The sequence below is a fragment of the Heteronotia binoei genome, chromosome 21, assembly GCF_032191835.1.
Source record: "Heteronotia binoei isolate CCM8104 ecotype False Entrance Well chromosome 21, APGP_CSIRO_Hbin_v1, whole genome shotgun sequence".
In the NCBI taxonomy this organism is placed as follows: Eukaryota; Metazoa; Chordata; class Lepidosauria; order Squamata; family Gekkonidae; genus Heteronotia; species Heteronotia binoei.
This window is the reverse complement of record NC_083243.1, coordinates 82,441,401-82,694,757: the sequence shown is the minus strand read 5'-3', so window position 1 is coordinate 82,694,757 and position 253,357 is coordinate 82,441,401. Positions and strand designations below refer to the sequence as shown.

At 41.5% G+C, this 253,357-nt stretch overlaps 4 protein-coding genes across 6 annotated transcripts; 3 read left to right on the top strand and 1 right to left on the bottom strand.

Annotated features, from left to right (window-relative positions):
• Positions 1-13,843: 13,843 nt before the first annotated feature.
• GANC (glucosidase alpha, neutral C) lies at positions 13,844-89,773 on the bottom strand. Of its 2 annotated transcripts, XM_060261255.1 has the most exons (25): positions 89,655-89,765; positions 88,549-88,611; positions 83,491-83,599; positions 66,459-66,586; positions 63,012-63,194; positions 62,792-62,840; positions 62,397-62,463; positions 60,664-60,760; positions 58,078-58,258; positions 53,899-53,931; positions 53,603-53,753; positions 50,839-51,074; positions 49,011-49,137; positions 47,201-47,280; positions 41,287-41,430; positions 39,551-39,647; positions 38,225-38,326; positions 37,429-37,672; positions 34,010-34,074; positions 31,938-32,014; positions 30,897-30,971; positions 28,029-28,142; positions 27,364-27,476; positions 25,713-25,816; positions 13,844-15,666 (listed from the first exon to the last, which is right to left on the bottom strand). In XM_060261255.1, exons 1-25 carry the CDS (start codon positions 89,681-89,683, stop codon positions 15,557-15,559), a joined length of 2,778 nt encoding a protein of 925 aa, XP_060117238.1. In that variant the 5' UTR covers positions 89,684-89,765; the 3' UTR covers positions 13,844-15,556. The 2 variants fall into 2 exon arrangements, with proteins under 2 accessions (XP_060117238.1, XP_060117239.1); XM_060261256.1 differs by lacking the exon at positions 53,899-53,931 and having other exon boundaries at positions 89,655-89,773.
• Positions 89,774-91,316: 1,543 nt separating this feature from the next.
• TMEM87A (transmembrane protein 87A) lies at positions 91,317-128,924 on the top strand. Its single transcript, XM_060261254.1, has 20 exons — positions 91,317-91,606; positions 92,541-92,601; positions 94,714-94,811; positions 96,514-96,621; positions 98,142-98,195; positions 98,274-98,321; positions 98,582-98,747; positions 101,130-101,191; positions 102,741-102,924; positions 104,413-104,512; positions 108,003-108,096; positions 116,245-116,313; positions 117,170-117,278; positions 118,902-118,960; positions 119,352-119,455; positions 119,725-119,798; positions 122,091-122,152; positions 122,377-122,429; positions 124,211-124,241; positions 125,488-128,924. The coding sequence occupies exons 1-20, from the start codon at positions 91,457-91,459 to the stop codon at positions 125,527-125,529; spliced, it is 1,728 nt and encodes a 575-aa protein (XP_060117237.1). The 5' UTR covers positions 91,317-91,456; the 3' UTR covers positions 125,530-128,924.
• Positions 128,925-133,482: 4,558 nt separating this feature from the next.
• Positions 133,483-188,616, top strand: VPS39 (VPS39 subunit of HOPS complex). Of its 2 annotated transcripts, XM_060261722.1 has the most exons (26): positions 133,483-133,698; positions 147,329-147,394; positions 149,365-149,391; positions 149,778-149,842; positions 150,501-150,543; positions 152,783-152,877; positions 153,753-153,851; positions 157,425-157,517; positions 158,209-158,392; positions 158,801-158,921; positions 159,088-159,208; positions 163,178-163,307; positions 164,350-164,492; positions 165,299-165,442; positions 172,933-173,074; positions 174,059-174,145; positions 174,996-175,069; positions 177,037-177,135; positions 177,435-177,552; positions 178,679-178,807; positions 179,304-179,406; positions 184,480-184,525; positions 186,381-186,530; positions 186,825-186,959; positions 187,093-187,184; positions 188,157-188,616. In XM_060261722.1, the coding sequence occupies exons 1-26, from the start codon at positions 133,626-133,628 to the stop codon at positions 188,230-188,232; spliced, it is 2,655 nt and encodes an 884-aa protein (XP_060117705.1). In that variant the 5' UTR covers positions 133,483-133,625; the 3' UTR covers positions 188,233-188,616. The 2 variants fall into 2 exon arrangements, with proteins under 2 accessions (XP_060117705.1, XP_060117706.1); XM_060261723.1 differs by lacking the exon at positions 149,365-149,391.
• A 3,872-nt stretch (positions 188,617-192,488) lies between these two features.
• PLA2G4F (phospholipase A2 group IVF) lies at positions 192,489-250,016 on the top strand. The gene is made up of 20 exons (XM_060262646.1): positions 192,489-192,876; positions 211,556-211,628; positions 216,851-216,987; positions 217,999-218,124; positions 218,828-218,868; positions 221,038-221,080; positions 223,421-223,487; positions 225,616-225,785; positions 226,501-226,614; positions 227,753-227,790; positions 231,787-231,922; positions 232,241-232,377; positions 235,990-236,212; positions 237,192-237,306; positions 237,813-237,950; positions 241,124-241,231; positions 242,663-242,857; positions 243,265-243,431; positions 246,696-246,882; positions 247,409-250,016. The coding sequence occupies exons 1-20, from the start codon at positions 192,766-192,768 to the stop codon at positions 247,630-247,632; spliced, it is 2,550 nt and encodes an 849-aa protein (XP_060118629.1). The 5' UTR covers positions 192,489-192,765; the 3' UTR covers positions 247,633-250,016.
• Positions 250,017-253,357: the final 3,341 nt, after the last annotated feature.

Here is a 253,357-nt window from a genome sequence, read left to right as displayed (position 1 = left end):
CGAGTGGGTCGAAATGGTCCAGAATCAAACCTGAATCAAACACGGAGCCTCGAGTTCACATACTGTATCTAATATGGCGGGGCAGTCGCGGCGGAGCGACTGGACTTTGTCTGCAAAAAAATTCGCAAATGCCTCACAGCCTATCTCTAATTCCTTAACATTTGGTTTGCCTTGTGGCAAAGTGGTAAGGTTCCGAATTATCCTAAACAATTGTGCCGGGCGCGAATTTGCAGACGCAATCTTAGCCGCAAAGTATGTTTTCTTTGCGGCCTTGACTGCCATCTCATAGGACCTCATAAACTCTCTATAAGATGTTCTAGCCCGCTTCGTCACGAGTACGTCGCCATTGCCTCTCTAGCCGTCTGAGGCCCTGTTTCAGCTGGCGTAGTTCCGGGGTATACCACGGCGCCAGCCTAGTTCGGGGTTGCAGAGGGTGTTGGGGTGCGATCGCATCAATGGCCCTGGAGAGCCGGCTATGCCAGGTCTCAACCAGGTCATTGAGTGAATCGCCAGAGGGCCAGGGATCCCGCAGAGCCATTTGGAACCGTTCCGGGTCCATCTGGTTCCGCGGGCGAGCCATAATGCGCTCGTCGCCTAGACAGGTTTGGTGTGGAGCATTCACACGAGCCCTAAGGACGAGGTGGTCCGACCATGGCACCGCTTCTGCGATTATATCATCCACCATAACCCCGGCCGCAAAGATCAGGTCTAACGTGTGTCCGGCCTGATGCGTGGGGGCTGTAACAAGTTGAGAGAGCCCTAGTGTCACCATGGATGACACTAGGTCCGTCGCCGAACTGGAGGCCGGGTCATCAGCATGGACGTTGAAGTCACCCAGGATCACCAGCTTTGTGTGCTCCAACGCTCAGCCTGTCACCGCCTCGAGCAGGGACGGTAAGGTGCCAGCTGGTGCGCTAGGCGAACGGCACACCAGCCAGATCGCCAACCCCTCTCCAACATCCCACGCCAGGCCGGCACATTCAATACCTTCGATCTTTGGGGCCGGGAGCGCCCTAAAGGAGTAAGCCTCTCGTATGAATAATGCCATTCCTCCCCCCTGCCCGCTAGTCCACGATTGGTGGAAGGCCAGTGTATCTCCCTCTCGAACCCAGGTCTCAGTCACGCAAGCCAGGTCCATGTCCTGCTCGAGTAAAAACTCTCGGAGGACAGAGGTCTTATTATTGATGGACCTGGCGTTGCATAACACCAATGACGGAGGTGGGTCATCCAATCTGGCCCTACTACCTGTCACCATCGGGATGGGACGCAGGCTGGAAGGTGGTCGAGCACTGACTGGTCTCAGCCCCCTTCCCCTATGTCATTGCCTGTTCCCACCACCGTATCTCCCCCTCCCCAGGAGCACTGGAATCCCTGAGCCAGTCATCTCCGCTGGTGAAGCCGTTGTCAATAGCCGCCGCCTTTAATGCCGACTAGCACTACCCCTAAATCACTCCCCAATCTACTCCACCCACTAGCTCCCAATTTCAATCAACCCGCTCAAGCCCAACCCAAATCTCCCTTGTACATTAATTGGTAGGACACATAAATTAAATCAAATGGCAATAATTGACTATAAATCCCTCCCTTATAAATCACTTTCAAATTAATTTGCCAAAAAAAATTTTCCATTCAGACCCAATCAGTACCAAAAACAGTCAACAAAGAGTTAATTGATTAAAATCCAGATTAAACTAACAGTATGAGCAGTTGGAGGTAGAGATTACAGGAAAGTGCTGTTGTGCTAATCAGTGCAGATTATTCCCAGCTGGGCTAAAGTGTGAAGTAAAGTGTTGAGCAGAGTAAAGTGCAGAGTAAAATGTAAAGTGCGGAGTGCAGGCATCGAAATAGTGCCGTATTAGATGGCATACAGAGAGTGGCAGTCACCCACTCAGGTGCAGAATGACACATGTCCAGTAGCCAAGGATCCAAGTCCAGTATCCCTTACGTAACCTGGCGGGCCCGGGAGGGGTAGAGGCCCCCCTCGTGTCCCCCTGTCACGCTATAGGGCTCCGCAGTTCTCTTGTGGAGTTGATCGAATCTCTGAGATCTCCACTCCTTGAATCCCTGCTCCGTCTACGCGCCCAACAACTCCCGGGCTCTCCTCTCCGCTAACGGCTTCCCTCTCCGCCGACGGCACTTCAATCACTGCCAGTTCCCCTCCGCAATGTTCCCCTCCAGCGGCCAGCCGCATCAGCAGCCCAGCCCCCCCCCGATAGTTGCATCCTCTGTGGGAGAGTCTGGCTCTGCTCTTCTCGGCAACAGCCGGCTCCACTCAACACCGCCCGACTTTGTTCATCTGCCGGTTGGTCAGTCGACTGCGCCCAGCCAAGGCGCCCAGCCGAGGCACCACCTTGTCACCCCAACCTCCTCGTCCGCGCTGCCTAGGCCTCCTCGTCCTCGCCCAGCCAAGCCGCCCAGCCAAGCCGCCGCCTCGGCCTCCCCATCCGGTCGGCCGCGCCCAGCCTCGCCGCCTCGGCTCCTTCGTCTGTGACGGGCCCCGCCCTGCAAGCCGGCAACCAAACTCTGCAGCGTCTCCGCAGCGTCTCAAGGGGTCCCCGACGGCGCCCCCTTAGCCTCCGAAGTAGGATGGGATGCTGTTTCCAAGGTTTGCACTTAAGTTTGATGTTTTCAGGCAGCATGCAAGCAGAGAAGCTTGGGTTTCGAGGAGCTCTAACATCGAGTTCCTACCTCGTCGCCATCTTGATCAGGCAGAACTATGCAGTGTACCCTGTAAAATGTCCTTGATAAGCTCTTTCGGCTCACTTCCTTCGTCCACAACAATCAACTGGGCTCTTCCATTCCGTTCATTGTCTCGAATGCCTATAGCCACCTGAGTAGCTTTCAGGCGCTCATATTTATTGCATGTAGAGCCACACCACTGGTAGATCTCCTACACTGTAGCAAGTTCCTCAGAGCATAGCATGTACTGAGTTCTTAATGATAACAAGAAGTCAAAGGAGTCCTTAACACCTACTCAACCTCCCCCACTTTCCATCAAAGACTGAAAACTGAAAACTGTAAAAGTCATAGACATTTTAAAATGTTTAGAGACTCATGTATATGCATTTTAGCAAAACGGAAATATTATGTCGAGCGGCAGCCAACAATTAGATAACTCTCTCTCTCTCCCTCAAACTAATAATTTATTGCTTGTGACTGACTACCAGGGCCTTTTTTGGTAGAAAAAGCCCAGCAGGAACTCATTTGCATTTGAGGTCATACCCCCTGATGTCACCAATGTTTCATATAGGGCTTTTTTGTAGAAAAAGCCCAGCAGGAAATCATTTGCATATTAGGCCACACCCCCTGATGCCAAGCTAGCTGGAACTGTGTTCCTGTGTGTTCCTGCTCAAAAAAAGCCCTGCTGACCACTTGACTGTTCAAATGAGCAATGGTGCTGCTGGGAACAGCAGCCACCAATCAAAGGAGACCACAGTTAGATGATGGCACTGCTCTTCCTATTAGTAGTAACTGCTCAGTTCCTGAACAGATGATTGGGAACCTATGGCAGCTACAAGCAGTTGCATTATTTTCTTACCTGCTATCTGTATTTGTGTCATGGCTATGCCAGGGACCCATTGGACAATATCTATTAAGGGCTGCTACAACCTGGAACTGACCCTGTGAACCACCTATGACAGAAGTGGGTTTGGACATGTGGAGTGGTTGAATGAGTTCCAACACTTTTAATTTTCAGGCTGGAAAACTGAGAGCCAGTTTGGTGTAGTGGTTAAGTGCACAGACTCTTATCTGGGAGAACCAGGTTTGATTCCCCACTCCTCCACTTGCAGTTGCCGGAATGGCCTTGGGTCAACCATAGCTTTCATAGGAGTTGTCCTTGAAAGGACAGCTGCTGTAAGAGCTCTCTCAGCCCCACCTACCTCACAGGATGTCTGTTGTGGGGCAGGAAGGTAAAGGAGATTGGGACCACTCTGAGACTCTGAGATTCAGAGTATAGGGTGGGATATAAACCCAATATCTTATTTTTCTTAAAACAAATAAGATGAATTTTAACAGGGATAAATGTAAAGTTCTGCATTTAGGTAGGAAAAATCCAATGCATTATTATAGGATGGGGGAGACTTGTCTAGGCGGTAGTCTGTGTGAAAAGGATCTAGGGGTCTTAGTGGACCATACACTGAACATGAGTCAACAGTGTGATACAGTGGCTAAAAAGACAAATACAATTTTGGACTGTATCAACAGAAGTATAATGTCCAGATCATGGGAGTGATGGTATTGCTTTACTCTGCTCTGGTAAGACTTCACCTGGAATATTGTGTTCAGTTGTGGGCACATTTTAAGGAGGATATGGATAAGCTGGAATGGGTTAGAGGAGGGCGACAAAGATGGTGAGGGGTCTGGAGACCATCCTGTGAAGAAAGGTTGAAGGAGCTGGGCATGTTTAGCCTGGAGAGGAGGCAACTGAGAGGTGATATGATCACCATCTTCAAATACTTGAAGGGCTGTCATATAGAAGATGCTGCAGAATTGTTTTCTGTTGCCCCAGAAGTTCAGACCAGAACCAATGGGTTGAAATTAAATTTAAAAAGTTTCTGGCTCAACATTAGGAAGAACTTCCTGACAGAGCGGTTTCTCAGTGGAACAGGTTTCTTTGGGAGGTGGTGGGCTCTCCTTCCTTGGAGGTTTTTAAACAGAGGCTAGATGGCCATCTGGCAGCAATGCTGATCCTGTGAACTTAGGGGAGGTATTTGTGAATTTCCTGCATTGTGCAGTGGGTCAGACTAGATAACCCTGGAGATCCCGTCCAACACTATGATTCTATGAATGGAATGGGAGGATTGGGGAGGGAACAGGGATTTTGGCAATGAGTCAAAATGACTTCTTGCTGGAACCTGAAGTGATGTTGGCAATACTGTAGGAATCTTCCTGATCTCAATGCTTTTTACGATAGAGATTGGATGAAATCCTACAGTGTTGCTTATGTAACTTCTGAGTTTCATTTGGAAGTAACATCAGTATGCTATTGACATCCTTTCACCCATACTGTCCCCCTCCAAGTCTCTTGGGAGATCTAGGCATGTCCCTGGCAATCCTAAACCACACAAGCTAGAAGAGGAAACAGGAAGACATATGAACATATGAAGCTGCCTTCTATTGAATCAGACCCTGGGTCCATCAAAGTCAGTATTGTCTACTCAGACTGGCAGAGGCTCTCCAGGGTCTCAAGCTGAGGTTTTTCATGCCTATTTGCGACCCTTTTTTAGTTGGAGAGGCCGGGGATTGAACCTGGGACCTTCTGCTTCCCAAGCAGATGCTCTACCACTGAGCCACGGTCCCTCCCCTACTTCCCAGGTTTGCAGACACTTCCCAGGTTTGCAGAGAAATCTGAATCTTTTTTTAAAAAATGTGTGTGTGTGTGTTAAATCCCCTCAAAAGTAACATAGCATTCTCTGTACTTGCCGTCATTTGTTAGAGGAGACTGGGAGCTTTCCTAGTTAAGGTACACTTAAGATTCCAAGAACCTATCAAGGAAAAGAATCTGGATGACTGCATCTGTTCTCTTAAAATCTTTTCAAAGCAGTTGTCTAAGGGCAGGCTGTTTCAGGAAGTGTGAGTGAATAGTTTATTGTACATGGCCACTGGCCGTTAAAATATAAAAGCACATTATAAAAACACAATATAGAATTTACATTCAAATACCAAGCTTAAAAACCAAGTCTTCAGGTTAAAACTGTATGGCGCTTCTAAAATTTCAAACATACGTTTAAAATAGTTAAATGATATTAACTATGCTGAACTATAGAGCTCAGTGTGAGGCATCACTAGGAGCCACCTTGGATCTAACTTTTCTAGCTGCAAGTGTGAAGAGTGCTACCCTACATGTGTCAGACACTGGAAAGCTTTACTGTTAGGATATAAGGCTGTGTTCAAATTGTACTGAGATGATTAGGGTTTGTAGAATCTTTCGGGCTCAAGTGCCGTGTTCTACTGGAGAAAGTTTTCCTTCCAGACGTTTCGTTCTCAGCCACTGAGGATGTTCTCCGCAGCTGAGAACGAAACGTCTGGAAGGAAAACTTTCTCCAGTAGAACACGGCACTTGAGCCCGAAAGATTCTACAAACCCTAATGATGTTACCAGCCGTGAAAACCTGAAATCTTTGATGTACTGAGATGCTTGACCTAAGTGACTCCATTTTCTAACATTTGCTACTAACCCCAAATAGAAGTCTTGCATATCAAAGTAGAAATGAAACTGTTACTAATCCCGCTGTGAATTCCTGTCCTTGGTACTAACAAAGACAACAACCCTTTGAAGATAAAATGCCTCAGGGGCAGCTAGCAGAGCTGTTCCTGTGAGAAAGGGAACCACAATAAGATAAGGGGAAGAGACGTGTGAAATGTATCACTGTGGTGTGGGAATGTAGTTTTGTTTAGAAAGCCTTTGATGTACTCTTAGTTAAAATAATTGTCAGCCACCAGCGTGCCTGCAGCAGACGTGGACTACTGCACCCTTCTTAAATCTTCGTTCGCGAAGACAAGCCGAGAGAGTTAAAATATTTATGCTCCAAGGAGAGAGCATCAGTTCCAATGTATCCATGCTCAGAACCTCTGGATTATCAAATAAAGTCTTAACATTGTAACCAATGGAAGTCTGCTTACTTTGAAGTTCCACTGTCTGACAACATGAGACCAAAGGATTAATATCTGACAGTAGGAAAGCCAGCTTTTCATTGTCAGGAAAGTTATGTATTTGGCTTAAAATTCCAGGTAGAAATCTGCTTCTTAGGTCTGAATATAAAGGGCAAACCATTATGTAGTGGTAGAGATCTTCCACTGCAGTTCCACATATACATACACATTGTTCCTGTGGTTTCTTGGTGTATCTTCCAAGCAGCAGTTCTGTGGGCATGGTCTGAAAACAGAGTGCAGTAAATGCTGTTCTTAGGCTATAAACTGCAATATCTGTCCAGAGGATCTTAAATGGTTTTTTTTTATCCTGTGATACCATGGTGCAGATTTTGACTGGGTTATCAGTGTGTTGTCTAGTAATGCATTTTCATTATATATCCATTGACTCAAATCCCAGATGTTCAGAGAGGATCTAAGCAAATCGTCAGGCACAGTGTATCGTGAGAAGGTGTTGTTATAAAATTCAGCACAAGTTTTGTCATTACTTAATAAAACAGAGTAGCTTATTTTACAATGAGTTTCTTTTGGAATCTGACCTGTAGAAGGAGGAAAATGGCGCCGAGGCTGGAGAACTGATTACCAGCACTTCGCAAGTTATTATTTCTTTGTTGCTTCCTTTTTCTCTACCTCTTTCACACCTCTGCTTGATACTGCTGACTATATTAGGAGTTGGGGAGAAATTTTATCACTCGGGCTGATGGTTTTGAGTTTTGGAACTTTAATCTTGCTCTTACGGACTCTTCCCAACTTGTTAAGTTTTATTGCTGAGGTAAGCCTGGAATGTAGAAAACACACTGAAAATAGTACTCCATGCCAGCTAAAAAACATTTGAATTGACCCTAAAGAGCATCCAAATAGACTCTACATTTCCTGGCTTCTTAGCTTTTAGTCTGAACTGCAATAGGTTGTTGTTTACAACAATATAAAATACAACCTGAGTGGCTGCTCTAATTAAAGAAACAAGACCCTACAGCCAACTTATAAGGGAGAATGGGCTCACTAAAAAGGAATAAAAGAGCTCGGGACCCAGAAGACAATATTATTCCTCCAGCAAGCAAACAGAAAAAGATAAAGGACTATTTTGCAACTAAGGAAATTAAGGGAACCAAAGAAACAACAGTCTGCATCCTCACTTCAAATGGATATGCTCCTCTAGTTCAAGCCATCAACTCAGAGGACTCCACCACTTTGGAGATTCAAACTTTACAACAAACAACCATGAGAACAGAAACATCAGATCTATGTATGTTAACTCTGGAGACAGTGAAAATTATATTCAAAACATTATGGGAGATAAAAAAATAGTCTCGGACAGATTACTAAAATGACTGCCAGTTTATCAAACCCAGTGATTTCCCCTGGTGCCTCAGAAGGCAGAACTAACGTTCCACCCAAAAAGATGACACCATAGGACAGAAGCTAAACTGTAGGATGAGACCTTATAACCTGACTTTACAAACTCATAAGGTCTGTATTACAGTGAGACGTTATAAGGGCAGAATGCCCAACTGGAAGTCTACAAAACAGGCTGTTTGTCACCTGAGATCTCTTTTTCTGGAGTACAATGCTGCAGAAGACTTAACTTCATTAGAAATATTACCCAGTGCAAACCAAATACAGAGATTATTGTTGAACTTTAAGAGTCCCAAAATGCCTTCAATGATCTTGAAACACAGGGGCTTCTTGACATCTAAAAGAATCTTTCCAACTAGGGTTTTTGCTAACACTACTATTACATCTTTGTTCCCCAAAGAACGGCATACAAGAACTACAGTGGTCAACAAAAAGGCTTATGATAATAAGTTTTTACTCACAAGTATAGAAATGCAGCCTAAAAGAAATCCAATTGAAATATACAAGGACACAAATAGTGATAGAGGCTGCTCCTATCTGGAGAACTCAATAGAAGAGGGCTTAATTAATTCCTTCCCAAAGATGCCCTCGGAGGAGCAAATAGACATTATATCAAGACTGGATTGGCTAAAAAGTGAACTTCTGAAAGCCAAGGAAAACGAGACACCCCAAAGACTTCCTCATCCCGTAGTAACTACTCATGAGGCAACAATTTCAAATGTTGCAGTTGAAACCCTTCCAACCAGAAAATCAGAGGGAAGCTATGGACAGTTTGTTGGTGAGAATGCAGAACCTGAACAACTTCCAGCACAAGACGAGCAGTGTACGAATGGATGTGTCTACCATGACCTGAAAGACGACCTAGAAAAAATTACTGAAGAAAAGTGGCAACTAAGGATCTTGTCATGGAATCTGGGAGGGGTGGCACAACAAACTTTTTGACTCTGAATTTCTTACAGCCCTAACAAACTTTGATATTGTTTTTTTTTTACAGGAAACCTGGATTAAGGACCCTACCTCCCTAACCCTTCAAGGTTATAGAGCATATGCTGCACCAGCACTCAAGCTATGCTCTAAAGGGAGGGGCAGTGGAGGGCTGGCTATATTAGTTAATGTCGATCTAAGGGTGGAAATTCAAACTTTAAGCTCACCAAGTCCTGACTACATTCAAGTCTTACTAATTAAGGCTCTACCTATAAAACTTGTCCTGTGCATTAATGTATATCTCTCACCTAAGTGATCCAAAGTCCATTATGAATGTAAGCTATGGGAACAATTATCCAAAACACTAGAAGACCTGGTGTATCAGTATCCCCATGCTAACATGATCCTAGGAGGGATTTTAATGCCAGGATCGGGCCAGGAAACCACAAGGCTGTTCCAGTAGCACTGTTCTTTAATTCCTCATTCAATCTTGGTGGGGAGTGGGGCAAGTACCCAGAATTAATCAGGAAGGTCTGGCTCCTAGGTTCCCTTTGGGCTCACTGTAGTACTACTACTCATACAAAGAGAGTGATTTTGAGCGATCCTTCCCCCTCAACCCTCTATTTTGACTCCCATGAGGATTCTGGAGGTCCACTGACCCATGGGGTCAGTTTTGAGGGGGCTACAAATGATTATAACATGAGGGAGAAGGCAGCAAGATGCAATGACTGTTGTTACCCACCCTGAGCCCATTTGTGGGGAGGGTGGATTATAAAATAATAAATGAATAATAAAAAGTAATAAATGCAGCTCCACTTCTACTACATAGGATTTATACTAAATATTTTACACCAGGAGTAGTCAACGATAGCGCTCCATATGTTTTTTGCCTACAACTCCCATCAGCCTCAGCCAGCATGGCCAATGGCTGGGGCTGATGGGAGTTGTAGGCAAAAAACTTCTGGAGAGCTACCATTGGCCACCCCTGTACTATTTGGCTTTCTAGTGCTTTATTTTCAGCATTTTTGTGTATGTACTGGAACTGATGAAACATGAACACAATAGCACTAATGGATACAATTTCTCCCTCCTCTTTCCCCCAGTACATCAAGACCTTTTAAAAAAAAACCCTATGGACTCACAGGAACAAAATGGCATGCCACAAGTACATTACAGTTAGGAGGGGGAACCAGGGAAGATCGTTCAAATTTCTGACAGTAGTGCTTCCATCGGTACAAGATGATACACTGTACGTGAGCAAGCCTGGGACAATATTGCCCAGTTTTTCTTCCTTACTGTAGGCCCCAGGTCATGTGACCTTTTGTCTATATGAGTCCCACCATCTGCCCAATCAGCCTTCTGGATGCCTCAGATGACTCCTGGGGGAATGGAAACATGGGGAAGATTGGCATCCATAATTGCTTTCTAACTTCATATTGTACAATATTTGTATTTCACACTCAGATTCAATTTTATATTGATGCAGAAATTTATGTTATCAGACATACAAGAGCTCTGTTCAGGTAGCAATGGAAACAAATGCTGAAAGACAAGTCAGCTTCATGAGCTTATTGCTATGTGAGCATTCAGGATATTTAGGCCATTGGTGGCTGGATTGTAACACCATCAAACACAGAATTCCACAGCCCATCGATGATTTCTGGCTACTTTCCTCTTCTGTTTGATTTCTGTACCAAAATTCCAAAATATTTGGAGCTTATTATTAGCAATTTGTACTCTCAATAACTGGCCTCACATTGAAAGAATCCTCTGTGGCCGCATGGCTCTAAATCTATTAATAGACCAACCAACTGGAGCTGCTATGAAATCTGTCAACATTTTTTCCATGTGATATTTTGACACTGTTTCATTCACACCCTATGAATGTGATGGTACGAATGATAGCCCAGTGCAAATATTGTAACATAGCATGGGCAGTTGTTGAGGTGTACTGCTCAGAGTCCAAGGATGCAATCCAATATACCAGGGGTGGCCCAGCATGGTCAATGGCTGGGGCTGATGGGAGTTGTAGGCAAAAAAAATCTGGAGAGCTACCGTTGGCCACCCCTGCAGTATACATATTTATTGAGAAATCCTATTGAACTCCACGGTGCTTTCTTCTAAATAAGCATGTACAAGCTCAGTCAGTGCAAGCTACAAAACAGGCAAGTCCAACCTTCATTGGTGTAACAATGTGCACCCTCTGAAGTTACACAGAACTCTTCATGTGACAAGAAACATCTGCAATCTTATAAGAGTAAAAAAGTTGAACCTATTAAAAATACCAATTTCTTATCAGGATACTGTACCATATATAACAGGGGTGTCAAATGTCCAACCACCCAGGGCTTTAATCAGGCCTGCAGGGCTCTTTTCTCCCCCTCTCTCCTCCTGTCCTCACCCTTTGAAGCTCCAAGCCTGCCAAAGTTTCTAGCTTCTTACTTGTCTTTGCAGGCTGAATCAGGAAGCAATTCTGGGCTTGCAAAGCTGCAAAGAAAATGCAAAATGGACTTTCCATTAAGGTCTTTGTGCCCAGATAGACTACAGGCTATCTGGGCACAGCGATCTTAATAGGAAATCCATTCCATATTTTCCTTGCAGCTTTGTTTGTGCAGCAAAGTATTTTAATAGAGTGGAACTCAGTTTCACTTTTAAGTGTTTATATAACCAGTTAGAATCTGTTCCTTGCTGGAGTTGATGCTTTGAGCCAGCATGTCTCTGCTGAATGGACTTTAGCACTGGTGCCTAGTGAGTACTCTAAACTGGAAACCCACAGCCAAAGGGGGATATTACAGTGAAGAGCTGTTGCCAGTCCAAGTGGACCTGGGTCAGGGGGAGAAGCTTGCAATGCTCAGCCATTCCATGTTTTCCGAAGCCCAGAGCATTTTAGATTTTTTGTTTATATTTTTAGTTTCAGCAGTGATCATTGTGCTTTTTCTTGATGTTTTATTTTTAAAATTGCATTGCCAAATCCCACTATTCCCCCACATTTCCATTTTAAACAAACTTTGTAAAGAGTTTTAAGCATGTTTGTATTTTAAGTAAAAACCAATATTTTTAATTGTGTTTGTCTGTATCCTTTATAAAGTTTATATCTCCACTACTTGGCATTACATTTTATGATATGCATGGCCTGGTCCCCAAAAGTCCCATTCATGTCAGATCCAACTCGCCTAACGAATGAGTTTGACACCCCTGATAGGCTAGGCTGTGTGACCCTATGGCTGAGTTTCGTAGCAGAGATTTATACAACTAGAACCAAAGTCAAATCCCTTTCCTTACAAGTTTAAGAAAATTAGGCATCTATACTGAGCAGTTATGCAAAACTGTTAACTTTAACGTTACAATTACAGTTGAGTATTACAGTGTTATGGTGGATTCTTTAGCTCCTTCTTGCTAAAAATGTGCATAGTTTGCTAAACAAATGGGCCTGCAGGGGCATTATCTTCTCCCATAATCAGAACACAAGAACTGTCTTGGATCAGATGAAGGAGTCCAGCATTTTAACAGTGGCCAACCAGTCAGATATATCTGGAGGTTCACAAGAAATATATGAGCATAGTAATTTAGTTGTGTGGTATTCAGATGTTCCGGTCTGACATCACAACTAATTAAATGGCTAATAGTTTCTAGACAGATTCCTGAGCCCAGTATTAAGCAACAGTATTTTGATATTTTTCCAATGATTTCTTGGGCTCCGTTTAGTGACTGAATCTTAGAAGTCACTATCAATCCATTTCCAAACTGTCCAAAACTTGAACTAAAATGTGGTTTGAAAACAAATCCCGTTTCCATGCTACGTGACATACACATGAGAAAAGCAGGATATACTATCCTCAAAATAGTTCCATAGCAAGGAATAAGTGGGAGAGACACTTAACATTCCTTGGCCAGTAGGTTTGAATGGATCAATTACACTAAACATTTTAAAATGCAGTGGTAGCAGTTTGCTTCAACTTGGAGTAGGTTCTGTGAGGCATGTACTCTACAGAGAGCGAGGTGAAAAAACACCAGCTGATAAAACTAAATGCTCTGAAAGCACCGGGAGAAAATGTCTTTCAGAGCTGTCACTGCACGTGGAAGCACTTAAATGTTTGTCTTTCTATATTTCAGACTGCAATACATTCATTCCTAGGCAGAAAAAAAATTCTTCCATGCTCAAGCCCTGAAGGCAGAAAGCAAAGACTGAGCTCTGAGCAGGGGAAGCAGCTGTGAGTGCTGAATACCATGCAACTAAATTTTATTGAAGCTATATCATAAAGGAGAAGCCTTCTAGGTAGAAGCACTACCTTTTATGATACAGAACAGGCAGTGAGGCTAGTGAGGGCTTTGTATGCCAAAATACCAAAGGCTCATTTATGTCCTGTGTGGCATATAACACCATTCAATGTGAATTTTTTTTTTTAAAGACGAAAGACCTATCAGCCTAGCTAATTTGCTTATATATCAACTGGAAGAATGACAGCAATGCCCCCTTTGGGTTCAAAATATGAAGGGGAAGGAACATTATGGAAGCTGGCTGGCTTGGAGAAGTGATTTAAAGAGAGAAATGCCTTCTCCAAGCCAGCCACTAGGGTGAGGGGGACTTCAAGAAGCACACAATGTGTGTGAAAGAGCCGCAAGTGGCTCCCAAGCCACAGTTTGGCCACCCCTGTTCTAGATGGTGCCCTTTTCTAAAACATTCATGACACCAATGAGATTGTAAACTGAAACACAGAGGACTTAATAAGTATCATGTGAAAGTATGAAATCATAGCTAATTCCATGCTGTTGCATTGAATTGCAAGAGGAAATTTTCCCTACAGCCTCAAAATCCTGGAAACAAGCTATCCTTAGCAAAGCCCTGTTAATCTAGGTCCTTCAGCATCCCAGTAGGTAAGGACAATTGTCAGTACAAAGACACAAGGACTGAATAGATTAAAATGAAAGTTTATTGAGTCACTCTGAATTTACTGAGTCACTACAAAAGCAACCAAAAGGAAATGAGAGAAATATATAGTTACAGGAAAGTGTATTGGGTAAATGAATATGAAGTAAATGATTTTCTGCTCGGGCCCTGTTAAAGAGTTCTCAATAGAGGGCAGAGTAGGCAGTGAAGAGATGAGCCATTAAGCATTGCAAACAATAATAATCAAGGCTTTTTTTGTAGCAGGAACTCCTTTGCATATTAGGCCATATACTCCTGATGTAGCCAATCCTCCAAGAGTTTACAGGACTCTTCTTACAGGGCCTACTGTAAGCTCCAGGAGGATTGGCTCTATCAAGGGTGTGGGGCCTAATATACAAAGGAGTTCCTGCTACAAAAGAAGCCCTGATAATAATAAACTGTAAAATAGTTAAACCAAAGCAAAGACTTCATCTATTGAAGCTGAAATAGCATTTACCTCCCAATGTCCTCCCACCCTTCTTAGTTAAAACTGGATTTCTAAATTTAAGCATGATTATATTTACCTATCAGAAGCTCAGCAACCAGGACAGAAACCTGAAGGCAAGTGGGCCATAAAAAGAAATAATCCCATGCCACTTCTGGGATTTTACTACCTTTCCCATGAGTAGGAGCATTACTGGGGTGGTACCAGAGATAAGAATCAAACTTTTGTTTCCTCTGGAATCCAGTTTCACTCCCTGAGGAACACATCTGTGTTTCTGTAACATCTTCCCCAAAATAAAATAGCAGTTGGACCACTCCTTATAGGTTTGCTTGCTTCCTTGAAACTGTTATAATCATGCCCTATCAGACTTTGTTTTTCACAACTGTGCCCTAGTTTGCTCACATTAAAGTATTTTAGGATCTTCAAATGATTATTTTCAGGGTGGGTACCGAGAAGGGGTATCCTTATACATTGTAATTATACTTACATACAATCCTGGGAATGTTCCTGTGAAGTCTGATTACAGGTGGCATCAGCTGCAAAGAATCAGGATCTGCTTGAACTACCTCTGTGGACATGGCATCATGGTACAGTTGCCCCAATCTACCTGCTTTCTTTATTCCATGCATATTCCTTGTCAGAAGCTATGTGTTAGCGATACAAGACCTGCAGACAACTTGGGAGGTTCCTTTTGTAGGAATCTCTGTTTCACAGCACATTGTTAACCCAGGCAGCACCCATAAACACTGAATCTTTCATCAAGTGCCACTGTTCATCAAATGTCAGGAACATACTTGTAAAAAAATTTAAGTGGTAGCAGAAAATTGTCAGTCATGAAAAATATTATTACGAATTCATTTAACAGAAACCTTCAGAAGTTGATTCTGAGAGCATATGGCTTTTGTCTATTTAAAGGAGGTGATGCTAGGGGAGGTGTTGTGGTTCACTGTTAATCCACCTTCCATGCAGTAAGGTCCCATATACAAGCAGTTAAAAAGTAGTTAATGTGACTCTGAGAACCCCTGCTAGTCAAAGCAGATGATTTGATCTAACACAGTACTATAAAGCAGACTCATATGTTGAAAATTAGCTGTTCCTGTGGAGAGGGGAGTCCTGTCTCCCAGGAGCAGCATTTCAGGGAGCACTGGGAGGGGAGAAGCAAGGAGGTCATGTTCAGCAGACATAAATCCTTCAGTTGGTGGAAGCATCCAAGCTATTATTTCATATACTTGTCTGAAGCCTCAATTTATCTTCTCACTTGATTTCAATCTCCCAGTCAATGCAAATATTTAATGAAAGATTTTTAAGGGTCAACACAGAGCTCTTGGCATCATAGGTGAAAGCCACTGCTTTGTCCTTTCCATCTAAATTAAAAACAAACAGATTAAATTCAATTTAACATTTTGTGAAGTTAAAATGAATGTTATAGGGTTGTTAAGAGAAAAACCCTTATTATTTATTTATTTAGACTAGGGGTGGCCAATGGTGGCTCTCCAGATGTTTTTTGCCTACAACTCCCATCAGCCCCAGTCATCGGCCATGCTGGCTGGGGCTGATGGGAGTTGTAGGCAAAAAACATCTGGAGAGCTACCGTTGGCCACCCAATTTAGACCATTTATATTCTGCCCTATCCCAAAAAGGGCTCAGGGCACATAACAACATTATAAAAGCAGTACAAATAGCAATTAAAACATAAAACAATGCAATTTAATCATAATCAGTTATAGGTGGCGACTCAGTTGGGCACATGTTGCATATACTGAGAATCTAGCACAATAAAAAGGTCATTTAATATTACAGCAGAGATGGTACTATCAAACTCCCTTGGCTCTGAGGTAAGATCCTTAGGGATTAAGCTCATCATCTAGAGGGCAATGTCCACACTGCTCTGTGACCTTTTGTTTGTCAGACTGCTGACAATGCTGCTGCTTGGAAATTGCACCACACAGGTACTTCTCTATATAATTACTTCAATCAAGCAGCCCCTTAAGTGATTTAGACTGAATGTAATCATGGCAACAGAAATACCCTTGTGGTCTGGGCTTCCTGAGGCAACCACACTGCTATAACAACACCTGAAGTAGCATTCTTTCAGTTACTCTCCATCTCAGCAGCTTAAATTTCTGATTTCAGTTGAACTGAATTGCCATGCGCAAAATGGAGCATAGAAACTGCTTCTTGGACATACCCTACAGTTACATAAGGAAAGAATATTCACAAGGAAAGAGGTTTGGTAGTGGTGATGGTGGGGAGTCAGGATTGGGGGGCACCATCTTCCCACTCTTGATGGCCTTTGATACTGTTACAAACCATCAGGAATTTGGGCATGGTCTCATATATATATATGGCTTTTTTTTTTTTTTAGCAGGAACGCACAGGAACGGTCTCTCTCATTCATATATATATATATGGTTTCTTTTTGAGCAGGAACGCAGTTCCAGCTCGCTTGGTGTCAGGGGGTGTGGCCTAATATTCAAATGAGTTCCTGTTGGGCTTTCTCTACCAAAAAAGCCTGTTTGAAACCAGGAGATGCCAGGGAGTGTGGCCTAATATGCAAACGAGTTCCTGCTGGGCTTTTTTGTAGAATATGTATACACACACACACCCATCAAATTCATATCCTGCCCTTTCAGCAAGCAGACTCAGGGTGGCTAACAATCCAAAATGGCATCAAAAAACAAATACATCAGTTAAAACCTTTAAAACATCATGGTGATATACGTCAGAATAATACAGAAAATTTTCTAAAGATTCCTTTAAGTTTTTTACACGAACTGTTGGTGTTCCTTAGAGGTGATGTTATAGACGCTGGTAAACAGTAGGCAGGTCCAGGCAGATCAGCTAGTGAACAATGGTCAGATCCAGGCGGGTCAGCAGCCCTCTCCCCTTTTAGATGTTATATGCCATCAGTGGAGGTCCAGATCACAAGTGTTGCCAGGCTGGTGTTTTTCATCTGTGCCAAGCACAGTAACTGGCCCCCTTCCTGTCATGCCCCAACCTAGTCACAGTAATCCACACAACAGCCACCTTCGGATTGGATTACTGTAATTCGCTTTATGCTGGCCTGCCTCCAAGACTGATCCAGAATGTGGCAGTACGAGTCCTGAGGGGAACGTCATGGATAGTTCACATTCAACCTGTGCTGCGTCATCTACACTGGCATCCAGTGGAATACTAGGTCAGGTTCAAGGTATTGGTACTGACTTTCAAGGCCTTGAGTGGTCTGGAACCTATGTACTTGTGGGACCACCTCTCCAGCATGTCCCCTGCATGTCCTCTGCCTGGTGGAACTCTGCCAGGTAACATCCACAGTCTGCAGGACCTGATGCAGTTCTGCAGGGCTTGCATGGCAGAGATGTTCCGGCCAGTCTTTTGGTTGAGGACAGTGACAGGAACCATCTTCTCTGGCTCTTCCCTTGCACCTCCCTTTTTGTCTCCCATATTCCTGACTTCCTTTCTTTTCCATCTATGAGGCAGTGACACAGTTTGAAATTTGAATTAGTAATGTCATTTATGAAGCGTATTAATTTAAAATTGCTGAAAGCTGTTTTATTGGTATGATTTATATACACACACACACATATATATACACTAGTAATAAGGCCTGTCATGAAGAGAAATACAACAGGCACTAGAAATTTGTTGTTGGGTGAGTGTCATGGTATTGAGGGGGCTGAGCAGGGAAGGGAGGCAAGTTATGTTGAGAAGGCAGCTGTTGGGAAGGGAAACGGAGAAAGTGGGGGGATGTGGGGTAGGTTATCACAGAAGAGGGGTAGATTGTGAGAAAGAAGGGATGGGGGCAAAAGAGACAGGGGTAAACTGTTTTCCATCTTCTCCCCTTGCTCTGCACTCTCTAACTAGGAAAAGTAGTCTTTCTCCACAGTGGGGACCAAAGCAGCTTACATCATTCTCCTCTCCTCCTTTTGATCTGCACAACAACCCTGTGAGGCAGGTTAGGCTGAAAGTCTGTGACTGATCTGAAATCATCCAGTCAGCTTCCACAGCAAGAAGCTGGGTCTGACAGATCCTGCTCTAAAGTGCCAACTGCCACATCACACTGGCTCTCATAGGGGTGACTTCAGCAGGGTATATCATTTTCTCCAGGGGAACTGATATCTACCCACCTGGAGAGAAGATGTAGTTCTGAGTGATCTCCAAGCTTGCCTGGAGTTTGGCAACAATGGTTCCTCAGGAGGAAATGGTTGGTTTGGAGGGTGCAGTCTATGGCATTGTACCTGTTTGAATTCCCACTCCTCTTCAAACCCCACTTTTTCCAAGCTCCACCCCTCAAATCTCCAGGAATTTTCCATCCTGGAGTTGGCAACCATGTATCCTTCCCAGCCAACCATCAACCTACCTTTATCTGCCCCTTCTGACTTCAGCTTTTCATCTCCCCCCCTCACTCCCTGCAACCTCTACAATCTTTCTCTGCAGTGGGAACCAAAGCAGTTTACATAATTTTCCTCTCCCCCTTTTGATCTACACAACAGCCCTATGAGGTAAGTTAGGCTGAAAGTCTGTGGGTGTTCCAAAATCACCCAAACCCTGCTCGGAAATGCTGACTGCCACGTCACAGTGGCTATCATAGGCAGGGGTGTAGACTTTTCAATATGTCGGGGGGGGGGCTGGGGCCCAGCCAAAGGCATTTGATCCAGTGACATCATAGGGAGGAGCCAATGACATCACAGGGAGGGGCCTCCATTATCACTACCTATGAATTTATAGAGAAGCTCCCTCCCCATAAATTTAGGGAGCACCCCCCAACAATGCTCATGGACTGGGTCAAACCCAGGAAAAGGTGGGAGTTTGCCAGTGGTTATAGTGGTATCTCAGAGGTTTCTTGCTGTGTCCTGTTTTTGAAATTCACTTTTAGAATAGTCACTTTAAGATCTGCAAATATACATATCATGTGCATAGGACAAACCAATGGTCACAAATTTGTGAACATATGAAGCTGCCTTATACTGAATCAGACCTTTGTTCCATCAAAATCAGTATTGTCTTCTCAGACTGGCAGCGGCTCTCCAGGGTCTCAAGCTGAGTTTTTTCACACCTATTTGCCTGGACCCTTTTTTGGAGATGCCAGGGATTGAACCTGGGACCTTCTGCTTCCCAAGCAGATGCTCTACCACTGAGCCACCGTCCCTTTTGACAGCAAAAGGCAATACAGAAAAGCTTTAGGGGAACATTGTATAAGTTTCCCTGGACGTTCACTTACAGGTGTCTTGTTTTTGCCTCATTAATAAAGTATGACTGTACCAAAATTGACAAAACTATGGCATCACAGATACCTTTGTTTGATAAATTCATGGGTCTCTGACCCAGGGCAGAATACACAACAGTTTCTGGGTGCTCAATTTTTGAGCTATGTACAAAGTTCAGAGTTAGTTAATACTATAGCAATATAACAAAATAGGAGTCAATATCAACTTTAAGACCAACTTAGTTTTATTTAAGTTGGTCTTAAAGGTGCAATTGACTCCTATTTTGTTCTACTACTTCAGACCAACATGGCTGCCTATTTGGATCTATCTACTATAGCAATATGTATGCAACATGGCAATAGAGTGTTATTGTATTAACTAACTCTGAACTTTGTACAATATGTATGCAACATAGCAACACAGAGGACATGCATGTTAGGGCTTCAGAGTGGGATCTGCCAAACCCAGGTTCTTGCTGTGGAAGCTGATTGCGTGCTTTTGGATCAGGCATAGACTTCCAGCCTAACCTGCCTCTCAGGGTTGTTGTTCAGATCACATGGGGGGAGAGGAGAATGATGCAAACCGCTTTGGCTCCCCCACTGTAGAAGCTGCAGGGAAGGGGAAGGCAATGGAAAGCTGAAGTCAGAGGGGCAGATAAAGGAAAAGAGATAGGGTTGCCAACTCCAGGTTAGGGGTGGGGTCTGGAGAGGGTGGGGTTTGAGAAGAGATAGGACCTCAGACAGGTACAATGCCATTTCCCTCTAGGGAGGCACTGGAGATCACTCAGATTTACAACTGCTTTCCAGATGGCAGTGATCAGCTCCCCTTGAGGTGGGGGGGTCAATGCCTTCACTTGGGTGGATGGGAAGACAGCAAGGATGGCAGGCACTCGCCCAGAGCTTCCTTCTACAGCCTGTTGTATTTTTCTTCACAACAGGCCTTACTCCTAGTACAGATAATAAAGCAGTCAACAAATGTGAGAACTGAGCCCAGTAGCACCTTTAACTATTCAAAGTCCTAAAGGATGATGCTGTTAAAGTGATGCACATATTATATTAACAAATTTGGAAAACACAACAGTGGCGATAGGATTGGAAAAGATCAGTTTATATTCCAATCCCAAAGAAGGGTAATGCCAAGGAATGTTCAAACTATCGCACCATTGCACTCATTTCACATGCCAGCAAGGTCATGTTAAAGATCCTACAAGCTAGGCTTCAGCAGTATGTCGATCGGAAACTACCAGAAGTTCAAACTGGGTTTTGGAGAGGTAGAGGAACTAGAGATCAAATTGCCAACATTCGATGGATTATGGAGAAAGCACGGGAATATCAGAAAAGCATCTATTTCTGCTTCACCGACTTCGCTAAAGCCTTTGATTGTGTGGATCTCAACAAACTGTGGCAAGTCTTTAAAGAGATGGGAGTACCAGACCACCTCACATGTCTCCTGAGAAACCTGTATAAGGGTCAAGAAGCAACTGTCAGAACAGGATATGAAACAATCGATTGGTTTAGAATAGGAAAAGGAGTTCGACAAGGATGTATATTGTCACCGTGCTTATTTAATTTATATGCAGAGTACATCATGCGGAATGCTGGCCTGGAAGAAGCACAAGCCGGAATTAAGATTGCCGGGAAAAACATCAACAACCTCAGATATGCAGATGACACTACTCTAATGGCAGAAAGTGAGGAGGACCTAAAGAACCTCTTGTTGAGGGTGAAAGAGGAGAGCACAAAAGTAGGCTTGAAACTCAACTTCAAAAAAACTAAGATCATGGAATCTGGCCCCATCACACCTTGGCAAATAGAAGGGGAAGACATGGAAGTAGTGACAGGCTTCACATTTCCAGGATCCAAGATCACTGCAGATGGTGACTGTAGCCATGAAATTAAAAGACATTTACTCCTTGGGAGGACAGCTATGGCGAACCTGGGCAGTATAATAAAAAGCAGAGACATCACTCTGCCAACAAAAGTCTGTATAGTCAAAGCAATGGTATTCCCAGTAGTAATGTATGGCTGTGAGAGCTGGACCATAAGGAAGGCTGAGTGCAAAGAATAGATGCTTTTGAGCTGTGGTGCTGGAGAAGACTCTTGTGAGTGCGTTGAATTGCAGGAAAATCAAATCAGTCAGTCCTAAGGGAAATCAACCCAGACCATTCCCTGGAAGGTCAGATGCTGAAGCTGAAGCTCAAATACTTTGGCCACCAAATGAGAAGGGAGCACTCACTGGAGAAGATCCTGATGCTGGGAAAAACAGAAGGCAAAAGAAGAAGGGGACGGCAAATATGAGATGGCTGGACAGTGTTACTGATGTAACAAACATGAATTTGAGCAGACTTCGGAGGGTGGTGGAAAACAGGAGGGCCTGGCGTGACTTGGTCCATGGAGTCGCAAGGAGTCGGACTCAACTGTGCGACTGAACAACAAAAGCACCTTTAACACCAACAAAGTGGTGTCTATAGCCCCTTCACAGTGCCTTCTTACCTTTTGATATTATTTCAGACAGTAGAGTTTCTGGGGTTACACACAGGCCCATAGCCACGGTGGGGCCTGGGGGGGGCACAGCACCTCCACCCAACCCCCACTTCCACCTGTGTGGCCCCTCCTTTCCTCATTGCTGTCCCTGTGGCCCCGTTTTTGCTGCTGTCGCCGCTCTCGCCGGGCTCTTCCCACCCCATTCCTGCCTCCCTTGCTCTCCCTGCAGCCCTGTTTTCACTGCCACCGCTCTCCTCGGGCTCTTCCCTGCCTCCCAAGCTCTCCCCACAGCCCCGTTTTCACTGCCGCCACTCTCCCTGAGCTCTTCCCTTCCTCTCCCACTCTCCCCGCAGCCCCATTTTCGCCGCTGCTGCTCTCCCGGGCTCTTCCCTGCCTCTCTAGCTCTACCCGCACTGCCCGCAGCCTCATTTTTGCCGCCGCTGCTCTCTCCGGGCTTTTCCCTGCCTCCCAAGCTCTCCCCGCAGTCCTGTTTTCGCTGTTGCCACTCTCCCCAGGCTCTTCTTCCCGCCCCCAAAAGCGTGAGAGAGACAGCTGGGGCCTGGAGGCTGGCTGCTGGAAGAAGCAGTCAAGACTCCATGGCCCCCCCACCCAAAATTTTATGTCCTGGGCCCCCCCACCCAAAAACTTCTGGCTATGGGACTGGACACAAATATTTCTCTGACATAAGGCATGGATTTTTTTTGCTAGGGGGTTGGATGGGGTATAAATTGAGATGAGGAGGAAAGGGAGGAAGAAGAAGAAGAAGAAGACCATAGATTTATAACCTGCCGTTCTCTCTGAATCAGAGTCTCAGAGCGGCTTACAATCTCCTTTATCTTCTTCTCCCACAACAGACACCCTGTGAGGTAGGTGGGGCTGAGAGAGCTCTTCCTGAAATTGCTCTTTTAAGGACAACGCCTGTACTTATGCAACTTGACTCTAAATTCTGTTTCGCCTGTATCTGATGAAGTGTGCTTGTACACAAAAGCTTATACATAGGCTAGAATGAAATTTTGTTGGTCTTAGGTGCTACTGGTCAAACTTTATTGCTTTAGAACAACACAGCTACCCACCTGAATCTAAATAAAATAATGTGCATGCACATGAAAGCTTATACCTAGAATTAAACTTGGTTGATCTTAAGGGTGCCACAGACTCCAACTTTGTTTGACTGCATCTGACTGACATGGCTACCCCACCTGATGTGTTCTGGATATCAAAACCTTAGTAATTAATTTAGAGAGTCCAGTGGCACAGCAAAAAAATTGGCAGATCAGAATTACCTTTTAAGCGTTCTCCTTCAACCCCCTAGGCTGGCCAGATCTGTTCCTCCTCCATGGATCTAGAAGCAAAAGACCTTTCCTTTCCTCAGTCCCCACCCCTTCCCTTATTTCTCCTGTCTCCAGAGATAGTGGGGGTGGGATGTTTATCTATTCTATTCCTGCTCTGCTAGCTCATTAGCATTTGTAAGAAGGTATAGGAAATCACACCACACAACTCATGTTTTCAGCCTAGAGGAAAAAACATCAAAGGAGTTTGTCACTATTTGGTTGCTGGTTGCTGAGCCCTGAAGTCCTGTACTGATTGCCAGTGGGGGCTGAGCACTGGGTGGGAAACTCCAGGGGGTGCTCGAGCCCTCCAGCCTCCACGTAGTTTACACCTATGATCATAGGGGGACTGCTACTGAACAGAAGCAGGCAGCCAGGTTTAGTTAAGTCATGCCAGTCAGATGTCATCAAGTCACCCAGAGGGTGCTGCCAGGTCTAGGGTAGCCAACCTCCTGGTGGAGGCAGAAGATCTCTTGGGATCACACTCCAGACAACAGATCTCCTTTCCCCTAGAAAAAATAACTTTTGGAGCATGGACTCTATGGCATTATACTCAGCTGGGCCTCTCCCTCCCCCAAATTCTGACTTCTATAGATTCCGCCACAAAACCTCCAGGAATTTGGCAACCTGGAGCCGGCAGAACTAAGCTTGGCGGGGGAGGGCGGGATATAAATAAAATTTTACTTACTTACTTACTTATTTATTTTATTTATACCCCCCCCTCAATAGGCTCACGGGACATACAACCAACAAAACAACATCACAATATAAAACTTAATACAATATAATACAATAGTTAGCAATTTTACAACAATAGTTAGCAACTATCCAAGATCTTTAATGGTTTTGGCACCAGGTCCAACTCAGAAAACACCTGGGGACTTTGGGGGTGGAAGCAGGAGACTTACCCATCCCCCCAAAAATAAATAAAAATGAAGCAGTGCAGTTCCCCTGAATACATTTTTAATTTCCTCATCCCCCAGCATCTGGCTGCAATTTCACAAAGGGCGTTTTTGCACTCACGTTCTGCCGGCGCGACCCCCCTCTTCACCGCGCAGGATCTGCGCGGATTTCACACTAAATGCCGCGGAGCAGCCTTTTGCGCCGGAAACTCCCGGCGCAAAAGCCGCTCAAACGTAAACCGCCAAAAAGCAGTTTCCGTTTGTGCGGCTTTTGCGACGGGAGTTTCCGGCTCTTCCGGCTGCTCCGCGGCATTTAGTGTGAAATCCGCGCAGATCCTGCGTGGTGAAGAGGGGGGTCGCGCTGGCTGAACGTGAGTGCGAAAACGCCCTAAGTGAAAGTGAACATGCACACACACTCTCTCACAAAGCAGCCAAAATAAACACAGTTTGCAAGCACACACTTTTGTGATCTCACTGGGGTAATTTACTCACTGGAGCTGCTGAATGTAAGCATCTGCTCTATTTCAACCAACTTCTTCAGACTAACAGGAAAACAAAAGCAAAGCACCCTAGGGGGTGCAGTTTTCCTCCAAATAAACAGAGGGACTGTACTCACTTCTCTTCCTTTTACACACTCACCAGGAAGACTCAAGTGGCTCTGCCTACACACCCCACCCATTCAGCTTTTCTTTTGGTCTCCCATCCAAGTATCATTTCCACCTGCCCTGCTCTGTCACACTAAATAGCACTGAGGGAAAAAGCAAAGGCAGCTTTCCCAGTGGCTCAGTCTTAAACACGGGACTCCATATTCTCTCTCTCTGTGTACCTAGAGTAAAACATTGTTCTTCTGCTGCCAAGGGATGTGATTTTTTTGTCTATGTCTCTCTGGTTGTTTGGTTCCTCAGAGGAGGGGGGGGGGAGAGGAGCCCTCAGCCAAGTGAGGGAAGGCTTTCTGTGGTTTTTTCCCTCATTCTCTCTCAGCCAATGGAGGGAAGGCTTTCTTAATCTCTTCTGTGAAGCAGTGCCAATTAAGGAAAGGCTTTCTGTGACAGTTTCTCTCTTCCCTTTGTCAGCCAATTGAGGGAAGGTTTTCTTTCTCTCTTCTGTGAAGCGGTGCCTCAATCCTCAGAACTTGCATGGCAGTTGATAGGCCAATGGTTGATGAAGTGGACACAACTGACGGGAGAGCTGGAAAGTGCCACTATCATAGAGCTTTTATATATACAGGATATCTATCACATGTACATATATACACAGAGAGACAAACAGTTGTTCATTGCTCAGAGCCCTGAGTTCTCATGCACTGAGTGATTCTCAAACCTAAATTATAAATAAATGGTAGAGCCATATTATTAAATACTATTAAATATTAATTGTAAGCCTGCTTCTCAAGCTGAACTTATTTATCTAGCAAGGTTATTTTTTGTTTTATACACACACCACCATTTCAGCAATGCTCAACAGCAGCAGCAGCAACTTATTTTCTCACTTACCTTGGATCCTGCCTGTCACAGAAGAAGGTTGCTTTTTCATTCCTAAAATCAGTACTTGTTCAACTACACATTTTGTATGGAACTGGCCCTTCTCATCTGCACACCTTGGGAGAAGGAAATGGCAAATTTGAAATATGTATCAGTACTACTGCTCCTTAGATTGTGTACATTTTCTTTATCAGCATTCTTTTTAATCAAGGATAATTTATTAGTGCAAGGAAGGTTCAATGGTGCAAGAAGTTCTGGAAGTACTGGAACTGCTTCTGGTGTCACTGTTCTTAGCCACGTAGTAACACAATGCAGCCCACAGCTCTTCTATGTACCTCAGTCTTGCGAAGAACTAAGATTCCCAGACCTTCTTGTGCATGAGATGTAACAAGGCAAAATGGAGAACAGAATGAAGGAGGAGATACCTCACTGCCACCAGGGACTCTGTCTCACAATGTGTATGACTTGGGGTGGGGTTGTGTTTTAGACTCACATTTTGCTTGCAAAAAGTAAAACATTTTTGTGTGAATTTGCTTACAAGGAAAGCTTGAGCAACAAGAATGAACTGAGGCAAGCTGTGTGCATGCGTATACTCATGATTAAAAATATAAGAACAGTTCTATCCATTCTTCAAAAACTTTACCTTGTTGGAAACAGTATAGCATAATTGTTAGGATTTACAAGTTGACAGCACATCAGTGAAGTACTGTTTGTTTACTGGTTAGTTTGAGGATGCTAACTTGCATCTCTGAGCATTCTGTTTCAGTTGTGAACTTACTGTTTTTCTTCTGTTATATGCTGTACAATGCAGTATATGTTATCACTCTGTAACAGTACTCTAGTAAAGCTTGATTTGCTGTTTTACACAAAGTGTTGGGTGATCTGTATAATATGCTTCTGAGAATATAAGAATTTATCTAACAATAATTAATATCTTTTGGGGGGTATTTTTTTGGGATATTTTGTGAGTGTGGGAGTGGAAGAGAGAAAGAGAGAGCGTGAGAGAACACACACCTGGAAGTCATGGTGACCTCTGGTGATTGATGCCTACTTGGGACATGGAGGAGGATATTCACAGAGGTGGCTGAATAAAGCCTGGCATTCCAGGGAGGTCTCCCATCCAAGTACTTGCCTGAGTTGACTCTGCTTAGCTTCCAAGATCTGATGAGATCAGGCTTGCCTGAGCTATCCAGGTCAGGCCTAGCATAGGATCTTAATAGGATGGATTACTAATCAGCATTTTTACAGTAGTTCAGTGTTTTCAAGGAACTTGTTATTCGTTACCTTAGAACCGATTGCAAAAACATTTTATCCTTATATTGTACATGATTGGGATACTGGAGTTGAGAGCGCCTGGCTTACTACAATCACCTGGCAAACTCAATGCAGAAAGATGAGATTTGAACTGAGGATCTCCTGGGTGACTGCTTAGTCTCTTAACCACTATGTCACACTAGGTCAATGCTAAAACACAATTCTGTGTCAGTGTGTGGGGCAGAGCTGACTTTGTCTTTACTGATCAGGTCTGCCAGTGCAACACAGCAATGAACCTTCCTTCCACCTCCACAAACCACTGATGTGCTGAATTCCCAAGACAAGACCATCGGCCTAGTTTTCTTAACACCTTCCACTTCTGCCCCTCCCTTCTTCCAATGCATATTACCTGGATGAGAAGACACACTCTTGGAAGGTGAACTTCCTGAGCAAGAACTGTTTCTTATGGAGATACTGGAATGAATGGCCATCATCCAGGTACAGCTCACCTGTTGCGGTTTCCTAGATGTACCAGAATAACAGCAAGTTATGCACAGGTAATACATTTATGCAATCTTTTTTTAAAAAGCATAATAAAATGTCAGCCTGGGTTGTGGCAAGACTGGGAAGCCAGAATTTCTAAAAAGACCAGCATAAAGTAGAACGCCAAAAGCGAGACTGAATTTTTCCCATGTTTAAAATGTGCAGTGGGTGAGGATGAGGAAAGGCAGTCAGCTAGCAGGAGAAGTGTAGGTGAAGAGAGGCTTTGAAAAGTTTTGCTGAGGAAATTGTTCCTTGGTTTGTATTATAAAATTTAGTGACTTGGCATATTTTATTTATACTTTGCTAGTCTCACTGAATTATGAATCAGGATATTCTTTATTTATAGTCCACATGTCCATCTGAATCACTGTTTAGATACATGTTACACATTATTCAAAGAGATCTGTATTTTATATACATCTATATTTATAAATAAAAAAGAACACCCCCTCCAAAAAAAAAACCCAGGACAAAAGATTCCAGAAGGGTCTAAAAATACATCGCCTGTATAAAATATAAATTTCAGAGTACCTTATAATCTAAGGCTGCATGAAGTTTATAAGGGACATCTGTCATCCATGCTGTAGATTTTCCTGCAGAAGTCTTTAGTGGTATAATAGTTCCCCCACGCTGAATTATAGGAATCTGAAAACAGTAAAGAGTGCTTTGAGAAAAATATAACAGGCCTCTGTTGTACAATGGAGAGTAGACAATGAAACATAGTTAATTAGCTTCTTCCCATGTAGCTGTTGCTATGCCACTGAAAAGTGGGCCATATTTTTCTGGAATAGTTAAGCAGGGCCAATTTTATTGATGTCTTAAGTCTTATATTATGGGGTAGTGAGTGGGCATATGAGTCATGAAGCTGGTATAAAGAAGCATTATTCTGAGGTACATCAGAACAGAAAGGTGGATTTGTGACAAGAACACTAACAACTTTATATAAATTCAGAATCTGCTAAAATCAGATGATTCATATAGACCACACTCCAGAGTTCTTTCACAGTCCTATATAAAATCACAACATCACTAATACATGATCAGTTTATTCTTTTATTTTGCAATTTAAATGATTTTGTAATTTTTTAAAAAAAGGAATCACAATGATCAATCCTTGAATGCAATTATGTACTGCTGAATAATGTACATAACTCTCCTGCTGTAAAACATTTGTCATTAGACTACCTTAATCAGTTACCCAGACATAATCCCCTCTCCAAACAAGCCACATTTCCTATTAGGCATGCCATGCCATGCCCTGCCACAAGTGGGAGCTTTGGGGCAGGGATACATGAGGGCACTGGCATTGTGTGCACTGTGATGTCACTTACAAGGAAAAACAGAGGTGAACTTGCTTTGCTCTAGGAATCACCAGAAGCTCTATGGTAAAACCATAGATAAGGGTTCCCCAACCTTCTCAAGTTTGTGGACACCTTCGAAATTCTGATACAGGGTTGTTGGCGCAACCAAGCACAAAATGTCAGAGTGAGGTAATGAATAGCTTTAAGTGTAACTCTTCAATGTATCATATAGCAGAAGCTGTGTTTAACAGGATACCTATTAAAATGAACATAATGCTTTAAAAGATATTCTTGCATATACACAGCTTACCTCCAGATGAAGAAGAGAAGAAGATTGGATTTATACCCTGCTCTTCACTTGGAGTCTCAGAGTGGCTCCTTCCCTTCCTCTCCCTGTGTGGTATGTTGGGCTGAGAGAGCTCTGAGAGAACTACTCCTGGGAGAACTTGTGGCTGACCCAAGGTTATACCAGCAGATGCATGTGGAGAAGTGGAATTAAACACGGTTCTCCCAGATTAGAGTTTGTACTCTTAACCACTATACCAAATTGGCTCTTTGTGCAGAGATAGCAAATTCTGCCAAAAAAAACTTTTTCAAAAAGAAGAAATTGCACACCCAAACAAATCTCCAATGGCCAATCAGAAGCCCTGTTGGGCAAATGCCTCACCTAGCCCTGCCTACCAGGAAAGGTGTCAGCAGGCACCATGGTGTCCATGGGCACCACAGTGGTAACCCCTACCATAGAGTTTCCAGCAATTCCTACAGCAATATGAAGCCAGGTCCAGGTTTTCCCTTTGTGACCTCATGCCATGTACAACACTTGTAGTTATTTAAAAAAAATATTTCTACTACCACCACTTGGGAGTCGTGGCAGGCAATGAAGGTTGCTGGTGAGAGGTCTCCCACTACAACAGGCGGCTCAGCAAGCCTACTTCCCACACAGGAAAATAAACCTACTTGCTTCAACATTATGCAATTATTATTATTTTTTTTTTTTGCTGTCAAGTTGCAACTGAGTTATGGTTTTCATGGCATGAGACATTCAGAGGTTGTTTGCCATTGCTGCTTTCACATCATGACCCTGATATTCCTATCCAAATGCAAACTAGGCCTGGCCCTCTTTAGATTCCGAGATCTGACTGGACTGGGCTAGCCTGCACTATACGGGTCAGGTCATTATACTACAATAAATCATAATTAAAGGATACTTACTGCTTGTTTCAATCCAGTCTCAATATGTAAGATAGTTTTCATTGCAGATAAGAACAAAGTGTCCTATTTTGCTTCATACAGTGACCTCATTTTTTTTCTTTGGTGGTTGGCAGTATTTATCAGTGCATATTAAACTTGCTTACACTGTGTATCATCTGACTACTGTCTATCTGACCAGCAGCACGTCACTGGTGCTTTCCTTCATATTTGCTGAGATTTTTAATGGGGGATGCCAGAAACTGAATGCAGGGCCTTTTGCCTGCAAAGTATGGCACTTCACTATAGCAACCTCGCCCCCCCTCCAGTAATGAAAGATTACATCAGAATAAGAAGTAAAAAAAAGGGGAAGACAAAAAGAAAAATATAACCACATTTTAAAATGTGACTGCTTTTCCTTGTTTGGTGCCAAGATATAGTCAATTCAGTGTTAGTGATAGTGCCAGTGTACTTCTCTTTAAAGGGATCATCACATAACTTTCCTTCTTAAGCCCTTTTTCAAATGTAGCCTTTGTCTACCAGCAGAATACACTGGACTATAAACATGAGATAGATTGACACTATAAAGCAGGGGTGGCCAATGGTAGCTCTCCAGATGTTTTTGCCTACAACTCCCATCAGCCCCAGCCATTGGCCACCCCTGCTATGAAGCCATGCTCAGCAGTCTGCAACACTTGAGCAAGGCCATTAACAACAGAATGTTTTGAAGGCCGTTAATTCATAGTGTTGCCAATAAGATGGAAGTGACTTGATGGCACCTGATACATGAACATAAACTTTTCTCCTTTCTCTCCTCTTACAACAGCATTATATTATCAGAACACATAAATTATTAATTGTTCTGGTAACCATTTGGGAAGAAGTATCCTCTTTTTTCATAGCAACATACACTATTCAATGTTACTGGGATCTTCAGTGTGCCTTGACCTTCCAGCCTTCTAAATCTTCGAAAATCATACCATATCTGCATTACAAGAAATACAGGGAAAAGGAAAGGGCATGAATAATCCATTTATATCTTCATAACTCATCTCGTTGCCTCATTCAAGCCAGTCACAACATAAATCAGTTGAATCCATAAGTACCACCACACACAAAAGCAATAAAACAGCAAATCACAATACTGTCAAGAAGATCTTCAGTCTATGCAATTTATATTGTTTTAAACAAACCTTATATTTCCTGTAAAAACTAGCAGCAGACACTCCTGCAGAAAGTGAATTTCATGTAATGGCCTTTCATAGTCTTGGGGCACTACAGGACAGATACTGATCTTTTCCACATCAGTTCTTACCTTCTTCCTCCAGACCTTAACAGAAGAGGGATCTCATATGAGCTGCCTCTTTGAGACAGGCAGATTTTTATTAGATTATTGCTGTTGGGATGTGTTGCTATTTTTTGCAGTCCCTGATTATTCAGTTATACCTATCTCAAAAATGCATAACAGAAATTCTATTTCTATTACAAGAAATGCCTAGTGCTTTGTGTATAGTGCATTTCCTAAAGGTCAAAACTAGAAGCAATGGCCAGAGATCTATGAACAGATTTTCTCACTTAAGAGCCCCACTGCTAATGGCAGATCCTAAAATGTGGGATGGCACTGGGAAAGTTATTTTAACTCTTTCCTTGACGAATAATGTTTCAAACTTCAATTGCGCCTCCAGAACGTTTGCTCCATGAGGGAAAACATATTATTACATATATGTTTTTCCTGTATAGTAAATATCTCAAGGGGGTAGGATGAAAGGGTTAAAAACTCCCTTCCTCAACACCATGGGCCTGATCTAGATGCACACTTTGCTTCAGTATTAGCTTTTTTTTTTTAAGCACAAGAAAGTCTGGTCTTAGGCTCCCCTCCTGCCTACACTGTTTTATCTAGTTCTGCCCTGAAGTCCCCCCCTCCAAAAAGGACTTGTAACAACTATCTTACCTCTTGTGAACCAGGCAGAAAGACATTGACTGCAGTGGCTTTTGGTTCAGTGACTGGATAAACCAGTAAAGCATTTCCTGAATGGCAAACAGAAGAATACTCCACTCATATAATTACCATTATTTTCCTCACCAGCCGGTAAGTTCTATTATGAGTTCAATATTAACCTGAAGATCAACTGGTAAACCATATTTACTAGATGTGAGATTATGCCAAATGAAAGTCCTGCCCAGAATCCAACTCTTTGATTGCTATGTCAATAAATTATTAACAATAATTTCCAAAGCACTTTCTAGCAGTAAGAGGTATTGTTAGGGTTGCCAAGTCCAATTCAAGAAATATCTGGCTTTGGGGGCGGAGCCAGGAGACTTTGGGGGTGGAGCCAAGAACAAGGGTGTGACAAGCATCATTGAACTCCAAGGGAGTTCTGGCCATCATATTTAAAGGGACAGCACACCTTTTTTAATGCCTTTCTTCCATAGGAAATAATGAAGGATAGGGGCACCATCTTTTGGGGCTCATAGAATTGGACCCCCTGGTCCATCGTTTTGAAACTTGGGGGGTATTTTGGGGAGAGACACTAGATGCAATACAAAAATGTGGTGCCTCTACCTCAAAACATAGCCTCCCCAGAGCCCCCAATACCCGCGGATCAATTCCCCATTATTCCCAAAGGGAATTGTTCTCCATAGGGAATAATAGAGGGCCCAGTAGCCATTTCCCTCCCCCACCACGCTTTCTAAAGTGGGGGAAGGGCCTCCAAACCAGGGAATCCCCTGCTCCCTCCCTGTCTCTCACACACAAATACTTACTGGGTCTTGTTCTTGCAGAACTTTACTTGATTTGAAAACGAAAGCAAAACAAAGGGAGGGGCTGTTCTTCGAAGCCCTTCCTGTTTCCTGCTCAGCCTTAAAGGCACATAGACCTGTTTGCAGGTTTCTAAACCTGCCGGAGCTCTAAAAGTACACGATGACTGTGGGGGCGGGGCTTCCCCCGCTGGCCAGCTGGCTGGGGGCGGGGGGGGAATCCTGTAAAAACAGGGGATCCCCTGCTGGGACTTGGGGATTGGGAAGCCTAGGTATTGTGCAGATCTTATCTAAATTTGTCCTCACAACAGCAATCCTGGGATGTAGGCTGGGCTTGGATATTATCATTTGCCAGAGGGCATCAGTGTGTTTTATGTGTGAATTGATTTGAAGATTTTCTGCCCCCAACTACCATCCTCTGCACCAACAGCCTTCTATGGGGACTTCTTTTTTAAAAAGCCTGTGTTGAAACAGCTTCTTTTCATCTACCTTTAAAAAAAAACATTAAAGCTATTCCCCAGAAGTCAAAACAGAGAAAGGAAATACCTTCATTTAGCAAATAAACTCTCATAAAATAATATCTGAAAATATATTGATTGTGCCAATTCTGTAGGATGAGATTTCCCTTCAATCTTGTTAGGCATAACAAATCCATGGAATAAATCACGGATTGAAATACTACTATAATCGTCTCCCATGTTTCTTATTTAAAATATTTATTTATACATCCCATTTCTCCTGAGTATCTTGGACCCAAATCACAACAAGTCAATTTCAGATTTTCTTCCTATAGCCAGCAGGCTTGGTTCTTATAATTTTCCTGGAAGTACCACAAGTGAACACAACAGCTGTCTGGCTGGATCCATTCTGTTTAGGATCCTGCCCCACACACTAGCAAACCAACTGTCTCAGAAGACCAACAGCCATGGTGCAGACATGAAGGTACTGACTGGAAGCCAAAGAAAGGCTCTGATGGATATCTCCAATGCCCTTTATGGGAATCTATCCCAGTTCTTGACCCTGCCAGCAAAGGGCCCTAGAAATAATTCATATAGATTGAAACTACTCCACATCTGAAGTGCTGGGAGAGATGAAACAGCGACTTCAAATCAGAGACATCTGAATGAATCCTAATCAATAAGGTGGTATCTCTTCCCCTTCCCCTTTCAAATTGTTTCCTTGCACAGTTTTCTTACAGTTGATACATAAGATTATATCATTGTCATGTTTATAAAAGATCTCCATCTATGGAATGTTTAAACTTACCAAGCATATACTCATCTTCTATGCCAAACGTTTTAAGTTCCTTGGGGAATTCAACCCAGACAGGCCTATGAAAAGGAAGAACATGGAACCTGGAAAGTGTTCATGTTCTAAGAGTGTTCTATAATTCAGAAAACAATACTTAGGACCAGCATTTTCCACTTTCTCCTTTTGCACTAAGGCTGATATCATGACCATAGATCTTCACAACAGTTTGTGTTTTTTCATATGGGCCTTTTAAACCCATCTGTCCAAACATCTGCTATGATTGTCAGGCAACACTTTATTATTTTTTCTGTTATTTTCAGAGACTAGGTTTACAAAGGCACTGCCTATTCATTGTACAAGAGCAGATCACAACACAGTATATAATTTTGTTTATAGTATATTTTGTTTTTGAAGTTTTACAGAATCCATCATCCCCCTACAAAGCTTTACTCATAAACCTACATCACCAGTCCCTCTTTTCACAATCAACAATTTCCCTGAACACTGATTGTGTCATAGCTTATTTGAAAATTGGGTCCTCACTTGTTAAAAGCCCAAAGAGCTGTATTAGCAATAATTTCCCACGTGTCTTAGATGAAGCACTCCTGATTTCTATTAGTTACAGAACCTTCATCTTATCAGTTATTGGTAGGTTGTACACATTCATACATGTATGTTTTATTTTTTAATAGATATATATTTGAGTGAGCGAGTGCAAAGAGTTCTAGGGATATGGAGTACTTCCAATTTGGCCTATTTAACCTATATGCGCTGACGTTACCACAGGTCAATGGCAATTTCAATTGTTTTGAGACCAATTTTCTCTTAAACATTCTCTCATTCGCTTGCCAAGTCTTGCTTACAAATATTTGAAGATTCCAGATCACAACATATGTGGTGCAGTGGAATGAGGCAAGCCCATGACATCAATAGAAAGAGAACACTTTGGAATGATTAATCCTGATAAGACAGTTATGCTACTGGTGGGGGAAAATTCAGACTGGAGACTTCAGGTGTAACCCATTCCAGATAGGGTTGCATTACTCTTCAATGAACAGGTGTGTAGCTCTTTTGGACACAGACATACAAATAGATAAGCAGGTGGCAGCTGGGGTCAGGAGTGTCTTTTCCCTGCTTTGACTAGTTAGCCAGCTGTGGCCTCTCCTGTGCAAAAAAGATCTAGCTAATGTGTTGATGAGCCATGGATGGTGTAGCTGATTCTTAGGTCCTAAAACAGAATTACCTATATGCAACAGTGACAGCTCTTCGCTTTCAAACCAAGCACAATGAACCAGAAAACAAGAGATAATCATGCTCTGAGAAACGTAGCTCAGAGGCTGATCTCTGTTCATTGACAGTGTATTCCTATGCAGAGCTACTCCAGTCTACGCCCTTTGAAATTAATGCAAGTCAAGGGTCCCCAACCTTTTTGAACCTGCAGACACTTCTGCAATTCTGACATAGCATAGTGGGTGCATCAACAAAATGGCTGCTACAAAATGGCAGAGTCAGCCACAAAATGATTGCCACAACTGTGACTTCAGTATTACAGTGCGGATCCTTGTGCTGTGGTGGCAGCTGCATTGAAACAATGTTTTTAAAAATCTGCATAGCCAATCAAATCTCCAACCATCAATCAGATACCTTACTGGGCAAAAGCCCTACCTGGCCCCATCCATTTCCTAAAAACTCTTGGTGGGTGCCAGAAAATGTGTTAGCGGGTATCATGGTCTCCACAGCCAGCACACTGGGGACTACTGAGGTAAGTGATGTAGCACACTCTATGTGTATTCAGTTTCTAATAATCTTCCTTGTGCATCAAGATGAAAAAGGACTTCACATTTAGACAAAAGAGGGACACCCCACAGGGACTTATGAGGGGAGCATCTCATTCTCCTTGCCTACTTCCTTTCATCTTTTTCTGTCTCCTCTTCTTTCCGCCCAAATTACCTTTATTTCCTCCCAGTCAACAGTATTCTCTCCTTCCCTATCCCTGGCAGCCTCTCCCTAGGAAAAAATATAGCCCAGTTGTGCAGTGCTGACCACTGGGCCAGGCTCAATTGCACAGTGGAGAACCCATTAGGACTTGTGAACGCCACCTCAGCTTTCCCACACTGTTTCATCTTTCCTCCCTCCAGCAGTTCCTGTATCCTCACCTTTCCCTGTTCCTTTTGTCCTCCACCTATCATCTAACCTACCTTGTGTCTGCCCCCATCTTCACTGTATTTATTATTTACTACATTTACATGCCAACTTTCTCCACAATGCAGACCCAAAGCAGTTCACATCATTCTTTTGCTTTTTATGTTTATAAAAATCCTGTAACATAGGTTAGGCTGACATTGTGTGACTGGCCCAAGGTAACCCAGCAAGATTACATGGCAGAGCAGGGATTTGAACCTAGGTCTTCCAATTCCTAGATGGAAACTCTAACCACTATACCACACTGGCTTGTGAGTGTGTGTGTGGGGGGGTAGCTGCTGTTAAACAGCAGCAAGCAATTAGGCCTAGATGAGTCATAGAATTTGTTGCTAATTATTGCTGCCAGGCCTAGCCCCAATGAGTCTTTTCTCAAAGGCCACAGCTGCCCTGGATAGGGTCTTGCCCCTACTCTTGCCTATTCTTCATCAGGAAATACTGCTGTAGTTGCCTATCAGTGGTCACAGAGGGCATTTGTTTCTTAAAACTCCACACACCTTCTATTACATGGGTTTTTTAAAAATTCAATTTTTTCTGTACACCTGTCACTTGTGTCAGGATTATAAAATGATCTGTCTTGTCTGTTCATGGTTCTAGCCTTTGGATTTAAGTATCCACAGATCTGGCCACGCTGAGAATTAGATATATTATTTTTTTTGCATTTAAGTCTCATTAGCTCACTCTTTTTAATATACATTATTTTGCCTTCATGTGTCAATTTATTTTTATTATGGCTACAGTCCTCAAAACCTGTAAGAGGTATGGGCCGCTCTGGACCACTGAGAAGGGTTGCTTCAGAGATCAGAACAAATTGCTTGTGTACTAGTTACTCCTACATTACAATAGACATTTTATTGACAACTGTAATTTGTTTTTTTTTTAACATCCAATCATGGATTTTATAGTGCTCATATGAGAGCTGGTGTGGTGACTACATTGAGAGCCAGTGTGTTATAGTGATTAAGAGAGTGGGACTAGTATCTGGAAGACCCAGGTTTAAATCTCCACTCATGCCATGGCTGCTCACTGGGAAACCTTGGGCCAATCAAATTCTCTCAGTCTAATTTACCTCACAAGGTTGTTATGAGGATAAAATGGAGGACAGGAGAATGATGTAAACTGCTTTGGGTCCCCATTGGAAGAAAGGTGAGTTACAAATGAATTAAATAAATACATTTGTTTAAAGGATACATTTAAAGATGAGTTGAAAATATCCCTTTTAACTACAAGCTTACCTCATGACTGGCTCAGCAGCGGTATGAGCTCGGTAGAAGAGTGAATATAGATAAGGAAGGAGGGAGTAACGCTCCTTGATAGCCTCTCTGATGATTTGTGTGTTCTCTTTTCCAAAAAGCCATGGTTCTCGACGCCTGGTGTGCATATTTGCATGACCTCTGAAGAAAGGTTGGAACGCCCCAGCCTGATACCATCGAACTAGTAGTTCTGGACTTGGATTTCCAATAAATCCACCTACATCCGCTAGGTTTTAGAAGGGCAGCAATTGGTTTGTGAGAAAGGATGGGGAAAAAGTGCAAGCTTCTCATGATTTGTCCATTCTTTTGCATGTATAACCAACTGAAGTTACCAAAAACCAAATCATTTCTTCATACAAAACCCAGTTCAAAGAAAGGAAATTTACTGCTAAAATTATACTGTAGATATGTTAAAAAGATATTTGAATTTTATAACCTAAAACCAAAGTTGCTTGGTTTCCAAAAATAATTTTTTAAGACTGGTTATACTTTGCACCCCATGAAACTTCTGTACATCTATCAGACTTTAAGTCTGTTTCCTCCGAGGAACTCAGAGAGACATATGTGGTTGTCCCCTCCTCTGTTTTATCTTCATAGCAACCATGTCAGTCAGGTTGGATCAACAGATAAAGAATGAGGATTTGAAACTGGTGTGTCCTAGTCTGGCATGCTGACTGTTATAGTTAGTAATAAAAGCAGACTGAAGTCTTTTAAGAGACGCTAGTGAAATAAGGCCACTGCCTTGTTTGATAAGAAATTGAAGCAGTATGTTCCTTACCTCCACAAAATGAAATTCCTGCCATACTGATTGTAAGCAACATTGGAATGGAGATTTTCAAGTAACTCCAATCTGCTTTGTTGTCTCCAGTCCATACAGCGCCTGAAAAACACCCCCAAAATCACATACAAGAGCCCCTATCCTATCCATACTTAATATGGAATAAAAAATATTTAAATATTTATACCCTGCCTTCCCTTTGCAAACCAATGTGGCTTGCACTTCCAAACCTGAATCATATAAAGAACTGAAATAGGGCTCATAATTTAACATAAAATATGAGCAATTAGGTTTACTTCTGAGTAAATGTATTCAGGAAGACACTGTATTCCCAAATTGGTTCTAGTCTCAGGTTGGTTTTGCTGTATTCCACTATGTTAATGATTCATGAGAAATTGGAACAGTTATGAACCAGATGTGCACTGCTAGTGCCGTCACTGTACTTGTTTTCTAGCAGAAGCAGCTGACTTCTCATTATTCTAGCTATCCTCCAGCTTTAGACTCAAGGGGAAGAATATGACACCTACATTTTCAAAATCTCTGTCTTAGACAGATATGAAGAATTACTAAAAAGCATTGGATGCAAGTTAACAGAGTGATAGTGTAAAGATAAAGGAGCTTCTAAGAAACATTTTACTTGACTTTAGGAAATTTAAAGAACAATCTAATGATACATTCGCACTGCACCAAATAATGCATTTTACATCCGGATTTTGCTATTCTTACTGTGCTCTGGCCTCTTGACCATCGAGAGCCAGTTTGGTGTAGTGGTGTGTGGACTCTTATCTGGGAGAACCGGGTTTGATTCCCCACTCCTCCATTTGCACCTGCTGGAATGGCCTTGGGTCAGCCATAGCTTTCGTACGAGTTGTCCTTGAAAGGGCAGCTGCTATAAGAGCTCTCTTAGCCCCACCTACCTCACAGGGTGTCTGTGGTGTGTGTGTGTAGTGGTGGGGGGAAGGTAAAGGAGATTGTGACCGCACTCTGAGACTCTGAAATTCAGAGTATAGGGCGGTATATAAATCATTGTCTGAAGAATAGAGTGCCCTCTAAAAATACAGGTTAATCCTAATCTAGACTGGGTTTAGATAAAATAGTGAATTTTCCCTTGAGCTGGTAGAAGTATTTATGCCATATAGTTCTACACTCACAACTCTGTATGAAAGCAAGCGCCTATCCAAAAGTGCTACCAAGATTTGTAGATAATCATTCCTTAATATCAATCGAACATCATTTGGCCTCTTCTCACGGTAAGGCACCAGGTTTATTAAAAAAAAAAAAGTCACCATGCTATGTATCAAGCAAGTAGCCCTTCCCCATACGCACCATACTTCTGTGATCCGGCAAAGAAAGAGCGTGTGAGAACAAAGGGCCTCTCCAGTTCCTCACTGCGCCTGATCAATCCTTCTGCAGTTGCCATTTGCTGAAATGCACAAAACTGTTACTAGCAAAGAAAATATTTACCAAAACTTTTATTCTCCTAAAGAGTTAAGGTCAAGAATAACATCATTTCTGGACTTTGAAAAGCAGGCTGGAGCACTTTAAACAAGCAATATGTGAAACAGAACATTATGAACCTCCCTGTAACATATTATTCTTTTATTTACCAAATGTATACCCTGTCGTTGTGGCCTCATGAGGGTCACTAAAGGGGCTAAAAATTAAAACATACAAAATAAAATCACATTTTAAAGTCATTTAACCCCACTGTAATCATTAAAACAATAACAGAGCTAAAATCAGGGCTTTTTTGGAGCAGGAATGCAGTTCCAGCTGGCTTGGTGTCAGTTCTGGCTGGCTTGGTGTCAGGGGGTGTCAAATATGCAAATGAGTTCCTGTTGGGCTTTTTCTACCAAAAAAGCCTACGTGAAACCAGGTAATGCCAGGGAGTGTGGCCTAATATGCAAATGAATTCCTGCTGGTTCCTGGCTAAAATACATACAAAGACCTAAAAACAACAATTAAAACGTTGGTTAAGAAGGAGGAATCACTAAGGGAATACCAAATGACCGTAAGGCTAATTTGTGAAAGTGTTGATCATAATTAAAAATGGTGAGGCATGTCAGGGATCTGACTCCAAGGGGGTATGAGGATTCACCCTCAGTGTTTACTCAGTAACACCTGTGGCATCTTATTTATTAAAACATTTATTTCCCACCTTCCTTCTTTGTTCAAGGCAGCTTATAATACCTCAATCTTTGAAGCAGCACCTGTTGGCCAGCTGGCTGAAATGACTGGTCTTTTAACAGCCTGCTGCCTGACAATCAACTGGGAAGCGGCCATGAGCCAATGGGGAAAAGAGGAGAGCTGTGGGGATAACAGCAACTTCCAGAGAGAACTGCTGAGATCAAGGGAGTTCCAGAGACCCAGAAGCAACAGGGGGTGGGTTAGGGCCCTTCAAGGCAAAGGGAAATCAGCTGAGGGGACCAGCTCTTGCTCCACAGACTGAAGGGATTGAAGCCAGGTAAGAAGTAGAAAATAAGAGTGAATGAGCCCCCTTCCCCTCTCAGTATGAGGCCTCTGGGAAGATATGTAGCACTCCCTGGTGGCAAGGATCGGCCAGATTCAGTCGGATCTTTCATAGACAAAGGATTTGTTTTTTCAGTGTCATGCAAATTTGTCAAAAATTCAACCCAGGGTAAGCTCCATAAACAGCGGTTTTATATAACAAAGAAATTAAAAACATAAGTTTGACCAGAAACCCAGCTCCATTAGATTTGCAATGAATGAATGACTGGAGGAACAGTTCCATTAGATTTGAACCATTCCTTGCTTTGTCTGGCAATATGAAAGGTAGAAAGGACCACTCATCTCTTAAAAGCCATGAAAATGCTAATTATTCTTAATTGGGAAAAACCTTATCAATGCCACTATGACATGTTATAATAGTCATTAATTAATCATATCATTTGACAAACATTTTTATACCAATTATAATTTGACAATATTTTTATACCCCACTGGCTCATGGCTGCTTCCCAATTACAAAGTTTTAAAACAAGATGAAATAAAAAAAATGGCACCAAGTTGAACTTCTGTAAATTCATCTGTAAATTCCATACCTGGTAAAAACCATACAGATTATGAACCTCTCGATGTTCCCATGCACCATGGTGGACAGCATCCTTCTGCATGGTTAGTTCTACCCCTCTGAAGACAGAAGGCTCATTCATATCATTCCATACAAAAAGGATCTCAGAAGAATCCTGCAAAATAAATTTCCAGTTACATTTAAATTGCTGTCTCAGTCCTCTAAAATAAATGGACTGCAGTCTTCAAAAGCATATAAGAAGTGTATCTATAAAGATTTAAACAGTTAATCGGGAAATCTCAATTTCTCTCCAACAAAAATTGGTTTTACACTTCCTCCAAGAGCTTGGCAGTGGAAAGTGCCCCAAAGTTGCAGCCAACTTATGGTGACCCTTGTACAGTTTTCATGGACACAGAAGGTGGGTTTGCTATTGCCTGTCTCTAAATAGCAACCCTGGGCTCTTTTTTTGTGGTCTCTCATTCATGTATAAAGCAGGGCTATCCCTGGATCCCTGCTTAGCTTCTGAGATCTGATGAGTTTCAGCTAGTCTGAGCCATCCAGGCCAGGATCCAAAAAGCTTACAGTAGTGCATGTGGCTCACTTTTCTTCCATTTTATCCTCACAACTCTGGCAGGTTCAAGCAGCACAACTCTGGCAGTGTGCAGGGATGGCATCCACACACCCTGTCCCTGCACCATTCCACTCACTCTGGGAGAGTAGTGCTTGCTCTGGAACTGGGGAGACTGCAGGGAGGGTGATGCCATCACCAGAAGCACAGTGAGATGCCCCAAGGGCCATGAAAAAGGCTGCACGGGTTCTGGAAGCACCCTGACTTTGGATGCTGGCTCATGAGATTTGGATGGGACAGCATGAGCCAGCATTAGTCAGAAGACAATGGCTGGCCTCTGCCTGACAGCAGCCCTGTGCAAGGATCTGGGCTGGCAAGGCAAGGGAAGAGCCGCCTAGGTCTGTACCTGGATTTATTTGAGGAGTCGAGGGAAGGCAGTCAAAGATAATGGTCATGAGCTTTGAGGCAAGAGGCAGGCCATTACCAGAGATGAAGAAGCAAAATGCGGTATACCCCTTTCTCTCTCTATTCGGTGTCTGGGAAGACTAGAGGGAGATTCAGCCAGGCCCCACATTGGGCACCAAGGAGGAGTGGGGGTCAAAGGAATCTATGGAGCTTTGGGTCTGGGCACAGACAGAAGAGGCTCTGTCTGAAACTGCCTGCATCCTTCTGCCAGCTGAAGACTCCTGCTCCCATGGACACCCCATATAATGCTGTGGAGTGCAAAGTGGGTGCCTCAGCCCATGACATGGTGCTACCCTTGCTCACCCCCTTTCTTTGTTTTATTGGTGCAAAAGTGCCAGTTGAATTAGAATCTTGCTGTATCCCCAAGCCTCCGAAATCCCCCCTCACTCCAACAACTGAGAAGCAGCTCACAGCTGAGCTATTTTCAGAAAGAAAAATGTTCCTTAAAAAGGCTAAAGGGAGCATGTGGGGGACATGCTGGAACTTATTGCTGACATTTTGAAGGTGGAACTAGGCTTGCCAATCCCCAGGTCCCAGTGGGGGTTCTTCTGCTTTCCCAGGCTCCTTCCCACCCCCAGTCAGCTGGCCAGCGGGGGGAAGCCCCACCCCAGAGGACCATGTGCCTTTTCACCTCCGGAGGCTTCAGTCTCCGATTGAAAGGCTTCCTCTTGGGATGGTGTTTCTGTGTTGGTGTGAAGAAGTTGGCAGCAACTCATGAGTAGAGGCGCCAATCCCTCTCTTCAGAGTCACCAGAAACGGGGTGGGGGTGGGGAGGGAAACGTCTGCTGAGCACTTCATTATTCCCTATGTGGAGATAGATTCTCATAGGGTATAATGGGGAATTGATCTGGAGGTTTCTAGGGCTCTGGGGGAGCAGTTTTTTGAGGTAGAGGCACCAAATGTTCAGTTTAGTATTTAGTGCCTCTCCCCAAAGTACCCCCCAAGTTTCAAAACAATTGGACCAGAGGGTCCAATTCTATGAGCCCCAAAAGAAGGTGCCCCTATCCTTCATTATTTCCTATGGAAGGAAGACATTTAAAAAGATGTGCTGTCCCTTTAAATGTGATGGCCAGAACTCCCTTGGAGTTCAATTATGCTTGTCACATCCTTGTTCCTGGCTGCACCCCAATGTCTCCTGGCCCCACCCCCAAAGTCTCCTGGCTCCACCCCCAAAGTCCCCAGACATTTCTTGAATTGGACTTTGCAACCCTAGGTGAAACTAAGTTTTCACGTGGAGGCCCTATCTGTAGGCAGTGGACTCTTGCCCTTTTAGGTCAAGCAAATGGGGTTTTTCTTTGCTTCAGATTAAAATGGAGAGCTCTAGGAGCCTGATGAGTAATGTGGAAGTTACTCAGAAAAACAAGGGCCAGATGTGTCCCATCTGGGTAAAAACCTCATAGGGATGCAGCTTTTGAAACTGAGTTACAAGACCTGAAGAAGGCTTGGGAAATGGGAAGCTGGATCAATCCCTCATTGTCTTAGTCTCGTTAGCTTCAATGAGAGCTTGAATCAATTTATGATAATCATGGGCACTTATATTGTTTGGATTTATACTTTTTAGGCAAGATACATTTTTGGATATTTCACTTATTATAAAACTTCGCATGACAAATTTAGGTGAATGACTACCCTATAGGAAACATGCCACACTGTATTGGTTAGCATAAAATTTATTATTTAGATTGTGCTGTACAAGGAAGTTGTGGATTTAGTATCCAGTACTTTATACAGCGATATTATTGTAGTATTTCCCACTTCCACACCATGGACACACATCTGGGACTGCCATGGTGATACCCACAAGCACCAAGTTGGGGATCACTACTCTAATGCCTAGTTGCACCTTGGGCAAATTACAGTCCTGGGGAGAGATGTTATGATAAAATGTGACACAACTTTCATACATTTAGGATTATTCCAGTGTGCAACTATCTAATGCAACTTCCTTTTTTAAACTGCTCCCCCCCACCATCTCTTTCCCTTATTTCTAACAGCTAAATACAAGTCCAGTAGCACGTTAGAGACCAACAAGATTTCTGAAATATGAGCTTTCTGGAGCCAGAAATATGACAAAGGGAGCTTTGACCCTTGAAAGCTCATACCTTTAATATCTTCTTAGTCTCTAAGGTGCTACTGGACTCAATTCTAGTTCTTCCCCTGCAGATAACCATGGCTACCCTCTGAAACCGCCTTATTTCTAGGGATTCCACCATAAAGGATTGTAAGAGAAGGGCACAAACTAGGCTTCCCAACCCCCCCGCCCTGGCGGGGGACTCCAGAATTTATAGCCTCCTCCCCCGGTCTCCAAAAGTCCAGAAGCGGGGGGAGGGGGGGAACTTCATGCCACTCTCCGGAGAGAGCCTGCCTGATTCCCTGCACCCACCGAAGGCTCGGCACTGGAGTCCAGTCCTCACCCAGGCATGCTAAGCAAGAGCCGAAAAAGAAGGGAAGGGAGGGGGTGTGTGTGTGTGTCCTGTCCTGTTAGTAAAGAAGATTTGTAGAGGTGGTTGGTGTGTAAATAAACATTCCTTCCAGGCACAGAGAGAGGGAGATCTAGCAAACATTTTCTCGTCACACAAACCTGCTCTGTGCCTTCACTGCAGAACAGAAAGGCATGAGGTGTTCTTGATGAGATTTTGAATGATGCATGAACTGATAAACTGCCTTGCCCTCAACCTGTCAGCAGCAACTTCTGCAGAACTTTGCAGTAGAATACTTATTGAGAACTTTTGGGGTTGTTTTGCCTTTAAGAAGAAAAGCCTCTCTTCCAGAACAGGAAGTGCAGGCAAGGAGTAGTCTTCTGACGCTGTTTTGCTCTGCGACTAAGGTGCTTTCTAAAGCTTGATTTTAAATGATTTAAGGTATCGGTTTAGAGTGCTTAAGTTTTCGTTTTATGTGCTTCTCAGCCGGGCTGGGCTAAGCGCAGTCCCAGCCTTGTGTTCTTGTGGAGACTGTTTATTTTTTCATTGTCTTATCTGATTTATTGCCTCCTCTGCTTTTATTGCCTTTGGCTACCCCATGTTCAGCTTAACTTTGGTATATGCTGGCCCGGGTGTCTGGAACATTCTTGAAGAAATTTGTCTTAATTTTTAAAACCTTGCTAAAACTTTGAACCCAGTGGCACCTTTAAGACCAACAAAGTTTAATTCAAGGTATATTTTTTCATATGCAAGCATATTTATTCAACTGATTTGCAGATTACAGAAGTCATTTTCACTTGAGAAAATGGGTGTTAAAACTAACCTATTTTTATTTGCTAGCATTGTTTTGCTGAGTTAATTATCCTGCTCTCCTTCCTCCCCCCTTAAGATATAGCAGGTTTTTTATCACAACAAACACACCAAACAAACCAATCCTATAACAACTGGGGGGAGGGATTTTCCAGGTAAAGATCAGATAGTTTGACAGGAATTGTATTTTTTGTGAAAAGGAAGCAATATAGTTTATTGCATTATGAATATGTTGGTTCTAGATGACTTTTAAACATATTTTTGAGCAATGTTTCCTCTAAGCTGAGTTAGTGTGAGCTAGTTCAGTTTTTAGTCTCCAGCTCACACATTTTGGTCTTAGCTCAGGAAAAATGGCCCCACATGAAACTAATTTATGCAGGAGCTCATGACTTCAATGCCAATAGCTCACAAAGTAGATTTTTTGCTCACATGACCCCACAGCTTAGAGGGAACATTGCTTCTGAGTCCAGGTGTTCTAAATGCAGTACTGCAGATATTGTTTTGATATTGTGTTCTTTTCTAATCCCACTAAATGAAAAGATGAATAACTGATACTTGAAAGTATTTCCTGGAATTATGGCATATCTCCAGATTACAAAGTCAATTTCTGCTGGAGAAAATGGATGCTTTGGAGGGTGGACTTTGGGAGCATTGTAATCCACTGAGTTCCGTGTCCTCCCCAGGCTCCACCTCCAAGTCTCCAGGAATACCCCAACCTGGAGCTGGCAACCCTACTCCTGCCTCTGGTCAGTAACAGGTCCTGGCAACCCTAGAGCTATTCTATTACATGATGGTAACCAGAGCTGCTTATTAGGATTTTTGGTAGGGGTGATATATGCAAACCTCCACTCCCAATTGCTAGACATAGAGGAGGACATAATATGCTCTAGTGTGCATATAAGAATTTTCTCTGGTGTGAATTATCTTAAGCTTCCAAATTGCCAAGTTCCTGAAGCATAAAGAGCTACAAATTCTTTTTTGTGGCAAAGAGAATGCAACTGAGAAATACCTGACCACAGAATTACCAGAGGTATGATAGAGCTACTTAGGCTTGTAATTGTGTTTGACCTGAGAAGACAGCAGTAACTAAGTCTTACTAGGTTGGGAATGGCTTCCACTGTTTAAGAGGGAAGCCCATATCTGTTTTGAATTAAGTGACATTATTTAGCAAGCTTTCATCCAAATTTGTCAATTAGAATCTTATCATTTGAATTGAGTCTAGCACTAAAGTCTCTCTCCCCCCCCCCCCTTTAGAATCAGGTGTGCTGGAGTATCTAATAAAAGTTCTTCAATAAAAAATTCAGATTAATTACAGCACCTTGCTATATCTGATCATTTTTGCTGGGGAGGGATATATACATTTAGTATTAGAAGAGACCTCATTTTGAAGTGTAGGAGGATAGCCATTGCCCATGGGTTTGAATTTTTTAGATGGACACATTCAATTTAAGTGATGTAGAAATTAGAATTCCTAAACCCCCATGAGAGTTTTAGAGGTGGGGTTTGATGCAGTGTGCTGGAAGTGATATAGAGGAGTGAAGTTCAGGAAGTGACATCACTTGACCTTTGACTTGGAAGTGATGTCACTTCCTTGCTCCTGGCTCCACCCCCAAAGTCTCCTGGCTCCACCCCCAAAGTCCCCAGATATTTCTTAAATTGGACTTGGCAACCCTAGCACAAACCTTATAATTTTTGAAGGCAAATTGATCTGCATACCATTCTCGGACATCGGGATTGGTAAAATCTAGATAAGATGAAAGACCTACAAGTGGGGGAGGAAATTATACTTGTAGTATCCAAATACAGCACTAATGAATGATAAAGTCAAGCAAACAGAGAGCCTTTGCTATTGTCATTACTTCAGGCACTGCCAATGCAATCCTAGACAGTCTTACTTCAGTCTAATGGGCTTAGACTACAATAACTCTGTAAAGAACTGTATTGTGAGAAACATGAAATACCAACTTAAAAAAAAATTAACAGATAATGCTAAATTGCACTTTAGCCAGTGTAATTTTATTACCATCTAATATGAACTATAAACCCATTCTCTGGACAAACTCAATAAAAATTTTGTGCTCTGATTGAGTCTTACCGTACTTATGATTCTCATTTTACATTTTGTACTTAGGCAAACCAAAGAATAAAATGGCCAAAAGCCCTATCAAGTACTAAGAACATTTGGGTACAGAATCATGGGTTTTTCTCCTTTATACACATGACAGTCTGAAAATGAATGGGCTACTGCATCGGAGGTTTAACTGTTTTATTTTTAAAGATTTGTGCCTACGGGTAGGCATCCTTCACACACAACAGGGCACATGGGTATTTTTTACTGCACACAAGTATAAAAAAATGGTGAGAATTCACTCAGACAAAATCACAGGATATTTTCAAATGCACTCAAACTGACATTTGAACAATAACTTATAAAGAACACAGGAGGAGGGATGGTAGATAGATCTGGACTCCTGGGCTCTTCTTTACAACTGATGTCAGAGAATTGTGGTATAAATTCCTACTTTCACTCTTGTTCTTTGGAGAGCTGGATATTTTAACTTACCATCTTCATGCACTATTAAACTCCTGCTTGGAAGGGATGGAGACTTCAGAAGAGAATGATTACATTATCCCGAACATTGTGCAATGCAATGCTGCATCAGCACAAAGGCCAATGCTATATGGTGCCATGTTCTTTGATATATGGTAATAAATATTAGACAGAAACTGAATGAGAAAAAAATTGCTATTCCTGCTTTGCTACTATCAGTTAATAACAATGCCATTTTAAGCAGAATCACACCCTTCAACAGTGCAATCCAAAGAACATTTTCCTGGGGTTAAGCTCTTTTGAAAAGGGTGGAGCAAGCATACTGAGTAGACCAGCTTATGATTGCTGTCAGTTTACTAAAGTCAATGGGCTTAGAAGTATATAACTATGTTTAAGATTCTACTGTAAGGCAGGTATATCAACTAGACACTGTACATTGGCTCCAAGGGACCCACACATACTATCAACACTTGTTGAAGTAATGATGAGAGAGAAACAGAACACTGACAAAAAGCTTTATTAAAAAACCAACAGATGATTGACTAGGGTTTGTAGAATCTTTCGGGATCAAGTGCCGTGTTCTACTGGAGAAAGTTTTCCTTCCAGACGTTTCGTTCTCAGCTGCGGAGAACATCCTCAGTGGCGTTGCAGCCGGAGCAGGCGCTCAGACCCTCTTGGCTGGCAGCTCCGGCTGCAACGCCACTGAGGATGTTCTCCGCAGCTGAGAACGAAACGTCTGGAAGGAAAACTTTCTCCAGTAGAACACGGCACTTGATCCCGAAAGATTCTACAAACCCTAATGATGTTACCAGCCGTGAAAACCTGAAATCTTAGATGATTGACTGTTGACCTTCATTATTTTGTCTGAAGAAAAACAATAGTAATATATTTCTACATTCTTTTACAAAAGAATTTGCAAAGACAAAAAGTAGACTTATTACCTGGCCAACAGAGGCCCTCAAAATCCTTGCCTGTACGATCTTTTACAAAATACCCCTTTCCTTTGGCTTGTGCATATATGGTATACTGAGGATCAGCCTTGATATGGGGATCCACAATGACAACCAGCTGTCAGTAAAAGAAACAATAGGATATCCATCAGTATTGACTGTTCAGCATGCTGCAGGAAAGGTTTTGAGATTATTCAGACATAACATAAGAAGAGCCATGCTGGATCACACCAAAGGCCCATCTAGTCCAGCATTCTGTTCACACAATGGTCAACCAACTACTTCTAGGATGCCCACAAATAGGAAGACTGCAACAGCATCATTCTGCCTATGCACCGCAGCAGCTAATTTAAAGAGACATACACCCTCTGTTATTGGACGGAGTAGATATCCATCATGATTAGTAGCTACTGATAGCCCAGTCATCCATGAATTTGTCTGCTACACATTTAAAGTCTTCCAATTTGCCAGCCATGACAACATCTTTGCAACAACAGGTTCCGCAAACTAATTATATGCTGTATGAAGAAATACTTCCCTTTGTCTGACTTGAATCTCTCACCCTTCAGCATCAGTGGATGACCCTGAGTTTCAGTATTATGGGAGAAGGAGAAAAATTTCTTCCTGTCTACCCTCCCAACACCGTGCATAATTTTATAAACCTCTATCACATCTCACCTAACTTGCTTTTTCCTAGGCTAAACAGCCCTAGGGGTTTTAAATGATTCTCATAGGGCAGCTGCTCTAGTCCCCTGATTATTTTGGTTGCTCTTGTTCTGCACCTTTTCAAGCCCTATAATATCCTTTCAGGTGTGGTGACCAGAATTGCACACAATATTCCAAGTGTGGTCTCACCAGAGGTTTGTGTAAGGGCAGTATGACAGCTGCAGCTTTATTCTCTATTCCTGTTTTAATTATGGTCAGAATGGATTTGCCTTTTTCACAGCAGCTGCTATCATCTGCTATCACCCTAAGGTCCCCTTTCTTGGTCTGCTGCTGCCAGCTCAGATCCCATCAGTGTGTATATGTGAAACTGGGATTATTTGCCCTACTATGCATCACTTTACACTTGCTCATGTTGTTTCTCTTTTGACATTTCCAATTATGACATTTCATGCAAAAACAACTATCCTCAAGGCAGTCTTATGGGACAGTAATATACAGAAAATGTGGTTATAATAACTCAACCATTGGAGAAACAGGTTATAAATTATAATTTGTATCCATCATGTCAAAAGAACAAGATATTAGATGTGCTGTAGTCTTTAATGAATCCACAGATTAAGACAGAGTGCCACCTGCTGGTCACCTGTAATTTTTTTTGGTAGAGGCTACATAGTATAGAAAAGGTAATCATTTTATAGGAAATGGCTAGTATGAAAAGTTTGGTGTTCTACAAAGTGTGAAGTAATATTACTCATGGTTAACATCGCTCATATTTTGTCACACTAACTTTGAAAGTGAAGGAGCAACTTTATTCTTCCACATTCCTGCTAACTGAAATTTTGTTGCCATCAAAAACCCCCCCAAAGCAACTATCAGTCTTCTCTAATGAAGGACTTGATGACTTTAGGATGGGGGACACTTTCAAAGACATGATCCCCCCCAAAACATTCTGATGATCAGGTTTATAGACTGGAGTGTTTAGCACCTACATTTTATTGTTACTTTAAAAAAAAGATTGTTTGGGATGTTTTATTCTGCTATTTGCACTCTTACAAATATATGGATGATTTTAGCAGGTTGCCTTGTACATGGAAGCCATATGGGCTGTAGACTTCCATGATGATTTTCTCCCTGCTATTCCTGCACTGCTTACCTTGCGTTTCTTCTTCATAAGCTCCTTCTGCATCCTGTCAGAATTGCAGAACTTCTTTTTATCCCATGTGAAGTACCGTTTGCCATCAGTGTGCTCAATATCAAGCCACATAACATCATAAGGGATGCTATGCTCGTCAAAACCTGCATCAACCTCTTTTACATCATTCTCATCTTCATAGTTCCAGCGACACTGGTGGTAGCCAAGGGAGAAGAGTGGAGGCAAGGACTGAGTGCCTAACAAAGAAAAGGAAGCATAAAAGCCTTTCAACAAATCTCAAACTGATTTTATCAGTGATGTATCCTTTAATTTTACTCTTACTCTCTTAGTGGATGTTTGATAGTGCGGATACCTGGTCTGTAATGTAATTGCTTCAGCACTAAACCAAATGCATGAAAAGTGTAGAGGAAGAGATCCTTTGAAATGAAAGTGTAATTTGCTCTTTTTGAGACCAAAAAACAGACTGTAGAATTTATACATGATTGTGTTGTTTCAAGCTGCCAATGTAGCTTTGTAAATACGAGTTACTTTTCCCACTTGCCCCAGGCATCCTTCTGGCTGAGCAGGATGTCAGATGTGCCACTGAAACTGTTTTGTAACATTCTGGAGTTCATGCAGACAGAACTAATGAAAGAGTTTGTGGCCTGCTATTTTTTTAAAACACTTGTTTGCAATGCTGGGCTGTAATAACAATGGTTATTTATTTTAACAGTCATAAACAGGGTGACCCCCTTAAATGTATATAGTATGTCACAGAAATGAGTACACCCCCTCACATTTTGTAAATATTTAAGTATATCTTTTCAAGTGACAACACTGAAGAAATGACACTTGGCTACAATGTAAAGTAGTGAGTCTACAGCTTGTATAACAGTGTAAATGTGCTGTCCCCTCAAAATTACGCAACAGCCATTAATGTCTAAACTGCTGGTAACAAAAGTGAGTACACCCCTAAGTGATAATGTCCAAATGGGGCCCAAGTAGCCATTTTCCCTCCCTGGTGTCATGTGACTTGTTAGAGGTACAAGGTATCAGGTATGAAGGGGGAGCAGGTTATCGCTCTCACTCCCTCATACTGGTCACTGGAAGTTCCATATGGCACCTCATGGCAATGAACTCTCTGAGGATCTGAAAAAATGAATTGTTGCTCTACATAAAGATGGTCTAGGCTATAAGAAGATTGCCAAGACCCTGAAACTGAGCTGCAGCATGGTGGCCAAGACCATACAGTGGTTTAACAGGACAGGTTCCACTCAGAACAGGCCTCGCCATGGCCAACCAAAGAAGTTGAGTGCCCATGCTCAGTGTCGTATCCAGAGGTTGGCTTTGGGAAATAGAGGTATGAGTGCTGCCAGCATTGCTACAGAGGTTGAAGGGGTGGGGGGTCAGCCTGTCAGTGCTCAGACCATATGCTGCACACTGCATCAAATTGGTCTGCAGGGCTGTCATCCCAGAAGGAAGCCTCTTCTAAAGATGATGCACAAGAAAGCCCGCAAATGGTTTGCTGCAGACAAGCAGACTAAGGACATGGATTTCTGGACCCATGTCCTGTGGTCTGATGAGACCAAGGTAAACTTATTTGGCTCAGATGGTGTCAAACGTGTGTGGTGGCAACCAGGTGAGGAGTACAAAGACAAGTGTGTTTTGCCTACAGTCAAGCATGGTGGTGGGAATGTCATGGTCTGGGGCTGTATGAGTGCTGCCGGCACTGGGGAGCTACGGTTCATTGAGGGAACCATGAATGCCAACATGTACTGTGACATACTGAAACAGAACATGATCCCCTCCCTTTGGAGACTGGGCCGCAGGGCAGTATTCCAACATGATAACGACCCCAAACACACCTCCAAAACGACCACTGCCTTGCTAAAAAAGCTGAGAGTAAAGGTGATGGACTGGCCAAGCATGTCTCCAGACCTAAACCCTATTGACCATCTGTGGGGCATCCTGAAACGGAAGGTGGAGGTGCACAAGGCCTCTAACATCCAACAGCTATGTGATGTCATCATGGAGGGCTGTAGTGTAACATTCCGACAGACCGCTGTTCTATATGTTTTATTATCTTATTGTTTAAATTGTTGTAAATTGATGTTTTAAAGCTAAACCTATGTTAGATTTTATATGTTGTAAGCTGCCCTGAGCCGCTTCGGTGAGAAGGGCAGGATATAAATTGAAATATAAATAAATAAATAATTGGAGGAGTGGAAGAGGACTCCAGTGGCAACCTGTGAAGCTCTGGTGAACTCTATGCCCAAGAGGGTTAAGGCAGTGCTAGAAAATAATGGTGGCCACACAAAATATTGATATTTTGGGCCCCATTTGGACATTATCACTTAGGGGTGTACTCACTTTTGTTACCAGCAGTTTAGACATTAATGGCTGTTGCGTAATTTTGAGGGGACAGCACATTTACACTGTTATACAAGCTGTAGACTCACTACTTTACATTGTAGCCAAGTGTCATTTCTTCAGTGTTATCACATGAAAAGATATACTTAAATATTTACAAAATGTGAGGGGGTGTACTCATTTCTGTGACATACTGTATACATTTAAGGGGGACATCCTGTTTATGACTGTTAAAATAACCATTGTTATTACAGCCCAGCATTGCAAACAAGTGTTTTAACATACTGTGACATACTGTAATGTAGGACCTCTGCTTCTAATGCTTATAGTTCTTTTGTCATCTTCCCTTTGAAATATATGTGTGGACTGTATGTGAGTAGGTACAGAAGGCTGCATTTTCACTGTAAAACAGTACCTGTCAGTTCTGCATATTGCTTAAAAGTATCAAAAGAACAAGGCCCCATTAGGATGAAAGTATCAATTATTCCACTTTCTGACATCCAGCGAACATCAGTTTGAGGCAGCACTCTCTGCTTTGAGATGTCTGGAGTTCTAGAGAGGTCGGCCTTTGAAACAAAACAAAATCTTAGAAAAATGGTGGGGCAAAAATGAGTCATGCCAGAGGAAAATGCTAGAAACAGCAAGAGGTTTTATAAGGTAAGCACAGGAAACACGATGTACTAGGTCTGCTATTCAACAAAGATGACATACATCTGAGGTAAATGCAGCTGAGTTGCTCTGTTCCTATTACAAAGAAGCCAAACCATGTTGAGACAACCCACAGCACTGACAAGAACAATGTGAAGTGAGGGTCAGAGGACAAAACAACAGTTCTGTCAAACAGTATTTGACATATCTTGATTAACTCAAGTCAGTATCTTCAAATAAGATGTATGCTAAGACATAAAGAACAGAGCAGGGCAAATATTTGACTGTTGATAAAGAACCTGGCATTGGAAATCATATGTCTGGAAAGTATTAGCCTTCTGATTCCATTGCCTCTTACATGTCCAGTCAGGTGGAAGCTTAAATTATATTGCACTAATCAAAATGGTGGCCCCAGAGATTTCAGAGCTTGAAGCAAAACCAAGACACTAAATGTAACCAAGAGAAAACAGTTTGGGCACTTCAGCTCAAGTGTGCCCCACCTGGACAGCTGTAACTGGCTACTGTGAATCTTCAGGTGGTTCCACATCAGTAGTATGTATTTTTGAATTTGTAAAAAGAAAATATAATATTCATTGACTCACAAGAAGAGATGAGGATATTCACAGTAGTTCATAGCGGGCAAATGGATATACATTGCTACTTATTTTCTCATTCCAGATCATAATAAATATTATTCAATGTTCATTACATTTATTTATATACTGGAAATTACTCCTTTGGGGTTTTTATCAACAGGCCAATATCCCCCAAATTTTAACACACCAAAACAGAAAGGGTTCTGCTCATTTCAACTTTGCTGTTATATCATTTTTGGCAGTAGTGAATAGGCTCCGAATCAACTTCACATCTGAAGAAACAACCATCTTTCAAATAACCTAACAAAGTTACTTAAGGTTCAACAGATACATTACTAAATAACTCATTTCATTAGCAAACTTGTACTGGCGAACACATACATAGTTTTGTAGATAGATCCAAGTGGGCAGCTGTGTTGGTCTGAAGCAGTTGAACAAAGCAGGAGTCAAGTTGTACCTTTAAGACCAACCAAGTTTTATTCAGAACATAAGCTTTCGTGTGCTCTCTAAGCACACTTCATCAGACGAGCGGATCAGGTATAGTGAGCTGAAATACATGCAGTTTGGCTTGGCCATTTGATCTGGATAGCCATAAAAGGTAATAAAGTTTTCTGCCAGTTATTGTTTCTGCAAATCTAGGTAAATCACAAAAGGACAAGTATTTCCTAGTTGTAGTCCACCTAATTAGGAAATATGTATCCTTTTGTGATTTACCTAGATTTGCAGAAAAACCAACTGGCAGGAAACTTTATTACCTTTTATGGCTATCCAGACCAAATGGCCAAGCCACACTGTTTTACCATGTGATCACAGTCAGTTTGCCCTCTTAATCCACAAACTGCATGTATTTCAGCCTGCTATACCTGATCCCCTCGTCTGATGAAGTCTGCTTAGAGAGCACATGAAAGCTTACATTCTGAATAAAATGTGGTTGGTCTTAAAGGTGCGACTTGACTCCTGCTTTGTAGTTTTGTAGTGGCAAAGTGGTGAAAGGGGATGGAGGTTATTAATTCAAAGCTTCTTTCACCTCTGGCACTGCTTGCCACTCTTAGTTCCCACAAATTTATCAAAATCTTGCAGGGGAGCTATGCCCTCCCTGTAGGTCAAAAGGTAGCTGCCACCAGGCTCTAACACCAGGTTTCCAATGGCAATGAAGGCAGAGCCAACCCTCAAAGCCCATCCAGGAAATTAGCAATAACACCAGCCATGCAAGGTTGACTTGCAGCACTGAAAGTTAATGATACAAAACTTTGGACAAGCAGTCAAGTCACTGGACTAGCTTTGAGACTATGAGAATGAAGACTTCACAACAGTTTTATAAATAAAACAAATGATTTATTGATGTGCACTATAATAAAAAGACAAAGACTTGTAGGAAGGGATAAAACAAAAGCCTATTCTTAACTAGATTACATAATACAATCCATCATAGTTACCCAGAGTTTCAAGCAGGCAGGCATAAGGACATTGCACAGAGTCTTCCACAGCGTTCTGTCAGGCACAGAGTCACAGCATGGAGTCTGAAGAGTTTTGGTCACAGAGTGTAGCATGAAGACTAAGAAATCTTAGCCTTAACAATGGTCTTAGCATAACTAAACTTATGCTACATCTAATTAATTGCTGGGCCCTTGTAAACCAATCAGAAACCAAGTAAGTGATGTCATTCTCTTTGATAGTTGCTCTATAATTGCATGATCTACGTGTGGCCTTGAACTTGTACAGCAGCTGCATGGAATCTTCTGAATGGGGAGTTAAAGCTAGGAGAGTGCCAACTTCTACAGGTGTACTTTGTTAACAGGCCAAATTCCATTTAGTTAACTCTAAAGGCACAACAGTTATGTTACAAGCAAGAGGTCTAGCTAAGATCTTAAAAAGAGAAGGTCTCTTGACCACAGTTTGAAGTCAGGCTCTGAACCAATGTCTAGAGAGTCTTAGGCCAGAATCAGGGCCGGCTCTTCCACTAGGCAAACTAGGCGGTTGCCTAGGGCGCCGGGAAGGCCAGGGGTACCAAATTGGGCTCCCCCCTCCCGGTGCCCAAGATAACAACATTGCCTCCCTCCGCCGCTGCCACTCCCGCCACCACCAGTCCACTTCCTTATCTTCCGCTGCACTTCCCCCCCTTCCCGGTTGCTGCCGCCACCACCAATCACCCCTTCCCGCCCACAGTAGCTTCCTGCCCGCCCCTTCCCCCCCTTGCCCGTCATCCTCCTCTTACGCCCGTCATCCTCCCCTTACGCCCGGCCCTTCCCCTCCTCCCCCGTGTGCTTCCCAGAGGCCACTCCCCCTGCGGTGCTTATAGGAGCGACGCGATCTTCCTGCTTTCCCACTTTGGCGGGAGTTCTTTTAGCAGTGAGCAGCAGGAAGGAGCTTCAAAGCCCCTTCCTGCTGCTTGCTACTAAGAGAACAACCACTGAAACGCAGAAGCAGGAGAATCGCATCACTCCTGAAAGCGCCACGGGGTGTGTGTGCGTGCAGAGGAGCGACATGATCCTCCTGCTTCCATGTTTCGGTGGTCGTTTTCAATAGCGAGCAGCAGAAAGCCCCGAAGCATGGAAACAGGAGGATCACATCACTCCTGTAAGCGCTGGGGGGGGGGGGGAAGCGGGGGTTGTGCCGCCATGGGGAGGGGTACAGGGGTGCCCTTGTGGGGGGTGGGCAGTGAGCAGTCGGTCTACCTGGGGCACTATGCGGGCCTGGCCAGAATCACTACAAAACTGAACTACAGGTTTCCAAAAAGGCTAGATATTAGAACATAACCAAAAATACGTAATGTATCTGCCGGTGATGAAACACACCTCCAGCATATATCCCATATAGGGTTTTTATTTTGTATGTAGGGGTATTTGTTGCAGATATTCATGCAATTTTAATGTTGATTTTATCATAACTGCAACCTTGAATCTTCAGAGAAAGGTGGAGTATATATTTTTAAACAAACAAACATCATAATCCCATTTCCAATCATAGGCATTGAGGAGGGAAAGGAAAGGTCCCCTGTGCAAGCACTAGTAAATTCCGACTCTGGGGTGACCATTGCTTTCACAATGTTTTCACAGCAGACTTTTTACAGGGTGGTTTGCCATTGCCTTCCCCAGTCATCTACACTTTCCCCCCAACAAGCTGGGTACTCATTTTACTGACATTGGAAGGATGAAAGGCTGAGTCAACCTCGAGCCGGCTACCTGAAAACCCAGCTTCTACTGGGGATCGAACTCAGGTCGTGAGCGGAGCTTAGGGCTTCAGTAACTGCAGCTTTAACACCTACTGGTCACTTAATAATTCCAGTACTGCTGCAATTGCAAAACCTTCTGCTTCTGCATCTTGTAAGCGATGCTGTGAGCCAATCAGAAATAGGTTCCCCTAACGCTTGGAAGTGCATGGAAGTACAGTAAATATGGGGAATACCGCTTGTTTCACTATCTGTACCTTTCCACAATGAGGGTTTTATTAGGTATCCATCATACCAGGACAAATCACTCTCACCAACCTTAAGTGCCCCAGAGTGAGGGGGGAGTTCCAACTCAGAATCTGTTCTATATCATTACCTGTTCTGTATCATCATCAGTAAAATGTACATCAAGAGTGTTACTAGCTACAGTAGTACTGTCATGCAGCAACCTGACCAAGATTCCAGTGCAACTCTCACCTCCACTGCAGCTTTGGTAGCAATCTCCACTAGAGTTTCGGAAGAATTTAGCCAGAAGACCCCAATGGTTCTATCTGGTTTGTGTGCCAAGAGCAATGGCACTGAACCATAAATGCCCATTTTGCTGTGGATCTTGTATCCAAAGACATCCAGGTTATAAAGCCGGTAGACATCATTATCACTGGAACAGATAGACAGGAGTGTTACTGGTGCAGAATACTTTGTTTATTCTGGATGTGAAGGTGCTATTCAGTTTCGTGTAATGCAAAGGATTGATATTATAACAACTGTAATCACTGCCCTGTAAAGCATATGACTAGGGGTTAAGTGAGAAGCAGCTCTCTACAATAATTGCACTATAAATGAAGTTTACTGTAAGGATTACACTGATGAGGCTTTGCAATGTTTACAAATAACTGGGATTAGGTATAGAAACTTGTCATTTCTTTTGCTTATGTATAGTTATAGATGGCTAAATATAGCTCTTACTGCCAATGAGATTACTGCTTCTCTGGTTTTACACTTCCACCCCAATCCTGAATGTGTTTATTCAGAAGTAAGACCCATTTGGTTCAGCAGCATTTGTTACCTAGAAAGCATGCCTATGATTTGCTGTTAAAGCCTATACTTCCCAAGCCTATTGCACATGCTACTGTCTTATTTGTATATATTTTGCAGAATGTTAAAAAAATGGCAACAAACATAAAAGGAATAATGGGACAATTGGTAAAAAGGCATGCAGAATGTAACACCAGAAGAAACCATCCTAATACTGGTTCTAACTGGATGAGTGTGTGTGGGGAAGAAGTATTTACTCAGGGCACAGCTGTCAGGAAGAGAACAGGCCTTAAAAAAAAAGAAAAGAACCCAAACACTAGGTTAAGCTCTTCTATTTTTCAACATGTTGCTGTTCATCATTCTCAGGCTGATTCACAGTGCCATTTATATCTGCTGCTGTGGATTTCCTTTCATGGGAACAGTTTGCAAGAAATGAGATTATGGCCCTGTTCACACATCGTGTTGAGTCCGTGTTAAACTGATCCGGTTCTGTTCCAAATATCTTTGTTCTGAATATTATCGATCAGACTGCCATACTGCAATTCAAATCACTCCATGGTGAAACCGTCTTCTGCCGTTCACACTACGGCGCTATGCAGTTCTTTTTTCGCCACTTTTATGTGCATTATGCGCATGCACATCGTGCGCATGTGCACATAGGTTAAAACATTATGTGGTTATGCAGTTATGCGCATATCGCTAAGTAGTAAAAAAAAAATGGCAACCGTAAACCAGATGTCTGAGGCTCCTTTTGCTCCAGGACAGCCTTCAGACATCCAGAAGTTGATCGAGAACTATCCAGACGGGGAAACTACGAGGTGAAACTGGAGAACTCAGAAAACACTACAAAGGAGCAGGTAACAAAATACTCACGTTCCGAGAAGGATTTTTTTTGGGGGGGGGGCTACTATGAGTTAATACTGGGAAGCAGATGTTGCTGTCTGATCAGCCACTTTTAATCTGGTATGAAACAGCAGCGACAACTGATTATACTGTGCGCCTGAACAGCCCGTATCTGAGGTATTCAAAAAGCTGAAGAGAATCTACAGGTCAGGTGCTCAGGGTGGACGAGAGTATTCTGGTGGTTGTTGAATAGCTCCACCGTATAAGGAAGGAACCTGAAGAGACTGGGTGAAAGTGGGTCTACCTTTGATCTGATATGGAAATGCAAAGGGAAAGGGATAGGGGGTTTTGGCCTGGGTGGAGTTCCTAATTTATTTTTTACACTGGTGTGATTTACCATATGAGTTCTGAAACATATTATATTAGAGCCATGTCCTCTTCCATACTTTGTTTCATTAGCCAGCTGGGGAGCATCCCTGGTTTGCCACTGATGCAGTGAGATGGAATTTCAGCAAGATTTCAGCTATGCAAGGCAACATGGAACTGAGCTATGTATGGAACTGAAGAGAAAGTACATCTTTGGGAAATATTCATACTTGGTTTAAGCAGAACAAGAGCTGTGTGCTGTTGGCAGGGAGGAGTGGGCTGAGAGCTGAGTGCTCTACTAGGCCAGACACAGGAGCTATGTTAGTAGTCCCCTCATAGCACTTGTGGATATGGGTGGGGCTGCATCAAGACCACAGCATTGCAGAGGTTAAGTACTCTGCATGTTGTTTTCTCAGAACAAATAACCCCTCACAGAGCTACTATTTGCACTGATAAGGAAAACTTACAGAAGCAGGGGAGTGGGAGAGTTTGGTCTTGGCACAAATCACGTCCTTCCCCCACCCCCCAGCACTCTCTATATTTTCTATTAACAGAAATTTAAAGGAAGGAAGATATGACATCAAATCTCTAATGTCTTGTCCAGCCCTAAGTAGAAAGACCAAGAGATGGGGTGACTGGAAGATAGGAAATGGAACTGCCATTGGTCTAAGCAACAGAGACCTAAAATGTTAGGTTGATGGAAGAAGAGGTGGCCTAAAGGAAATAAAGCAGGGAGTTGTGGAAAGCTGGATCAAATGCAGTGGGGCTCAGGAAAACTTGAATCCTTGCCATCTTCTGATACACAGCCAGTAATACTACCTGGTGTTTTTAAGCAGAAACGTCTCTGCATGTTGAGGTATTCCGTAGACATGCTCATATCCATGTAAAGAAAAATCAAGGCCTACAGAACTGGGACCTGTAGGAAGAGTATAAAGATTATTACGATTAAGAATAGCATTCTGATGTGATCAAAACACATGTACCAAAAATGCCTTGCCTAGTAATTTTCACAATTGCCCCATAGCAAAGAGCTTTGTCACCTGTTATACACAGATGTACTGCTGTTAAGAGATGTATCTGCTGATTTGAACAACAATCAGAGCTATGAAGGGATCAAGCTATTCAGTCCATACCTAATATTCCATTAAATTTATACTAGGCCATGTCTTGTAGAATCAGAGTTGGAAGGGACCTCCAAGGTCATCATCTAGTCCAACCCGTGCACAGTGCAGGAAATTCACAAATACCTCCCCACCCACACCCCCAGTGACACCTGCTCCAAACTTAGAAGATGGCAAGCAAGATATTGGCATTAACATGGCATGGCATGAACCCCCCCTACAAATAAGTATTTCAGCTCATGCCTGGCCCTCGGTGTAGTCATCACTAACTTTCAGATTCTCCTCCTGCAGCCTGTTGATACCAGCTCATTGTATAAACATGGCAGCTGCTATTGCCCCCCCTCCCAAAAAAGCTGTCTGTGTTAACATCTTTAAAAATATCTCTATGGACTTTATCTAGCTGTCAAGATATATGTACTGATGTAATAAGTAGTACCTATGATCTTATATTGCCAATAGTATAACAGATTTTCAATTTCTAGAAAAATTCATGGCAAGTAAACATTCATTAACTTAGCAAAGAATCTCATGGCACCCTAAAGACTAATGTTTTTATTGTATGATAAACTTAATCAGAGCCTACTTGTTCAGTTCTGCAAGAGACTAACAGAGTTACTCCTTTGGAATGTGTTCCTTAATGTAGTAACCAAAGAAAGGCACAAACATTTCTGTTATGCTGGCCTACCCTTGAGCCTGACCAGGAAACTCCAGCTGATCTAGAATGCGGTGGCATGAGTCTTGACGGAACATCACAGAAGGCACATATTCAGCCTGTGCTGCACCAGCTGCACTGGCTTCCAGTGGAATACTAAGTCAGGTTCAAGTTCTTGGTATTGACCTTTAAAGCCTTAAGCAGTATCTTTAAGGCCTTAAGCAGTACCATCTATCTTCAGGACCTTCTCCTCTGGTATGTTCCCCAAAGAGCATTATGCTCTGCTGAGAACAATGTACTGATGATCCCTGGCCCTGAAGACATCCAGTTGTCCTTGACCAGAGTCAGGATTTCTAGCCCCTGGCTCTGACCTGGTGGAATTCCCTGCCAAATAACCTCAGGGCCCCGAAGAATTTATTGCAATTGTGCAGGACCTACAAGGTAGAAATATTCCACCAGGCTTTTAGTTTATGGCAATGATGGTAACAACATGGCTGGCACCCTCCTTTCCCCTTTTCTCTCTGCCCCCCTCTTCCTTATCCTACTTGTGAGGTGGCGATATGGTCCAGAACTGAGAATAGGTTATTCATTAACACCAACATGGGATTAAATTTTAAATCCATAATGTTGTATTAGCACCTTAAATCCATAATGTTTAGCACCTATGAATTTGTTGATGTGTTTTTATTGATGTAAATTACCCAGAGCCTTGTGTATACAGGGACTGGGCGATTAATAAATCCAAAGAATAAATAAAGATATACTATGCTTAACCTTACCACTGGCTTTGATGTCTAAAAAACTACCAAACTTTTCTTCCCACAATCCCAAGTCTTCTTGATTTCCCTGTGAGAGTAAAAATAAGAAAAATGTAGTTTGTCTGCTTGATAAATTGCCAATAAAGTCCCGAGTTCATACATATGGAAGCTGTTTTGATACTACCAGCAATGTACCAGTTGTAAGGAAAGCCTGAGGCCATGCAACCAAGTGTACAGTCATTCTAATCTTGCCCACTTTGGACTAGTAGATAGTCATCAAATAGCTTAGTCTGCTTATCAGCCATAAATTTATCACTTGATTTAGCAATTTCCATAATTTGTTCTCAGTTGGAATCACTGATCTGTGTCTTGAACAGTTGTCCAAAGCAAAAGTATACAAAACAAGCTAGATTTACCTCAGAAGAGTCTGCTGATCCAACTGCCTTTTTCTGCAATGTAGATTCCCTAATTTTAAAAAAGAAATCAGTCAAGTTATTTATATCTATTCATTCTCCATCTCTCTCCCTCCCTCCCAATTCAAATGGAGTTTCCTTCACAGTCAGAGTATTTATGATCACATGCTAAGTTGACTTGATTCCGTGGACTGCAACCAACACAGACATTGAGATAGCACACCTTATTTGTGGTGGAAGCTGCAGATGCTCAAAATACAACAGGCCATTTGCATTTATGCTCAATACAATCTCATTATTGGAAACAACCTGCATCTGAAATGGATTTGCTGTGATGTGAAGCTGCTGGTTTTCACTGGAGCAAGACAGCACAAGCTTGCCTGCATCTTTCTGTGATATTGTTAGCCTGGCAAATGAAAAAAAACACAGCAATACATAAAAATCTTTGGAAGTTTATTTTCAAACAACTAGTCAATTAAACATACAGGTATATACAAATCCTGAATCTAGTTGTGAAGGGCATGGGGGAGGGGCAAGCATCGCCATTCTGTGCTTATATAAAAACTACACCTAAGCCTACGTTAAATTAAAATTAAGGTAACCTGAATAATGATATAAAATAAATCACAATTTAAAAACAAATATGATTTTAAAACATATACACATATCCTATTATCCCATTATATTTAATATGTGAACTATTGATATGAAACATAAAAACAAAAAAATAATAATATTACAGATAAGAAGTTAGAGAGTATAGCATAAAGACTAAGAAAAGGACACAGGTCCCAAAATACTGATGGCCCTTCTCTGGCATTATTAATATGTTTTGACATTGTTTGCCATAACCTGCAAGACTAGAAAAACTTATTTTTTCATTTAAAAATAAAAATAATCAAAGTATAGAAATGGAGTAGTCTAGGATGCTTAATTTTTGCCAGGTGTTACCCAGCATTCCTGCATATACTAGGCTTCCCAATCTCCAGGTCCCAGTGGGGGATCCCCTGTTTTTACAGGCTTTCCCCCGCCCTCAGCCAGCTGGCCAGCGGAGGAAGCCCCACCCCCACAGTCACCACGTACTTTTAGAGCTCCGGCAGGTTTAGAAACCTGCGAACAGGTCTGTTTTTAAAATGTGTGCCTTTAAAGCTGAGCAGGAAGCAGGAAACAGGGAAGCGCTTCATGTAGGGTTGCCAAGTCCAATTCAAGAAATATCTGGGGACTTTGGGGGTGGAGCCAGGAGACTTTGGGGGTGCAGCCAGGAGACATTAGGGGTGGAGCCAAGATCAAGGCTGTGACAGGCATAATTGAACTCCAAAGGGAGTTCTGGCCATCACATTTAAAGGGATGGCACACCTTTTCAATTCCTTCTTTCCATAGGAAATCATGAAGGGTAGGGGCACCTTCTTTTGGGGCTCATAGAATTGGACCCCCTGGTCCAATCTTTTTGAAACTTGGGGAGTATTTTGGGGAGAGGCACTAGATGCTATACTGAAAATTTGGTGCCTCTACCCCAAAAAACAGCTCCCCCAGAGCCCCAGATACCCGCAGATCAATACGCCATGATTTTTTATGGGAATAAATCTCTATAGGGAATAACAGAGTTCCCAGCAGACATTTCCCTCCCCTCCCCGCGCTTTCTGACGACTCTGAAGTGGGGGGAGGGCCTCCAAACTGGGGAATCCCCTGCCCCCACCTGGGGATTGGCAACCCTAGCTTCATGGGAAAGGGTCAATAGCAGTTTCATCAGAGAACAGCCCCTCCCTTTGTTTTGCTTTCGTTTTCAGAGCAAGTAAAGTTGCGCAGGAACCAGACCCAGTAAGTGTATGTGTGTGTGAGAGAGGGAGGGGGCAGGGGATTCCCTGGTTGGAGGCCCTCCCCCCACTTTAGACAGCGGGTGGGGGGAGGGAAAAGTCTACTGGGCACTCTATCATTCCCTATGGAGAATGATTCCCATAGGGAATAATGGAGAATTGATCCACGAGTATAGGGGACTCTGGGGGGGGCTGTTTTTTGAGGTAGAGGCACCATTTTTTTAGTATAGCATCTAGTGCCTCTCCCCAAAATACCCCCCCCCCCAAGTTGCAAAATGACTGGACCAGGGGGTCCAATTTTATGAGCCCTAAAAGAAAGTGCCCCTATCCTTCATTATTTCCTATGGAAGAAAGGCATTTTAAATGGTTTGCTGTCCCTTTAAATGTGATGGCCAGAACTCCCTTGGAGTTCAATTATGCTTGCCACACCCTTGTTCCTGGCTCCACCCCAATGTCTCCTGGCTCCACCCCCAAAGTCCCCAGATATTTCTTGAATTGGACTTGGCAACCCTAGCATATACTCAGAACACATATATACCCAATCCCAGTCCCTCCTCAAGTTATAGATAAAGCTTTGGACCAAAATGTAAATTATGCTGGGAACTGTTATTCAAGTCCCCTGCTAAAAAGCAGATGGCTGGAGGATTTGGATTAGTGCTCCTGGGCTGGGGCAGAGGGAACTTCAACTTTTCCCTATTTATATAACATATATGTTATATTTTCCCTGTTATATAACAGAAGCAGGTTTCCTCCAAGATATGCTGTAAAACTCAGTAGGAAAAAATGTATAATAGAGGAGCCCATTTTGTTTTTCTTACCAAAGTTAACAGTGACTCAAGTATGGTTGGAGTGATAATATATTCTACGTGCCTGTGTGAATGGCACCCATTTCCCTATATCTACCAGGGAAACACCATGCAGAATTCTTATTTTATGCAAACAGTCTCTGTTTTACCAGATACAAAATTCTGGTATCCTGGATAAAATTGCAAGACATTATTTCCTTATATCACATTTTGTCTATATTTAATTGAAAGATTCTTTTATCTTATTAGCTACTCATTAACATATCCAGTCCTCTCCACCCAGGCAGACTGCATGCTCCTAGTAGAAAATTCCTGATAGAACTTTCTTTTTCAAAATTGTAAATCTACACAAGTCACCTGCTGGGGGGGGGGGGGAGGTATAATTTCACCATAATGATATCAAGAACCACTGAAATGCCAGAATAACAAAGAGAGTCACACTTCCTCTGTCTTTCTCCTGACCTTCATCAGAGTGGCCAGGGGACAAAATGGGTGTAAATCAGGCCTCAGATTCAGTGGGAGCTCACAGGAGCACAGCTCCTGAACCTTTCTGAGAGTTCCACTTCCTTGTCCATTGAATAGTATGTGCAGCTGCATAACAATCCCTGGATGAGCTCCAACACCTATTTTTCCACAAAATGACCCCTGGTGTAAATCGTTGGAATTATCCAAGAATGTCTAAAGCCGAGTAACTGCCACCTACTTAACTACTTTCCCCAAGAAGAGATTAGCAGTGGGACAGTAGCTGACAAAATCATCTAGTTCACAGAGGGTTTTCAAAAGGTATTTAGCACTATTCCTTCCTTCATGGAGGTTTTTACTTCCACCTAGATCCAATAGGCACTCTCATGATTCAAGCAGAGTTACATCTTGCTTCAATGGATTTAGAAGGGTGCAATTCTGTTTAGGTTTGCACTGTTAATCTCTCCAGATACCTTGTCAGCATCACCTTTCTCAGCATCATCAGGCTGCAACAACTGAAATTCATCTAAGTAAAAACAACTAGATGGGGCAAAGAAAATGGTAATAAGGTATCGATCTGAGGCTTACCTGAGGTTGGCAGGCTCTTTTATGAGAACATCAGGGACTTGATATCTTGGTTTCAATGGTGCTATTTCATTAACTTTAAGTCTGAAAATATTGCCTTCTATTTCATAAAGTTCTACTAAAAGAGGAACCTGATAATAAGCAAATAAATAATTAATTAAATCAGTATGTAGAAATGAAGTCATTTTACATTCTATCCAAGATTTTATATGAAATGCCATGACAGCAGAGAGAGTGAGAGGGTGATGGGTGAAGGGAACTTGCTTCTGACACAGCTGTAAGCCGAAATGCCCTCAAAACGAGGTTGGGGAATTAGTCAGGTGGGCACCTGGCTCACTAGGGATCGTTTTCCCAATGTATACAAGATTAACCAACCAGAGAGTAATGCTTAAATAATGGGGACTCTACTTAAGTAAAACAATTACAATTTATTCTAGAAAATATAGGCATACATACAAGATAGACTACTCATACAATCATACATACAGTCCTAGGAAATATAGAGAGACATATAGAGGAACACATGGGTAGACAAACAGGGTGATATTTACCTATCGTAGTCTTCAAGAAGGCTCCAATGGCGACATAAGAGGACGGGGGAAATGGACCCAAAACTGTGGCCAGAATTGGGGATGGATCTAGACAGCGGAACTGGGGTACTGCTAGATGCACACATGAGTGGAGTTGGGTCAGAGGTTAAATAGACTACTTTAGACCCTCAGGGGCTGGGAGGTATAAGGGAGGAGAAAGGGGAGGCTCTGCAGTGACCATAAGGGCTGGACTACTGTAGTAGCCAATAGAAAGTTCATTGGTGGCACCTAATTGGGTGCTTGCTCTTGACCAATGGACTTGCCTGGATCCTGGATACCTGAGAGAACTTTCAGATTGAAACGGACCAGGGGGAGGCTCCAAAGTGACAGTTGGGAAGAAGAATAGAAGTGATTACTGGGTGGGGAACACTTAAGATTAAATGGACTTATCTAAAAAGGTGACAATAGAGAATCAAATGCTGGCCTAGGTAACACCCGGTTTACAATGGAACTTGGCTCTGGCTGAAGATGGTCTTCCTCTTCTTCAGTCTTCTTCTTGGCACCAGTCTTTGTCTTGAGTTCTGTTAGACAAAGGCTTAGGTGGTCTGGCAGGATCCATGCCTGGATAAGCTTGATTGCCTTATGCAGAAGTTGAAGCAGCTGTTGGATATGGAGTCAGGAAAACAAGATGGATTCTGGTGCTGTTAGCCTTTGGTTCATGGAAACATGGTGGTATGGCTTCTTCCACTGTAGCAGCCAAGATTGGGCACACAAGGAGCAGCTGGAAGCTCATCTGTAGTTCTGGCTAACACCCATCCAGAGATGTAGAATGCTGCTGCAAAGCTGAGACTTATAGTATCCACATAAGCCTTAGAAACTGTGGGCAAAGTCCACTTCTTAGAGCAGATGTGTGCGAGTCAAAACTCCAGGCACCCTGGCAACCATACTGGTGATCACGATGTCCATATGTATGAAAAGTAGGGGGCTTTTCCTTACACAGCATATGTAATGGCATCACTGTAAATGAGTACCTACATTTATAACCTTTAATTATTTTTTTTAAAGGAGGACTGCAGGGAACTACTTTGGGCCATTGAGTCAAAGGCTGAAAACCATGGGTCTCCAGTGTAGTTGTACACAAGTAACCAGACTTTTAGAAAAAAAAATGTAAAAGGTTTATGAAGCTTATTTTATTTCTATTAAAGATTCAAACTACAAACAGATTATCTTCGAACCATACAACAGGAAAACTACCTTAATTATCTAACACTTTCCAGAACTTGTATTAGATGGCACATACCTTAACTTCGAGAGTCAAAAGGCCTTAAGCACAGGTGTTTTTGTTGCTAGCAACTGCAATTCAAGCATGCCATAGTTCATGCCTTTAGTGGCTGGATGGCTGAAACAGAGCAGGCTGAAGCTAAATCCATTGAAGATGGAAGTCCTGTGGCTGGGAAAGCTCCTGATCTTGGACAACACCACCCTAACACCAGTACCAACAGTGAAGAACCTGGACATGACTCTGGATACCTCCTTGTCAATGGAGGCCCAGTTCACGAACGTGGCCAGGTCAGCATTCTTTTATTTATGCCAGGTTCAACAGCTGGCCCCTTTTCTATCTTGCCCAGACCTAACCTCTGTGATCCATGCAATGGTTTGCAGCCAAACTAGATTACTGCAACTTGCTGCTTGTAGAGCTACCCTTGAGATTGACCTGGAAACTTCAGCTGGTCCAGAATGCAGTGGCGAGGGTCCTCCTAACTAGGACCCCTATCAGAGCACATACCCAGCCAGTGCTCCACCAACTGCACTGGTTCTACCAGACTGAATTCTGGATCAAGTTCAAGGTGTTGATTCTAACTTTTAAAGCCCTTCACAATCTTGGATCATCATATCTTTGGGACCACTTCTACTGGCATACCCCCCAAAGAGTGTTCTGCTCCTTAAGTAACACACTGACAGTCCCAGGGTTAAAGACCTTTTGCCTGATCTCAACACATAGTAGAACCTTCCCTGTAATAGTGCCTGCTCTATGGAATGCACTTCTGACAGAGACCCGGGCCCTGTGGGACTTAGCCCAGTTCTGCAGGACCTGCAAAACAGAACTGTATTGCCAGGCATATGGATGAAATCAGGGAGTTTTATTTATATACTACCTCTTGTTTTATCCCTCCCTTTCTTTCTGAGACAGTGGAACAATTGAACATTCTTTTACACCATCTAGTTAATTTGATTCTGATCTACATGTCTAGTTTTAATCTGTTTAATTATTCATGTTTTGTTTATTTATGTTGTAATCCACTCTAAGCCCCTCGACCATGGGGGAGAGCAGAATAGAAATTGAAAAAATGAATAAATAAATAAGTCCAGCAGAATCCAAGCTAGTTTTTTCCTCCAGGTTCTTAGCTCAATGGTATCTTTGGTCAAGCAACATCAGGCAATGATGACCCACAATTAGCATACAGTCTTGCAGGAATCCTCTAGAAAATTACCTCACTACTACTCCTGTCCTCCTCCCTCTCACCCAGTGATCACAGGTTCTCATGGAAAGCTAATTATCACATTCCCTACACTGGCCTTGAAGATAAGGACTATGTAGGCCTAGAGATCAATTAGTAACACCTGAAGAGTGGATGAGCCTGTTACCATTCAAGTTAACCCTTGAGGAGGAAAGTCAAGGGTGTTTTGCCTCATATGGACATACAGTTTTAAAGTTAATGTCCATATTGTTTTTAGTGATCCTACATTTGATTTAATATCTTCTTTGTGAGCAGGCTTGAGTGCTTGGAGGCAAAGTAGGGTAGTAATGTGTTTGAAGTAAATTATCATCACTTGTTATCAACTACTGCTTCTAACAATTGTAAAAATACTCTGAGGTAATGGATCAATTGTGCATTTATCACTAAGTAGGCTCCAGGTATCAAATAAAAGGTCCAAAGCAGATGTTCAACTAGAACAGTTAACATTGGGTAATTATCACAGAATGAGTCCAACAATATTTAAAGACAATGGTATGTAAACAATGATTTACAGACCAGGATTTTCCTGTTTACCCTTCCACTGAGCTCTGTAAATTTTGTTTTTAGGGATCAGCAGACCTCCAGGAGCAGAAGAGTGGGAACTGACAGAAATTGCCACTCTTTATCCCAAAGCCTTTTAAGTCTTTGGATGCATGTGGTACTGTAATTCTTTAGATCAGGGGTGGGGAACCTCCGTCCCAAGGGCTGTATATGGCCCTTGAGGTCACTTGGTGTGGCCCTTGGGGATTGCTGGGCCGAACCGAGCCATGTGGCAGCCTCTCTGAGGCCTGACTGGCCAGCGAGGATTGTAGGGCCCAGCCGCGCTGTGCAGCAGTCTCCCCAGGGCCAGGCAGGGATCACAGGCCCCAGATGTACTGTGCGGCAGCCTCCCTGGGGCCTGGCTGGCTGGCCAGAATTGCTGCAGGGTCTGGAAAAGTTACTGTCACAGTTCAGTTTGTACTTGATTATCCCAGATGGTGTGGCTTAATATGCTAATATTAGGGGATGTGATCTAATATGCTGCTGAGTTCCTGCTGGGCTTTTTCTACACAAAAGCCCTGGATCTAGGCATTTGCCTAGGTGATGAAAAGTCTCTGGTTCGGGAGGACTCATCTCAAAGAGATGAAGGGTTAGCTGTTACTTTTCTACCGTGTAATGGATCAGAGTTGTCCACTGAGATGGTGACAAACAGTATGGACTGTCTGCCAAAGTCTCAAGGCAGCAGGAGAAAGGTTGCAGGCCTAACTTGCCTGGGAAATTATAGATGTTTGTATACAAATGCTAGAAGTGTTTGAAGTAAAATTGGGGGAGTTGGAATGGTTAGTGTTGGGGGAAAACATAGACACTGTGGGAATTTCAGAAACTTGGTGGAATGAGGAGAATCAGTGGGACACGGTAATTCCTGGATATAAATTATATCGGAAGGATAGGGAGGGAAGGGTTGGAGGTGGGGAAGGGTTGGAGGTGGGGTGTCAGAGAGGGTATACAGTCCAGTAAGACTGAGGTCAGAGAATTAGATTCCCTTCTAGAAATGCTTTGAGTCGAAATAGTGGGCCCAAAAGGAAATTTAATTATGGGAGTTTGTTATCGCCCACTAAATCAAAAGATAGAGGATGATTATAATATGATGGAAGGATTAAAAATAGTGGCTAAACATAAAAACTGTGTCATAATAGGTGATCTTAACTACCCACAGATTGATTGGGTCAATATGTGTTCTGGTCGGGAGAAAGAGAATGAGTTTCTAGACGCTCTCAATGACTGTGTTATGAAGCAGATGGTCACAGAACCTACCAGGGGTGGGGCGATCCTGGATTTGGTCCTAAGTAATGCCCAGGACCTGGTGAGAGATGTAAAAGTGATTGCACCACTTGGGAGCAGTGACCATAACGTTATTGATTTCACCATTTGTATAAATAGGGAGTTGCCCCAAAAGACCAGCACAACCACGTTTAACGTTAAAAGGGGTAAATTCTCTAAGATGAGGAGGCATGTGAAGAGGAAACTGAAAGGAAAGGTAAATACAGTCAAAACCCTTGGGAAAGCTTGGAGTCTATTTAAAACTACAATCTTAGAAGCTCAGATAAAATATATATCACAAGTTAGGAAAGGCACAAACAGGTATAAGAAAAAGCCTGCATGGTTAACAAATAAAGTTATGGAAGCTGTAAAAGGTAAGAAGGATTCCTTTAAGCGGTGGAAAGCTAGTCCAAGTGAGATTAATAAAAGGAAACACAGGCTGTGCCGCAGGGCTCAGTACTGGGTCCCATGCTCTTTAACTTATTCATTATCCAATGCAAGACTGTGATCAGGCACGCAAAAAGGGACCATGAGGAGCATATTGCAAAAAACATAAAGACCAACAACAAAAATTTCTTCAAATATATTAGAAGCAGGAAACCAGCCAGGAAGGCAGTGGGGCCCTTGGATGACCAAGGGGTAAAAGGATTACTGAAAAAGCATAGGGAAATGGCTGAGAAGCTGAATGCATTTTTTGCCTCCTTCTTCACTGTGGAAGATGAGAAGTGTTTGCCCACTCCAGAACCGCTAATTTTGGAAGGGGTGTTGAAAGACCTGAGTCAGATTGAGGTGACAAAAGAGGAGGTCCTACAACTGACAGACAAATGAAAAACTAATAAGTCACCAGGTCCAGATGGCATACATCCAAGAGTTCTGAAAGAACTCAAAGTTGAACTTGTTGATCTCCTGACAAAAATATGTAATCTTTAATTGAAATCTGCCTCCGTTCCTGAGGACTGGAAGGTAGCAAATGTCACCACCATCTTTAAAAAGGGCTCCAGAGGAGATTCAGGAAATTACAGGTCTGTCAGTCTGACTTCAATACCATGAAAGTTGGTAGAAACCATTATCAAAGACAGAATGTTTAGGCACATTGATGAACACAAGTTATTGAGGAAGACTCAGCATGAGTTCTGTAAGGGAAGATCTTGTCTCACTAACCTGTTACAGTTCTTTGATGAACAAACATGAGGACAAAGGAGACCCAATAGATGTTGTTTATCTTGACTTCCAGAAAGCACTTGATAGTGCCTCATCAAAGGCTCCTCAGTAAGCTCGAGAGCCATGGAGTAAAAGGACAAGTCCTCTTGTGGATCAAAAACTGGCTAATTAATAGGAAGCAGAGAGTGAGTATAAATGGGCAATCTTTGCAGTGGAAGATGGTAAACAGTGGGGTGCCGCAGGGCTCAGTACTGGGTCCCATGCTCTTTAACTTATTCATTAATGATTTGGAGTTGGGAGTAAGCAGTGAAGTGGCTACGTTTGCAGATGACACTAAATTGTTCAGGGTGGTGAGAACCAGAGGGGATTGTGAGGCACTCCAAAGAGATCTGTTGAAGCTGGGTGAGTGGGTGTCAACGTGGTAGATGAGGTTCAGTGTGGCCAAGTGCAAAGTAATGCACATTGGGGCCAAAAATCCCAGCTACAAATACAAGTTGATGGGGTGTGAACTGGCAGAGACTGATCAAGAGAGAGATCTTGGAGTCGTGGTAGATAACTCACTGAAAATGTCAAGACAGTGTGCGATTGCAATAAAAAAGGCCAACTCCATGCTGCGCATTATTAGGAAGGGAATTGAAAACAAATCAGCCAGTATCATAATGCCCCTGTATAAATCGATGGTGCGGTCTCACTTGGAATACTGTGTACAATTCTGGTCACCACACCTCAAAAAGGATATTATAGCATTGGAAAAAGTCCAGAAAAGGGCAACTAGAATGATTAAAGGTTTGGAACATTTTTCCTATGAAGAAAGGTTAAAACGCCTGGGGCTCTTTAGCTTGGAGACATGTCGACTGCGGGGTGACATGATAGAGTTTTACAAGATTATGCGTGGGATGGAGAAAGTAGAGAAATAAGTACTTTTCTCCCTTTTTCACACTACAAGAACTCGCGGGCATTCAATGAAATTGCTGAGTGGTAGATAAAAATGGATAAAAGGAACGGATAAAAGAAAGTACTTCTTCACCCAAAGGGTGATTAACATGTGGAATTCACTGCCACAGTAGGTGGTGGCGGCTACAAGCATAGCCAGCTTCAAGAGGGGATTGGATAAAAATATGGAGCAGAGCTATTAGCCACAGCATATTGTTGGGACTGTCTGGGGCAGTGATGCTCTGCATTCTTGGTGCTGGGGGGAGGGGTGTAAAGTGGAAGGGCTTCTAGCCCCACTTGTGAACCTCCTGATGGCACTTGGGTTTGGTTTTTTTTTGCCATTGTGTGACACAGAGTGTTGGACTGAATGGGCCATTGGCATGATCCAACATGGCTTCTCTTATGTTCTTATTGTACAAAGTCCGGTACAGTCCATCTTCTTCCCACCCCCTCCCCCACACCCCCACCAAACAACACTGCTGCGAAGCGAACAATGAAGTAAACAGTAAACTGTGAGAGACATGTTCATGAGACAAACAGTAACGGTTACTTCTCTTCAACTGACATAAAAGGAATGCTTGTTCACAGCAGAGAGGAGCCAGTTCAATAGCAGCAGCAGAGACTGACCTCAGTACTACTCCTGTCCTCCCCCCTCCCATCCAGTGACTACACGTTTTCATGGGAAGCTAACTGTATAATCTCATGCCCCCTTTCCACCTGCAAATATTCTTCACTCCTTCTATTCAAATTGAGCTACAGTGGGTTAATATGCTAGAATGGATTCTATTCTGTCCAAAGGGTTCATAGGACACAATGGACTCCATTCTATGCTATCAGTCCATAGAACACAATGGATTCCATTCTGACCTATGGGCCCAGTGGACTGACTGGAGTCCATTGTATCCTATGGGCCCATAGGATGGAATGGACTCCATTCTGTCCTATGGGCCAATAGCATAGAATGGAGTCCTTTCTGTCTTATGGGCCCATAAGATACAATGGAGTCCACTCTGTCCTATGGCCCCATGAGATGAAATGGACTCCCTTTAGTTTTCCTGCTGCCTGCAAGTGGAAGGGAGCGAAAGGGAGGCTTGCAATGGCTCCCTGCCTCTTACAGTCCCCAGTGGAGTGGGTCCACCTGTCAGCTGTTTGCTTTGAGAGGTGGGGAGCCTTTGGAAGGCTCCCTTTCTCTCCCCCCACCACACATGTAAGTGGGAGAGGGTGAAAGGGAGGCTTCTAATGGCTGTCTACCTTCCTTCCTTCCTGTCTGTCTTCCTGTCATTTTTCTGTCACCCTTCCTTCCTTTCATCTTCCTTTCTTTCACTACTTTCTCCCCAACTTTTCCACAACTCTTCCTTGCTTACTCTCATTCTTTCTCTGTCTCTGTCTTTTTCTTTCATTCTATCTTCCTTCTCATTTTTTCTATCTCTCACGCCTTTTTACCCCTTTTTCCCTCTCCCTTCTGTTCTTTCTCTCATTGTTTCTCTGTATCTCTGTCTTTTTATTTCATTCTGTCTACCTTTCTTCCTTTCATTTTTCTTTCTCACACTCCTGTCTCTCCATCTTTTCCTATCATTTTTTCTCTCATTCTTTCTCTGTCTCCCTTTCCTTTTCTTTCATTCTGTTTGTCTATCTTCCTTCCTGCCACCTACACATTCACCAATTCCCCTCCCCAATATTTTTCTAGGGCCTGTTGTATTTCTTCCTACAACGGGCTTTACTGTTAATTCTTCATAATTTGAAAATTCAGTTATTTCAGCACTGACAGCTTTGATAAATTAACATTTTCAATTCTGAGTGAAGAATAAATGATTAATCACTCTGAAAAAATAAAGTTTACATTCCTAGCCCACTGGAAGTTGCAGTGGATATTTTGGGAAACACACTTATCCTCACAATAACACTGTGAGGTAGGTTAGGCTGAAACTATTTGACTGGCCCAAGGTTGCTCATCAAGCTTCCATGACAGAGTGGAACTTCAAACCTGGCTTTCCCAGATTCTGCACTTTAACCACCACACATACCATACACCTATACTGGCATAATAAAACATAGCGTGGCATATCAATCAATAAAATATAAATTCATGCATAAGTAGAGAAGTTATTCTCTATAACTTAAAATAACATTTTACAGCAGTCTGGCTGGATTTGATTTTATGAATTTCCTCCAAAAATTTTGCAATTCCTCTTCTAGGTTTCTGCTACTAGATTATTCCATAAGAATTGGCAATTGCCTGAAATAAACTATCAAACAGATTCTTGTGTAAATTTACATACAATTGACAATCCAATATTATATGATGGATTGAATCATGAGAGCCCATCTCAGAAGGGCAAAATCTCTTGCAGCATGGAACTTGATATTTTCCATGAAGAATGTTGGAAGGGAATGCATTCATTCTAGCCAACATAAAAGTCCTGCGTTGTTGGGGAATCTCAAGATCACATAAATAATGGGACATTTTCCTCAGTTGGTAATTAAGACCTAACAAAACTGGTGTACAAATATACAGCTGAGCAGGACAAAGTTTATGAAATTCCAAGTCTAAGAGTTATTGTTTAATAAATCTAAAGTTGTATGATTCATCAGATAAAAATAAGTATCTACTGCTATATGTTTACACTTAGACATAATGCGGCTCCCAACCAGAGGCAGGCTGCACAGCCTTGTTTCCGGGGGCTATTTTGCCCCTTCGTAAGGAGGAGGAGCAGGCAGGGCATTATGGGAGGTGAGGGTGGAGCAGGCACGCCTTAACGGCTGTCTCCGCTTCTGCCTCCCAGTCTTTGCCTCGTGCTCGGGGAGTGGAGAGCTTGGACGAGCTCCTCCTGCCCAGCACGGGGCCTTTCGTCGTGTTGGTTTTCGTGCTGTGGCGAGCTGCGGCGGTGATCCCTCGGCTGAGCTTCAGAGGAGGGGCCTGTAGCTCAGTGGTGGTGGTTTCCTGGTGGCTGCAACCGCTTTTGGGTGTCGAGGGACGGAGAGCACCCGGTTTTTGGCGACGGGAACGCTTTTTGGTGCGGCGGTTTGCTGCTGGCTGGGTTCTTTAGCTCAGCCAGTGTTTTTTCTCTGTCTTTTCCTGGAGGTTGTTTCCCCTCTGTAGCTGGGAATATTGGGTCTAGCTTTGGGGCCCTCTTCAGTCCCCCCGTCCTGATTGTTGGGGTGGTCTGCACCGTTGCTGGGTGGGCCGTTTAGGGGGTCTAGCTTTGGGGCCCTCTTCATTCCCCCTGTCCTATTGTTGGGGTGGTCTGCACTGTTGCTGGGCGATGGCCATTTTCCCTGCTTATTACTCCCCTGTTGCTAGGTGAGGTGGCGGCCATTTTCTCTGTTTATTACTTCCCTGTTGCTGGGCAGGGCGGCGGCCATTTTCTCTGCTTATTACTTCCCTGTTGCTAGGCAGGGCGGCGACCATTTTTTTTAGTCTCTGCTTAGAGCCACCCCCCCATTTTTTGCAGGCTAGATATTGGGCTCACTAGCCATGCCTAAGGGGCAGGGAAAATCAAAGGACTATTTAGCTGCCTGTGATTCTGGGGCTGGATTGTTGTTCCGGCATGGGGATGGTAGTCCCCTGACGAAGCATCAGTTTTGGTCTCTGACTGTCAAAGCTCTCGCCAGGCTTGGCCTGGCGGGGGTTAAGCTTGGCACTCATTCTTTCCGCATAGGGGTGGGCTTCTACGGCGGCGGCTCTGGGGTACTCCCCATCATCCATTCAGAAGCTTGGTAGGTGGTGTTCCTCGGCCTATAAAGGCTATGTCCGCCCTCTGGCACTGCAGTAACTGGCTTCAGGTTATTGAGGGTGTGGTTATTCACTGTTTTCTTCTTTTCTCAGGTGCTGTTGTCCGTGGGGAGAAACGATATGTCCTCATATGCGGGCACAGCTTCTTGTTCTGGGCTGCCCATAGAGCCAGGAGGACTTCGGGGCTCAGCAAGTGGGCTACCATAGAGGGGCGTGGATGGTGGGGTCTTCATTGGTCGGGCCTGTTGCTCTTGCTTTTTGAAAACGTTCATGTTTTGCCACCACATGTTGTGGTGATACATTTGGGAGGAAACGATATAGGCTTGCTCAAGGGTAAAGCCCTTGTGCTGCAGGCCAAGGATGACTTTCAAGTCATTAAGAGTTGTTGGCCTTAGGTTTTGATTGTGTGGTCGGCCATGATCCCTCGCCAGGTATGGCATGGGGCATGGCATCCACAGGCAATTGAGAGAGCTCGCCGCAAAGCCAATTTAGAAATTTAAAAAACCCTTGAGGGGGGGTTGGGACACTTTCTCCCTCATCCTGGGATCGGTGCTGATTGCACGGATTTATACAGGATTGATGGCGTCCATCTTTCCGATAAGGGAAACGACGCTTTTTTGAATGACTTAAAACTTGGGCTTCTTGGGAAGTGGTAGGCATTTAGTGGGTGCGCTGCCTAAGCAGAGGCTTGGCCTAACGGTGGATGGGTTTTTTGCCTAACTTCCATTATGCAGCTCGGTGAGCACCAATAGTGCCCCAGTTTTGGGGCACGGGGTCTAGCTAAATCATTCCTGGCCCGTGTGGACTAGTTGAGTAATGACGTGGACTGCCTCGGGTTTGCATGGATTGATCCACCCTTCAACCATCTGGATGGGGGCTGGAACTCCAGGGCGGATGGCAGCTGGAACTCCGACCTTTGCTAGGCCAGCTGGGTACGAGCCATGCATTTTGGCTATACCTAAGGGCAGGGTGGCTTGTCCGTCATGCGGCAGGGGAGGAGTATTTCGTCCCCTGGCCCTGCTGCCTGTTATATTTATAGCCCTTGTTGTTAATTTAATAATAAAGAAAGTGGCCCTTAGTTACCCAAACCCTTGTGTCCGTCTCTTCCTTCTGTCTGTGGGGGCAATGCGGCTCCCAACCGGAGGCAGGCTGCACAGCCTTGTCTCCAGGGGCCGTTTTGCCCCTTCGTAAGGAGGAGAGCGGGCAGGGCATTATGGGAGGTGAGGGCAGAGCAGGCACGTTTTAACGGTTGTCTCCGCTTCTGCCTCCCAGTCTTCGCCTTGTGCTCGGCCCACCCTCCCGCCCTTGAGGCTGTGTGGGCAATAGCTGGTTGCTCTTAATGTATAGGGGACCAAGTAGGAATTTTTTCATCTCTTCCTGTTTGGCTGTTGGAAGTGTTTTTCGCCTACCTCACACTTCTTGTAGAAGGGATTGTGGAATTGGCTAGGGTGCGGCTGATTTAAGTAGGCTGGTCACTTTCAGGTTGGCTGAGTTTTTTGCCTAACTTCTGTTATGCAGCTTGGTGAGCACTAATAGCACCCCAGTTTTGAGGCACGGGGTCTAGCTAAATCCTTCCTGGCCCATGCGGACTAGTTGAGTGATGACGTGGACTGCCTCGGGTTTGCATGGATTTATCCGCCCTTTAGCCATGCGGATGGGAGCTGGAACTCTAGGGCATAACCTTTGCTAGGCCGGCCGGGTACGAGCCATGCATTTTGGCTATACCTAGGGGCAGGGTGGCTCGCCCGTCATGCTGCTGCAGGGGAGGGGTATTTCGTCCCCTGGCCCTGCCGTGCTGCCTGTTATGTTTATAGCCCTTGTTGTTAATTTAATAATAAAGAAAGTGGCCCTTAGTTACCCAAACCCTTGTGTCCGTCTCTTCCTTTTGTCTGTGGGGGCAATTCCATCCAACCAAGTTGCAATGAAAGATCACTTTTTATGTGTTTTAACAATTTATTGATAACATATGGTTACAAAACTTAATTATAAAATTTTCTGTACTAACCCATATGATATTTCAATCCCCCCTCCCTCCAATGTTGACTTCCCCGAAGTTATAGATTTAAGTTCAATACTAAAGGTACTACTAACCAATCATAGTTCAATTTTTTTCTCATTAATACTAAAAAATGGTCCAATGTCTTTTTATATTCCACTCTTTCTCCATATATCCTTTAAATTTCTTCCATTCCTTTTTGAATATGTCTAAATCATAGTCTCTTAGAGTTCTAGTTAGTTTGTCCATCTCACTCCACGATAAAACTTTCATAATCCAGTCCCATTTCTCTAGTATTTTTTCTTGTTTCCACAGCTGCGCGTACAATGTCCTAGCAGCTGAGAGCAAGTACCAAATTAAAGTCCTGTCTTCCTTTGGAAATTTTTCTAATTGTAATCCAAGCAAAAAAGTCTCTGCAGTTTTCTTGAAGTCGTAACCCAAAATTTTGGAGATTTCTTGTTGTATCATCTTCCAGTACTCTTTCGCTTTTTCACAAGTCCACCACATATGAAAGAAAGAACCTTCATGTTTTTTACATTTCCAACATCTATCCGACATCTTTTTACTCATCTTAGCCAGCTTTTTCGGAGTCATATACCACCTATACATCATCTTAAAACAGTTCTCTTTGATACTCTGACGAGTTGAAATCTTCATCGAGTTCTTCCAAAGGTATTCCCACATATCCATTTGTATTTCTCTATTCACATTGATTGCCCATTTAACCATTTGAGACTTTACTACATCTTCTTCTGTAGACCATTTCAATAATAATTTGTATACTTTCGATATCAATTTTTCATTATCTCCAAGCAGGACCCTTTCCAGTTCTATTTGCTCACGTCTAATTCCCTCCAATTTAATATCGTTTTCCATCAAGCTTTTAATTTGTTGCATTTGAAACCAATCGTACTTATTATTTAACTCTTCTGAGGATTTTAATTCAATTTTATCTCCTTGAATCTTAAGCAGTTGATTAGATGACATCTCTCTTTCTTCGTCGGATTCAGCTGTTATTTTTATTACTTCTGCTGGCACTATCCACAGCGTCTCCATATTTCTTATATTTTATCCAAGTATTTAGTAAACTGTTTCTGATATAATGGTGAGAGAAAAAACCGTCCATTTTATTCTTCCCATAATACAAATACGCGTGCCAGCCGAATTTATTCCCATGAGCTTCTAACAATAAAGATTTTTTATCTAACAGCATTATCCAATCTTTGATCCATGTCAAACAAACCGCATCATGATACAATCTTAAATCTGGGAGTTGAAAACCACCTCTCTCTTTAGCATCTATTAAAATCTTCATCTTAATCCTTGGTTTCTTTCCAGCCCATATAAAGTCAGAAATCTTCCTTTGCCATTTGTTAAATTGTTTGCCATCTTTTACAATCGGAATAGTTTGGAACAAATACATTATTCTTGGCAAAATATTCATCTTAATTGCAGCTATCCTGCCCAGTAAGGACAAGTTAAGTCTATTCCATTTCATCAAATCCTTGTCCATCTTACACCACAGTTTTTCATAATTATTTTTGAATAGATCAATATTCTTCATGGTTATCTCTATTCCAAGATATTTGACTTTAGTAGTAACCTCACAGCCCATCACCTTTTGCAATTCTTTTATTTTGTTTGGTTGCATATTTTTACATAAAAATTTCAATTTCTCTTGATTTATATATAGTCCTGCTAACTCTCCATATTCTTTTATCTTGGCTAACAGCAATGGTGACACTTGAATCAGATTCTCTATTATGAACACAATGTCATCTGCAAAAGCTTTATATTTATAAGAGTCAATGAAAGATCACTTTTTAAACAGTTAAACAAGCTATCTGGCTCAGCTCTAAAATAGATTCTGAGCCAGAATTTAAAAGTTATGATCCAATCCTTCATTTCTATCAAGGACTGACCCATTTCTGAACACATTTGGGCACTCCCAAAATCTAAGAAATGTAACCTGGATATTCTCTACTTTGATTAAAAGCATTAATCCATATGGGGAAACCATAAAAATTTTTGCAAAAGCATTTTGCTGTTAAAAACTGATTGCATCAGGAACACATTGATTATCCCTCTTAAAATAAAGTTGTTTGATTTGGGAAGAGGAGCATCTAGCCAAATTTATTGTTCTATCTCAATGTACCACTCATTTAAGATAATTAAAAGTGATACCAAGATATTTGAAACATTTAGTTTGTTCAGTTTCCAAGTTATTAATAGACCATTTTTCTGGACACCAACTTTTGAAAAAAAACCCCTACAACTTCAGATTTAGAATAGTTGATAAAGAGCGAGTTATGTTGGCAATAGCTATAAAAGTCATTCAGATATCTTTGTAAGACCACTCTTGTACAGGAAAAAATGGTTATATCATCTGCATATAGTAATAATGGAACAGAAAGGCCCCCTAACCTAGGTGGGTGCCCATTTATATGTTTGAGCGATTGTGTTGTATCATTTAGGAAAAGGTTGAAAACATGAGGGGCTAACACACACCCTTGAGCCCCGTGGTGCAGAGTGGTAAAGCTGCAGTATTGCAGTCCTAAGCTCTGCTCATGACCTGAGTTCGATCCCAGCAGAAGCTGGGTTCACGTAGCCGGCTTGAGGTTGACTCAGTCTTCCATCCTTCCGAGGTCGGTAAAATGAGTACCCAGCGTGCTGGGGGGAAAGTGTAGATGACTGGGGAAGGAAATGGCAAACCACCCTGTAAAAAGTCTGCTGTGAAAACGTTGTGAAAGCAACATCACCCCAGAGTCGGAAATGACTGGTGCTTGCACAGGGGACTACCTTTACCTTTTTAACACACAACCTTGTTTAAGAAGAGAAGAGAAGAGATTGGATTTATACCCTTACCTTTACTAACTGAAGGGAGTCTCAGAGTGGCTGACAATCTTCTTTCCCTTCCCCTCCCCACAACAGACACCCTGTGAGGGAGGTGGGTCTGAGAGAGCTCTCTCAGAACTGCTCTTGAGCAGAACAGCTTTGAGAGAACTTGTGGCTGACCCAAGGTCACATCAGCAGGTATATGTGGAGGAGTGGGGAATCAAACCCAGTTCTCCCAGATAAGAGTCCATGCACTTACCACTACACCAAACTGGCTCTCATCAACACTGGTATTTTTTCCACTGGTATTTAACTCCCTTTGACACTGGTATTTTTTCAGTTAATTGACCCCTTGAGGAATATTTTACTTTGCAGGTGGTATCTATGTGTAGTTTCTTCAGTTAAAAATAACAATTGTGAATCTATTCCTATATTCCTTAGTTTACTCCGTAACTTATCTCTAGCTACTGAATCAAATGCACTCTTCAGATCAATGAAGGCTGCATAAAGTTTTCCCTTTCCTGTATTCATGTATTTATCAGCCAGAAAAGCAAACATAGTGCAGTGGTCAATAGCTAATTTGCTTTTTAGAGAATCCTATTTACTCTGGACTAATAATCAAATAATAATGATGTTATTTGAATGCATCCAGTCAGTCGGCATTCTATATGTTTGGCACATAATTTCCCCATAATAAATAGTAAACTAAAGGGATGAAAGTTCTCAGGGAGATCAAAACCTCCTTTTTTATAAATAGGAACTATTATGGAGTTTAACCAAGCATTTGGACTATTCTGTATAAATAAATCAATGTAAATAACTTAGTCAATGGCTGGGACTGCCAGACAGCAGTCTTCAAAAAATATTTCAGCAGAAGTCCATCAGGGCCCAGTGCTACACTACACTGCACCATTAGGGGTTCAAAAGTGCTACAAAGAAAATGTTCTACAATTTACTGTAACTTTATATAAGTTATTTCAGATTTTTTTAAAAAGTTTTAAATTATTTTTCTAGGATTTTTAATACTAGTAGTTTTCTCTACTTAAGTTGTGAATTTCAGAATGCAAACTGGTGTACAAAATGAAACAAATACACCTTTATAGGAGTTTCACAATTAAATTCATTAGTTGTGACTGAAAACTCCTAGGTAATAATAATATAATACTTTTGACTTTTATTAAAGGACCCCTGCTCCCTAATCAAAACTGGGCCAGTATCACCCTGATTTTGCTGATACGAACATATGAACCTATGAAGCTGCCTTATACTGAATCAGACCTTTGGTCCATCAAAGTCAGTATTGGCAGCGGCTCTCCAGGGTCTCAAGCTGAGGTTTTTCACACCTATTTGCCTGGACCCTTTTTTGGAGATGCCAGGGATTGAATCTGGGACCTTCTGCTTCCCAAGCAGATGCTCTACCACTGAGCCACCGTCCCTCCCCGATATGTTATCAGGATAGTAAACCAGTTTTTGTATGCTAAACTTATTCATTTTCTTCTTGGCTGCTGACATCAATGTGAACTCCTACCTTGCACTCTTCATTGAGAATTTGGAACTTGACACTGCTATCAGATAATTCCACTGTGTCCAGTAAGGCTCGATATAAGGACTTCCCTGGAAACAAAAGTTTCTGACGTCTGCAAGACAAGGAAGACAGCTCACTTGTTCAATTATTCATTTCTATAATGAGGTTAAAATCCTGCACACAATTAGGCTTCTTAAGTCCCATTAACTTCAAAGGGGTTTAAACAGGATTGTAGCTCAAATTGTTGCTTCTAATAGCAAGCCCAGTGGCTACACAGACACCAAAACAGGCATAACAAGTAGCTTTCCCCCCTTGTGCATACTCAGTGGACTTCAGTTAATTTAAAAAAAAGAAGAGAGAAAAGAAAAGAAGCCCCCCCCCCCACTGCCAACTGACAAATCAAATACTCAACATGCTCATTGCCCGTTTGGAGTCACAGAATGTCAGGGCAGTTGAGCATTAGTTAAAGGACAAAAGTGGGGAAGAGAAAAAGAAAACTGAAGGGAAATTGGCCTGTGAAACTGGATGGAGGGGCTTCTTTGAATCACATCCCAAGGACTTCAAGTTGTGAAGGGAACAGAGTTCCTAATCATTTAATACTCCCCCCACCCCACTTTCCAGGATAAAATGAGAGCTGGGGGGAACCTATCATGAGATTTGTATTCCCCCAGTTTATCCTCCTACAAACTCTCCCACATAGCAGAGAGAAAGAGATGTCAAAAACTATCAATTTCCTGTGCTGTGCTACTACTCAGGCTCAGTGTGTGATGAGTAGCTTTCTGCTTGCTCAATTTTAGACCTTAGCAATCAGGGAATGTCCACCATAACATTCGATCTTTGAGGTTCAAAGTTAGATTTGTTTGAAACTATTCATCTAGCCCAAGAATTCAGCAGCACAGCTCAGTGTTTTTCCTCCTCACCATCCCTTGCAACCCCCATTTTGTTTCCAGGATTTCAGAACTGCATCAACTGGTGATGCATGGCACTGTATTTTTCAAAGTGAAAGTGCATTTTATGGTTTCCCAAGAACAGGAAATTCTATTTACATTCACTTACAGTACAGTTTTTTCTTCAGCAATGTACTGCTAGCTTCTTTAGTAGTCCAATTCTATACCCTGAAGGTATATTCAGACAAATTGGTTCTCACCCTAAGTTTACTGCTGGAATTACTATAAGTGACAAAATGAGCAACCTCTTCTGACTATTTAAGAAATTAATGCCATTTCTATTTACAGTTTCAGTAGTCACCTGAGAGGGGGAGCTAGTTTATGTGGTCAGCTTTGGAACCTGAAGTATCTTTTTTTTGTCTTACCAAAAAACAATCTTCCTGAGAACTTGGTATGCCATCCATAACTGTCATAAGTAGCCAGTCAGGGATGGTGGCTGTACAGATTATAGCTGCAAGAATTTAGGTGTCCCCCTCCAAAAATGCCTGATAGTTTGAAAAGGCTTTGAAAAGACTGCTGAAAATAAAGATGACACTCTGAAGGATCCTCAAGGCTTTATTTTGTAGAAAAAGCCCAGCATGAATTTGCATATTATGCCACACCCCCTGATGCCACCATTGTTTCACACAGGGATTTTTGTATAAAAAGCCCAGCAGGAACTAATTTGCATAGACGATGATGATGAAGAAGATATTGGATTTATATCCCGCCCTCCACTCCGAAAAGTCTCAGAGCGGCTCACAATCTCCTTTACCTTCCTCCCCCACAACAGACACCCTGTGAGGTGGGTGGGGCTGGAGAGGGCTCTCACAGCAGCTGCCCTTTCAAGGACAACCTCTGCCAGAGCTATGGCTGACCCAAGGCCATGCTAGCAGGTGCAAGTGAAGGAGTGGGGAATCAAACCCGGTTCTCCCAGATAAGAGTCCGCGCACTTAACCACTACACCAAACTGGCTACACCAAACTGTGCATATTAGGGCACACCCACTGACACCAAGCCAGCTGCAACTGCGTGCCTGTGCATTCCTGCTTTAAAAACCCCTGAGCATAGGTGTAAACTACGTGGGGGCTGGGAGGCTCGAGCACCCGCCCGGATTTTCTCACTGGGGGCTAAGCCCCCACCAGCAATTAGTACAGGACTTCAGGGCTCAGCAACCAAATAGTGACATACTCCTTTGAGTTTAGATTTTGAAGGACAGATAACGATCTTCAAAGACATGAATGTAGTAGATCCTGTGCGTGAAGCAGTAACCCACCCCCCCTGTGTTTTTTCCTCTAAGCTGAAAACAAGGAAGTCAGTGGTGTGATTTGGAGAGGCAGCGGCTTGGGAACTGGCAGTGGGGCTCCCGCGCTGTCCGGCTTGGCTGGTTGGCTGGGAGGAGGCGTTGGGAGCGGCAGAAGCCCTGGGGCTCCCCAGCAGAGGTGACACCACAGGGCTGGCAATATGAATGAAAGTTTGGTCCGAATTCCATGCTGGGTAAGGAACAAAGTGGCCCACCAGTGCCTGGCGTGAGCGTCCAGTTTGGGGTTATTTCTCTATGCCTCCACCAGGCCCTTCAGGACCACACAAGCCCCTTCCTCATTGGGCCCGTCACATCAGCAGTGGGGCAAGCGCTCTTGAGTTATCTGACTTTAAAAACTCCCTCTCTTGGCCCCAAGTCTCCCCTTTTGTTCCATAAACTTGATATGTTGCAAAGACCATAATGCTCCCTAAGCACCTACTCAGAGGACGCTTCTAGAGTAAGCTTTTTAAATACACTGGCCACATTCCCTTTGCCCCACCCCATTTCGAGGCAAAAGGGCTTCTGCAAGAGCCCCTCCTGCTGCTCTTTGCATGGGCCTGTGCCCTGAGCCGCGAAAGGGCGGCGGGGGGGGGGGGGAGGAGAGACTCTCCCCCTAGTCTTTCCCTGATCTCTTCCTTCTCAGCCGGAACCTCCACCCCTTGTGATTGCAGTTGTTCATTCATACCCTGCCTGTGACTGGATGGCCTTAATTCTCCCTTTCCCCTGAAGAGGGAGATTCCTGCTCCATGCAGCAAACTAGGGACAAAATCTTAGGAAGGGGAGTGGTGGCCCAGTTTTCGGTGGAATTGCTCCTAAGTATCTGATGTCTTTTTTTTCTGACTCCCCCAGTTAGAGGAGACCATTATTTTTTGTTGCTTTACCATTCTTCAGTAGGCTAATGTTGGTGGGGATGGTATCTGAAGGGTTAAGTGTATGTTTTTGGGGTGTGAATTTTGCGTTTCACTGGGGGGGGGTGAATGCTGCTGTGGATGGTTTGGGAACCTTTTTCATGTTTCATGATCTTTGTGTCCTGTAGGGAGAGTTATGTTGCTTTCATTGCGTGGCTGCTAGAAGGGGTGGGTTCTCCCCCCCCCCGCCAAAATCTTCTAACACTAGTGAAAGACTCCTGTGCTTTGAGTTGGAAATAGTTGCATTTTGCTTTGCTTCTCCATGGGGTATTGGCAGCAAAGGGATGAGTTGTCGGCTCGCAGCACTGGGCAGTATCCTGCTTATGAAGCATGGATTGTTTACTATTTTTCTTCACAACAGGCCTTACATCTTGGCTTTTCTGACAACCACTCAACCCCTGTAAGTAAGGGTTGAGGAAACTGTTTTCAATGTATCTGAGGAAGTGTGCTAGCACAGGATAGCTTATACTCAGAATAGAACTTTTGTTGGTTTTAAAGGTGTTACTGGACTCAAACTTTGTCCAACTAGTTAATGATTGAAGAAGAAACTGGGGTGGGGGGGGGGGGTAGAATAACACTATATTGCTATGTTGCATACATATTGCTATAGTAGTAACTAACTCTGAACTTTGTACATTGCTAAGAAACTGAGCACCCAGAAACTGTTTTGTATTCTGCCCTGGGTCAGAGACCTATGCATTTATCAAACAAAGGTATCTGTGATGCCATAGTTTTGTCAATTTCAGTACAATCGTACTTTATTAATGAGGCAGAAACAAGACACCTGCAAGTGAACATCCAGGGAAACTTATAAAATGTTCCCCTAAAGCTTTTCTGTATTGCCTTTTATTGTCAAATTTTGACTATTGGTTTGTTCTATACACATGGTATGTATATTTGCAGATCTTAAAGTGACTATTCTAAAAGTGAATTCCAAAAACAGGACACAGCAAGACACCTCTGAGATACCACTATAACCACTGGCAAACTCCCACCTTTTCCTGGGTTTGACCCAGTCCATTGGCATTGTTGGGGAGGGGTGCTCCCTAAATTTATGGGGAAGGAGCTTCTCTATAAATTCATAGGTAGTGATAATGGAGGCCCCTCCCTGTGATGTCACTGGATCAAATGCCTCTGGCTGGGCCCCAGCCCCCTCCCCCCCGGGAAATTGAAAAGTCTATGCCCCTGGCCCTGAGGATCCTTGCCCACCAATGTAAAGGGTAGTAGTTCTGGCAGCATCTTCCATCCACCTCACACAAGGTGAAGGCCTCCCTTTGCTTGTAGAGGGGCAATGATACTGGACCCCATCCTGGATGCTTGCCTTGGGCCCCAGTATCACTAACACCACCCCTGACCACAGCTGCAAACCTAGGTACCCTTACATGGGAATAAACCTCACTGAACTCATGGGATTTACTTTTAAGTAAGTATGCATTAATTGAACTGTAAGCAACCTTCTTTTAAATACTGAAGGCCACATCTTTGTAATCGAAAGGGAACAATGCCAGAAACACTGGAGTTCTTGTAAACTTAACCATGAGAGGTCAGCCTTCCTCAGAACTTTTGAGCCTTACAGTTTGTCAGTTTTCTTTGTCAGTCTCCCACAGCACCGTCTTGCAGGAGAAGCAACTCTATGAAGACTTTAGTGGCAAGTGGTCACTACTAGCTGATTAAAAAGAAAATCTTCTCTAAATAGGTGGCCTTTATGTGTACTGCAACGAGCAATTTGCAAGTAGATGGCTTGTCCAGTACTACTTTGATCATGCACTGTCTTTATCTATTCCTCTGCCACACAAACAACTATCAGGCAGTAATACTGAAAACAGCAGAGATATTGTTGTGGTAACTGACATTTTCACAAAACTACAGGATGTGGTTGCGGTAGTATTGTAGCTGTGATGTGAAAAACACTCACATTTCTTACCTATAGAAAGCAATCTGATTGCATGTCTTAAAGCTGCTTTTGTCCACAGCCTCATCTTCAACACTGGATAGAGGAAAGTATAATTTAGGCATGTACCGAGTGAACAAATATGTACTCCTGCTACACAAAGTCTCATTTCATCTAGTATAAAAAGTGAACAATGTAAAAGTAACATCGTAGTAACTGTTACCTGTGACATCTTGTAAAAAGTAGCAAATAGGCACAGAAAATATCTATGAAATTTATGGCCATGCTTTATACACACAAAAAATCCCTCTTTTAAAAATGAACTTGATCCCAAGGTTACTATAGAAATGTACATTCAGTACAAATGTTTGTGACACAATAATCTGTCTTTAGTCATAGGCTTTGTCAACACTATTTCAAAATAAATGAAAACCTTAGTAGCAGTATTAGTTCAGCAGAACCAGAACGTCAGTGAAATAATGTTGATTCAAACATTACTTTCCCCCTCTGTTTATATTTTCAAACTGGGCCAGTTATCCATTACTGCTTTGTCTCAAAAGGTATTTGTGTACCTAGAAATCCTAGCACACAGCCTCATGTTCACCTCAAGTTTGTGTATTTTTGTCTTGGCTGTCCTGCACAAAAAAACAAACCAAGCAGAATTTTCAACAAAGCAAGAGTATACTCAGGATCTCTTTATCTGTTACAGTATACAACTAATGTGTGCAGTCTTGAGTAGGCACTTTTGCTTAAAGGCTCATATGCTATATTGTAGACAGTTTTAGAAAAATAATTTATTTGCTAAACTAGGTCAAAGCATGCATAAACTGCATGCATATCTCATTGTACTGTTTCCTCATTACTTTCCTCCAATTTTTACAGCACTGTAGCCGCCCTGAGCCCGCTTCAGCGGGAAGGGCGGGATATAAATGGAACTAAATAAATAAATAATAAATATTTGTATCCTCTCTCTCTCTCTCTCTAGTAAATATATATATCGTGAGAGTCCTGCATGTGAATTAAACTGGCCGTTTTAAAGCGTTCACCGCTAATTATTTCTATGTAGAACATTTTCCTTAGGGCATGACCTGTGCCATATGCAAGTCACCTACCACAGAACCACTTGTGTTTGCGTTTACCTGATTTCCTCCTGCGAACTTGATTCCATGTTATTCCCTCACGCTGCTACTCTGAACGAAAGCGCTACCTACAGCTGTAGCCTTAATAAAATAGAACAGGGATAACGAAACATAGAGAAAAGCTTTCATCCAATGACAAGGCATGATTTCACTTTCTCTCAGCATGCTGGGAAATGGAGTTTTTCTCCCCAGACCGTCGTCCTCTGCCGCTGGGTTTGCAAATACAACGTAGAGAGACCAGGCACGTGATATATTTCTTTCTTTCTCTGGAGCATTGAACGGAGAACTGAAAACGTACGGTTGATTTTGTTTAAAAAATGTGGTTCACTCATAGAATTATAAGTGCTGTATTTGGGGTTAAGCCAACCCCGATAGGCCGGCTTTGAAAAAGGAGATTCCACGATATGTTCCGTAAACCATTTGATGAACTGATAATCAATATATGAGATTTAAGAATTGGTAACCTATAATAATACAACAGTTCAGGATTTCCGGGTTAAAACAAGCCTGCCTGCCTGCCTGCCAACCAGCCAGCCAGCATAATTACCATCAGTAATATTACCATTAAAATATATTTTTATTATGAGAAGAGCCTGGGTCATGCCTTCCATTGTCATCCCAAGAAACCTCACACTAAACACCCATAGATGTGCAGTGGCAAGTTGTGATTACTGACTAGGGAAAATACTAAGCGCGCATCCGGATATACTCTGTCAAACCCGCATAACCCGTTCCAGTGGGAGGGGAAAAAAACTTTTGCGACTCTGACTCCATTGAAGGGTGTCAGCTGCTGCGTGTTGTGAAATGACTTGGTGCAGGAATCATATGTTCTGACTGTGTGTGTCCATTATTTAAAATAGTGTGCCATTAGCGATTCCTTTAAAAATATATATAATCATTGTTTAGTTTAAATGAATTAGAAATACAATTTATGAGACCTAAAGAGAATAACTATTACTATTGAAGAATAGATTTTAAATCCTATAAGCTATGTTGTATTGTATACTATATTATAAATATTAAAACGATTTTGATATTAACATTTTAAAGTGGTTCTTTTCCAATGTACTTAAATGCTTGGGAACTGTATTTATGCGACATCCTGAACCATGTCTAGACTTGTGGTAGCAATATTAAAACGGCATTCAAATTCAAAACTATACAGGGGAAACTACGATGCCATGCCCCCTGATAACAGATTCATCATTCTCTAGCTCCCTTCCCCTCCCCACAAGCTTGCTGTTTGGCAATGCAAGTTTTATTCCTCTATAATAAGACGAACAATTGAGAGTATGCAAAACCCATTTTTCAAGGTGCAGTGACAAGACACCATGCTCTGACGTGTCAGAACAAATTATGTTTTTCAGAATAAACGAAAAAGGAATTACCTACAGGACCAATTGTCATTTTCTTTTTTTTGCCACACAATCCATCGGTTAGCTAAAGGCCAAAGGCGCTACGAGGCTCATTTTCTGGTTTTGCCGCCACGGTTACTCCTCCCCCCCCCCCCCCTCGGCCCCGAATTTGGTGTTCAGACCCTTGTCACAATCCTGCTGCAGAATTCGAAGCCACAACTATGATGTGCCGCCTCTGGTGTGACTAGCCCATGGTGTCGGCTGGAGACCATAACATGCAGGTTGAGGCACGCTCCCCGCCCACCGTGGTGTCGCCTGCACCAATCAGGTGGCGCCCCATCACGCACCTCCCTTCCCTCCTGAGCCGAGCCTCTGGCCTGGCGAGCGGAAGGGGCGGACTGAAGACTCCGGAGCGCGTTCGCTCCTTGACACTTTTGCTGCGGAGGGATGGCGCGGGGAGTCTCGGCGCTCTGTGGGATGCTGCGGCGGTGGCTCTGCTTAGGACCGAGCTTGCTGTTCCTTCAGCTGCTGCTTGTGTGTCCTCCGGGCCCGGCTGGAGCTGGCCAGCTCTCCAAGTGGCGGCTACCGGCGCCCATGGTGAGCTAGAAGGGCGGCTGACCGTCCCCTCCCCCTATCCTGACGAGCAAGCATGGACGGATCCGGGCGGGAGGGAGGGAGAGTGGCACGGCATCCTGGAGGGCGGAGAGGGGGTGCCCTGGGTGCGGATTAAGGTAGGGTGCTGGCGCGTGAATCAGCTGCTAGCCTCCGGCTTGTTCCCGAGGGAAAGTTTGTAGCGTCTGAGCGCCACCGCTGCTGCTTCTGTGTCTCCTCTTTTCTGCCTGCCTCCTGGTTGCGCCACCTGCAGCAGGGGTGCGGAGTGGCTGAGGCTTGTTGGCTTCCTCTTGCTGTACTGCAGCACATGGCGATCAGCGTCGCGTCCTCCTTAGTAGTTGATCTCTCACATTAGGCCAAGGTTTTGTTCCGCTTCCTCATCTTGTCTGCCAAGTTTAATTTGATCTTGAGGTTAGCCTAAGAACCTGTTCTTAATGTCACGGTTCAGTCTTGCAGCAAAGAAATAGCAGGCCTCTAAGCCTATGTTTTCCTCAGCAACCAGGGCTTTCTCTTGCATTCCTGAGGTTAGAGGGTTTGAATTAAAGAATAAGGAACCCTGATGCTGGAGGGGTCATAATCTGCTGCCTAGGCCTGATTTATTTGACTTAAAATGCTAAAAATTGACCTAAAATGCTGATTTAGACTGGAGTAACTGTGTATTTCGCTGTCAAGGTCAGTATTATCTAATATGACTGGCAGCAGCTCTCCTGGGTCTCAGGTCTTTCACATCATCTACTACCTCAGCCTTTTAACTGGAGATACGAGGGATTGAGTTTGGAATCTTCTGTGTGCAAATAAGACTGAGCCATAGCTCTTCCCTCAAATTGGTTTACATTTGAGTCATGAAGACTTGAGCAATTAAGTAATAAGCATGACTTTGTGAATCAAACTGTATTGCTGCTTCTCTGTTTTTTGATAGGGGAAGAATTTGTTTAACTTTGGAAAGATTCTCTTCAACAACACTACCATTTTCCTAAAGTGTAAGTGCATTCAGATGGTAGGTTAAAGTATAATACAGTGGTTTTCTACAGTAGTTGTCAGCTCAGTGTCTATTTGGACTTTGATATTATTTTAGCATTCCACAACCTTCTTTATCTAAGTATTTTAAAAAGTAAGCTATGTCCAATATAACCATCAAGGATCAATAATGTTCCTTGTGCTCTGAATGCTTAGACAAAATGCCAGAGAGTCCATCCTCCAAAGCAGTTATTTTCTTCAGGAGAACTGATCTCTGTAGTCTGAAAACCAGTTGTAATTCCAGGACATCTCTGCACCCCACCTGAAGATTGACAACCCTAGTTGTGCCCCTTTCGTAGCTTGACACAAAGTATGGTATTGCTTTTGGAGATTTTTCTAGTAGAGTCTTTGGGTATGACATTTTATATTTAATTTTGAATGTTGTGTTCTTAGTATAGACCCATTGTTTTTGAGCTTATATTAGGGAGAACAGAAGAAAAGTTGGGATACTTGAAATATATTCTTATTTCCATGGCAAGGCCTTCTAAACTCATCTTGTCTCATAATGGGCAATATCCTAACCATTCAGTCTTTAGGTGTACTTCCCACATTCCTCTCTGTTGAGGCAACTCTTTCCAGCCCCTGGATAGACCGTTCCTAGGGCTGCAGGATCTGTACAGAGGAACAGCCACTCAGGTTGGGAGGCTGGAGTGAAAAAAGGAACAGAATATGAAATTACTCCTTCTGGAAGCTCAACTCTGCTGAGGGGAGGAAGCAGTTTCATCCCTTCTTACTCCAACCCATTGATCCTAAGGGTTGTTTCTCTGCATGGATTCTGCAACCCCAAGAGTGATCTTTCCAGGGGTCAGAAAGACCTGCGGTAACAGAGAGGAATATGGAAAAACTGCACTTCTTCAAAGATGGAGACAAACATGGGAAAAATTCTGTGTGCCTTCCACAAATAGATAGTAGAATGTTGCCCAGTAAACAGGTTCCAGGCTGTACCAGACCCTTTTGTGCCTACAAAGCAACCCATTTTGCTGAAGAATTACTTTTCATGAGTACAAGAGGTCATCTTTAATAACAGGATATTAAAATGTTAGAATACTAAGAGTAAAAAGCATTTTTATGATAACAGTAATAAGATACATGTTATAATTGTTATTACTGACCATCTACAGAGGCTGGGTACTTTAAAAATAACACCCAGGTCCCAACTACAAATTGGATATACATGTCCTTTTGTGAATCACCTAGATTTGCAGAAACATCATTTGGCAGAGAATTTTATTACCTTTTATGGCTATCCAGACCAAATGGCCTAGCCACACTGTTTTATGTGACCAGTTAATTTAAGAAAAGGGGAAGCAACTGCTTGTATTTCAGCTCACAATACCTGATCCCCTCGTCCAATGAAGTGTGCTTAAGAGAGTGCACGAAAGCTTACGTTCTGAATAAAAATTGGTTGGCCTTAAAGGTGCAACTTGATTCCTGCTTCTCTCAGTAGAGAATGGGGAGTAAAGGGAGAAATGTAAATTTGTGAGATCAATTAGAAAATGTCATGTGGTGAATTTTTATCAGGAATGTATTTAGCTCTAGGATTAGTGGAATGTTTTTTTTTAGAGGCTCATTGCTTCTTGTTCTATCTGACTGTTGCGGCTGAGTCTTGTAAGCAGTTATTTCTCAGATCCATCTAAATTTTAAAAAGTTTGATCACTCCCAGGTCTAAACTGTGCTACACAACAGATATTTCTATGTCATTTTCCAATCTCTTTCAGTGTTATCCACTAACATTACTCTGGAGATAAGATGAAGGCATGTGCTTTCTACACTTATTTTTTTAAAAAGTATCTTCTCATCTCTTTAGTGTGTTCCTTTTTTCTATTAGTTTGCATATATAGTTTGCACACATACCTAGTGTTTTGACTAGGATGTTTCTTGTATGCTGGTATCAGGAATATTCTGTTAACAATATATATATATATATATATATATATATATATATATATATATATATATATATATATATATATATATATATATATATATATATATATATATATATATATATATATATATATATAAATAAAAGAATATGGTATTTTCTGCATCTTACATTCTTTTTATTTGTTTAGTTGATGGCAATGCATCAGCATGTGATCCTTCTCAGAGTTACAATGTCACCTGGTACTTGAGATATTCTGATTGCTATAATGAAGTCTTCGATTTTGGGGTAAGAATAAAATCATGCAAGTTTGTCAGTGCTATAGATTTGCTATGGATGTAGCCCAAGGAACAGTCTGCATGTTTCAAGCCCTATATGGTCGGGGGCCTGCCTATCTACGGGACTGCCTTTCTCTGCATATTTCCCAGAGAGCACTGCATTCAGGGACACAAAACCTTCTATCTATCCCCGGACCAAGGGAGGCCAGACTGTGTTCCACACGGGCTAGGGCCTTCTCAGTGGCAGTACCAGAAATGTGGAATGCAATTCCAGAGGCCATAAGGGCCCTGCGGGATCTTTCTCAGTTCCGCAGGGCCTGTAAAACTGAATTATTTCAATGGGCCTTCAACACCTAAACCAGGAGAGGACTGCCACCCTACACAACTGAGGAATTACGATCATTATAGGATCACTGTCAGAGGAAAGAAAGATCCCACCTATACTGAAACTGAATAACACCATACAATGTTCTCAAAAATGTTTTTTTAAAATTGTATCATATCGTTTTAAATTGTAACTGTTGATGTCTGAATTGATTGTTATCTGCTTTGAGTCCGTTTGTGAAGAGGGCGAGATAAAAGCCTAAAGTAGTAAATAAATAATAAATGTGTATGAGCAAGTAAAAGCTTAATTTTTTTTTTTTAAAAACAGTGTTCTTAATGTTCATCAAAGCCTTTATATATTGTTAAAGTGGTAGGGAAATATAACGTTTTAAATTTAGGGGTTTGGTGGAAAAATATAATATTTTAAATTTGAAACAAGGAAGGAAATTTAGAGGGAAAATATCTGAGTACATTTCATTCATGTGAAACTGCAATGTTTTTAGAAGAAAAATGCTTCGTATTAGTTGCAGATGTGTCATATGTAATTTGCCTTGTTCTCTTGCTTCCAAATCAATGAATTTAGACTGGTGTCATTCTATATAGGATTACCAAGTTGGAGTAAATCATTATTTAGTGTATTTTCGCCTACTTGATAACAATTGCAGATAGCAAATGACCGAGCATGTAGGACAAACCAGAAGCAAAAGCCTTAACCCCTCCACATAGGGCAGATTCAAATATCCATTCATTGAGGTTTATGAAACTCCCATGTGATTGTACCATTTTGGGGTTTTGGGGAGGGGGATTGTGCTACATGTCAAAATGTGCCATTTTGAGAAATACATGCATTCGAGTAGTATGGCAAGAGTTCAGTCTCATACTCAAGCTTCTGTTTCTCACTCTGCTCCCTCCAGTATGTGCATTTTGCCGAGCAAATATGCATGTTGGTAGAACACTTGAAACAGGAATATTGAAGCCCTTCTTGACTTTATAGCAATAGGGTCATCCTCCCCTTCTCTGGTGGTAGAAGGACTGCCCCTTATTTTTGTCACTGTTATGCTGTGATGTATAGAAACTTAAAATAATCTTTCATCCATGGTTTGGCTAATACATTAAAAAAAACCCCTAAGATAACAACAGATGAAGCTCCTAAACATTTGAAATGTTTTCTTCCATAGCCTGCACATTCTTACTTAAGGAAAGGAAATAGTTCTTGAGTTTGCAGATACCTTGGAGAGGGTTATATCCTGTTTTTTTCTTAATAGATGCCTTTAACCACAAAAAGATGGTTTGTGTGAGAAGCCATACTTTCTCATCAGTTTTGTAGTTGCTTCCCCTTTTTCTCTTGATTGGTTAACTAGATCAAGTCACGGTTTATGTCTTGACAGGATAAGCAGACCGAGGGAGATTTTTCGGAAGAAATTCGAGGCTGGTCAAGGCACTATGCTAAGTCTACACTCTTTTTCCCCAACTGCTCTGAGCTCTTCAAACCACAGGTACTACTGGGTCATAAAATAAAGTCTATGAAGGGGTGAAGGGTGAGGTTTAAAGGAACTAAGCCTCCTATCTGAACTACCTTATAATGTTTTATTTATATTGTAAGCTACCTTGAGTTCTTCAAGGGAGAAAGGTGGCTAATAACTGCATTAAGTAAATATTTAAAACAGCATTCCCTGCTTGTGAGCTTCTGAGCAACCATGCTAGAGACAGAGAGAAGAGAAGAATTTTTGGCTGTTTCCTTGCTGTACAAGGAGACCATGTGAAATATTGAGGGATGGGAATTGTCTGTGCAAGATCAAGAAATGGTCTAGAATGTGGGTGGAGTAGAACTTATGTATATGTAGGTGCTATTTGACCAGTATGTTCTTAAGATAAAAAGAGACAGCAGGGCTAATTTACTGCTTATGCATTTTGAAATGGTCTGGATTTTAAAACCTACCCCCCCCCCCTTTAATGGTATATGTGCATTATTGGAATGAGATCGAGATGGGGGGAAAAGTCAGCTGTGTATGTCCCAGCACTCATATTACAGACTCATTGTTTGCCAGGTCCTGGCTTTGGTAGATCAGTAACTGTTCAGCCTCCTGTCTTAACTGAACAAAGGTAAAGGTTGGCCACCTTTTCTGCATAAAGGACTAGATTCTCACTGGCCAAGCTTCTTGGGTGGATCCTTTCCACAGTAGCCTGGCTGTGGAGAATCTAACCAAGATGTTTGATGGAGGCAAAGTAAGATGGGGGAATGGGGGAGAAACCTGTCATAGAAGGCAGCTTTTTCAAGATCCTTTTAATTAGTATAGGTTGTATTGTAACTCTTTCATGGAAAGGTATTTGATCTTAAAAAAAAAAGGTATTTGATCTTGAGGAGATCTTAGAGGAGCCCCGTGGTGCAGAGTGGTAAAGCTGCAGTACTGCAGACCAAGCCCTCTGCTCACAACCTGAGTTTGATCCTGGTGAAAACTTGGTTCAGGTAGCCAGCTCAAGTTTGACTCAGCCTTCCATCCTTCTGAGGTCGGTAAAATGAGTACCCAGCTTGCTGGGGAGAAGGTGTAGATGACTGGGGAAGGCAATGGCAAACCACCCCGTTAAAAAGTCTGCTGTAAAAACGTTGTCATGCAACATCACTCCAGAGTTGGAAATGACTGGTGCTTGCAGAGGGGACTACCTTTACCTTTTTATTTGATCTTGAAGAAATTAATTCACCACATAGAAAGCATGGTTCACACTCTTTTTTATTCTATGTATTAGCTGTACCTTTCCTGATGGACTATGAGTGCATATTAGGAGGTAGGGTTGTTATTCCAGTGCAACATCCCAAGTTGTATAATAAAAATTTATTTATCTAAATGTCCTGAGTACCTGAGTTTAGTGTCCCTCTGTAATTCTGTGTCAGTGTAACTCTATGTAGGTTGTTGTTTGGTTCATCCTAATGGTGACACATTTATTCTGGGCCATTCAAAGAAATGAGACGATATTGTCCCTTTCAGTTGTGTATAAATGTATTTTTTTCATTTCTTAGTTTTTCTACAAAGAATTTCTTCGTCCAGAAGACTTCTCACAAGAAAAATCAGAGGTATTTTAAAAATATGTGGAAATTTTCAGTTAAAACATTCTTCCAGGGGTTTGATCAAGCCTGCTTTTTGTCTTTAAGGATAAGAGACAGAATGGAACGAACCACACTTCAGAAGCAGATAAGCCTGTGAGTATGTGAAATTACAAATGAGGGCAACATCTTTTTTAGTTCCCATAACAGATTAACATAAAGGGTTTGCTGTTTTTGAAACTGATAGAAATAGTTTTCTTTTCCGCTGAAGTAATATACTTTATAGGGAAGAATTACCTGTTTCTTGAATTCTTTATTAAGAAGGCACAGAAAATGACTCAGGAACTTATTTTGATTGTCCCTGACATACTGTCTGTGGTGATTTATACTCCTATCAGTTGTTGTTTTTTCCCCAGGCAATGAATGCTGTGATGAAAACCTGGAAAGATGGACCTTATATCTTTATTGTGCAAATAGGAGTTTCACCCTTGAAAGAGGCCAGTGTCAAAGAAAAAAGAATGACAAATGAATGGTTACCAAAAGTTATGGCTACCTCTAATCCACAAGAAACCCTTATTACCAGTAAGCCATGCATAATAATTCATGATTTTTAGCATGTTACACTTGATCTCAGGCAAAAGGTCATGATGTGACTGTTGTAATGTTTTGAATGCTTAAATACCAAGGACCAAGTCAGAATGATACCTGGTCTCCTGCATTGTTACTCTCTTAAAGTTTAGAAATAGGACTTTGATTCATTGCAAGTAGAATTGTGGATGCTGTTGTTGGACTGGACCCTTCAAGGAGAAATAAATGAAGTCTCAGTTATTTTTAATGTAAGTAGTCACTTGAGTACTGAAATATCTGTAGACATCTTGGTTCTTAGACTCTTTTCCATATTCTATCCAGGTTTGTGGAGTTTTTAGGTAAGATAGAATGATCCCCAGTTCAGCCTTGAGATAAAGGAAAACTAGTTTTACCTGGAATGCTGATTCTTGTTCTTTATAAATATTCTTATTTCTTTGTGAATCAAGAAAGAGCAGGACCTGTTCAAGAGAACAAAAGAAATTTTGATTTAGGTTAGGTCTAGAAAAAGCATGTGTTGGTCAATACTTGTGATAACATTAAAGGACATACATGCAGGAAACAAACCGAGTACTCTTGTTCCTGTAGCAGGTATGAAGCATATGGTTTGCAGGTATGAAGCATATGGTTAGATGCCACCTAAAATTTCTGTCCACACATCAATTTCCTCTGCCTGTGACAAACCTCTGATTTCCCCCACATGCTGTTCCTGGGGCGTTGCATCCCACAGCAGCAGTATTGAGGGCATTTTTGCAGTGGGAGAGGGAAAGTTGAGGTTGCATAGAAATCCTTTCATCCCAGAAATTGTATGTGGGATTTAAGCCATAAGTGTGGTAGAGGATCTGCACACTTGTTTATGTAAAGCTTATTTATCTAAAAGAGTTGTATCCTGTACAGTCTACTGAAAGGAGTAAAACATGTTACTTCCCTTTCTAAGGTGCCACTTTTCCACCAAAGAGGGTATAGTTACTTGCACCATAGGAAAAATGATGAGATATCCCTGCATGAATTGACAGGACGTGATCTTAAGGGCAGAATAGAGGCATTCTTCTAAATAATGCCTCCACAGACATCTAATAAGGTTCACTTCTGCTTGGAATTTGGAGGGATTGTTATGTAGGTCCTCCAAACAATGGTATGACACAGAGAAAGAGTATGCGGTTTATTTCTTTTCTACTTTCAAACAGATCCCCAAAGTTTCTAATATATCATACAATTCAGTTCAAAAGTTAAAAAAAATAAAAATAAGGTAATCCAGCTTGTGACCCTGTAAGTGATCAAATCTAGCCTTCGATCAGTCAAAGCAGATGAATTGCAAGGTATTTGGTCTTCAGTTCCCCAAAAATGAAATCCAGAAATGTTAATGAGCCCTTTTTATTATTGTCTTGCCCAACTTGAATTCTGCAGAAAATTACTGCTAACAAATTGAGGGAGAGGAGTGATTTGCCCTGATTTTCTCCATCTTGCTGTAGGCTTCCAGTTCCCTTCTCTCACTGTTCCTGGAGATCCTCTGTCCCACAAGAGCAGTATTTTGGGATAATTTTAGAATGCATCAGAATAGGGGAAAGGAGGAAGTCTTTTTCCACTAATGGAAATCCCTTCCATCAGTGGAACAAGACTTTCTCTCCTCTTGATGGAAATCCTTGGTGACATCCCTTCCAACAGTGATTTACTGTGGGATTCACATTATAACACTGTGTTCACTTCCTTTGCTGTTTTCAAGTCATTCATATACTTTACATGAGTATTCTTGTTGCTTTACCTTCACATGAGGAAAGGAAGAAGAGCAGAAGATGACTAGAATGGTTTTGAATCATGATGTGAGCAGGAAATAAAACACATCATGTTAAGTTTGTGTGACTTTAGACCAGGCACACACACTCATCCTAGCCTACCTCATAGGATTGTTGTGAGAATAAAATGGAGAGGGAAACAATATCAGCCGCTTTGGGTCTCCATTGGGGAGAAAGGCAGGGTATAAATGTAGTAAAATAATTTAAAAAAAATTAAAGTGCCTAATTTTGGCATCACTACAAATTGCAGTGTATTGAAGATTTTCTGGTTTGCAGTTTCAGCTCTGAGTGGAAGGGAGCATACAAACCTGAGAACTTTGGCTCTTTCTCATTATAACCAAACTTATTGTTCTGGGTAATAATTTGAAGAAGAAAAGGCTTTATTTGAAACTCTGTGAGGGATATGAAGAAACTTTGGCAAATAGGATAGTTGTTTATGTCAAATCATTGTAACATGAAACTATGTGGCTGAGGAAAAGGAGGAATATTATGTATTTCTGTGACTGGGATAAAGGATTTATAGTACTTCTAGTCTTATATGAATCGTATTGATTCCCTGCTATCTTCTTTGGTTGTGTTTTGACAGTGATTGTGGAAGTCAAGGGGCCATATGAGTACCTTTCTCTTGCAGATTATCCCCTTATGATTGTAAGTTAATGCAATTCTTTGAATTAAAATGGTGTTAATTAGTTTTTAAGTGTCAGCAAATGAGCTGCTTTGATAGTGCTAGTGAAATGAAGAGTTTTTTCACAACTATAGAAAATTCCTCCTAATCTCATTTGCACGAGACCAGGCTCAGGTGATCGCGGGGGGTGGTGGGGAGAGGGGAGAACTGAAGAGTTAATCCAGGCAACAGTTACTATTATTGGTCTCACATATCTGCAGGTCCACCTCTCCTGTTATGCGCCTCTGTGATAGCTCTGCTCATCTGAGCAAAGCCTTCTGATGGTGCTACCTGTCCTAAATCAGGGCTGCTGAGGCGGGTGGTGCCAGAGCAGCCAAATAGTGACACACACTAACTCAAGGGCAAAGTCAAGAGTCCAGTCCAGTGGTTGTGAACAGAGACAAAGCAGATCTAGGGTTTAGAGAGTTGTCCAAAAACTGAGTTGAGGAGTTCAAGGGTCATTCACCTGCTGATCTCTTGGCTATACCACTTGCAACGCCTTATGATAATTATTAATTATTATTACTATCAAACTCTCTACTATGCTTTATTCATTGTTCAATGGCACTTCCAAATCTCATCCTACTTTCCTATGTTTCTGAAACAGGAACTTATAGTAAAGACAGATGTTTATTTTTATTTTCTTAATTAATAGTCTGCTTTTCCCTTGAGGCTCATGGTGGGTGACACAGTTATAAACAACACAATCAGAGCTGTATAGATACAACTGACAATGAAAACCCCCCATCATTATTACAATATTTTGAGGTGAATTCTCTCTTTAAAAGAATAAACAAGATCTTCCTTAGTTGCAATACTCTATTAATAGATTATATCTTTTACAGACAAATTTTTGTGTTAAGTTTAAACTATCCTATAAACCTAGATATTGTGGAGGAGTGTGAAATTGAACCTGGTTCACCAGATTAGAGTCCACTGCTCTTTTTTAGTTTCAAGTCCACCGCTCTTCACCAGTTTGGAAAATGGCAGGAGTCAGATATGTTAAAGCAACTGTGCCAGTCTGTGTCAATACAGTTATTAACACATGATTCACATTTCTCAGATTCTATTTCCTTGGTGCTCTCCTAGTACAATGACTCTTCTCCATTTTCATAATGACTTGCTCTTTTCTTGGACTTTTAGGCAGTGCTTTACAGTTGCCTTTTCTAGGCTTCTTTGTTCTTTGATTGTGACAATACAATGGAATCGCTATTTATTTTTTTCATATAAATGGAAAATAATATTGCTCTTCAGACCTGAATAATTACTTTGCTTTTGTTAGTTAAGAACCAGGAAAGAATCTGAAAAGAATGTGTTTGGGATAAAATCTTTTAGCTACAGAATCATGAAACCGATTCAAGCTGAGTTAAATTCAGCAAAATCCTTCATTGTTTTGGAATTTTGAACTCTGAACTCTGAAAAATGAACAAAACTAAAAAAATCTAGGCAACAAAATCAATTTAAGGAACTACAAAAGCACTGGTTTATGACTGTCCCATTAACTTCCAACTTGCCTTTTTCTCTATCTAATAGTTTTTCATGGTGATGTGTATAGTATACGTGTTGTTCGGAGTTCTGTGGCTTGCCTGGTCAGCCTGCTACTGGCGAGACCTTTTGCGGATTCAGTTCTGGATTGGAGCAGTTATTTTACTGGGAATGTTGGAGAAAGCTGTTTTCTATGCAGAATTTCAGAATATCCGCTACAAAGGAGAATCTGGTATGTGGCAACATCATTGATACATGTATTTGTTTGACATGAATTATTTGTAAAAATATTTTTTATTTTAGTGGGTTTTTTTTTAAAAAAAGATGAAAGTATCAAAAATTTCAGTGTTAAGACATAACTATACATTACATTTTTCCATGGAGACATCCTTGGATCAGTTTGAGAGATGTTTTCTGAAGATCTGCACTTTCCAGACATGCATGGTCTTGATTTGAACCAGTTTGTGAGGAGAGGTAGTTTAGACCTCCCCTTCCATCTTTGCTATCTAAAATAGCCTAGTGGGGTGCTATTTGCCCTATTGAGGAAACATAACATGTAATCCATCAGTACGCAAGGAACCCACCCAGTGAGGCAGATAGTGGGTCGTTGGGGCTGATTTGGGTTGCAAAAATATTGATGGGGAGGGCTAGACTTTTTCTTTGTGTGCACTGTAGTCCTAGTCTCAATCAAGCCAGAACAGACCTCTTGTGCAGACCAAGAGACATCCCTGGGCAAAATGTAACATGTAGTTAAGATCTTACACTCTCCACATATGTTACTGTTTGTAGTTAAGATCAGTTTATTCGACCTACTGAGACAATTATGGCAGATGAAAGCAGTTAGAATATTTATATCATTGGGACCTGAATACCTGTTTCCAAAGCACTGTTGTATCTGGTGAGTTGCCTTAATAAGATGAATAACATAGATGAGACCGGAAAGAACCTAGCATGTTTTTTCCAAAGTGATTTCTTATGAGTTCAGTGGAACACTTCCTAATAATTTTGCTTAGGGCTGTAGCCGTTGAACAGATGGTATCACTTATCAGAGATGTACTAAAGCAGTTTTCTTAATCTGGTGTACATCAAGATCCATATACCACTTTCTATTTAACGTAGTTTCTGTTTCATATTTCATTACTGAAGTACCTGGTATTGTGAAGAATCTGAATTTGGCAGTCAAATTATTGTATTTTTGTTGTTGCAAATTAATGAATAGATTCTCAACAATATGGATTGTAAAGGTTGTGAACCTCCAGGTGGTATACAACAAAAGAAAGATTCATGGAAGGAGAATATACCAAGAATAATACCATGAACAAATAACTACCTTACTTACCTTTTGATTGTATTAAAATATTGATTGTTTTGGATGATATGAAGTATGTATGAAATTATGAATGACTTATGATTAATTTATAGGATAATATAGTTATTGTATTCATAGTTATTTGTTCACGGTATTATTCTTGGTTTAACCTCCAGGGGGCCTGGAGATCTCCTGGAATTACAACTGATCTCTAGACTACAGAGGTCAGTTCCCCTGGAGAAAATGGTTGCTTAGCAGGGTGAACTATATAGCATTCTATACCGTGGATGTTCCGCCCCTCCCCATACTCTACCTTCCCTATGCTGCACCCACAAATCTCCAGGTATTTCTCAACCCATGTTTGGCATCCTTAGTGGTAATCCAGTTGGCCTGTGTTTTCTTTACTTACAGTCCAGGGGGCAGTGATACTGGCTGAGCTGCTTTCGGCACTGAAACGTTCACTTGCTCGAACTCTTGTTATCATAGTGAGCCTGGGATATGGGATAGTCAAGTGAGTGTGTCTGAACAGTTTCATGCATTGTAATTCTGTGTTGTTAAAGAAGTTACATGTTATTATTTTCATATAGGTCCATTTTTATGCTATATTCTTAATACTGCAATTAACATGCTTCTCAAATTGATTTACCTGTGTTTTAAAAAAACCAAAAGAGACTTGTGGCACCTTAAAAACTTACATAGTGTTCCAGTGTGAGTTTTGTGACCAAGAGTCTGCTTTGTCAGATACAATGAATGAATCTTCACTATGCAGTGCATAAAATGAATGAACAGTGAAGATTCACTTGTTGTATCTGAAGAAGTGGACTCTAGTTCGTTCGTTCGTTCATTCGTTCATTCATTCATTCATTTATTTAAATTTCTATCCCGCCCTCTCCGCAAGCGGACTCAGGGCGGCTAACAACATACATTTTTACAATTTAACCATTAAAACTACAATTTAAAATTATTTTAAACACTTAAACATTTAAAACATTCCATTGCATTTTTGGTGCTGTATCACTATAATATAATTTAATGTAGATATAGATGTAAATGGTGATCATGGTACTCGGTAACGGTGTAAATTGGTAGCTCTCTCCCAATTTAGGTTAGGTCTCAAAGGCCTGTCGAAACAGTACGGTCTTACAGGCCCTGCGTAAAGTAGAAAGATCCCACAGGGCCCTTATGGCCTCTGGAAGAGTATTCCACAATTCTGGCGCTGCCACCGAGAAGGCCCTAGCTCGCGTCTGCCGCAACCTAGCCTTCCTGGGTCCAGGGACGGACAACAGATTTTTTGTCCCTGAACGCAGTGCTCTCCGGGGAACGTGTGGGGAAAGGCGGTCCCGCAGATAAACAGGCCCCTGACCATAGAGGGCTTTAAAGGTCAATACCAACACCTTGAAACGGACTTGGAACACAATAGGTAGCCAGTGCAGCTCTCTCAGCATTGGCCGAATGTGCTCCCACCGGGGGAGCCCCATTAGCAGCCGCGCTGCAGTGTTCTGCACTAGCTGTAGTTTCCGGGTCAGCGCCAAGGGTAGCCCTATGTAGAGAGCATTACAGTGATCTCTTCTTGAGGTGACTGTAGCATGGATCACCAGTGCTAAGTCGCGCTCCAGGAAGGGGGCCAACTGCCGTACCCGCCGGAGATGAAAAAAGGCGGATCTAGTAGTGGCTGCTACCTGGGCCTCCATTGTAAGAGAGGACTCCAGGAGCACACCCAAGCTCTTGACCTTGGGGGCCGGGATTAGTGACACCCCATCAAGAGCCGGCAGAGGGATTTCCCCCCCTGGACCACCCCGGCTCAGATAGAGAGCCTCCGTCTTTGTCGGATTCAACTTCAACCGACTCAGCCTGAGCCAAGATGCTACGGCTTGAAGAGCCAGGTCTAGATTTTCTGGGGTACAGTCGGACTGACCACCCATCAATAGATAGAGCTGGGTGTCATCTGCATATTGGTGACATCCCAGCCCATACCTCCTGACAATCTGGGCAAGGGGGCGCATATAGATGTTAAATAACATTGGGGACAGAACCACACCCTGTGGCACACCACATATAAGTGGATGCCCTCGGGATGATTCTTCCCCTATCACCACCCTTTGTCCCCGATCTTGAAGGAAAGAGGCCAACCACTGTAAGGCAGAGCCCTGAATCCCCACGTCAGCAAGGCGGCTATTCAGTAGCTGATGGTCAACCGTATCAAATGCGGCCGACAGATCTAATAATAACAGCACCGCCGAGCCACCCCGATCCAGATGTCGCATGAGGTCATCTATGAGGGTGACCGGAACCGTCTCCGTCTCGTGACCTGGTCGAAAGCTGGACTGGAATGGATCCAGTGCGGAAGTGTCATCTAGGAATCCCTGTAGCTGAGTTGCCACCGCCCGCTCTATAACCTTACCCAGGCCGATAGTTTGCCAATACAGCCGGATCTGCAGATGGTTTTTTCAAGAGGGGACGGACCACCGCCTCTTTAAGAGGTGTGGGAAAGATCCCTTCTACCAGGGATCTGTTGACAATACCCTGTAGTGGCTCACGTAACAACGCCTGGCTAGCTTTTATAAACCAGGATGGGCACGGATCCAACCCACAGGTCGTAGGGCGCACAGCGAAAAGGATCCTATCGACTTCCTCCAGGCTGAGTGAATTGAAGGAGTCCAGAATTGGACCAGAAGATGCACTCGGTGCCTCAAGTTCTTTCACTGTTTCAATTATGGCAGGGAGGTCGCGTCGGAGAGACGAGATCTTATCTGCAAAAAAACTCGCAAAAGCCTCACAGCCAATTCCCAATTCTCTAACATTTGGTTTACCTTGCGGTAAAACTGTTAATGATCGAATTATACTAAACAATTGTGCTGGGCGCGAGGTCGCAGACGCAATCCGGGACGCAAAGTAAACCTTCTTTGTGGCCCGGACTGCCATCTCATAGATCCGCATAAATGACCTATAAGATGTTCTTGAAGCTTCGTCGTGAGTACGTCACCATTGTCTCTCTAGTTGTCTCAATCGCCGTTTCATTGATAGCAGCTCCGGGGTATACCACGGAGCGGATCGTGAATGGGGATGGAGAGGACGTTGGGGAGCGATCTCATCAATGGCTGTGGAAAGCTGGCTATTCCAGATCTCCACTAGCTCATCTAACGAGTCACTAGAGGGCCAGGGATCCCGCAAAGCCATTTGAAGCCGCAAGGGGTCCATCTGCCTTTGCGGGCGAGCTAAAACTTGCTTGCTGCCTAAATGGGGTAAAGGTGGTGTATCCACATGGGCCCTCAGAGCATAATGGTCAGACCATGGCACTGCCTCGGCAGAAATCTGATCCAATACAACTCCCGCCGCAAAGATCAGGTCTAATGTGTGTCCAGCCCGATGCGTGGGCACTGTTATATATTGGGAGAGTCCCAGTGCTGCCATGGAAGACACTAGGTCTGTCGCCCGAGTGGAAGCCATGTCCTCGGCATGGACATTGAAGTCACCCAGGACTATAAGCCGAGGGTACTCCAATGCCCAGCCTGATACAGCCTCCATCAGGGACGGTAAGGCACTGGCCGGTGCATTAGGCGGACGGTACACCAGCCAGATTGCCAACCTCTCCCCAGCATCCCGCATCAAGCCAGCACACTCCATGCCCATGATCTTTGGCGGCGGGAGTGCCCTAAAGGAGCAATCACTTAGTTCACTTAAGCTCCTGCTGGAATAAAAATGTGTTAGCTTTTATAGTGCTACAAGATTCTGTTTATTTTTGCTGTGTTTGTCAATGGTTTATTCCCACTGAAGATACGATACATACTAGTTTGCTTTCTTTTGTTCTTATAGTAAGCCAAGGAAAAAGGAGAAAACCAAAACTTTCTGTGACTTGCCCTTGTGTATGTTGTAAATTTCTAGAATTAGAAAATACAAAGGATTTGTGTAGCATCATAATATTTTGATAATAATGTACCTTTCTAGACTCAAGTCTTCTGGTTGTTGGTATTTTCTTCTGAAACTTCTTCTTTCCATTACAGACCCCGTCTTGGAGTAACCCTGCATAAAGTAGTTGTGGCTGGAACACTCTATTTATTATTTTCTGGCATGGAAGGTGTCCTTAGAGTTACAGGGGTTAGTAATAATTTACTGGAGTTTCCAACTTGCAGTCATAACTGTTGTTGATTGTACTATTAGTCCATCATCTAGAATACTTTGGATTTGACTTAACTGTCTTTTTGCTGTTCATTTGACCAATACCTTTTCTACTAAAACAGGTTCAAAGAGTTCTTTTGAAATATATTGTCTAGACTAATCATGCAAATCAGAGTTTAAGATTATACTTTGTGGTTAACCTTAGTTTGACTCTTCTTGTCTCAGTTTTTCATAAGAACACAAGAAGAGTCCTGCTGGTTCAGACCAGTGCTTCATCTAGTCCAGTATCCTGTCTTACTCAGTAGCCAACCAGTTCCTCTGGAGGACTAAGAACAGAGCAGGCTGAGGCCTTCCCCTGATCTTGCTTCCAGGCTCTAGGATTCAGAAATTTAGTGCCACTGTATTTGGAGGTTTCCCTTAGTCACCATGGCTAGTAGCCATTGATAGATTTCTCCCTCATGCATCTATCTAATCCGTTTTTAAAGCTGTCTATGCCTGTGGCCATCACTACATCTTCTGGCAGCAAATTCCACATTTTAATCACACTCTGTGTAAAGAAGCATTTCCATTTGTCCATGTTGAAGCTACCGCCCATCAGCTTAATTGAATGCCCTTGAGTCTTAGTATTTTGGGAGAGGGGGAAAAATTATCTTTGTCAATTCTCTCCTTCCCGGGCACCTCCCCCCTATGATGATTCCCCTAGCAAGCTGGTCATGGTCCATCCACTCTACCATTGGCTGAGCTGCTGACTCTCCACATTGAGTGAGCCCTCACTGGGTTCCTCCTGACTTTCCACGCATGAACACAGGGCTTGGAGTTGCTAGTGAGGATGGGGATGACTGAGATGATAGTTTTTTTTGCCCCAGTGTGCATCACTTACACTTCATCTGCCGCATTGTTGCCCACTTACCCAATTTGTGGAGATCCTGTTGAACCTCTTCATAGTCATCCTTGGTTTTCACCATCCTGAATAGTTTTGTGTCATCTGTAAACTTGGCCACTATACTGCTTAACCTTAGTTCCAGATCATTCCAAAAATCCTTTAGGGATTTGACTTTCTTGTGTTCCTGTTTCAGCTTCCTTTTAATTATTTTCCTCGTTTTTGTAAAGTTCCTTCTTTTGAAATAAAATGTTACAGTTTGGGACTTTAGGGGTAACTTTCCCATTGACCTGAATTATGAATAGCATTGTGGTCACAGCTCCCAACTGGTGCAACAAGCTCTAAATTTCTCATCAGGTTTTGAACCTACTCAGAACCAAGTCTAAGATCACTACTACTCTGGTTAGGTCTGTGACCATTGTTCAGTGCACAGTCATTTATAATGTCTAGGAATCTTTTTTCCTAAAACATGACTCAAGCACATGTTTACCCAGTCAATGTAAGGGTAGTTGAAATCACCCAGTATTCTCACATTATTTACTTATTTTATTTATTTATTTCGATTTTTAGCCTGCCCTTCCCATAGAACAGGCTCAGGGTTACATCATAAAAACAATCAACAGTTAAAAACAAATTTAAAATCTATAAAATCTAAAATTACAGAGTAACAGTAAAGACTAAAATGGCAAATTCTGCCTCACAGACATGTCCTATTGTCCAGGTCCAGTAGGTCCTACAGCACTAGGATGGAATGGAGGGGTGAGGCTGGTAACAAGTGACATCCACTGCCTCAGCTGAAAGCCTGGTGAAAGTGCTCTTGTACGGGCCCTGCAGAATTGAAGCAGATCCCGCAGGGCCCGGATCTGCTTTTGTCACCTCCCTTGTTAGTTATGTGCTTTAGTCACCTCTTTTATTTCCTTCTCCATCTCTAGATCAGCCTCAAAGGTTTGATCTGGTGGGTGATAGTACACCCCCACTTTTAAGTAACCCTTAGGGCCCAGGATTTCCATCAATATCAATTTTGTTAGGAAGTTAATTCCCCTGATGTTTTGTAACTTATTTGATTCTATGCCTTCTTTGATGTACAATGCAACACCTCCACCAACGTGTCTCTCCCTGTTCAGCCTATAGAGCCTATACCCAAGAATGACTGTATCCCATAGATTTTCCCTGTTCCACCATGTTTCTGAGATATACTATATCTAAATTGTCATTGATCACCAAACACTCCAGCTCCCCCATCTTGGCTGAGAGACTTTTAGCATTGGCATACAGTGCTTTGGTCTTCAGCAAATCTTGCTTCCCTTGGCCCCTTTGTCTCCATGCATGGTCCTCCTTCATCCTCCTACCCTCACCCCCAAGTTCTGTTATGCTCCTATCAATATGCAATCATCCCTTTGTCCCAAACTGTTGGCTTCTCAGATCTGTCAACTTGAGATTATTTTAAAAGTTGCTCTGCCCCCTTTTTAATATTAGAGATTAGTTTAAAAGATGAGATTAGTTTAAAAGCTGCTCTGCCCCCTTTTTAATATTAATTCATAGAATCATAGAATCACAGAGTTGGAAGGGACCTCCAACTAGTCCAACCCCCTGCACAATGCAGAAAATTCACTAATACTGCTCCCCCTCCTAAATTCACAGGATCTGCATTGCTGTCAGATGACCATCCAGCCTGTTTGCTAGCAGCCTGGTTTCCTTTTAGTTCAAGTGAAGCTCATCTCTTCTGTATAAATCCATCTTGTCCTAGAAAGTTCCTCAGTGCCTAACAAATCTAAACCCATCCTCTAGGCACCACTTTCTCATCCACACTGAGACCTTTGATCTGTGCCCGTCTAATGGGTCCTGCATGTGGAACTGGCAGCATTTCTGAGAATGCTACCTCTGAAGTCCTGGCCTTTAATTTTCTGCCCAGTAATCTACATTTTTCTCCAGTACCACATGACTGCGTTTCCCAATGTTGTTGGGACTGCTGACTCTTCCCAAGAGTATCTGTCAGCCTCTGTAGACAATGTGTGATGTCCACAATGTTTGCATCAGGTAGACACGTCACCATGTGATCAAAATGCCTGTCATCTGGGCTTTTTTCTTTTTTTGAGCAGGAATGCAGTTCCGGCTGGCTTGGCACCAGGGGGTGTGGCCTAATATGCAAATGAGCTCCTGCTAGGCTTTTTCTACAAAAAAGCCCTGTGTGAAACAATGGGGCTGTTGGGGTGTGCGGTCTAAAATGCAAATGAGTTCCTGCTGCATCTTTTCTACAAAAAAAGCCCTGCCTTCATAGACCTGATTTTCTATATTCCTAATAATCAAATTACCCACTAGCAACCCCCCCCTTCCCCAAACACCGCATCCCGCTTCCTCAGACTGATGCCCTTTGACCTTGAGACTCTCACTCTCCACTGTAGCAGAAGAGCTTTCAGCATAGGAGTGGGACTATTCTGGTAAGTCCCTGAAGTTCTCACCCCTAGACCTCTCTCCTTGTCTCAGCTTCTCCAGGTTGGCAACCCTAGTCTTAAGGGAATGAACCTGCTCCATGAGAGCCAAGAGATCCATGACTGAGCACACACCCATGATTTCCCCTTAGTGAGTGGCACTCCTTGCAAAATACTGGATAGCCCCCACTCCCCTGCTGGCTGTGTACCGTGATGTGCATATGTTCATGTGCGAGCAGACACAAACGCACACATCACCTCAAATTCAAAAGATGACATATGCATTCAAGTGGTCCTTCTTTCTCTTTGGCAAAGATTTTTTTACAATTCTTGTTGCCTCTTGAACAGCTGTGCTTCTGCCATGTACAAAATTGCAGCTGTACCTCTAAGAAGGGACAGTGTCGGCAATGCAAGCTGTGTTGTGTGGAATGGAAGTGATCTCACTGTGTTGTGTGGAATGGAAGTGATCTCACTTCCAGTACAGAAGTACCTTTAGTCTTTAGTAAATCAAGGGAAATTTAGAGAATCTTCCTTTGCCAGATGATTTTAATAAGTTCCTGTGATATTGCTAAAACCAAAGAATACATACTTATATATATTTTCATGTGGTAAAATGTCCGCTTTAGGTTTTAAACATATGGTTATATCCTGCTGGAAATCATTTTGGTAATCAGAAAGTATAGCATACCATAAAAGCAGTGTTCTACTAGAACTGTAAAGTATATAGGAGAGTCATGTGCCCAGACTGCTTGGCATTAACACTTTGCAGCAGCAAGTGTGTGTGTGTATAGAAACACTTTGTGGGCCAGTTTACATTTGCCTAACTATGCACTCATGGCTTTTGTTATCCCTTGAAGAGTGTTTGCATGATATTTGTCTGCATGACTTCTTCTTCCCATTTTTTATATCAGAAGCTATAGGAACTATTGCTCCTCACAGATACTGATCCTTGTTGAATAATGACTGCTTTAATTACTCCTTGTATTTTAGTAAATATGATTCTCACTTTGGTACTTTTTCAGTTTTTTCATGGCTTTACGGCTGTGGTAGCTAACTTCGGGCTGTCTGTCATTGATTCCTGTATTATTTATTGGATATCCTTTCCAAAGTTTCACAGTGTGATTTTAATGTATGAACATTAAAATAAGTTTTTTTGTGGCTGAGAAGTTTCTCTTAGAGATGCAAAGAGAGGAAAAGGCCAATTAAATTGCCCCTGATTCATTCTCTTGTGCCCCCAAAGTGATCCCTACCTATTTATATTAGCTTGTTTTAGGGCAAATAACATCTTATGCTTTGATTAGAATAAATGGCAACACTCACTAGTACAAGGAGCAATAAACTGCAGGCACAGACAGAGAAATGTAAATGGGCTGAAGATCCAAACTTTTCATTGCTGAAGCTCCATTGTTTTCAGTTTAAGAATGCTTTACATTTCCTGGATTGTGTTCTTTGTGACTTTTGTATTTTTAGTTGGGTGTAGATTTCTACAATTCGGCTTTTCTTCGTTTAAGGATGTATCGAGACTGAATAATGACCAGTATGTATGTTTTCTTTGCCTGCACTATTTGATGAGAAGTTTGACAAGCTTAGTCAGAGTAATCTGAGGAGCAGGGGTATCTGTAGTTGAATCTGGGTTCTAATGTGGCAACAGACTTATGCCTGGTAATTTGTATCATGATGCCACTGTATGAAAACATCATAACTTGCTCTAGGAGGATGTTTTGTCTCCATACATGTACCCTGGTTGTAGGCTGAAAGAAAAAGTAGCCAGGTTCTGTAATATTTCACTGCCTGGTTGTTAGGAGATGATTCATCCCAGTTTTTATTTATTTACTTAATTTATATATCACTTTTCTCCACAAAGGGGACCTAAAGTGACTGACTACAGGGCCCTCTCCTCCATTTTATCCTCATACCAACCCTGTCGTAGGTTAGACTGAGAGTTGTGTGACTGGTGCAAGGTTATCTGGGAAACTTACATGGTAGAGTAGGGATTTGAACATGGGCCTAGAGATGAATAGGAAAATAACCTTTTACTCTCCTGTCCTAGTACAAGTCTGGTTTGTGAAAAAAGAAAAAATTCCAGTTTGTTCAGATACCCATATATATTAAATTGGATTTTGAAGATATCTGAAGTAGGGAAGTACTCAGTTGTTCTATGAGCAATGAAAGCAGGGCTGGGCTAGGCAAGAAGGACAACAATCCAGGTTCTCCCATCACAAATGTCTGTTTGTCTGTGACATCTGAAGAGAGGGTAATTTCTCATCATTGGAGCCAATAACCAATAAAATAACCAATAAAAGCAAAAGATAAAATATTTAAAGTATCTGATTAAAAGCCCACATAGGTCCAAATAGACTGAAATTCCAGATAGATAATTCCATTCAGAACTATCTCTGTAGCTGGATTTGTAGCTTAGAGTCAGCCCAAAACAGGACAGTTTGAAATACTTCTGTGAGATCATCAAGGATAAACTAGACAACAAAATGGCAAACTTGTGATTAAATCTGGATTTACCCCGCCCACGTAGAAAGAGAAAATGGGGTCTTACCTTAATAGCAAAAAGAACATATGGATAGCATGTGAGTGTTGATTTCCCCCCCTCCCATTGCACAAGCTTACCACCTCACTGCATGGCATAGCGCTCCATGTGCTTTTCTCCCCTCTGAGCTTGGCTGCACAGAAAAGTAGTTGGATGTACAGGCTGTGGGAGGGGGGAGTAGCAGGTATAAGGTAGGTTTATTCTCCCAACCCAAAGAGCCCTTTTTTCTAAACATGAGACCTTCTGCCCCCTATTCTATAAACAGTTACGGCAGACCTTTAAATGAAGGGCAGATGTTTAAATGGATGATGATGCTTGATGAAGGGTAGTTTGTCCTTCAAGTTGCCATGAATGAGAGTAAATAGTTCAGTACCCTTCTTGCTAGGTAGAGTGGCTGACTGGCACTCTTGAGTTCTAACAGAACGAAGCCTGGTGCTTGCTTTAGCAGCAAATATCTTAAAATTTGAATAGTATAGAGATTAGCAGAGCAGAACCCAAAATTCCAAGCCAGGTCTTGGATTTAGAAGTATTTTAATTCTGAAATCCGGAGTTTTACAATTTTACTTGCTCCAAATTACATGGACATTAGGAGTCAAGGCTACAACCTTAACTTCCATGCTGTACAATGAGTCCAGACAGTGCATGCTCTAAAGCTCAGGCTCCATACAGCTACACTTTACTGTCAGTTATATTTGCTCTTTTAGATTTTATTTCAAAATTGACATTATGTGCATTGGTTCCTGTGGGCATTCCATCTCATTAATATGCCTTGTAAGCTCATTCTTATTAAACATTTGTATATTATGGAAACAATTTTAGTGTTGCAGCCTCAACCTGAAGAGCAGAAGAGCAAGAGAAGTAGTTTCATGATGCCTTAAATGGTAAACAAGCATGCAGTGGCAGGCTGTACTGTTCACAGGGTGCAGATAAGGTGGTAGCCTTAACTTTGCTATTTATTTCCATGTTGCTTAGATCATGAGAGGAAATATATGTACCTTCAACTGTAGGTTTAAAAAAATTAGCGTGCCCTTGATTCTTAAAAAAAGAGAGGAAAATAACAGAATGATAGTTATGGGGCAGCATTTTCTAGCCCCCAGCTTCATTTTCTGTAGAAGGGAAACAGCACAATATCACTCCATGACAAGATCTATTTTTTAAAAAGTCCTTTAAAACAAGCCCATTGTGTGTTGACAACCCTGGTTTTTTTTTAAAAGCAGTGGATTAATTTTTGAAAGGTTTAAAAAATTATTGCATTGTTTGTTCAGTTGAACAATACAAAGACAGCAGCAACAAAAAAAATCTTTAAGATATACCTGTTTAAAGAAAAGCTCTTCCCTTACATCCTCTGCCTCTCTTAGTTTCTCTTTCGCTCTCTCTCTTGGGATTGCACTTCTAAATAACTGGCTCTGCTATTGTGGCTCAGGCTGCCTTGTCTGCATTCAGTTGGCAAGTAGCTGCCTTTTTGTTTTGGGAAGATATTTCATAGAAAGGTTTTACATGCATGTGCTCATAACTTGCCCATACTTCAATGAAGAATTTATTAAGTTGCAAACTTCCAATTACACTACATGAATGCCCAGTGGATTTTCATTAAGCAAGTAAGTGCAAGATCCTTAGCATGTTAAAGATTTTTGACTGATGAGACGAATAATCATCTTTTTATAATGAACTGTGTTTTCAAGCATTATAATGGCAGATTATGCAACTACTTCTGTGGCTTTTTGTTACTGTGAATGAATGTGAGTTATCAGAACTGTAGGGTTGCCAGGTCTCTCAGAGCAGCTGGCGAGGAATGGGGGGGGCACACTTGCCGGGAGTGGGGGGGAATGCTGGAAATTAACACAACATGCTTAACAACCTGGAAGAGATGGAGACCCGGAACAGTGCTCCAGTTTTGGGGCAAAAAACAGAGCATCACCCCTCAATGTGCCAATGTCACTTACAGGTCATGTAGGCACATTGAATTAATTTCCAGCATTCTTTCTTTTGGGGGTGGGTAATTGGGGGTGGAGAGGTAGAAGCTGAAAGTGAGAGACCCCTGCCACCACCAGGGAGTTTGGCATCCCTACAAAACTGGTAGCTTTGAGCTTTTCTGCAGATATACTCTTGACTGGCTTGGATCTAACCTCTTGCTTCATTGAATAAAGAAATTTATACCTTTGGGGCTATGTTCATTGTTTCTGATAGGAAGATAAATGGCAACAGGGTGCTTAAGTCTTGTATCTTGCTTCCAGTCTGTCTTGATCTCAATGCTTTTTTTCTCTTTGTCTCTCTAGGCACAGAATGATCTTGCCTCCTTGGCTTTTATTCCACTGGCTTTCCTAGATACTGCCCTATGCTGGTGGATATCCTTCACTGGCTTTTTTGGTAGAGTGCTAATTTCTTTGGAGTTGGGTTTTCATGGTGGGTTGCATTCTACTGCAGTTGTTTTGTCAGATTCATACATTTTACTTTACAATCACAGTTATTTGAGACTGCAATCCTAAGTACACCTGTGAGGTTGGAAGTCCCATTGAATTCAATAGGATTTACTTTGGAATAAAAAAAATGCTTGGTGTCACCATGCATACTTTTGTTAATTTGACTGTACTTTCACAATATTTGTGTGGCAGATTTGATGAAGTCACTCCTGATTGTAAGCTCTGGTGTTCGCTTTGCTCCTCAAGTGCAATTATGGCATTGGGTTCTAATAGGTAATGTGTTCTTACTGTGCATTTCTGCTTCAGGAAGAGTTTTGTAGTGGCAGAATTAATAATTCTTAGTTTTGGTAATTAGCCTTCTGAAGGAAACCCAATTTTTTTTCTTGTCATAACTCTGTTTTTGGCCCTCATATGGAAGGTGCTGAAAATTGATTCCATATGATTTGCTCTATGTTGTAAAGTCTGGAAACAGATCACCACATGGATACCCTGATTGCATGGAGCGGCTTCACACCACTACTGCATATTTCATGCAGATAGGGTGGTCACACACTGCTTTTGGAGCAGTATCACACAGAAGTATTTTTTAGCTTTAATATTTGACCCAGTCCTGGGAGAAGGTGTTCATGGAAGCACAATATAAAAATACTGGGTGATCTTCCCACTGATATTTAATAATCCTGTGTTGGTGAGCTACTGTAACATGTTTCTGTGGAATGCCACTGTCTGGGTGTACACCCATATGCTTCGTTAAGCTTGTTTTTTTCTTGACTTATTATACATATTCATCAGCTTGACTCAGACAATGAAACTACTAAAACTTCGGAGAAATGTTGTGAAGCTCTCTCTCTACCAACATTTCACCAACACTCTCATCTTGGCAACAGCAGGTGAGCTTTAAAAATCACAATTTGGTGGCCTTTGGGGGACTGGTGTGTGTGTGTGGGATAAATGGATGAGAAAATTTCCCCCTGACCCAGGTCATCTCCTGAAAGATGCTATGAACTCTTAGAGGCTTAAGTGGGCCAATTAGCACCTCCTGTGTTTGCTTTTTAAAACTGACTTTCAACTTTTTATATCTTTTAGAGGGCAATTTTCAGGCATAACAGTGGTAGAATGTAAAAACAAATGGACTAACTATACAGCTGCTTCAGAGCTCTGTCCTTATCAAGTTGGTTTTCTTTGGTGGGTTTTGTATTCTTCTGTATACTCGAGGAATCCCATATACTGCCCTACTAATCAAGTGAATGATTTTGGCCTCCCTCCCCGAATATTTCATTGTTTTACCTTGCACTTAGAGCCAGATAGTATTTTGATATATTTATTTCAGTTCTTATTCTGCTACATGGCTACTTAACAGCATCTTTTGCTGTCAGTTAATACTTAATTGAGAACATTTTTTTAAAGTGTGGTTACAGTAAAGCAAACAAAGAAAAGGTGAAGCTTCGTGACTTGGTGATTCTTGCCATGTTATCCAGGACTGACCTCTCCTATTGTCTAAGCAAACAAAACTCTTAATAAGAGGCACGTTTATGTACCACTGAACATATCTCATCAACTGACAGGGTGACTATGATAACCCAGTGGGTTCTCGAAAAGAACAGTGATGCTCTGTATTCTGGTGCTTGGGAGGGGCACAATGGAAGGGCTTCTAACAGCCCCATAGCTAGAGCCTGCCTGAAGAGGGGGCCATTAGAGGGCCATGGGGAGACAGTGCTGTCGGGGTAGGAGCAGGAAGCTGGAGAGGCCACGGCTACACCTCTTCCTCCCCTCTCCTGTATGATTTAGAGCTGGCTGATAAGCTGATTGGCTCACTCTTTAAATGGTGTGGGATGGGCAGTGACTGTTCTTGGGTGCCCCTCCTGCACAATGTAAATTGTGCAGGAGGGGGAGGGAGAGGAGCAGCCCTGGGGTGAGGGGGGCCTAAAACAGCTGCCAGGGGGCCAGGGCCCATGAGCCCCTGGTTAGCTACAGGCCTGGCTTCTAGCCCCACTGGTAGACCTCTAGATGGTACTTGGGGTTTTTTTTGGCCACTGTGTGACACAGAGTGTTGGACTGGATGGGCCATTGACCTGATCCAACATGGCTTCTCTTATATTCTTATGTTCTTAACGTATATTTTTCAATATTTTCTGTTCATTTTAGAAGAATAAGAAACAAAGTGTTCCATAGTATATGGCTAGAGAAGTGTAAACTTATGACTGCAAACCCAGTTGTGTGCCTTCTGGGCTACAAGTTCCATGGGTATAGATTATTTCAAATATCCTTTTTGAAGGGGGATAGGTATAGGTCACATGATCCAGCAACCTTGCAGAAGCTAAGGAAGTTTTAAGTCTGATTAGCATTGAGATAGAATTTATGGAAATCCTATTTGAACTGGCTTGAGCTCCATGACTGAAAAAGTGGGATCTAAGCTATGGTAAATAAAATAAGAATTAAAATGTGAAATATCAGAAGAGTCCTACAGCTCAGTTAGACCTGCTAAGTTTTTGTCTGTTTTTTTAAACCATCAGCATCTGTTGTTTTTATCATCTGGACCACCGTGAAATTCAGACTAGTAAATTGTCAATCGGTAAGTTGAGTTTCTTTTTAAAAAATGTATTAACTGGAATGTCCACAAAATGGGTTGGATCCAGACTTATTTGGCAGTTTCCACCAACAAACCCTTCTTGCTGCAGGCCTCCTCTCAATTCATTCCTCAGGGTTCCTGTATCCCCCAGAAGCAGCATTTTGTAGAAATCAGTGAGCTATAGTAGGTGGAGGCAAGAATGTTCCAGTCTGTCATTGGAAAATTTAATCTGGATCCAATGTGGTATTTTGTTTTCGCTTCATAAGTGGGAAGTAAGAATTACAGATGAATTTACTGCAGAGTTTTTACCTTGATACTTCCTGAAAATAGTTGCTTTTACCCATGAAAAATGGGTTCTTTCTCTCTGTGCATATTTCACCTTTCTTTTAAATAGGATTGGCAGGAGCTGTGGGTGGATGATGCCATCTGGCGGCTTTTGTTTTCAATGATTCTTTTTGTCATCATGGTTCTTTGGAGGCCGTCAGCCAACAATCAGAGGTATAGAACTCTGTATGTTTAATTTAAAGGTAACATTGTTAATACCTTCCTTTAGGACAATTAGTGAAAACAGTTGGTTGCAACAATCATTTTGCACGTCCTGGTAATTTTGGATATTTAGTAAGGGTTTTTTCCTATTTAGACTCTGTGACCACCATTACACATAATGTTTAAAAAGACCTAAGGGAAACTGGAATTTGTATTTATATTTTTGAATTGGCAAAGCAGCAATTTGTTACCCTTTTTAATTTACTTTTTCTTTTTAAAAGGTTTGCTTTTTCACCATTGGCTGAGGAAGATGAAGATGATGAACAGAAGGAGCCAATGCTGAAAGAAAGCTTTGGTAAGAAAAAAAATCCTTATGCCAGAAGTTCTCAATGTCAAGCATTGTCTATTTCTTTATTATTATAGTTACCAATGTATAGAAATGTTACTAACCATGAATTGAGCCTATGCACATCAAAGTAGAGAAACCGCCCTTTGTTCCTTTCGCTTTTACTAACAAATGCAGGAATGTGCTCTTTGAAGATAAAACCTCATGGGACTAATTCCCATGCCAGCAAGGCTGGAACCCAGGATGAGCTGACCGCAGTAGAGGTAAGGAAGTTACAGTGAGAAGTTTCACACGTGAATGTAGAATTGTTTAGAGAATGTAGAATTGTTTAGAGAATGTAGAACTGTTTATAGAACCTTTGATGTGCCATCTTTAAGTGTGTGTTTTACTGTTACATTGTATCAGTTCCAATACCTAGCTCGGCTGAGCCACATGGATTATCAAACTTTGTTTCAAAATTCAAGGACTGGTTACTTTGAGATCTAATGCTTGACACTCAACCTTTTTGAGCATGTGAGCACCTTTGTAATTCTGACACTGTTTAGTGGGCATAGGGTTGCCAGCATCCACATGCGGTCTGGAGATCTCCCACTTTTACAAGTGATCTCCAGGTGGCACAGATCAGCTGCCCTGGAGAAAATGGAAATAACAAAAAAACCACCGGAAGCAATTAAATTTATATGGAAATGTGTATAAATACGTTCTAGTGCAAGCTTAAATGAAACTTAAACAAAATAAAGCTAAGGAACACTGAGCTTTCAACATATGAATTTTCCCACAAAGTCTTTCAGTAGCCCTGTAAATCGGCTTCCTTTGAGTAGACTCAGTTGTGGGTGAACGCTTTTTTCGTTAGTGCCCGACTCCTAACGATGTGGAGAGAGTAAGGAAGGAACCGCTTATGAAAGGACTCCTCACGGTTTCGATCACTTCGTGAGGCTCAATTTTTTCAACATGGGTCTATGCATCCTGTCATCAGTTGTTGCCGCCTCTCCTGTGAAAGACTGTGTTTTGTTTAAGTTTTGTTTTGTTTAAGTTTCATTTAAGCTTGCACTAAAATGTATTTATACACATTTCCGTGTAAATTTCATAGCTTCCAGTGGTTTTTCTGTTATTTCCATTGATTACACCGATTCCAGTTGTTTTGATCATTGCCCTGGAGAAAATGGCTGCTTTGAAGAGTAGACGCTCTAGCATTGTACCATGTGAAGATCCCTCCCCATCCCAAACCCTGCCCTTTCCCAAATCTACCTCCAAAATTTCTAGGTATTTTCCAACCCAGACCTCACAACCCTAGCTGGGCATCTCCACAAAAAGGCTGCTACAGTTTACCTTCAATCAAAACCTTTGTGCTATGATGGCAGCTGCTGCCAAAGCAACATTTCAAAAAATCTGCAGTCAGTCAGAAGCCTTTCTGGGCAAAAGTCCACCCACTTTCTAAAAACACCTGGTGAGAGCCAAGAAAGGTGTAGTGGTTGCCATGGTGCCCATGGGTACCATGTTGGTGAAAGTTTTATTTTGAATGCTACTTCACCATCCTGTGTACAACTCAGGAATCAGGATCCATTCTGCCAACTGTGGGGCTTTCTCTAACTCAACAGGGTCCTCCATCATGTAAAAATAATAAGAAATGTCCATTCCAATCATCTTCCATACTTAATTTTCTGATGGATTGCAAAGAGGTTTGTGCAAAGGAGGCATTTTGTGTAAAGCTGGAGCGGATCAAATATTATTTCTTACCTATTTGCCATTTAATTCCACACACAGGTTTTTTTGTCTTGTTTGCACTTTTGTTCCTCTGGCTCCATGTGCCTGCCTGTAGTGATAGGTAGGCTGTGGACTTCATTGTGCACTAAGTGGAAGAAGAGCTATAGCTCCTCCTCCTTTGCCTGGTAGGGCCTCTGTTTTGTCATTTTAAATTGCCAGATTGACTTTTGCTCCTCAAATCAAGCAAAAACAGCTAGGAAAGCTGGTGAAACCTCCTTTTGGCTACAGAAGCCACTCATTGCTGCAGATCAGAACAGGAACAGCATGGAAGCCAGGCCTGGAGAACCAGCCCTATGCACAACTTTGTTGCTTACCAGTGGTCTGTCTGATAACATTGCCTCTCTTTTCCTCTGAGAAGAATTGTCTCCCATCCCTGAATCAGTTCACTAGCTTCTGTCTTTTTTGTCCTTTCAGAGCATGAAAGGACAAAACATTGGGAACTGGCTACTTGATATTCCATTTAAATAGTCATTTGATCCTTCTCTTTCTTGTAATATAGTTGAATATGCTTTCTCCCCTCCTTGATATCTGTTGCAGAAGGAATGAAAATGAGGAGTTCAAAACAAGAACTGAATGGAAATCCTAAAGTCCACAAAGCAGTAAGTCTGATTTTCTTATCTGCACCATGTGGTGGAAAGAATGCAAAGCTGTCATTGACAGAGATGAAGGAAATTTTAATATCGGGGAAAACTGTATATGCAAGATATTTTTGTTTTCTTGTACATCAGAATTTGTGAAAATAAAATGTTACGGACAGCAGTTGTACATGTTGTTTTCAAATACAGCAATTGTTCAGTAACCTCAGTTCCATTTTTTAAAGCAGGAAGATGACCTGAAATGGGTAGAAGAGAATGTTCCTTCTTCAGTAACTGATGTGTAAGTACATGTAGCTGAATAATAACAGATGTACTGGAAGCAAAAGCATGAAAAATAGATATGACAAGTGGAAACCCGCAAGACGTTTGTGGGGAAGTTACATCCCATCCACCCCACCTTTGCTCCCTTTTCTTCCCCCCCTTCCCAAATAATCTTCACCTCCTCTTTCTCCCCCTCCCTTCCCGATAGGTTTACCCCCTCTCTTTCTCCCCGCTTCCTTTCTGTCCCCCCTTCTGTTTCTCCCCTTTCTGGAAAATCTTATCCTCCTTGCTTTCTCTCCTCTTATTTCCACCAATCTCTCCCCATATTTCTCCCCCTACACTTCTCTGTCAGTATTCCCCCCATCTTCCTTTCTCCCAGCTCCCCTCTTTACCTTGACCTCTTTAGCTGCAACTGAAGTCTGACGGATCAGAAACCAGGTGGGAGTTTTAAAAGGACAATGAGCTGGTGTCTACAAAGGCTTGTGAATGGGTGAGGAGGCTTCTTCTCAATTCTGTCTCAGTAGCTTCTGGCTCAGCTGTCAGTCAGATTGTGGAGAGAAGCAACGTGAAAGTTGGTGGGTGGAGAATCCTGCTTGCCTCCTCCTGCCTCCAGTGCTGCTTCTCCCTGAAATCTGATGAATTAGAAGATGGGATAAAGCTTTAAAAGGGCAGCTGAGCTGGCAGCTACAAAGACAGGGATGAGAAAGAGTCTTCTCACCCACTTGGCACTTCTCTGTAGTTACTCCCTGCCCCCTTCTCCTAAGCAGCAATGGTGGCTCTTTCAGGTGCCTCCCTGCTTTTCCCTTCCCCTCTTGCAGCAGTAGCAGCTCTCTCAGACACCCTCCACTCCCTTCCCCCCACACCAGCAGTGACAGGGCAGCCAGCAGGGGGCTCTGGAGCTGCTGCATTGATGGCAGAGCCCCTGGGAGCAACACTGGCTGTGGTAGGGCCCCTGGGAACTTATCTTGGGGGTAGGTGCTTTGTGCATGTAGCAGAGAACATTTTTGTTCTGAGGGGATTAAAAAACCCTAATGTATATTTTAAAATGTTTTTAGATTTATTTGGGTTTTTTTTTGCAAAGTTAGGTTTCCCCCCAAGTTTGGAGAAAAATTTTCTTTCAGTGTGGGCCCAGTCTGTGGATTTAGGTATCCATATGAACATATGAAGCTGCCTTATACTGAATCAGACCCTTGGTCCATCGAAGTCAGTATTGTCTTCTCAGACTGGCAGCGGCTCTCCAGGGTCTCAAGCTGAGGTTTTTCACACCTATTTGCCTGGACCCTTTTTTGGAGATGCGGGGATTGAACCTGGGACCTTCTGCTTCCCAAGCAGATGCTCTACCACTGAGCCACCGTCCCTCCCCATAGATCTGCTCACACTTGAGAAATACATATATAGATTTCTGGAATATGGGGAATGTTGTATTCTAATATTGGATGCAAACTTCCTTCTGGATTCTGACTGTGCAGTATTACCAGTCTAAACAGAATTGTGAATCTGGTTTATAAGCTGCTGTAATGATGGCACATAACTTAGTACTCTAGCCAATGTTGGTTTTGCTCATATATATGGTAAGGCACCGATCAAGAGGGGATAAGGAATGATAGTCAATTCTGTTTTTTTCTTTTTTGGTGTATTAAGCAGATATACATTTTCTCTTTAACTTTGTTTTGTACTGTGGTCAGAAATGTCATTTGGTAAAACATTACTCCCATTTGTACAATATTTCATACTAATACTAATTGCCAGAATTAGCTCTTGCAGTCAGTATTATATGTCTTTTTTTCCTTCTCAATGCAGTGCACTCCCAGCGCTTCTGGATTCAGATGAGGTCAGTAAACAAGCCTTTAGCAACAATTCAAGTTCTGTGAGATGGCAGGAAATCATTTCATTTTCTTACAAATGAAATGCTCTCAGGCATCTAGTCAGTATATTAGGGTACCAATAAGACTTTAATGACACATGATGCATTTATAGTATTTAAATGTTACATTCTGTCTTTAAATTGTAACAGGATTTCTGTTTGTTTCCATTGCGACAGACTAATATGGCCACCTCTCTGGAATCCTACAAAGGCAGTATAAGAAAACAGCTACACATGTTTAAGGGTTTTTTAGAAGTTGAGAATGAGGACTAACATGTTAAACCAAAGGTTTTCCGAAGAAGGACTTTAAGAGGAGAGAGATGGCACTACTTGGGAATTCTGGAAGGAGCACCAGACATAGGGGTGGAGGAGAATGAGCAGAATTCCTTGAGGGCAGGCAAGGGTGGTAGGGACAAAGTTCTGAAGCAGGGATATATTGGGAAGTTAGGGCAGACAGATAAGACAAAGTAAGGTTGCAGAGATCTTTAAAGGTAAGGGCAAAGAATTGTTTTGAGGTGAAAGAAATGGAAAGCTGTTGCACGGATTTGAGGGAGGGCATCTCATTGTCTGTGTGAGAAGAGAGGTAAAGGACACACGGGTTGCATACTTTTCAGCAGGATAGTTCTGAATGTGACAGTATACATCCTAAACTCAAAAACTAGCAGTTGAAGCCTTCACTGGTTTGTTTGGTGTCCCTTCACTGACACTTCTTTCTGTTTATGCTTTGTAATTGCTTGTGTCATTATTGTTTTCAATGGTTTTTTATTATAATATGTATTTTAAAAAGCTGTTTTAATAAGTTAGATTGTTCACTGCCTTGGTGGTGCAGTTTCTGAAGTGGAACATGTATGGTCAAAGTGTGACTTTAAGATTATTTTTAGCATACTAAAGGTATTGTTTTATTTCTACCCTTTATTTTTGTGTGACAAATAGTTCTTCTAAATGAGGAACTGATGTGCTAAGACTTCCTGTTTTCCAGCTCTGGAAATGTTTAGATCTTGCTGCATCTTTAGGATTGGATTATTTTAACTTATACCACAAAGGAGTACATTTGGGAAAAAAATGTATCACAGAGAAATGAACAAGAGAATAGGATCTAGATGTACGTGTTCTTCAAGAAAGAAGCAATTACATAAATAACACTTGTGGCAACAATAACAGTATTTAAAAAGTGGAATGTTAACCCTTGTGATCTGTGTATTAAATCCTGCAGGAAAGAATGATCACACATTTTGAAAGATCAAAAATGGAGTGAAAGGGGAGGAAATAGACTGCTTGTGATCAGGGAAAATGAGGAAATTTGTCTTCCTTCCAATGTTCCAGTGTTGCATTCTTCTGATGTGTTCTGCAGTCCTTCATCCCTGCAGCTGAACATTGTTCTAAGAGGGAGAACATTTTACTTGGGTCACTTTGGAAGGGAGTGACAAATATGTTGGTAAACCTGAGAAAACATTTGAATTTGCATTGTTTCTGCAAGTTGGTTTTATAAGCAATTTAAATGTCTCTTATTACAGCCCATTCTGTTGTTTTTGAACTATTTAAGTGAAACTAAATTTTTAACAACTGTCTGAGGAACTTTTAATTCAATATTACAGCTAAATCCCATACATTTTAAACAAAAGAGGCAGAGGAAAAAGGGTTATGGATGGTTGCCTTACAAGCCAGCAAGGGTGATCCATGCAGAAATGCAAGTTAGGGCATGTAGGCAATTACCAGCAGTCTGCACGCATGAGAAGGAACTGCATGTGGTGGTAAATCCTGCATGCAGCACTTGGGGCTGTACATAGGGAGGGAGAAACTGAGTCCTATCTCTCCTCTGCTTCCTAACTGAGGATTGGCACTGGCAGAGCTGGCAGCATCAATCATTATATGAGATGCTTGTGCAGGGTATTGTGTATGCATCCTGCTAGAATCTATAAATCGGGGTAAGTACTTTTCTTTTTTCTTTCCTTGGATACAGCAGTCGTTGACTGAAGGCTGTGGCATCTGGCTTGGGAGAGGGAGAGAGGTTTGGAAGAAGGAATTCTTGCTTATGTAAAATAGTCAATATATGTCAAGGGAAGTATTTGGAAAAAAATATGGTTCCTAATGGTTTTAGCAAAATCAAGTGCAATTTTATTCACCCCACTGTGTAGGAAATATTTTTTAATTTTAAATTTTACTTAGAAGCGATAATTGCTTAACTCTTAAGATTTGTTGTGGCATCTCATTGCTGGCAATGGGGTGTGAGCGTAAGCAGTTAATTGTTCAGAGCAATGTGTGATGTAAAAACACCCCAGCAACAGTTTGCTATCCTTAACTGGATCCATGCCTGTCCTTTGTTTTCAATATTGTTGTATTGGAATCTGTTAGACTCACAAAAGCACTCTAGCCAACTGAACCAACCCTGTATAACTGGTCCACTTGACTTTATTATGATTTGCCAAGCGCTGATGACACATCCTATTTTTGAAGTTTCAGATGTACAGCAAAAACAAATTGGTTATCTAGCCCCTCCATGAGGCATGTTTCTGGAGGCCTGCTCTGAATTATTGCATATATAAAAGTCATCTTTCCTTGATTTGCTGTACATGTAAACATTATATTCAGTACCCACAGTCCTTTTGCAATTCTAAAGCAAGCAGCTCCTGAATAAGCAGCTGCTTTACATGTACACAGCAGCATTTCCTCATCCTAATAGCCTTTCCCCTTCATAGAATCATAGAGTTGGAAGGGACCTCCAGGGTCATCTAGTCCAACCCCCTGCACAATGCAGGAAACCCACCAATACCTACCCCAAATTCACAGGATCTTCATCGCTGTCAGATGCCATCTAGCCTCTGTTTAAAAACCTCCAAGGAAGGAGAGCCCACCACCTCCTGAGGAAGCCTGTTCCACTGAGAAATCGCTCTAACAGTCAGGAAGTTCTTCCTAATGTTGAGCCAGAAACTCTTTTGATTTAATTTCAACACATTGGTTCTGGTCCTACCTTCTGGGGCCATAGAAAACAATTCAGCACCATACTGTATTTGACAGCTCTTCAAGTACTTGAAGATGGTGATCATATCTCCTCTCAGCCGCCTTCTCTCCAGGCTAAACATGCCCAGCTCCTTCAATCTTTCCTCATAGGACTTGGTCTCCAGACCCCTCACCATCTTCGTCACCCTCCTCTGGACTCGTTCCAGCTTGTCTATATCCTCCTTAAAATGTGGTGCCCAAAACTGACACAATACTCTCCAATACACAGTACTCTCCCTGCCCCAAAGGCCCATTCTTTATACCGCCATACCTTCCATGGAGCCAAGGGACAGCCTTACTTCTTCCAGTCCCCCCCCCCCCCCCCGCAACATGCATACTTTGTCCCTCTCTTGCCAACATAAACCTGCCACCTCCATGGAAATGCTCCTGTCCCTTTCCTTGGAATCTTTGCCTCTTAAAGCAACTGTGTTGCAAAGACCTAAGAGTGGAGTGGCGAAAGGAATCCTAGGAAAGTTCTGGTGAAGGTGTGAGTGCGCATGCAAGCTGTCTTAGTAAATACAATGCTACCTGAGAGAAATAGATTCATGCTTCTGACATCAGTGTGCAATTAATGAATTTTTGCCAGTTCATGCCTTTAGGAGCTGTGATAGGGATTGGGGAGGCACGGTGTTTGCTATTGGGATGAATGGAGAAGTTGAAAGGCAAGCAAGGGGCCTACGTACAGTAGAACAGTGCAGGAGGCTCAGGCAGGGGGTAGGGGTCTTCGGCCAGTCCCTCCCACAGCATAGTTTTTTCCAAAATGATAGAGCCTGCCCAGCACGAAGTCACTTCTGGGTGATGTCATTACGTTGAATGTACCAGTGCTCCTCAAGGGTGGGGCTTTCCCACCAGCCAGTTCCGTGGCGGCAGGTTGGAGGCCCCAAAATCAGGGGAACCACCTTCCTCAGCGGGAGGTTGGAAACCCTGCTGGTGTTTGTGAAAAAGACTTCCCAGAAAATTGAGTTTGCCCCTGGGAAGATACTAAAGTATTACTAAAGGGGCAATTTCAGTTTACCTGTTATAAATATGACTGGAATAATTCTGTTTTGGAAAACTTCTAGGAAGTAATGGGCAGATAGTATTTGAAATTTTTCGAATTTGGGTGCCAACATTTGAGGTTTTTCACTGATATCTGGTATATTCATTGTAACAGCAACAGCAGGACCTAGGGTTGCCAACTCCAGGTTTTGAAATAACTGGAGATTTGAGGGAAGAGTGTGGGGTTTAGGTAAGGAAGAAACCTGGGTAGGTTAGAATGACATACAGTCAACCTTCCAGAGCAGCCATTTTCTACAGGAGAAGGGGAATAAAATATTTTAAATAAATGAATAAAAAGTTCTCTACATAGTCTGGAGATCAGTTGTAATTCCAGGAGATCCCCAGTCCCCACCTGGAGGGTGGTAACCCTAGGAGAACTAAAAAAAACCATGTTTTGGTTAAAAATTTAAAATTATTTCAAAATTTTGGATTTTGACTGAAATTCATGAATTGGTCAGTGCTTAAATTCTGTACTCCCAGTTTGTTTTAGCTGTATGTATAAGTGGTTTGGGAATGGGTTTCCTTTAACTTACAGGAACTTTTTCATTTGATTGGGTCTGAGTTGTAGATTTCTGTTCTGTATAAATAAAATTCCTTTTTTTTTCTTAAACTGGAGGAAGTCAAATGATTAAGTTTCTCTTCCTGGTTTTAAGGTGCTCTTTCAATTTTTGCCACACTTTTATCTTCTTTCAGGGTTGTGTGAAGGCAGCATTCATTTATTTTTGTTTCTTGATTGCCTTTTTGTAGATACTCAAGGCAGATTACAATGTTAATAAAAATGTAAAGGTAGTCCCCTGTGCAAGCACCAATTGTTTTCGACTCTGGGGTGATGTTGCTTTCACAATGTTTTCATGACAGACTTTTCACGGGGCGGTTTATCATTGCCTTCCCCATTCATCTACACATTATTCACCCCGCTGAGCCAGTGCAAGCTGGGTCCTCATTTTACCGACCTCGGAAGGATGGAAGGCTGAGTCAACCTGGAGCCGGCTACCTGAACCAGCTTCTGCTGGGATTGAACTCAGGTCGTGAGCAGAGAGCTCCGACTGCAGTACTGCAGCTTTACCACTCTGCGCCACGGTTACAACAGTGCAAAAAACAGTATACTATATGCTGTGTACAATGCCACACAACCACACAATTTATTATGGTCAATTGACCAGCTGTTTACAATGCAATATAACTAGATTATACAAATAAAGAAATGAAACAGTATATGTTGCATAAATTAGATTTCACAATTAGACAAATACTGTAATATGGACAGTGTGATACATCCAGTGAAAAATGCTATATGAAGGGGGAGGTGGAAAAAAGCTGCTTAAAAAATTTCAAAGACAGTTAACATTATCTAAATAAAAAGCATATTTCCTACAGAATGTATACCACATCTCCATTCCCTGATGAAAAACTCTCAAACAGTTCTGTTTTATAAGCCGTTCTGAGCCTGCTTGCGGGATAGAGCGAGGTATAAATTGAATAATTTAATTAAATTAATTAAATGCATTCTGCAAAAAGATTGAAGTATAGGAGTCTTTCTTACCTCACCAGGCAGACTATTCCAGCAGGTTTGGGCCACAATACATAAAGCTTGGATACAGACTATGGATTTTACCCTTTGTAAGATAGCGCCTACAGCAGGCTTTGCTCAGATCAGCAAACTTTATTTATTTATTTGATTTACATTGGAACTTACTGAGGTTAGTGACTTTGTAGTTAAGTGGCTCCTAGGTTATGAAATGCTTTGTATATAATAACCTGAACCTTCAATTTAGGAACCAGTAATTGGTGACCAGTGAACTTACAGCATAATAGGTATAATGTGGATACTCTGCTTAGCTACCAATAGTAAACAAGCCAGCTATGATCTGAAAGAGGTGGAGTTTCCAAGATGTCTTCCAGGGCATACTTCTGTTGAATGCATTATAATACCGTGAAGCTATTGTGGCATAGATGCATGTGTCCAGGTTAAGGTTAGGAGCCATTCTCCAGGCTAATGCAAGAAAACATTTTTGCAACAGAATCAACCCAGTAATGCTGGGTCCAAAATAACTACCAGACTCTTTAACTATGTGAGCAGTTAAACACCATCAATTGTGGGATGTGCAGTGCCTTCCAAAACTTCAGCCTTCTCAACCACCATTGCCTCTGTCAGGATTCAGTTTCTCCAGCATAGCCATTTAACCACAGAAGCTAGGCATTGGCTCAGGAACATTAGACCCACAGCAAGTTATCTCTCCCAGGCACTTTATACAGCCTGGAAGATAAAATAGCTTCGTGAACAGATCCTACACTGCTGACTACTGATCTCAGACAACAGCCATATGAGTTCTGTTCATAAAGAAAAATTCAAGCCATTCCAGAGTGCATCCCTAGATACTTATTTCTGAATGCAGACAACTCAACAGCAATTTCAGGATGACATGATGCTAAGGTTACAACACAGGAGCATGCCCCTTGTTCTGATGGAGATCAGCTAAAGTTACCCACATCATCTGGACTAGAGCAGATGGGCCATTCAGGAAGACCTGGAGTTGCTCTTTCAGTATTCTCAATTATCATGCCCAGGAATGTCAGGGTTAGAGACAAGATTATGACTGGACACAATATTATTCTCTAATGGTTCCCCCCTTCCAAATAATGGATGGATACAGTAATGGATGAATGCTTCTTAGATTGTAGGGAAAAATACTGTAGCGGATTTATCATGGCTACTTATTAGTATGCTTACTAATATTCTGACAGTATAACTGAGATGGACATGGACCAAGAGCACAAGTGTAGCTTTCACAGTCCAAGATCCTTTAGATATCTGACATGGTACCAAGCTGAAATAATCCTTAAAGAAGCAAAGATGGTACAGTAGATGCTTGTGCTGCCTGGGGGGGGGGGGGTATGACAAGTTTCCTTGAAGTAAAATTGAAAGAGTAATACAAGTTTGTTAAAAAGAATGTCATCAGGGGAAAAGACTCAGTTTGGTACTCCAGCCGCAAAGATTCTCCAAATGAAATATGAGATGGAAAATAAGATGAAATAGAGTATCTATGCCCCTTTATAAATTGATGGTGTGGCCTCATTTGGAATACTGTGTACAATTCTGGTCACCGCACCTCAAAAAAGATGTTATAGCATTGGAAAAAGTGCAGAAAAGGGTAACTAGAATGATTAAATGGTTGGAACACTTTCCCTATGAAGAAAGGTTAAAATGCTTGGGTCTCTTTAGCTTGGAGAAACGTCGACTGAGGACTGACATGATAGAGGTTTACAAGACTATGTATTGGATAGAGAAGGTAAAGAAGTACTTTTCTCCTTTTCTCACAATACAAGAACTCGTGGACATTCAATGAAATTGCTGAGCAGTCGGGTTAGAACGGATAAAAGGAAGTACTTCACCCACAGGGTGATTAACATTTGGAATTCACTGCCACAGGAGGTGACGGCAGCTACAAGCATAGCCAGCTTCAAGAGGGGATTGGATAAGCATTTGGAGCAGAGGTGCATCAGTGGCGATTAGCCACAGCTTATCATTGGAACTCTCTGTCTGGGGCAGTGATGCTCTGTATTCTTGGTGCTTGGGGGGGGGGGCACAGTGGGAGGGCTTCTAGTGTCCTGGCCTCAGTGGTGGACCTCCTGATGGCACTGGGTTTTTTTTTTTTGCCACTGTGTGACACAGAGTGCTGCTGGATCAAAAATCTACCCAAATGTAATTGTGTTGGTGGATTCTGATGCTTAGTATTACATACAAGCCTATGTGGTAGTAGGAAATTTTTCGTAAGTACTGCAGTTTTGATAGGCTTGCCAGGTTACACTTGGTCACTGGTTGGGAATGGGGGATTGGGATAGTCAGATTTAGGGTGGGAAACCTCTGAAGATTTGGGATGGAACTTGGGGGAAACAGGGACCTCAGTGGAGTACAATGCTATAGAGTTCACCTTCCAAAACATTCATTTTCTCCAAGTGAACTGCTCCCTGTAGTCTGATGACCTGTAATTCCAAGGGATCCTTAAACTCCATGTGGAGGCTGGCTTTCCTCCATGTGGAGGTTTTGATAACCCAGTCAACAGAAAACCCTTTGTATGACAACCCTAATGTGTTGTTGGGAGGCCCGTGAATAATTTCCTACGTTTTTTTCAGGCATAACAGCTAACATGGATTCCCCTGCCATGCTGTCTACCTGATGCAACCCCTCCCCCCTCCCCACACACAAGTTGCCTTTTTGTGGAGAAAAGTTATCTCTGCTCAGATCTAGGTGCACATCCATTACCTATATCTCAACTAATACCCAATTTTAATGGGAAGAAAGCTTCATTGTGCGGCACTGAGCTTGTTATCAAGCAAGAGCACATTCGATACTGGTATTAGCCATGCTAAAGGACAATTTTCCTGTCATTATTGCCGCCTTTTGTTCATGCTGAACTCCCTTCTACGGCAGGGCAACATATCTTTCGGTATCCAATCTATCCCTTTGCCTATTGATTAAATATGGATAAAAGGATAGGTCCTAACTCTTTGATAAAAAGGAATCAGACATTTGAAATGATTGCCATCTTGTAGATTTTTGAAACTATCAATCAATTTAAAAAGGTGTCATTGTTTAGGACTGCATTTCCGGTTTATGTGGAGATGATGGATCTCGGATCCACTAGGGCACCAAAGTCCAAGAGTGCTTTTTCTTTTAACCCAACAATAGTTCTTAACGGACTCTCGAATCGTGACCTAGAGCCCAACGTCAGTTGACAATTTTTTGACTTGAGAGATAAAAACAGAGGAATCAAAAGTTTATGTAGTATTCACAGGGGCTGTTTTGTAGAAAAATAGGTGGTGAAGCTCATCCAGGGATTGTTATGCAGCTGCACATACTATTCAATGGACAAGGAGGTGGAACTCTCAGAAAGGTTCAGGACAGGAGCTAGGCTCCTGTGAGCTCCCACTGAATCTGAGTCCTGAGTATTCATATCTTCTTATTTTTGAAAGCCAAAGCCTTAATGACGTATTACAGGATAATGTGATAAAGCAGTGAATGAAATTTGGTCAAGTTTGTCATCCACAGAACAAACAATAATAAAAAGCAAACCCCGGAAAAACAGGCGACGCTGCCCAAAGAGGCCTAACTCCGGGGGCTTTCCTGAAGGTGGAGCCTGGGCGCGGAAGTGAAGCGAGCGCCGGAAGCATTGCAGCAAGGCGGGCCTGGGTTGGCTTGGGTGGAGACAGTGGCGGCTGCGGTTGCTGCTAGGATCGAGCTGAGTCTTCCTGGGTGGGCCGCGGTGGCTGCTCCCGTTTCGGGAGAGGGTTATCGCGGTCTGACCTGCCGCCATCATGCACGACGCCTTCGAGCCGGTACAGATTCTGGAAAAGCTCCCGCTGCAGATCGATTGTCTGGCTGCGTGGGGTGAGTAAAGAGGGTCTACGGGCGAGGGCGCCTTCACTTTCAGCGGCTTTAGAGCTGGGGGCAGGTCAGCCGTTTGCAAAGGCGTCGCTCTGTGCCTCTTGCTTCTTTTACCTTTTCGCCCCTCCCTCCTTTCCTTCTTTATTAAATGTGTGCCACGCTCATATGATCCATGTTAACTTGGAACAGTTGCCACCGACTAGTTTTTGCAGTCACTAAACTGAGTTTTGTACGCCTGATTTCATCCATTAGAATTCATTAACAAGGTGGAAGTAGATTTTCCGCCTTTTCTCTTTCTAACGTCAGGCGCACATCTGAGCAGGTTCCGATCGAGTGATCTTGACTACTGTATACACATTCAAGGTATGCTCACATTTTGTATGACTGGTATGTCTGTGCTTATGAGAAGGGACGTGTGTCCTGTGGACAGTGTCTGTAAATATGTGGAGATGATATGCCTAGTGATCATGATCACTAGTGGATTATAGGTGTAAACTTCTCTGGGTTAGCAGATGTGTGGCTTCTTATCAAATGGGTAACCCATTGGGTGGATTACAAAATTGTAATATGTGAAGTGGTGGTGTTTAGTGGGGCAGGGCTTTCAAGTGAGATAGAGGTACAAAAGTTAATGAGCATTAATGGTTTGTTAAAGTTTGTTTTCCATTCTCTGAGAAGAGTGTATGAAAAGGGTTAATCTAAAATGCCCTACTCAAAACTGTCAGTTGCACCTCTTGGTAATTTGAATATTTATTTATTCTTTGTCTTATTATCAGTGTGGTTGCATTGTTAGGACTCCATAAATCGTTTCAGAAAATGCTTGAATGATGATAATATGTCTGTGGTAGCAATACATCTGGGAGCCACAGTTGAGTTTATGTCCTGGAATATAGGTACTATTTACAGGTTTACATTTAGGAAAATGTCATCTGAAAGTTACAGAAAATATAGGGTTGACTTCCAGCTGAAATAAGGAGACTCGTCTTCTGTTTCATTGTGAAGCAGTCTATGGATGTCTCGAGATACATTGGAAATAAAATGCTGTATTTGCTGTGTAATGTTTGCAGAACAGCAAGTATATGAATCACATGGAAGTTCTTAGGCAGGACATTTCCTATTCTTGCCTTAAGAACAATTAAAGAATTCATAAACTTTAGACTTCTTTCTGTAGTATCATTCTGACTATATAATCATCCATTCAAACCATTTTGAGCCTTGTTTTTCTCTTTCTTTAATACTGACACCTTCAGAACACCCCCTAAATTATTTCACAAAATGTGCCAAGTAGCAACAGTGTGTTGTGTCTTTTAAAATATCTGTGCATCCAAGTGAAATCTGTGAATTATTTATATCTTCACTGAATCATTCTGCCCCCTGATGGCTGTACTTTCAGATGAGAAGTCCTGGGTAGAAAACAGGTTGACAGCAGTTCACTTTTAAACATTGTTTGCTATTGTGTTAGAAAGAGCATTGCTCATTATTAATGATTTTAGATTTTTTTTCATGGGGACAGGGGTCAATTTATATAAAGTGTGCTGCACACAGAAGCTTATACCCAGAATTAAACTTTGTTGGTCTTAAAGGTGTCACTGGACTCAAACTTTATTGCATAAATACAATTCACCATGGTGACTATAGTGGATCTGTTTATTTGGCCCTATTTAACTGCTTAGGTAGAAATTTTATAATGGGCAGCACAACTGAAATTAATAATGCTTGATGTGGGAACCCATGTAGACTATAACTAGTGGATTTTCTATAACCAGTTGCATCAGTGGGGGGAAAAACCCCATATGCATTTCCTTTCCCTAAAATTCTCTTAGGGTATTATAAGCTTGCAGACAGATACCATTTAAAGGTAGGCTTGAACAGAGAGAAAGAGTTTGCAGCACTGGAGCTGCAAGAAGGAAGAGATGATAAGTAGAGCTTTATCAGACCTTAAGACTTTCCTATATGGAAAGCATATGTAAAAACTGGTATAGATTTTTACAATTGATGATTGTCCACTTGCCTGTTTTGCTGTGTCTATATACACACAGCAGCTGTGGGTAGGCTATAGCTTCCTAGTGGTGCTTCCTAATATATATCAGGGGTGACCAAACTTGCTTAATGTAAGAGCTACATAGAATAAACATTAGATGTTTGAGAGTTGGACGGACGGAAGGAAGGAAAATAGATGGGGTGGGAGAGAGAGGTTGAAAGAAAGCAACTTTAACTTGAAGTGCATTCTCCAAACCACTGTCTGGCTTGGCTTGATGAAATGATTTAAAGAGAGAAATCTCTTCTCCAAGCCAGCCAACAGGGCTTTGAGAGCTATACAATGTGTGTGGAAGAGCCAATGTGGCTCCCAAGCCATAATTTGGTCACCCCTGATGGCCAGTCAGGTATGCTTCTTGTGTTTCCCCTAGTTGGACACGTTTTCCATGTATAAAATTAGTAACATTTTAATTCTATTTCATTGTATCCTCTTTAAAAGGTGGAAGGCAGAGACAATTACTGGTACTATTTCATGGTTCACATAGCCAGAAATAATTTGCAGTGCAATTAAAGTACTAAGTTACTCCTATGTGGGCCCACTGAATTAAAATCTTTAGTATATTATTTCAGGGTTGATTTGATTTAAATCACTATTCTATAAGGCTCGATTTAAATAATGGTTTTCTACATAAAGGCTAATTCTTGCTGTCCTTAATATTTATAACCCATATGAAGGGTTTTTTTAAAGGTTAGTTTTAGTTATATAGATAGTTCACCTTACAGTGATTTCATAACTATCTCCAGTTTAATAGGTTAATCATTTATATTTGAACAACTTTTCTGTTATACTTTATTGGAAGGATAAAAATAATCATTAACAATAACCATTTAAATTGTTTTATTTAAACAAAATAATAACATATAGCATATGTATCCTTGCATTTGCATATACTTCCATGAGCATACACTCATAAAGATCTCAAGATTTCTGGAGTATTCTGCTCAGAAAGTTTCACTTTCATTTGTACTGCTTGCCCATCCCTCCTCACACTTAGCTCTTAACGTCTTCTCCTTATCCAGACCTATTCCACCCATACAATCGAACATTCATTTAATTTCTTAAAACTTAGCAGTTAAGAGTCAATGGGTTGAGTCTGTGTATAGATTTGCAGAGGGCCAATAGGACTGAGATTTCTTAACTCTTTATGTTTATTTTGTTACATTTTTGCTGTGAAGAAGGGGCATATTATCTGTGAACACAAAAAATCATTTTTGAGAACTACAAAACCAAGCATCTGTGATAACTTCTAGACGGAAAAACTGCCCAAATTAGTCTTACAGAAACCTCTGGGAAAGCATGATCAAGAATCACAGTGTCCATCAGATCTGGTAAAAGGAGATTTGACTCACAAAAGCTTATACCCCCAAAATCTTGCTGGTCTCTAAGGTGCTACTGAACTGGAATCTACTACAAATTACTTTAAACTGATTATGTATTGTGCAGAGAAGTATTTTCTTCCATCAGACCTAAATTGTTGCCTATCAGTTTTGGTGTGTGAGTAGCAGAAGCTTGGGGGTGGTAGTGGTCCAAAACTGCGAGCATCCAGGGATGGACCCCCAAGTCCAACCAACTCTCAATATGTGCAGACTTGTTTGGGCCCCAGGAGCGGACTGACTCCAGCTCCTGGCTTCCAGACTGAATCCGTCCAGCATGCTCTGAAAGTTTTGGGTGCTGAAAGAAAAAAGAAAGGTGTTGGGCTTGTGCAGAACACAAAGGAAACCTCCCACCTGGGCATTACTGGAAGGCTATACCATGGAACTCCCCTTGTAGCCCAATGCATGGGATAGAGAAGGTGGAGAAAGAAGCACTTTTCTTCCTTTATCACCATACAAGAACTCGTAGACACTCAATGAAATTGCTGAGCAGTTTCTTCACCCAAAGAGTGATTAGCACATGGAATCCACTGCCACAGGAGGTTGTAGCAGCTATAAGCATAGATGGCTTCAAGAGGTGACTGGAAAAACATATGGAACAGAGGTCCATCAGTGGCTATTAACCACAAGGTATAGATGTGTTAAAGTTGCTGTAGAACAAGAATTTACAAGAGAGAAGTGGAGAGACTGAACTTATGCACAAGTTGAATTATAAAATGGCATCATTTAATGAAATAGCACACGGGGAAAATACCAGTGCAATTTTCAGATCTTTAAAAGAGGATTTTATTTCACTTAAGCAGCCTCTTAAAGATTACTTCATGTTTACAGCTAACTATCTGAGCGAAGAGGACCTAACACCTAATGAAAGGGCAAATCCACAGGAGCCTTGCATTACATAGAGTGAATCAGTGGCAGTGAAAACAGAAGGGAAAATGGTGATTATGCGAAACAAACGAGGAGAAAATAAAATGGCCCTCTCTGACGCAGTTTTAATTCTTCACCGGATGCTGACCGTCAACAAGACCAACTGGAGAAGGGGAAATGGCAAAGAACTCTTTTTTTTGGTGGCTGAAGAGGTGGCCCATGTCGAGAAGAGGCAAATTATACTTCAATTGTCTAATCTGGTGTTGGAAAACAATCCGCAAAAAGGATTCTGGATCTTTTCTTCTGTTTTGGTGAACGGCTGAATAAGGAATCTATGATGCCACTAGAAGAAATGTATGATGCCACTAGAAGATAAGTTATGGACAAATGGGCTGCCTTGGATGTAGAAACTAAAGGAACTTAAAAGTTTTTAATTTTGGGGAAGAAGGCTTTTGGAATGTGGGGCTTTTTTATGTTTGGTTCTCTTTCTCTTTCGTTTTTTTCCTGGTGAATAGGTAAATACTGACAGTCTGCCTATTTAGAGAGATCAATCTGGTAGATTTGTTTTAACATATTTGTAGGAGAAATGTTATAGTTAAAGACTGATAAAGTATTTGATTATACTGGAGATATGTTATGCAGTTTCTTATGAATAAAATAAAAATATTCATGTGCTTTTTTGATTAGGCTTTTGGTTAAATTAATAATCTAATTTGTGCTAGTCATAGCTGCAAGTTAATTTAGTAAAATTGGAGGATGAGACAGTTTGATTTGTGTTTAAGAAGAATTGTTTAGTTGTATAATGCTTTACTAGTTTACTAAAAGAATTATTCTTTTTGTTTCTTTGTCCTGGTAAAAGAAGAAAGGAAGGTAACATTTAATGGAGATTGTTATACTTGTAGGTAGAAACATTAGAGTATTATATTGAGAAGTGGAGTTATAAGTGATATATTTTACTGGTTTCTGTTTTCTGTTTTTCCCCATTTCTTGCTTTTTCCCTTCTTTTATGTATTATCTGCAATGCTGCTGTCCTGTAGTCGTTTAAATCAATAAAACATTAAAAGAAGGAGTCACTGTGGGAATACTTAAACTTATTTTTGGTTTTTTTTCTTCTCTCATCTTGGGTGAATCATATGGAATATATGGGGTTTCTTTTGTTTTTATTTTTTATTATATCTGATAATGGAGTAGGATTTTCAAATATATGGTTGGATTACTTTTGGAACTTGGATGTTGGCATTTTTTTTGTTTTTTCCCCCTCTCTTTCCCTGTTTTGGATGACATACAAGCATATGGTTGGATTACAATATATTCTTGTTTTTACCTTTTCTTTTCTGGTTTTTTTTTCTTTTTTTTTCAACCAGAATAGTGCGTTTAAACTGGATTTGGCTGCCCTGGATTACAATTTAAATCCTATGCTGTTCTGGATTACAATTTAAACTCCATATCATTTAAACTCTATGCTGCATTGAGTGGTTGAATTCATACAGGATTTGACAGCACAGAATTGGATTTGTCGGAACTACTGGGCTTGATTTGAGATACAAGCTGTCTGTTTGGTTGGGTAGCACTCTGAGACATTTGTTGCATTTAAGTGGCTATTATTGTTAGTGTAACACTGTATTGTTTATTATTCCTTTAATCATTATTTGGGGGCCTCTGAAATTGTTGTAGCAATTTGGAAGGCATTGTTCCCAAACAATTTAACACTTCTGTGGTTTAAGCTGGTAAAATAGGACCGCTCTGTTCCATAACAATTTGGGGAAGTGTAAACACTTAAACTGCTTTGCCTAAAGAGGGAAAATGACAGAGAAACCTGATAATAAGATGACTGCTGGGTTTAAGGGCATAAAAAAAAGAGACAATCAAGAGGGTAGACCAACGATCCCTTCCCCCAGTTCGGCATTGGTCTAGGGAAATTTACAATCACATCTACATCTTCAACTATGCAGGGAGATATGAAAGAAATGCAAAATACTCTCTTAACAGCCATGACACAGTTAACTCACAAGGTGGACAATATAGGAGAACAGATGACAGAGATCAAACAAGAACTACAGGAAAAGAGAAAACAGACAGAAGAGACTAACGAAGTCTTAAAGGCTTTAGATGGACAAGTGACAGACAATACTCAAAAGATCCAACAGTTAGAAAAAGACCAGAAAGTATATGGTACCAGATACCTTCAATTAGAAATTGACAGAGCAGCCTATATGCTGAGGTTTCAAAATGTGCCAGAGGAAAAATCCGAAGAATTGCAGAAAATGTTAAGCCAACCCCTTGCAGAAATTTTACAAGTGCCACCAGAAAAGATAGAAGAGAAAATTGACCAAGTCAAGTGGGTCCCATCAGGTTTCACAAGGAGGAATAAATTGCCTAGCGAAATCCATTTGAAGCTTACAAAGAAGAGGACCAGGGACAATATTTTGAGGAAAGTAAGAGATAACACGGTGGTGATCGCAGGGAAGACGGTGAACATTTTGAGAGAGGTTCTGTGGCCAGTGAGACAGAAAAGAAGAGAATACCAAGCCTTGACAAATTTCTTAAAAGAAAGGAAGATACCATATACTTGGCTAATGCCAAGTATAATTTCACATATGAAGACAATAGATATAGGATTAATTCCATTTTTAAAGCTGTAAGTTTTTTGGAGAAAAATCAGAAGAAAGAGGGGAGGAAAAAGAAGGAACCTCAGAGGAAGAAGAAGGAACCTCGGAGGAAGAAGACTCAAGCGGAGCAAAGAAATACTCAATGAGATCTCAGACCAAAAAAGATAAAAAGGATAGTGATAAGAAAAATCCATAATGGCATCATTAGTCTCTATTAATGTAAATGGACTTAACTCCCCCATAAAAAGGAGGAAGACCTTTAAATATTTAGCTAAACTGGAGATAGACATAATTTGTTTGCAAGAAACTCACATATTGTCAAAAGATTATTTTCCTTCTGGAAAATTTGGAAATGTGTTTGTATTTTCCTTCTGGAAAAATAAAAATTTGGAAATGTATTTGTAGCGACTGACTTGAATAAGAAGAAGAGAGGCTTGGCAATATATGCAAAAGATAAATTTAATCCACAATTACGATTAATGCGGTCTTTGACAGACAGCTGGACAAAAAAGCACACCAATACATTAAAACTAAAGGGTCACAGCTTCCTACAAGCTTTTTGAAACTGGCTGAAGAACTGGACCTAATTGATGCATGGCAAACAAGATATCCAAAATCAAGTGACTTCACATACTATTCTGCTAGTCATCAATCTTGGTCAAGAATTGATATGTGCTGGATGTCCATAGATTTGATTAAAGATCTACTTGAAGCTGAAATCCAACCAAGAGTGATATCAGATCACAATCCAATAACTATAAAATTTAGGGGACCCTAAGTGAAAAAGTCCTGGAGGTTGAATACACAAATCTTAAAAGATAAAAACTTTCTTCAAGAGACCAAAACAGAAATGGAATTATTCTTTAAACAGAAGAACCCAAGATGTGAAGATCCAAGTGGTTCGGGACACAGCTAAAGCGTATTTAAGAGGGCTTGCAATTAGATTTAATGCCAAGAAAAGAGAAAGCTGAACATTTCCAAAAACTAATGACCCAAGTAGGCAAAGCTGAGAAGAATTTAAAGGCCCGACCTACTAAGCAAGAGTTTCAAGAATGGATTAAAAAAATACAACGTTAACTTAATCTTTTGCTGGTAGAAGAAGTGGAGAAAAAGCTAAGATTTGCTAGGCAAAATTACTTCAGATTTGCTAACAAACCGGGAAGATGGCTAGCATATAAACTGAGAAAGGAAAGTTCTAAAAGAATAATAACAGTGTTGAGAGATGAAAACAATAAAGAAAAATTTCAAAGGCAGGAGATAGGTCAAATCGTGGAACAATTTTATAAAAAGCTATATAAAACCAAGCAAATTAGAGATGAAGATTTAGAAAAATATCTCAAAAAGAATATCTTGAATAAATTTACAGAAGATCAATGGAAAATCTTGAATGAACCAATAACAATGAGGGAATTGGGTGAGGCAATAGCGGCCCAAAAGAATACAAATCCCCCTTCCTCCAACTTTGTTCCTCTGCTCCTCTTGCTGGCCACAAAGTAGTTGTCTCAAAGTAGTTCTCTCAGCCACACCCACATATGCGACCGGGCCAAGCCCAATTTGCAGTCATAACAAAAAGTGCCTTACTTCAGGTATAAACTGTCTTTTTTCCCCCCTTTTCGTCTCCTCTGGTCTTCCGTTTTTGGGTTAGTTTCATTTACTTTCACCAAACGCCCTCCACCTTCACCTCTGTCTCCGGTAGCTGAGACTCTCTCACCTAATGGCGCGCAATGCGGTTGGGGCAAAGGGAGGGTAGAAAAGCCAGGAACCTAAAGTTCCCCCGAACCTCTCCCCAAGACCCCTTCTGCTAGCAATGCTCCTCCAAACGGGAGCTTTGCTGGGTCCTAGGACCCCCAACCCGCACGGTTTGATCCGTTCCTGCCCTGATGGCTTGAAATGCAACTGCCTCATCTTGCTGTAACCCGGAAGGAAAGGAGGTGGGCGGTGGCAGCAGTAGCGGATTTGGCACTGAAGGAACAAACTGATTTTTTCTTTCCCTGTCTCACCTCCTCTCCGTGGCTAACAAACACCATAATTGATATTTTTCTTGCTTTCTAAAGTATTCTACTTTTTTCTTGTTAAAGAACATTGAAATGTGATTTAAAACACTGTATCTCTAGCCGAAGGGCGTGGAAAAGAGAAGAGGCGGAAAGTGACAATCTTGTTAGTTCAGAGGAGTATTTGGAGCTACAAGAGTGGAAAGACCTCGAGATAGAAAGTAAACTTCTTCAAACTTGCTTAAAACTAAAGACTTATTTAAAACACTGTGTGTAAAGATTACTACGTGTTGTGGAGATCGGATGAGAGAAAACATATAATGTTAAAGAAGATCTGTTTTATATTAAGGATTAGGTGGACTATTTTTGGGGGACTAAGAGCTGTATAAAACAGTGAATAGTTCTATTAAAAGACTGTGTTTGAGCAACATAATATAAGTAACTTGGAAGAAGAAATTTAAAGACTAGAAAGACCAGAAAGACAAAAAAGGAGAAAAACGGACAAAGAAGAAGAGGAAGAAAGGGGAAACAGAAGAACTGAAGGAAGAAAGAAGAAGAGAGGGAAAGCAAGGAATTGAATGCTGTTAGTCTATAACTATAATTTACAAAAGTGTGTGAATGTGTGTGGGTCCAAGTAAAAGTGTATGGTTAATGAGAAAGGATTAGGATGGAGAAGGAATGAAGAAGTGAGTGTATGTAGTCTGTAAGAGGTAGTGAGTGGAGTGTTTGAAAGGGTTAAGTGGTGCGAGAGGAAGGCAAATAATGAATAATTACTGAAATCAGTTGAACATGAACCATTATTGACTGGGGAACAAATTGATTGAGACTAGTTGGTAACGGGATACTAAATCTTTGTATTGGTGTCTTCATTCTATATTAGTATAAGGTAATTTGGAATTCTCCTGCTTAACTCAATGATAGAGGTAATCATGTTGCCGCAGGATGCTCTCAAAGTATTTCAGTCATCTTTTGAAGAATGTCTTATGGGGGCATTAAATCAGATGCAGAACAATTTAATGGAACAGATAGGGGGATTAAAATTTAAGGTTGATGGATTAGAAAATGGATTGAAGGACATTAAAATAGATATGACAAAGTTAATGCAAACAAAAAATTCTATTGATACAAAACAAATACTAAAGGAGCAAGGTACAGGAGATTTGGAAATTATACAGGAAGAAACAGAGAACAAGATTACTAGAACAGACATGGATAAGGTAAAATATACTTCAAGATTTTTAATTATATCAGAAGAAATAAATGAGGATTTATTTTGTTCAGTAGCGGAAACACTGCCCTCCATGCAGGAGAAAGAACAAAAAACCGAGAGGGAAATTGAATATATATATAGGCGAAACTCTCTAAAGCGAAAACATAAGGAAACAGATCAAAGATGCAGTTTGGAGAAGGGAAAGGGAGCAATTTATTAGATTTAGAGGTCAGAAAAATAAAAATATGAAAGAGATATTATGGATAATTAGACATTTAACTCCAAAATCAAAAGAGGTTTTAAATAATCAAGAGAGAAATTGCCGTAAACAGAAGAAATACCAAAAATGGAGGATTCATTAGGGAAGTTTGGAATTTATCAAATTATATAACTGGATGGTGCTGCGGAATGGAATGCCAAAACAAATAGTAAGATTAGTGGGGCAGGTCATATAGACGGTTAAAGGGGTATGGAAGTAGTAAGGTATTATGTAAGGTGTCGAGCGTCATTGATAAAATCATCTTTAATGAGTTTTCCTTGAGTGTAAGTGAAAAGGATAAATGGGTTTAATTTGTAATGCAATAGTGAAGGTGAAGGTATTAAATGGTGGATATAGATAATGGAATTTGAATGTATATATAACAGTGAAAACACTGCCTTCAATCTCTGTTTTAATAATAGTATTTTCTTTTGTATGGTAATGGGCTTGTACACAATATATTAATTTAATAAACTATAAAAACAAAAACAAGAATGCAAATCCCCGGGACCAGATGGCCTCCCTGTTGAATACTATAAAGCCTTTGAAGTTTGTTTATCGATTCCATTTAAACACCTAATGGAAATGATCCAAAAAGAAGGGGAAATCCGAAACTCCTGGCAAGAAGCAATAATATCCTTAATCCCAAAAGAGGGTGCTGACTTAAAAGATACAAAAAACTTCAGACCAATCTCTCTTCTGAATGTGGATTACAAAATTTTTGCCTCAATATTGACCCAATGTTTAAAAAAAGTTTTGTTAGTCATCGTACATCAAGATCAGGCAGGATTTCTACCTAGAAGATAGCTCAAAGACAATGGGAGAACAATATGTAATATAATTGAATACTATGAGAACCAACCAGGGAAACAACTGGCACTAATATGTTTGGATGCAGAGAAGGCATTTGACAATGTCCGGTGGCAATTTATGATACAACAACTGAAGGGTATGGACTGTGGTGAGAACTTTTTAAGGACAATACAGTCAATATATTCCTCTCAAACAGCTATGGTGAACGTGAATGGTGAATTATCAAAATCAGTCCCTATTCAGAAAGGTACAAGGCAAGAATGTCCACTATCACCACTGTTTTTTATTTTATGTTTAGAAATATTAAATAACCAAAATAGAAAGAGCCGATTATTAAAGGTGTATTGATCAAGGGTTAACAATATAAACTGAGGGCATTTGCAGATCACCTGGTCTTCATACTAGAGCAACCACTAGACTCAATTGACTTTTTGACAAGTAAAATTAATCAATTTGGCCACTGGGCTGGCTTAAAGATAAATTATGCTAAAACTAAATTTTTGACTAAAAACACAACAGAATTAATTAATCTTTTGCAGCAAAAATTGGGTTTTTCTTATGAGAAAAAACTGAAATACTTGGGCATACATATCTCAAACAAATGCAGCAACCTAAAAACAGACAATTATGACAAAGAAATTAAAAAAGACTTGGAAAAATGGCAAGACTTAAATATATCATTAATGGGAAGAATAGCCACGATAAAAATGAATATCCTACAAAGACTGCTATTTTTATTTCAAACGATACCAGTGCTGTTAACTAATGCATTCTTTCAAGAACTGAATAAATTGGTATCTGCGTTCATTTGGAGAAAGAAAAAAACAAGAATTAAATTGAAAACACTACAAGATTCTAAATTAAGAGCTGGTCTAGGTCTACCAGACTGGCAACTATACTACAGAGCTTCAGTGTTGTCATGGGTGAGAGATTAGGTCTTGTTGAACGACAGGAGACAGTTATTACTAGAAGGACATGATCTCACACTAGGGTGGCATGCGTATCTCTGGTATCAGACTCTAGAAGGACACTCTTATTTTAAGAATCATTGGTTCTGGAAATCTTTGTACCGTACTTGAACTTGGATAAAACCAAGAATCTATCAGAAACTTCCAAAATGGGTATCCCCAGTGGAAGCGTTTACTCCACCAAATCTTTTACAACCAAACCAGACTTATAGGTATGAGGAATTGTTGAAGAAGGATAATCTTCTGAAAACAAAGGAAGAGCTAGAGGATACTGATATTAGAATAGGTTGGTGGATGAGATTACAAATAGAATCTAGATATGCCAAAGACAAGACAATGGGTGTTAATATGAAACAATACCCATTTGATAAAGTTTTTTGGGTCCTCAAGAGAAATTGTTCTCAAAACTGTATATCTATTACAGATGAAAATGCAAGACGAGATCGTAAAGGACTGCATGGTCCAATGGGCCAAGAATGTGGGACGCAATATTATGTTAGATGAATGGGAGACACTATGGAAATCTAATATCAAACTAACTAAATCAGTGGCTTTCAAAGAGAATCTGTATAAAATGTTTTATAGGTGGTATGTGACTCCCCAGAAATTGTCTCAAATGTATTCTGGTATGTCTAATGTTGGAAATGTATGAAGCATGTAGGGTCGTTTTACCATATGTGATGGACCTGTGACGTGGTGGGAAAATACTGGAAGATGGTCCACAAACTCTTACAGAAAATTTTGAAGACACAGATTTAATTTAAGCCAGAACAATTTTTATTGAATATATTTCCCAGTAACTTTACAAAAGAGATGAGACATTTAATAGCTCATATTAACACAGCAGCTAGAATCCTTTTGGCACAGAAATGGAAACTTCAGGAAATCCCCAAGAGAATGGACTTGATGGGGAAAATCTTGGAAACGGCGGAGACAGACTATCTATCCCAGTTGTTGGCTGGTAAATCTAAGGAAGAAGCAAAGAAGTACTGGGAGAAGCTATATACGTGGTTAGACACTTAAATCATACTGGTGTGAACGTTTATTCTCTTTTTCATCTATTATGATGTATACTAAAATGTGGAAAGGTAATTCAGTATGGCTAGATAGATACTCTAAGTAACGATTTACAATCTTTATAATGTTTTTTATAGATCAGAAAGATATGGTGTAAAATGAATAACAATATATCAGCGATATTTTATCTGAAAGACTTATCAACGTAGACTGGATTACAAAATACTGTTAATGATAACTTTAATCTTTATTTCCCATTTCCCATTTCCCATTTCCCTTTCCCCTTTTCTATTTTGGAAATCAATAAAACTTTAAAATTCGGAACTTTTCAGTATGGCACCTGGTTTTTTGGCCACTGTGTGACAGTGTTGGACTGGATGGACCATTGGCCTGATCTAACATGGCATCTTTTAGGTTCTTATGAAATGTAGAGATTGAATGAAAGAAGCAGGATCTTATTGGGATTCATGTTGCTTTTTTTTTTTGAACAGAGGAATGGCTCCTAGTTGGGACAAAACAAGGACACCTTCTCCTTTACACAATTCGAAAAGAAACAGGTAAGTTTATCAAGATTAGTCACATATCACTGTATTGTAGTTTTTTGGTGACTTGATAGCATTAGCACAATAGAGCAGTTTTGCTAAATTCCATTTTAAGACTGGCTTATTCATTGTTCTTTTCTGGACATGGTGGTGGGTATGCAGAAGCCTCAGACTCACTTGGGTTCCATAATTGCCATTAATGTAGGACTAGGATCCAGTTAGCATTTCTCATTTTACAGACATATAAGCCATGGCTTTTCTCATGAAACTTTTCAGACAAAATTCAAAAACCTAAAATTCAAATTCTGGCAATTTGGCTCTTGTGTTTCAGCTAGTTCTACAGTTTGAAAGTGATAGGCTCTATGTATAGGTTCACAGCATATATTATTGAATCATAATAAGCAACTCAAAAGAGTAGCACAGGTCTCCTGTCACTGAAGAGCTTAGGTACACAACATGCAGTTCTGTGAGCACACGACATGCAGCTGATCTGTGAGCACACGACATGCAGCTGATCTGTGGTCAGGTCTCCTGCTAGTGCCAGATTTATTCAAAAACATCTGTGAGTTTGGATGGTTTGGGTTTAGGCCATGACACTGATTAGGTGGGTTAGCCCATTCCCTTCTATGGCATATCCTTGATAAAAATCATAACTCTTCCTCTACTCATATACACTATAGTAAGAAGGAGATGTACAAGAATGATTTTTGATGTGTAGTCTACTTGACCCCTGAGGTTTCCAGTTTTACAGAGCAGTTTAAACATGAAGTTCAATTCAGATTTTTGTTTTAAACATGCTAGGTCAAGTCTACAATACTCTTATATTCCATTTGGTTTATGGGGCTGCACAATGTATTAGAATTGGGTATGAAATGTATAGTGTAGTGGTTAAGTGTGTGGACTCTTATCTGGGAGAACCGGGTTTGATTCCCCACTCCTCCACTTGCACCTGCTAGCATGGCCTTGGGTCAGCCATAGCTCTGGCAGAGGTTGTCCTCAAAAGGGCAGCTGCTGTGAGAGCCCTCTCCAGCCCCACCCACCTCACAGGGTGTCTGTTGTGGGGGAGGAAGGTAGAGGAGATTGTGAGCCGCTCTGAGACTCTTTGGAGTGGAGGGCGGGATACAAATCCAATATCATCATCATCATCATATAGGAATATACCTCAGACATATTTTTATCCTGTGTTGAGAAGCCATCACTTTGATGTGATTTAGAAATGGAAGACCAACATCAGTTGCATTTCTGCCCGCAAAATATTGTCATGTTATTGTAAATCAAGATTCAGGGTGAGCTTTTCTAAGCCTACTTGAAATCAGTGTTCGTTTAACATTTTCTGAGGTAAAATAATTGCTACAAAGTGACTTTCCTTCTCACTGTCAATAAAGTGATCTTCAGAAGGCATGTACACATAATAAAATTGCAGTTTACTTTGTACTAAAATCACTAAAAAATGGACTCTTTTTGGTATATGGTAACATGCAGTTTTACATTATGGATTACTTTCATGGATCCCTTCACCAAACTGTATAAATCTATAGCTTACACTTTGAAAAGGTGGATGGGGTGATAACAAGGGAATGGCAAAGACAGGAAAAAAAGTGAAAGAATGTGAGAGACTAGGGTGAATTTATGCAAATACAATTGCACATAATTAAGTTTCATGTTGGTTGAAGGTGGTACTAGTGAATGCAGCTGATGGAAGAGGGCATGTTGAGCACCAGTTGGGTAGCAGTATTCTAATTTCTTCCTTAGAATAGTTACAAAAATTGTGAGGTTGAGGTTGTGTTCATTCCTCTTTTGGAGAACATGATTGTCTCGTTAGAGAGACCTCATTCCTCTAGTTTTGCAGGGAGGCTAAATTCTTTGGGAAACACAAATTAATTTTTTTTGTCACCTTAGCATGTTGGTACCAGACAAATCATGCTGGTTTTGAGTTGTTCTTGTCTCACTTGGTAAATTTCTCCCCCTTTTTGCATCAACGTCAGGAGAGGTTACGACATCAGAAAGTGGCTGTAAGTTTGTATCCATCAACCTCCTTTAAACCCTTGTGGTGAAGTGTTTTTATTTGTGCTTTATAGAGATTGGATTTTCTAGTATTTGGCCTAGCTGAAGGGTGCTGGGTTTTTTTTTTCTCTAGAGTTGATTTTTTTTAAAAAAAAACCCTTTTGTTAAATTAGCTTGTGTGATCACAAGGCTGTGGTCTGGTTTACAGGTGCTGTGATGAGCAGTAGCTCAATTTCTTATAATCCTCAGGTGGACCTGTGAGACTTGCAGCTCCTCTAAACTGATAAAGGAACTTTGCAGAGAATTTTGCTTTTGCTGATTAAAAAAAAGGGGGAAATGCTGGATGTAAATTTGAAAAGTTTGTTTGCTCTAAATTCCCTTTGCTTTTTGGTAGGTTGCAACAGGTTTGAAGTAAAGCTAGAGAAATCACACAAGAACTTCTCAAAGAAGATTCAGCAGGTGGGTGTTGTGGCTTTAGGTAAGATTCTAGTATAGGAAATGTTTCTGTGAAAGGCAGAAGTCATTTGACTGGGATCAGCTGATACTTGTAGTAGTTGTGCGGTTGACCTTGGCTTCTAAGGCGCTCTTGTTACAGTTGTTGCAAGAAAAGCTAGCATTAAAGTAATGTGGAACTTTCCTAGGTGTGGAACAACATGCTTCATGCAACTCAGTTACCCCTCCCTTCTTTTATCAGGTAATGCATTTAGGGGTGGCATCAGATTGAGAAGTAGACTAGTTGCTGGGGGGGGGGGGGTGGAATGAAAAAAATGTTAAGCACTTTCCTTCTAAGCTAGTTGTCCACTCAAATGAATCTCTAAGTGATAGAAGATGTAAGTATCTACTGCTTGGGAGGAAAGAAGGCCTACTACCAAGGATGAAGAAAAGATTCCCTTGAAGAAACACAATGGAACTTTCTGTTTTGTAAATTTCCACCCAGTTATCTCATCACTTCATCACATAGTTTATGGCAGTTAGCATAAAGTCATGTAGATGGATGTAGGTAACCTGCATAGTGATTAGAAGTACCTTGTTTTGATTCTTTGTTTTGGTATGTGAATTCTATTTCTAGCACAGCTTTAACTGTAACATAATTACAATATTATCTATCTCTTTTTAGATTCATGTTGTGTCCCAGTTCAAAATTTTGGTTAGTTTGTTAGGTAAGTAAAATAAGTATTTGAGTTCTGAGCTACTTCTATTCTGAGGTAAGGAGTCATTTAGTCAGCTGTGCATGATTTCCTTGATCTGTTTCACTTATGGTGTCCTTTCTTCCAACATTTGTAGAGCACTTTTGTGCACCCCTGATATAGTTATGTTATTCAGTAATTTCTTTTTAAAAGCTCTTAAAACACTTTTTATCTTCTTACAGATAACTTTGTCTAGTAGTTCATAGCACTTTTTCATCATTTAGCCCACAAACAAGAAGTATCCCCTCTGGCAACAGAACAATTCAGCAGCGATTTTGAGAAACAGTTTAGTGTAGTGGTTAGAGCATAAAACCAGGCTCTGGGGATGCAGATTTGAATCCCTGCTGTACCATGAAACCTTGCTGGGCCAGTTGCACACTCTCAACTTAACCTACCTCACAGAGCGATCAATGTGTGAGGATGAAATGGAAGAGAAGCAAACAGTATTATAAGCTGCTTTGTGTGCCCATTGAGAATAAAAATGTGGTATAGATAAATTTACTAGGGATAGGCATAAACCAGAAAAATGTGGTTTGTTTGTGGTTTGTGGCATGCCCTATTTGCAAACCATGGACCATCAGAAACTTTTCGATGCTTGACAAACTGGTTTGGTTTGTGAAGGTCGTGATGCAGTAGAACACTCCCCTCCAGCTTAAAGACACCAGCTTTTAGGGAATCTCTGACTGAGTGTCTTCTACCTGCCCTTTAGTGAGGACTGGATTTATGGGGTCCAAGTTACACCCCCCCAAAGAAGGTGCTCCCAAGAAAGTGCTTTCTGGGGAAATGACAGTCACAGGTTCAGGAGTGTATAGTCTTGTTTAAGGTGGAGACACCAAACTCACAGCAGATCTCCAGATGACTCTCCTCTACTTGGCCTCCAAGTCTGCCTGTATGTTATATAAGAGGCTGGGAGATTGGGATGGGGAACTGCACCTATGCCATGATTGTGCATTTGGTGGTGCATAAGAGCACTGCATAGGATGTCATCTCCTCCAGAACCACCTTGCACAGGGAAGAGGAGCTCAGCTTCAGCCCTAATGACTGACTGACCCTTTCCCAAATGTTGTGTGTCTTCAAGCCCTTGCAGAACACCACTGACAAGTTGTGCATCCCTACAGTCAGTCTGGGACAAGTCATCCCCCTGATTTGAGGGCTGGACCGGGCACTAGCCTCTGCCCTGAAGCCAGCTGTTCTCCCTTGGGTCAGGGCCGTGGCAGAGAGGTTGCAGGTGGGCATCACCAACGGGTTGCAATAAAGGGGAGTACAAGCTGGCCAGTATAGACTGTGACTCCCAGATAAAAGGTATCATTGCTCTCCTGATTGCAATGGAAGTGTGAGCTCTGCAAAGATTGCAGAGGCTAACATATGTAGCCAGAGGGAACGGTGGGTGGAAGAGGCTGGGAAAAAGGAGCTACAGCTCAGCTCCTCTGCCTCAAAGAGCCCAGCCAGGGAGAAGCCCCACTGCTGGTTGTCAAACAGACAAAAGGGCGTAAAGCTGAGCTGAACATATGTGACTCCTATTTTTTGTTTCCAAGGCTGAAGAATTCCACCCCGGTAACTCTTTTGATTTAATTTCAAACCATTGGTTCTGGTCCGACCTTCTGGGGCAGCAAAACCCCCCAACTTTGTGCCATCCTTTATATGACAGCCCTTTGAGTACTTGAAGGTGGTGATCATATCACCTCTCAGTTGTTTCCTCTCCAGGCTAAACATACCCAGCTCCTTCACCACTTTCCTCATAGGACTTGGTCTCCAGACTCTTCACCATCTTCATTGACCTCCTCTAGACATGTTCCAGCTTGTCTAGATCCTTCTTAAGTTGTGGTACCCAGATTGAATGGTGATGATCTGTCTGGAAATGTAGCCATTTATGAGCAACCACAAGCAGCTCCAAAGTTCATGGGACATTCATGCTGGATGCCCTTCCATGAATATCACTTCAAAAATGAAAAGCACCCAAAATTTGTGATGAATTTTAGTTCATGAGCTGGTTCATGCCCGTTCCATAACTTTACAACAGTTACCTTGGAATCAGCGAAGTCTGCATCATTAAATCTTATCCATAATTTGGCTTTAAGATATCATAATTGTTTATTTACATATATAAAACATTTGTCTCTTTCTAACTTTGAAAGTGGTTTGAGAAAGGTGGAGGAATTTCAGCTTTATTCTTTATGGTGCAACAATAATTTAGCTATCTTTTCCCAAACAGAAAACAGCATTTATGTTCATGATCTATTGACGTTTCAGCAGATCACAACAGTTCCCAAAGCTAAGGGAGCAACTCTCTTCACCTGTGACCTGCAGGCAAGTACAAGAGGGGGACCTGAGTATATTTTTTCCAGTCCCAGAAGGGGGGCCTGACTTTGTCAGCTGTGTGAGAACTTAGTCATATGAAATGAAAATGAAGGGTAATTTGCTGAGAAGATGTAGGTTGTAAATTAGATCTGACAACAACACATTGGGAATAGGTTTTACAATGAATGAGAGTTATACTGCTTGCCATTAATGACTGGTTCTACAGTGGGATGGGAATAGTTGAATCAATCCTGGGCTGCAAAATAAATAAATAAATAATCACACCACAATTAAAATGTTGAGATTCAGCCCAGCCAGGTATCAAAACATCTGGCACATTTGCATTCCTGACTGATCTCTGTATAGGGCAATGAAGTCGACCTTGGTATCCAAGGAAGAAGCACTAAAAGCAGACTGGAATAGGTGCTTTCTATTGCGTTTTGTGGCCTAGCTGTTTTTCTCTTGGTTATATATTAGCCTACATGGGGTGCCAATTTGTTGCCAGTTGATGAGACAGGAAGACACTTCTTGAGGGGTCTTTTTGATTATGTGTTGTGCTGTTATGGGTATATGGTATGTGCTACCACTAGCTGTTGCAACTCAGGTTTACTATATATTGGGGACTTAAACAGATGCAGTGCAGACCTGGAAGAAACACTGGTGCCATGTCTTGGCCTGCTACTTCTCAACTCTTTGCAAAACAATCCCAATTCCAATTTCTGAAAACACTGAATGTTAGACTCTGAGTAAAGTAGGCAAAATAATATAATATGAAGACTGGTAACTGGATTTGGGTTTTTAGGGTGCTATGTTTGTAGTATTTTGGCTGTGAGTACAGTCAGCCTTCCATGATTGATACCTTAGAATCTGTTTCATTTTCACAGCATTCTGATACAGGGGAAGAAGTCCTGAGGATGTGCGTAGCAGTGAAAAGGAAGCTACAGCTCTATTATTGGAAAGATAGAGACTTCCATGAACTTCAGGTGAGTTTAGTCCCTTGACATAAGAAGAAACTTTTCTTTGTTACTTGGTTTTCAATACTAGCTGATCTTAGCTTCAGTTTTAGAATTATGTAGCCTGCACATCTAAGGTAATTCAGGTTTGGCTATAAGTTAGGCTAATGTCAGGTAGCAACCACAGAAATCAGTTGTTCCTTATTTATTTATTTATTTATTTATTTATTTTTTATTACAATATTTCTATCCCACCCTTTCATTTCATAAAATTGCCAAGGCAGTGACCAGCAGTCAATTAAAACAAACAATATTAGTTAAAAATATGAGCAAAAAAGACAAAACACAGTAACACATAAGCCAGGAAAGTCACAAGAAGAGGCAGAAACCAACAAGACGAAAGACAGAAGCATCAAGGGAGTCTTAGCTAGTCCATAGTCAAAAGCAACATCGCCTGATTCCTAAATGCATAAGCAAAAGAGTTCCGTTGTCTTGACACTGATGTTAAGAAAACCCAGTGCCATTTAGCCACATACTGTATTTCCTATGTAGTGGAGAAACAAGGGTCTCCAAGGAAAGATCTTACTGTACCAGGTAGGTATGTTTGAGAGTAAGTTGGTGCATAAGAGAATTTCATAGATTACAACAAAGCTTTTGATTGTGTTGATCATGAAAAGCTATGGCTGGTTTTAAAGAAATGGGTGTGCCACAACATTTGATTGTTTTGATGCACAATCCATACTCTGAACAAGAGGCTACTGCTAGGACAAAATATGGAGAAACAGAATGGTTTTCAGTTAACAAAAGGGTCAGACACATGTATTTTATCTCCCAATCTGTTCAATCTGAATGCAGAACATATATGAAAAACTGGATTAGATTTCAATGAAGATGGAATGGAAATAGGTATGCAGATGGCAAAATACTGACAGAAAATAGTGAAGACTTGAAACCACTCCTGCTGAAGGTTAAAGCAGAAATTGTCAAAGCAGGATTACAGGTGAACATCAGAAGTAATTACCACTGAGGAATTACACATCTTTAAGGTTGATGATGAAGAAACTGAAATTGTTCAGAATGTTCTGTTCTTTGGCTGAATCATCAACCAAAAGACTGCAACCAAGAAATCAGAAGGAGATTGATACTAGAAGGGCAACCATGAAGGAGCTGGAAAAAATCCTTAAGTATAAGGATGTATCACCTGGTGATTAAGGTCAAGCTAATTCATCATGTGGTATTCTCCATTACTATGTATGGGTGTGAAAGTTGGACAATGAAGAAAACTGATAGAAAGTATATTCATTTGAAGTGTTGTGTTAGAAGAGAGTTTTACGGATACCATGGAGTGCCAAAAAGACAAATAAGTGGGTTCTAGATCAAGAAGATAAGATATTGGATTTATATTCCATGCTATACTTTGAATCTCAGAGTCTCAGAGCCGTCACAGTTTCTTTTAACCTTCCACCCCCCCCCAAACAACAGACACCCTGTGAGGTAGGTGGGGCTGAGAGAGCTCTTCACAGCAGCTGCCCTTTCAAGGACAACTCCTACAAGAGCTATGGCTGACCCAAGGCCATTCCAGCAGCTGCAAGTGGAGGAGTGGGGAATCAAACCCATTTCTCCCCAGATAAGAGTCCATGCACTTAACCACTACACCAAACTGGCTCAAATCAAGCCTGAACTCTCCCTAGAGGCTAAATGACTAAACTGAGGCTATTGTACTTTGGTCACATTATGGGAAGACAAGGGCCACTGGAAAAGACAGTAATGCTAGTGTGGCACAAAGGCAGAAGAGGAGCCTCCAGTTAGTGGGTGAAAGGCAGCTGCTGCTCCAGGAGAGGTACCTTGTGAGAAGACAGTGCAGCCCTATGCAAACCCAGCAGAGCAAGGCAAAGCTGGCAAAACATAAGAAGAGTCTTCCTGGATCAGACCAGTGGTCCATCTAGTCCAGCATCCTGTCTCACACAGTGGCCAACCAGTTCCTCTGGATGCCAACAACAAGGCATAGAGGCCAAAGCCTGCCTTTGATTCAGAAGATTAGTGCCTCTGAATGTGGAGGTTTCCCTCAGCTGCCATGGCTAGTAGCAGAAACAGGCAGGTGAAGGGAACTGTGCTTGTGAGGAAGCCTGTGTGGACTTTGTTGTATCCAATAAAGAGGCAGTTAAGGAACACCATTGTGTCTGGTGAGTCTCCTGCCAAAGGAAGTCAGTTATGAAGCCCCACTGCAACCTGGGATGGCTACAGCTAGGAAAAGTTGAAGGCAGCGGGAAAAGAAGAAGATCCAATGTGAAACGGATTGACTCAAAGAAGTCATAGCCCTCAGTTTGCAAAACCCAAACAAGGCTGTTAACAATAGGACATTTTTGGAGGTAATTAATTCAAAGGGTTATAATGTCAAAAGTGATTTGACAGTACTTAACACACTCAGGCTATCCTTGAGATATCTTGGGTCTGGGAGTAGCACTTTAAAGAAGTATAGCTTACAAGCCAGTCTAAGCTAGTGATACGTATTCCTTGGTACCTCTGCTTGTACATCCAGATACAGTGGTTGTTCAAAGAGCATATCCAGGCTATTCTGAAGCTTGATGGGGAGTGTGATCCCATCTATCTCAGGCTGTATACCTATAACAAATACTTCTGTCTTGTCTAGACTAAGCTTTGGTATATTCTGGAGCTATATGTAGCTATATGAGGTATGCCTTATAGTTAAGTGTTCAAGTCACAATCTTGAGAACCAGGAATAGATTTAGAAGCATTGCTGTAAATACTCAGTCACATCCAGAAAAGAACCTGGGAGTGTATTTTAATTCCACTTCTCCAAACAGTCTAACCACATTCTCATACTTTGTCTTGAGGCTACTAGTTATTACTCTTTTAATGAAGGTCTTGTGTATCTTTCAACAAGAAAAGAATGAAACTATCTAGTCTTTTGCTCATGATTTTTTCTTGCAGGATTCTTATGGATATTGCTTTTCCATTAATCTTTCTCATTTGTAGAGGGGAAAATGTTAGAACTGGCCATTAGAAAATAGCTTAAGAATCTTAAATGTTCATTTTCTGTTTTATTTAAAGAGCAGATATCAAATGGCACTATGTTTAATTTCTGCTTAATCAATCACACCTTTATTGGTATAACCAAAAGAGACATACAGAGACTTGTCAGCCAATCAATAATAAAATATATCGGTTCAAAGCATAAAAGGCTAAAATAAGACTATGAATCAAAATAAAACCTGCTTAGAATAATTGTTGACAATTTCAGCCAAGAATTTGGCAGTAGCTCTTGTGATATCAGTTATGTTGTCATTTAGTAGGAAATGGCAATCAGTCCTGTTTTCTTGATTATTGGTAAGGCAAGACTATCTAACAGAACCTTCTGGAGATTAGTATACAGTTGGAAGTTTAATATGATATGCTGGATGGAATCAGGTGACCTAATTTCTGTTATCAGGTTGCTTTGCGAGAAATGATTGAGATGGCAGTGTGGGTAAGGGATGCTGCCATGTGAATGTTCTAAGTCTGGAGGACAAGCTACCACACTGAAGTTCAGTGCTGAAAATCTTGGTGACAGTCAACTAGGCTTTTCCTCTCTTTGTTCTGCAGGGAGATTTAAGTGTGCCAGATGTTCCCAAGTCAATGGCATGGTGTAAAAATTCCATCTGTGTGGGTTTCAAGAGGGACTACTATATAATAAGGGTAAGAACGAGATTTTTAACTAATCAAGAAAAAGAAGTTTGTTTTTTTTTTGAAAACTTAGTGGAGGTGGGAGGGGAGAGCTACAGCGTGAGTTACTGATATGCAGTTTGGTATGATGATCTGGATGGCCAGGCTAGCCTGATCTCATTAGATCTAGCAAGCTAAGCAGGGTCAGTTGTGGTTAGTACTTGGATGGGAAACCACCAAAGAAGTCCAGGGTTGCTGTGTAAAGGCAGGCTATGGCAAACCATCTCTGTTCATCTGCTATAAGTTGGCTGTGCCTTAATGGCACTTTCCACATGATGGCTTTATTATAGTCCTTGTAAGTTATTCATGATTGGGTGTTCTTAGAAAGCACACAGGAGGTTTTTTTTAGCTTGTAAGAACATCAGAAGAACTCTGCTGCATCAGCAAACTATTCCAGCATCCTGTTACCTGCAGTGGCCAACCAGATTCCCCTGGGAAGTCCACCAGCAGGGTAAGAAGGTTGTTGTCACCCAACATATGGCATTTAGTAACATGCTTCTCCCGAACACAGAGGGTCGCTTTAGCTTCCACTTCTAAAAGCTATAGTCAAGTAATCTTGGTGCATGATATTGGGGTGAGGACACACATTTTGCAGTATCAAAGGCTGTTCTGTGGCAGTGATTTGTTTAGCTGGTATGATGGATTGTGATTTTTCTTCTCACAGGTGGATGGAAAAGGCTCCATCAAAGAACTCTTCCCCACAGGAAAGCAGCTTGAGCCACTGGTAGCCCCTTTGGCAGGTGGCAAAGTTGCTGTAGGCCAAGATGATCTAACTGTTGTGCTAAATGAAGAAGGGACATGTACACAGAAATGTGCCTTGAACTGGACTGATATCCCAATAGCTATGGGTAAATACCTAGTTCTTTGTCATCATTTAATCCAGTGGTAACTGCTGTCCCCCATAGTGATTTCACATGAGTCAAGCAAATTAAATTGACTTGATAAATGTTGGCATTGACTTCACATTGTTCTGTGTGACAGACAATATGAAAACGTGACTGACATTAACTTCCATTATGAATGGTGTAGCTTAATTTTGCCTTCTGTGCTTTGGTTTTCCTTTAATTAAAGTGGACATTAAACTATTTTAGTGAAGTTCTTTTTGCACACAATCAAAAGGCTTAAAAGTATAAAACAAATAAGCACCGTAATAGCTAAGATAATTTTATAGAAGTAGTTTACCATTTCTGAAGATATATACAAGAACATTGATTTTGTACCATAGACTATTGCTGACTATTGCATTTCTAAAACAGAGCATCAACCTCCATATATTGTGGCAGTACTGCCAAGGTACGTAGAGATCCGTACTTATGAGCCCCGTCTCCTAGTGCAGAGTATTGAGCTGCAGAGGCCACGATTCATTACTTCAGGAGGGTATGAATGTTTCAGTTGTCTTTCTTTTTCTCTTGATTAACTGTTGTTGTGTATGCATTTCTATACTGAATCAGCAATGTTTTACTTATTTTAAAGTATTTGGAAAATATACATCTTCTGTTTTATTATGAAATGTTGCTAACTGGTCTTTTTTTGGGTTTTTTAGTGCAAATATTGTGTATGTGGCCAGCAATCATTTCGTTTGGCGACTTATTCCAGTTTCTATTGCAACCCAGATTCAGCAGCTTCTTCAAGATAAGCAATTCGAATTGGCTCTGCAGTTGGCAGTAAGTGGTGGGTTGAAGACTATCTGTCTATATTGATTGCTTACCTCTGTAAAGTGCTGCTGTGTAAAAGCTGTCTCTGAACACTATTTTAAACCCATCAGTTTAAAGCCTGTATCATTTGGCCCTTTAGGTTAGGGGTGTCGAGGACAGGATCTGACATAAAAGAGACCTTGTTGGGCTGGACCATGTCTGGTTGGGCCAAGACATGTCGGGCTGGGCTATGTGTGTACCTATTTAAGATTAAGTAGCAGAGAGATAAATTTTATAAAAAACACAAACACAAATATATTTTTTTAAAAACTTAAAACATGCTTAAAACGTTAGCAATCATTGATCTTAAAGGTGCTTTTTTTTGTATTTCTCCAATGGGATCTAGGGAACTGGGCAAAGGAAGCTCTGACTTCTTCCTTCCCCAGGGACTTGAGGGGGGAGGAGCCTCAGTCAATAGAAGGATGAGAATCTTGGCTCAGTAGTTCTGTTGTGCAATTGAGAGAGCCTGGCGAAGCAAGCTATTCCCCTCCCTTCCTCCCCAAGGAAGGAGCCTCAGCCAATGAAGACAATTGAGGTTTTGCTTTGCAGCTCCTGTGCAATTGAGCAAGCCTTGCAAAGCAAGCTGTTATGCAGAAGGAAGCAAGATATAGAGAGAAGGAAGCAGATGACAGCCAGTTGCTCGGGGGCCTGATTTGGCCCCTGAACTGCATGTTTTACACCCCTGCTTTAGGAGTTACATACATCTAGATTTTACTTTCATCATAATGACTTTGAAAATTTGGTTCTGGATTCTGTTACTGAACTTGTTAGTGTGCCTTCTTCTTTGTGGTCTTAATTTCAGGATTGTGTTACAATATTGTTTTATACAAAGTTTATTTTGTAGAAAGAGAAGAGTATTGTTACTCTTCTTGGCTACTCAGTGGCATTTAGATGTTCTGTAACATTGGTATAAATACAACTTGTGTTCTGACACTGTCAGTTGCTACATTTCCATGTTTAATGCTCTGAATCCCTAACGATCAAGTGCAGTTTCATTACTTTTACGTGGATTCCATTTAATTGGCATATTTTTAACATTACATGGGTAACTTTTTTGATGCATTAACTATGAAATTAGGGATGGCCATGAAACTGAAAAAGACAGTTCATTTTGGGGGTCAGGGTGGCTGCTGAATTGTGCCAGAGGGGCCCCACCAAAACTGAACCAGTCCTTGGTTCCACAGCTTGCTGTGGCCCAGAGAAAGGGGATGAGGATTGCCTGGAAAAGGCTTCCCTTTCCTCTTTCTCCTGTTGTGGCTTTCCATGGCTGGGAGAAAGGGGATGGTTATCGCCCTAGGAGGGACTCCCTTCCACTTTTCTTCAATCTGCAGCTTGTCCTGGCCAGGAGAAAGGGGGAGGGGAATCACCTGAAAGGGACTCCCTTCTACTTTTCTCCTGGCCAAGACTTGTCCTGGCCAGGAGAAAGGGAAACAGGGTTGCAGGGGAAGGTGTTTCCCATCTCCCTCTCTCCTGGCTATGCAGCCAGGAGAAAGGAGAGTGGAATCACCTGGGAATAGACTTCCCATCTCTGTGTCCTCCTCACAAGGAGAAAGGGGGGGTGGGCTTGCCTGGAAAGGTGCTTCTCATTTCCCTATCCTGGTCACACAGCCAGGAGAAAGGGCAATGGGATTGCTGGGGAAGAGGTTTCCCATTTCCACTCTCTCCTGACTGCACAGCTGTCCCTGCCAGCTCCACAGTCTTGGGATCTCTCTTGCAGCCCCTTTAAACTGTCCAGAAGGATACAAAGAATGAGAGTAGTCACAATACAAGACTATCAAATAGAAACCATTAGATATTTGTGACAAATCACTAAGTACAACTCTATACAACAATATTTTATATTCAAACCAATATTTTGTGTTACAAACTTTGTAAATTCAATAAAGATAAACAATGCAGTGCTGAAGCAGAGCCCTTCAATGTGTTCTTGTAGAAAACATATATTCACAAAAAGCAAAAGTCACAAAAGTGTGTGACATGGGATGAAAACTTTTCAACAGAGAATCAGTGTCTTCTCAATTTAATGTCCCATGCCAAAGGAGTACAAATCCCTTGTAGAGTGTCAATCCCTTGCAACAATCTGTTTCATGTAATATTTCTTCTGGAAAGGGATTATCCACTATACTTAAACACAAAATTGAAATCTCTTAGATTTATGGCAATTCAAACTGGGACTCAAGATCTCTGAATTTTTCTATAAAGGCATTGGATCACCGGGCTCCCTGTCATAGCCCCTTTAAAACCAGTTGAGCCATTGAGTCCAAAACAGCTGGGACTGTGCGGAGGTGATTCTCTCTGCCAGCAGGGAAATCCACTTTCTTCTCAGCAGCCAGGAGAAAGGTGGAAGGGAAAGCCTCCCCCGTTTTCTCTTAGGAGATTCTCCCCCCCCCCCCGCTTTTCCTTGGTCACATGGCCAAGAGAGAGGATAGTGGGATGCCTCTTCCCCAGTGATTCTGTTTTCCTTTTTCCTTGCTTGTGCATCCAGGAGAGAAGGAGATGGGATACTTCTTCCTTGGTAATCACATCTCCCTTGCTCATGGATGGTGCAGCTCATTTAAAGGGGCTATACCAGGGATTCAGAGGCAGCTGCCAGCTGGTTCCCTGGCATAGCCGCTTTGAATGGAGAGGGCAAAGCAAGCGCTGGGATCGCTCCCTCCCCCCCTCCGATCCCAGCGCTTGCTTTAAACATCACAGCTGAAGGCAGGCACACAGGGAAGTAGGAAGCACGCTGCCCTCGCCACAGCCGGCGCTCACAAAGCGCTGCGTTTGCGGAGGGGGCGGGTGCTTCCTACTTGCCTGTGTTCCTGCCTTCAGCTGTGATATTTGAAGCAAGCGCTGGGATCGGAGGGGGGGAGGGAGTGATCCCAGCGCTTGCTTTAAACATCACAGCTGAAGGCAGGGACACAGGCAAGTAGGAAGCATGCTGCCCCCTCCGCAGCCGGCGCTTGCAAAGCGCTGGGGCCACATGGAGCGATCATAGCGCTTGCCTGGAGAAGATGGAGCCAGGCAAGCAGGCGTGGGGGAAGCGCTGGATCGGAGGAAGAGGCAGCGGATCGCCCCCCAGGAGGAAGGTGCGTCCTATCCTCCGGAGCGCCTTATGGTGCGAAAAATACGGTATTTACTCAAAAGGAAAATGACTCCCAATGTTATATGCACCAAAAAAACAAAACAAACCCTGTACATAACTAACTTTTATGCAAAATAAGATAACTTTGTCTTTTTTTATGGCATACCTAGTGTGGGAAAGCCTGGTCTTGCATTTGGGTGAATACTACATGTTTCTGATTAATACAGGCCAATAGTACAGAAATACAGTAAGGAGTGGATATTAAGTGGAGGTTAGAGTTACATTCTATATTCTTCCCAATGTAATTTGTGTAGTTAATGTACAGGATACAAAAAACTCACGTTTGAGCATTGTATTCAAAGCTTTAAGGGTTCTTCATTCTGTTTCAAATTAGAGGTATTTTGCAATTCCAAAGATGTTGAATAGGCCACAAATATACTCTGTGAGCCATTTATTTTGATGATTTTGTACAAGAGTCATGTCAGTATTTTCTCCTGTGTAACTTAACCTTCACAATTGTACTAAAAATTGCTTTTGAATATTGTTTTTCTGCTTTTCTTACTTGTATCAATAAGTGAATGTGATTATTTAGACAAATACGCTACTCAGATTTCAACTGCTCCTGTAGTAGTTGCACTTGGTACCTATAGAGAATGATGTGTGTCTTGTGATATATACTTCCCTTGCTTTTTTTGGCTACTCTGTCCACTTTTTGCTAGTTCTGGCTAGTGTGGTAAAAAAAAATGCCACTTTCAAGAGCCATATTTGTGCTCATTTTAATCAAACTATCTTATTTTTATTTAAAAATTCCCTGTTACTGTTTCTTAAATTGCATTTGAGCAAAATATTTTTCCTATCTTTATACTTGCTAGGATATGAAAGACGACTCTGATAATGAAAAGCAACAACAGATCCATCATATTAAGAATCTCTATGCCTTCAATCTCTTTTGCCAAAAACGCTTTGATGAATCTATGCAGGTCTTTGCTAAGCTTGGGACAGGTAACTTACTTGGACTTAAAGGAGAATGGGCATGGGAAACCTCTGAAGTCTGAAGTATATAAACTAGACTCTCAGAATTCCAGGACTAACTATTTGTATTGAAGTTTAAAAAGTAGAATTGCTGGCTGGTAAAGTATAACGTTTCATTGTAAACCAAGTTGCGAGAGCAGCCAGTTCATGATCAGCTGGGGCGGCAGAAGCTGACATCTCTGCACCAACCTAGCTGATCCTCCCTTGCCAACAGTCTTGGCTGGGGCTCTGCTGGGCAGCCTGGTTCAAGCCAGACTGCCCAACAGAGCCTGCAAAGGAGCTGATCCTGCAGGGAGATCTCATCGAAAAAAAGCAACCCCCCCCCCCCCAGTTTTTTCAGGATGAGCCACATTGATACCCAAATGCAGATCTCTGAGCAGTATTCTACTTAATAAATACCTCCCCCCTCCCCCCCCAAAAAAATACTAATAAAGTATTTTCTGGCTATTTATTCAGTTTGCTTTATACCAAACGCATAACTTTATGCCTGACTACTCAGTCCACGTATAGATCTCAAATTCCTGACTGAGCTATAGACAGTTAGCTGGTCAGGAGAAGAGGGGTGTGGGAGACAGACCATGCACACTGCCCCATCCCTGACTCAAGCCACTAGTAGGAGGAAGGGTGCAGCTTGAGTGATGGCATGCTTCCCCTTACAACAGGAGCAAGGGAGCACATCAGGCAGGCCCTGTCACATGCATACAGATTCTTCTCTGCTTGGGCAAAAATGGTGAGAAAGGAGAAGAACAGCTCTTTTACAATCATAACTAATTATTACAACAGAAAAATTAATGATCCTCTGTGAAGCGTAAGTTCAATCAGTAGAACACTATGTGATACTTACTGTTTTGTAATTGGAATCGTGCTTATATTGAGCTTCTGCAGACACATCTGTAGACTTAGAGGGGTTTATATTCATGGTATATGTTAGAAAGCCTTGCAGATTGCACAGTCAAAACTAGTTATGTTTTTGCAGTTCTACAAGTGTTGGGTTAACGTGTGTTTTGTTTAGATCCCACCCATGTGATGGGTCTCTATCCTGAATTGTTGCCTAGCGATTACAAGAAGCAGCTCCAGTATCCCAATCCTGTGCCTATACTCTCTCCGGCAGAACTGGAGAAAGCACATTTGGCACTTATAGACTACTTAACTCAGGTAAGAATTCAACACTTAATGATGGACATCCTGCTCTTGTTAGTGGCTGTTTGTGAACAACATGCCACAGCCTAGTAATAAACTGTATCTTACCATCTCCTGGACTTACTTTATATATGTTAGGTGAGCCAATATCTGGGGAGCTTTGATCTGATGAGGTATCAAAATAGTCATATAGAACTGACATCCTTTTTAAAGAAAACTCACTACCTTGGTTGCTAGTTTGGTGAGCCAGTTTGGTGTAGTGGTTAAGTGTGCGGACTCTTATCTGGGAGAACCGGGTTTGATTCCCCACTCCTCCAGTTGCACCTGCTGAAATGGCCTTGGGTCAGCCATAGCTCTGGCAGAGGTTGTCCTTGAAAGGGCAGCTATTGTGAGAGCCCTCTCCAGCCCCACCCACCTCACAGGGTGTCTGTTGTGGGGGAGGAAGATAAAGGAGATTGTGAGCCGCTCTGAGACTCTTCGGAGTGGAGGGCGGGATATAAATCCAATATCTTCTTCTTCTTCTTCTACCTCATCTGTTTGCTAGCTTTGCTGCTGCTGTTTGTACAGCATAAAAGACAAATTGCATCTCCTAAGGAGTTTATAATCTTCATTTGAAAGTAGGAAGTGATAATAAAAAGGGAGGAGAGGGGGCAAGGCTGACAAACTAATATAAAGAAATGGGAAAGACTAGGGGAATGAGGAGTGGATAAGCAAATGCATTTGAGTAACAAGGCTGCAGTAGCCCCCCCCCCCCTTTTCTGGGTCTGTATAGGAGAGGTTTAGCATTTGCTTCTCTTGCCTTTGACTCTTAATTTCTTCAGAAAAGAAGTCAGTTGGTGAAGAAACTGAATGACTCAGATCATCAGTCCAGCACTTCTCCCCTCATGGATGGCATCCCCACCATCAAATCCAAGAAGAAACTGCTGCAGATCATTGACACAACCTTGTTGAAATGTTATCTTCACGTGAGTGCTCCACTTCTGATAGATGGGTTTCTGCTGCATGTCATGCATCAGGCATAGTATCAAAAATTTCAGTTGAGTTTAAAGCCCTTTGTGAGTTTAGAGACTAAGGTAGCAACTGAAGTTGTCTTAGAAGGGTTGCCTTTGTGGTTGATCCAAACATATATTTCTTTGTCATGGAAAAAAGGGGATAAACTAATTCTGTACATTTTGAGGAAGAAACTAGTGGTAGATGTTATTGATTAACTAATCCTTTTACGGTGTCAACTTGAAACTGTTAACTTCCTCTTCCCACATCTCCAGAGCATTTGTACTTTGTAAAATTTCCTTTTAAATTAATAAGACAGCTAATGAACAGATAAATACTTTCATGCAACACTTTTAAATAATAATAATAATTAGAAAGCAGGCAGGCACCCTGAAGTATGTGGGGGTTGGATAAGAGGAGGAGGAAAGTGGCCCAACTTTCAACTAGTTTATGCATTTTTGGCCTCCTCTAAGCCAAGAGGAAGCCAGGCTCACTCACAGTACCTTCAGATCTTATTTTAAATGTCCCTGAGTAAAGATAATGCCAGAGCGGTAGTCTTGTCAGTCTATTGCAGCAAAAATAAGCAGGAGTCTTCTGGCACTTTTAAGAATTAGCAAAATTTTATACCAGCATACATTTATTGATGCGCCTGTGCTTAGTGAGGGTGGTCTCTAGTGACGCAAAGAATGAAGGCTTGCACACAGCAGTGATAAAACCACTATATACAATTTATTTACACCTCCACTCTCCAAACCGACAGAATGCTCCGCTGCAACTCCACCTTACATATCCCACACACAGTAAAGTGTCTTTGTACATTTATACAAACCATCCACCCAGGTAACCAATCAGCTTGCTGCTGAGTCATGCTGACATTGTCCAGGCTGATGCAATCTGGCAACCAGCCACCTTCTGTCACTTAGATGATCTACCTGGCAGTTCTGTTACTTTCACTTTTCCCAGCATGTGCACAGAAACTGCTTGGCTTTGATTATAATGACAACGTTATGCTGGGCTTTAGTACACTTTGTCAAATGCTTCAGTAGTGGGCCCTGTCCCACAGAAGGTTCATACTGAAATAAAGTATTGTTAGTCTTCAAGGTGCCACAAAACTCTGCCAATTTTAATTGAAATAGACACCTGTACTTTGCAGTTTATTTTATAAATTTTAACTGCCCATATCTCAGTGGTCAGGAGATCAGCACAGGTGGTAGTGGATAGCATCTCAGCACAGTTTCTGGATGTGGTTTCTGTGGTTTTCCTATAGCTTAAGCCAAGACATAAGTGGGGAATTCTGGCGTGTGAAGGTGTGTGGGAGGGGCAGCGTTATGACTATGCATGCTGCTCTTTTGGCTCTTAATTCTTTTGTCAAAACAAATTCATTAATCAGCAACATATTGTTACAGTATTCTAAAAGAAGGTAAAGACATTACGTTATAAAAACAATACATTGCACTTTTCACCCCTCCTCCTCTCCCCCTCTTTTCTTGACCCCCGCCAGTGTTACTTAAAATTATTAAAAAAAAATACAAGGTAATTTTATCAAATCAAGAATCTCCATTTTAAAGTTCTATAACCATAAGAAAGAGATTAAAAAAGCGAAGAAAAATAAAAAATAGGTAAAGGTAACGTCTGTAAATCCATCCTTTTCTTCCTCACACCTTTAGTTCTGGAAATTTCTTTATTAGTCCAATTAGTGTGATTGCAATAAAAAAGCCCAACGCCATGTTGGGAATTATTAGGAAGGGAATTGAAAATAAATCAGCCAGTATCATAATGCCCCTGTATAAATAAATGGTGTGGTCTCATTTGGAATACTGTGTGCAATTCTGGTCACTGCACCTCAAAAAGGATTCAGCATTGGAAAAAGTGCAGAAAAGGGCAACTAGAATGATTAAAGGTTTGGAACACTTTCACTATGAAGAAAGGTTAAAATGCTTGGGGCTCTTCAGCTTGGAGAAACGTCGACTGTGGGGTGACATGATAGAGGTTTACAAGATAATGCATGGGATGGAGAAAGAAGAGAAAGAAGTACTTTTCTCCCTTTTTCGCAATACACAAACTCGTGGGCATTCCATGAAATTGCTGAGCAGTCAGGTTAAAACAGATAAAAGGAAGTACTTCTTCACCCAAAGGGGGATTAACATGTGGAATTCACTGCCACAGAAGGTGGTGGCGGCTACAAGCATAGCCAGCTTCAGGAGGGGGTTAGATAAAAATATGGAGCAGAGGTCCAGCAGTGGCTATTAGCCACAGTGTGTATATATATGTGTGTGTATAATTTTTTTGGCCACTGTGTGACACAGAGTGTTGGACTGGATGGACCATTGACCTGATCCAACATGGCTTCTCTTATGTTCTTAGTCCATTATTCCATCACAGTTCAACTATTATCAAAAATCACTAAGTATCCCTTTATCTTCCAATATTTTTCAACATATTTTTGGAATTTCTCCCATTCCTTCCTGAATTTCTCCATATCATAGTCTTTTAAGATTCTTGTAAGTTTGTCCATTTCACTCCAAGAAATAGTTTTTAAAATCCAATCCCATTTTTCTGGTATTTTATCTTGTTTCTATGACTGCGCATATAATGTCCTTGCTGCTGAAAGCAGATACCACACCAATGTTCTATTTTGTTTTGGAAAACTTTCCATTTGTAATCCCAACAAAAAAGAGTCTGGAGACTTCTTAATGTCATAACCTAATTTTTTTGACATTTCTTGCTAGATCATTTGCCAAAATTGCTTTGCCTTCTCACAAGTCCACCACATATGGTAGAAAGATCTTTCATGCTTTTTACATTTCCAACACCTATCTGACACCTGATTGTTCATTTTTGCCAGTTTCTTAGGTGTCATATACCATATATATAGCATTTTGAAACAGTTTTCTTTAATATTATAACATGTCAAAATTTTAATAGTGTTCTTCCACAAATACTCCCATGATTCTATTTGTATTTCTTTGTTAAAATTAATTGCCCATTTAATCATTTGAGATTTAACTACTTCATCTTCTGTAGACCACTTCAATAATAGTTTATAAATTCTTGAAATCAGTTTTTCGTTGTCTCCCAACAGCATTCTTTCCAATTCTGTTTTCTCCTGTCTAATATCTTCATTTTTGATGTCCTGTTCCACCAAACTCTTAATTTGTTGCAATTGAAACCAATTATATTTATACTGTAATTCTTCAGCTGATTTGAGTTCCACCTTTCCTCCCTGTATCTTTAATAGTTGATTGTACGTTAACCACATCCCTGCATCAGTTTCTGAAGATAATTTTAATACTTCCGTTGGCACAATCCATAGCAGCTTTCTCTCATCACCATATTTTTTATATTTTACCCAAGTACTTAGCAAGTTTCTTCTTATATAATGATGCGAGAAAAAGCCATCCATCTTATTTTTCCCTTAAAACATATATGCATGCCAACCAAAAATATTTCCATGACCTTCTATCGCCAGCAGCTTCTTATTTAGTAACGTCATCCATTCTTTAATCCATACCGAACATACTGCATCATGATACAATTTTAAATCCGACAGTTGGAAACCTCCTCTTTCTTTTGCATCAGTTAAAATTTTCATTTAATTCTTGGTTTCTTGCCCGCCCATACTAATTCTGAGACTTTTGCTGATTATAATTTTCTCCGTCAAATCTACATTTATACAGAGTCTTGCTTGTTGCTCAGTATATATCGCCTTAACCATTCTTATAAAAGCTTCTCCAAGTCCTAATTTCTCCATCACTGCAAACATAAAGTCCCAATTCACATTGTCAAAGGCCTTCTCTGCATCTGCAAAGAATAATGCCGCTTCTTTTTCAGGATGCTTCTCATAATATTCAACAATGTCTATGACAGTTCTGATATTATCTCTAATTTGTCTCCTGGGGAGAAATCCTGCTTGTTCCTCTTTAATAAAATTATTCAAACACTGTTTGAGTCGTTCTGCTAGTATCCTAGCATATATTTTGTAATCGTTGTTAAGTAATGAAATTGGTCTATAGTTTTTTACATTTCTGGTGTCTCTACCTTCTTTCGGTATCAACGAAATTATTGCTTCCTTCCATGTATTTGGTATTTTCACATCAATCCTTATAGTATTCATTAATTTTTGAAGTTTTGAAGTTTTGGTACTAACACTTCTGCGAGGACTTTATAGAATTTTGCTGTGAAACCATCTGGACCTGTTTTTTTTCCCAATTTCATTGAATTTATTGCTGCTTCAACTTCAGTTTTTTCAGTTGGTTCATTTAAGACCTTTTCCATATTTTCTGTTAAGGGGCTTACTTGAATTTTCTGTAAATATGCATCTATTTTTCTTTCTCCACCTTTTGACCTTGAAATAACTTAGCATAGTATTTTAAAAATTCCCTTTTAATTCCTGCTTGGTCAACTATTTCTTTACCTTCCAATACAATTTTAGTAACAAATTTACATTCCCTTTTTTTTTTTTTCATTTGCCAGCCAGGTATTTTCCAGGTTTATTTGCTCCTTCAAAGGATTTTTGTTTAACATAAAAAATCACAACCCCTTTTTTTTTCCTTAGCCAAGGAGAAAAATTCTTTTCCCAATCGTTTATTCCATAAAAATCTGTAATCCAATTGTTTAATATGTACTTCTTGTAGACAAATTATATTACATTTTTGTTTTTTTATCCATTGAAATGTAGCCTTTCTTTTTTGTGGTGAATTTAGTCCATTTACATTCCAAGATATTAATTTGTAATCCATAATGGTTCTTCTCTTTATTCTGTATCCCCAAATCCCCTATTTTCTTCAAAAAACTTCCGCAGTTCCAGTACATTTGTAATTGTAATCCTTTTTCCTCCATGTTCAAAACTTAAACAGTATCCATCTGTATCTCACGTCCATGTCCTGCAACTTATCTGTTAACTTTTTGTATAGTCTTCTGTCACTTATGACTTTTCTTGGCAACTCTTTCATAATTCTTACTTTGCTCCCCTCAATTTCCAGTGTTTTTTCAAATTGCTTTTTTAAGTTCTTTCCCACCATGTCTCTTGTAATGAATTTAACTACCGCATCTCTTGGTAATTTATTTTTATTGGCATACAGGGAATTAGCCCTATATATATAATCATGTAACTAGATTCATCAGAGTCCATCTCTAAAAACTCAGCAATGATTCTTATTATATATGTCCTTAAATCAGATCCTTCATCTTCAGGTACTCCTCTCAAACGAATCTGGTTTTCCATTAACTTGCAATCTTGCAGAGCTGCTTTCTCCTGCAATTTATTAATCATGGAATCTTGATCTTTCACCTTATTTTCAACCACATGTACTTTATTTAACATTGTTTGTGAGTCCTTTCTGAAATCTTCAATTTCTTTATTTCTGACTTCACCACCTCTAGTTCTTTGACTACTTGCTTTTTATTTTCTGTTACTAGCGCCTTCATCACTTTGATCAGTCTTGCCTCCATGGCATCTAGTTGTTCTTGTATTTTTGGCATTTTTCCCTCAAGTGAAGCAGTCCTTGCGCATGTCTGTTTTGGCAGCTTCTGCTCAGACATTCCACTCCCCTCACTGCCAAAATAAGCTTTCAGGTTGATCTCTCCAAATGAAAAATAAACCACTGGATCTTATAGATTGGGAGATGTCCTTTCCAATGCACCCAAAATCGCCGTTCTCAGGGCTTCCTAGCCCAAGATATTAATTTTTAAAGTTTTTAAAATAGACAAAATGGCGCATGCGATTTTTCTAACTTTAAAAAAAAATTTTCTACAAAAGGCCACCAAAATTAATACCACTCATATATTCCAATATGTTTCTCTCTGTGGTGATGAAATCTGCCGGCTCCAATAACTTTTAAAGTTCCGGGGTTTTTTCTTTAGCTTTTTAAATTATTTTGACCTTCTTTTAATGGCTGCCGCAATTTTTCTATTATTTTCAAGTCCTAGAGAAGACCAGGAGGTCTTTAAATTCCCTTCTTCCAATGGCTTCTTTCTGCTTTTCTTGCCACAAAGTCTTCCAGCTCAGCAACTCAGTGACAATGGTTTTTTTTTTTGCAGAAACCGCAAGTATTCCAAACATAAGTTGTTTTTCAGCCTTTAACTATGCTTCTAAATCTCAAAAAAATCTCAAAAATTGCCCCCTTCTCTTGTTTATAACTTTAGAATATTGTAGCTAAGTCCAGATTTCAATCTTTATCTCATATAAAGTTGATTTTAGTCCCGGAATGAAACATAAAGATCTCCTTACCTTGCAGCCAAATTTAACCTCCTTAACACCGTCCAAAGATTAATATTTAGAAATTTAAATAGTCCAAAGAAAGCTTGAATCTTGAAGAATTTAAGTCAATTTAATGACCACGGAGACCCTCTGTAGACGCTGGAATGCGATTCCTCGATGGGAACTCTTCAAAGCCTAAAAGAAACCCCACTGGGACTCCTCATCAGCCAAAGTAAATCCCCTCAGAATATTCCATGCATGTCTTGGCCTTTTCCCTCGCCGAGAAAAGTAGGCAGCAGGCGTTGGATTCGCCTTCTCTGCCCAGAACAAAGGCTCCAGTCTGCTCCCCTTTTGAGAAGCGGCTCAATTCTCCATGATCCAACCCCGTAAGTTGGCTTGGCTCTTAATTCTAAGGAGGTGGAACAGAGGCAGCTTCAGTAATGTTTCCACAATGTGCCCTTGCAGATTTCTGCTGCCCATATGGAGGTAATTGCTGCTTAGCACAGCTGGTTAGCAATCAGTAAACAGTCGGTAGCCAGCAAAAGGCATTTACCAGATTAGCAGTCTTGGTTTTCCTTGAATTTTAATTGCACCAAGATTTTTACTGAGCTTAGATTTCAGAGCTGAAATAATGGAGTGGATTTTTCTATCTTGCCTGATTGCCCTCCTTACTACCGCCCCTGTCATACATGACTTTTGACCATGCAGACTTCATGATCCGCACCCTAAACTTTTTGGCTAGTTGTAGGACCCTTCCTCCCTTTTTATCAGCAGAAAATCCATCCTGGTGTAGGGTAAATCTGTGTTTGTTTATATTGAATCTTGATGATGGGTTGCTTCGACTCTGCCATTCTGTTTTTCAGCTCTGTTTTTTGTTTAATCAATTGTTGTAATTATTTTTGGTTAAACACTGAGACTGGATCAGAGCTGAGTGCCAGTGGATTGGTTTCTTGGGTGTTCCAGATAAGAAGTTGGGTAAAGAAGGGAGAGATACTGCTTTTAAATAAAAAATAAACCAGCAGGAGAAATGTATCTGAAATTTTGGGTACCTCTTTCCAAAGTATTGGGAATGAAATGAATGGCAAGCTTTCTTAAATACATAACCCTTTGTGTGAGATGCTTATTAAAAGGTTTTATATTAAATGTCCTAGTTAATTAGGGTAAGGAGTAATTGGAGTAAATATTTTCCTTTCCTTGATTTGGAGTTTGGTACCTTTTTGGTACATGATGAATTGTTTTCCTTAAATTACTTCTCTCTACTGGCAGACGAACGTAGCCCTAGTGGCACCACTCTTGCGCCTGGAGAACAATCACTGCCACATTGAAGAAAGTGAGCTTGTACTCAAGAAAGCTCACAAATACAGTGAGCTGATCATACTGTATGAAAAGAAAGGTCTGCATGACAAAGGTAAGAGGTTGGTTGTGGTGGTTTGTGTCCAAGACTTCTACATGTCCCTCGTAAAGCATTATGCTCTGCTGGTAGTAACCTACTGGTGATTCCTGGTCCTAAAGAGGCCCGGCTGTCCTCACAAGGACCTTCTCAGTCCTGGCTCCAACCTGGTGGAACTCTGCCGGACAACATCTGGGCCCTATGAGACAGGGCCTTTAAGACAGAAATGTTCCACCAGCTTTTGATTGAGGACAGCGATAGCTGGCACCTTCCTTCCTCCCCACCCCCCTCACCTGTATGTGCTGCTCTGACAGTCTGGAAGAACAACACTTTTAGCAGGACGCCATCAGGGATTTTGAAATTTTTATTTTTTTAATCTGTATTGTTGAGCTGTTTTAATCTATGTATTATTCCATTTGATGTACATCGCCTGGGAGCTGGGCTGGGCTGAGATTGGTCAATAAGTCTAATAAATAATAATAACAACAATAATAATGATGATGATTATGATACAAATAGGACAAGTTTAGAGAAGTGATCATTTCTGCCTTTCCTTTGCAGCCTCCTGTGCTTCCCCCTCCCAACTCCTGAAGTTCAGGGTGCCCTTTACTTGCATGGGATGTGGTGGTGGAGTGCTGCAGCATAAAAAGGGAACTGGCAGAAAAAAATTCCTCATCCTCCCATGTGAGCTTTTGCTTCATCACAAAAACAGGATTTAGCTATAAAGATCTAGTTTTGGGGGTAGGGTGGAGGATGATACTGTGAGTGGCATCCTTCAGTTCTTTATAGGCCTTCATGGTATGCTATAAGCAACTTTTTAATTTAATACAGCCATTCCTTATTGAACAGATTGTGTTTCAGTGCAGAGGAAAACTTATTGCCTCTAATTTGTGCTGGTGGCAAACGTTTTGTGTTGATTAAGGAACATTACTGCTGAGAAAAGTCAGGAAGCTGCGTAACTTAAGGGATGATCTCCATTGTACTTCTTCTGTTTTGCTAAAGCCTTGCAGGTACTAGTGGATCAGTCAAAGAAAGCTAACTCACCTTTGAAGGGTCATGAGAGGACAGTGCAGTATCTGCAACATTTGGGTGAGTGCAGTCAAGGAGTGTAACTTCTAAATCTTATTTCCACTTTTCAGCCAAACAAAAGTCCCTCAAGGCAACTCACAAATACCTGTTAAAACTTGCTTGCCAGTTACAGTTGGCAATTATATTCAGGTTAACTGTTCTCATAAAATTAGAATCTCAATCTGGTTTTCACTTTGTTGAATAAAACAGCAGATACAACCATCAGACCAGTCTGAGCATAAGTAAAACAACTTTTCATTGGGTTTAGAAAATTCTGAAAAGCCTGGTAGGCATCCTTGGGAGTGCATGTAGAAATTCCTCGGGATTCCATAGAAAATCTCTCCTAAATTGAAAGATTTCCAACCCAAGTGTGTGAATTCCTTTACTACCCCCTACTCTCATGCTGCTGCCAGAATACCCCCAACAGCATGAAGGGCATTAGTGGGAGAGAGGAACTGGGAAAAATCACCACATCCTCCATCCATGGACATCCTCTTGTGGATCTAAGTCCTTGTGTTGCATTGAAGACTTTGCCTTCTGAATTCACTAATTTCCCTGCCTCCTTCTTTTGACTTTCCATCTCATGAAATGCCTTCAATGATGATGCTTGTATGGCAGAAGGTATTTTCTAAGGAGCTCTGGATCTTTTAGGGCTTTGGATTAAAACTGACTCTTTGGGTACATGCTTACAGGGCCAACTTAATGGAACATTTTTAGTATACTCTGTAGCATATCCAGCCAAACTCCTGTCAGCCTATGTGGGATATATATGGGGATGTGCTAAGTTGTCATGTGCACCTTGCTACATTCATAGGGCATGTCCTTCAAAAGTGGTTCTTTAAGTTGCCATCTGCTTTGTTTCTTGTTTTAGGCTCAGAGAACTTGAATTTAATATTTGCCTATTCTGTTTGGGTGCTTAGAGACTTCCCTGAGGATGGATTGAAAGTAAGTATACTTGCTAATATTTGAAAATAGAAGAGGCAAAGAGGTAGCCCATTTGCTACTCTGAAAGCAAAGTAAATGCAAGTAAGTAGGTGGCAGAGACAGTATTTCACCTTGGTCAGCTCACAGTCCAGCTCTCAAGCTATTTTAAGAATGAACACACTGAAGGTGTGGTATGGTGGTTACATTGTTGGAGTAGGATCCAAGAGACCTCAGTTCCAATTCTCACTTTGTTATGGAAGATTGCTTGGTGACTTTGGGCTCTAAGAACACACACTTTGCTTAAGCTGCCTGAGAAGGTTGTTATTGAGGATAAAATTGAGAAGGGTGCTTTGGGTCCTCCTTGACAAGAAAGCTGTGGTCTAAATAAAATAAATTAATGTTACAAACCCAACATGGGACACACTTTAAATTGGCAACTGTTCCCACATGGCAATCCATTCATGTGCAGTAGTTTTTATTACAGCTGGGGCAGTTTCTACCCCACTGCCACATATATCCTCTCCAAGCTACTGTATTTCATATAGCCATATTGCAGATCTGCAGTTTATTAAAAGATATCCTTAACATTGGGTTACACAATTCTGTTATGCACGTAACAGGTTTGAACAACAGCATCCGATGCTTGCTGTGAGCTTTTCTGCTATCTTCTCAAAAGCCTATTTTGCTTGTCTTTATTTGCCTTACCTTTAGATTAGATTAATCAAAATGAAGAGTTCTTTTGAGTTCCAAAATAGTAAACTAGCCAAGTAATTCTATCTTGAGAAGGTGAGGTTGGCATGGACTGCATCAAATCTCCATTATTTGCTGCTTAGGTGACTGCTGGTGAAGTTCCAGAGAGGATAGCCAATGTTAGTCTGTTGCAGTCAAGTCATTATGGTGGCACCTTTTAACAGCTCTGGCTCAGAACAGCTTCTGTTAGCCTTTTAGTGTCACAGGACATTTGATTTTGAGGCTAAATCATGCATTTCATGGTTAGTAGATACTATGGAGAACAACTGTTGGATGTGAGGGAGAGGAGAAAAGGATCACCACTTGGAATCTCTAGCCTTATGTTGTGCTTTCTTCATGAAAAGATTGATGCTGTAGAAAAGGTTGACTGCTTGTAGATGTTGGGTCTTTGTTGGCTTCAGGAGGATTCAAAACAAACCCAGCTAAAAATGAGCATAGGTAAAATAGTTTCAAATTTTGCTCATTGACCATGTAATCCTATACAGAGTTTATACTCTTCTAAACCCAGTGAAGTCAGTGGAATAAGGAAAGGTGTAACTATGCTTATGTTTTCACTGTGAGCCAGATACATACAGGCCAGGCTAAATTTCTCAGTTTCTGAAAGCCTGCTCACTTCCTGTGATGCAGTGACATCTCTGGCTAGGTAAATACTCCTTCTCCACGCCATGTAGAAAAAGCAGAAGTACCAGCAGATCTTGTTGAAAGCAGTAATGTGGGCAAACTTACAGGGGAGTCTCACTGATGGGCTTAAAAAACTGATGGGTTGTGTGGACTGCAACATAAGGCCCCAACAGTTAAAAATAAAAACCACTTAGAACTTCCTCTGTGCAAAACATTTTGAAATAAATGTATTTTGCACAGGATTGCAATTGTGTTCTGATGTATAGTGTACTGTCGGCTGATTATTCAGGGGCTACTGTTCATGGACTTGAGAGCCAGTTTGGTATAGTGGTTAAGAGCGGCGGACTCTAATCCAGAGAACTGGGTTTGATTCCCCACTTCTTCACATGCAGCCAGCTGGGTGACCTTAAGCCAGTCACAGTTCTCTCAGAGCTCTCTTAGCCCATCTACCTCACAGGATGTCTGCTGTGGGGAGGGGAAGGGAAAAGAGATTGTAAGTCACTTTGAGACTCCTGAGTGAAGGGCGAAGTATAAATCCAACTTTCTTCATCTTCATGAAAACTTTTCATTGTGGTTGTATCATGTCTCAACCTATTACTCCCATTTTTGTCTGGCAGATATTTACAGAAGATCTTCCTGAGGTGGAAGCCCTCCCACGTGAAAGGGTTCTTAACTTCCTGAGGGAGAATTTTAAAAGCTTGGCTATTCCTTACTTGGTAAGAACACAGATTGCAGCAAAGTGTTTTGTTCTGTTTAGTAGCTCTTGTGTATCAAACCTCTAGCAATATCTAATAGATTTCTGAAGATTGTGTTCATAAATTTAAAATCAATAAATCTATATCAGTGGGTAGTATATGAGGTGTTTTTTAATCATTATTTTGGGGGGAGTTTCTAGCTTAAATGAAGGAATGGAAGTGAAATGGGTTGTTTTGATCACATTTTTGAAATTTTGGCGGAAGGAGGAGAGGCTTCTACAATCAACTTCCATACATCAGATATGTACATGTATTCACAGGAACATATAATCCTTATCTGGGAAGAGTCTGGTTCAGAATTCCACAACCGCCTAATCCAACTTTACTGTGAGAAAGTGCAAGACTTAATGAAAGAGTATCTCACCTCTTTTCCTCCAGGTAATTTACGGTCTGCTTCAGCTTACAAAAATATAATGGACTTGAAGCCATAAGAACATAAGAGCCACTGATGGACCTCTGCTCCATATTTTTATCCAATCCCCTCTTGAAGCTGGCTATGCTTGTAGCTGCCACCACCTCCCGTGGCAGTGAATTCCACATGTTAATCACCCTTTGGGTGAAGAAGTACTTCTTTTTATCCGTTTTAACCTGACTGCTCAGCAATTTCATGGAATGCCCACGAGTTCTTGTATTGTGAGAAAGGGAGAAAAGTACTTCTTTCTCCATCCCATGCATAATCTTGTAAACCTCTATCATGTCACCCCGCAGTTGACGTTTCTCCAACCTAAAGAGCCCCAGGCGTTTTAACCTTTCTTCATAGGGAAAGTGTTCCAAACCTTTAATTATTCTAGTTGCCCTTTTCTGGACTTTTTCCAATGCTATAATATCCTTTTTGAGGTGTGGTGACCAGAATTGCACACAGTACTCCAAACGAGACCGCACCATCGATTTATACGGGGCATTATGATACTGGCTGATTTGTTTTCAATTCCCTTCCTAATTCCCTTCCAATAGCAAAACTATATAGCCAAGCTATATAAAAATGAAATTGTAGACAAGGCATATTTCAGGAAGAGCAATATTGTAGGTTCCAGGACCCATTTTGTTTCACTGTCTGTTTGATGTAGTGGTTAAGCGTGTGGACTCTTACCTGGGAGAACTGGGTTTGATTCCCTACTCCTCCGCATGCACCTGTTGATGTGACCTTGGGTCAGCCACAAGTTCTGTCAAAACTGTTCTGCTCAAGAGCAGTTCTGGGAGAGCTCTCTCAGCCCCAGCTACCTCACAGCATGTCTGTTGTAAGGAGGGGAAGGGAAAGGAAATGGTAAACTGCTTTGAGACTTCTTTGGGTAGTGAAGGGCGGGGTATAAATCCAATCTCCTCCTATAAAAAAATTAAAATGCCTTTTTAAATATATTTGGAAATGCCTTTCTGTCATTTAGCATCAGAGAAATGATGGTGTATCATAATGTCGAGTGGAAATGGTGCTTTGTAGAGAATTTAATTTTACTGTGTTGCTTGCATTTTGTTATTATTAACAGATGCAGTTCTTCTTACCTTGCAGATAAAACACCAGTGCCAGCTGGAGAGGAGGAAGGAGAACTAGGAGAGTATCGGCAAAAACTTCTTTTCTTTCTTGAGACTTCCAGTTGCTATGATGCTGAGCAGCTTATCAGTGACTTTCCCTTTGATGGTAAGAAGTGGTCCAGTAATGTTGAAGTCCTTTCATACTGGGTATCGAGTCAGCTGCGTTTATTTCAGTGAATGCAAATGGATTCTCATGTGTAATTAATTAAAGTTTTCTTGTTTATGTCTCTGCTGGCCTGTAGCAGAAGAGCTGCTGCTGTATGTGACAGCTGTTTGTAAATGTCTTCTGTAGGCTACAGAAGATGATAGCTTTGTTTTATGTTAAGATATGCCTCTTGAGAAGAGTATATGTAACTGAAAAATGGTATACAGTAGAATAAATGAATGTGACTCACTGACCTCTAGAATAATCAGAGTTTGCTGTTGAGCCTGTGCCTATAATGTAATGAAAGATATACCGAGGTAAGTATTTTTTATCATTCTCTGCTGCTTAGTTCGCTTCTCACTTTTTATTATTTTTATAACCTCGTCTCATAGACAAATTCTGCCAGTTGATGTTGCCGTTGAGTTCAATAACTACTATTTTCTACTCCTACCCTCAGGCCTTCTAGAAGAACGTGCGTTGCTGCTGGGACGGATGGGAAACCATGAACAGGCACTCTTTATATATGTGCATATCCTGAAGGATACCAAAATGGCTGAAAAGTATGTTGTTTTGATCTACTTTAATCAGTGTTTCTTACCTGTTTGGGTGGGAGGTAATATATATATGTAAAGTGTAAGCTACAGTACTGTGTTTCCACCTTACCTTAGCATCTTCATCATGGTCTCTGCAGTCCAACACAGGGTACTGCGCTCAAACACAAGCCCTATCTTGGAGACTCCCAAAGCTAGCCTCAGGCTTTTTAGCGCAGTTTTCCCTCCCTGGGGAGCAGGCATGCACTGCACTTACCTGGAGTGAGGGGAAAGCGCTCCACCCACTCAGTTTGGATAACCACCATTTGGATAACACCTACCTTGCTGCGTTCCTCTCCTCAACTGCCTCAACTTTGTTGTTTTCTTCTCCATCACTTCAAATTGGTACTGTTCCCCCCCCCCCCGCCTTTTCTTCTCCTGCTCTCATGCCGGCCTTTCTAGATTTCTCTTAGAATACAGCAACACAACTCATTGCAGAGTTGTCTAGAGTCAGCAAACAGCAAATCAACTCAGTTTGACATGTGGTTTCTTGCTGTTTGAGGGCCCTTGCCACTTCTGTGGCATTTCGTTGCCTTGCATGGTTATGCACTACTACCCTGCAGCCTGACAACAAACTTAAGATTGAAGATCTGCCTTTTGATGGCCAAGGGCTTTTCCATTCAACAGCATGAAATCCTCACCAGTGTGGATGATATCAGGAAAAGAGCGAAGAGCCCAGGAGTCACTCAGCCACAGACTTAAAGGGGGAAGAAGATGATGATATTGGATTTCTGTCCTGCCCTATACTCTGAATCTCAGTCTCAGAGCAATCACAATCTCCTTTACCTTCCTCTCCCCCCCCCCACCCACAACAAGACACCCTGTGAGGTAGGTGGGGCTAAGAGAGCTCTTTCAAGGCCAACAACTACGAAAGCTATGGCTGACCCAAGGCCATTCCAGCAGGTGCAAGTGGAGGAGTGGGGAATCAAACCCAGTTCTCCCAGATAAGAGTCCGCATACTTAACCACTACACCAAACTGGCTCTCTCTAAGCCGAGGAAGCCAGCCTACTATAAGCAGTCCAGATCTTGACAATCTGATTATTGGAAGCACAAAGCTCTTTCATCAAAACAACCGTACTATCAAAAAACAAAGTCCCAATCTTCAAAGAAGTCTACACTCCCTTCTAAACAGTCCCTTTGACTCTCACATTCAATCTCTGGAACTTCCTCTCCCACAACCTCTACCTTACGCACCATCTGCGGGCACAAGTCTGCTACCATTCCTCTCTGCCTGGGAGAACATAACTGCAGACTCCTGGGTTCTGATCATAATAGGAATAGGGTACACCATAGAATTTCTTTTGCCCCCTTGATCCCATCAATTTGTTCCAGCTCTTCTGTCTCCCTTTCTAGATGTTGAAATTCTACTCTGTGAGCTTATGCCTACATATTAAAAAAAAAGGAAGGGGGAGTTCGGCCAGGAGTAATGATAGGAACAAAAACACACGAGAAGCTGCAGCCACTCACAGAAAGCCCACAATAACTATAAGTATTCCTCGCAACGCACTCTTATTTATAGTTCTCTTGTTGAAAGTCTCTTGTACATGAATAACCCTGTCATACAGTTGAAATTAAACAGTCCTCCACAGTGACAAGGTGCCAGTATTTCTGTGGTCCATTACAACACAGTCAGTGTGGGTGTATCCATACAGAGCAAGTAGCAATAGTCCACAGTCTTCTTAATCCAAAGTTTACATCAATTTAAATGAGCAAAATAGTTTTAGTGTCAGATCATCCAGGCTTTCATCAATTAAAGAGCAAAATAATAGCAGTGCCAGAAGATAACTGCAGTGCCAGGAACATTTTCGGCATCAATGGCCCACCTCATCTGGATATTTCAACTATTATTTCATAGATATTGTCATATTTTCATACGTGATGGACTTGCACAAGTTCACCACACCAATCAACAAGAGGACTTTAAATAAGAGTGTGTTACAAGGAATGCTTATAGTTATTGTGGGCTTTTTGTGAGTGATTGTGGCTTCTCTTGTGTGTTTTTGTTTCTGTCATATGCCTACATATCAACATTGCAAAGACTTTTATTCCCAATACTTTATCATTCCAAAGTGGGATGGAGAACAAAGTCCAGTCATGGATCTGCACAAACTCAACAAGTTCATCCCCCACAAAAAGTTTCCAATGAATACAGTTCAGGCTATTCTTCCACTAATGTCCAAAGACTCTTGGTTAGCATCCCAGGATCTTCAGGACACTTATTTCCACATTGTTATCTACCCACAACATAGATGATTTCTGAGATTTATGATGGGTGATCACCACTACCAATTTTGCATGCTCCCATTTGGCCTCTTGACCACACCACACATTTTCACCAAATGCATGTGGTAGCTGCAGCTCTTAGACAACGAGGCATTTCAGTCTTTCCTTACATCAATGACTGGCTGATAGTGTCTCAGTCTCCAGAACAGCTTCAGTCAGATATTTCCACCACTCTGACTCTTCTGACATCTTTAGGTCTGTGTGTCAGTCTTTCTAAGTCAAAGCTCACTCCCACCCAAGACCTTCAGTTCATAGGTGCTCGACGATGCATGGTGCAACACTTGGCATATCTTCCTCTAGACCACAGTCTTCACATACGAACCAGAGCATCTACCATTCTCACTTCTCCAACACAGCCAGCATTGGTAATTCAACATATGCTGGGGGGGGGGGGGGCGGTTAATGGCCACTACGACTTTGGTCCTACATTTTGCCCAGCTGAGCATGCGTCTGATGCAGCTGTGGTCTATTCCAGCCTTTCATCCACACTAACAACATCAGTTAAACAGAGTCACAGTACCACAAACCATTTTATTGACCCTTTGCTGGCGGACAATGGGATCCAACCTTCTTGCAGGTATGCCATTCCACCTACCATCACCTACAGCAATTGTCATCACAGGCACCTCCAAACGGGGTTGGGGAGCCCACTTCAGAATGTTGACTTGCACAAGGCCAATGGATGGCTGCTAAATGCAACCTCTACATCAGTTGCCTGGGGTTACAATTGCTGTAGGTGATGGTAGATGGAATGGCACCCCCACAAGAAGGTTGGATCCCATCATCCATTAGCAAAGGGTCGATAAAACGGTTTTTCTCATAACCTAACAAAGTTGTTCCTTAAAGGGCTTTTGCACTTGCACCCTCCTGTTCACCCTGTGGTTCCTTCCTGGAGTCTGTCTCTGGTTTTAGCACAACTTATATGGCCACCATTTGAGCTGTTGGCATCAGTCTCCCCGCAACTTCTGTCTTGGAAGACGGCTCTTCTGGAAGCTCTTACATCAGACAAATAAGCCAGTGACATATGTGCTTTTTGCTCAGACCCACCATGTACCATTTTCTATAAGGACAAAGTAGTTCTTAGAACTGAACCTGTGTTTCTTCCAAAAATTGTTTTGACTTTCCATCTGTCTAGAACTATGGTCCTTAAGGGTATGTGGCCTAATATGCAAAGGAGTTCCTGCTATAAAAAAGCTCTGGTCCTCCCTGTGTTTTTCTTGGACCCGAAGAACAGTGGCCAAAGATCCTTGCATAATCTAGATGTCAAGAGAGTTCTTGCTTTTCTGTTTGTCATGGATGCAGCCCTTCTGTAAAGACTCATATTTATTTGTGACTTATGGGAAACAACATCAAGGCTGTGAAGTATCCACACAGCGTTTTTCAAAATGGGTAACCTCGGCTATTACCTTATGCTACAAACTGGCCAAGCAGCCTTTTCCTGTGTCATTGAAAGCACATTCACCAGGGCTGTTTCCACCTCATCTGCCTTTCTTAAAGGCGTCTCCTTGGAGCACATCTGTGCAGCTGCTACTTGGTCCTCTCCATCCACCTTCATGACACACCATACTTTGGATATGTGGGCAAGACAAGGTGCTTTCTTTGGTCAGGTCATGCTTCATTCGGTTTTCCACTAATGCCTGTTCAGGTAAGTGCCTGCAGGTAAAGTATAGGTTCACTTAATTGGTCTTTTTTTGCCAGCAGCCTACATCCTTCCGTTAAAGCTTGCTAGTCACATGTGTGCGACTGCACAGAGACCACAGTGAAGATAAACAGGTTGCTTACCTGTAACTGATCTTCAAATGGTCATCTGTGCAGTCGCATATGCCCACCCAGCCTTCCCCACTGCTGGCTCTTCCTCATTTGCTTTTTTGCTGACTGGACTTGTCAGTAGCAGCTGGAAGAAACTTAGTGGGTGGAATACTTTTCCCTCACACCAGGCATGCACAGTGCATGACTTCTCTTCAGAAAAGAAAAGCACCCCAAAAAGGAGTCTCTGAGGTAGGGTTTGTGTCTGAGCACAGTACCCATGTGTGTGACTGCACAGATGACCACTTGAAGGCCATCAGTTACAGGTAGGCAGCCTGTTTTCCCGGTTCAGCTGATGTTACCATAGTTTAAGTGTTGCATTAGCTTGTAGTGCAATATGGAAACTCAAGCAGATACCTGCAGTACTGATTAGTTTCTCAGATTTATGCTGGAGAGCTGTTTAGGAGTTACCAGCAAAACTTTGTTTTGTGACTTTTTTCGTTTAAATTTATAATGTGTGATTTATAATATGTATGTATGATTTATAATATGCATTGTTTTAACTGTTGAAGTTTTTATGTTGTGAGCCGCCCTGAGCCTGCTTTGGCGGGGAGGGCGGAATATAAATTTATTATTATTATAATTATAAATGGTAATCTTATGATTTCTCAATTTGTTTTACAATAAAAACCTATATTATTATCATTGCAATTAGAGAGGAAGCCCTAGTAGAGGGTGGACAGAACTAAAGCAGTTCTGTCAATAGCTAACAAAGTAAGTAGGAATTAGCAAGTACATTGATGATTGATACACAGATGATTCATCTAAATAGTGTTCTGTATTTGATGTATGATCATCCATTGCCATGTTTGAGCTTTCATTTTGCTAAATGAAAAATACATTTAAATGCTGTTTAATATTCTCTGGTAATTTTTAGGTAATACATCTGAACAAGTAACCCTGTTGTATGATAGGTTTTGACTGCTGTGAATTTTCTTTTGATGCTGTTTCAGTTACTGTCACAAACACTATGATAGAAGCAAAGATGGCAGCAAAGATGTGAGTATTTTATTTTCAACCATCTTCAGATTGATGCTGCAAATTTTATAAAATACATTTTTCTTAGCTCTCCAGTTAACGAATTATATTAGCAGTGTTCAAACCAAAGAAGACCTTATATTATGAACTAATGAGTTCGTGAGATTTGAGTTTTTTAGCGTCTTAAAAACATGCCAAGATTATTATGTAGTTTTGTATACACAACAATATACTGTTCTCCTACCTCCATATATTAGCATGTTTTTACATTTTTGCTGCTCCATCAAATACACTTTACACATAATTCCTGTATGATCCATCCTGAAGAGCATGCGTGGTAGATTCAACTTCCACAGTGCTTTACAAGCAAGGCTGAATATGTGTACTGGTTCAGTTTTTATTGATGAATGTATAGACTGATGTAAACTCATGTTCTAGTATATCTAGTATATATATGTTCTAGTAATGTATGGCTGTGAGAGCTGGACCATAAGGAAGGTCGAGCGCAGAAGAATAGATGCTTTTGAGCTGTGGTGCTGGAGAAGAATCTTGAGAGTCCCTTGGACTGCAAAAAGATCCAATCAGTCAGTCCTAAGGGAAATCAACTCAGACTGTTCCCTGGAAAGTCAGATGCTGAAGCTCAAATACTTTGGCCACCAAATGAGAAGGGAGCACTCACTGGAGAAGATCCTGATGCTGGGAAAGACAAAAGGCAAAACAAGGACGGCAAAAGATGAGATGGCTGGACAGCGTTATTGATGTAACAAACACGAATTTGAGCAGACTTCGGAGGATGGTGGAAGACAGGAGGGCCTGGCGTGATTTTGTCCATGGGGTCGCAAAGAGTTGGACTGAACTGTGCAATTGAACAACAACAAGTATATCAAGGAAACAAAATTCCAATGATGAAAAATATAAGGGCTAGCATAGCTACTGGTACACTTCATTTTTTTTCTTTAATTGGCATACTGGAGGATACATTTCCTGCCAGATTAAACAGTTGCATTAAAGGTAGGAAAAGATAGTGGGAAGCAGGTTTTCATGTCTAAACACATTCTTATAAAAGCAAGTTTTTAGGATGCAGTAGTCAGGAGATCTTGGTTGGTTGGTAGGTGCTACAAAGACAAATTGCTACTAAAGCTTTTAATCTTTGGAGTGTTGTTATTTAAAAGCTGATATTCCGTTAATTCCACTCATTTGGCCAAGCAGCAAGGTCCTGTGATGTATACACTGCTTGAAATGGTTTCACTTCTTCCACTGAGGATGTAGCCAATCTGTTAGCTTGTTCTTTTTCAGACATGCACCCTTATCTGTCCACTGAAGTCAGTGGAAATCATTAGTTCACAGGAATATCAGAAGTCCTAGATTGGATACCGATGATTTAATATAGGACAACTGTGATATACAAATGCTACGTGACCCCCTTGAATTTTAGCAAGATAAAAGTTGTAAATTGTTCAAAAGATGATTACTGCTGTGAGGTTAAATGGGCTTCCCTCAGTTGTGGACTGGCATGGTCAATGCCATGGCATTTTTCAAATTTAATTTATAGCCTTCTGTTTTTCACTGTGACTCAAGGCAGATTACAAAATATGAAATTAATACAATCAGCAGAAGACATTCAATGCATAACACAATAGGACTAGAATTGCAGAATTAGAAAACAATGCAAACAAACCAGTATAAAATGTGATGTACCATAAACAATGCAGAGAAAGGATTATAAGAGTAGAAGACAGTGTAATATGAGCAAGATAATGTTATGTAGTAAACATTGCAATAGACCACTATCCTATTCCCTTTATAAAAGCACTCTTTAGAACCATTCAGTTATACTACAAAGACTGTCTTCAGTGGTTTGCTTTGTGTTATACAGGTGTACTTGTCTCTGCTTCGAATGTACCTCTCACCACCTAGTGTTCACTGCTTAGGACCAATCAAGATGGAACTTTTGGAACCGCAAGCTAATCTCCAGGCAGCATTGCAGGTTTTGGAACTTCATCACAGCAAGTTGGACACTACCAAAGTAAGGATTTTATTAGAATGGTGATGTGAGTGGTGCACAGGTTGTGATGTTTCTGCATGAGGAAACAAACTTCGGTATATGAAATAGTCCTTGTTCTTCCATGAGCACTGCACAACAGATAATCTGTTTCTAACACATAACATTAGTCTGTAAGTGGAAACTTTGCAGGAGACTTTTTCTAAGGCATACTGCAGAAGTGCAGAAATCAAGAGGAGCAATAGGACTATTGGAAACAATTTTAGGAAACACTTTCGTGCCAAGTATCATGTTAGTTTTCTGATTGTGTATCTCTAGGCAATAAACCTCCTCCCAGCCAACACTCAAATTAGTGAGATCCGAATCTTCCTGGAAAAGGTCCTTGAAGAAAATGCACAGAAGAAGCGATTCAGTCAAGTACTTAAGAACCTTCTCCATGCTGAATTCTTGAGAGTATGTATTCATTGGTTTTTTTATTCATACTTATCAAGCGGGAGATTTAAAACAAATACATGGTGTGTGTGAGGCATTGCCTCCAGAGATGAGGGAGCATGTGTAATCAAAATGTTCTTATTTTTTTCTATAGATACAGGAGGAACGGATTGTACACCAGCAAGTAAAATGTATCATCACAGAGGAAAAGGTTTGCAGTGTATGTAAAAAAAAGATTGGAAATAGGTATGTGAAACAGAATAATAAAAATGCATTTGTTTTATATGTTGTCTTTATGACCCTTTCCATTTCATTTGTTTTCATTTTTCTTGTCCCTGATTGGGTTTGTTTCTTTCCTTCCATTGTATACCACTTATGTTATGCACTGTTTACATACCATTGAAAAAGTAAAAATTGTGTAAATGTGTAGCTATAACTGTCAAAATTTGTGGTAAGGAAACAAAATGGTGCAAGAATTGAGAGCTGTAGTCATGCAAGACAGAAGCAAAACAGGATTTTTTTTGAGGAAAACTATGTGGGTTGTGAGATTAGGCAGCATCCCTAAAGTAAATAAGCCTGTAACATAGAAATTTCTATTCAACCTGGGGTTTTTTTTGCAGAGATTTCTATAGAACAGTATTGGAATGGAGTTGGAACCAGTTTGGCTCATGAGGGAGTTTCAGAATGTATAAAATTTATTGTGTGATTTCATTGTGGAGATGCAGCTGACTTGAGAGTGGGCAGCTTGGGATATATGTGCTTAGACCTATGTTTTGTCCTGACTCCTGACCATAATGTGACTTCCAGTTTTTTTTTAGTGCCCATATTGATGACTTTTGGAGCTGTTTTTAAAATCCAAATACTCTGTACATTGGTTATACAGGAGTAGATATATACAGCTATAGAACACAGCACTACACAAGAACGACAGAAATAAAACCTTAAGAACAGTAGCAGAGAGGTTTTGAAGCAGACATAAAATCAGTGCTTCCCTGAGGTTAAGATACACTAGATCTATGCTCCCTTAAAGGTAACCAAATACAGCTTGATCCAAGTGGGCAGCAGTGTTGGTCTGAAGCAATAGAACAAAGCAGTAGACAAGGTGCAACTTGTTTACTGCTTTGTTCAAATACAGCTTTATTCTTTGTAGTAAAATGTACGTGTGAAAATCATAACATAACTGTACCTGAACTGATACTGACTTTCTTCTTTCCATAGTGCCTTTGCCCACTATCCCAATGGAGTAGTCGTGCATTATTTCTGCTCCAAAGAAGTGGGTACAGCAGAGACCTGAAAGGATTGGCCTACATAACATGAACTGCAGTAGCTATGATGCTTATTTGGAAGGAGAGAGGAGGCAATCAAACAAACAAAGGCATCTCTAATCTTCTGAGCCCTGTTGTTTTCAAGCAACTTAAGGCCAAAGTGACTCCATCAGATAATTCTACTTGTACTTTGCCAATACTGGCTTAGTACCTATTCTTCAGCATACTCACTGTAGGTTAACCTCAGCAGTTCTGCATGAGGAAAGATGAAAGCAGCTATGAGTAGCCATTGTACTCAAGATCTTGCAGCAGTAATCTTTAGACATGTCTCAAGTATTGACCAAGGATAGTCAAATGATAATAATGGATGGGAGATGTTTTGTGTTGGATTCCATATTCCAATGATAGGGGGGGGGGAAGCCTTTTGTCATAGTTTAATCAGCATTGTATTGAGATTTGCTTCTATTGGCCATTTGGAGGCTGGTGATTCTAGAACGACTATACCTGGATTTCCTCCTTCTTGTGTTTGGAGTAAGTAGATATCAGCCAGATAATTCTTACCCTTTATACCCAGAATGGTCATTGCTGATATAAAAAGTTCCAAGCAGTTCTGGTCTCATACAGTGTGATTGAAACTGGTAAACACATATTTTCCCTTTTCAGTTTGCTTTTGAGAAGTATGTAAATACAAACTATTTGCACTGTGTATAGTCATTCCTGTTACTAATGTAATGAAAAGTTGCATTGATTGTTTCATGGGACAGGGAACAGGTATCTGAACTTGTACCAAAAATTAAAAACAATCCCTTAACATCCTCACTTGGAAAAATAGGGGTGTGTGTGTCTTACTGCTTGAGTATTGGTCAAGATTTTGGTGTTACCATTGCTTATAAATGCTTTTTATTCAATTTCCAGCACATCATAACCCATTCAAACCTCTGCTTTCTGTACTTGGATCACATTAATATTGGAAAATCCTGGTATGCACATACCCTTACAGGCTGTAATATGTTTGTTTTAACATTTTTTTTCCTGCAAAAATTAATCTGTAAAGAGAATATACATGTATATTTGTGTTCACATGAATGCAAGAGTGGTCAGAGCAACTATTCATGCTAAGCAGGTGATTCAGAATAGCTGTATGGGGAAATTTTCTCAACATCCCAGTCCACCTATGTTTTTTTTTTTAAATTGGTACTTGTAATCATTCAGCAAGTTGGACATATAGAATCCATTTCCGGGTTTTGCAAAAAAAAAAAAATCATGTTTATCTCCTGACAAGAAGGTTGAGGAAATTAAGCTACAGTAAAACCTTGTATGCTGACTGGATTTCTCTGAGATATCCACCCAACTTACTGAAGCACAAGGATAAATATAATACATACTGAATCTACTCTAAACCAGGTTGCTTCTCTGGTTTTCTCCATGACACTTCCAGTAAAGTATGTTCTCAAGGTCACATCTACTTTATTTTGGGCAGTAAGTCTTCAGGTTTGGGATTTGTTCTTGTGGTGTTAATTTTTTTTATTCCTTCTATTTTTTTCCTGTTTGAAGAAGAGAACACATAATGCCACTGTATTTTGTTTGTGTATTTATTAAGATACCTTTGTTTGAGTCTTGGACATATGTGGCATTGTACATATGTAACTGACAACAAAAGGAAACTATTGTATAAAATCAATAATCTGTGCAGCTCATTCTGACCCTAACAATGCATGGTTGAGTCTCTGCTGCCAATAAAATTCTGTGCTGCATTTGAAGCTTTTCAAATGTACTTTTCTCTTCCACAATGAAGCTTCTATGTGCCAGTTCACTTCAGTTACATACTTTTTTCAGAGATGTGGCTTGTACTGTAATTGCCTGCAGATAGTCCTGCACAATATCTGGGACATTAACTGTATACCAGGTTTATTTAAAGCAATAAATTATTATGAAGATTTGGGAAATCACCATGCTTATGTCTTTTTTAAAAAGTAGTATTTTCAGAATTTTATTTTCACAATTATGGATTTGTATTGGTACTACTTTTACACTAAAACCTTAATGGCAATTTGAGATAGTGTAGATCAGATTAAGTGTACTGACAATACATTTCCAAAAGGTAACACCCAGATTCTCAACTACAACACTGTTTCTACTTAACCTTCATAAACAAATTATGTCTCACATCTCATTTGAAGTATTAACGCACAATTGAGTAACCTGCTTTCTCCCTAAGGCAATTCCTGTATGTGATCCTAGCATCCTCTGTTCATTATTATGGATGAGTATGGTTCAGTGGGACTACATACTGATTGACAGCAATCAGCATGCTGAGGTGATGAAATAGAGGACAAAGTTAAGGCATATCAGAAGACCCGAAAGCTGTGAAATGTTTCTCAGGCAGGTCTGAAGATGTAGCATCAGATTTTCTAAATAACTAGATTAAGGAAGGAATAAATCAGCCACCCTGAGCTTTGTCAACAAAGATTTCTTTTGTTGCCAGAACTTGATTGACACAAAATTATCAAAGGACCATATTAAGAATACAAGTAATGCACATTTTTTACATAATTTGTAAATCTAGTTTTCATGGCTTTTTGAAGCCAGTGTTTTCTAATTAAAACTTTTCTAGGTATTTGGAAATACATTGTGTCTAATTTAGCAATTTCCAAATTTGTGAAAAGTCTGTTAGTGCTATTTAAGTAAAAGATGTAAATGAGATGTAAACCTGAATGCAGACCAAATTATTTGAAACTTGTTCCCCCTCCAATCACAGGAGAGAACTGCTTGTGGTTACTCACTGGTGAGGAAATGTATTCTGCAGCTACTCAATGTGCTCATTATAACTATACTGCAGAGTTTTAGTGAACTCTGGGGTGATATTAGCAATTCCTAGTGAGACACTTCCTTCTTGTCATCATACAGCATATTCCCAGTGCGTTTGTCATCGGCAATCAAGTGTTCCTGCACTTCCAGTGCTGCAGCATTCCTTGAATCATTGCTCTAGGAAGACTAAAGTCTTACAGTGATGCCCATTTATTACACCTATTGTTTTGGTTTAAATCTTTTTTTTTTAATCAAAGTTCTCACTGACTTCAAACTAAGATTTCATGCTTCCACAGAAATAATCACATTTTCCTGATGTGATTTACTAAGTTAAAGTACTGTGCTTTGATTGCTCTGGAGACTATACATCCTCTCAAATTTCCAGGTGATTTTGCATTTATGCAGATTGGAATTTAAACTATTCTTAAACAGTTCCAATGGCTTCAGTGAGATTTCTCTGAGAGAAAGTATTTAGCTCTGGATCTGTTTTCATTATTAAAAGTCAGATGTGACCTGATGAGCCATTAAGCTCTGTATAGCCTTATCTTTTCTCCCAGACCACAATAAACCCTCACACATTGGGGAAAGGGTCCAAGGTCAGATATGGCTTGCAGGTAGGCCTAGGTTAGATTTAACACAGATACTTAGTTGTGTTTATTTCAAACAGCCTTAGACTGGTGTTTAGGATTTCAGTTTTAGGCAGGTATGGGACTGCATTTTCCTACCTGAAGCGACAGCCTAATTAAAACAGAACCACAGTAAAACAAGTGCTTGTCAAGTGAACAAAGTACAAACTGATTTCCATGTGATCTCAAAGCAACATTAATACCGGCTGAAGGGAATATGTTGAAATGTAGTTTGTGGCCTCATGGTGTTTCATCATACAACTTGTTTAGCTATGGAAACCTTGGAGTTCAGTTTGTTAGACCATGTAAACATATTAGTTTACTAGATACTCAGCAGTGTGTAAAGCCCTCTTAGACTTTAGAAAAAAAACTCAAATACCTTGTACCAAAATAAAACAGCTCAGTGGCACCTTAATGACAAACTTTATTCCAGCATAAGTCAGATCCCAGTCATTTAAAAAATCTACTTGTAATAGTTCCTCTCTTTTGTGATCTAATCTTTAAACCAAATTATCCTGGCGACTAAGCAGGAGTTTTTAAAATTAATACTTTACTCCAAACTTCTGGAAGTTTTTAAATGGCAAAGTTTGTGCTGAAAGGAGAGAGGGGAGTTGGAGGAATTTTCTGATTTAGGGCTTGGGGAGGGGGGGGGGCATATGACAACTTAAAACTTGTATTAGCTCACAAGTATGTGCTAATATATAATTTTTTTTTAATGACGTATGGTCACTTGCCACGCGTTGTCACCGGGAAAAAATGTCACAGGAACTGGTGAATGGAAGCTACCTTGAGAGGCCGCTGTCTTACAGGAACAGTTGTAACTTGTTCCCACGGCTGGCAGAACAAACCTGCCAACAAAAACCCAATCCTGACCTTTGCAGCCCTGTCTCCTTTGGAATCGTTATATTCTGCTTCCTTCTGAAACTGCGAACGAACCGTTGCCAGGTAGGCAGCGACCGACGGCCAGGCGTTCCAAGACACGCCCCCGCTAGCGTGCCTCCGCTCCAGTAAAGGTTGCTGCAATCTCCGGGACTCGACGCCGCTGCCAGCTCTCTTGGTTTAGGGCCCGAGGACTTGGCGCCTTTTCTTTCCTTCCCTGCAGTTCACTCGCGAGGGTGCCTCCGCCTCATGTTCCGCCAGGCTATGCTGGGTCACCTGTCGTCCCGAATGCTGCCTCTCGTGGCTGCTGTGGTGCTCCAGAAGAAGGAGAGGAAAGAGACTGGCCTCTATCACTGGCGGGTAATGCGCACCTGGAAGCGAGTGGCGACCTGGCCGGCGGGCGGGGGGGCGAGCGCAGGGCAGCGGTAGCCCTTCACGGAGGCCCTTTAAAAGCTGCTTAAAAGGCAACGAGGGCTGTTTTGGGGAGACAAAGGAGGAAGGGAAGGATGCCTCTTCAGAAGTGTGGTGGAGTGGAAGGGGAAATTATTGCCCGGAGCCTTTCCTCCCTCAACCCTTTAGACAAGCAGGACCTTCCCAAGATCTCGTTCCTATTTCAGTCTTAAAAGGTCCAACCAAGAGTTCTGTCGTATTGGCAAGCCAGGGTTTATAAATGCTCTACGTTGGCAGTTGAAGCACCCACATGATGTAAATTTATGTTTGTTTATGAGGCAGAAAGGTGTTTATCATCTCAGTATGTAATTTTTTCCCTTAAAAGCCTAGGATCATCACTAAGGAAGAAAGTATCTGTTACGTTTTTCTCCCTTTTCTCTTTGTTAAAGGGTGCAGTGGGGGATCAAAGTGGTTTCAGTTAGTGCTTAATTAAAATATGCTCCAAATCTAATTCTCCTTAAATTCTTAATTGAATTCCTTGTTACAGAGGTTGTATATTTAATGCCCCCCATGGCTAAGTACTGATGATTGTGTACAAAGACAAATACTGCTATTTTAAACTGAGATGAAGTTTACTGAAAACATTTCCAAGCAGATGTATTTTTCAGAGTGTATATAGTTCAGAAAGCAAACATTTGCCCTCTGTTTCATTTAGGCAGTGCACCTGTTTTCACAACGCAGCTATAAAACTTAAACCCACCCAGGTTGAATTTCTATGTTTGAACATTTTTTGATCAGTAGAACAAAACCAGGGATAATAAAATCCAATTAGAAACATAGTTGTGTGAGCCTGTTTTAAAACTAAAGTGAACCACTTAGGGTTGCCAGCCTCCAAGTGGGGCCTGGAGATCTCTCACTTTTACGTGTAATCTCCATAGGGTTGCCAAGTCCAATTCAAGAAATATCTGGGGACTTTGGGGGTGGAGCCAGGAGACTTTGGGGCGGAGCCAGGAGCAAGAGTGTGAGAAGCATAATTGAACTCCAAGGGAGTTCTGGCCATCACATTTAAAGGGACAGCACACCTTTTTAAATGCCTTCCTTCCATAGGAAATAATGAAGGATAGGGGCATCTTCTTTTGGGGCTCATAGAATTGGACCCCCTGGTCCAATCGTTTTGAAACTTTGGGGGTATTTTGGAGAGAGGCACTAGATGCTATACTGAAAAATTGGTGCCTCTACCTCAAAAAACAGCCCCCCCAGAGCCCCCCAAACCTCCAGACCAATTCCCCATTGTACCCTATGAGAATCAATCTTCACATAGGGAATAATGATGTGCCCAGCAGACATTTCCCTCTCCCCCACCTGTTTCTGGTGACTCTGAAGCGAGGGATTGGCATCTCTACTCATGAGTTGCTGCCAACTTCTTCAAAGTAACACAAACACACCATCCCAAGAGGAAGCCTTTCAATCGGAGACTGAAGCCTCTGGAGGTGGAAAGTCACGTGGTGGCTATTGGGTCGGGGCTTCCCCCTGCCCGTCAGCTGACTGAGGGCGGGAAGGAGCCTGGGAAAGAGGGAGAACCCCCGCTAGGACCTGGGGATTGGCAAGCCTAATCTTCAGTTGACACAGATCAACTTCCCTGGAGAAAATGGCTGCTTTGAAGGGTAGACTCTGTGGCATTGTACTATGTTGAGGCCCCTCTCCAATCCCACTCTCTCCCAGCTCTACTCCGAAAATCTCCAGGTATTTTCCAACCCAGACCCGGCAACCCTACTACAGCTTGAACTTAAATGCGGGTTGACTTAAAGACTATGCACTGCTTCTGCATCTAGTCATCTTTCCTTGCATTGCAGATGATAGGCTGGATCACATGGCAATTGTGATGGCTGATCCACAGAGACTCATTTGCTGGTTTAAACAAGATGCTGTGTGTTCAAAATGAATCTGTCCATGGAAGTTTCACCTGGTCAGGCATCATGTTTAAAGGATTCTTAATCTGTGCAGCCTCTATACTCAGCCTGGCTTCCATTTGGTCAATAGTTTATGTGAAAACTTTGAATATAGCACACTTACATATGGATTAACTCCTAAAATATGACATGAGACTGCATAGAATCCTGCACAAGCGGGTGCTTTTTGTGAGCTCAGGGACTCATTTTAAAGGCCCATTAGTCAAAGACCAATTTTGCACTCACTCTACGCTGCTCTGACATTCCTCTTTTCAGCGCGGCGTCCTTCTGATTTCCCACTATCTGCCCCGGGGCTTCACCTTGTGTCGCCGTTTTTGTGTGACAAAGAGAAACTGGTTTTTAGCAGTTTCTCTTTGCCTTGCAAAAACGACGACACAAGCTGAAGCCCTGGGGCAGATAGTGGGAAATCGGAAGGACACCGTGCTGAAAAGAGGAATGTCAGAGCAGCGTAGAGTGAGTGCAAAATTGGTCTTTGACTAATGGGCCTTTAAAATGAGTCCCTGAGCTCACAAAAAGCACCCGCTCGGCATAGGGCGAGTAGGAAATCAGTCAGAATGTTTTGGAACAAAAGCAGGATGTAGGTGGGCTCTGAGCTTACACTTTGTGTAAGTTATCATATGGTGCTTGGAATATTAGTTTAGGGTTCAATAAAGTGACTTGGGAGAGTTTTATAAATGATGAAAGTATAGATCCCCCCCAATGTTTTCTCTGCTTCAATCTGTGTGGGTGATCTCACAAATGGCAGTATTTCCAACAGCAAATGCTAAGCTTCATTGCTTAAGGTTAATTTCAAGAGTACTTCAATCAGTACTTCAGTTGTACACTTTCAGCTATCTTGCTTAGCTTGGCAGTGTCAATACTTATCCCATGTGACCTGAGGTGTAAACATGTCAAAACATGACCTTGACTACTCCTGTAGCCTTCATTAGCTCATACTTTGTGGTCAGTGCATTTCCCTTACTACTTCCTAATTTTAATTTGCATTTATTTAACATTTCCAGTACCTGCTAATACCTTCCCATCTCTATCTGGAAATTAATCTTTTAGTCTTATATTACTATTAAAGTAAACCCATGGAAGTTACAGTTTCTATTGCTAATTACGAATCTGATCGGTTAAAACATCTATGATTGCAGACTTCATGTACAAATTAATGGGTTTTTAACATATCATTATGCTAGGTTCTAAACTAGTCATATTGAATTATCTGAGAATTGCTTAAATGTATCAGTATACTGGAGAAACTGAAGTCAGATTTTCCTAACAATGTGCTAGGGAAATGCTTAAAAGATTAAATAAAATAATATAATGCTGTGCAATAAATCCAGAATAAATTGGCTTTTATAAGAACAAAAGAAGATCAAACCAGTGGTCCATCTAGTCCATCATTCTGTCTCACACAGTGGCCAACCAGTTACTCTGGAGTAGGGATGTGCAAAAAAAAAAATTCGGTACTACACGGATTTGGAAGTATACGGGGAAAAAAAATTTGGAATCCCTGTATACTACTGAATACCGTATTCGGAATAGCCGCATATACGGTAGATGCGCGGCTATTTCCGAATATACGGCCCTATTGTACCCTATGGGCCATTGAAATCAATGGCAAATAGGGTATATTTGAAGCCGCCTGGAGGGGAGGGGGTTTGAGGGAGAGCCCCCAAATTTGCAGGGGACCTGCAGGGGACTCTCCCCTCCAACCCCCCCCAAGTCCCAAAAAGAGTGGGCCAGGGGGTCCCATTCCAGGGGCACCCAAAGAGGGTGCCCCTATTCCATCATTATATCCTATGGGCCATTGACATCAATGGCAACATAGGGCATAATTAGAGGCTACTGGGGGGCAGGGGGTTTGAGGCAGACCTGGCTGCAGCAAACCCAGATGCCAGCTCTCCAGCCCTGCCCCAAACAACACGGGGAGAGCTGGCCAACCACAACAAGCCTGCTGGCTCTGGGTCTCTCACCCAGGTGCCAGCTTCCCTGCCACAGAACACACAATCTACAGATGCCAGCTCTCCAGCCCTGCCCCAAACAACACGGGGAGAGCTGGCCAACCTCAACAAGCCTGCTGGCTCTGGGTCTCTCACCCAGGTGCCAGCTTCCCTGCCACAGAACACACAATCTACTCTATAAAAACAAGAAAGTGACCCAGCCCACACACACCCTCGCCAACCCCCACACCAACCAGAGGTAATTTAAAAAAACCAAAACAAAACCAGCAGAATCACAAAAGGCCAAGCAACTCAAGTGTTTAAAAAGTGGCCTTTCACCAATAAGAAAACTTAGGCCAAATCAGTCAACAACACCCCCACCCCCAAACCAGGAAAAGTGACAACAGGAAAAAAAAGGCCAAGCAAAGCAACTCAAGTTTTTAAAAAGTGGCCTTTCACCAATAAGAAAACTCAGGCCAAATCAGTCAACAACAACACCCCCACCCCTAAAACCAGAACCAGGAAAAGGGGGACAAAAGTGGCCTTTTAAACAATGAAAATTAGGCCAAACAGCACCACCCCCCCCCAATAACCTGAAGAGAAAAGTAACACAGCAGCAACAAATCAAACACTGAAACAGTAAAAAACTCAACTTTTAACAATACAGGAACTTCCCCCCCCCCAAAAAAAAACCCCCCTTCACCCTAACCCCAAGAAATCCAAGCCACCCAAATCAGGAGAAGTAAAAGGACACTGCACTTTTAAAAGTCCTCTCACTAAATTAAGATATGGGCAAATTAGCAACCCCCCCCACCCCAGGCCCCCACCCCCAGCAGAACCTAACCCCAACCCCAAATAGGCTACCCACCCAGTACTCACCCACCGAAATCTGGACAAGTAAAGGGACTCTAGTCCTTTTACCAACAAAAACTAAAACAAGAACCCCAAAACTGTCTTACCTTGTCTTCTCTGAGTCCACTCTGGTAAGGCTGAGTGAGAGAGCAGCAGGCAGCAGCTGAAGCCAAGGGCCAGCCAGCAGCAGCACAATCTCTCTCACACCAACCCACATACACCAGTACAGCAATGGAGGAGTCCACACAGCCAGGAAGACTCCTTAAAAAGGTTCTCTGGCCCTACAGAGAGCAATTTCAAAAAATAGCACTGCTCTCTGATTGGCCAGACAATAGTGCTTACTTGGATACCCAAGTAAGCAAAAGATCAAAATAACAACAATGTAGCTGATGGCTGGGCCATCAGCTACACAACAGCCCTGCAAAGCATGCATTTGCAATGCATTTTGCAAATGCATGCTTTGGATTGGCTGCTGGGGCTCCTCTTCCCCCCTCCCTGATCCCAGGGAGGCTATGGGAGCGGCGGGAAGAGGCCACTAAAGGCGGGAAAGTAGGCAAGCAGCTCCACTGAGGCTGCAGAAGCTACTTTCCCGCCTTTTCCATTGACAGCCGTATACTTCCGAATAGCTATTCGGCAGTATACGGTGAGCCGTATTCGGCTGCCGCATAATAGGCGGCAATGGGAATCGGCTACGGCCAATTCCGTATACAGCCGAATGAGTGTTGATTTGGCTGTATATACAGTTCGGCCGAACCGAATGCACATCCCTACTCTGGAGGGCCAGTAACAGGGCACAGAGGCTGATGTTTCCTTGATGTTGTCTCCTAGCCAGGGCTGGCCCTAGGGCACATGGCACCGCAGGCAGACTCACTGCCTACTGGCCTGAGCCCCTGGAACCCTAGGCGCACACACACACCCCAGACTGGGCTACTGCCCGCTGCCCCCTTCCTCTCCCCCCTTCTTTTCTGCGGCACCACAATGCGGCACCACACTCTGCCACTCCCCCCACCCCCCGTGCTCAGAGGAGCACTGCTAGCCTCAGCCCTACCCACTTCAACATGGGCACCTCAGCATTCTCTCTTAAGAGAGTGCTGGACGAGGCTTCGCTCCCCCTCCTTCCCAGAACCGGAAGTGATGGGAAGTGAAGCTTCATCCATGCTTTCTTAAGAGAGACCGCTGAGATGTCCTCATCAAAGCAGGTAGGACTGATAGTGGCACTCCTCTGAGCATGCTCTTGGGCTGCGGGGGGGTGGGTGGGTGGGGGGCACTTAAGGTGGCCTGCTGCAGCAAGCTGACAGACAAACAGTGACTGTGTCGGCAGGGGAAATTAGGCATTTGCCTTGGGTACCAGGAGGGGGGAGAGCCCAATTTGGCACACACCCCGGCAGCCTAGGCAAATGCTCCTGTCTCTGAGATTCAGAGGTTTAATGCCTCTGAATGTGAAGGTTCCCCTCAGTCACCATGGCTAATAGCCACTGATAGGCCTATCCTCCATGAATCTGTTTAATCCCCCTTTAAAGTTGTTTATTTCTGTGGCCATCACTACATACTCTGGCAGTGATGGCCACAGGAATAAACATCCCATGTATAATTTTATAAATTTCTTATCATGTCCCCACTTAGTCATCTCTTTTCTAAACTGAAAAATCTTAAGCTTTTTCTCATAGCCACGGTGCTCCAGCCCCCTAATCATCTTGGTCACCCTCCTCTGTACTTTTTCAAGCTCTGCCATGTCTTGCCATGTCTTTTTTGACCAGAACTGTACAAAGTATTCCAAATAAAGCTGCCCCGTAGATCTATACAAGGGCATTATAATGTTGGCTATTTTATTTTCGGTTCCTTTCCTAGCAGAGTTTGCCTTTTCCACTTCTGCAGCACATAGGGTTGACACTTTCATTGGGGTCTCTGCTGTGACTCAAAGATCTTTTCCCCTCTAAGTCTCAGCAAGCTCTGATGCCATTAGCTTATACATATAACTTATGGAAGCTGGGAATTTTTGTCCCAGTGTGCTTCACTTACCATCGTTGGACTTCATTTGCCACATTGTCACCCACTCACCCAGATTGTGAAAGTTATCTTGGAGCTCTTCACAGTTAGCTTTGGTTCTCACCATTCTGAATAATTTGGTGTTATCTGCAAACTTGGCCACTATGCTGCTCACCCCTAGTTCCAGGTCATTTATGACTAAATTAAATAGTAAATAGGGACCCCACTGCTTACTTCTCACCATCGTGAGAACTTTCTTTTGTTTCCTAGTCTTTGTTTCCTGTCATTTAATCAGTTTTTAATCCATAAAACAACCCATCCTTTTATTCGATTACTGCTATGTTTACTCAGGAATCTTTGGCAAAGTATCTTGTCAAAAGCCTTTTAAAAGTCCAAGTATATAATTATGTAATCAGGGTTTTCTTCTGGAGAAAGAGGTGTTGGAACTCTCAAGAGGGAAATGAAGGAGAAACACATGGGTGCCTCTCATGAGCTTTTAAACAATTTTTGGGACTTTCGTTTCAACAAAGAGGTTCCGGAACTCCATCCACCACGTTCCCCCAGAAAAAAAAGACCTGTATGTAATATCTGCTGCATCATCGTTGTTTACATTCTTGTTCACTTTCTCAAAAAACTCCAAAAGGTTAGTGAGGCAGAACTTCCCTTTGCAGAAGCTGTGCTGATTTTCTCTCAGCAGGCTTTATTGTTCCATGTGCCAAATAATTCTATATTTTATTACAGTTTCTACTAATTTGCCTGGGACAGATGTTAAGCTATCTGGCCTGTAATTTCCTGGTTCCCCTCAGGATTCCTTTTAAAAAATTGGTGTAACATTTGCTACTCTCCAATCTTCTGGTACAGTGGCTGAGTTTAGTGATAGGTTACATATCCGGGTTAGTAGATCAACTGTCTCCGAGTTCCCTAAGAACTCCCAGATGTATGCCATTATCAGTTTTTAATTCCCCCAATAGGTCTAGAACTTCATCTCTTGTCACCTCAAACTGATTTAGTTCTAGGGCTGCCAATCCCCAGTTGGGGGCAGGGGATCCCCTGGTTTTTAGGCTCTCTCCCTGCTTCAGGGGTTATCAGAAAGCAGGGGGGGGGAATGTCTGCTGGACATTCCATTATTCCCTCTGGAGACTGGTTCCCATAGGGTATAATGGAGAATCTGTGGGTATCTGGAGCTCTGGAGGGATGTTGCTTTTGAAGTAGAGGTACCAAATTTTCAGCATAGCATACAGTGCCTCTCCTCTATACACTGCCCAAGATTCAAAATGATTGGACCAGGGGTTCCAATTCTGTGAGCCCCAAAAGAAGATGCCCCCATCCTTTATTATTTTCAGTAGAGGGAAGGCTTTTAAAAGGTGTGCAGTCCCTTTAAATGTGATGGTCAGAACCCCCTTTAGAGTTCAGTTGTGCTTGTCACACCCTTGCTCCTGGCTCCACCCCCGAAGTCTCATGGCTCCATCCCCAATTCCCCAGATATTTCTTGAATTGGAACTGGCAACCCTACTTAGTTCTTCAGAGTCCCTTCCTGAAAATAGTGGCTGTTGCATGGGTACATGCCTTGCACTTTCTACAGGGAATACAGAAACAAAGAAGTAATTGAATTTCTCTGTTATCTCCCCTATTTCCTTTAACAATCCCTTTATTCTTTTGTCATCCAAAGGCTCCACTGCTTCTCTGACTGGTTTTCTGCTCTGGATATATTTAAATAAATGTTTATTGTTTAACATGTTGCTTTTAGCAACCCACTCCTCAAAACCTCTTTTTGCATGCCTTCCTTGAGTTGCCAGGCCTTATCTGACTCCCAGTGGGGGATCTTCTTCATAGAGGTTTTTTTTTTCAAATGCTAGAACTGGGCACATTGTGGTGTGCTGGTGATATTTGGACATGAGGCTTCCCCACTGGCCAGTTCAGTGGTGGTGTGTTGGAGGTCCTGAAATTGGGGAAATCCTCCCCCACCCCGGCAAGATGCTAGGAACTCTATGACTTACATTTCTTTTGCCAGAGCCTGTGGTTCCCTACTGTTCAATCCATTGAGGGGAAACTTCCCCTTTGAAAGAGAAGCTGCTTTACTTTTTATAGCTTCCTTGACTTACAACTTAGAAAAGAGCTAGAGAATTACATGGAAAACAGTGAAGGTGAATGCTTTTTAAGCTTAACCATGATCATCCTATTAAGTTTCAAGTGAGCAAGCTTGGGGGACATGGATGATCAATATACAATATATGGATTTCACTGATGTAGTTGGTAGTCAACAGGGTTATGGATTCAGCTTACTGTCCTTTATATACCTGAATTGCTGTTGGTTGGAAGTTGGGAGAAGGAGCAAGGAGCGGGTTATTGTATATAATGTATAAAATAATTTCCTAACACATAGTTCTGCATTCTTCTTTGTTGGAGAGAAGCTGGAAGTTTAATGGAGCTTAATAATGCTATTTAGGGAGTTTTCATACTGCAGCCACCTTTTATGTTTTTATGCATGTTGTGCTGCTTTTGATTATCACACTATTTCAGGGCTGGCCCTAGACTGTCTGGCACCTTAGGCAAGGCGCCCCCCCCCAGCACTGATTATGTCACCAAGTCACATGGGGGGCACCCCAGAAGGCCAGTGCCCTAAATCGCCTAGTTTGCCTAGTGGCAGGGCTGGCCCTGCATTATTGGTGGGATCACTTCAGACTTCCCCTCTGTTCTGGGGTTGTTGGGGTTTTTTTGCACAGGCACAGTGTAGCAGGAAAATAACGAGGTCCACACATTGCTGTGTTGAAACGATTTTTTTACTTTGGCACCAAAGCAGAACTTAGCCAGCATAAGCCTTCAAAATGTCTAAGTTCCAGTTATTCTCATACAGACCATTTTTATTCAACCCCAAAACAAGCAGCCAAGCCTCTAGCCTTATCTACTCAACATGCCCCACCTCATAAGAACATAAGAGAAGCCATGTTAGATCAGGCCAATGGCCCATCCAGTCCAACATTCTGTGTCACACAGCGGCCAAATATATACACACACAGACACTGTGGCTAATAGCCACTGATGGACCTCTGCTCCATATTTTTATCTAACCCCCTCTTGAAGGTGGCCATGCTTGTGGCCGCCACCACCTCCTGTGGCAGTGAATTCCACATGTTAATCACCCTTTGGGTGAAGAAGTACTTCCTTTTATCCGTTTTAACCTGTCTGCTCAGCAATTTCATCGAATGCCCACGAGTTCTTGTATTGTGAGAAAGGGAGAAAAGTACTTCTTCCTCTACTTTCTCCATCCCATGCATTATCTTGTAAACCTCTATTATGTCACCCCTCAGTCGACATTTCTCCAAGCTAAAGAGCCCTAAGCGTTTCAACCTTTCTTCATAGGGAAGGTGTTCCAGTCCTTTAATCATTCTAGTTGCCCTTTTCTGAACTTTCTCCAATGCTATAATATCCTTTTTGAGGTGCGGCAACCAGAACTGCACACAGTACTCCAAATGAGACCGCACCATCGATTTATACAGAGGCATTATGATACTGCCTGATTTGTTTTCAATTCCCTTCCTAATAATTCCCAGCATGGCGTTGGCCTTTTTTATTGCAAACGCACACTGTCTTGACATTTTCAGTGAATTATCTACCACGACCCCAAGTTCTCTCTCATGGTCAGTCTCTGCCAGTTCACACCCCATCAACCTGTATTTGTAGTTGGGATTCTTGGCCCCAATGTGCATTACTTTGCACTTGGCCACATTGAACCGCATCTGCCACGTTGACGCCCACTCACCCAGCCTCAACAGATCCCTTTGGAGTTCCTCACAATCCTCTCTGGTTCTCACCACCCTGAACAATTTAAAGTCATCTGCAAACTTGGCCACTTCACCGCTCACTCCCAACTCCAAATCATTTATGAACAAGTTAAGGAGCATGGGACCCAGTACCGAGCCCTGCGGCATCCCACTGCTTACCGTCCTCCACTGCGAAGACTGCCCATTTATACTCACTCTCTGCTTCCTATTACTCAGCCAGTTTTTGATCCACAAGAGGACCTGTCCTTTTACTCCATGACTCTCAAGCTTTCTAAGGAGCCTTTGCTTTCCTTCCAGTAATTTTCCATTCCTTGTCCCTCTGCGTTATCAGTTTTAACAAGAAGTTGTCAGAGTGTAGGAAGTTCCTTGTGTAGAGCACTCTGGTCAGCCCAGCCCCAGCTATAGTTCTAGTGAAGACAAACTCAACAACAGCCAGTTCAACAAGTATATTAGGGTTCAGGCAATAAGCATAAGTCAAAGTCAGTCCAATGGTCAGGTCACTCACATTCAGTCCAGTCAGTTCAATGGTACACTATCACAGTCCAGAAGAATAGTAATTTACCAGTCCATCAATCCAATACAGTCAATCAATCCAACAGAGTAACACGCCACTCTCCAACTCCTCTCCACGTCTCTCCTCCAATATTCACCCACAAGAGTTAGTAGTGTGGCCACTGTTGTTATACATCCATTAGACAATCCCTTTGCTCAATTAGCTAATGAGTTCCACATGTTGCTCACATGCATCTAGTTACAGCTGTATAGAGGGAGTTACATAATCTTTACACAGTATTATGAAGCCTTGAAGTGACATATACTGTCAGAAGCTTCTCAGAGGGCCTCTTTTATCTGCTTTTACAACCTTGAATTCACACCCATTTGGGCTGTGTGGCCTCTAACAGTTATTTTAAACGTTGCATCAGACATTCTCTTCTGAAGGCAAAAAAACATATTTTCATTTATTATTATTATAAGGGTATTCATTAATTATTCAGGGGCTTCCCCTTCAGCAGAAGCATCTGAGCATTTTAGCAGTCTCATTCATGCCACCTCTCTTCCTTGGAATACATGGGGGAATTGCAAAATTCTTACACGCAGATTTTCATTAGAGTAGCCCCTTTGACTTTATTTGCTCAGTTACTTGGCCCCAACATTTTAAAACTGAAAACATTAAAATAATGTAACAAAAAGAAGCGTTTTCCCCACTGGTGGAAAGGTGCAAAGAAAGGGTCAAGAGACAATCTGGTGGATCTAATATGAAAGTGTAAAGCAAAAGGAGGACATGATCTTGGCTTTCTCAGGCTGCAGAGGAAGAGAAAGAGGCAGAGAGTGGAGATTAGGCATGTGTGCACAAACACACACACACGCTGGAAGGTGCTTCCAGAGTGAATGATTGCTTGTTTCAATACAAGTGCCTTCTATCATTGAAATGTTTCTCCACTAGGATGCAAATTTAAAAAAGACACACCCAAACCTACTCACCCTGTTCTGAGCAGGTGGGTTGTGCCAAAAGTCACCAATGCAAAAAACGTATTTCAGATTATGAGCAGAGGCTTTGTTGTGTTTTGGTGGGGGGAAGTGCGGGAGAAATCAGTTTTATTAGGAACAGGGAAAAAATGGGGAATATATGAGATAGACATGGGATGTTTATGATGTTGTCGAAACACAAGGGAAAAACATACCAACATCAGGGAACTTCCGGGGCTGGAACATGGTGAGCTGACCTGCTTCTTCTAGGAGGAGCAGACCGGAATCTTTGTTTTGGGCAATCTAACACCTGCTGCCTACATTTTCTAGAAAAGGAATCTGTCTAAGACATGCTTGGAAATTTTTAGGGGACTTACTTTGGCTGACGAGAGATCCCAGTGGGGTTTCTTTTCGGCTTTGAAGAATCCCCGATGAAGAATTGCATTCCATCGTCTACAAAGAATCTTTGGAGTCATTAAATTGACATAAACTCATCAAGGTTCCAGCTTTCTATGGACTACAATAACATCTGAAGGCAAAGTGGACGGTATTAAGAAGAATAGACTTTGTCAAGGTAAAAGATCTTTATCTTTCACTCCGGGACTAAAATAAGACTGTTAAAATAAAAGATTTAAGATCTGGAACTACCTGTAAGAGCACAAACTCAAGGAGAAGTGGAAGGGGGTAAAAGTGGAATTTTTGGAATTAAGAGCAAGCGGAAAAGTGCAGAAAAATAACTGTTGTTTGAAATTCTTGTGACTTTGAAAAAAAAAAACCCAGCCATAACATAGCTGCAGGCTCCTAACACGACACAGGAAGTGATGTTTTTACAACTATCATGAGATTTACAACCATTGAGAACGAGACTTCATGGCCAGAGAGTCAGGAAGTAAACACTGAGAGAAGAGACATCTGTAAGCTTCCGGGTCTTCTCTAGAGCCTGAAATCATAGAGAAACATCGGCGGCCATTCAAGAAAGATCAAAGGTTTTATAAAAGTAAGCTGATCTGGACTTTAAAAATTGATAAAACCGACACCAATCATGCCCAAAAGGTAAAACAGTTTGGACTATTTGTTTGAAAGTAAATATTAAGCCCTAGGGGAAAAAGGAAAACTTTTTAAAAAAGGGGCTTGGAAATATCGTGGCTGCCATTTTGAAAAAATTAGGAACTTTAAAAATTAATATCTTGATCCAGGAAGCTCAGAAGACGGCGATTTTGGGCTTGCTGGAAAGGGCATGCTCTTATCTCTTGAATTCTGTCTTCAGACTGTGGATTGGTGAGGTCAATTTAAGAACCCATTTTATGCAATGGGAGGACAGTGATGTCTGATCAGCAGCTGGGACCAAGAGTTACATGTCTGAGAGTAGCCTTGGTGGGGGAAGGAAAAATGGCCAAGCAAGTTCAAGAACAATTGGATGCTATGGAGGCAAGATTGGTGAAGGCAATGAAAGACTTAGTAACTGGAAGTGAGAAGAAGTTAACTAAAGAAATAAACTCCAGTGCTGAGGAAGTCAAGAAAGAGATTAAAAAAGAGATTGATGATCTCAGGAAAGAGTCTCAGGCAACAGCACAGAAGACACAGGAGATAGAAGTTAAAATCAAGGATCAAGATGCCACTTTTAAGAAGATGCAAGAGAAAGCAATACTACAAGACTGCAAGTTAATGGAGAATATGATTCGCCTAAGGGGGGTGCCTGAAAAAGACCAAGAGGACTTAAAGAAGTACATTGCTACAATCATTGCTGAGTTTATGGGAGATGACCCTGAGGCAGTGGAACATCTGTGTGACTAGGTCAACTCAGAATTTTCCAGAAAGTGCAAGCTACCAAGGGATGCGGTAGTAAAATTTACTACAAGAGACATAGTGGGAAAGATCTTAAGTAAACAATTTGAAAGCCCAATGGTAGTGGAAGAAAGCAGAGTAAGGATAATGAAGGAGTCGCCAAGGAAGGTCATTAGTGATAGAAGGCAGTTCAAGAAATTGACAGACAAGCTAAGAGAGAAGGGAATAAGATACAGATGGATTCTACCTGAAGGTCTTAGCTTTGAGTATAAAAGACTGAGAAAGACAATAATAGATACTCAAGGCATGGAGAGGTTTTTTGAGGACAATAAAGAGTTTGGAGATACAGAATAATTGAAAAATCGTTATGGTTTACAAATTAATTTCTTGGAATGTAAATGGACTTAATTCACCACAAAAAAGAAAAGCAACCTTCCATTGGATTAAAAAAACAGAAATGTAATATAGTTTGTCTATAAGAAATACATATTAAACGAATGGATTATAAATTTTTATGGAATAAATCTCTTGGTGAAGAATTTTTTTCATTAGCTAAAGAAAAAAAAAGGGAGTTGTTTTCTACATTAAAAAAGAATTGGAGCCAAAATAGATTTTTAAAGACAACGAAGGTTGATTGTTGCTATGGAGGTGTTTATGAATGAGAAAAAGACGTTGCTATTGGGATTATACGCCCCAAATGGGGCGAAAGATGCTTTTTTCAGACATTATGCGACAACTAGACCAAGTGACTTATGATCAAGTAATGTTAATGGGAGATTTTAATTTTTTTTAAATTTATTTATTTAGAATTTATATCCCGCCCTTCCCATGGGTGGCTCAGGGCGGCTTCCAACAATAGATCCAGCATAAAATTAAGCAATATTTAAACATATAAGGGAATAAACATTTAAAACAGATAAAACCATAAATATTAAAAATAATGGAACTATTAAGAACTCTCTGGACAGATCTGGAATTAAAAAAAAAATAAAGATGGCAAGCTGCCAAAGTCATTTTTTGAATTAACAAAGCAAGAAAGTTTGGAAGACATATGGAGAAAGTTTAACCTGAATTTATGTGACTATACTTTCTTTTCAGCAAGGCATAACTCCTTCTCAAGAACTGATATGTTATGGGCTACTAAGGATCTGGGACATTACTAACAAAATAGAGATTCTTCCGAAAATAGGTGCAGACCACAATCCATTAGTGTGGTTAGTGAAAGAAAGGAAAAAGGTGAGAAGATGGAGGCTAAATGAAGACTTATTGCAAAAAGCAGAAATAGTGTCATCTCTAGAAAAGAAACTAAAGCTTTTTTCCAAATAAATGAAAATCAGGATGTTAAAATTCAGACCGTATGGGACGCGTACAAAGCTGTTATGAGAGGAATATTAATTACATTGAACAATAAAGATAAAAAAGCTAAAGAAAAACAATTGGTGGATTTACAAAAAGAAATAAGTAAAAAAGAAAATGAACTGAAAAAAAAGACCAGGGAAAAAGAAAATATTGCGAGAGATTACAATTTTGCAGAACCAACTGAGACATTTATTGAATAAAGAGGTGGAGTGGAATCTGAAAAGGCTACAGCAGAAGTCTTTTGAAGGTGCTAATAAGCCGGGGAAATATTTGGCTTGGCAATTGAAGAAAAAAAGAGAGAGAAAAATTTATTAATAGAATTTTTTCTGAGGGTAAAGAAATTGTGGATCAAGTCGGAATTAAAAGGGAGTTTTACAAATTTTACGCTAAACTATTTAAAGGCCAACAAGTAAAGAAAGAGAAAATTGAAGCATACCTGCAAAGAATAAAAGTGAAGCCCTTAATAGAAAATATGGAAAAAACTTTGAGTTAACCAATTGAAAAAGTAAAAATAGAAGCAGCAATAAGTTCAATGATATTGGGAAAAGCACCGGGCTCTGGCAGAATTGTTCCCTGGTTCTGGCAGAATTGTTAGTACCTAAACTTCAAAAATTGATGAACACTATTAGACAAGATGGGAAGGTGCCAAACACATGGAAAGAAGCAGTTATATCATTAATACCGAAAGAGGATAGAGATGTCACGAGTGTTAAAAACTATAGACCGATTTCACTACTGAATACTGAGTACAAAATACTAGAATACTTGCAGAAAGACTCAAACAGCATTTGAACATCTCTATTCAAGAGGAGCAAGTAGGTTTTCTCCCCAGAAGGCAAATAAGAGACAATATCAGAACAGTAATAGATATTGTAGAATACTACGAAAAGCATCCAGAAAAGGAGATGGCATTATTCTTTGCAGATGCAGAAAAAGCTTTTGACAACCTCAACTAGGACTTTATGTTTGCAGTGATGGAAAAATTGAGACTAGGAGACGATTTTATAAGAATGACTAAGGCAATATACACAGAACAACAAGCTAAACTCTGTGTAAATGCTGACTTGACAGAACAAATGATAATTAGCAAAGGCACAAGACAAGGTTGCCCTCTATCTCCGTTGCTATTCATAATGACTTTAGAGATCTTGTTGATCCAAATTAAAGAGGATAAAGAAATAGAGGGACTGAAGTTAAAAGGTTTTTCTTACAAATATAGGGCCTTTGCGGATGATGAGATGTTTATTAATGAAAATCTATTACAAGTGACACCTTTGTTGTTAAAAAAAATTAAAGAGTATGGTGAGTTGGCAGGTTTTTATATAAATGAAGAAAAATTGAAAATCTTAACTAAGAATTTACCATCAAGCAAACAGAAAGAGTTACAAAGTGCTACTGGATGTGAAGTTACCTCAGAAGTAAAATATTTAGGTGTGGAGATTACGATGAGAAATTTTGATTTATATAAGAACAATTATGAAAAGCTTTGGCATAAAATTGAAGAAGATATGTAAAAGTGGAATAAATTGAATTTATCCATGCTGGGGAAGATATCTGCAATTAAAATGAATGTTCTACCAAGAATTATGTTTTCCAAACTATTCCAATAGTGAGAGATAAGAAACAATTTAATCTTTGGCAAAGAAAGATTTCAGAATTTGTGTGGGCGGGTAAAAAACCAAGAATCAAAATGAAAATTCTGATAGATGCAAAAGAAAGAGGTGGCTTCCAACTACCTGATTTAAGGTTATATCATGATGCAGTTTGTTTGGTATGGATTAAGGACTGGATAACTTTGATAAACAGAAAATTATTGGCATTAGAAGGCCATGGAAATGTGTTTGGTTAGCATGCCTATATGTATTACAGGAAGGAGAAGATGGATGGATTCTTTTCAGACCATTATGTAAGGAGGAACTTGTTGAATACTTGGAAAAAATACAATAAATATGGTGATGAGAGAAAACTACTTTGGATTGTGCCAACAGAAGTGATAAAGTTATCTGCAGATCCACAGGAAGAAAAATGTTTATCATATAAGTAACTGCTAATGGTACATGGACGCAAAGTGGAAATGAAACCGGTTGAAGATTTGCAGGATAAAATTAGTTTCCATTGCAACAAATTAAAAACTTGGTAGAGAATGATATCAGAAATACAGGTATAAGGCATGAACAAACAGAAATGGAAAAAATGCTGTTGGGTGAAAATGAGAAACTGATTTCATGGACTTATAAGTTGTTACTGAAATGGTCTACAGGAGAGGATAAAATGGGCAATAAACTGTAATAAAGAAATACAAATGGAGACGTGGGAACACCTATGGAAGAACTCTATGAAAATATCGACATGTTATAACATAAAAGAGAACTGTCTGAAAATGCTGTATAGGTGGTATATGACACCTAAAAATTAGCAAAAATGAACAGTCAAGCTTCAGATAGGTGTTGGAAGTGTAAAAAACATGAAGGTTCTTTCTATCATATGTGGTGGACTTGCGAAAAGGTGAAACAATTTTGGTTTATGATTCAACAAGAGATTTCGAAAATCTTGGGCTATAATATCAAGAAAGCACCAGATGTCTTTCTGGTGGGATTACAAATGGAAAGCTTTCCAAAGCAAGACAAGACTTTGTTGTGGTATTTGCTTGCAGCTGCGAGAACATTGTATGCGCAAATGTGGAAGCAAGATAAAATACCAGAGAAATGGGACTGGGTCTTAAAAGTACTGAACTGGAGTGAAATGGACAAACTTACTAGAATCTTAAAAGAATGTAACTTAGAGAAATTCAAAGAAGACTGGGAGAAATTTCAAAATTATCTGGAGAAACAATGGAAAGTAAAGAGACATTTAGTGGTTTTTGATAACATTAATTGAACTTTTAATGGGAAGAGGAAATGTGAATATCGATATTTGATTTAATAGGCAAGCTAGTTGAATAAGAATTAAGTAGAGGACAAAATATAATAATTAAGACAATGGTAATTTTTAGTGAAGATTCTATAATTGTAAATTTTACCTTTAGATTACTTTCAATATATTTTAAATACCGGCGGGGGTCATGAATCAGAGGTGAGGGGTGGAGGAAATTTTGTAATGTATTGGCTGATTATTTTTAGTATTTAATAGAGGTATACTTTTCAATATATTGCAAAAATAATAAAAATTGGTTTGGGAAAAAAAAGGAAAAACATACCAACATCAGACATAATACAAGTAGAGTTTTAAGGCAGTGTGAAAGATATCTTACTCAGTAAACTAAGTAAAAAGAATGAGATCCAGAAGCACTTTTCTGATGCCTATAAAAATTTCCTCCATTTTCCCAAGAGATGACAATATTACAAGCATATTAGATTTGTAGTTTTGTGTTTGTAATTTCATGACTGATATTTAATAAAAGTGGACAGTTAATGGACTGAACTCTTGATATTTCTAATAATGCTACTCTTCTTGCTTTTTTCTTTTCTTTTCAAAATTACACTTTGCCAAAGTTTAATGTTTGGTCTGGTTATCTTTTCAGCGTGAGAAGCACCCTTACTACAACCTTACAGTCAAAATTCTTAAAGCCAGAAACATTAAAGGAACAGATCTATGTAAGTGGCCATGGACTGCTAGTTTCTTTTGTATGTCAATGCTATGCATTTCATGTGGTCTTGCTACTATTACTAAGACAATGTTTTTAGTCTCTTAACATTTTGGTGTGTTTGTGTGAAAACAAATTTATAAGTTCAGTTGAAAAAACAGCATCTTTCTAGAAATGAACATATATAGAACCAGATATAATTTATAATCTGAATCCAACATCAGCCAGCCAAATGCCTCTGGGAAGCCCACAATTGTGATATGTAGGCAACAGCCTTTGCTTGTTATCTGCTTGTTTATTTAGCGAATTTATATACTGCATTTCCAGAATCCTGCAAGTAAACCACAAAGTCATAAAAACATCATTAGTTATCAATATAGAAACAAAACAATCCATTAATAACAAGCCTAGTCTACAGAAGTAGCCGCTGGGTACCACAAAAACATCCATAAAACAGACCACTACATTTAGTGTCTATCTTTAGTACTTATAGGCAGAGTGTCTCTAAAGACTGGACTCTTATAAAAAGAGGCTAACTATAAAAGTAAATCCATTACAAAAACAAAAACAAAAGAAACAAGAAAGGAACATTTCAAATGAATGCTACATTTATCAGGGCCACTTTTTAATTTTTTTTTTTTTAGCTTTATCAGATTTATGAGAAGCCCTAGAATGGTTTGCTACTTTCATGTGATATAGGTCAAATGATCCAATCAGCATCTTCAATATAACATAAAATGTATATTATTTTGGCATTTAAATTTGTTTGGGTTTATTTGAGCACTAGGAATAAGGCCTCTTGTGGAGAAAAATACAACTGGTTCTAGAAAGAGGCTCTGGGCGAGTGCCCCCCCCACCCAAGTGAAGGCATTCACTCCCCCTCCCAACCTCAAGGGGAGCTGATCTCTACCATCTGGAGAGCAGTTGTAATTCTGAATGATCTCCAGCCCTCATTTGGAGATTGGCAACAGTGGGTTCCTCAGGAAGAAATGGCTGATATGGAGGGTGCAATCTATGGCACTGTACCTGTCTGAGGTCCCACCCCTCCTCAAATCCTACCCTTTCCAGGGTGGATATTTCCCTCAAATATCCAAAAATTTCCCAACCTGTAGTTGGCACCTGCTAAATTACACTGACTATCATAGTGGGGTTGCTGTTGGACAGGATCAAGCAACCAGGCCTAGTTAAGTCATGCTACTTAGGTGGTATCAAGTCACCCAGAGGGTGTTGCCATGCCTAGGATAGCCAACCTCCAGGTGGAGCCTGAAGATCTCCTGGGATCACAACTGAACTCCTGACAGCAGATCTCTCTCCCCATCCTGGAGAAAATAACTGCTTTGGAAGGTGGACCCTGTGGCATTATATTCAGCTGAGGGCTTTCCCTTTTTTGCCTAGCAACAGCCTCTGGCTAGCAGCTTCCCCAGTGGCCCAGTCCTTGTCTGTCCTGGGGCAAGGCTGAGGGGAGGAGGGAGTGACAGGAAAGAGGTGGCCACCATGGTCTCTGAGGAAATACTTTGTGAGGCCTCAGTAGAGCAGCAGCCCTTTCTGAGGCCAGTTGATGGAGAGGACGCAGAGAAGCTTTGGAGATGTTTCTGTCTCTGAGGTAAAACTGTTCTGGTGGTTTGTTCAGTGTTCCCAGGCCTGCAGTAGGTGAGGGACAAGGGAGTCAGTCAATGGGAACCCAGAGGCGTGACTGACACATGATGGACCAATGGTTTGTTGAGTGCAATCAGTCAATAGGCTACTATCATTAGGGAATTATTATCTATGATGATGTAATGAGGAAAAGTAAAAATTCTTTTGCATCTTTAGTGGCTCAACCAGTGCATAATTTCCAAGAAGAGGTGCTGATATTTAGAACTAGAAACTAAACACTGCTGATATTGATACCTTTCTCCCCAATTCCGATCATAGCCTTGCTTCTTTTTCTACCTATTTGTCCTGCATGAATCTATAATGCTATTAGGCTCAGAATACAGCATGCAGACTGAAGGAATGAAAACAAAATAAGAACAGGTACATGACCAATTGTGATTATTTTTTGTTTATGTGCAGAATATAAAATGTGCTGACTTTATGCCAGTAAAATAATAATAATAATAATAATATTTTTTATTTATATCCCGCCCTCCCCACCGAAGCAGGCTCAGGGCGGCTCACAGACATGGAAGTACCATGATTACATTTAATACATTATATGGTAAAATACATTAAAATACATTAAATAAATAATTAGTTAAAACCATTACAATTAAGGTGCTACAATGCGAACATATTAGATGTATGTCAGATGGCTGCGCTGGGCAGGGCATATCTCCAGGATGGAAAACCACCGCCTTCCCAAGATTGCCCTGTATGGCGAACTTTCCACCGGCCATCGAAATAGAGGGGCACCAAAGAAGAGGTACAAGGACTCCTTGAAGAAATCCCTTGGTACCTGTTGCATTAACCATCACCAGTGGTCTGACCTAGCCTCAGATCGCAAAGCATGGAGACACACCATCCACCAGGCTATCTCTTCCTTTGAGAACACACGCATAGCTGGTCTTGAGGACAAAAGGAGATCGAGGAAGAATCGTACTGCTACAGCACCAACCCCAAATCAGACTTTTCCCTGCAGCCACTGTGGCCGGACCTGCCTGTCCTGCATTGGTCTTGTCAGCCACCAGCGAGCCTGCAACAGACGTGGACTACTGCACCTTTCTTAAATCTTCGTTCGCGAAGTCAAGCCGAGAGAGAGAGAGGTGTCATTTCAGGATTCAATCTTGTAGGCCATTTGAAAAAGGCTAGTTTTGCAGGCCCTGCGGAACTGATTATAGTCCTGCAGGGCTCGAACCTCGGCTGGTGGTTGGTTCCACCAATGAGGAGCCGTTACTGAGAAGGCCTGCTCCCGGGTTGTTTTCAATTTGGCCTCCCTTGGTCCAGGGATTTTTAAAAGATATTGGGAGCTAGATCTCAGTGCTCTCTGGGGGATATATGGAGAGAGGCGGTCCCTAAGGTAGACAGGTCCTCGGCCATATAGGGCTTTAAAGGTAATAACCAGCACCTTGTAACGAACTCAGAACACAATTGGCAGCCAATGCAGCTCCCGCAACCTAGGCTGCACGTGCTCCCACCGAGGTAGTCCCACTAACAGCCTGGCTGCCGCATTCTGCACCAGCTGCAGTTTCCGAGTTCGGTACAGGGGCAGCCCCATGTAGAGGGCATTACAGTAGTCCAACCTTGAGGTGACCGTTGCATGGATCACTGTTGCCAGGTTGCCGCGTTCCAGGAAAGGGGCCAGCTGCTTCGCCCTCCTAAGATGGAAAAAGGCGGCTTTGGCAGTAGCAGCTATCTGTGCCTCCATTGTCAAAGAAGGCTCCAGAAGCACTCCCAAGCTTTTGACCCTGCGCACTGGTATCGGCGACGCACCGTCAAAAGCTGGTAGGGAGATCTCCTCCCCTGGCCCGCCGCGGCCCATGCAAAGGACCTCTGTCTTTGCTGGATTCAACTTCAGCCCACTCGACTTGATCCACCCTGCCACGGCTTGCAACGCTCGGTCCAGATTTTCAGGATGTCTCCAGTCCAGCCGCCCATCAATAGATAGAACTGGGTGTCATCAGTGTACTGGTGAAAACCCAGCCCGTACCTTCGGGCAATCTGGGCAAGGGGGCGCATGAAGATGTTAAACAGCATCGGGGAGAGAACTGCCCCCTGGGGCACCCCACAATTAAGTAGGCGCCTCTGGGACACCTCTCCCCCAGTTGCCACCCTTTGTCCCCGACCTTCAAGGAAGGAGAAGAGCCACTGTAAGGCTAGCCCCCGAATTCCTACGTCGGCTCAGCAGTGGCTCAGCAGCTGATGGTCGACCATATCGAATGCCACCGATAGGTCTAACAACAGCAATACCGCTGAGCCGCCTCGGTCCAGATGCCGCCGGAGGTCATCCATGAGAGCGACCAGCACTGTCTCCGTCCCATGGCCCGGGCGGAAGCCGGACTGGAATGGATCTAAGTGTCATCCAAGAAGCCAAGAAGCCCTGTAACTGCAACTCCACAGCCCTCTCGATAATTTTGCCCAAGAAGGGCAAGTTTAACACCGGCCGATAATGAGCCAATTCGGCTGGGTCAGATGTAGCTTTTTCAAGAGAGGGCGGACCATTGCCTCCTTCAGGGGCGTTGGAAAAAAGCCCTCTGAAAGAGATCTATTTCTGATGTCCCGTATAGGACATCTTAGCTCCTCCGGCAGGCCTTAATTAGCCAGGAGGGGCATGGGTTCAGATCAGAAGTAGTCGGGCGTGCAGTGACAAGGATTCTGTCGACTTCCTCCAAGCTGAGCGGGTTGAAGTGGTCCAGGGTCAAACCAGAAGACACGCACGGGGCCTCGAGTTCACTTACTGTATCTAATATGGCAGGGCAGTCGTGGCGGAGTGACTGGACCTTGTCTGCAAAAAATTTCGCAAAAGCCTCACAGCCAATCTCCAATTCCTTAACATTTGGTTTGCCTTGTGGCAATGTAGTAAGGTTCCGAATTACCCTAAATAATTGTGCCGGGCGCGAATTTGCAGATGCAATCCTAGCCGCAAAGTATCTTTTCTTTGTGGCCTTGACTGCCATCTCATAGGACCTCATAAACTCCCTATAAGATGTTCTAGACGCTTCGTCGCGAGTGCGCCGCCATTGCCTCTCTAGCCGTCTAAGACCTTGTTTCAGCTGGCGTAACTCCGGGGTGTACCACGGAGCCAGCCTAGTCCGAGGTCGCAGAGGGCGTCGTGGTGCGATCTCATCAATGGCCCTAAAGAGCCGGCTATTCCAGGTCTCGACCAGGCCATCAAGGGGATTGCCAGAGGGTCAGGGATCCCGCAGTGCTGTCTGGAACTGCTCCGGGTCCATCTGGCTCCGCGGGTGAGCCATATTAGGCTCATCGCCTAAACAGGTTTGGAGTGGTGTGTCTACACGAGCCTTAAGGGCAAGGTGGTCCGACCATGGCACCACTTCAGTGGTTATATCGTCCACCATAATTAGTAAGGATTTCTTTGATGCAATGGCTTAAAATACTAATTGATTTTCTTTGGAGCAATTTTGAAGAGTGTTCTTGTTTTGCAGAATAATAGTTACTAATGATTGCTGTTAAAGGAGGTCTATTTTGAAGGGCACCTTCTCTTCATCCTAGAAGACTGCTGGATGTGGAGAAAGTAATGAGGTGATATAGGAAAATAGTCTGATGGCTACATTTTTATCTTTTCCCCTTTAGTTTCCAAGGCAGATTGTTATGTGGAGTTGCGTCTGCCAACTGCATCACCAATTGTATACCGAACTCAGGTTATTGACAACTCCAGTGACCCAGAGTGGAATGAAACTTTCCAGTATAGAATTAACAGTGCTGTCAAGGTGAGGGGAAATTCTTCGTAATACAGATTGATTAATATTTGGTAACATTCCTAGGCTACAGAGAATGAGCAAAGAAGTTGCTCAGTTTTCCAGGAGCAAAAGATCCTTCTTGGGAGAAAATAGGATATAATCTAGTTTACAAATAAGTATTCAGTAGGGTCTCACCTATCTCAGCACTCACTTGTCTTCTTCCTGCACTTGCCTCATGTGTAATGTTATTCTTGGCAGGCACTTGCCCTTAACTCTTAGAATTGGGGGAAGCATTCTGTGGTAGTCTCATGAATGGTATGGTAAGAACTGCCCAAGAAACACTTCACCCCAGACCTGATTTTATGGTAAAACTTTGCTTTTGCATTAAGTACAGGAACTATGATCCTTCAAGCCCATTCCTTCTCTGTAGAGCCATCCAGAGCTTTAGCAGGTAGCACCCAGTTATGGTATTGTCGTTTTTGAAAAATCATGTCAAGCCAATAAATTCTTCAATCGTTATTTTATTTACTGTATTTATATCCTGCCCTTCTATGGAGCTATGCAATAGTCAATTATTTTTGCCAAATTTTTCTACATTCAGATTCTGATAGTTGTTTTGCAGTTGTTGCTTACTGCGAGGGAGACAAGTCATGAAAAGCAAAAGCCTGGAAAAGTTATGATTTAATCAGGTGGCAGCCTCTAAAAGAAGTGGTATATAACCATTGAACAAATTGAGAAACCTAAATAGCTCGTTCAAACTTACATGAGTCATTAGAAGCAAAGAAGGAGCTTGGAACTCCTAATCTGCTATGATTTTAAGTTAAGGACTTCCAAGAGAAGTTTATGACTCTGTACAGGAATTTTTTCTAAATGGGAATATTATAAAAATGTGAGTGTAGTGCATCAGCTATTTGAAAATAATAAACTTTTAACTATTTAAAAATGATTGAAGGATCTTGGCATTTAATATATCTGTTATTTTCCTGCTATTTTTTTCTTAGGATTTTTGTTTCAGTTGTCCTCTCTGTCCTCTCATTCCAGAACACTCTTGAGTTGACACTCTTTGATGAAGATGTTCTTGTTAGTGATGAACTTACTTCTGTTGTCTTTGATGTGACGGGAATTAAGCCAGGCCGTCCTGTGAAAAACACTTTTAAATTAAAAGAGGTGAGTCTTAGTTCTTTAATTCATTTTTTTTTAAATTAGATCCACTCTTTAGAATGTTTATTTAAACTGGTTTTGCTCAGTCTATATGATGGCTGAGATTAGTTGAGCTTTCCATTAGAAAACATGACAATACATACCAGTCCAAATTTATGTACTAGCAGTTTAGCCATTAACTGAAAGTAAAGGTGTAATTGCTCTTGAATGTATTTTACTTTGAGAGGTGGTCTATTCTATAAATTACTTTATTTCTTGGTTCAAATTAATTCAGGATCAGTTTAAGTGGTCTCTCCCTCCTCTTCCCAGCTGTCTGTGGGTAAATATTAGGGGCTTTGATTCATTTGCTTCCCTCTTCCCCCCCAATAATCATGTTCTTATATTTTCATAGTCTTGTTGATGATGATGATATTGGATTTTTTCCCCACCTTATACTCTGAATCTCCTTTACCTTCCCCCTCCCAACAGACACCCTGTGAGGTAGGTGGGGCTGGGAGAGCTCTTACAGCAGCTGCCCTTTCAAGGACAACTCCTACAAGAGCTATGGCTGATCCAAGGCTATGCCAGCAGCTGCAAGTGGAGGAGTGGGGAATCAAACCCAGTTCTCCCAGATAAGAGTCTGCACACTTAACCATTACACCAAACTGGCTCTCCTCTATTTGTTCCTATATTTGTAAATTGCCTTTAAATAGTATTTATTTATTTGTAGGACAAGGAAGAACTTGATGTAGTGTTTTTGCTAGAGAAAAGGTAAGAGTCGTTTGATTCTTCCATGTCACAAAGGCTGAAATGCTGCATCAGGGAACTGTGGATTAAACAAATGGCTTGGGGATTTATTAAATTTAGACACTGTAGACACTCTGTGTAATAATGTAGTTTCTAGAGTACTGGTGGTGTGCTGATGCCATGTTGGCGTTTTTGCCTAGATGTGATGGAGGTATATACTGATGGCATTTCAGTCACTTGCCCTGCCCCTTAAGCTCCCAAGGATGCCAGACCTTCACTGGCATCCCTATTAATGCATATTTTTTTAAAAAGGAGACTAGAAGTGCAACTACTGAGTTTACCAATCCAGTTATGCAGCAGTACTGTATTTGCTGTTGTATATTTATTTATAGATATCACAAGTTTGGGTCAGTGTTAGGGGTGCTTAATGGCTAAAAGCACCCCTTGAGCCCACATGATTTACTGTTTGCTAGTTTGTATTCATGAAGTTTCAGTGATGTATTCGTGAAATTTCATTGATGTAGTCAGCTCTGCAATAGTAGGACATTGAGCTGAGTTTACAGAAAAAAATATTTTCCATGCATCAATTTGTCTTTTTGAATTTCCCTTCAGGAAGTGATCCTTTAGGAACTGTTTACTGGTTGGAGTAGGGCTGGACATAGACTGTCTGGCTCCCTAGGCAAGGCTAACTTCTTGTGCCCCCCACCTGCACTGTTAACATCACTGAGCCACATGGGGGGAGGGTGCCCAATTTGGTGCCCCCAGAAGGCTGGCGCCCTAGTTTGCCTAGTGGCAGGGCTGACCCGGGGGTTGCAGGAACCTTTTCATGCACTCCCTTTTCCATTGTGTTCATTTGGGGAGGGAGAGGGGCTGGTTTTCCCAGTTGCATCAAGAAAGAGAGAGAGTTGTTCTACAAAGCTTTTATTTATTTAATTTCAATCCCAAATACAAATTATTTAAAATGCATAAGAATGTGGTATGCAGCGAACAAAATCAAATTAATTGAATATCCAATTAAAGTGCACTGTAATTTTATAAAGGATATATCCTGGTTATTTTGTCAAGTCCCATAACACAGCGTGCTTGGTCAAAACAACCAGGAACAAAAATAAATTCATTCTTAAGTACCTTTTCCCATCCCTAAAAGCCAGTGTAACTGTCAATCAACTCTGTGTCAAGCATCTGATATACATTTCTGATGTGCACAACAAAGCTCCACCCTTTCTTTCCATCTCTCTGGGTCAAGAAGGTCAAGGAAACTCAGGCAGAGCTAGAGTGAGTAAGAGAGTCCAGGAAGCTAGGTTTTGATACTCTATTTAGAATTTGATCGTATATAAACATTCCAAAAGGCAAAAGTCATGTGAGGCAAAAGGCATGTACAAGTGAAACACAACCAAGTTTTAACTATAGAAGGTAATTTCTATAGAAATTGAAATAGCATAGGTTTAGTAGACGGCTGAGACCCAATCCATCCCTAATTCTGTAACACTGGTATTGTGGAGACAGTCTTGCATTGCTGGCATAGCACGCACACATTCATTTCTGGGAAATGTACCTTTTATCCTGTATTGCAGATTACTTTGGCTATATGTCATTACAATACTTACAGCACATTTGTATTATCTTTCTTTACTCTTCCTGCTACTGGCATACTAAAAAAGAATATTACATATTGGCAACTGCTAGAGTATTCTGAGTTGCTTTAGGAATATTGGGACATGATATCTCTTCTCCAGTGCTCTTACTGAGTCATTGGGCATTGTGGTTTTAAAGATGCTTCGTTTTTGTCTGAGCTCTCATTGTTGTGCTCTTTTAGTGAATTTCTGCAGAATATAACTGAGAGGTGACAGTAAAAAACACTTTTTAAAAAAAAGTAGACTAGGATGGGTGAAGATGAGGGATAATGGTGTGACTGGCTTCTTTCATAGGAAAGATTCTGATTCATGGGTTTTTTGTCTTAACACTTGCAAGAAAATGTTTACGAGGCTGTGATGCATATATATCCCTACTATGACACACCATTTTTAATAGCATAAGAATTGTATATTCCCTGCACAATTTAAAAACTGGACAGTTCTTGCATGTTGCAAGTGCTATGGGGGGATTAAGAGGTGGAAATGAAAGTAAAGAACTACAGAAGGGACAGAGAAATAAATTGTCAAAATTATTCACCTCAATATTTTGTGTTTATAGTTCGGATACTCCTACTGAAGTTGTTACAAATGGAGTCCTTGTGGTGAGTGTATAGAAAATCAAATGACTGCAAATTCCAGAATTATTTATTTGCAATTTCAGTGGTTAAAATGGTATCTGAATATGTCTGAGGTGGACATATTCCTGGACTCCCTCACCCTCTGCAACCATGGCATGGACACACCTGAGGAAGATAAAGGCTGGCAGGCATCGTATAGTAGCAGATGGAGCAGGCAATTTCTGGGCTTCCTAGCAGTGGAATGGAGAACATGCCAGGCCTGACTGTGGAGAAGGGGGAGGTCACGCTGGTAACCAGGGAGACAGCTGGTGCAAAGCATTGAGAATGGGCTCAGAAAGGCCTGATGGAGAGCAGGAGGAGGACAAACCTCTCCAATGTAAATCAGAGAGCAGGACAGGGGAGGTGGAAAGAGCCTACCCAGGTAGAAGAGCAGAGGGTCTATACATGTTAATGATGGGGACACAGGTGTGAAATAAACTGCCTCTGCCATGATTGGGGAAAGGGATGAGATTGAGGGAGTGGGGCTAGGAAGGATAGAGGAGAATAAAAGGAAGGCAGAAAAGCCAGCCAAAGAAGAGTGGAGAGAACCTTCATGCTGAACCCATGCTGCAATAATGAGGCACAGAAGAACTTCAAGGAGCCAGTCAAGTCAAGTCAAGTCAAGTTTAATACGGTCATAGACCACTCAAATTAAATACAAATAATGAAATACAGTCAGGTAAAACAATAATCAGAATAAAACATACACAGTATGATATAATTTCCCTCCAGAACACTAGTTAGGTTCCATAGCCAAGGCATTCAGTTGGATATTTCCCTTAGGAATTGCTTCCGGAGACTTATAGCTCGCGAAACAAATTTTGCCACACATAAAGTGGTTCTTTTATTCCTATCCGCCAATAATTTGTCTAGCTGATATCTAATATTTCTCCCAGGGACACTGGAACAGATCGGGAGTATATAGTCGGCCCTAATACACTGATATAATTTACATTGGAATAATAAATGTTCCCTATCTTCCGGTTTCTTGTCCCCACAAATACATAATCTCTCCTCGTATGGTTGCCAATTTCCAGGTGCCTTCCTATACCTTTCTAAGGCTGGCTGATTCTAAGGGAGAGGCAGGCTTGGTGGAGAGGGGCAGGGAGCACCCAGCGGAGTGATGGGAACCCTTACAGAAAACTTAAAATAAGAGCCTTTTCAAAATCAGTCCATAAATATAGATCCAGGTGGGCAGCTGGGTTGGTCTCCCATCTAAGTACTAATTAGCTCCAACCATGCTTAGCTTTGGAGACTGGTCTAGCTTGGGCCATCCAGGCCAGGGTGGGTGCTGGTGGCCAGTCTGTCTGCCAGGGAACTTTGTCTACTGTTATATTTTCTCATTGAAGAAACCTGATAACTTCCCTTGGGACCTCAGTGGAAAACTTCTGCTCTAGTAAACTGTAGAATATACATGTTCTTCTACTGGCAACATTTCCTCAAGTCACGTGTCTAAAAACTCTTTCCTTCCACTCATCTTAAAGTTTATTAGGCTATTTCAGAATGCAGAGCACTAAATCATAGCAATGTATCTTCTGTCCTCTAGTAATTATTATTTTCAGGTGCAGGATGAATCATTGACTAAGCAGCTATCATCTGTAGAAACAATATGATGGCACTCCACTTAGGATCAGTTACCTAGCCAATAAAAGGATATCAGCAGGCCTATGCTTTCCCCAGAGTTGATTCCAGGTTGGGTGGAGAGATATGTTCTGCAGTTCTGCCCTTCACAGGCATATGCTCTAATTCTGATCAGGACTCTGGAAATCAGAGAGCAGGGGATTATATCATCTCTCCATGCCATTTTTCTAATCTGAAATGGCTCTGGTGAGAATCTCTTTGCCCCATTATGGAAACATAACATGTAGCTCTTCAGTATATGTGCAGCCTCTACCCCAGGGCAAATAGCAGGTTGCTTAAGTGGTTTTAGGTCAGGAAAAATAGCACAAGGGTGGAGGCATAAGCCTCTTGAGGCTGTGAAGAGTAATCCTGATCCAAATTGGGGCCATGTATGATTGGGAAGTGCAGAACTTTGAATGGGGGCCTGTTTGAGGCTTTTCTATATGTTTTAAATGGTGATTTGCAAACGATCCTGAGCATATAAGGTGGCATATAAAAAAACAAAAAACCATCAGAACATGCCTTGTCACCTGACCCAGATATGTCCCTGGCGAAAACAAAATACATAGTCTAGCCCTTCAGTTACATCTTTGTTCTATTACACAGTTTGCAGCTAAATTGTGTGTGCTGTACATTCACTATGCTGGAATTTGCTGATGCAATGACATTACAAAACTAGTATTTTCCCTCCCAACTTCCACATAGGCTCATCCATGCCTTAGTCTGGAAGGAGTAATTAACAAAGATGAAAAGTTCAAGCTGACAGAACATGGTAGGTTTGTATGTTTGCTTTTTCCCTCCCATAATATGCAGAATGGGAAAACGTGGCTGTGTTTTAATGGTTTTTTTCTGTGAATGAGGTCTAGGTTTTAAATGAAATGCAACCCAAGTCTGTAAAAAGCAGGCTAGTTCTCAAGATACTGGCAGGATGGTGAGCAATCTAATTACTGTTGTAGACTGACCAGCAAGCACAGTCCATCTGCCCCACTCTTCCCACCCACACTGAATCCAAAGCCTCAGCGTCCAGACTACCCTTTGACAATATCACAACGAAGATGAGTATGATGTTCTGCCTCTCTCACAAACAACCAGTGACAACTGATGGAATGTTGGGAGGAGAGCTGACAGTGAGAGCCCTTAATTCAGTTGTAGAGAGAACTAGAGCTGTGTAGATGACAGTTTGAGCCAGTGATAAAATAGTAGTCTGAAAGGATGATCACTTGTAACAAATAGTCAAGCAAGCCTGAATCAAGTTAAGGGCCAAAAGTTCATGTTAAGAAATTTACCTGAATCACTGTTAACCTGAATCATTCCAATGTTGCTTAAAGCCTTCAGTAAAAGTTAACTGTTTTATGGTTAACCCCGCTGACTGTACTGTCTCAGGGAAAGAAACACACACTCACACACATACATAAAACCAGCGGTTTTTGGGTACCAACCTCAGAAACTCTGTGAAATGTCTGTGTGAGGAGTGGTTAATAAGGGAACTGGGCTGCTCTGTCTGGTGGTGTCTTTGTGAGTGAGAGAGGGGACTTCATAAGAGAAAGGGTCAAGTTTCTCTGTATATTAAAAAGAGGCAAGACAGATGGCAAATGGTGGCTGCCTGATCTACCTGTATCCCTGAACTTGTGTGACAGAGGTTGTGGTGGGTGGTAGTGTCTGTGAAGTGGGATAATAAGGGGGAATCAAGAAAGAAACAAAATGCATAGTTGGGCATGACTATGAACTAAATGATTATGTATGAGCAGTAAACTGCCATAGGTTATCATACTTTTTACTGCCCTTCCTCCTCCCATGAATTATGTAAGAATGACATGGAAGCCAAAGCCCCTTCCTCCTTGCAATATTCAATATTCAATGTATACAATCCTGTCTGTCCCCATACACACAACATCAAGAAACAGGGCTTCTCACACACAAGGTTTCCCTACAAATGTTGCTGGGTTCTACATTAGGCTTCTACTCATAAATGGAGTCCTACTCATGAGGTGTAGTACTGGGGCCCAGATCTTGTGACTTTTCTGTCTTTCTTAGCACTTCTTTAAAGAGGGCAGGCTTTGGACCACCTGGCATGCACTCCTGAGCCTGATCCATGCCTCAGCCTCTGTTCCTGGGGTGCTTCAGGAGACAATGGTGGGTCTGGTCATGGGCATGCTGGGGCCTACTAGTGCAGGGTCCTTTTAGGAAAGCATTGGAAAGCCCATCTCACTGGGAAGGTCTGTCAAGGTTGGACTTGGGGGCATGTTGTCCTTTTCTTTGGAGGACCCCTCTTCCTAAGCTAACCCAGAGCAATCCATGACACTTAGCTGCTCCCCCCCCAGTCTTTTTTGTCAAACTAGTCATTGTAGACAGATTGGAGCTGTGACCAAGGAAGGGTCTGGGCTGCAAACGACCTCTGCAAAGATTGTGCAACCAAGGAGAGTCTAGGCTACTTTCACAGCCATGTTATTCTGCCTGCTCCCCCGTCCTCCTTCAGCCTTAAAGACGCAGACACACCATCCCAACTCCACTTTCCAGTGGCGTCTGAAGTCTCTGGAGGTGGAAAGGTACATGGGGGCTGTGGGGGCGAGGCTTCCCCCACCAGCCAGCTGACTGGAAGCAGGAAGGAGCCTGGGAAAGCGGGAGAACCCCTGCTGGGACCTGGGGATTGGCAAGCCTAGGAGGAAAGTAGTGGGTGTGTGCAATGCAGAGAAAAGGCCTCACAGAATTAATTTTTTAAAGTTCATTTAACCAAAGAGAATGTTTCATTTCCTCCATATATGTATAGCAGACATGTCTTATAATAAAACTGGTAATTTGGCTTTTGTGGTTTTGATTACTCTGCTCTTATTGATGCTATTATCTATCTATGTATTCTACTATTTTACTATTAACAATACACCTCTCATTGTCATCTACAGGCACCAACCAATTCAAGCTTTCACTTCCAGGATCATATGAGAAGCAGCTGAACATCCCATGCAAACTAGACTCTGATAAGAATTGTGCGATTCCATTTGTCTTTCACATTGGTAAAGATGTCTGTTCAGAACTGGGTGTGGAGGTGGAACAAACCATTACAGTCCTTCAGGTGAGAAATGTCCATGCAGTCCATTTTAGAATACTTGTGGACATACTACTTTCTCCTGTACTGACCAGCCCATGAAAGCCAGTTTGGTGTAGTGGTTAAGTACACAGACTCTAATCTGAGAGAACCAGGTTTTATTCCCCATTCTTCCACATGCACCTGCTGAGTGATCTTAGGTCAGTCACAGTTCTTTAAAGAACTGTTCTCTCAGGAGCATTCCTCAAAAGAGCTCTCTCAGCCCCACCTATCTCACAGAGTGTCTGTTGTGGGGAGAGGAAGGGAAAGGAGATGGTAAGCCACTCTTGAGTGAAGGACTGGGTATAAATCCAGTCTCCTCCTCCTCCCTCCTTCCCTCGTCCCAAACCTTACTTCCTGTGCCCCTGCTTACAGAGATGAGGTTCTTTCAGCCATGGTACCTTGTGTTTGGGATGCTTTCCCACTTGATGCTTACCCTATTGCTGTTATGCACAAAGTCCAAACACTTCTTTCATGCAGGTTTTTAGCTGAGAAATTTCATTTTTTACGTTTTGTGGTCTGTTTCTAGCTTGAGGGTTGTTTTATTAATGTAATTTTAGGATGCTGAATGTTGTTTTTATGGCTTGTTATATTATTGCTAATTCTTGTGTTGTAAGCTGCCTCAAGCAGGTTTCTGGAGAGCTGCAATATGAAATTTTCTAAATAAATATAATCTTAATGAATGCAGTCTGTTTCTTCCCAGGATGGAGTGAGTCCTGACTTTGAAAAGCACAGCACGGTTCTTGGAACAGGGATTGTTCCGTTTCATTCACTTCCCTTGGGAAAGCACGTTGAAATGACTGTTCCATTAGGAAAAGTATACAATTCCAGTTTATTAATTTTTTTTGCTACATTATAATGCTTTTGGGATAATGTGGGTTGTGATGGGAGCTCATTTATTTATTTAAATCCCCCCCCCCCTTGGTCTTTCAGTGATTTACTTCCAAGGAGGCTTACACAAAATGCACATAATTTTAGACAGCTTTTTTACAAATAATATTGCATTGTTTATTAGATGTTTTATACTGTTTTTATTTCCATTGTCCTAGGATTTGGGCTCTCTTCACATGACACTAGATGATGACAGCAGCAATGGGAGGATGGGGAGGGGAAAAATCGTCTCTAGGCCTTGTGTTCTGGCTGCTGCTTGCTGCTGTCTCTGCTGCTCAGTAGCAGGGGTGTCCTTCCTTCTCCCTCTCCTTCTGCAGTGTAACTTGACAGTGATACTGTGTTGGGCATAGATATTCCTAAAAGCTTTCCATTTCACTAATTCTGGTAAAGAGTCTGGAGGGTAAAGTCTAGCATCTTCAAGTGGCAGTGGAGCCCAAAAGCTTCTGACAGGTTGGAGGTGGAGTTCAGAGATTTTAATTGACTTAATGTAGACATGCACAACTTGTGTTCCACTCAGTAGAGCACAGAATACCAGCCAATGTAGGGCAACCATGGGCTGCAAAAATAAAACGGCTGTCAAGCATCTGGTAGTACATGATTGATTGACTGTTTTTGGCTTGGAAAATTACAAGCTGTGCATGGCTCAGCTATTGAAAGTTCTTACAGTTTTCCTGTCACTAAATGATACTACCCACCTACAATGCAGGAAGACTCACCCATGCAACTAATGACAAGGCACAGACACTTTTTCACTCGTGCTTACTCAAAGCTGTGGGAAATTCACTAGATCTGCTTGCTGTCTTTTTTGCTGTACTACATTTTAAATGGTTGGGTAGCATCTAGAGGGTGGCTTGTGTTCTTGTTGTGTCTTTCTCTTACTTTGTGGGTAAGGTTCTATGAATTCTGGGCAAAAGCAAGGACCATGATTCATAAGGTTGTGCAGTATAAGTGCCCCAAAGGAAGACAGATTTAATGAACCAAGCAATAGGAGTAGTGCAAGGTACATAGGGAAATTTGTTTATTTTCCCCTGCAGCCTCTTTTAGAGTATCTTCTTTTTTCATAGGAACAAAGTATGAAAATACGTGTGAAAGCCGAACAAATGTGAGTGAATCTTGGCATCATTGACAGACTGCTAACAAACTTTTACAAGATTTAGCCTGTGCTCTTATGATGGTGTTGACTGATCTTTGATCATAATAAGTGAATAATGATGCTGCTGCTGTTCCAGAGGCATAATATTTCATTTGATCTAATGGTCACAGACCCAGAGGAGTTAGCTGTGTTAGTCTGTTGCTGCAAAATAGTAAAGAGTCTAGTAGTACCTTTTAAACTAACAAATTTTATTGTAGCATAAACTTCTGAGAAACACAGCTCTCTTCGTGAGATGCATGGAGGCTATGTAGAAACTGGCCAGAGATATAAAGGTGCCACTGGACTCTTCTATTTGATCTGTTGGAATTATAAAAAAGGTAAAGATATCCCCTGTGCAAGCACCAGTCATTTCCAGCTCTGGGGTGATGTCACATCACAACGTTTTCATGGCAGACTTTTTACGGGGTGGTTTGCCATTGCCTTCCCCAGTCATCTACAAGCAAGCTGGGTACTAATTTTACCTACTCAGAAGGCTGAGTCAACCTTGAGCTGGCTACCTGAGCCCAGCTTCTGCTGGGATCGAACTCAGGTCATGAGCAGAGTTCAGACTGCAGTACTGCAGCTTTACCACTCTATACCCATAGCCATGATCCAAATAAAATGTGTGTTCATTTGAGAACCTTATGTGGCTAAAGCAGCCCCAATGCAGAAGAGGCAAGCCATGGTGCAGTATAAAAACAATTTTTGACTCAGAAAAACAACAAAGTTTGAGTCCAGTGGCACTCTTAAGACAAACAAACTTTTATTCAATGTATAAGCTTTCATGTGCATGCACATGAAATGGAAATTACCATGTCTTGCAATAATGCAGATCTGTTTTGATGGGGTTTTTTGCTGGTTTGTTTTTATTGCTTTGAAGTTCTTGATATTAAAAAGGACCCTTATTTCCCATAGGTATTCATGGTGTAGGGCCCTTTGTGCCATTTGAATCTGATGGATCCAAAATATTAGGACCTATGTTGATACCACAGAACAGTAATGTAGAGTAAGGGAGAACAATCAGTAAATATATCTAATTCTCAACATGGCCAAATCTGTGGCTATAAACATGGGGAGCTATGAGCAGACAAGACAGATCATTCTACAAACCTAAGACAAGTCCCAGGTTTTCAGAAAAATCTGAAACATAGTTAAAAATACATTGGGGGCATGAAACTCCCTCAAATAATAGAAGCAGCACCTCTTCTTTTAGAAAATGAATATTTTCTGCAATGGGGGTTGTTAGGTAGCAATAATATTGCCAGTTTTCAAGCCCTGGTTTCTACCAGTAAAAGGCAGAGCAATGGGTAGAACTCTATCCAGGGCTGTCTTGGCCTTTAAGGGAGGACTCATCAGGGCCAGGCCTGGAAATGACTGCTGGGCAATTTGCATTGCTCACCCAGGACTGGGTGCTAGCTACTGTTCAACAGCAGCCACCTCATGAAAACCATGGTGTAGTGGTTAAAGTTTCAGATTAGAATCTGGGAGATCCAGGCTCAAATCACCACTCTACTATGGAAGCTCACTGAGTTATGTTGGTCCAGTTATGCATTCTAAACCCAACTTCATGGGGCTGTTCTGAGAATAAAATAGACAAGAGAAGAATTATATAAACTGATTTGGGTCCACATTGTGGGAAAAAGCTGGGATATAAAGGAAGTAAACAAATAATAAGTATAGCTGAAGATAGGGCACAGGTAAATGTTAGGTCAACTAATGGGTGGGAAAGAGAAGAAAGCAGTGAAAGGTGAGGGTATAGGGGGTTGCTAGGAGGATGGAAAGAGAGAATAGTGTGAGGAAGGGAATTTAGAGAAAATGAGGTATAATCTCTCCCCCCCCACCACCACCATTATTGAAGTTTCCCTACTGTGCAACTCAGCCCAGCCTATCACAATTTGGCCTGGCCAGCAATGCACAATTGAGCCATAGTTTTCTCAGCTGGAGATAGGGTTGCCAGGTCCAATTCAAGAAATATCTGGGGACTTTGGGAGTGGAGCCAGAAGTAAGGTTGTGACAAGCATAACTGAACTCCAAAGGGAGTTCTGGCCATCACATTTATGGGACTGCACACCTTTTAAATGCCTTCTCTCCATTGGAAATAATTTTTTTTAAAATAATAACAAACTTTATTAAATTCCAATAAGAAATACAAATTAACAGATTACATCACTGAGCAATAAAGTATCCAGGTGCATAGCAAAAAGAAGGCTCTGCCAAACATACTGCTCGGTCAGGTTAACAGTACAATACTTCTGGACAAATTAAAACATATTAATACAAAAAAGAAATTTAATTGATTTGTTACTAATAGTATGTTAATAATGTAAAAATATCAGATTGATTAATTGCTACTGAATCATATGAATGGTTTAATTTCCAGCTCAAGAAAGGCAACCATTTTTCTTGTAAAAAACACCTTTGAGATGGCTTCTTAGGCGTTTATTTGAAGTCAGCTATTTTATCTAATAGGAAGTATTTCCAAAGCTTTTTGACCCATTGTTGCAGGGAGGAAGGATCCTTAGATTGCCATTTTGAGGCTATAGTGTATTTTGCTGCTGTAAACATTAATGAAATAAGTTCCAACTGAGGATTAGAAGATGTTCTTTCAACCCAAATATTTAACTCCATTGGAAATAATGAAGGATAGGGGCACCTTTTTGGGGGTTCATAGAATTGGACCCCCTGGTCCAATATTTTTGAAACTTGGAGGGTGTTTTGAGGAGAGTTACTGGATGCTATGCTGCAAATTTGGTGCCTCTACCTAAAAAAACAGGCCCCAGATACTCAAAAAAATTCTCCATTATACCCTATGAAAATTGGTCTCCATAGGGAATAATGGAGTGCCCAGCAGACATTTCCCTCCCTCCTCTGATGACACTGAAGCGAGGGGAGGGTCTCCAAACTGGGAGATCCCCTGCCCCACCTGGGAATTAGCAATCCTAGCTGGAGACTGCCAGGGGGATGGAAAGAGGGATAGCTGAAGATAGGGGGTTAGATAAAAGTAGGTTGGCTGGTGGATGGGAAGAAGCAAAGGATGCAGGAGAAAGGGAAAGGCTATGGGAGCTTTCTGGGAAAGGAAAGAGAAAATGGTGCTAGAGGAGAAAATAGAGTGCCTTCAAGTCCTTTCAGATCCTCTGTTTGTTATTCTATAAAATACCTAAAACAGGTTTGAACATATGAAGCTGCCTTATACTGAATCAGACCCTTGGTCCATCAAAGTCAGTATTGTCTTCTCAGACTGGCAGCGGCTCTCCAGGGTCTCAAGCCGAGGATTTTAACGCCTACTTGCCTGGGCCCTTTTTGGAGATGCCAGGGATTGTACCTGGGACCTTCTGCTTACCAAGCAGATGCTCTACCACTGAGCCACTGTCCCTCCCCTTATTCTGAGGGTCATATACAGGTTTCTGAATATGACCACTTGTACAATGAGATAAGATGATTTTGATGGACCACAATTCCTGCCTCATCATTATAATTACAAGAACCACACTGGGCATGCCCAGTTGGTTGCCCTGACTTTAAAGTTTCGTAGAGAAGAAGAAGGGGTAGAAAATTAGCTGCTCAGGTTCCTGATGGGGGTACTGGCAGGGGGACAGCCTTTTTAAAGCTGCCACTGCTTCTTTATGAAATGTTCCTTGTTCAACTTGAATACCACAAGCAAAGTATAACAATAAAACAATAAATATTTAAATAAATGTATAAAGAAAAAATAATAAATGTTTATGACTAGGCCATGATCAAAGTGACTGGTGGTTATTTCTGTCTAAAACAAAGTATAATAAATAAGCCTGTGTCAATTATGATTTTCAAATAAAACTATAAAGACACTGACCCTTTGATCAGGGCATTTGTTCCCTGGTCAGTACTTATCTTAAAAGTTTGCCCTTTATCTTTTTTTAAATGAATCTTTTCAGGTGTATGTGTATGTTCATTATTTTCTCCCTCTAATGTCATTCTGTAACCCAGCAAAAGAAATCTTGATGTTCGTCTTGGTTTTGATCTTTGTCAAGAAGAGTGGCAATTTTTGGACAAGAGGAAGAAAATAGTTTCTCAGGCACTAAGTAATGCACTCAAACTGGGAGAGGACCCCAGCAAAGATGAGGTATATGACTTTCATGTTCAGTGACTTCTGTAGAGCAATTTGCAGTTGTTTACATCTCAGTGGAAATAAAATGATGAGACATTCTGATATTTAAGAGTATATCACACAGTATCAGTTATGAATAATGTAATCAAGCAGATAGCTCTAGGATCATTTTAAGAAAACTCAGTCATGCTTATAGCATGGTATGAACACACACACACACAACTAACAGGACTGTGTATAATGCTTTAACATAATTCTACGAGTTTCTGTTTTTCCATAATCAAGTTTTATTTATTTTCCTATATTGTGCCTGTCCTCCCCCGCCCCCCTTAGGTTCCTGTGGTAGCAGTCTTAGGATCCGGTGGAGGGATGAGAGCACTGACATCATTCTATGGCAGCCTGCTTGGGCTTCAGCAGCTAAATCTTCTGGATGCTGTCATATACATCTGCGGAATTTCTGGCTCTACTTGGTAGGCAACAATGAGATTTCTAGCTGTCTGTGAACTTAGTGGCTTGTAAGTTAATTCTACTTGCATGTCCTGGGGCAGAATCCTCCTTGTTTTAATGCTAGACAAAATTTGAGACTTCCTACTGATTCACTCAGTATCTGAAGTCCAAGACAAATACATTCAAGTGATCCATGCATATTACTAAGATTGTCCAGGCATTCTTTTATTGAGACAGGGTAGGGAACATTTTAGGACCCAGCTACCAAACAGCAGCTCAAGATGTGGTTTCTCGTGTCTGCTGATAACTGATGGGGATTCTCCAATTTATTACGATCAATTGACCAGCAATAACAATATACAAAATCTCGTAGTCAGAGACCACAATTTCTGGTGATGGGGATTTAAAAGCCAGGTATTTTTTTAAAACATGATTTCTTCTATACATTTAAAAGAGATAGTGGAGTTGTTTTTGAGAATTAAAATAGCATTCTGTTCTAATGTCTGATGAAATACGAAATTTCATGCTCTTTCAATAAATATATTCTAGTTAGAATTAAATTGCAGTTATATGCTTTTACTAAGTTTTAAAACAGGATATTCAGTTTACTTTATTTTTAAAAACATTTGTAGATTGCCTTTCTGTCCAGTTAGGACCCTCATAGCATATGGTTAAAAAGACAATACAAATCAATTTTCAAGCAGTATGTATATGATGACCAGCCATTAAAACAAACAAGAAAGAGGGCAAATAATGGAACCTAGATGAAACAGAATTTTTTAATTATTAAAGTCTATTTAATAGGCAGGACTCAGGGCAGTGTACAATATAATAATTCACATAATTAAAACAATTTAAAGTAATTAAAACATAATTAAAACAGTTTTAAACCAATAGAAGGCATAATAATTAACTAAAGATCGTGCTAAAATTTTTCAGTAGTGCCACTGCCTCCTGAAGGGATGGGGGGGAGCAGAAAGTGGAAGTGCCAGAAGGATGTAACTGTTGCTGTCCCCAACCAAACGCCTGGTGGAACCTCTCTGCCTTACAGGCACTGTGGAACTGCATCAAGTCCCGTAGGGCATGAATGTTATTTGGCAGAGACTTCCACCAGGTTGGTGTCAGGGCAGAGAAGGTCAAGGACAGCCAGGCATCCCTTAGGGTGTGGACCACCAATAGATTCTGATCTGCTGAGCACAACACTCTTTGGGGGTATACTGGAAGAGGTGGTCCTGAAGATATGTGAGTCCTGGAGCATTAAGCGCCTTAAAGGTCAACACCAAGACCTTGAACCTGATCTGGTACTCCACTGGAAAACATTACAGCTCATGCACCAAAGGATGGATGTGTGCTGTATGCAGAGTCCCTGTAAGGACTTATTCCACTGCATTCTGTACCAGTTGGAGTTTCTGGGTCAGCCTCAAGGGTATGCCTATGTAGAATAAGTTACAGTAGTCTGGTCTGGAGGTGACCATTGCATGGATTACTGTGGCTAGGTCAGGATGAGACAGGTAGGAGGCCAGTTGCCTGACCTGGCACATTTGGAAGAATATCAGTGTGGCAACATTTGTGACCTGGGCCTTGTCTGTGGCCTGAGCATCTTCACTCAGGGCAGTAGCCAATGATAGAGGAGAACAACCAAATCTTCCTGGGGAAGGAATTCCATCGTTTCTGTGCCACAGCCAAGAAGTGCCTCAGGTTCTTACTTCAGATGGCAGATGCACCAGAAGGAAAGCCCCCGAGGATGATGGTAATGGTTGAGTAGGTTTATATGGGAGTAGGTGGTCCTTAAGGTATGCGAGCTTTAATGATCAATACCAGTGCCATTTACTTATTGGACAATAAAATAAAATAAATAGAATAACATTAATCTGCATTTAGAAAAGTGCTTATCCTTAGATTCTTCTTGATGGGAACAGGGAACATTGCATCAGTGGACAATATCTACTCCTCTTTCAACTAACCACAACTTTCCTCTGACACAAGAGTCCTTTCCATTTGAAAAACTGGGGTAGAATTTTTGTACAAAATAAAGCATACCATATGGAATATGCTGTAGTCTCAGTTTGTCCCCACAGAATGTTCTTCCTTTGACCACCCTGGGTACAGCTATGTCATTTGAACCAAAGGCAAGCTTTCATTTCAATATTATTCAGGTACATTTAGCAGCGAATTCCATAATTGTCAGTGCTGCCTTGATAACCTTCATGACGTGTTCTGACTAGCCTGCATGTTGGGTGTTTTGTTATTGCACTGGCTGCCTGTTGAGTACTGGGTTCAGTTCAAGGTGCTGGTTCTTGCCTTTAAAGCCCTATTTGGCCCATAAGATCAGCAACTCATCATCTTCTAGTGATCCCTGGCCCTATAGATGTCTGACTGGCCTCAACTAGGGCCAGAGCTTTTTTGGCCATGGCCCCTGCCTGGTAGCATGAGCCGCCACTGAGATCTGTCATCGGTTCCGCAGGACCTGCAAGCATGCCCAGCCTGGCCACTAGGCAAACTAGGCGTTGCCTAGGGCACTGGCAGGGTGGGTGCGCTGAAATCGGCCCTCCCCATGCCCTAGACAAATGGCTAATTTGCCTCTTCCTCCGCCCACCTGCCCCTTCCCCTCCTCCACAGCTCGCCCGCCTTGCCTCCCAGCACAATTTATTTATTAATTTTATTCACCTTATATCCCACCCTCCCTGCAGAGCAGGCTCACAGCAGGTTACATCGGAAGCTAAACAACAAAAATGATTACAACAGATTACAATTACAATATAGAATGGTCAAAAAACAAAGAAAGCATTAAAACCAGATCAGAATGAGAGGGGGAGGGGAGTGCCTCAACTAAAGGCCTGGTGGAAGAGCTCTGTCTTGCAGGCAGGGCTGGCCCTGGGACACATGGCGCCTCAGGCAGACTCACCACTTGCCGCCCCCTCTGCAGTGTTGCTAGACATTCTGTGCAATCAGCTGATAAGTAAGTCCTGTTGAAGTTGCTGGAACCTGTTTGTTAGGCTTTGGATCTTCAGCTCATCATGTTCTGCACTAAATGCTGGCTCTACATATCTGGTAGACTTAAAGTCTTGTCCATATTATCACTTCTTGAATTTTCCTGACATCTTTATGGCTGGGATGGGGCTGGTGATGAGTCCTTTTTTCAAGGAAGACATACCCACAGTATGTGTGTCTGCACACACACAGGCATATCTCTTTTACTTTCATTAATCTGGGCTTAAATTCTACAAATGACCAAACCTGATCTCTAACCCTGTTGCCCCTGAAAAAACTGATGATGGGAATTGGGGAAACCTAATGGGCAAAAAATCACTGCAGCCATGGGGGGCTGCAGTGAGGAAGAGGTATCCAGGACTTCTGGTAAGGAAGCACAGCAATGGAACTTTTCTTCTAGACCAGAATAGCCTCCTGGGGTGGACAGCATTTTGTCCTCAAGACTCCCCTGAAATGCCCTCCCTCCTCTGTGTCACCTTTTTAGAGTTCACAGGTTGTTGAGTGGAAGAAAAGATCCATGAGCACCTTCTGCTTGTGGTTTGTAGGATCTAAGCCAATTATTTAATACTGGAATAGTGCTGTGTTGCTGGAATTTGATGCAACAAAAGCTGAGTCTTCTAAATTTCTGACTGAATTTTTTGCAGGTGTTTGTCAGCATTGTACCAGGACCCTGAATGGTCATGCAAAGATCTCAGAGAGCCAATCAGTAATGCCCGGGATAAAATATCCAGCAGTAAAGTTGGAGCCTTTTCCTCAGAGCGTCTGAAGTATTATTTCCAGGAACTGAATACAATGGAGAATGAGGGACGCAAAGCTTCTTTCACAGATCTGTGGGGGCTTATTATAGAGTATTTCCTACTGCAGAAGGTAAGAAGTTCTAAAACGGGAAATATGTCACTGCTCAGTACATCCAGTTTCTTACATAGATGCAACATTCTCGTTAGATGCATGTACCTTTTCTGTATACGCATAGAAAGAAGGGATGTGCTGGAACCGCTGTGGGTCCTCATCATTTTAAAAAAGAAATAAGTTGTTTCCTGGGGAAAACAATTAGAATATGTACCTTTATCCCACTTTTCTTCCCAGTGGGGACCTGAAGCAGCTTACAAAAATACAACCCAATTTAAATAAACTTAAATAAGATACATTTCAAAAAACAAGCAACAGAAAAGGTACACATAACAGTCTGGGCTGTTGTACACTGGGTAAGTACACAAAGGTCAAGGCCATGGGCTAAGGCCAGCAGCCTCTAGGGCTAGGCTCTTGCCCTTAGCTCAGCAACAGAAGAGAGAATCACATTCAATGTAGATCTTGCAAGCCAAGCTGGCAGCCATCTTCCCACAACTTCCCCTCATGCTATAAAAGAAACTAAACTGAAAAGAACTCTCCCTAGAATTTCTCTTTAGCTGGAGAAGCGGGGAGCATACAATGATATTACAATAATTGTAGTAGAGTTAATTATGAAGTTTTAGAGTACGCAATGGTGGCTTGCATCTTTGGAGGAGAGGAGGATGTGGTTTGATCTGATTCTTCCTTACACCAGAGTGCCCTGTACTGTGGTACATTTAGTTTATGGTATTCTCCTCTATTCTTCAGCAAACACCTCTGAGACCAACAGTAGGTTGCTTTGTGAAGATGAAGGTGGGGAGAGTTCTGCTTCATCAGCTTGTTCCGCAAGTTTTTGTGCTGGATCCTGTCCAATGAGTAGTATGCAAGCCGATAAAGGTTGTTGGATATTAACGTTAGGAAGTGCATATATTTGTATTATGAATGCATATTGAATGAGTGTGAGAGAGACTCTTGATTTCACTTCCAGAATGATTAATTTACTAATACTTTTTTTCAGGAAGACCCATCAAAGCTGTCTGATCAGCAGGTAGCTGTGAAAGAGGCGCAAAATCCATACCCCATCTATGCAGCTGTTAATGTGAGGCCCAATGTTAGTGGAGATGACTTTGCAGGTATAATAAGGCAGGTTTATTTCTCTCATACAAAAATATGTAAGTAGAATGATTATTACATTTTCTTGAGCTGTGGTAATTGCTCCAGTCCTTTCATACAGAGCAGAGGTGATTTTCCTTGCCCATGAAAACAAAAATCCAAATTGAAGTAAATGGATCAGAGAGCTGTTGATTAAGGAACTAACAATGATAGTGGAGAGGGGACTCATTAGTAGAGAGTATAAATTGATAGAGAGTACCCAGTAGTAGAGAGTTTAGAATAGGTTTAGCTGACCTAGGAAACATTTTGCATAACTCTCCTCCCCCTTTATCTTGTTTTACTCCCTTATATGCCATCTTTCTCTGTCAGTTCAGCAGTGCAGTGTTTCCTCCATAGTGCATTTTCACCAACTAATATTGAATGTTTGGGTGACAGCTAAGCCAGCCTTTTCACAGTGAAGGGAGGCACAGTGAGTGTGTTTATTTAAGTGTCCTATTTGGTGATAATGGGTTTTCCCCCCTCTCAGAATGGTGTGAGTTCACTCCATATGAAGTTGGATTTCGCAAGTATGGTGCTTTTATCCGAACAGAAGATTTTGACAGTGAGTTCTTTATGGGCCGACTGATTAAGAAACATCCTGAGCCCAGGATCTGCTACCTGCTGGGTATGAACTGTAGCATTCTCACTATGTATAAGGCATAGTTATTTACATTCACGAAGGATATTGTGTGGTTCTGATGCATCAGTTGTAGCTCACTGAAATTAGGAAGGGATCCAGCTCTCCATGTAATCTTGATGGTTTCCTCTTGTGGTCCCAGCACCTAGGGAAAGCGAGAGGCCAGCAAAAGTGAAGGATCCTTCCTGTAACAGCACCCCAGTAAACACAATTACTCTCAACTTTTGGAGTAAAAATGACCACAACTTTATTGGTTACAGCTGTAAAAAGCCTTGACATAGCATGGGACAACCAGATCCTAGCATTGACTGATCCACCTGCTGGTCAGTGTACTCTGGCCCACCTCAGCCCACCTGTTGAGCTGGGAGAGAACCATGGGATGATAAGATGTCAGATTCCACAGGCACGATTGTCACTAAGTGATGCCACTGGAGCATGAGGGTAACACATGGCAGCTTCCAAGCTGGACATACCCCTTGAAATCCCTCACCCCAAGACCCCTTAAGGGGATCTCCATAGATAGGGGAAATGGGCATGCAGGCCAGTTTTCCTAAAATGGATCCAGCTGCATGCTGATACCGGCTCAGTTTGTGACAGATAAAGGAAACAAAAACCTCCAGAACATGAACCTCACCTAGGTACCCACCACCACTGTACACTCCCCCCAGCAGCATAACCTCACATAGCATTAACACTCACTCAAACAATCCCCCATGGCCAGGTGAGATAGTTGGTGGTGGGGCAAGTTTTTTTACCTCCCAGTGGCCCCTCCCCCACTTTCTCCCATGACCCAGTTCATGCCCCTCATAGGCCATCTGTAGCTCAAATTATGCTCCATTGCAGCTGCCCATACCCTCACCTGCCCGCACAGCCTGCTGGATGGAGCCAGCTGTGGCCAATGTTACCTTTGCTGGTTCTCCCTGCCCTTGCAGGACCATAAACAGGACCCACGGGTGAGTTGGAGCCTCAGCTTCTTCTAAAAAACTAGGAACTGATGTAACCATTGGCAGATAATTAGATTGTGGGAAATTGCATTAATTTTATTTTGGAATGATAGGATGGGGTGATTTTGTCTCATTGGGACTGAGTGGTGGAGTAGAAAGAACACCAGCAGGGGCTGCTGCTACTTGGTCCATATGAGGCTTGAGGAGATGACTTCAGACATCATTTCTCTGCATTCTCTGACTTCTAGTTTCTGTTCTCAAGACACATTCCTAGGAATACCAGCCACCAGTGTCTTAACACATCTTTCACCTAGTAGCTTTCTGTATGCCTTCCTCCTACTTCCCAGAACTATCTTAAAGATTTTCCAAGGGAAGGCAAGAATAACCAAGGCATTTTAACAATCTCTTCCCCAGTCACTAAAAATTGCATGTAGTCCTCTGAATAGTGTGTTGACCATGGGTTTAGAAAACTGTTTTAAATTTCACAGCAGATGCACTTCCTTTGGGTGGCATTGGGCAAGTCTTGGTTCCTTGTAAGCTGTCCATAAAATGGAAATAATAGTAGTAGTAGTAATAATAATAAACAACCTTTCCTCAGATGTTAGATTTAAACAAAAAATACAAGAAAGCCCCTTTCACACTTAATGTACTGTTAATAATAATCTATATCTTTCTGCTTGTGGTAGGAAAGAATTGTGACAATCTGTGATAAAAATTAAAAATGAATCTGTTTGAGAGTAGAAGTCTCTCTTCAAGACACCAGTGAAGCTGTATGAGGAGATTCTCAGACGTTTTCATGATATGCATAGTATATTAGTTCTGAACTGAATAGTCTACGTTAGTCTTACCTTGTCAGAACTTAGAAGCCAAGCAGCATTGGCTTTAGTCAGTACTTGGATGGGAGACCACCAAGGAATACTTGGAGACAGGAAATAGCAAACTACCCTGAATGTTTCTTGCCTTGAAACTCCCATGAGGTCCTTGTAAGTCTGTTGTGATGATTGCAAAAAAACAAAAACAAAACCCCAGCCTCCTCCCCCTACCACAGCCCCAAAATAGTATGCTAGAACACAAGAACATAAGAGAAGCCATGTTGGATCAGACCAATGGCGCATTCAGTCCAACACTCTGTGTCACAGGAGGTCCACCAGTGGGGTCAGGACACTAGAAGCCCTCCCACTGTGACACCCCCCTCCGCCCCGCAAGCACCAAGAATATAGAGCATCACTGCCCCAGACAGAGAATTCCAACAATAAGCTGCGGCTAATAGCCACTGATGGACCTCTGCTCCATATGTTTATCCAGTCCCCTCTTGAAGCTGTCTATGCTTATAACTGCCACCATCTCCTGTGGCAGTGAATTCCTTGTGTTAATCACCCTTTGGGTGAAGAAGTATTTCCTTTTATCAGTTCTAACCCGATCTAGCTCAGCAATTTCATTGAATGCCCATGAGTTCTCATATTGTGCGAAAGGGAGAAAATTATTTATTTCTGTATCCCATGCACAATCTTGTAAACCTCTATCATGTCACCCCGCAGTCAAAGTTTCTTCAAGCTAAAGAGCCCCAAGTGTTTTAACCTTTCTTCATAGGGAAAGTGTTCTAACCCTTTAATCATTCTAGTTGCCCTTTTCTGCACTTTTTCCAATACTATAATATCTTTTTTGAGGTGTGGTGACCAGATTTATACATAGTATTCCAAATGAGGCTGGGGGTTGCCTTTAAACTCACACACGCTCTTATTCTCTGTCTCTGTCTGTCTCTCTCTCCTCATAAACTCTTCTCCATGCCTGAGCAGCAGGATGGTGATATTCCTCATATTCCTCTGTAAACATTGTAATTGCATTTATTTCCTCCTGATATGTCTATACTAGGGTCATGTCGACTTTAAATGGTTTAACAGCCAAGTACACCTGAGGCAGGTTGGCAGAATTTGGCAATTACAATGTCACAGTTTTAAGAAGCAAAACCTTGTTCTTGAGGCATGGCATTCCCATTATTTCAAATAAACTGTTTTGAAATAATATTTTGCTTAGAACTTCTATAGAAGGAAATACATAAATTAAAAGTCTGCAACAAAGAACCACTCAAACCTTCTGCATGTGGCAGAACTGGGATTTATCATTAGTCAAAACAAGATAAGGATATATCTCCTATTGTGATTGTATGCTTCTGAGTTTGGTTTGAGAAGCCTATTAAAACTTTTCCTATTTCTGCAGGAATGTGGGGCAGTGCCTTTGCAGCAAGCCTGGACGATGTCTTTTTGAAGGTGGTTGGTTCAGGATTGAGCTTTCTAGAATCTTTGGGTGATGTTGTCAAAGTTATAGGTATGTATGGAAGTTGTACATAATTTTCTGTATTGTGATGCCTTTGTGGTAGAATCTAGATTTTTAGATGTATGAACTTCATCATCAGATATGTGAACATTATTATTAATAAAATATAAATATGTTTGAAAAATTGCTTATGGAGCAGTCAGTTATAGAAGACATGTGCGTGGGGTAGTTGAATCTGTGTACAAAATGAACACTCCTCCTCAACCCTTAGCTATTTTAATCAATTTTGGGATGGTCATTTCCATTCCAGGAGGTATTAGTCTAGTTTTCAAACTTTTTTTTCCTAAAAATGGATTCTCAGCACTTAATTGAAGGTAAATCCACTGTAAATAATTTTTTTTTCAAATGAGGATTGAGATTTGTGACCTTGCCAAAGCCAGCCTGGAATCCCAGGTGAAAATAAAAAGTCAAGCCCAGGTATCTTGACTTTTTTTCTGGTAGCTTAATTCAAAGTAATCCCCCCTCATGTAAATTTTCCCTATGTTACAGTCAGTGTGGTACATGGATAGAGTTCTGTCTTAGACTCATGACACTTCAAATCAAGTCCCTGACCTTGAGGCCAGTCACTGTTTCCTAAACTAATATACTTCACTGGGTTGTTATAAGGAGAGGGGGATGTCGGTATTCTACTTTGATCTAGTCCTCTGTCACTGTAATGCCTTCACAGAGGGAGCTCTGTCAGGTCGTGCTTTTCCTCGTCTTTCTGTTGTGCACATGGGCACTTAATATCTCAGGCAGTTACAGAGAATGGAGCACTTAAACACACACCCTGTGTCCCCATATAGCCCTGTTGCTTTGTCTTGAATGTGAGTTTAACCAAGTTGGTATGGCATGGAGGAAAGTCAGTGGGACTTGATGGATGTGTGTGCAGTGCACAGCTTTCTTAGTGCTCCATAATGGCCAGTCATGAAAGGGGTATAGAAAACATAGTTCCCTTCTGCCCTGAAAGATCTCTCTACAGGTGAGTGCTGCATTTGTTGTAGGCTGAATTGAATCTCTAATACACATTTTACTTTGTCCAGTATATGTATGTTTTCCCCTATCAATTGCTGGTTAATACTGGGTATTGGAGACACAGAGCTATTTATCAGATCATGTGGTAGCATAACATTTTATAGAAGTGCAAGTTCTAAATGGCTGTATTTGCCTTCAGTCATAGTGTCATTTTGGGCAAGATATATTAACTGAGAGTATTCAGATTTGAGCTTCATTCTGAATTACTTCATATTTTTCATTGGGGGGGAGAAGTTTGTATGAACTAAAATATCAAATATTGTTGTTCCTATGATTACAGTGGGACACAAAATGTAAACAGTACTCCTGTTAACTGGAATGACTAATTTCACAAACATGGGAGAACTCACAGCCTATTTTGATGAATAAGCAAATAGTTATTTTGCCCCCAATGGTTTGTGATTATAGATGACAGTAAACGATTTCATTTCCGAGATCCTATGAGGCTGAAGACTCGTCTGGTTATACCAGGTGGACCATTGCTGCAAATCTTCCAGGATTTTTTCAAGTCACGAGTTACAGCTGGGGAAACCTTCAATTTCATGCAAGGCCTGTTCCTCCACAAGGATTATGTCAACCTTAATAAATTTGTGGCCTGGAAAGGTAATTTAAAGAAATCTGATCAACACTAGGGTTTTCAGGTGCTGTATGAAATCCATAGGTTAGCAGGAAAATCTCTTGTGATTAGACATTAGTAAGGTACTTATCTATCTATCTATCTATCTATCTATCTATCTATCTATCTATCTATCTATCTATCTATCTATCTATCTATCTATCTATCTATCTATCTATCTATCTATCTATCTATCTATCTATCTATCTATCTATCTATCTATCTATCCACCCACATACATACATACATATATATACATATACACACACTTCTCCCCCTTACCACAAGGCATTTAGTTTCAGTCTATTTTAGATTCCAGCAAAAGTTTTCATTATGGCTCTTGTTTCACCTTTGTTAAAATAGTTTTGACCATTAGTTGTTTTTCCTCCACCAGGCACCCATTTAGATGCTTTTCCTAATCAGCTGACTCCAATGGAAGAGAACCTCTACCTAGTGGATGGTGGTTTTTCCATCAATTCTTCCTTTCCCTTGGTTCTTCAACCAGAACGAGATGTTGATGTCATTCTGTCATTTAATTACTCTTGGGAAGCACCTTTTGAGGTGAGTGACAGAGAAGTACAGGGTTTACCTGTGACAACACTATGATAGCATATGCTATAATCCTGTCTATACTGAGTTTGTGTGGAAGGGGCCACATGTGCTTATGTACTTTAGAGAGTCAGAGGAAGCTGTGATTGTCCCCAATCAGTCCCTGGATGTAAGTGGAGCATGGAACTACCTAGTTGAAGAAGCAAAAGCCTGCTAAGACTAGTTACTGTAAATATAAATACGGCTGAAAGAGTAGTTTCGTCCACTTGTACCCTAGGTTTATTATTATGAGTTGTGATTACCAACGTCCTACTCATGTTCTCTCCTCTGACCAGCCTTAGTGACACAGGGAGTCAGATACACAGGACTCCTATGGTGCCATGCTGACAAATTCTAATGTTCACTCAGCTCCTGCTTAGAGCAGAAGTAGCTTTATTTATTAAATATTTATACCCTGCCTTTCCCTTGTGTCTCAGTTTTCATTCTAGAAATTAAAAACAACAACAATATAAAGGGCAAAACTCAATTAGCTCCTTCACATTCATCCCACAATGTAAATCACCAGGTTATAGTGCGCGTTGAGGGGGGGCATTGCCAGTTGTCATTTCCCAACTGGAGGGAGTGTATAGGCTGGGAAGTGATTTATTGAAGGATCGCAGGGTATGTGCGTGTGTGAAAAGGGTGGGGGAAGGCTGTTTTGCAAAGTGCTTAGCAATCTATGTTGCCACCACTGCAATACTGTGCTATGGAGGCATTGTGTGCTAGTGTAGCCAACATGATTACCTGCCCCCCTTCATCACCTCATTGTTTCCTGGTCTTCAGTAGACAGTTGTGGGACCTGTTGGTGCTGCTGTGCATCCCTGCAGCTGTGTAAATGATTATGCAGAAGGCAGGTTTTGAAATAAAGACAGTAAAATATTTAAATATTCAATCTCACATACTGTATATCTAAAAGGAAGATGACCCTGAATATTAAACAATCACCCTAAAAAAGCTTATACACAATCAGTTTATTATTACAATATATAACTGTAACTTGTATGTGTATGGCACATGTGGGGGGAAACCTACTTGAAAGCAAATAGGGCATGCATATTCCGTTTTATGTATAATAGGTTTATGCCATTATCACTATATAAAACCAGTAATTAAATTATGCATACACATTCTAGAAAGTGTTTTTAGCACAGAAACAGATTTTATTCTGATCAATAATAGAGCAGATGTTATCACAAACACTTGAAAAGAAATTTCTGTGTCCAGCTTACTGAAAATGTCCTGATTATTCTATTAATTCATCGTGTTTGACCATCAAGGGCTTGGTAGTTGCCCTGCAACCTTGGAAACATGTTCCTATGGAGAAAGCATGAGCACCTTGCCCAAGTTTTGTTTGGGTTTGTCTGGAGACAAACATTTACATTTTTTTAAAAATGGGTGAATTGAATATTCATCATACATTTTATATGGCCTGATTTTGAGTGTGAGGATTTTTGAATTGTTTTGGCTGATTTCTCAGTTATCTTGCCTTAATAGTGAGGCAAGATAAGTTGCTGGGATTCAAACAAATGTTAGTTCCATTTCTTCTGGTTTTAATATGAAAGAGTGTTTGAATGCTGTGATAGAAACTGTAAAGCAAGCTCATGACTCAACAGGAGAACAAATACAGGAACTACACACCCTCTTTCTTTGCTTGCTTGTTTAGCTTGTTTTGAGAAAAATACAAAAGTGATGAAATCTTTTGGAGATTGCCTATCTGGTGTCCTGTCAGTAGGTTATATCATGAGGAAAATGCTAATTTATGTTTCTAAAACAAGTTGTGTGATAGTGACTAAAGTATGCCCAGTGAAGGCATGTTGCAACAGATTTATCATTCCAAAATAATAGCATATATTTTCTATTGATAAAATTGTTGTTTTTGTTTGACCTGCAGTGGGAATGCAGTTGAGGTTTGTAAATCAAGATTATCCAATTAGTAAAAATTACATATTTTGTTTGTATATTTATATCCCTGCCCAAATATGTCCACAATATTTAAAATAATACAATGTATTTTAAATAAAAATTCAAAACACTTAACAATAAACATTGACATAGTAGTGATTATACTATAATTAAAATAGTTGGATAGATCCTGCAAAAAAATTCTGGTAACAGAAACGGGGGCAATTTCTACTAATTCTTTGCCATTGGTGCAGAATCTGGCTCTAATGCTGTTCCTGTGAATCCCTAGAGCAGCATGGGGAGAGAGATTTAGGCTGCAGCAGAAGCAAGGGTCAGCTTTGTGGTATTCAAGTAATTGTATAATGGCAGCATTGAAACAATTTTAAATGACCAGTGTTGAAATATTGCATAGTATTAAAGCAATAACAGTTAATTATTAAAAGACTAATGAGTGCTATAACAAAGGGCAACTGAAAAAAGAATAACTAGGTTAAAAACAACAACAATGAAAATAATGCCTCAGTAAACAAAACCATCTTCAAAAAGTTCCTGTCTTAGTCAAGTGCATTTTTTCATTTGTATTTTGTTTTATAATTGTTGGTAGTTATCCTGAGCCCTTGGGATGATGTGGGATAAATGTCTGAATTGGGGAATGATCATCTGTTGGCCCCAGAATATTTGACCTTCAGTGTGACTTTGTCTGGTCCCTGTTGATTATGTGGAAAGTGTTCTGTGAGGATTCCACAATAAAGGAGAAAACTGTATGAGGGCAGATGTGCCTTGCCTTTCTCTTTCCAGAGCAACACCTTCTCTGGCTCACTCTACTGTGAGAGGATGCCCTTAGAACAAGCAAATTAATTTATTTATGTAAAACATGTATTAGCTGCCTTTCTCCTGTTCTGCTTTTATTGAAGTTCGCTGGCACCAGTAGTGGCTCCTACTTTTAGTGAACCGACTCCTGAGCAGCTAGATGCCCCAAAATACGGCTCCAGGAGGTTAAGTAGTTGACCATCCTTGATTTAAATGGATTTAAAGACATTTTTCCCCCACCCAGGTAACCAAATCTTTAGTTCAATCTGATTAGTAAACAGAATTGAATAATGAATGAACTGGGCTAATGGATAGAACAACTCTGATATTCAGTTTACATGCAAAGGAAAAAGAAACCAACAGAAACTACATATTAATAGGTTGAATTCAAATATTTCTTGTTCTTTAGGCCCAAAGCTCTTCTTTGTTTCCTTTCTTGTGATTTAATTGAAGTAAGAATAATGCACTCTATACATATATGGGTTCTTATCCTTCCTCCCCCCCCCCCTCCTACTCTGACTACAGGTCTTACAACTGACACAGAAATATTGCAAAGAACGGGATATACCATTTCCAGAAATTGTCTTGAGCAAAGAAGATGAGGAGAGTCCTAAAGAGTGTTATGTATTTATCGATGCTGAGAATGCAAGAGCCCCCATAGTCCTTCACTTCCCCCTAGTTAATGACACATTCTACAAATACAAAGCACCAGGTAATGATGAGTGGTTTAATGTCCTGCTTACTTCCCAGGCAGAATGTTGGATTTGCAGAGTGTTTTGAACTCTTAACAGGTTTTGGTGGTGTCATTAAGCTGTTGTATAAAAAGCAATTTTCTGTTTAGATGAGGAGATGAATTGGGTGTCCTCAAAAGAGCCTATTTTAAGGAGCAGAATTGGCAAGTTTAAATAGAAAATGGTTAGCTTTTTTATGAACCAGGCTCTACTCTCCCAACCAGTTCTGTCATATATGCTGCAGATTTAATTTAATATTTCAGTAGTTTATATTTAGCTAAAGGGATGTCTTAAAGACATCAGTGTTTACATATTGTGAAACATGCAGCTCTTTATTTTTGTCATAAGGCAAGATAGTCTTTCATTCTCTTTTTCTTATAAAATCTTACTTTGTGGAACAGTAAAGACTTTTTTGTAATTTTGGGGAGTAATTTGGGATTAACTTGTTACCATGTTTAAAGCCAAGGTTCTCACCAGTTATTCTTTTTCTCCCCCTCATGTCTGCAGGAAAAGAACGTGAATCAGAAGAGGAGATAGACTTTGGCGATTTCACAGTTGAAGGAAAAGATTCATCATACCGAACACTAAATTTCACCTTTGAGCCCCATGAGTTTGACAGACTGGTAGAATTGAATTGCTACAATGTGCTGAATAATAAGGATGCTATTTTGGAAGCATTAAATTTGGCTTTAAATAGGCGAAAGTTGAAAAGTGGTAATAATAGGAGATAAGTGCTTCCTTGGGTTGCTTCATGAACAATTCAAGTAGAAATGATGAGTTTACAAAATACCTTTTTGTGTGAATGGAAATTGAATCACTAAATTCCCTTCACATTGTACTGAAAGCGGAGTTTGCATACCAAAGAAACACTTTACTCTTTCCTTATCTAATTCTGTCTCCAGTTCTCTGCAGCAGATATAGGCTCAAAGGGTGAAATATACCAGCAGTCATGCAATAATACAAAACCTGTGTTCCAGAAGACAAACAGTGCAATCCTGAGCAAGCCTACTCAGAATTCTACGGAAGACTATTCAGTGGAGCAAAGTATTTTTAGGATTACACTGAAAGGCTGCATGTCCCTTTGGGGAACAAGATTTCCTCTCTGTATTGGGAGTCATTCAGATGGCTACCAAAATATGAGCTCTTGCAGCCAGTAGCTGCTGTGATGCATGTGGATGTCCACTAGAAGCTATATGAGGCTGTTTTCACGCAGAGGTTTGCTTGATTTCCTTTCTGCTGTGCTGTGTTCAGGAGTATCCTTTATCCTTTATGCAGGAGATCAGTAGCATAGCTCATTTGCATATGCCCCAGGATCTGTGTGCAGTGGGGAGAGAAATCCCCACTGCATGCAGACCCTGGCTGGAGGTTCAGGAGCTGTGCTTCTGTGAGCTCTTGCTGAATTCAAGCCCTAATCCTTATGATGTTGTCTAGTTCATCCCTTTTCTACATTATAGCTCTAGATTTCCTGTGAGCACATCCAGGAAATCTAGGGCTATATCTAGAGTAAAATCACCACCACCCCACTGTATCATCTTGCTCATTTTCCTGGTGGCTGCTATGATGATAGTTTTACTCTGTTCCACTAGTCTGCTGGGTTCCCCACAGCTACCTGTGAGCTGGGATGAGAATGCAAAGGTTGCAGATAAGAGAATGGGCTGTTTACGTTTTCCCTTTGCATAAAGCCCACAACTCAGGGAAGTTCTGCTATGCAAACAGCCTTGCCTACTTTCCTGGAACATGGCAGGGAGGCACATTGGGGAATGGTGCTCAGAAGAGTCACAGATCAAGGAGTCATGTGTGGTTCCCCAGCCACTAAATGAATATCACTGGACAACAGATGTGATTTTAAAAATTAAATCTAGGAATCTAAAAATTAAATCTAGTACATTATTGCAGTGGATTGTTGTATTGTTATGATGTTATAGCACTGTATCCATTACTGATTTTTTGTAAGCTTGAAAAACATCTTCGGGGTAGAGGGGGAATGACTGCTATGGAGGTTTAAGGCAAGGGTATTGTGGGGGAAAACATATGTTTGGATGCTGCATTGCAATGAGAGATACATGAAGAAGATGATATTGGATTTATACCCCACACTTCACTCCAAATCTCAGAGTCTCAGAGCGGCTCACAATCTTCTTTATCTTCCTCCCCCACAACAGGCACTCTGTGAGGTGGGTGGGGCTGAGAGAACGCTCACAGAAGCTGCCCTTTCAAGGACAACTCTGTGAGAGCTATGGCTGACCCAAGGCCATTCCAGCAGCTACAAGTGGAGGAGTGGGGAATCAAACACTCCCAGATAAGAGTCTGCGCACTTAACCACTACACCAAACCACTACACCGATTCCATGAGGAAGCAGTCCTATGTAAGTCTGCAGATATTGTTTTGTGAGCCATTCCGTTTTGATTCTAGGTTAATAGCAATGAATCGGTCCCAGAATTTGGGTGGAAGGCACATTTCACAGAAACACTGCTGAAACTAATCAAGTCTTGCCATGGATCTGGTTAGTGCCTAGATGGATGATCTCATAGGAACTCACTGAATACCACTGTGGGTTCCATGATGAGTGGAAGTTGGGGTATGAATGTAATAATTGTTAGTTGTAGCACATTGAAAAATTAAGTTTCTTTTTATCAACCATACAGGTTGTTTTGAGAGTGGTGCCTGTACAAATGATCTGGAACTAAATCTCTGTTGTGTCTGTTCCTCTTCCAACCCTCTGCACATGCCCCAGCTCAGGAAGACTTGACTGAGACTATTGACAAACTTATTTTTTATTTGTTTTTACTTGTGATATTTATAACTTTGACTTGAGGTATGTGAAATCAAAATAATGAATGAAAGATGTAGTTTCTGTTGCAATATGGGATGTAGTGAACATCGTTGAAGGAGCCGGCTTTTGAAGAAGAAATACTGATGCCACCAATGAAACTCTGAGTTGAAGACTGATGAATGAGTAGTGGTGTTTGTTTATTTCCTGAAATGCAATGACTGTGTGTTGGAATTACCAGGACAGAGATCTTGGCATCCACAGGAAACTGAAATGGGTGTAGCTTTTCACTGAATGTTTCTAGAAGATACTATATTTTTAAAATAAAATTATTTTTTCTAGTCTGTTCTTGTAATGTTGAGTACTGAATGCACACTTGTGAGCCAACAGTTTTTGATCTGGGGATAGTATGGAAGTTCTTTAGAAAGCATAGGGTGAGACCTGGTGTCCAGTTTTAGCCCAGTGTCTGTAAGGTACTAAGCAAAGGATAGAGGAACCAAGACCAGAGGCTTTCCAAAAGCAGTGTTGGAAGCCAACCAAGGTAAGCCAAATCCAAATCTAGGCTGGTTTTTCCCACCGGAAATCAGTAGTTTGAGTTCAAGCTGGAGTTTATTGCAGAAAACAATGTACTGCCATGTTAATTAGCAAGTGGAGGAAGGCCAGGCTACCAGTGACGCTAAGATGAAGAAAAGGAGGGGGGGTGGACTTAACTCAACAAAATGGAATCAAGAAGCTGTTAGAATAACATAAATATAGAATAATTATAAGTAAAAATACATGTATTTATTACATAAATGTTTTAAAACAAGGGCCCAGCTCAGGCCTCATAATATCATAAAAGTGACATGCACAAGAGGAAATACAACCTAATGCGTTTTGTAATTGGGCCTTCCTCAGAAATGACACAACGTCAGGTACATACAGGCTCCTTACAATCAAAAGGCATCAAACAAATTGATATAGGGCTAAAAAAGGAATTTTCCAATATGAGAACAATTGACACTGGAAAATATTATTTGTGAGGCCTCCTTGAAACTGGCCCTGTGTCAATTATGGATATATACAAACTGAACAGTATTGCAAGTGTTTGCCTTCCCATTTGGCCCAGGAAGTACAGGTGAAAACACCTAATCAGAGCCAAGGTGCCATTGAATCACTCTGTTGAGTCTTTGGTGGCTGGGGGGCTGAATCAGATTTTCTCCTGACAAATTGAGATGATCTTCTTCGTGGTCTCTGTTCTTCACACTCATGGGATAGAGCGCCTGTGCCGATCCCTGAATCGGTACCTAAAAAGCCCGGGATTTTTCCCACGCTTGGCGCCAGCGGGCATGTGCAGGCGTCCCAATGCGCATGCCCACCAGCACCAGAGCGAGGATCCCGCCAGTTCCTTTCTGAGAGGATCTCCATTCGTGTCCCCGGTCGGTAAAGTAATTTTTGGATTACTTCTGCCTATTGTATATAGCCCGTTTGTTGTTTTCTTAGTGTAGTTAGTTAGTAGTTTAGATAGATAGTGTTGTTGTAAAAAAAAAAAAGTTTGTTGGACTTGCCCTTCGGGGCTTAGTTTTCCCCCCTGTTTTTCCCCTCAGAGACTTTCCTGGGCGTCTATGGAAAGACGCTGGAGTTTTTTTAAGAGGTGCCACTCCTGTGGGAAGAAGATTGCCCCTCCCCCGACGGCCATTCCCTCTGTCTTCTCGAAGGACACCGCGTGGATTTGTGCACCCACTGCCTGAGTTTTTCTAAACAAACTCGGAAGAATCGAGCAGCGAGGCTTTCGACGGCGCTAGTTGAGTTGGCACTTTGTCCTCAGAAGATGGCATCGGTACCGATGGGAGAGGCCGCGACTTCGACGATCATATCGGCTGAGGCTTTGCCAATCAGGACCGAGATGCCGGTCGAGCGAGGGCGTTCCACTGAACGGCCTTCTGAAGGGTCTGTGGACACCCCGGCTAAGAGGCGTCGGGATGATTCAGGGACCCGATCATCCGCGCCTAAGAAGGTGAAATCAAAGGAGAAGCGGAAGAAGAGACCATCCCGCAGTCCTTTGCCTTCGCATGATGCTTCAGCATCAACAGCTCCACCAAAGAAGATCTTGGCGTCCCCGCGTCATAGCCCTTCAGTGTCGAGAGGCAGTGCTTTGCAGCTACGCCTATCGGCATCGGAACACGAGATCGACCTGACCCAGCGCTCCCACTCTTCGGGGTCCAGGCGGCACAGCGAGAGCGACTCGATCTCGGAGATGGAGGTTGGTGCAGATGGAGCCTGCAGCATCGATGGTTCAGACGAGAGGTCGGAGGGAGCTAGAACCGACTACGATAGCTCGTTGCTTCCCACCACTTCCACCATGGGAAAGTATCCCCGTACTATCCACCGTACCAATGGTACCCTCCACGGGAGTTTGCAGACTGGGACCAGCAGTCCGAGGCGTCTCACATGTCCCGACTCTCTCAGCAGTCCAGAAGGCGTCCATCAGCATCGATTTCTGTCCCGCCCGACAGACGGGGAATGGTGGTGGAAGAAGTCCAACCTCAATTGTTGGGGTCGATTCGGTTGCCTATGAGGGAGTCAACACCAGTGCTCTCGGAACACTCCCTGCACAGAGAGTCTTCATCATCGGACTCTGAGGGTGGTACCGATGAGCCAGATCGGGCTTTGGAGCCTTCACCTGAGTCTCATACGGATGAGGATCTTCCTATCTCACCTTCGGAGGATCTGAAGTTGTATAGAGACCTGGTGAAGAGGATGGCACTCTCCCTTTCACTGCCGGTGACCCAACCACAACCTGTTGTAGACGACAACATGTTCGACATTATGCAACGGGTCACGTCTACAGCGGTTGCCCTACCGGTAACGAAGGTTGTTATTCAATCCATGAAGGAGACTTGGGCGAAGCCAGCGTCGACACCGGTGTCATCAAGGAGGCTGGACCATATGTATCGGGTCAAAGAGTCGGGAGCAGAGTTTCTCTTCACTCATCCGAAGCCTAATTCAGTGATCGTTTCCTCCTCATCGAAGGCCCGAAAAACACACTCTTCTCCACCAGATAAGGAGGGAAAGAAGCTGGATAATGTGGGGAGAAAATTCTACTTGGCTGGGACCCTCGGAGTAAAGGTACCTAACTATGTGGCATGCATGGCTAGATACCAATACTCGGTATGGAAACAACTTACCCCCCTTTTGTCTTCCCTAAGTGATGAGAAAAGATCGGCTGCAAAGAAGTTGCAGAAGGAGGGCTTTGCTGTAGCCAAACAGCAATTGGCTGCAGCAAAGCATATGGTCGATGTTTCAGCAAGGACCATCACCTCTGCTGTTTGCCTCCGCCGTCACTCTTGGCTTCGATCCACGGCTCTCCAGCAAGATACCAGAGCCTTTGTGGAAGACCTGCCCTTTGAGAGCGAAGGCTTGTTCAGTTCCACCACTGATAGTACACGCCAGGAAATGGACAAGAGCATAAAAATGTCCAGGAACCTGGGAGTGCAGGGGCCATCTAGAGCTGCAAAGCAGAAGCAGTGGCACAAGCCTTGGTCAAAGAAACAGTACCAGAAGTTCTCCCCGGATCAACAACGGAGACCTCGCTCAAATCAACCTGAGAGTAGGTCCCCATACAGGGGGAACAACAGAAATCATTTCGCTTTGGCTCAAAACACAGGCAAGTCCAAGGGCACGCGCCCTCAAAAGCAGGGCCTTT

Bases quoted from the DNA above. Each gene is read 5' to 3' on its own strand.
- GANC (XM_060261255.1), bottom strand. From the start codon at position 89,683: ATGGAATCAAGTTCGCAGGAGGAAATCAG. The intron at 38,327-39,550 runs GTGCGTATGGGG...GGTGTTTTTCAG, and splicing joins TGCCGGATCACAGAAGTATG to GCGCTGTATGGACTGGAGAC. The intron at 25,817-27,363 runs GTAATATGCATT...CCTTCTCCCAAG, and splicing joins GAGTGTGTCTTCTCATCCAG to GTGTGCAGATGAGAAGGGCC.
- TMEM87A (XM_060261254.1), top strand. From the start codon at position 91,457: ATGGCGCGGGGAGTCTCGGCGCTCTGTGGGATGCTGCGGCGGTGGCTC. The intron at 101,192-102,740 runs GTAAGTTAATGC...TCTATCTAATAG, and splicing joins CAGATTATCCCCTTATGATT to TTTTTCATGGTGATGTGTAT. The intron at 117,279-118,901 runs GTGAGCTTTAAA...TTAAACCATCAG, and splicing joins TCTCATCTTGGCAACAGCAG to CATCTGTTGTTTTTATCATC.
- VPS39 (XM_060261722.1), top strand. From the start codon at position 133,626: ATGCACGACGCCTTCGAGCCGGTACAGATTCTGGAAAAGCTCCCGCTG. The intron at 164,493-165,298 runs GTAAGAATTCAA...TAATTTCTTCAG, and splicing joins TTATAGACTACTTAACTCAG to AAAAGAAGTCAGTTGGTGAA. The intron at 179,407-184,479 runs GTATGTTGTTTT...ATGCTGTTTCAG, and splicing joins GATACCAAAATGGCTGAAAA to TTACTGTCACAAACACTATG.
- PLA2G4F (XM_060262646.1), top strand. From the start codon at position 192,766: ATGTTCCGCCAGGCTATGCTGGGTCACCTGTCGTCCCGAATGCTGCCT. The intron at 231,923-232,240 runs GTATATGACTTT...CGCCCCCCTTAG, and splicing joins AGGACCCCAGCAAAGATGAG to GTTCCTGTGGTAGCAGTCTT. The intron at 237,307-237,812 runs GTATAATAAGGC...CCCCCCTCTCAG, and splicing joins TAGTGGAGATGACTTTGCAG to AATGGTGTGAGTTCACTCCA.